This window comes from Rattus rattus, chromosome 12 (assembly GCF_011064425.1).
Source record: "Rattus rattus isolate New Zealand chromosome 12, Rrattus_CSIRO_v1, whole genome shotgun sequence".
Taxonomy (NCBI): domain Eukaryota; kingdom Metazoa; phylum Chordata; class Mammalia; order Rodentia; family Muridae; genus Rattus; species Rattus rattus.
The window spans coordinates 83,721,193-84,009,550 of NC_046165.1; the positions used below are offsets into that span (position 1 = coordinate 83,721,193).

Genomic DNA, 288,358 nt, shown 5'->3' on the forward strand with positions numbered 1-288,358 from the left:
TCCACCATGATCAAGTAGACTTCATTCCAGAGATGAAAATCTGTCAATGTAATCTACCATGTAAACAAACTGAAAGAAAAAAACCACTTTATCATCTCATTAAATGCTGAAAAGACTTTGACAAAATCCAACACCTCTTCTTATTAAAATTCCTGGACAACTCAGGGATACAAGGGACATACATAAGCAAACATAATAAAGGCAATGTATAAAAAGCCTACAGCCAACATCAAATTAAATGAGGAGAGGTGGGGGAGAGAGCTGAACTCTCAGAAGTGTGAACAATCTTGAGAGCTCAGGAGAGACAACTACTTCTGCTCACATTCCTGGCCCAAGACTGGCTAGTGTCCTCTGGATACAGGAACCTAGGAGCAGTCAGGGACAGGAACCTTCTCCTTTCTGCCTCCACCCAGAGCTGAACCAGTCCCACAGCTCTCTGTATCCAATCTCCTGTGGGAAAGAGCTGGACTCTCAGAAGTGCAGACAATCCTGAGAGCTCAGAGCAGCAACTACTTCTGCTCATATTCCTGGCACACGAGGAACCCACCTAGTGCCCTCTCTGTCCTCTGGGCACAGGAACCTAGAGGCAGTCAGGAGCAGTACCCTTCTGGGTTATACCTGCACCCAGAGCTGAAAGCCAGTCACCAGGAGTGCTGACACACCTGAAAGCAGAGGTAAGACCACAACTTCTGCTCCAAGGGACCCACCCGAAGCCCTCAGGACAGACAAACTCAGGAACAGTCTGGGACAGGACATTTCAGGTTTCTATCTGTGGCTGGAGCTGAACAGATCCCATATCTTTGTACCCAGATCCCTCTGGAAGAAAACAAATCTACAGAAGTGTTGAGACATAGATGTAAAGGAGGGTCAAGCCACTGTCAGAGACAGCAAGACAAGCTAACACCAGAGACAACCTGATATAGTGAGAGGCAAGTGCAGGAAACTAAGCAACAGAAACCAAGACTACTTGGCATCATCAGAGCCCAGTTCTACCACCAAAGCAAATACTGAATATCCAAACACACTGGAAACACAAGATTTGGATTTAAAATCACATCTCATGATGATGATAGAGGACTTTAAGAAGGACCCAATAACTCCCTTAAAGAAATACAGGACAGCACAGGTAAATAAGTAGAAGAAACACAAAAATCCCTTAAAGAATTACAAGAAAACACAACCAAACCAGTGAAGGATTTGAACAAAACCATCCAGGATTTAAAAATGGAAATAGAAATAATAAAGAAAGCACAAAGGGAGACAACACTGAAGATAGAAAAGCTAGGAAAGAGATCAGGAGTCATAGATGCAAGCATCACCAACAGAATATAAGAGATAGAAGAGAGAATCTCAGGGGCAGAAGATACCATAGAAAACATTGACACGACCATCAAAGGTAATGTAAAACACAAAACGCCCATAATCCAAAATATCCAGGAAATCCAGGACAAAATGAAAAGATCAAACTTAAGGATAATAGGTATAGGAGAGAGCATAGACTTCCAACTTAAAGGGCCAAACTAATAGAAGAAAAAGTAGAGAAGAGCCTGAAACACATGGACACTGGAGAAATTTTCCTGAGCAAAACACCAATGATTTGCTCTAAGATCAAGAATCAATAAATGGGATCTCATAAAACTGCAAAGCTTCTGTAAGGCAAAGGACACTGTCATTAGGACAAAATGGCAACCAACAGATTAGGAAAATATCTTTACCAATCCTACATCTGATAGAGGACTAATATTCAATATATAGAAAGAACTCAAGAAGCTAGATTCCAGAGAGCCAAATAACCCTATTAAAAATGGGGTACAGAACTAAACAAAGAATTGTCAGCTGAGGAATATTGAATGACTGAGAAGCACCTAAAGAAATGTTCAACATCCTTATTCATCAGGGAAATGCAAATCAAAACAACCCTGAGATTCCACCTCACACCAGTCAGAATGGCTAAGATCAAAAACTCAGGTGACAGCAGATGCTGGCAAGGATGTGAAGAAAGAGGAACACTCCTCCATTGTTGGTGGGATTGCAAGCTTGTATAACCACTGTAGACATCAGTCTGGAGGTTCCTCAGAAAATTGGACATTGTACTACCTGAGGACCCAGCTATACCTCTCTTGGGCATATACCCAAAAAATGCTCCAACATACAACAAAGCACATGCTCCACTATGTTCATAGCAGTCTTATTTATAATGTCCACAAGCTGGAAAGAAGCCAAATGCCCTTCAACAGAAGAATGGACACGGAAAATGTGTTACATCTACACAATGTAGTACTACTCAGCTATCAAAAACAATGGACTTCATGAAATTCATAGGCAAATGCATGGAACTAGAATATATCATCCTGAGTGAGGTAACCCAATCACAAAAATCATACATGGTATGCACTCAGTGATAAGTGGATATTAGCCCAAAAGCTCAAAGTACCCAAGATATAATACATGGACCACATGGAGCTCAAGAAGAAGGATGACCAAAATGTGGATGCTTCAGTCCTTCTTGAAAGGGGGAATAAAAATTTTCATAGGGGGAGATATGGAGACAAAGCTTGGAGCAGACATTTAAAGAATGACCATTCAGAGCCTGCCTCACCTGGGAATCCAGCCCATATATATACAGCCACCAAACCTAGACAATATTGAAGAAGCCAAGGAGTGCATGCTGACAGGAGCCTGATATAGCTGTCTCCTAAGAGGGTCAACCAGAGAGTGACAAATACAGAGGCAAATGCTAACAGCAATCCATTGACCTGACCTCCTCCATTGGAGGAGTTAGAGAAAGGATTGAAGGAGCTGAAGGGGTTTGCAACCCCATAAGAACAACAAACCAGAGTTCCCAGGGGGTTAAACCACTATGCAAAGTCTACACATGGACAGATCCATGGCTCCAGCTGCATATATAGCAGAGGATGGCCATGTTGGGCACCAATGGGAGGAGAGGCCATTGGTCCTACCAAAGCTGGACACCCCTCCCAGTGTAGGGGAATGTGGGAAGCGGGGTGGTTGGGGAGTGTGAACACCCTTATAGAAGAAGGGGAATGGGGCTGGGATAGGGGGCTTATGGACGGGAAACCAGGAAAGGGAAAAGCATTTGAAATGTAAATAAAAATATTCAATAAAAAATAAATGAGGAGAAACTCAAAGCATTTGGTCTAAAATCAGGAATAAGATAAGACTTCACACTCTCCATTTCTATTAAATATAATACTTAAAGTTCTACCTAAAGCAGTAAGACAACTAAACAGATCAAGGGGATACAAATTGGAAAGAAAGAAGTCAAAGCATTGCTATTTGTAGATGATATGATATACATAAGAAACCCCAAAAATTCTACCAAGGAGTGCTTACAGCTAATAAACACCTATAGCAAAGTGGCTGGATACAAAATTAACTCAAAGAAATCAGTATTCGTCCTATATAGAAACAATAAATGGACTGAGAAAGAAATCAGGGAGCCACATCCTTCACAACAGTCACAAATAACATAAAATATCTTGGTGTGACTTTAACTAAACAAGTGAAAGACTTGTTGACAAGAACTTCAAGTCTTTGAAAAAAGAAGTTGAAGAAGATATCAAGAGATCAAATAATCTCCCATACTTGTGGATTGGGAGGATTAACATTATAAAAATGGCCATTTTACTAAAATTAATCTATAGATTAAACACAATCTCCATCAAAATCGCAACACAACTCTGTACAGAAGTTAAAAGAACAATATTCAGTGTCATATGAAAATCCCAGACAGTTAAAACAATCCTGTACAATAAAAGAACATCTTAGGTGTTACTAGCCCAGATGTCAAGCTCTACTAAAGAGCTATAGTAACAAAAACCACATGGTATTGGTATAAAAACAGACAAGTTGATCAAGGCATTTGAATTGAAGATTCAAATGTAAATCTACATACCTATGGGCACCTGATTATTGATAAAGAAGTCAAGAAGCAAGCATCTTCAACAAATGGTGCTGGATTAAGTGGATCTCTGCATGTAGAACAATGCAAATAGATCCACATCTATCACCCTGCACATCTATCACTCAAGTCCATGTGGATCCAAAGACTTCAAAACCAGATACACTAAATCTAATAGAAGGAAAAGTTGGGAAATAGCCTTAAACACATTGGCACAGGAAATGACTTCTTAAACAAATCGTGCAGGCACAGCAATTCATAAATGGGACCTCATGAAACTGAAAAGGTTTTATAAGGAAAACGACACCATCAATAGAACAAAACAGCAGCCTAGGACAAGATCTTTACCAGCCCTACACAAGGCTGTTATCCAAAACATATAAAGAATTCAAGAAATTAGCCACCAAGAAACCAAGTAATCCAATTTTAAAATGGGGTACCAATCTAAACACAGAATTTTCAACAAAGGAATCTTGAATGGCCGGGAAGCACATAAAGAAGTGTTAAGCATCCTTAGCCATTGGGAAGTGAACCAAAATGACTCATATTTCATCTAATACCTGTCAGAATGGCTAAGGTAAAAATCACAAGTGACCGTCCATGCTGGTGGGACAATTGAGACACTCCTCCACTGCTGGTGGGAGTGCAAACTTGTACAGACACTCTGGAAATCAATATGTTGCCTCCTCAGAAAATTGAGAATTGATCTACCTTAAGACCCACTATAGCTAAGATCACCAGTGGAAGTGGAAACCCTTGGTCCTGCTAAGACTGAACCCCAGAACGTGATTGTTGGGGAAGGGGGGAGCAATGGGGGAGGATGGGGGGGAACACCTCATGAAAGAAAAGGTTTTATAAAAGGGGGAGGATTAGGGGATGTTTGTCCTACACAAGGCTGTTATCCAAAACATATAAAATGAAACCGGAAAGGAATAACACAAATTTCAAAAAGGAATCTTGAATGTAAATAAAGAAATACTCCTTAAGTTAATAAAAAATGACTCAGATTTCATCTAAATAAATGACCCACTATAGCACTCCTGGGCATATACTCAAAAGATGCCTCCTCACTATACCACAGGACATTCTTTCAACTATGTTCATAGCAGCTTTATTCTTAATAGCCAGAAACTGAAACAACCTAGTTGTCCCTCCTCCAAAGAATGAATAAAGATTATGTGGTATGATAACACAATGGAGTATTACTCAACTATTAAAAGCAATAACCTAATGACATTTGCAGGCAAGTGGGTGAAACTAGGATAAAAGTCATCCTGAATCAACCCAGACCCAGAAAGACAAACATGCTATGTATTCACTTATAAGTAGACATTAGCTGTAAAGAATACCCAGGTTACGCTTCACAGACCCAGAGGTGCTAAGTAACAAGGGTGTCTCAAGTAGGACACATGAATCTCCTTGGGGAAAGGAAACACACTAGATATCACTGGTAGACTCTGGGCAGACGGGAATGGAAACAGGAGGGATCAGGGCAGAGCAGGGCAGGGATGAAGGGTGAGAGTTCTAGGAGAGATAACTGAAATTGTGGGACATTTCAGGGTCAAGGTAAAACTCTAATGCAATAGAAACTCCAAGGAATCTACAAGGGTTGCCCTAACTAAGATTCCTAGTAATGTTTGAAGTAGAGCCTGTATTGGTCATCTCCTGTAACTAGGCAAGGCTTCCAGCAGAAGCATTTGGACACCAAGTCAGCCACAAAATCTTTTACCTACAATTAGTTCTGCCTGCAAGATGTGCTGGAGTAAACATGGAATAGAAATTGTGGGAGCGTCCAACCATTGACAGGTCTAACCATGCAATGAGAGGGGGCCCACCCTCGATGCCAGACCCTGAGGCTGGATAACCCAGAGACTTAGGATAGAGCCAAACTCTACTGGAAAAAGCATCAATGAAATGATTCCTAATTATATTCTGCTATACTCATAGAGAGGAACCTACTGTAGTCACCATCAAAGAGGCTTTATCCAGAAACTGATAGGAGCAGATGCAAAGACCCACAGCCAAACATTAGGCAGAGCTTGGGAAATTCTGCTGAAGAGGGTGAAGAAGCATTGTAGAAGCTAGAGGAGTCAAGGCCAGCACAGGAAAACCCATAGAATCAATTCACCTTGGCTAATTAGGGGCAAACAGACTAAACCAACTATCAGGGAGCCTGCATGGGTCTGACCTAGGCCCTCTTTACATATGATTGTATACCTTAATGTTCTTATAGGACTCTTAACAGTGGGAGCAGAGACTCTCTGTCTCTTTTGCCTTCTTTTGGGATCTTTTCCTCCTAACTGTGTTACCTAGCCTACCCTTAATTTGAGGGGAAATGCCTGGTCTTATAGTAACTTGATATGCCATGGTTGGTTGATATGCCTGGGAGACCTGTCCATTTTTTGAAGGGAAATGGAAGAGAAGTGAGAGGGGTACAGGGGAGAGAAGATGGAGGGGAAACTTTGGTCAGGATGTAATATCTAACAGAAGAGTAAACCTTTAAAAACCACATTACTTTATTACATATACATATTGAATAAGTGAATGGGTGACACTTCTTTTGAAATAGGGTTTTACTCTGTAGCCTATGGTGATTCAGAACTCCCTCTGTAGACAAGGCTAGCCTCAAACTCATGGTCATTCTTCTGTTTCACCTTTCAAATACTGGGTTGGCTGGCATTGTAGATTTAACGGTGACTCTCCATGCAGTAGGCTCATGTCCTGAGGCCTAGAAGAGTGAACATGATCTCACAGCAAACAAACCGTCTTTCATCCTGGTCACCCAGCTCACCCCCAAAGGTAGAGCTGTGTCAGTGTAGAGTAGAAAAGGCAAACTGAAATAAAATATGAACTCAAAATAAAAACAAAAGCTGCCCCCAGAACAGTGGCAGGTCCATGTGCAGCAGAAGAAAACTTGACAGATACATAAAGGAAAGACTGTGGAACTGGCAGGCTTTAGAGAGATACCTAAAGTCCAGGGAACAGCCATCAGGAATGGCAGATGCAGGAGCAATTTTCCCCAGAAACTCCAATAGACATCTGCCCTGTTAGCAACCACACAGCATCCAGAACTGTGCAGGGATACTGACATTTTTGTTATTTTAAGTTGCTCGGTTTGCAAGAGTGTCAATGGCACCTCAAGAAACTGATAAAATCATATTATTAAATCGGACATAAAAGGACATCCCCAATGAGTGTAGTTTGGAGGCAAGTTGACAGAGACGCAGAGATTCCGCCACAAGGCCTGACCCTGTCTCAAACAACTCTTCAGAGGGTTTCTATTCCAGGTCTTTCCTGCTGACACATCTGCAAATGGATCCCCAACTACCAAACAAGTTGAGACAAGCCTGTTTGTGTGGAAAGCAAACACCAACTTAACAGTTTGGTTTGTTTTGGCCCAGGCACATCCAATACAAATTGATCCAAACTAGACTTTGAAAAGAAAGTTTAGAAGTGTTTGTATTTTTTTCCCCTCAAAGCCCAGGTGACAGCAGATGGAGACTCTATTCATCAAATCCTAATTGATCCTAAGAGAGGCTAGCTGCAGAGTGAAGAGCACTTTCCCAGACATTTTGGTCTCTTCCCTGAAGGAGAATTACACTGCCATCTGGAAAAAGCTGCTGCTCCTTTCGCAGACATTGTTAAGCTAATTACCAACTGGTTCCAACCTATAAAGCCTGGAACCGTGTACTGAACCCCCCCACCTCCAACCCCCACATTATTCCTGTGTCTCTGGTTTACAGGTTAAAAGGTGCTGCCACCTGAAGGCTTCGAGCTGTGTACTGTTTCTTCTCACAACTCAGCATGAGGCAGAGTGAAGCACTGAGGGGTCATGGAATATGAAAATCTCCAGCAGCTGCGTAAAACACTGAGCACAGCGGCACATGCCTGGGATCCCAATGCCTACGAGATGGAGACAAGAGGATCCGAGGGATTGCAGTAAAATCAGTTAAATCAGTAAGCTTGTGGTTCAGTTAGAGACCCTGGCTCAAAAATAAGGTGGGAAACCATATATGGTTATATTTGCCTTTAGTCTCCACACTCAGGAGGCAGAAGCGGGCTGATTTCTGTGATATGTGAAATTCACATAGTGAATTTTAGGTCAGCTATGAGTAAATAATGGTCTCAAAAGTCTTTAAAGTGAGAAATACTGGAGAAGACGCCTGACAGTGACTTCTGGCCTCCACACATTTGCACACATACATGATGTGCATCTATACCTACATAATACATGTGAACACACACAGAGATAGATAGATAGAGAGAGAGAGAGAGAGAGAGAGAGAGAGAGAGAGAGAGATAGATAGATAGATAGGGGTAGATAGATAAGAAGAAGATAGATAGATAGATAGATAGATAGATATAGATAGATAAGAAGATAGATAGATAGATAGATAGATAGATAGATAGATAGATAGATAGATAGATAGATAGATAGATAGATAGGGGTAGATAGATAAGAAGGAAGATAGATAGATAGATAGATAGATAGATAGATAGATAAGAAGGAAGATAGATAGATAGATAGATAGATAGATAGATAGATAGATAGGTAGATAGATAGAAGGAAGATAGATAGATAGATAGATAGATAGATAGATAGATAGATAGATAGATGATAGATAGATAGATAAGAAGGAAGATAGATAGATAGATAGATAGATAGATAGATAGATAGATAGATAGATAGATAGATAGATAGATAAGAAGGAAGATAGATAGATATATAGATAGATAGATAGATAGATAGATAGATAGATAGATAGATAGATAGATAGGGTAGATAGATAGATAGATAGATAGATAGATAGATAGATAGATAGATAGATAGATAGATAGAGCTGTGATTTAAAGTGTACATCTTCTAAAAGAAAAATTGAACTTCAGAGAAGCAAAAGGACTTGTCATACTATAACCATAGCCTCTGTGTTATAATGCCTCTTGAGGATCAATCCCTCAAGCAGACCGAATAAAAATTAACCCTGCTTTATTTCAGGTATTTGCTGTTGGGAGATCAGGTCTCCCAAATCTTGAACTTGAGGAAACAGAGATGAATACTCAGGCATTTGAGGTCATTCAAGTCCATGATGTCTTCGTATTCAAATATCACTTTACTATTGCTCATGGTATATCTTACTCTGATTATTATTAATTAACAGTACACATATCCCACGCCCATTTCAGTGTGGAATGAGTGCCTACAGCTTCTCAGCAGTGCTTATGGCCTCCTGCCCTCGTGCCTCCTGGCTCCCAGATCAGATCATGAAAAAACCCAAATGACTCTTAGACACTGTCTATGTGCACAGCCTTCGAAAAGCTTGACCCTGACATCTCCTTATCCAGTCATTAATAACTAAAGTCTTCAGGTGGTCATCCTCCAGAGACCTATAAAAAGAAAATTAAAAGCAAGATCAATTGTACTTCTGTAAGATCCTACATTTTTTATGACTACAAGAAATGAAATAAAACAAAACAAATTACCTTTCCTGAAGATGATTCCCGTTTCTGTTCTGTGTCACAGTGGAAAAAGTGACCTGAATCAGAGGCCAGGGATCCATGCATATACTCAAATGCTTTTATTTACCGAGTAGGTGGGTACGCTGTGCCAAGCATGAGCTGGACTACATCAGTGAGGAAAACAGTGATGCTCTAAAGGAGCTATACCCTGCTGAGCCAAGGAGGACACAGGATGTACAGACTTAGTTTCTAGTGTTCAGCAAAACATAGCCAAAGCCTTAAAGGTGACATCTCTTGCTGCCCTCTACCGGAACTAGCTGATTCTAGAAAGCTATAAACATCCACACAGCAGCTGAGCTCATGTCTACAGCTTAAATTTAGGTAGCTATGCCAGTAACCAAAATGCTATCACTCAGAGAAGTTGCGAGGAATTTTCAAGGATATTGACTCCTCCGAGGGACCGGCTTCTGAGAGGAAGTTTATGCTCCCAAAGGACTCTTCCTGGTGCTCCAGTGTCTTCCACTTTCTTGCACCTGTTCGACTGTTGTACACATACGCATTCCCAGAGACTGTGGAAAAGGAAACCATAGAGAAAGGGAATCAGGAGAAACTTGCACTAAGTGAACATTTGCTGTGTAGTTCCGAGAGTGGATTGGCTTTTCAAGTCTTGCTTTTTTACTAAGAGAAAAAGAAACAGAGGCCGCTAGTGATTTTCACATGCGTTTAAAAACATGGGCCTCTTAGTGACTCCTTTGGCGGAAAGAACAGTACTGTTAATTGACACTTTCAACAGCTACATAAATCTCCCCAGATGATCAATTATCCATAAAGAGATTTATTTTTAGGACATGCAAAAATCGATGGCGTCTGAAGTCTCTGGTCTACTTGGTTGTATTGTTCCTATGTTAGTTTCTTTGTATGAAAGACAGGGAGTTTCCTGGAGCTCACTGGATCCCATTCTAGGCAAGTCAGTGAGGCTCAGGGTCACTGGGAGACCTTATCTTGAAAGTAAGGTAGAGAGCAACTGGGGAAACACATACTGGTTAAAATAGTTTTTGGCAAAAAAAACCCATAATTTTGTATTGTGTGTATTTAGCATAATAAAAATTAAATCAATGTTTATAAAGTACTTACAAGTCTGGTAATGGTGTTAAAGTGTTGATTAAATACATATATAGTTCAAATTTTAGAGGAAGCCAAGAAATAGCATGAAATAAACTTTAAATACCTCCAATCATAAGGATAATGAGCTGGGGTTATACAGCCCAGTGATGAAGCACTTGCCTAGGGCATGCAAGATCGAGCCCAGGTTCCATTCCAAACCATGCAAAACAGCCACGACAATGGCACCGGAAGAGAAGAGCAGCTGAGGGCCAGGAGTCAGTGCTGCTCTTCTATTCTCTCACCAGGACATCCGGCAAAATCACTGCCTGCTTATAGGCACGCAGCACTCGTCTGCTGCTACTATACCCAGAGATCTCTCTGCCTCCTCACCTACCTGCACCTCACTACTTAAGACTCAGACTCCGTCCCAAAGAGTCACATCAACTCTTTTTATCTCTGCCTTCAAAAGGAAAAAGAGCCACGTGATTGTGACCCATTCTGAAAGCCTCTGACTCAAAACTGATTAAACAGGAAGGATAACGGCGTTTCAATCATAAGAACCTGGAAAGAAAATGCAACGTCACTGCTGTGAAGAATGAGAACAGCAAGTGACCTTTGGCATCGGTGAGCATTCTGTAGTTTTCCTCATACACTTTTAATGAATTAGCGAAACTTGAAGTTCCTGAGAGCCTGCTTAACATACAACAGGTTAGGATGAGTGATAAGTTTTCAGTTTGATAAAATATTTTAAAGTGTGACGTTCTTTAGGGGAAAGCTGGAAGCCAGCAATAAAAAAAAAAAATCACTAATTTCATGCCAAGGCATCCAGAATTGGCAGGAGCTCGGTTACAGAGCAATATCACAAGGTTGCGCCGTATCAGTGAGTCTGTTGCAACTAATGCCTCGTGTTGCATAATATTTTGACAAAGTGATTCTCATATTTACTGTAATCATGTTTAAAATGCACAGGTATCTGCACACAGCAGCAAAGCCTGCCTCATATCCATTTTTCCACTGCGGAAAGGGAGACCCTGAAATGCTCGCTAAATGCTGGCTGCAAGAGCACATGGAAAGGTGCCAATTACATCAACTTTCAAGCCTCAGCTTTCTAATTGCAGATCTTTGGCTTCTCCTAAATCTCTAGTCATTCCCAAGTGTCCTTTCTTCCCTTAGGAATGGAAAGCATAAAAAGAAAAGCTTGCAGAGTGTTCTATAAAATAAAGGTAAGGTCTTCTTTGCAATGCTAAGATTCATTGACAGATAAATGATAGATTAAGAATTATGAATCTATGAGCCAGCCAGCCCTTTAGAAAGGAAAACTGAAAAAGAGAGCTAGAGTGTGACCCTTAAAGAGGTTTGAAATGCAACTTGCTTAGAACCTGGGTAGACACTGGTGGCTTAGCCAAAAGTTCAGCAGAAATGATGCCTTGTGATTTCCAAGCCTGGGCCTCAAAGGACTACTTGCTCCCTGAACAAATGCCCAGCTACTCCTGACAGAGAAACTGCATGAAGAAGCCAGAGGACCCAACTACACCCCACCTACAAATGTCTCCTCATGATGTCAAACTGTATGGCCACTTTGGACCCACCACATCAGACCAGTTGCCAAAAGAACAGTACTGGAGGAACTCCACTGGTCCTCATGAAGGTAAAAAATGGCCCAAGCGACAGTTAATCACATTGCTGGCACACTGAAGTATACATTATAATAAGATGGTTATTATTCTAAGTTAGTAATCTTTGGGGGCTGTTTGGTACCCAGAAATATATAATGAGAAATAAAAATGTTTTATCTACCCATAAATGAAGTTTAATTAAACTCATTATCCATATTTAAAAGATGCATATTTCATCAAGCTATATCACTCCTGGGCATATACCCAAATGATGCTCCAACATATAACAAGGACACATGCTCCACTATGTTCATAACAGCCTTATTTATAATAGCCAGAAGCTGGAAATAACCCAGATATCTTCAACAGAGGAATAGATACAGAAAATGTGGTGCATCTACACAATGGAGTACTACTCAGCTATTAAAAACAATGATTTCATGAAATTCATAGGCAAATGGATGGAACTAGAAAATATCATCCTAAGTGAGGTAACCCAATCTTACCACACACACACACACACACACACACACACACACACACACACACACACACACACAAACATGTGCACTCATTGATAAGTGAATATTAGCCCAAAGGCTTGGATTACCCAAGATACAATCCACAGACCACATGAAGTTCAAGGATGACCAAAGTGTGGAGGCGTCAGTCCTTCTTAGAAGGGGGAACAAAAATATTCATAGGAGGAGATATGGAGAAAAGGTATGGAGCAGAGACTGAAGGAAATGCCATCCAAAGACTGCCCCACTTGGAGATCCAGATACACCCACCAAACCCAGACAATATTGCTGATGCCAAGAAGTGCATGCTAACAGGAGCCCAATATAGCTGTCTCCTGAGAGGCTCTGCCAGAGCATGACAAATACAGAGGTGAATGTTAGCAGTCAACGACTAAAGTGAGAGTGGGGTCCCCGTTGGAGGAATTAGAGAAAGGATTGAAAGAGATGAAGGGGTTTGCAACCCCATAAGAACAACAATACCAACCAACCAGAGCTCCCAGGGACTAAACCACCATCCAAAGTATATGCATGGACAGACCCATGGCTCCATCTGCATATGTAGCAGACGATGACCTTGTTGGGCACCAATGGAAGAAGCCCTTGGTCCTACCAAGGCTCGATCCCCCAGCGTAGGGGAATGTCAGGGTAGAGAGGCAAGAAGGGGTGGGGGGAGGATCGGTGGGGAACACTGTCATAGAAGAAGGGGGTGGGGGATGGGATAGGGAGTTTATAGATGGGAAACTGGGAAATGGAATAACATTTGAAATGTAAATAATTTTTTAAAAATAAAAAAATGCATATTTCATATATAATAAGGTAGATGTCCAGCTCCTTTTGATTCACGGAATTCTAAATCCTTGGCCTTAACTCTAGGTGCCCATAATTTGATGAGACCGAGGAAGAGTAATGTCTCCCAAGCATTAAATGCCACTGAGAATTCAACTGATTCTTCTCACCTGATCCCTTTCAGTTACTCAGGGTGCCTGTTCAGCCCTAAAGTAGCTTTCTCCAGTGTGGTTATTTTTGAAAAGCACAGTGAATAATTAATCCATTAGTGCTTTTTAGTATCTAAATCCACAAAATGAACAGAATTCAAAAGATACGGAAGCGTCATACCTGGATCAATGGCTTCTCCATTGAATACAGTCTCATACACAGTGGTTTCCTTAAAAAGGAAAGAAGAATTACTTTCAAAAAGTAAACAGATTTGTACCTTCTATTACAACCTGGTGGACATCTAGTTGTCACACAGACGACACATTATTACAAAGAGACAAGCTAATGTAGCACAACGGAGTGAGGTTATAACCTCAGATAGAAGGGGGGGAGTGCTTAGAAGTAACATGCATTTTATCATCCATAAAAATGTTCAACTTCAAAAAACCCACAAACAGTGAAAAGGCAGTCTAGTAAACCCAGTATTTGTAAAAAACTATGCACAAAACCCATGGTATTTGGGAAAAGAGGAAAGATTTATACCAGGAGCAGTTTTAAAATGTAACTGCCTACTACCAATTACACATTAACAGACACACTAACCGAAAATACACCACAATCATGTCTATAAAGCAGGTTAACCTTTCTACGTAGATTTCCCTTACTCTTAAACTAGATGGCGGAGCTGTTAATACTGCACACGGAAAACTAGCAATAATTGACTTTTACACAAATGTAAAGGACTTTTCTTTCCCCCAACTATTTAAACATCAAAACCTATGCTTATAAAACTTTAAACCATTCAGTAGCCTAAGCCACTCACGACAGACTTCTCACCTATTCGACGTCTGAAGTCAGTCAGCCTAGTTATCTAGGGTAGACTGTTTCAGAGAAACGTCAGCCTCTCTCTCTTTTCCAGGTAGCTTTGTCTTACTGTTTGCCTCATGCCCGTCTTTGCTTTCTTGGGTACTATCACCACTGTGTTGTGGATGATTACTCTTGGGCATCGGATCATCCGATAGGCTCTTTGTACCTGTTTGTCCTTTTCTAGCTTTTTCTTTGGCCCTCTCTTCCTTGATCTGTGGTTTTGATTTGCTTCCTCATACTGTCCTTGTTCAGCACTTGGGTGATGACCGAATCTCCTTCCCCAACCAAAAACATAGTCTTAAACTTGTTGTATAACATTGTAGACTTCTCCAAGATAACTTGACTTTGAACCACTGTATTTTCCTCAGGGTTGCGATCGTCTCTCTGTGTTTCAGAACTTGCTGCATTATTACCTGAAGTGAAGCAAGTCCATGCAGTGCCTCAATGCATCTGCTCACATCTAGATTATCAATTTTGAGTGAGTTTTCAATTTCAGCATGTATCTTTTGAAATCTAGAATTCATTGATGTTTCTCGCTTCTCCACTTCCTTAACTTCCGGTTTCTTTCCTCCATCTTTATTTTGCTGCGCAGTTTCCACTTGTCCCTCTTGCTTGCAAGTCCGATCTGCGGCTTCTTTCTCTTTTTGGGGGATGGACAGGGGTGGTTGTTTTGTGTTTTTTGTTTGTTTGTTTGTTTGTTTGTTTGTTTTCTTTTCTTTTTCATTTATTTATTTTTAAACTCCAGATTTTATCCTCCTTCTAGTTCACCCTCTGACTGATCCACATCCCATGCCTCCTCCCCAGACACTCTGTCTCCACGAGGATGTCCCACCCCTCAGACCTCAAAACTCCCTAGGGTCCTCCAGTCTCTTGAGAGTAAGGTGCATCTTCTCTGACTGAACCCAGACTGGTAGTCCTCTGCTGTATATGTGTTGGAGGCCTCATCTCAGCTGGTGTATGCTGTCTGGTTGGTGAGCCAGTGTCTGAGAGATCTCAGGGAACCAGCGTAATTGAGACTGCTGGTCTTTCTATAGGATCACCCCCCTCATCAGCTTCTTCCAGCTTTTCCCTAATTCAATCACAGGGGTCAGCAGCTCCCGTTCATTGGTTGGGTGCAAATATCTGCATCTGACTCTTTCAGCTGCTTGTTGGGTCTTTTGGAGGGCAATCATGATAGGTCCCTTTTTGTGAGCATAGCCTCAATAATGCTGTCAGGTCTTGGGGCCTCCCCTTGAGCTGGATCCCACGTTGGGCCTGTCACTGGACCTTCTTTTCCTCAGGTTCTACTCCATTTCTATCCCTGTAGTTCTTTCAGACAGGAAGAATTATGGGTCAAAGTTTGGACTATGCAATAGCCACCCCATACCTCACTTGATTCCTGTCTTTCTGCTGGAGGTGGGCTCAACAAATTTCCTCTCCCCACTGTAAGGCATTTCATCTAGCCCTCCCCCGCACCCGCCCTTTGAGTCCTGAAAGTCTCTTACCTCCTAGGTTTCTGGTACATTCTGGAAGGTCCTCCCAACCTCCATCCTCCTGAGGTAGCCTGTTTCTATTCTTTCTGCTGGCCCTCAGGACTTCAGTCCTTTTCCTCCACCTAATACTAATCATGTTTCCCTCTCCCTGCTCCCTGTCCCCTTTACCTCCCAGGTCTCTCTCTTCCCTCCCCACTAGAAGTTACTTTCTTCTCCCTCCCAAGTGAGACTGAGGTGTCCTCAGTTGGGCCCTTCAGCTTGTTGACCTTTTTGAGTTCTGTGGACTGTATCTTGAGTATTCTGTGGTTTGTTGTTGTTGTTGTTGTTGTTTCTTGTTTTTTGGCTAACATCCACTTATTAGTGAGAACATACCGTGCATGTCCTTTTGGGTCTGTGTTACCTCACTCAGGATGATATTTTCTAGTTCCATCCATTTACCTGTAAAACTCAGGATGCCATTGTTCTTAATAGCTGAGCTGTATTTCATTGTGTAAATGAACCACATTTTCTGTATTCGTTTTTCTGTCAAGGGACATCTGGGTTGTTTCAGCTTTTGGCTATCACAAAAAAAGGCCACTATGAACATAGTAAAACACATACCCCTGTGTCATGGTGGGGCATCTTTAGGTATATTCCCAAGAGTGGTATTGCTGAGCCTTTAGGTAGATCTATTTACAATTGATTTCCAGAGTGGTTGTACCTGTTTTCAATGGAGGCGTGTTCCTCATTCTCCACATCCTCACCACCACTTGTTGTCACCTGAGGTTTTGATCCTAGCCATTCTGAGTGCTGCAAGGTGGAATCTCAGAGTTGTTTTGATTTGCATTTCCCTGATAACTGAGGACTTTGAACATTTCTTTAGGTGCTAAACACAAGGGATAACCAGATGGCGAGAAGCCTCTTTCTCATGTTGGCCTTTGAGCATGTTCCTCCTGTGAGCAGCCTGGAACCCTTTCTCTTCTTTTCACCTTCTTGATAATCTTTGTCTTCTGAATCAGATGTAACCCCTGGTTTAGCTAAATTTAGTTTTAGGACTGGGATTTTAGTAGTTATAAAGAGAACAGACAGGTTATATATACATATAGAAAGTCCATCTTCAATCCTTTATAGGTACTAATCACACAAACCTAATAGTTTGTTTTTAATCTTACACTCATTAAAAAGGTCACACTCATTAAGTGTGTGTTTTCTTTTTTTTTTCTTTTTAATTAGATTCAGTCCACGATGCTTATAAGTGATAAGTAAGGAAACGAACCTAATGAAAACATGGCCATATTGGAATGGGATTCTTAGTTTCTCTATCAAACATATCAGAGGATTACAGAAAGAACAAACATCACTCGCCCAAGGTAGTAACCAGAGAGCCCATACACATAAACAAGGGCTAACACTCTGTTCAATTAAAGGATAACATCTCAAAGATGTTCTGAGTAATCAGGCCAGTTGTTTTTTATTAGGTAGAAAAGTTCATCCTTGTGCTTTGAAATTCTGTAGGAAAGTGACCTAACACAGGTGTTTGTGTGTGATGTGATTAAATATGTTCTTGATTTCTCAGATAATTATTTTTACCTATGTAGAAGTTTTTTAATTACTTCAATAATTGGACCTTTGCTTTGATATCTCTTACGATTTAAGTAGTGTTTTGAGCAAATGCTGTACACTATATATACACCAGTCTTCTGTTTGTGCTTAGTACATTTTTCACTTGGACAAAAATTATTCTCGTTAAACCATAAATTTAGGGGGCTGGAGAGATGGCTCAGCGGTTAAGAGCACTGACTGCTCTTCCAGAGGCCCTGAGTTCAATTCCCAGCAACCACATGGTGGCTCACAACCATCTGTAATGGAGATCCGATGCCCTCTTCTGGTATGTCTGAAGACAGCAACAGTGTACTTATAAAAAAAATTAATAAATAAATATTTTTAAAAAAACATAATTTTAAATTGTTTTATTTAAAAAGTTTTTTTCTACCACAAAAAAGAAAGAAAGAGAAAGGAAGAAAGGAAGAAAAGGAAAGAAATAAGGAAGGAAGGAAGTTCACATTAGTAGTAATGCCAACTTGATAAAATTACTTTTGTCATGTATTGAATACTTTAAGCAAATGATGTTGGTGCTTAGTTCTCTTTGTCAACTTGAATTAACCCAGAATCACCCAGAATGATATTCAGTAGGGGGTTATCTAGATCAGGTTGGGCTGTGGGCATTTCTGAGAGGGGTGTCTTAATTATGTTCATTGATGTGGGAAGACCCAGCCTGAAAGTGGTTTGGGGCTCGAAACTGTTCAGAGTGGCAAAAACTAGCTTGAATCCTAAGTTCCCCACTCATTTCTGCTGAATATGGCTCTGATGTGACTAGCTGTGTCAAGCTCCTGCCACAGCAGCAATGGACGACAGCCCAGAGTGTAAGATGATCTCTTTCTCTCATAAGTTGATTTTTGGGTCAGGATATTTTATTTCATCAACAGAAATAAGACTAGGACATGACTACTTGTGAGTAATCTTTCTAATCTGTAGAAGGTTAGCATCTTAGGGACTAAAACTTCCCATCCGTCTTACCTCCTTTCAACCATATCCACCACAATTTTTCTGCCTGCTGTGACTTCTGTTAACTCAGATTCCTCTCTTAATGGGAATCTTTATGAGAGGCACTGTAGGTCACACTGTATGTGGCTTCCTGACTTTCTAGGATGTCAGAATGCCACTATATTTGGATCAGTATTTTGAGAGCAAATAATGACACAGACAACACTGTCCTGAAGACCAAGCAGCCTCAGCAGAACTATGGGCATCTCCAGGACATTGCCCAGTAGATGTCTACTGTTAGGACACCCAGTCTGTGGTGTTCTGCTATTGAAACACCAGAACACAACTCAAACAATCAGATAATTGGACAGCATTGGCCTCCTTGTAGGAGGCCTGGGGGCAGGGGCATTGAGAGGGAGCCACCCTGGGAAACAAGGCCATGGGCAGCCAGAACTATGGCAGGAATGTCCAGAGTGCATGGGAAGCAACTGGAGGGAGGTGGAAGATGAAAACTAAACTTTCCCTTTCTCGTTCTGTGCTGCATTGTGGATCCAAGATCCAGCCCTCCCTGGTGTACTTTTGTGGATTACTCAGCCGTTATGCTTTGGACAGTTTGGATGCTTCTGCTTTCCCTAGAGGTATATTTACCATCTGCTAAAGACGCTAAGGTTGAGGAATTTACCCAGGTCTGTTACTTGTATAACGTACTTTCAAATATAGTCTTAAATTCTCAGTAGTATAACCTAACACTAGGGTTACATTTGCCTACTCATTGCTTTTTTTTTTTCAATATGCACAGATATTTTGGGTAAGTTTTGACCTCACCAAGTTCCTAAAATTTAATCTGAAATCCCAGCTTTGTAATGCATACTAATTCAGCAGAAAAATGGTGAACTGAAGTTATTTTATTTCCTTCCTACGATGTTTGAATAGATTTTACCATATGTTTACAAGGGAAAACTCCAATATGTAAGGGAAAAAAAGACAAAAATACACTTACGGTTAACACTTCTAGTTTTTTGTTTCTGGTTTCTGTGATAACATTTTTTTCTTTTTCGCTTCTATTTCCTGTTTAAAAGAATACACTAAATGAGTAAACTAATAAGTAATAAGTAAGTATGCAGTGCCTGACATTTTTAAATGATACAAGGTGAGCTTGCAAGATGACTCAGGGTTGAGGTGTTTGTTGACAAGCATGACAACCTGAGGTTGGTGCGCACATGACCAGAAGGGACAACCTGAGTCCTTTCAGTTGTCTTGTGACAATAAAAATTGTAATATAGGTGTGGTCACTTCATCAATACATACATGGAAACTGAAGTGATTGATCAGCATAGCTCCCTTGTAAGGATAACATGCAAATTTGTGATACACTTCATATTTTTTAAATAAGACTAAGGATGTTCAAACTATTAGGTGAGGTTCATATACATGTGTGTGTATCTATGTGTGTATGTATGTATGAATATATATATTTTTGTTATACATACATATAACAGAATATTTATATAAATATATAATATTATATGTATATATTCTAGAGGTCATGGAGGACCTGGGCAAAGCGGTGTCTACTAGACATGACAGGACCATTGCATGAGCTCAAGGCAGCTGTGATGCCTGCACAAGACCTGTATAAGAACAAACCCCTCAGTATTCGAGCATGGAATAAGGAAAAGCTCATAGGCCACACTGCTCACTGAAAAGCCACTGACAGTTGATGGCTTCTGGCAAAGGGGTATCAGCTATTTTTTCCTTTTATAAGAGGGGTGGTGTCTGTTAGTGCAGCAATTCTCAAAGGACATGAAGTTGTGAAGTAGTGAACAGTTAGGAAGGTGAATATAGGAAAATTACAAGGTGGAATGGGAGTAGCTGTGGTCAAAATACATTTCGAGAAATTCTCAAAAAAAAATCAACAAAATATTTTGTTAAAATAAGTGCCATAGAATTTTAAAATTATATAATCCAAGCATAATTAGCAAACTATATCTTACCTACAACGTATTTCATTCCACTGTATAAAAAGAAAATTTGAGAAAACATCAGTTAAATTATGACAATATATGTTGAAAATAATTCCATCAATTAACATATGACTGTTATCACATCGTAGTTTTTTTTTTCAAGGAGTAATATTGTGATTTTCTTTAGCTGTTTCCATCTGCTTTACTGCATCAGTAAAAGAAGTCCGTGTCAGTAATGAAACACAGATCTGCAACCCTAACAGTTGAAACTTTGTGTTCCCTGCACGCAGACCGATAAAACAGTTCTCTGCACCCAAATCCAAGGAGGAGAGCTAACCTCAGAGAGGCAGACAAGCCCATAGAAATCAGAAGTCAAAGATGCTATGTGATTGTGTCTGTGTGCTTCAACAAAATAATGAAAAACTGTTACAAGACCTACAAATAGATTGGACCAGAAAAGACACAGGCTCACAGGAAATCAAAACACAGCAGAAATACTCAAAATAAAGCCTGCTTTCTTATTCCCTTTCTTCATTTTACTTTTATTCTGATAAATGGTCTAACAAAACATGGAATATTCCAAACACACCAAAAACAATATTTTAAAATCTGCAATCCTCCCTTAGAGAACAAGCTGCATCAACCTCCCACAGACTTGGGAAAAATAGTCCAATTCAAGAAAGCCATCAATGGAAATCCCCAATAAAAACCAAAAGAAGAGCAAACTGGATGATACAACCCTGCTTCTGCCAACAGAATCCAAGAAGATTCTACTTTTGAAAAAAAAAGCTATGGTCCAAAAACATACAGGCATTCTGAAGCATTGTATTGACAAATGGTGATAAAGGCAGATGTGTTCTCTGTCTGTTTCTTTAACCTCAATGAACTAAAACAATCAATTGTGTGGAGAGGAACTGTCCTGTATTACCTACCCGTTTCTAAGTTAACTACTACTCATTGTCAAACATCTGTCCATGAACCCACTGAGCCTCAAAATTATATGACATGCTTCTCTGCTCACAGATTTATTTGTTTTAAAGGAATTCTCACAGACAGCACATTCTACTGCCTAGTCATGTAGAGCTGATCTTCAGTTCAAGCAGGGCTTGGTTTGGTTTGGTTTATTTTGGTTTATTTTAATTTTTGTTGTTCTTTTGTTGTTTGGTGGGTTGGGATTTTTTTTAAAGATTTATTTATTATATATAAGCACACTGTGGCTGTCTTCATGCACACGAGAAGAGAGCATCAGATCTCTTGACAGATGGTTGTGAGCCACCATGTGGTTTCTAGGATTTGAATTCAGACCTCTGGAAGAATACTCAGTGCACTTAACCACTGAGCCATCTCTCCAGACTGGGTTGGGCTATTTTTTTTAAGATTTATTATTTTATTTTTAATTTGTGGGTAGGTTCCTATGGAGCCTACAAGTCAGATTCTTTGGAAGTGGATTTCCAAGGGGTTTTCAGCCTCCCAGAGTTGGTCCTAAGAACTAAACTACTAAACTTCTAAACTCCAGTCCTCTGCAAGAGCAGTAAGTGCTCCTAACTTCTAAGTCATGTCTATATCCATGTATTTCCTTGTTTAGTATGTGTGCTTGTGTGTGTGTGTGTGTGTGTGTGTGTGTGTGTGTGTGTGTGTGTTTGATGAGGTCTCATATAAATAAAGCTAGTCTCATATTTGCTATGTAGTTATTGCCTCTGCCTCCTAAATGCCATCAAGCTAACCTCTGTTGCTGGTTTTTATACTTTTTTTTTTAGAAATTACAATTACATAATTTTTTCTTTTCTTTTCCTCCATCCAAACCTTCCAATATATACCTCCTTGATCTCTTTCAAATTCATACCCTCTTTTTTCATTAATCATGTTACATACATGTGTGTGTTCATGTGTGTTTATATTATATACAACCTTCTCAGTATGTAAAATGATTCTTGTATGTATGCATGTGTTTTCAAGGCTGACCACTTGGTATTAGATAGACAACTGGCGTGCTCCTCCAAGAGAAGACTATGTCTCCTGCTCTTGGTGTTCCTGAGTTGTCTATAGTTCTTCACATGGGGCTGAGGCCTCATGAACTCCTGTTCCAGCCCCCATCTAGGCTAGCATGTCCTAGTTCAGCTTATGAACCCATACTTCACTAAGCCAGCACAATTGTTAACTTGTCCCTACGGATTAGCCTAGTCCTCAGTCCTCATTCAGGAAACTTATATTTACCACAGACAAAGACCATTACAGAAACACCACGGCCAACCAAAATGCAGAGTTGTGAAACCCCATTGCCAATGGATACATCCACCACAAAGCTCCTGCATCTAATGCTCAATGATGATTGTGGAAGATTGGGTGAAAAAACTGTAAGAAGCCAGGGATCAGGGGTTTGCTGTAAGACTGTCTACCAGGAACATTGGGAGCATTGCTGTTTACTGAAGAAAGCCCACAGCCTTTCAGGTTACAGTGGGTTTGGAATCTCTAGTAAAAGAGACCACTGTGTTTTGTACCCTTAGTATTTTTTCTCTCTAAAGCATGATTAGGCAGAATCACAGACAGTTAAGATTACCACACCTCGATCCATTTTAATTCTTTATTCCAAAAACTTAAAAAGGAAAAGAAAATCCACATACTTGGGTTTTGGCTTGGAGGCTTCCTTGGCCACTCTCTGAGACTTGCTTTTAATGCTTCCATATCTCCAGAGGAGAAAACACACCCAGGAAACCAATCCAACAAAGAAAACAGCCATCAGAGTGAAGACGAAAGGAACATACCAGTCACTGCTTTTGTATGTGTTGATGGCTGTGTACACAACGGTCAGGCCTTTTCTTTGCTGGAAAAGTATTTAGGAGCAAACAGAGCATTAGTCCCTTTTATCAAAGTACATCTGTTTACACAGTGAAGCATCAGTACAGAACCACCATCTTGACACAGACAATGGGATATGAACTCCTACATATGTGTAAGTACCCAGATAACAATGAGAATCATGATGACATAAAAGAGACACCAAATTAAAAATGTGAAGAATAGATTTTCACAGACACTCTGTGCTCCAAAGCAAGTCCTGTCTCTCCTTTTCACCTCAGTCCTTTGACCTACAAAATTAAGAGATTGAGCGAGATGATACATGAGGTCTTTCTAGACTTGTGTGTCCCTGTTAACTGCTCCCTTTTGTGTAGCTTGAGACAAAAGTACGTTTTTGAAAATCAAATACTTAAGGAAAAAAGACTTTTTAATGTGGTATCCTAAAGGCCACAAAACAGTGCAATACACCTTAAAGTCAATCAAAATAGGAGCGTTCATTCCAGGTGGCCGATAAGCCATTGTGTAATTTAGGAGAGGCTTCCCATATCTGCTCTAGAAATAAGATACTAATTGATATGCTAAATGTAGAGTTGGACTGAAGATTAGATAAAATGATGAGTGTAAGACATGTGGTACGATGCCTGGCATTTCATGCATCCCCATTGTTATGATAGCAAAGCCTTTCAAAGCATCCATTTGCAGAGGTTTTTACATGGCTGTAATCCACTGAATAGTGCTCCCTTGGATTGAGCAAGACCTTCAGACTATTCAGCCAGCGGTTAAGGGGCCCTCTACATATGTGCATATAATTTCCACTATTCCTATGCACACATTAGCATTTCTAGGTGATATCTGACTCTGCAGTAAAATATTTACAACATAAAGACTCTAATCAAATTCTGTAACTCTTTACTTCAGAACTGGTTGGAGAAGGCGGCGTGCTGGTTCTCATCACATAAATATCTATGACAGCAGTTCCTGTCCTGGGCTTGATAGCTTTGCCATACTGCAGGTTGTCATCGATTACATGTACCACAAGATGATATCGCTGTTGCAGTTCAGCTCCAGAGTCAAAGTTAAAAGGATTCTTCACAATTAATTTTGGAGTATTTGAACCTCGAGTTGGGTCTAATTGGAAATGAAGATTTTCATTTCCTTTAAAAGGAATAATGGAAAAGTTACAATTATTTTTTAATACATCAAATTGTCTCAAGCTACCTTAAAATGATGTCGAAACCCAGAATGTGTGCACAAATTAAAATTTGTGTTACATTATAAATTTTTATATCTACAAATAGTTTATAATGAAGTTGAAATAAAATAAGCAATACATACAACAGGGAAGGGTTTTTAAACTAGGCATGTTAGGGTAGAAATGAAATCTCAGCACTTGGGAGGGAGAAGCAAGGGGATCAAGGTTATCCTTGGCTACATGAAGAGAGTTGAAGGCCAACCTGGGCTACAAAAGATACTGTTGCAAAATAATGGGAAAAAAATCCAAAAATGTCTTTGAAGGTTAACATTGTGATTCTAACCCCTGACATGTAACCAGCAAATCTTAATGCTACTATCTGATTATTCAACCTGATTTTTTTCTTCTTCTTTTATTGATTGTCTCAATGTAGTCTAGCCTAATTACTAATGAGCTTATCAGTCCACAGTACAAATTATGTCCTTAAGAACTGAAGTCCTCTCCAGAGCCTAGTAGACAGACACTATTCAAACAAGATGAGCATTTCTCCTTTCTTCATAGAGCTTATCACCCAGAGATAGGTGTAAATATAAAACTAGTCCACATAGTATATTAGTAGTGTGTTTCCTGATATCCACACTCTCCCTTTTTCAGATGAACAGCGGCAGTCTGAGCCACATGAAAAGGTCTTATTGTCATGGTCAAGAGAACCTCAAGGACACTGTTTTCCGGTGTAGTAGACTTTCTCTTATTTGTGATTTTATGTGTTCATGGTACTCAGAATTAAATGAATAGTGAGTGCCATGAATATGTTCCACATCTGTCTTAAATAGCTCTATGTAACAATTTCTAGGTGTCTAAAACATGGTTGGTCTCAAATGAAGAAAGATCTCCTATAGAAGACAAGTTGGTGACTATAACATTTATGTGAATCTGTATAGATCCAGCAATAATAGAATCAAAATCATATAGCCTTGTGAACTTGAAATAACATCATCAGATGGGAAGATCTCATCGATTTTTTAACTGGCTCCATGTATAAAAATAATGTAGATTCTTGTATTAAAATGTAAAGCATTTTCCCAAGTTCTGAGTCACTTTGAAGTCATACAAGTAATTGAATTGTATGTGTAGACATGAAAGGGTGTTGTGGGGAAACAAAATACTAGCTATAAGATAGTGTAACTCTTAAAAACAGCCACTTCTAGGGTTACATATCATGCCTGACATTGTATAGCTAATGTCAACTTGACATATGTTTGTGATTAAAAGAAATAATTAAAGTATCTACCAGAAGCCATTTCAAAGCGCATTTCAAAATCTTGTGAATCTCTGTCGTGACAGTTTAGTTTGAGGCCATTGACGTTTGTCCCAGCAATAACATTGTCAGAGATGATTGCTGTATATAGATAGGGTGTGCAGACAGGTGCTTCATCATTCTCATCTTCAATGTCAACAGTGACCTGTCAGTGATGAAGGGGAAAGAAACATCACATCCACACCATGAGACTATTTATACACAAAATCAGAAATGAGCATCTGGATGGGCAGATCATCCAGAATTAATAAGTAAAAAGTCTAAAACTTTCTGAGTTTGCAGACATGAACTTGGAGATATGGATTCTAGCTGTCAATCACTAGTCGGCGGTTGATTATTCTTGGGTCAGCTGTGACATTCTATGTCCCCTTTAGGAAGAATTTTGGGCTCATTAGATGAACTCTGTAGAAAGTACAGTTATGCAAATCATAGCAAAAGCAACTGAAGAATGCTGTCGCTGAAGATAAGGTTCCCTGGGACTCTTTGAATCGCCCATATTCAATAGCAAAACACAGCTTCCTCTAATTAACTAAGGACCTCTTCTGTACTGTTTCCCCAAGCACAATGTATGTCTGACCTTAATTAGGAATATTATCAACATTTTTGTAATTAAATACCATAAGTCAGGAAGCTGCAATTTACATAGGAAAAGATCGAAAGATCAAGGGTTTGAAAAATGTCAGCTTGGAAAGGTTGTCTTTTCCACCTCTCCAATGACTAATAATTTTCCCAATAACATTAGCAGAAGAATCCCTGGTGCATGTACATCTGCAAGACTTACCTTTTTCTAGATGTTTTATGGAATGTTTCAATAAGATAGTTTAGTCCTGGAGGAAATTGTGAATTTCTTAATGTTACTTCTCTGTAGACTGAATACAACCAGATGTAGTATTTATAATGTGAGATTTTTTAAATTACATTTAGTTAATTTGTTTGCTTGCTGCTTGCTTGCTTGCTTGTTTTTGAAGATATGGCTTCTCTACATAGCCTTGGCTGTTGGGGAACTCACTCTGTAGACCAGGCTGTCCTTGTTCACAGAAATCCACCTGCCTCTTCCTCACAAATTCTAGGATTAAAGGTATATGCCACCACCACCTGGCTACTTTATTTTGTGTGCATATGTTTGTGTGTGTGCATGCCTACATACACACAGCAGTATGTGCGGTGTCAGAGGTCAATTATCAAGAGTTGGCTTTCTTCTTTCACCATATGGGTCCAGAGGACTAAAGCAGACCCTCAGGTTTCATGACAGATGGCATAACCTACCGAGCCACCTCAGAAGCCTAAGACGTGTTTTTATTTTTATTTAATCTTTATTTAATTGCGTTTAGCTTTTTGAGAATATATATGTATGTGTGTATATATACATATATATATGTATATATATATGTACTATATTTGGATAATTTCTACCCTTCCCTCTACCCCTCTAACTCTTCCCATGCCTCATTCCCTCTCAAGTCTATGACCTTTTCTACTGACGTGAGTCTGTGCTGCCAGTTTTCCTGGTTTTCTACTTTTCTCACAGTGTACCTCACACCCCATGCCTGTGCTGCTGTCTGTTGAATAATCTCTCCTTCCTTCTTGGACCATTTACCCACTGGCAGCCATCTATGTTATTAGTTTGATAATGTGAGCCCTGAAGGATAAGCATTAGTCTTGATGTATTGGAAAGACAGAAAGAAAATGGAGTGGTAGAACTGTAATAAGAACAGAAGCTAAGGTAGAAAAGGTAGGCAGTTCTACATCATTCAAGCACTGCGGACCCGGAGAATGATGTCACAGCCTACGCCAGAGTAGTGGGGAGTTGATCTTTTTCAGGACTCATTCTGGCACAGTTCAGTTCCACAAACAAAGATGGGGTTCTAGAAAGCAGCCTGTTTCATCAAACTAAGTACAGGCAATGGGGCACAACCAGGATGTTAGCAAAAGATAGGTGAGAAATCGAGTATAGATTGCCTGAAGGATTCAAGAGAGATCTGGGGCACATGACAGAGAATGTGTACCCAGACCTCAACCTGTCGCTGAGCAAAGTAACATCAATATATAGTGTCTAAACCTTCTCCTTCTGAGATGCTCTCTCTTAAGTCACTTCCCTTTATCTCTTCTCATAAGAGTTGGGCATGTCCTATTCTGTCAAATCTTTCTCTGATTCATCACTTTGTCTGCCATTCAATTAGACATCATTTTCAAACATGGGACCTTCTTTCTATAAGTCAACTTTACCTTCATTATTTGGGATTAAAGGTGTGTACTAAGGGAGTATCTGTACTCCAACTAGAGAGAATAAAGGTGCTAAGACTGAGCCACACCACAGGCAGAAACAGGTTTCTCCAGTAAACAACATAATCTTGGGATTCAAAGTGTAATCAAACATCATGCAGCAACACTATTTGGAGAAGTTATGTGTCTATAAGAAAACTGACCAAAGTAACTTACATTAAAAATCACTCTCATGAGTATCATCCTAAACATGCCAAGTCTCATAATTCTAGACTCATGGTTGTAAGCTCAGCTCTGTGAAAATCATTCTAATCATTGATGCAGATAGGTCATAACTCAAAAAACACAGAAGACAAAACCCAGTAACCACATATGAGTGGAGAGATTACAGTGAGAAACAGCTGGTGGTCTTGCAGCTCAAGAAGTCTTGACTCCAGAAGGTTTCTGTTCAACAACAAACCTTAGTTTCATTAATAACATATACCTCATAATAAATACAACATCATATATTCTTGATGTCTTTGAACTGTCAGTCCTCTGGCTTTGCTATTAAAATAATACACAGAGACATACACTAAACCAGACTGCCTTCTACTTCAATGCAATGCTAAGTCTGTGAACATTATATTAACTCTGGGTGCATATTTTAACTCTGGGTTCACCTTGCTACCCTTTGCTGATCTTCTGTAGGCTTTGCTGATGCTGGTCTTCACTGACAACTCTGTGGCATTGATATGTCTTTCCTTCTCCACTGACTTTGTAGAGAGAAATGCAGCAAAAACTGGTGGTGTTCCCTCTGACTTCTTGCCCCTACAGACTGGAGGCTCAGGTCTATTGATAGAGCCTTGCAGTTTCTTCTGGATTGAATTGCTGTTACTGTTTCATAAATGGTATTTCCAAGTGGATCAAACAACTGCTTCTGATTTGTGTGAACTGAACTACTAATATCCTGACAACAAAGATTGGAATTGTCCCAAGTAACTATTTCTAAATAGGTCCATATCCTCCTTTGTCTATTAACCTCTCCTTTCCACTACCTCTGATGAGTGGTGGTCAAGAAGGAAGATAAAAGAATTTAACATGCCTTATTAAAGTAGGTTAGCCTACACCATTCAGACTTCCAAAGCTAAATTGATACAAATGTTATGGAACACTTGAGAAGTTGAAGAAATTCACATGTTTCTCTATTCCCTGCCACTATTGTAACATGATTGCCCCAATGTGATAAATTAGAAAGTAATATATTAGTCAGTCACATGGACACAAAACTTGTGTCTCTTTACTCACTGTGGCCAGTGCAGTGCGTGGATGATCTCTGTCACAATCCACAGCTTCCACTGTGAGGTTATATTGCCTCACTGACTCATAGTCCGGCTGAGTGGTGAGTTCAATCACTCCAGAGAAAGGGTGAATCCAAAACCTTTGTACAGTCTGGATGTCCCCACTGATAATCTTGTACGTCAGACAGTCTGGTGGGTAGTCTTCATCAATGGCAGTCACTTGTCCAACTTTGTAGAAAGCTGCCAATGTTTTACAGTTTATTTTTCTCATGTACATACACAAAGGCTTACTAGATCTATAATTTTTCAGATGATAACCTGGATTTTTTTCAAGTGATGAGACCATAAATACTTTTGGGTAATAATGAGTGTTTGATTACTAAAGGTCCACATGATAGCAGGAAGATTGACAGGGAATCCCTCGCTACCGTAGACCACTGGTTTCTCTCAAATGAAACAAATTTAAAACAACTCTAGAATACTAATAATTAGCTTCATCTTAACATTATGCTAAGAGTCATATAATGTTCAAAAGCCATACTTGAACTAGAAGTTCCAGTTTACAAATCTTAGTCTCTCACTAGTTTAACAACGGACAATTCTGCAGGCCCCATGATTTTTTTCTTTATTTGAAAACTAAGAGCAATAACAGTATCTACCGTTTCAAGCTGCGAAGACTGAGTGAATTAAAATACATGAAGCACTTAAAAGCCAAGTATACAGTAAATGCTAAGTAAGAATTGTTTCTTGGGGTTGGGGATTTAGCTCAGTGGTAGAGCACTTGCCTAGGAAGCGCAAGGCCCTGGGTTCGGTCCCCAGCTCCGAAAAAAAAGAACCCAAAAAAAAAAAAAAAAGAATTGTTTCTTATTTTTATAATTCTCTCACTGGATCCTCCCAACAGCCTGAGGACAGTAGTACTACACTCTCCATTTTATACATAAGGAACTGAGTCCCTGCGATGTTAATTTGCCCAAGGCCACACAAATAATTGTAATGGAGTTGATCTCAAGTCTATGTCTGCTAATTCTACAGTCCGAATTTAAAATTGCTTTACAATACTTCTGGTTAATAATATTCACAAGTAATCTTTCAGAAGAATGATAGCTACGGTACATGGGTTAAATTCATATTCCCAAGTTCTTTATCTTTCCTGTGTCCCCACTACTAGCCATTCAGGCAACCCTAGCACTCTGATTTGTGATTTGCTTCGATCAATGAGATATTAGTCAACCTGATGCAGGCAGAGGTATGAATGAGAAGCATTTGTGAGGTTAGATTGATTTTCTCTTGACATACACACACACACACACACACACACACACACACACACACTCCTGACTATACCTTTAAAAGTCACTCTAGTTATAACTATACATCTTCCTTCACTCTGAGAACAGACTCTGTTTAGTCTGAGCAGGCGAGGATGGAAGAGGGGACAAAGCACTTCAGTCATCCCAACCACACCAGGACAGAGCACTGAAAACCATCTGATTCTCACAAGTTTGAGCGAGGCCAGAAAGGTAATGCAATTCTTGAATGTCTGAGCTAGAAATATTAATTGCTATGTCACACTTATCTGTATGTGATTCAGAACATAGCATATTTATGGCAATAGTTTACAGCTATGATAGATTTCTTCTCAATCATGTTATACTTAAATCATAAGCTCTGGTACATGATAACACATGGAATAGCTCAACATGATGTGTCTGGGTGTTTCCCCTGAGTAGTGATGAAGTAGAAAGAGCATGTGTCATCCCCATCCCTTTCAAACTCAAAGAATATTTCCTTATCTGGCATGTTCCTTTAATTAGGATTCATCTCTTATAATGAACTATTAAGTAGGCAGTGAACACAGATTATGATATGAACAACAGGAGAAGAGCATTTCTGGAAAGAAGATGTCCTCTTACGGCAGTTCCAGTAGAGAACAAGTCTATTGCTTGAATGACAACATTCTTTTTATGAAGGGTATTACAATGGAAGCCTGGTCATGGGGAAGACATAACCAGAAAAACTAATCTCTGTCTACAGATCTGGGAAATGATGGGATCATTTCCACATTTAACCCTGTTTGAGTACAATGGAAAGCATATTCTTCTGAAGGTGTAAAATTAACCTTTCAATAAACTCTAAATGCTATCTTGAGCATCTTTAGCTGAATTTTAAATAGAGCAATTACGGAACTCTGAATGCAGGCAAACCTCATCAAAACATACTGGAAATGGAGTGCATTCTTCCCTTGTGACCTGCAACTCAGTTCATTCAGTTTCCATGTTTCTTCTAAGTCACTACTGATAGAGGAGTTCTCTACCTACACCTACTTCCTTCCAAAGATTTCTGTCAGCTTATCACATCTCCCCAGTTTTTTACTTTATATATTATAAATCTCCATAATTATAATTTTCATAGAATCTACTAGATAGATTTGAATGCTCTATGCTAATTAATTAAGTATAGCAAAAACACCTTTTCTATTAATGTAATGTTTTATTTTGTTCTGTTCTGTTTGTTTTGTTTTGTTTTAAGCTGGCCTGAAACTCACTCTGAAAACCAGGCTAGCCTCAAGTTCAGAGATCCACCTGCCTCTGCATCTCAAATGCTTGAGCGACAGGCAAGTCCCACAATGCCCAGCTCCTTAATATAGTATTTAAATATCCTCAAGGTCTGTAAACCCAATGTTTGATATTCTGATGGGATCTTTGAGGAAATGAACTATAGCCCGAGTCCTGTACTTCTGAGTTCTCACCTGTAAAATCAAGGTGACAACTAGATCATAGACCTGAGATGAGGCTTCTGTGCATGTTGACCGCAGTAACATGCACAGAATGTAAGCTATTCATATCAGGATTCTTTAAAATAGTTATATCTTAATTATATATATATTCATATCTTTCATTATGTGTCTGTGTGGCAGTAGCACCTGCACATGATCACAGAAGCCAGCGGTGCTATGTCCCCTAGAACTAGAGTTGCAGGCAGTTGTGACCCATCAACCATCAATTATGGGAACGGAATTTGGGCCCTCTGCAAAAGCAGCATGTGCTCTTAGCTGCTGAGGCTGCTTTCCAGCCCGGTAGCTGGATTCTTGATGTCAAACACCTTTCTTCCCACTGCCAGTGAGTTGTACTGCGTATGTCTCCAAAATGCTAGCAATTTTCAGTGTTCTGGAACTTTTTTTTTTTTTTTTTTTTTGGAAAAGCAGTAAAATCACCCCTCAATCTTCCTTATTCAGACATACAAGCTGAATTGAATTAAAGAATTGGGATTTTCATTGGTTTGTTTTCTTTCACAGGCTTGAGTCATTTTCTTCCTTTTATTTCTTATAATTATATCATTTCTCCCTGCCCTTGAAGGAATAAAGTTTTAAGAGAATAATGGCCCATGTCTTTTGCTGAAGTACTTTAAAACAAAACCTTACCCTTAACTATATCAAGAGAAAAGCCATCTCTTTTGCTGAAGTACTTTAAAACAAAGCCTTACCCCTAAATATATCAAGGTACACCTCATCTCTTAAGTAAAGCACTGGTTTCAACATACCAAAATGGCATGGAGACTTTACTTTGGAAGTTTCCATTTTAGGAAGTAAATTTATTTATTAATAAATGACAAAGTTTACTATTTCAAATATTTTATACTATAAAAATTATTCTTATGCATTTATAACAAAACAAAACCCTCAAAGGTGCATAGATGTGAGTTGCTGAGATCATTAACTTCTGGTAGCAGAGACAGGTGTGAAGCCAGCTTCCTTCGACTTCTGTACTCATGGTCTCTCTGCTACAACATGATATGCTTAAAACACAGTTTGGCTTGATCTCAGGTCACAGTCAGTCCTGTCACTTGAAGTAGTCAGGTCAAGCCCGGAGGACTCACTATCCAGATGTGGGGAGCGGGTGTGGCGGCAGTCCCAAGATGGCGCCCGGGACTGCAGCTAAGTCTCATGACTAGCACCTGACTTCCTCACACACCTGAAACTAGCCACGTCCATTCAGGCGCACCATGACGCAAGATCAGGCCATGGTCCGTGGACCTATGAACTGAGATTACGCAGTCTGTACTGAGGAGGCGGAGTTGAGGGAGGATATAAGGGAGTGTGCTCGGGGGCTGGGAGAGAGAGAGAAGAAAAGAAAAGAGAGATTGCTGCTTGCATGCAGAAAGAAAGATTCCTGAATAAACCGCTTTCAGAAGAATGTCGTGGTGTCGCTCCTTTCTGCGGGACAGAGACAGAAACGACATCCAGAGACTCTGAGGAAGGGATATGCTTCCATCGTAGATGACAGAAATACAACTATTATCATTGCCTTGTTTTCCAAATAAACACATATTTAATTTAGAACAGAGGTTGAACCTAGCCATCACCCTGATTTCAGACCTAAAACCTTGAACCCAGGTAGGCATGAGATTTAGGGTTGTAACCACACTATATTCCTACTTCTTGACACTTAGAGTTTGGAGGCAAAAGATAAGAAATGAAATAAAGTCACTAATGTGTTTTTGTCCACAACAAAACAAACCCTAAAACTGAAATCGAATCTCAAAGTAGCCTTTGGGAGGTCATCAAATGATGTACAAGAGCATCACCAGTGAAGAGAAACTCCTCTGAAGGTCTCGTGTCCAACCAGGCTCCTCTACCCATTTGTGTCCTATAAATTCTCATGCTTCTTTTCCATTGGCCTCAGAGCAGACACATGGTATATGTTTCCTTGTATATGCTTACATGTTAAATACCTAGAACATCCTTACCTCCCGATGTTTCTGGAACTGAAAATGCATAGTGCAATTCTTGAAATTTGGGGCTAAAATCATTGTCAGGAGCAATCTCCACAAGGATTGTCACAGTCACTGTAAAATTGAACAGCAAATTAATACCTTTTTGTTGTTTTACTGTACTAACTACTGAAACATGTCCCCAGTGTCAGAATTAGCAAAGGATTATGAAACTACAACAGGAGTCTCTCTACCTCCAAATGCTTGGTATTTCCACAGACTCAAAGATTGAAACAGTTGGTTCCCATGTGATGTTACCATTAGGGAAAGCTATAGGACTCTTAGAAAGAGGATTTTCCTTGGATGAAAGGAGTAGGGGGTTGGGTTTTATAACCTAGATCCTCTTCCTGCTTAGTCTCTGCTACATGGTTGAGGATGCAAGGTAATTGGTTTCATCCAACTCTTACTGCCATACTTACTATCCCCTAGTAATCTAGATCTTTTCAAACTATGAGTCAATCTTCCCTCATGCTACTTCTTGTCAGATATCTGTGACAGCAACAAGAAATATAAGACAAGATCCAGATGAATTCCATGGCTAGCCAAAACAGTTTAACAAAAATGTGTAAGGTATTATGTTTTATATTTTATTAATACATATATATGCAATATAATATATTTATGCAAACATACACATTTTCTACAAGAAAATTTATCATAAATTTCTTTGGAACAACTCTCCCATTAGTTACATTCCAATAAGTCTGTGATTTCCTACACTATACTTTTAAAGCTTTCTCAGAAATTCCATGTTTAATGTTTGAAATTAACATAAATTCTATGGCCTTAAGCCAGATTTCACTTCTAGGAAGCTTAATTTCCTCATCAATCAATTAAGTCACTGTTCACCTCCTACATCACAATATAAATATGAAGTCAAAGGGGATTATGATAAAAAAAAATTTTCAAAGGAATATAGGTTATCACAAAGGAAGTTATCACTGGCCAGCCACTTTGTTCAGTAGGTAAAGGTGCTACTCCCGAGCCTGATGACTTGGATTCAATCTCTAAGATCCATATGATGGAAGGAGAGAATGTACAGCAAGCTGTCTTCTAACTTCCACATGCACACAATGGCATGTCTTACCCCTCCCCACACAGATACAAGCAAATCATTAAGTGTAGTAAAAATAAATTAAGGATTTGTTACAATTTTTGCAAATGGCCAGTAAAAGAAATAACTGTACTTTGGGCTAACAAGCTAAGGTTGGCTATTAGAGTGTTGTTGAAAAGAAATATTTTGATATTAAAACATAAAAGGAAGCAACTTGAAAGCAGAGAAAATATTTCAAAGTAAAATTAGAGCATCATATGCAAGACATTAACTGGGACAATGGTATTACTGCCTCAGTTTCACAGGAAAGAGACTAAGATGAGCAGAGCTAAGTTCATGGCCTAATATTACAAAAGTGAAAGTTCTAATATTACAAAGGAGTAGATGTCAGGACAGGCTATACTAGCCATTAACATCTCTGAGATATGAATGTGACAAATACAAAGTTCTCAATTAAATAAGAACTAAGAGGATTTTTTATGGCAAGACTTCTTAGGGTTTCTGCTATGCTAGTGTTTATTTCGAATCTCCAGGCAAGCATTCTTCCCAGATTTGTTTGGCCATAAAGTTCTCCTTTATCAGATTATCTATAGCATTCATGTTCAAAATAATTCTGGTATATTGCCTCTCCTAGAACTCTGTGTGACATACGACAAATAGTAAAATTCAGTCTGAGATCTATAGGACCTTTATTTCAGACACTCAACAGCGTCCTTCAGCTTCTAGCATATGCTACCAGACTCGCTTTCAAGGATGGTCTCCACAGCTTTCATCACAAGCTCGACAGTAAACATGATCCCTGACATGTTGAAAGCATGCCATTCTACAAAAACAAATAATTATTTTAGAGCCATATATTTCTTTCAATAAATCAAATACATCAAAATATAAAAATGTATATGTTGCAATAGCAGGTGCTGTTTACAGCTCTACCCTACTATGATTTTTATTGCATCCATAAAGACTCCAAATTGTGTGAATTAGCCAGCCTATAAAACAGAAGGAATGAAATTTGCAATGTTGTAAGCATATTTTATGAGCAATTACTGTGAATATATTGGTGAGTGAAGACCAGAGAAGATATGTTACTGAAAAAGATGTTTTATCTCTGCCCTGTTCAAGACAGGTTCAAATCTGGTGAAATGGGCAAGTTATTTATCTACAAGAAAAAAAATCAATCCAAAAAGTCACTTTGGCCTATATGCAGACGTCTTCAAGATGCTCTACAATATCTCCAAAGGAAATTCAAGAATATTTCTGGGCAAGATATGATGCTTTGATTCCATTCCCCAAAATAGCACATTTTCCAGGAAGCTGTGTAAGTCTACAAACCACCATTTTTAACTTAGCGTCTGTGTTAGCTACTTTCCTGATCGCTGGAATAAAGAAGATACTCAAAAGAAGCAACTTAATGGAGAAAGGATTTTTGGCTCTTGGTTAAAGCTAGAAAAGTGAGGCAGGAGAGAGTGGTGGACATTTGCTCATGTCTCAGCAGATTGGGGAACAGAAAGACAGCAGGAAGTAGGGTTAAGATATGACTCCCATGACCCACTCCCAGTGATTCCAGTAACAACCACTTTCTAGAAGTTCCACACTGTCTCCAAAACAGTGTCGCCATCTGGGGATAAAGTGTTCAAACACAATCCTGTGGGGAGCATTTTATATTCAATCACAGCAACTCCAGTAAAATTTTTGCATCATCAAGTCAAGGAGGATTAAAAGCATCGTAGGTGTGCTGATTACAGTTCAGACTTAAGTACTGTTTGGCTGCAAACACATAAATGTCTCCTATAATTTCACACATCTGCATACGTAAAAGACAAACTACTCTTTTCTATTTGCTTCAGGATCCATCTCGACCCAATGACCAAGGCAACTACCATCAATGATTCAGAGTTCTCACAAGAGAAAAAAACCCAGCCATGACCTTCATTCTAGGCTCTTCTTTACCAGACAGCACCTTTCTACCATTAAACTTGAGATTCTTCCCATGACTTTTGACTTATTAGTAATGAAGAGATACTTGTAACCTGAAAATTCTGAAGAGATCCACAGAAAAATCTCTATAGCCCATACCTCTCCAAAAAGTCTAAAATTGCTGATGTGTAATTGTTGAACAAGTACCACGCCTTAGGAAAATTGATGCATGCTTTCATTTTACCAAGAACCGGAGACACTTAGCACACCAGCTCCTAATCGGTCTGCTCTGGATCCTTAGCACCTGACTCAAATGTGTATGTCAAAAGAATAGTAGTTTACAATCAGCAAAATTGCAAGTATTAAAACCCTAAGTGCCAAGTATTTTATAATCATGCTGTCTTGGCAAACTGAATCTCACTGCATCAAAGACATATTTGTCGTAGGCCGGCCGAAATGGTGGAAATGTTATGACAAGACGTTATGTGAGAGAGAAGTAGCCGTACCCTGCACATTCTTCAGGTTCATGAACTGTAGAAATTGGCGAGTAGCTCATGGCTTGCAATAATAACAGCTTAATGTCTTGCAATATCATTCAAGGAAAATGTATTTAAAGCAATGATATGAGTGGGTTTTGGGTTGCCTGATATCAAGCTTCTTCCAAGTCAAATGTACTTGGTATTATTTAGCATAAATAATCAATATATATATATATATGATCAATTGATATATAAAGAATCACACACACACACACACACACACACACACACACACACACACACAAGAATCAGAACAGGAACCCACACCCTCTTGCACTTTTTAATGCTACAATCAATAGCCAGACCATGATATAAGAACTCTATATTATTTAAGGTGCTGCTAAGAGGTGTAAAGGCTTCCCAGTGATGGAACTTCCACATCAGTCCATCTCTTTCCTCCAATGCGATGGATGCTTATAGCACACTGACCAGCCTTGAATAGTCTATAATGATTACCTGTATGGGATGGATGTAGGTCATCAAATACTGAGATCATCATTTCATAAATGTGTCCTACCGCAACCGTCTCTGGGTTTTCATAATCCAGCTCTTTGGTAACCTTATAGAACAGCATTATTTCAGTAAAATGAATTTTTAATCTGTGTTACATACGAGGGGCGGGGCTGACTATGATTTGTGTATGGCAGTCCGAGGAGAACTTGCAGAAGTCCACTCTTTCCACGTTGCAGATACCCAGGATGGAACTTAAATAGCCAAGCAGGCGCCTTTATCCAGTGAGCCACCTCACTGGGCAAGAATCAAAACTTCTAATGTGCATGTTTTAAAATGTCAGTCTGTAAATGCTAAGTGTTGGGCCATTTTTATTTTGGAGGATGACATTTCAGAATGTGTGAGTCCAGCAGCAGCTGAGATATGGAAATGAGCATTTTGGTGGAACAACAGGACACCACAGTCCCTTCCAGAATAGCTTAATTTTGGAGGGAACATTACAGCATGTGTGTGTGTGTGTGTGTGTGTGTACATATGTGTGTATGTATGTATTAGCATTGCATGTTATTTGTGCTGCTATAGGCGAATTGAAATACTTTGAATGAGCATTGTGTGGAATGGCTCGCCTAAATAATGACAATTCAGGTCTGTATTACAAAATTACAAAATGAGTATCTACCCAGTATGTACCTGGTTCTGTGCCCAAATATCCAAACTTCACAGTCATGCAAGAACTTACCTTATAGCTGTAGACTTTGTCAAAAAAAATTGGGAATCAAGACAAGAGAAAGAAAGGGTTCATCTGTGGGTTTCTTGATCATATTTTCTAGCTAACACCAGGAATAGGTTGAGGGCAGCTGGTGATATTGAGGTGTGGGGTAAAGAACTACGAAAGCTATCACAGATTGACACTCTGAAATAAATGGCATGAAAATCAGGGCTTTGGAAAAGGAAATTCTTCAAGGCAAAATCATGTGCAGAGAAAGAAAAGAACCTACAGTCTTCATCCTCTGCCAGTAGAAAATATGACATGCTTGAAAAGAAGCTGGCTTTACTGACTTTTAGTGCCAGGAGAGCAAGCCATCATCACACATGCTGTCGTACAGACTGATCTCTAAGGAAATCATCGGATGTTCTCAGCTTCTGGTTTCCCCAGCTAAGTAAAAAGTGAATTGTTTTACGCTAATTATAAAAGGAGAAACCGATGGCAGTAACAAGAAAGTACTTACCCAAGTGCCTTCTGGTAAGACAGCAGAGGAGGTCACAATTCTCCTCTACTGTACCAGGACTCCGCCTTTGCAACCTACTAGCACTGATCCAGTTGGCCATGACATGACCCAATTCCTCGGGAAAGCTCCCTGGAATAGCAGCGACTGGGACTCACCTGAATGAAATTTTTGGCATCTGGCACTTGCTCAAATAATCGTCCAGAACCTACAGGGCCAGAACTTGGAGCATAGTGAATTGTATCAGGAGGTTTGTCAAGGTCATGGCATGAGACCTTAGCAACAACTGTGTCTTTTGCAATCTCCTCCTTGCCTGTGTACCTATTTAATTGTTCAAGAAAAAAAAATCAATGTATATAGGCATTCTCTTATAAAGCCATGCTTAAACATCCACTAACTTAGATAATGTCTATGTATGTACTCTGATAATCCCTCCTTAGAGCATCCCCAGACAGACCCTCCTTAGAGCATCATTTAGGCAACTATTTCCTGGGAGTGCAATCTGATATAGCTACTGTGTAAATAACTATGAACGTTCCTCAAAAAATTGAAAATAGAACTACTATGTGACGGCTACCTATGAACAAAGACTCCGTATCCTACAACAGAGATACTTACACATTCATATTTATTTCGGCTCTCATCACAGTAGCTAAGAAATGAAAACAGCCTTGATGTCCACCCATTAATGAATGAAAAAACAAAATGTGGTACATATACCTGGTGGGATTTTATTCCGTTGTAAATAAAAATAAAAATTATGCAAATTTCAGGGAAATAGATTGATGTGGAAATTATTATATTAAGTCTCAGAAAGACCAATGTTCTCTCTCATCTGAATCACCTAGCTTCACATATAGGAGAGTGATGTAGGTATAGGCCATGAATAGAGAGGGAGGTTAGAAGCAACGGAGGTCTTCAGGAAGGAGAGAAACCGTAGAAGAAACAGAAAAATGGGTTCTCAGGCAGATAGCCAGGGTGTGGGGGAGGAGAAGAAAGAGCAGAATAACCACATGGAAAGCCATGCAGACCTCTTCTCCACACGTCAAAAGCCGAAAGTTCTGAAACTTGGAATTCTTCACCACTTACTTGGCATCAAACCCTGTCCCTGCATGAAACATTTGCATCAAAACTTTGTCCTCACTGTCAGATCATTTCCTTCCATGGACAGTGATTTAAGCATGACCATCTACTCTGCTCTCACTTAGAAAGTTATACAGTGTATGATGCACGAACCAGGGTTACATTTTTAAAAGTCAAGGGCAAAGTCTGTGTGTTTGCGCTGTGTGTGCAGGTACACGTGAGTATGCAAGTGCATGAATGTGCACATGCACACATGTGCACATGCACACATGTGCACATGTAGGTGAAGGCCAGAAGACAATCTCGGATACTTCTCCTTAGGGACTGTCCACTATTTTGTTTGCTGTTGTTGTTCTGTTTTATTTTGTTTTGAGACAGACTTTTTTCACTAGTCTGGAACTTTCTAAGTAAGCTAGTCTGCCTGGCTAGTGGGTCCCAGTGACCTCCTTGTCTCCCCTACTCTACCCTCAAGGGCTAAGTGTTCAAAAGCTTGCTACCACACCTGGCTTTTTTACGTGTGTCATGGGTACTGAACTCAGGTCTTTGTTCTTACAAGGCAAACACTTTACTGAGACAGGAACAAAGTCTTTAACCAGAAATCTCTTCGCTGGTAAGGGTTTCTGGTGATAACCGGCATGCATAATGAAGGATATGGTGAGATAGCAGCCACTCAGCACTATGCCGAGATGGTCCCCAAAATTAGTCCATTACTTCTTCACACCCATTCTTCAAAGAGATCTATTGGCATGTCATTTTACAAAGCAAAACAGAAGGGCTTCAGTTAATCATGACAGAAGTAGAACCATTACAAGCCCAGATCTCACTTTCAGATCTTGGAAACTCAACTTTCCGTCACAGAAGGACCACTAGGCTATCTGTGAGGAACATTTCTGAGTAACTTGATCAGCCACATGTCAGAGCGAGCTGATAAATACGACGGTCCTTTCTCTCTATCCAATCTGAGTTCTTGCTTCTGCCTACTCCCTGCTCACCTAATCAGATATTGATCACAGAAAGGAGGGTTGTCATTAATGCCATGAATGTAGGTAGCCACTGGAATCGCTGCACACTTCTGATCACCATCACATGCCTTAATAGAGAAGAACAAAGCACTTGCAAATCCAGTTTTCTCCACATCGAGACGGGTAGTCGTAACCACGGTCCCCTTCTCTGTAACAAAACAGCACATCTTGCTCAGTGGGACCAGATTGTCACTTTTAAAATTATGTTGTCACATGTATAGCTACAGAAAAGAGAAAGTAAAAGTTATGCCCTATTCTCTGGAATTAAGGAGCTGATTCAAAGTGCATGCACAGTGTTAAATCATTTATCGTTGAAATGCACTATTAATCGTATTATATTAATGGGTAGGAAAACAAAAATGTTTTCGCTTAGGAGAATATAGAAGATTCTCTAGAAGAGATCCTTATTCTAGGACTTGGAGGTTACATAGCAGAAGGAAATATCAGTAAATGGGAGACGATTCCTTGCAAAGAGAGCCACAGATTAAAAATGCTCCTAGAACATAACTTGTTATTCTTCCAGTCCCTAAATCCAACCAATATTGACTGAGTGTCATCTATGTAGCAGGTATGTATTACAGCTACTAGATTCAGTATGATGACATAAAATCTCCATATTTATGGAATTTATATTCTAAGCTTGGATACAGTCCTCAATATGTATAAAAAAATTATGTTATTTTGAAAATGAACTCTATAATGTGATTTTTTTTTTTAGAGATAATAATGTCTACTGGTCAGGTGCTTCAAAAATACAAGGGCGGGGTCTCAAGGCTGACAGCCTACTTGCTGGCTCAGAATAACAGGCCAATGAAGAAAGAATCAGGGCAGCATGGGGTTGCTGTGAAAGGGCAGCATGGGGGTGCTGGGGGAAGATCACATGGGGATCCTGGGGGAGGGCAGCAATGGGAGTGCTGGGGGAGGGCAGCAGTAGTTGAGAATAAGACAAGGGCCAGAGAAACAGTCTCCCAGTGGTAACATAAGAAAACTGAGCCAAACTTTAAGTGTAAACAACAAATTGAGAGGCTCTTTGAACAGAGAAGAAATATGGCCCAGTTTGAGTATTTGAAAGCTCACTGTGGCTCTGTGGAGATGCATAGCAGCTAAGTGTAAAACAGGCAGCCCATCTAGGAGCTCCATACAGACCAGAATGTGAATACAAGCAGATTGTTTAGAAGGAAATCTAGGGCAGTGTGACATGGGGAAGAAAGGCAGGGGGAAACACTCCCTATACAAGTTCATCATCAAGCCAGTTCTCACTGTTGGCAGCAAGAGCCTCATGTCACTCAAGAATTCTGTGAGTCAGTGTGAATCGTACTGAGAAGTGTTCTACAGCAGAGCAAATAGCTGGAGGATTTGTACACCAAGTCATGAATAGCAGACTTCCTCCTCATCCAGCCTGGGACTTGTGGGGGGGACAGTAATGAAGCTGTCATATTCCAAGATGGAAGGTTGGAACCAAGCTTTCTACACTGAGCAGTTATCACACTGCCTCGCCCCAGACCCCATGATTGAATAGGAGTAAAAGACAACTCTCCCAAGTCAAATCAGGTTCTTCCTCATGAACATTTAGCCCTGAAGTAGAAAAGAGTTGATTAGATCTAAGAAAATGTGCTAAAAGGGCATTAAAAGTGTAGAGTTAATAATATGACTGACAGTTGTGAAGAGACATGCGTTAGCAGAGGAATAAGTTGGAGGCTGACTCTGTAGAATGACTCATCAGACATTTCCAAAGTCTCCCCCACACCCCTCCAGAAAGCAGGTTGGCGGGGAGGGTGACAGAAATACAATTGCTTAAACCCACCTTTGTCCACTGCAAAATAATCATCCACTGTATCTAGCCCAAAGGTCAGATCTCCCAGGTTATCGTCATCAGCTGCCTGGCACATTGCAATCATCTTCCCAACCGGAATTTCTTCATCCAGTGTGAGGTTGACTTTGTGGTGCAGAGTTGAGTTTGTGGAGAGAACACTCAAGACCCCGTTTTCAATATTGAACAAGCTTGTTTTAAAAGAAACGGTTATTAGCGTGGTGCTGCTGAAGGCAGACAGACTGGGTGGTGTGGTGGCACAATGGAAACCATATCAAGTATCTAAACTACACACTGATAGCTTAGCTACGGGTTACTCAGTCTTCCCTGAAGACACTTTCCTAGGAAGTCAGGACCATGTTCATCTCCATTTAATAGATGTGAAAATTGACAGTTGAATAAAGAACTTCCAGAAGTAAACACCAAGGTGGTCCCGAGAGGGTTAGACCACAAGCCTTTTTGCTTTAGGACCTGGGTGCATGATCACTGTGCTTGCAATGTTCTGGGTAAGTGCTATCTTTACAGAGATGCTGACCTCAGTGTGCTTCTGTAAACTCCCTGATTACAACACTGACTAAAATCTCCCTGAAGAGAAATAATAACTAAGCCATAACTCAGATGTTCGGGATGCACTGCATGAATAACATTTTATGTTCTTCCAATTTCAATATACTTTTACACTTTAAATTTATTTTTGGACTCTTTTAATGTGTTGGTTGTTTATATAATGCTTTGTTATTTTCATTCTCAGCTGGAAAGAAAATAAAAGAAGGAAGGAGAGACTAACTTTTCAAGGTCATACGAGGTAATATGTTCCTTACCTGCAGGCAAGAGTAGGGTCCTTATCGTTGACATTGATGAGGAAAATCTTTAGATTTCCTGTAGCAAACAGTCCTCCAGGATCAACCACTTTAATAATCAGTGAAAAACTAAAGACACAGACACAAAAAAAAGACAGCTAAGACTTTCTGACAAACAGCGGGCTTCTACCAAAGCAGGATCTAACAGACAAAACAGACACAGCAATTGACTCCTTTGGTTAAGATCAGTGCTCCCCGTTATCTGAGCAGTTGGAAATAGCTCACACTTTGTAAAGAAACAAATGAGTCAAATCAACTGACAGAAGAGGCTATGGTAACTTTCAAACAGTGTGTCAAGTGCAAGTTTGGCAGTACGTATACTAAAATTGGAACATACAAAGATTAGCATGACCCTTCCTAAGGATGGCACACAAATTGCTGAGGTGTTTAAATTTTTTCTTTACAGTTTGTTAATTTCTATAAAAGGGAGTATGGGGGACCTATGGGAATTCCTTAGCATTTTGTACAAAAGTCACTAATAGCTATGGGTTTGTACTCTTTAAACAGTGATTTCGTTTATTAAAATGACAGGTGCCAAGGACAAGTCTTAGGAGTGATCCAGTGTGGTAGTGTCCTTGCTGTCCAGCCATCCTGGAGGCTGAGGTGGAGGACAGAGATTACAAGGCTATAAGAGATTAAACAAACGAATAAAACAGGAAGAAGCCTTCAAAACAAATTAACGTCAAAATAAAGAAACATCAGGATGGTTACACAGTTGATGAGGTTTTATTTCACAGAGGTGACGGGAGGAGAGGAAAATGAAAATTTACTTCTTCAGTGACGAACACTCTCATCCCTAGATGGTGATCCCCTGCAACCATGACTCAACTTTCCCAGTGCTGCTCAGATTTGATCCCAACAAACTCCAGCTCTAAGCAAATTGAGACATCTCCTTTCTTTAGAAAAAAAAAAACTTTTTTAACTTGAAATATACCAGTAATTGACACCAGAATGAGCATCTTCCTTCTCTCCAGACCAATGTGCAACCACTTCTCAACTTCTTATTTCAAAATTTCTCTTATGAGAAATTGATAGTGTATAGAAAAATTACTGACAAAAAACAAAAAGTCTATCTACCTAAAAGAATGAAGACATTTCAAGAAATAATTCTAGCCAAGCATGGTGGCACATTCCCTTAATTCCAGCACTTGAGGGACAAGTTGATTTCTGGGAGTTAAAGTGCAGCTGGTGTACATAGTGAGTTTCAGACCAACTAGTACTCCAGAGTCAGACCCTGTCTCAGAGTAATATAATTCTGAGAAGTCTTAACTACAACAATGGGGAAATGGCAGGAGCACTATTCATAGCATGATAACTCAAACTCAGATATAGTTTAGGAAAGGCTGGATGAGGACAAGTGGGTGGAGACACAGCGATCCTCCTAACATCTTCATCAGGAGCCAAGCAAGTGATTTTCTATTTTGCCTTTCAAGAGAAGGATTTTGATATTTTTAAATTTAAAAATCAACAATGAAAAGAATTAAATCCAGGCAAGTGAGATGGTTCTTGGGGTAAGTTGCTTGTCTTTACCCAAGTTCGATCCCTAGAACTCAAGCATCAATCAATGGAAGAGGACATTCACTTCAGGGTGTGCTTCTCAGGCCTCTGAAAGTGCCCCGTGGCATGTGTGTCCCGCCACCCATCATATGCAAAACAAAGATTGCTATCAAGAAAGAGAATTGATGAAAATCAGTTGTTATCCGAAATTTTTCTTATTTCAGTAAAGGTCAACTAAGCAACCCAAGCAACTCTGCAGCGAGAAAGGGAGAGAAGGACATGTTCTAGGAATAGGGAATGAACCGCCATCTTGGCCACTCAGTTGTTAGTACTTCCATTCTGCAATGAGTGCTTCCAGTTTCTACTCTTGTTTCCTCTGATTTAAGAGGTAATAAGAAAAAAACAAAAAAAGAGAAAGATTTTATTAGAACACAGAAAACGGTTTCTTTCCCAAACTTTAATTAATTTTCATTTGCTAACAAATCTTAAGGCTTATAAATATCTAGGGTGTTTTGGTTTTGGTTTAAGATTGTATCGTGTAACCTAGGCTAGCCTTGAACTCACTGTGTACTCAAAGATGATCTTGAGATTATGGTCTTCCTGTCTCCCCTCCCTGGTACTGAGACTATGGGTGTAGAGTAGGATTCCTGGTTGATGCAGTTCTGGTGATCAAAATCCAAGATTTTATATGTGTTAGGGAAACTGTCTACCATCTGTAATGGGATCTGATGATCTTTTGTGTCTGAATGTCCTGCAGTGTACCTTATATAATAAATGAATAAATCTTTAAAAAAAAAAAAGAATGTATCGTGTAACCTAGGCTACCCTTGAACTCACTGTATACTCAAATATGATCTTGAGATTATGGTCTTCCTGTCTCCTCTCCCTGGTACTGAGACTATGGGTGTAGAGTAGGATTCCTGGTTGATGCAGTTCTGCTGATTAAAATCCAAGATTCTATATGTGTTAGAGAAACTGTCTACCACCTGGGCTACATTCCCAGCACCAACCTGATGATTGTCTTGATGATCTTTTTGTGGACTCTGAATGTCCTGCAGTGGGACCTGACCTATATGATGTGTGGGCAGCCAATCTTTGCAGGGCCTTTGCTATCCAGGAAACTGCTTTGGGTATTTTTCCATTCTCAACTTTCACTGTAGCAAAGGCTCACTTATGAAATGCTGGAGAAATTTTATTGGAATGCCTTCAGAATCCACTTCCTTTTCCTACAAAGCACTTTAATACAAATTATATAATTGAAAAGGGTAAGCATTAAATCATTATAAAATTAAAAATGCTAACTTCAACTTGAGATGATCTGCTTGGCTGATGCAGATGGATAAGAAAGCAGTAGTGTGCTAATTTTAAAAAAATGCTGATTATTACATTGAAAAGCAATTCTGCATTACTGGCATCGGGAGAGACAACCTGTCCACTTCCCTGGCCAGGCACAAACAAAACTACCAAAATAATCTTTGTGCTTCTCTGTGATGAAAGCAAGTGGCACAGCCAATGTCCCCATAGACACTGAAAGCAGGAACAGCACAATTACAAACGGGGGCTAATTGTATTTCTAAGACAGTATCAAGAGGAACTTCATGTGAGGAGTATTACTTCATCTTAGGAGCAGATATGGAGAACTTTTTTCAAAGGGGGAACTTCTAGTCAAAAGACTAGCATCTCCAGAGAAAACCCGGCACCACATTACCTTCTCATGTCACTCTCGAAATCCAAATCTGTTGCTGTGGAAATTGCCCCAGTGCTGTCAATGGTGAAGCCAGAGCTCTCTGGGGAAATGGAGTACTGTTTGTTGGATAGAAAAGAGAAAAACATAATATTGCAGAGGTATGACTGATTCCCTGGTGAGGTTCTTCAACTCCAAAGAACCAAGCCTGAAACTTCAGAAAATGTTAGCAGCTGATAGATAAAGATGATGATGATGATGATGATGATGATGATGATGATGATGATGATGATGATGATGGGGGAGGAGGAGGATGGGATGAAGAGGAAAGAAGAAGAAGGAGGAGGAGGAGGAGGAGGAGGAGGAGAAGGAAGAAGAACAACAACAACAACAAACAACTTATTATATTCAACTGACTTCAGATCAGACACATGCTCTTAAAAGCTAAAAAGAACAAACCAAGCTTTTCTGATCCCTACAGTCTTATTACCTGAGTGTTTCTTAGAATACCCGACTCAAAGCTAAATGTAAAGGAAAAGGACGGTTGTTGTTTAATGAACACTGAGGTGGTCTGTGCGGATGGTGAGTACAGGCTTTGGAAGCTGGGGTTAGTTGAGGAGCTCTGAGAAGAAGGAAACTTAAAATACTTAGCATCTGCTCACTTCATTTGGCCTATGCAGATACAATGCTTTACCAAGTCCTCCCATGCTTTGCTGACTTTCGACCTCATCCACCTTTCAGCAGTTTTGTTAAAGGGCTTGAAATCTGGTCATTGGAGTCTCAGCATCCTGGGTCACGGGTTGAAGAGGAAACTGAAGGGTGCTTTGGAAAGTCAGTTAGGTTCGTTGGATGGTGTTTTGCTAAGGCAAACACATGAAGGAGGGTCTCTGAAGCAGAGGTGGGTGGAAGGATGCTCTGCTAAAGCAGGTACGTGAAAGAACACACTAAAGATTCTCTGCTAATGACACTCATGTATTGGCCCACCTTACATTGTGTAGGTGAGCTCCACTGTCGGGGCTCCATAAAGAAAAATGCACCAAAAATACTTATGATACACTGTGGCTTTTTGCCAATTCCTTGGACTTGGGCTGATTGGCAGAGGGAAGTCAGCTGAGACAGACTCAGGTGCTGAGGCAAGACCCGTGGAGGTCATGTGATATCTGGAAGAGTACAAAAAGGACTCAATGGACAGTGATAGAAGCTGGGCTAGGTGTCCTTATGGAGCTAGATGGGCAACATTTGTCTTCCTGAGCTTATCCTCGCTGAGCTGAGAACTTCTGGCATTCCCGTTTGCCCTGGTCCATCCTGCTGACTTGTGCAGAGCCTGAGCCTGTCTCTGCTAGATAGTGCCACCACTGCTGATTCATGTTTGCCATTCTGACTCTACTGAACTAGACTGCTGGTGTACCTGTGAAGTGTTTGCAAGTGGATCCAGCTGCCACAGCTGACCTATGAACTGAACTGCTGATTCTCTGACAACACAGACAGGAGTTGCTTTAAAAAAAAAAAAAGAATTCTAATGAGGTCCACTTCCCCATATCCTTCCTTTTCCACTACCTCTGGAGAGTGATGGGCTAGAAGGGAGGTTAGGGCATTTAAAAACCATCATTAAAAATAGGATTGAAAAAAATTTAAATTACAAGGAATGTTGGTATTATCCCAGTTCACAAACAGGAAATCCTAGGATTGGAAAATTCAGTGGCTTGCCTTGACCAGCATCCCTAAGACAAGTTCCTGCCCAATGGAGTAGGTGAGGCAAGGGTTCTTAATATAGGTGAGAATCCATTTATAGTAAAGGCCAGGAGCATAAAAGAAAAGTCTGCAAGAGCCTTAATATCAGGAATTAATTATGCCAAGTGCTACTGACTTAATCATTGTGCATGCCCAGGATAATTTAATAGAGAAAATTAAACCCAGAAGGACTGCAAAGCAGACTAAAAATCATTTGGAGAAATTAGTGACCTTTACATTGATTGATTTTCTGATGAATCACCATATTGTGACTAATTTCGATTCATACCTCCCATGCCTATCCATCTAAGTAAGATTGAGCTGATTGTTGCTGCTTCTGCAGAATGATGTGGAATATTAGCATGCTGGAATGGCAGGCAAATTCATCACATACATACTTTTAGGGCAAACGCAGGAATAATGAGGCCTGATACATAAGGGAACGACAAGAGGATGACTAGAAATTAAATGACCTAAGAGGCTCACCAACACTGTCTGCCTATATACAAATATGCATGATTTTTTAAAAGATACCCACCCACATTTCTGCTTCCAGCTACTCAAAATCTGAAATTTCAAATTTAAGTGTTACACTGGTGTCAACAGTTTTTTCAAACAGGGTACATTGGAAAGTTGTGTGTTACATGGTTTATTTTCCACAAAATAAAGTATTCTTCAAAAAAAATATATCTTGATGGTGCCAATATGAGCAACCCCTCCTGATGTTCAGGGAAGACTGGATGTTCAGTGGTTGCTAAGCAGCAAGAGCTATCAGTAGGTAGCCCCCTAAATGTCTCAAACAGGAAATCATCCTAAGGGATGAAAAATTAATTCTCTGGGGCAAGGCAGATTATATTCATTGTCCTTGGACTTTTCCTAATCAATAATTTGTCTGTGGTTGCCATAAATTGATAGATAATCATTTGGCCATAAAACTAATATGGGTCTCCCCATTCGCAGATAGCAAGGCATGAGGACAGATTACAGGACCTGAGGGTATGCATCACGGGGGAATGAGCCTTCAGTCTACCTGAACAGGCTTACTCAGAATCCACTTTATTCCCATCTTGAGAGGCTCAGGACTATTTGTTCTCAAGGTAGCTTGTGGATTAGAAATGTCAGACGCAAAGTTCAAGAAGAGTGAAAGGCTCAGTGCTTCCAGATCAGGGACGCAGGATGGATCTTTTCACACCCTGTCAGTCAAATAACAATTGCAATAACTGTGAGTAGATCGGACACAGGTTGCAATAATGGGATGAGGCAAATGAGGAAGCAAAGAAAGAGTTAACTGTGGTGAGAGTGAAAAGGGAAGGTAAAGGAGTGGTTATGAAGAAGTATAACTAACATTAAAGACTTTTGGAAGTCACATCGACTGACCACTATAGGTTGGAGAGGCTGGCTTGTGACTTTGTTCTCAAGATAGCCCAGAAATTACAAATATCAGACCCAAAGTTCAGAACAGTTAGAGGTTTCAATGCTCCCCAAGCTGGTCACTCATAGATACATACACACGCACGCACACACACACACACACACACACACACACACACACACACACACACACGAACACACACACGTGGTTTTTGTTACTTACAATGGGGAAAGGGGCAATTCTTTTTCCAGACACCATAGACTATCAAATGAAAATCCCAGTGCCATGTGTTTTCAAGATGTTAGTCAGTGAGAGAAATCCTGCAGGACCCGCAAATGTTTTAGGCTATTGCCACTGTTCTTTTTTATTACGAAGAACTTGCTGGAAAGACTTTACTACTAAAGACACCACACAATTCAGTCACAGGACAGGGAGAAGTAAAGGTGGTACCTACCTGGAAGCATCATCTCTATGGGTTACCTTTGATAGTGGGGGAAGGTACCACTCAGGTTCCTGGGGGAGGAAGGTTAACCAATAACTCCACCCAAGTGTGAATGCTATGAGCTACAATAATAACTGGAGGAGAAAGATATGTTCATTGTGCAACCATGGCATAATATAAATGCTATGAAAGAAACCAACCACTTTCTGATTGATTTTAAGGCTAGCATCGATAGATGGAATTTGTATCTGGTACTGTTGGCTAGGCCAAAATCCAGAAGCTGGGTGTGCCATAGACCCTAGGAGACAATTTACTTCTATTATTCTGCTAAATGGACATAGTATATTAGACTTTCTGTCTTTATGCCAGTAGATTAGTGCAGCTGCCAACCCTCATCGGAGAAGGTTTTATTTCATTACATGATTAATACAGAGATACACAATTGGTCAGCATTCAGAGAATGGGTGCTCAACTGCTTGGCCCTAAATAGGACATCTACTTAACTCCTCCTCCCAAAGTTTAGGAACCCTCCTGGAAAAGTGAGCAGAAAGGTTAAAGGGTCAGAGGTAGTGGGAGGATTGCAAAGAAACTGTATATTGCAGATATGACAGCATCATTGTACATATGACCCCATAGACACTGAGACTGCACGCATAAGTCATGTACAACACCAAGCCAGATGAAATCCTGGCATGGATAAAGGATGAGATCATGGTGTCCCTCCCCTCTCTGAGGAGGTTTTGGCAATTGATGACTGCCTGAAGAGAGGGAGAGTTAGACTGTTTTTTCAGGGATAGAGTCACTGATAAGCTGTCCACGCTCCAATGGATGACCCTATATCGATGAGCTTGCTCTCAGCATTAAGTGGAATCAGTGGCTTAGGAAAAGAAAAGGAGATTTTTGTCTGTTGGACATCTACGGCTGGGCACATAGCCTACCCTTAAGAGTAGTTTCTTACTCCAGTAAGACTCTCTGGGGGAAAAAAACTGATTTTTCATTTGCAAGAGGCTCTCAATAAACTTCCGGGTTAGGGACAGGGGCATGTGTCCACTTCCGCTTTCAGCTCTAGGACACCATCTGGTACAGACCCATGCAGGACCTGTGGGTGTTGCTATAGTCTACATGGATTCATTTATGCACTAGCCTTGGTCTGTCCAGAAGGCCTTGCTTCCTTGGTGCCTTCCATCTCCCCTGACTTAGACTCTTTCGGCCTCCTTTTCTGCAGCATTTCCGAAGCTCTGAGGGGAGGAATTTGATGGAGATAAACCTTTCACAGCTAATTGTTCCAAAGTTTCTCATTCCCTGCATATTGCCTGGCTAGGGGTCGCTGTAATTATTGCATCTGCTACAGGAGGAAGCTTGTCTGGTAATAGCTGAGCAAAGCGATCTAATGAACATAGAATGTCTTTAGGAGTCATTCTATTGGTGTATTCCTTTAGAAGAATGGTAGTATTTGGTTTTCCTCTAGGTCCCTGGCCTGCGGTTCTAGGCTATCCAATCAGCATTGGGTATAGGCCCCATCTCATGGAATGGACCTCAACTCAAATAAGACATTGGTAGGTCACTCCCACAAGCTTTGTGCCACCACTGCACCAGTGTATCTTACAGGGAAGTCACTCCTGTAGCTTGAAATGTTTGTACCTGGGTTAGTGTTCACTTTTCTCCTTTGGTAGCATGCTGAGTGCCTGTGACACAACTATGAGTGTGTAGGGAGTGAAGATTCTATGTAGGCTCCAGCTAGACTTCCTCATGTCCAACGAGTTATGCAGGTGTCGTGTTAGCAGTAAGGCCTTATGTCGAGTTTGTGAAGAGGCAGCAAGAGCTTTGACAATAGCCTGGGTTGTTTGGGGGCTACCATGGAACTCTTTGCTTAATAACTTGATTAGATGTAACCTATTTCTAGAGCTTCATTTGGTGACAAGATTTGGAGCTTTTCATCCCTGGCTATTTGGCAATTTTATTTAGATCACTGTTGTTTATGTATCTTTATAGGAGGCTTCTACTGTCTTAAGATTCCATATGATGTCTCAAAAGGCCTCTAGTTTTGGTGGTTCCTTGCTCTCCTCTTTTCTCCCCCTCTTCTCTGGCTAAGCCTATCATTCCAGTCAATACCCCATCTATCCATCCATAGCTATTTACTCTATTTCCCCTTCTTAGGGAGATTCTCCCCTTACCCAAGTCCCTTACTCTCTAACTAACCTCCGTAGTTCTACAGGTTGGAGCTTGTTGATCAATGGTTTAACAGCACATATGAGCAATACATACCATATTTGTCTTTCTGGGTCTGATATATCTCAGTCAGGATGTTTTATTTTTCCAGTTCTACCCATTTGCCTAAAAACAATTTAACAGCCAGGTAATATTCCATAGTATAAATGTACCGCATATCTTTATCCATTCATTCACTGATGGACAACTAGATTGTTTCTACTTTCTGGCTATTATTATGAACAACAATGAACATGGTCAAACAAGTGCCTCATTAAGTGTCCTTTGGGTATATTCCCAAGAGTAGTGTATCTGTACCTTGAAGTAGATCAATTCACATCTTTCTGATGTACTAGTACTGATTTCCATGGTGGTTGTAGGAGTTTACTCTCCCACATCAACTCCCACATCTCCCTCTACTCTATATCCTCACCAATATGAGCTTTTGGTTTTGTTGTTGTTGTTGTTGTTTTTATTGACTTTGGCCACTCTGTTTGTGGAAGTAAGCTGAAATTTCAAAGTAGTTTTGATTTTACTTCCCTAATGGATAAGGATGTTGACCATTTCTTCAGGTGCTTCTCAGACATTTGAGTTTCCTCTTTAGGGAGTTCTCTGTTTAGATCTGTGCCCCATTTTTTAATTGGGTTATTTTCTTGAAGTCCATGTTTTTAGATTTTTATTTTGGATATTAGCCCTCTATCAGATATGCAGTTTCCTGTTCTGTTGGCTGCTACTTTGAATGATAGAGTTCTATGCCATATAGAAGCTTCTCGGTTTCATAGAATCCCCTTTGTTAATTGTTTTTAGTGCCTGTGCTAACAGTGTTATGTTCAGAAAGCCGTCTTTTGTGTCAATGAGTTCAAGTTGATGTCACACTCTCTCTTCTATGAGATCCCTTCTATCTGGCCTTATGGAGTTGAGTTTTGTGCAGGATGATAAGTATGGATCTATTTGCATTCTTCTACATGCGGCCATCAAGTGTGATCAGCATTTATTGATCATGTTGATTTGTTAAAGATGTTTTTTTTCTCTACTGTGTATTTCTGGCTTCTTTGTCTAAAGCTCAGGTGTCCATAGACGGATAGATTTATGTCTGGGTCTTCAATTTAATTCCATTGATCAACATATCTGTTCTTGTGCCAACACCATGCTGTTTATTACTGTAGCTCTGTAATATAACTTAAAACCAGGTATTTTTTTTGTTATTTGTTTTCTTTTGTTTTGTTTTATTTTTTATCATTCAAGAGTTTTTAACTATGTTGGGTGTGTGTGAGTGTGTGTGTGTGTGTTTCTGTGTGTGTGTGTGTCTTTTCATATAAAGCTGAAAATTGTCCTTTCAAGGTCTGTGAAGAATTGTGTTTCAGCTTTAATGGGGATTACATTGAATCTGTAGGTTGCTTCAATATGATGTCCATTTTTACTGTTATCCTACTGATTCATGAGCATGGAAGATCTTTCCATCCGCTGATCTCTCTTTCAATTTGTTTCTTTAAAAATTCTCATTGCTTCCCTCCCTCCCTCTGCCTCCTATGACTACTTTGTTCCCCCTTCTAAGTGTGATTCAAGTGTCCTTGCTTGAACCTTCCTTCTTGTTTAACTTCTTTGGGTCTTGTGGGGTGTACCATGGGTATTCTCTACTTTACGGCTATGTTTTTATCATACATTTCACTTACTACTTTAGAGTTGCCCTGAGGTATTGTAAAGGTGTAGTTCCCCTGATTTCTTTCTCAGTTGTTTCCCAAATTGAACATAGAAAAGCTACTGATTTTTGTGAGTTAAATTTCTATCTAGCTACTGTGCGGAAAGTATTTATCAGACGTAGGGTTTTCTGCTGGATTTTGTAGGGTAATTTATATATAAACTATCATATCACCTCCAAATAAAGACTTCCTTCCTTCCTATTTGTATCCCCTTGATCTCTTGCAGTTTTCTTATTGCTTCAGCTAAGACGTCAAGTACTGAGTAACATAAGAATAGGTCTGGCGAGAATAGATAATCTTGTCTTGTCTCTGATTTTAGTGGAATTGCTTTGGGTTTCTGTCCATTTAAGTTGGGTCTGAGCTTGCTATAAACTGCCTTTATTGTGTTTATGTATGTCCCTTTTATCCCCAATGCCTCTGGAACTTTACTCATAAAGGGGTGTTGGATTTTGCCAAAGGTTTCTTCTGCATCTAATGAGATGATCATGTGGGGTTTTTTTTTTCCCTTTCAGTTGTGTACATGGTGGATTACATTTACCAATTTACTTATGTTAAACCATCTCTACATCTCTGATATAAAGCCTACTTGATCATGGTGGGTGAAATGTTTATGTATTCTTAGATTTGGTTTGTGTCTTAGTTTGGGTTTTACTACTGTGAACAGACAACACAACCAAGGCAACACTTATGAAAACAACAGTTAATTGGGGCTGGTAACAGGTTCAGAGGTTCAGTCCATTATTATCAAGGCAAGAGCACGGCAGCATCCAGGCAGGGATGATGCAGCAGGAGCCGAGAGTTGAATATCTTCATCCAAAGGCAACCAGATAAAGACTAGCTAGCTTCCGGGAAGAGGGTCTTAAAGCCCACACCCATAGTGACATACACACTCCAAGGCTATGCCTACAAATAGTGCCACTCCCTGGGCCAAACATATTCAAACCATTACAGTTTGCAACTATTTTATTGAGTAATTTTGCTAAGGAAAATTGGCCTGTAATTATTTCTTTTTTGAGTTTTCTGTGGCCTGTAATTATTTCTTTTTTGAGTTTTCTGTGGCTTAGGTATTAGGACAACTGAGGAGGAAAAGCATTGAGCAATGCTTCTTTTTTTTAAGATTTTATTTATTTATTGAATATAAGTACACTGTAGCTATCTTCAGACACACTGGAAGAGGGCATGAGATCCCATTACAGATGGTTGTGAGCCACCATGTGGTTGCTGGGAATTGAACTCAGGACCTCTGGAAGAGCAGTCAGTGCTCTTAACCACTGAGCCATCTCCAGCCCCAAGCAATGCTTCTTCTGTCTCTATTTTGTCAAATAAATTAAGGATTGGAGCTAACTCTTCTTTGAAGTTCTGATAAAAATCTGTGCCAAAACCACCTTTTCTTTGCTTGCATTTATTTATTTATTTATTTATTCATTTATTTTTGATTAGGAGACTTCTAATGACTTCTGTTTTACTAGGGGCTATAGATCTCTTTAAATTGCTTTCCTGGTCTTAATTTAGCTTTCTTATGTGATATGTATCAAGAAAATTTCTTTTATAGCTAATAGATAGAGTACACATTTTAAAGTGTGACCTTGTGGATTTCCTCTGTCTGTTGTGATGTCCCCTTTTCATCTTTAATTTTGTTTACTTAGACCATCTCTTCCCACCAATCTGTTAATTTGCTTAAAATTTTGTCAACTGTATTGATTTTCTCAATGAATAAACTCTGTCTCGTTGGTTCCTTGCATTTCATTTTGTTTGTTTGTTTGTTTGTTTTTCTCTCATTGATTTTTATCCCTGAGATTGATTGATTATTGACATCTAGGCCTTTGGAGAATTGTTTCTTTTTCTTCTTCAGAGCTTTCATATCATTAATTTACGATATGAGACCTCTCCAAGGTTTTGTTGTTGTTTGGTTTGTTATTATTATTGTTGTTGTTTTCCTTGGTTTTCTGCGTCATGCTGGTTGTCTGGGAACTCATTCTGTAGACTAGGCTAACCTTGAACTCAGAGATCAACCTGCCTTTCTCTCTGGAGTTCTGGGATTAAAAGTGTATGTTGCCACCACCTGATTCCAAGTTTTTAATGTTAGAGCTATGAACTTACCAATGAGAACCACCTTCCGTGTGTCCCATAAGTTTGCAAATATTGTGTTTTCATTTCTATTCAATTCCTGAAAGTCTAACTTCTTTATTTCTATCTTAACCGATATTTTTATTCAGTAGAGAGTTGGTCCGTTCCCATGAGTCTGTAAGATTTCTCTTATTGTTGATCTCCAGATTTAATTCATGATAGTCAGATAGGAAGCAGGGTGTTATTTCAATTTTTTGAACCTATTGAGACTCGCTTTGTGTCCAAGTATGTGCTCAGTTTTGGAGAAAGCTATATGAGGTGCTGAGAATTCATTGAAAAGTATTTTCTTTTGTATTGGGGGGAAATGTTCTCTCAATATCTTTTAGGTCCAGTTGATTTATAGTATCTGTTAGCTCTGGTTAACTCTGTTGAATTTTGCGTGAATGACTTGTCTGTAGAGTGAGGTATCGAAATCTCCCACTATCATTGTACGAAGGTCAATATATGGTGTACGCTAGAGTAGCATTTCTTTTATGACATTTGTTGCCCTTTTGTTTGGTACATAAATGTTAAAAATTACAAAATACTCTTTGTGTATTTTTCCTTTGGTTAGTATGCAGTGATCTTCCCTAAGTCTTCTGATTAGTTTTGGTTTGAAGACTATTTCTTCAGATATTAAAATGACTATACCAGCTTGCTTCTTAGGTCCCTTGGCTTGGAATATTTTTCCATCCTTGTTCCCTGAAACGACGTTTATCTGTTATGTTAATGTGCTTCTTAGGTGCAATAAAAGGACAGGTCCTATTTTCACATCTATTCTATTAGCTTGTGTCTTTATATTTAAAAATTGCAGCCATTGGTAGAGAGAGTTATTAATTGGCAGTGCCTATTGATTTCCAATATTGTGTTATTGTGTTATGGGTTTTCCCCTCTTCTTTTGACTTGCTCATCTGATATTTTTATTCCTTTTTGTTGCATGTGGTTTTCTTCTTTAGGTTGAAGTTTTCCTTCTAACACTGTCCCATAGCATTAAGTGCAGGCTTCTGTTGTTTCTTCCTTAGAAGTTCTTCGAGTAGATCTTATGATGCTCAGTTTTGGATTTTTTAAGGGCTTCCTGTGTGGGCATATGTGTGTGTGTATGTATACATCTATATGTATTTCCTGACTTTCTTTTGGGAAGGGCTCTTTTTTGTTTGTTTGTTTTGTCAATTAGTTTGGTTTTTATTTATCTCATCTTATTTTAGTATTATTCTTTAGATAGATGTTTTAGTTTGTTTTGTTAACAAGAGATAGAAAGGGGGAGGAGAAATCATAACCAGAATATATTGTGTGAAAAAGATCTATTTTCATTAGAAGAAGAAGAAGAGTATATGATGCTGAGAAGGAATTGTGGTGGGGAGACCAAGGAAGAATTAGAAGGAAGGGAATGGAAGTGAATTGGATCAAAATACATTAAATGTATGTGTGAGATCCCCAAACAATAAAAGTAAGAGAGTAAAGAAAGAAGAAAACCAATATTGCTATTTTCATAATTCAATGTTAACATTAGGTAACATGTGTGGAGTTATCTCTTACAAGCAATCAGTGATCGCCAACCTTTTGACACTGTGGCATGACAGTGTACTGTACAAATGAGGTGGACCTCTTTCACAGGAATCCTGGGGGCCAGGCAGCCCCAGACCACAAATAAGACACACAAAGCTAACCTTTCATATGTATCATCTAGCTTAATCCTCATTAGAACCCTGAAATAACTATTACTAATAATTGTTTTATAATTAAAGAAACTAGGTTACAGAGAAATTATGAGACTTGCCTAAGGACACAAAGCCAGAAAGTAGAAATTCCAAATTCTAACATAAACTCTGTAAATTCAGAGTGTGCTGTTGCTCTGATGTACCACCCCTCACTTGGGAGACTAACTCAGGGAAGTATTTTCTGAAGAAGGATCAGTACACACAAGATTTCAGTAGGCTGGCTTTGAACTTTTGATATTCTCGCATTAGTCTACAGAGCGTGGCGGCTGAAGACGTGTGCCTCCTTGCCCATTTGCCCTGAGCATTATCTGAAACAGGAGCTCTGTGTTTACTCTTGAAAGTCATGGGATTTTACAAGTATCATTTTCTTTCCCCTGGAGTACACTCAGTTTATGAACAATCGCAATGGTTTTCCAGTATGTACTGGATTACATAAGAACCTCTTTCTCAATGCTTCTTTGTACTTCCTCTGTTTGGTATAAATCATCTCTGGTTTGGTATCTAGGCCTGGTATGTGTCTTAGGATTTCTCTAGAAACAGATCCTAGGAAGAATAGGTGTATGTGAATGACTGAGCACCTGTCTGAAAACTGAGAAGCACAAGAGAAGGAGTAGAACTCAAGCCAAAGTGCCATGCCAGAGTCCTTCAGAGGCCTTCAGGCTGGACACTTCCCACAGTGTTTGGGACTGTCCCCATCCAAGGACAAAAAGTGAGACTTTTGTATGGTAAAGAGTTCACAGGAATATGTGAATCTCTGAGTGTTTCCTGCTGATATAACCATAAAAATACCTCAAAACATCTTTCTTCTGACTATTGGAAACTAATTCTATCATGATCAAAGAATGGAGTTGAAACACAGAAAAGTGGAAGAAGATATCCAAAGAGATTGGGAGGAGCACAGTCCCAGTCCACTAGGACCCCTGGCACTCCCTTTATTACAGAAGCAGAAATCCTACTAGGAAGTAGGGTTAGCTGTAATATTCTGAAACAAATTACTTTATATGTAATTAACATTTAATTCTGTCCCATGTTCTCCAGTAACTATGAGGGGGAGCGGAGGCTTTGTTTTAACTTGAAAACGTAGCTGTAATAATAGTGTGAATTGTCAGCTTGTCAGAATCTAGGACTCATCTGAAAGATGTCTTGATCGTATTAATTGGGGTGGGAAGATCTACCAACTGTGGGTGGTACCATTCCCTCTGCAGGGGATCCTGGCTAAGTAAGCGGGAAAGGGAAGCTGAGAGACAGCAGCATGCACACATTTACTGTTCTCTTGACTTCCCTGCCATGACAGATGGTAAGCTGGTATTATAAACTAAAATAGACCCTTTCTCCCTTAAGTGTCTTTTGTCAGTGTATTTTGTCACGTCAACAGGGAAGCAAAAATCAAAAACAAACAAACAACAACAACAATAAAAAATAAGACAGGGACACCTGAAGCATTGTATAGAGAAAAAGGTTAGCCTAATTGGAAGGAGGTGTCATATTCAATTATCGATGCCTCCTGCCAGCAAGTGAAAAGACATCATAAAATAATCAGAGAGTGATGATGTGCAAGGTGCCTTTAGAATGCCTGGGGAGATCTATCTAGTGCCTGTGCCAACTGCCAGAGGTTCCATTGGTCTAAGAAAGAGATCTGGCATCTGCACTTGTTAACATCGTCCACTGGATCCTATTGTTGCAAATACCGCACTGTTGAATACTATCCCCTGGTTGTCCCAGGAATTGTCTTTAGGAATACCTTTTAAAAAATGAAAGAAACCCTCCCAAACCTTTGTATTTTAATTTTTAGTCTTATAAAACTTTCATTCAAACCTGGGTGTTTTTGCTTGGCTCATTTTCTTGGGCCTCCCATACAGTGTTGACTTCAGACAGACCAATCACTAGTGGATCTTCATTTGCCTTGTACGAATAGTCTTGAATTATTATTACAACTTTTTCAGGTAAATGATTGTCAGATCTTCATTTTCCTTCACTCCATAGCCTACGAATAGTGACACTCAGGCAACAGTTATAAGGTATTATAAGACAAAAGCCTTAATTCATAGAAAACATCATCAGAATATGTACATTTGCAGTTGATAAGGCAAGTGTAATAATTTACTGTGGGATTGTTTGGTGGGTTTTTTTTTTTTCTTTTTCTTTTCTTTTTTTCACAATGACATTAAGCGACAGTGTAACTGCTGGCTGTAGTGCATTACAGACTGCCATCTTGTGGAGAATGCGACAGTATGTGCAATTGTGAAGTAAACACTCAGCCAAAAATGTATTACGAGCATGATTATGGTTTTCTCCAATCATCTGCCTTTCATGTGGTGAATTAAAGATTTTTTTCTAGATAATTAAAGCTTTTCCTAAAATCACTTTCCCCCCAATCACGTAGTTATTTCAAGCAAAACTGTGTTTTAGCTTGAATAATTCAGATAATTGTCTCCATTCTCAAATTCATTTGGCTATAATAGTCTTCCACTAAATATTTCATCACATATCAGAACTTTCTGAGAATACATTAATAGGTGACTGTCTCCATTCCGCCTCCACTCCACCTCTCAATATCACAAGAAAACAAACTTCTAAACTGTCATTAGGTACTGAATACAAACTTAAAAATTAATTTTTTCAGTGATTTTGTAAAGATTTCCTAAAGGTCTACCAGGAATAAAGAACAAGGCCTGTGCCCGTGTCTTTGAGGTGAAAACAAGAATAGCCAATCAATATGCAAGACTATTGATACTCTATAGTGCCACAAATTAGCAAAGCACAAGCAGTCATTCCTTTTCTATGTACGGTATGATTTCAATAATAATCGTCCCCCATACGTTCCTGCATTTGAGCACTTGATTCCCAGTTGTTGGCATAGCTTGAAGGGGTTATGGAACCTTTAGGACGTGGAGCATCTTAGCCCCTTGACTTACTCTCTGGGTGTGGATAAAGTCAGCCACCTTCCTGTTCCTGCCACTTTGCCATGCCTTTCCCACATAGAGGATTAATGAACTACTGAGTCACAATGAGTTCCCTGTTCTCTAAGTTGCTTTTGGCTGTGTTATTTTATCCCAACAACAGAAAAGTAGCTAATATGGTACGTTGGTTGGCACTGGGTTTCTTTTCAATAATGTGAGCAGATCTGTATAGATCCAAGTATCAAAATATCTGTGTTGATTTTCTTTTTTCTTATTGGCTGACAGTTTTGTACAGGTAAATCATTGCTAAATCTCCATTTCTCTATGAGTAATCCTAAATTATAGATTCTTACAGAGTAACCTTTAGGATACTTGTTCCCCCTCCCCCCAACATCTTCTCTCTTAACCCTCACAACAGCAAGATCCCAAGACACTTCCTGTCCCCAACAATATGGCTTTCCTGATTCATCAGTGGCAATAGCCAGCTAACTGTAAATTTTCCAAGATACCATTCAAAGCACAGACATCAGTATACACTTTGTAACCCTGTCTACACAGTACACCAAATTGCGTATCATCACACTTGCATCAACCACAGTTCAATCCTCCTCACCAGTGCAATAGTTCAATTCAGCAGAACCCCCCAGTGTGCCCCTTGGGAATTCAGTCTTTCATCCAGAGACTGCCCTCTTCTCTGAATGCTCATCTTTCCATTTCTCTGTAGCCATGAAGAGTTCTCCCTTACTTAGATGTCTTCTCTACGATCCTCAAAGTTCTAGCATTTCCCATCATCATCATCATCATCATCATCATCATCATCATCATCTCTCTCTCTCTCTCTCTCTCTCTCTCTCTCTCTCTCTCTCTCTCTTCCCTCTCCCTCTGCCTCTGGCTTTTTGCTTAATTTACTGAGGAAACTTGAAGGAGTTCTCAAGTCAAAAGAAAACCCCATGTATTTAAAATTATCATTTTTAAAGCTCTGAGATAATTCCCTGTGTGATTGCTTGACTCCTCCCTCCGCAGTCCTTAGCAGTATGTGATACGCTGAAGAAGATTCTTTCTGCTGCTGGTTCACCACTGTGTGACAAGTTCCTTTTTATCTTCTTCATTTTCTGTATAAGTTTTCTTTTGAGCAGATGGCCTTGCACTTATTAATATCCAATAACTTGCCAAGAAAGAGAAAATACCACCAGCATTTAGGAAAATTTTGTTCCTGTCCACTTTGGCTGTTTTTATACTGCTCTTTCTCCCTGCCTGGAAGCCTTTTGGAACTTACTATTGGACTGGTGAAATCGAACACTGAGAAGATCCTAATTGCCTATCTTCTACTAAGGGAGCATCTAAAACAGATCCAAATGGGAAGACATATGGTCTTAGTACGTCAGACTTCCATTCCAGCTAGCAACACCTGAAGTTGGTTGCAGCCATCTTGAACCACAAGTCTACCCCAGCAGTAGAAAGTTGCTAGCAGCATAGAACCCGGCCCTATGCTAGTTTGTCTCAGGGTGCGGTACAGCTTGGTGCATTGGTGGTCATTGCTATAACCTGGAAGCCTAGGGCTGCTATGCCCAAAGGTATTCTGCCCAGAGGCATGCAGACTTACAGGCCAGTAAAATAGATGATGAATCTGGAACTACTCTAGCCTCAGGAACAGAGCGCTAAGCCAACAGAGTATTTAGGATAAACTTGAGCTTAGAGTGTCTGCCAATACTGAAAGTGTGAAGAAAACTTCACTGTAATGAGAATCTTTTGGTTTACACGAGGTGCCTTCATTTTACCACTTCCCATATGAGCTCTTTGCAAAATCCACTCCCTCGTTTTCAGTCCAGTTGAAATCCCATAGATCTCAAGGTAAAGCAGGTGACCTAGGCCTCCGCCAATTCCTATATTGTATTCTGTCCTCCTGAGTCAAATAGCAAATGATGAGCTCATGCACCAGTTACAGTCATGGTGATGTACTGAGATCTTGGGGAAGAAGCTTTTAGGAGTCAATCTCCATTACCACCCTTCAACCTTGATTCTCATCATCAACTATCTTTCTTTCCTCCTTTCCTCATTTCCTTCCTTCTTTCTTTCCTTCCTTCTTTCCTTCTTTCTTTCCTTCCTTCCTCCCTCCCTTCCTTCTTTTCTTCCTTCCTTCCTTTCTTTGTTCTTTTTTAAGGCAAGGTTTTTCTGTATAGCTGTAGCTGTCCTAAAACAGGCTTTGTAAATCAGGCTCTGGCCTAAAACTCAGAGACTTGCCTGCCTCTGTCTCCCAAGTACTGAGGTTAAAAGTATATGCCACACAGATGGCCATCTATCAACTATTTCTCAAAGAGACAGGGCAGAGTTCGAATGCTCTGGAGTAAGCATCAATCTGTTAATATGCAAACTTGGATTCCTTGTGTCTGAAACCCAGTCTGTACATCTGGACATTCCAGGAGCTGCAGCCACAGAGCTCATTTGTTTCAAGTTTCCTATGAGTTGCAACAATAAGAGTCCTAACATAGTCTTCGAAAAATCTAAGGTCCATGGAAGAAAGGAACTCCTGTTTAGTAATTTTGACTGAAAGGCATGAATGGAAATGACATGTCCTCATACTTCCAACAGCTGACCTATTTGATGTATGTTTTCCCCTCTTAGTGAAACAGAAAACCTGAAAATGTAGATGCTATTCGAAGGACATGGCCCTTTGTTTTTCCAAAATGATTATACTTTAGAACAATCCTTTCAAAGCTGAATTGTAAAGCGAAAATTTACATATTCTAGTTCCTAATGCAACAGACTCATCTTTTTTCTCCCCTTTAATGTTTGTTTTACAGCTGTGTTATAAAATAGAAGTGTGTAATTAAAATCTTCAGACCCATAATTAAATGCTTGGCTACAGTATAATTGTTGAGCCTTTTGGTGATTCCATCGCTAATTATGCCCCTTAGAATTTCCAAATATCACTTTCCCATAAAAATCTGATCATTGTCAGCTTTCAGTCAATACACTTGACTGAACAGAAAATATTGTTTATTTCCACATATAATCTGCAGGCTACATTGAGTCATCGCATTTAGCAAAGAAGCAAAAGTAGTAACGATATAGAAGCAGACTTTTAGCAACCACACAATGGTGTAACTGTTTTATGCCTATAATGAAACTTCCAGAAAGTGTTGCTTATTTGGGACTTATGAATCTCTCCAATAAACATTAGCACTCAAGCTATTAGCTAACTACTTCTTAATAGCTGAAAGAAAATAAAAACATATAGAACACCACCATATATCCATGTGTGTGTGTGTGTGTGTGTGTGTGTGTGTGTGTGTGTGTTTATGTACCGAGACTTGTCACTCAATCTAGTTAAGTCAATTAGTTAAAACTTACTATGAAAAAAGCCCCATCACATGCCAATGTCATTCTTTCTGCCCTCCACTCACTCTTGCCCTTACCATCTGAGAGCCTGGACCTATTTTCACCCAAAGCTCATTGACTGTTTCTATAAACACACGAGGCAGGACACATTACTGGACCTTTGGGTCATTTTATTTCCCGTTAAAAGGGCTCATTGACTGTTTCTATAAAAAAAGAAAAAAAAAAAAAAAAAAGAAGGGCAAAGACTGCCAAGCAACCAGAGCTTCCAGAGACTAAGCCACTACCTAAAGACACATTACTCAGTGACTCTTTGGGTCAGTAAATTTATTTCAACTAGTTAAGAATGGGGGAGGGTGGGAAGGGAACAAAAGGAAGGGGGGGGAAGGGGGATGTTTGCCAATACATGTCAAATGTAGGATACATTCAAATAGGATATTCTCTCATCTTTCTTATTCCATAGCATTTTTATAGTTCTAAAAAAAATTTTTAAGTGGAATGGAATTGATACAATGTTCTCAGATTTTCAAACTAACGTTTGATATAATAACCAAGAAAGGTTCATGCTGATCTCAAACACCAGCACTATCAGTACCACTTTGCTGGGAAAGAGAAGGTCTAATGGGCTGAGATGGGATGTGCTGAGGAAGATGTGTGGTATAGACTATCAGGATGCAACTGAGGAAGATCAGTGAGACCGCTGGATAAACTCCAACTCCACAGAGGGGGGTAGTGTCAGTCTCAAGTGTTAGCAAACAACCAACACCATGTGACTGTGACACATGAAGAGAGGAGGGATTGCTATGCAATGTTTAATCATCCCAGGATGAAATAGGGACTTCCTTGGCTTGTTCTAATGAACACATCTCAGTCGCATGCCAACTTTGGTTAAGCATCTCCATCCTCATCTGAGTTAGTGCTAAGAAGGCATGCCTTCTCTCTATCCTTTTTAACCAATGTGAGTTTTTAACATTTAAAATAGGTCTTATGTGGATACCATAGAGTTGAACCCTTACTCTTCCTAATTTGCCCTGGCAATCTCTTAGCATTTTTAGGTAACTTGAATTAGTATCTAAAATTTTCATATTGGTTTTGCATGAGTTACATTTGCTCTTCTTCCTTCTTTATTGTTCTCACTGAGTATTTTCCATTACTTTATTTCCTCCCATAGTATATCAGTTGCAACGTCTGAATTTCCAGGATATATTTCAAATAATCTACATGAAGCTATAAATAATATTTTATCATTTTATAGGTGGTTCACGCGACATAACTATTTATAATCTTCCCCCCATAGCATAAGATATCTACCACCTTTCATTTTACTTTCCATATGCTCCAAGTCCTAATGCCTTGTCAGTACTAAACTTATCTTTTTGTCAATGAAAAATGGGAAATACATTTTTCACTTCTTTCTTCTCTTCTAGCCTTCTTTAATGCAGATCCGTGTTTCTGATATCTGTCATTTCTCTCCTCCTATGAGCTTCCATGTATGAAATGTTTTAGCAGTTTATGAAATATAGATCTGTAAGAGGTAAATGTCTGTTTTTGTTGATTTTAAGAAATCATTTCTAGTTTTTTTAAGATTAATTTATTTTATGTATGCTTACAATGTTGCTGTCTTCAGACACACCAGATCCCATTACAGATGGTTGTGAGCCACCATGTGGTTGCTGGGAATTGAATTCAGGACCTGTGAAAGAACAGTCAATGCTCTTAACCACTGAACCATCTCTCCAGCCCCCATTTCTGTTTTATAGGAAGTGTATTTTATATATTTTAAGGTATTCAACTTGATGACTTGATATAATTTCACTGGATATAAATTTCTTGTTTGTCCTGTTCTTTCCTTAAAACTTTAAAATACTTCATTTCAGACTTTCTTTACTTGCATGATTTTGTTTTAATTTTTTCCTCAACGTAATATCTTTATTAATTATTTGGGAATTTTATACAATGCACACCAATCACACTCATTGCCCATTCCTCCCTGAGCCACCCTCCCACCATTTTGCTTGCCTCTCCCCGCCAGAAAAACTATGAAGTCCAGTTTCTATTGCCCACATATCCACTGGGGCTCAAACTCCCAGCAGTCAGCCCCTTAAAGGACCCTGATGCCCTCTTCCAAGCCATCACTTGTGAGGAGCCACACTTCAGCATCTTTAGCAGTTTTTAAGGATGCTCTTTAAAAGCTTCCTGTTCGGGCTGCTTTGTTCTAGGGTTTGCTGGGGATGGGGGAGAGGATTGTCATAGATGCCTTCAATGCCTTTCATTCTCAGTTGTGAGTCATCAATTCCACTGCAAAGGGGACTTCCTTGCCAAAGCAGCTGGAGGCAGTATGGATCCTAGACTAACACATGGTGCAGCTGGAGGCAGTATGGATCTTATGCTTCCACATGGTACAGCTGGAGGCAGTATGGATCATAGACTTACACATGGTTTTAGGTGGTAGCACAGACATGGGCATCAATATGGTTACCAGCAGCAGCACAGACCACAGACATCAACACGGCCTCTGGTGGCCTCAAGGGCCATAGATTTCAACATGACTGCCAGCAAGCAGCATGGACCATGAGCATCCACACAGCCTCCAGCAACCACAGCAGCAGCAGCACTATTTGCATGTTTTTGAATGAGAAGTCAGCTGTAATTTTTACCTTCATTCTTCTATAGGTATGGTGAGGGATCTCCTCAACACTATCATTTCTTTGTGCTTTGCTTTTTGAAGCTTGATATGTCTAGAAGTATGTGTATATACATGTACGTATATACATAAATGTACATAAATATGTGTGCATATTCCTAACAGGAAAACTACATCAAAATCTCCCTTCTCTCATCTAGAAAGATAAGCTTTTCACAGAAAAGGCATTGAGATTTTTTGGGTTTTGTTTGTAAGATAATCCTCTTTTCTCTGCTGGACACATAAGATGCTCTTTCTTGGTATCCACTGTGACAATCTGGTGAAGCCCTTGATTTAAAATCTATGAAAATATGTTCCTGCCAAAATTGTTCACAGTTTTTCACTCTGTGATTCACTCAGCCTCTAAGAATTCATGAGTTGACCTAGAAGGCTCTGGTCTGTTAGGACAGGTATGCTGAGCTAAGCTGTGATATTCTGGATTTCCTGGTCCATCCAGGTCTTAGGCTAGCAATTTGCCCAAATGAGCACAAGAAAAATGTTGATGTTGTTGTTGTTGTTGTTGTTGTTGTTGTTCAGATTTCCTTATAATAAAGTTGAGTAGTGCAAGGTTTTCTGGGTCAGAGAATATCTACTGCACCGAAATGTCAGATATACCCAGGGCTAGGTCGGAGATGCAGGATGAAGCCAAGGCATGGAGTTCAGGTGCCTGAATGTGGATGAAATGCAGCCTCACCACATTGTTTGATCTGCAGACAGTATCCTCACCCAAACTTTCATCTTTCATCATTATAACAATGCCAGCGACAGGTCACATTATGCCTGTTTTTAGAGTAAGACAAAGGGTTGGGGATTTAGCTCAGTGGTAGAGCGCTTGCCTAGCAAGCACAAGGCCCTGGGTTTGGTCCCCAGCTCCGAAAAAAAGAAAAAAGAAAAAAATAATAGAGTAAGACAAAATATAAACTGTCTATTCTGTGAAGTACTAACTAAATATTATAAGCATGATAGCACATGATACATTTTTAAATGCCTTGGACAAATGATTAAAACAAGACTTATTAGACAAACAGATCTCTGTTTAAAAAAAAAAAAAACCCTGTGAGAATTTTGAAATTTTAAATTCACTGCACATTGTGAATTTTTAAAAAAAATGTAGTTAACATTTCTAAGATCCTGAGGTCATATGATCTTTCATTTCGCTCATGGTTCATATGATAGAACTCATATGTTATGAAATATAGTTTGGGTGTGGATGCTTCAGCCCTACTTAGAAGGAGGAACAAAACAACTTCTAGAGGTAGAGGGAGGGAAAGACTTGGGAGGGAGGGGAAGGGGGAAAGATCAGGTGTGGGAGGAGATGTGGGAGATGTACAGAGAGTCAGGACAACGAACAGAGGTGTGTAGCAGTGGAGGATGGGGAACTAGGGGTAGCCAACAGAAAGTCCCAAATGCCAGGAAAGCAAGAGGCTCCCAGGACCCAGTGGGGATGACATTAGCTGAAATACCCAACGAAGAGGAGAGAAAACCTGTAAAGACCACATTCAGAGTTTAGCCACAGCCTAATGGTTGAGGGACAGGGCCACCCACCCATCTCAAAAATATTAACCTAGAATTGTTTCTGTCTAAAGGAAATGCAGGGACAAAAAGTTGAGCAGAGACTGAAGGAAAAGCCATCCAGAGACTGCCCCACCTGGGGATCCATCCCATCTGCAGACACCAAACCCAAACACTACGTTGGATGCCAAGAAGTGCTTGCTGACAGGAGCCTGATACAGTTGTCTCCTGAGTGGCTCTGCCAGATCCTAACCAATACAGATGTGGATGCTTGAAGCCAATCATCAGACTGAGCATGGGGCCCCCAATGGAAAAGTCAGGGGAAGCACTGAAGGAACTAAAAGGAACCCCATAGGAAGAACAGCAATATCAACCAACCAGACCCCCCCAGAGCTCCCAGGGTCTAAACCACCAATGGAAAAAGTACACATGGAAAGACCCACGGCACAAGCTGCATGTGAAGCAGAGTATTGCTTTATCTGGCCTCAGTGGGAGAGGAAGCCCTTGATCCTGTGAAGGCTAGATGCTCCAATGTAGGGGAATGCTAGGTTGGTGAGGCAGGAATGGGTAGGTGGGTAAGAGAGCACCCTCATAGAAGCAGGGGGAGGGGAGATGGAATAGGGAGTTTGTGGAAGGGAAACAGGGAAGGGGTTTGAAATGGAAATAAGTAAAATAACCAGGGACTAGAGAGATGGCTCAGTGGTTAAGAGCACTGGCTGCTCTTCCAGAGGTCCTGAGTTCAAATCCCAGCAACCACATGGTGGCTCACAACCATCTGTAATGAAACCTGATATCCTCTTCTGGTGTGTCTGAAGCTATGTGTACTCACATACATAAAATAAATAAATATATTAAAAAAATAAAAATAAAATAACCAATAAAAAATGAAATAGACTTTGGGAACTGTTAGTGCTCTAAGAAACAAGATTTAGAGACAGGTGGCATGGATTTGAACTAACTCTTCAACTTCCTGTTTAAGCAAATGCCCTTGACTATAAATGAAAGACAGGGTGCTTTTGCTATTGATTCATTGGGTAATAGCAGAGAAAATAACAGTGTCTCCTTTAATGATACCATGGGAATTTGATCATATAAATACATGTCTATCATGATAGTTATTAATGTCATTATCATTATTGGTAAGACCTCAGAAGAATAGCAGACTTCTCTACTTTAAAACCAGTTTATCTCTGAGTTAATATACAGGTTCAAACAAATGAAGTGGGGCTATCCAGTCATAGTGTTGAAATAACACATCTGTTCTTATCTAGTGTGTCACAGGATGTGTGTAGGAGTGTGTCTAAATAGAAGTTTCCACAGCCTATGTCACTACTGAAATGTCATTCCATGTTTGGTAAAATGCACAAAGAACATTACATAGGTCTTCCAAATGGGTCACCAAAACCAATTCTTTTTTGAGAAAAATATAGGGCCAGGACCAGAAGTGTTTAATCTGTATGAGCAAGCTACTGGGAGTCCATCATTTGAAATGAGTTACTTGTGTTAATTGGCTAGTAAGACATTTAGATTGCATGTTATAATTACAACTAAAACCTATTGGACTGTCACGTATTTTCCATACTAAAATGTCAACGTTGTGGGTGAGCTATCATGAAGAAGCCCAAGGAAGCAATTGCTCTGTGCTATCTGATTTCTGTGTGGCACAGTTACTAGGTACTGGATTTAATACTATAATCTGGAATGTGTTCATTTGGAGCAATATGCATGATTAGGTTGGTTAATTGCATGTTGCAAAGGAAACTGTGACCTTTCCAGTACCATCCTGGAGGTGGCATTGTGCTTGGATGGAGGAAGAGACAAATGTACGTGGGGGATCTCGACAACAGCCATAGTGTTCCATGTAATTTAAAAGCCATATGGACACTATCCCAGATGTGACTGGCCATCTACTGCATAAATACAATTTTGTAACTCTCAGTTGCCTTGAAGAAGAATTCAGCCACTTGCAAATACCAAAAATACAGTAGCAATGTGAATAAGCCTCTCATTTTTTAGCCAGTTTTGAAAAGAGATACAAATAACTTTTTTTAAACATGTTATTCTTGCCTATTGACCCATTAGTCAAAAACATCCTGGCTTAGTGCCTTAATCTTTTCACATGGCTTCAAAAATTAAAACAGTATTATAAATCCTGCCACTTACAAAATGTTCCACATTTTAAACCTACTTTCACATTCTTTGTGGTGTTTGATTATAATGAGAGAGGCATACAAAAGAAGATAAAGTAGTCATGTGCCATTCCCACAATTCAACAGTTGAAACAGCAAAGCAGATGGGCAAGTAACCTCCATCAGTGGCATCAGACCATAAACTGAAGCCTTTTGATTCCAAGTTTCTTTCCCCTCTAGGATATTATGAGGCCTGAGGACAAGCCCTAACTTTCTGAATTACACATTGATCTCAGAATGCTAGATTTATGTCTCCACCACATGTGCAGCCAAGATCCCTAACAATGAAATGAAATATCTCAACATCTTCCCTTTAAAAGTACTTTAGGGGTAGGCTAAGTCTGCCTACACAGAACTGGATGCACTAGAATGGGGACAATTACCTAAAAATTCAATTCAATTTTAAATTCAATCATTTTCACCTGAAATATATTGATAATTAAGGCAAAAGTACACTTTGGACTTAATTGGAGAGTATAAATAACTCATTTGTTTTATGTCTTTATATTTAAGCGTAATCACATATAAACACACAAGCATTGGTATTCTTTATTTCAAAAGACAAATTACCTCCAGCATAGCACCCTCTGGGTCCTTGGCCACTGCTCTGTAAATGATGACGCCGTGGGCAGTGTCCTCTCTGATGTAAATCTCAGTAACTGCCCAAAAAAGTACAATAGATGTCAGTCTCTGGGTCTCACCAATACTAACCCAAAGTGCCTCATTCAGTTATGTGTGATTAAGGCATAAGAGGGGATGGGGATGACCAAAATACATCATACACAAGTGTGACGTCTTACAATGAAACCCATTATTATATAATCAATACATGATAATAAATGTCTTAAAGACCTGTAGTCAGTACAGGTGCTGTACTCAGTGATTTCAGTGAAGCTAGTCATGGCAACAATGATGATGATAGGCAACACTGTATCATCTATCATCAGTCACACATACACGAATGAGATTTAGCATTTTAAGTAACAGCAATAGTAAACAATTTTAATACTTATTGATAGCTAAGCTCTTAACAACATTGATGGGTTTTATCGTTCCAGTTCTCCTGAGACTTAAAAGTCACTAAGACGTCCAAGGTTATAGAACCACTACAGGAGCATTGTCTCTGTTTTCTCCTTAAGTTTCCCTAGTACCGTATATGTTGGGAGTATGCTAGCCACTACAACCATGGCCTCACACATGCTAAAAACATGCTTTATCACTGAACCACAGCTGCTATGTGTGTTAAGACAGTCACAGTAACTGGAAGCTTCAAACGTACAAGTCTTTGGAGGGAATTAATAAAGCTAGAAAATGTGAGGCCCTTGAATGCAGAAGAAAACATCATGCCTATTGCTGCCCCACATTGTGAAGAAAGTGGGACTTCTGGATACCAAAGAGGTCTTCAACGTCTAGTTAGACCAGAGCCACACAGACCTACATTTTAACACACAACCCTTGTGAATTTACCCACAAGCAGTGGGACTTACTGCTTGAGCAGTCAAAAGAACCATGATTTGACCTTGAATCTATGCAAGCCTTCATCATATGTTTGGAGAAGAAAAAGAAGAGGCATTAACATCTACGGAGCACTGATTGTATGCACACATCGTCTGGTGCTTCTAAACATTGTGTGTATTGTGCTGGATAGTTTTATGTTGAGGGGGAAACCTCAATTGAGAAAATGCCTCCATAAGTCTTAATGTAGGGAGTTTTCTTAGTGATTGATGGGGGAGGACTCAGACAATTGTAGGTGGGTCCATCTCTGGGCTGGCGTCCTAGGTTCTAGAAAGCAGGCTGTGCAAGTCACTGAGAACAAGACAGTAAGCAGCACCCCTCCCTACCCTCTGCATTAGCTCCTGCCTCCAGATTCCTGCCCCGCTTGAGATCTTTCTTGCCCAGGCTTCCCTCAAAGATAGACTTCTTCTACTGCTATACAGAAGTATAAGCCAAATAAATTCTTTCCTCCTCAACTTGCTTTTTGGTCATAGTGTTTTACCACAATAATAGTAATCCTAACCAAGTCATGCATCAAGGTAAGACTGACATCTCAGTTGAATGGTAATTTTGTTAGTCACTTTTCTTCTTGCTATGACTAAATTCCTGGCTATGAGCTAATAAGGAGGACAGATTTATTTGGGCGGATAATTTGAGGGGACATAGTCTATTATGGAAAGGAAGGATGAGAGCAGAAGGCTCCATAAAATGGAAGTGTGTAAAAAGACACTTCACCTCACTTCTCCATTAACAGGAAATAGAGAGGCTCCACCTCCCAAAGGTCCTCGTTACCTCTGAAACCTGTGCCACCAGCTAGGGACCATTGCTGAAATACACAAACCTGTGAGGAATAGTTCCCATCTAAGACATAGCAATGAAGAGACTGGGGTTCACACAAGACAAGTAACTCCATCCAGTTAGTAGCCATACCTTCATCTGAACAATTTTGTTTTAGCTGCACACTATGGATTTTTCCACAAGAATTAAGTGTTTGATTTGTCAAACACTTTTCAAATGATTTCTGTCTTGACCCCCAAAAGACTGTACAATGTGTAACTGTAACTAAGGGAGTGTCAGCGGAATCGGTGAAGTAAGGATTAAGCTGAAGCCATGTCTTTAGACAGGAGACTTCCATCTTCTGCGCTCTAGATTCAGACTCCTACCAGTCTTTCTTCTGTTTTATAATCTGTTTACACACACATGGAGTGTAAGTGAACATCCTAACTACATAAATGTAGCCCATGCTCTAAGATATTGTTAGTGTCACATGAAACTCAAGAAGGATGACCAAAATGCGAATGCTTCACTCCTTCTTTGAAAGGGGAACAAGAAAACCCTTGGCAGGGAATAGGGAGGCAAAGTTTAGAACAGAGGCTGAAGGAACACCCATTCAGAGCCTGCCCCACATGCGGCCCATACATATACAGCCACCAAACTAGATAAGATGGATGAAGCAAAGAAGTGCAGGCCGACAGGAACCAGATGTAGATCTCTCCTGAGAGACACAGCCAGAATACAGCAAATACATAGGCGAATGCCAGCAGCAAACCACTGAACTGAGATAGGGAACCCTGTTGAAGGAATCAGAGAAAGAACTGAAAGAGCTTGAAGGGGCTCGAGACCCCATATGTACAACAATGCCAAGCAACCAGAGCTTCCAGGGACTAAGCCACTACCCAAAGACTATACATGGACTGACCCTGGACTCTAACCTCATAGGTAGCAATGAATAGCCTAGTAAGGGCACCAGTGGAAGGGGAAGCCCTTGGTCCTGCCAAGACTGAACCCCCAGTGAACAGGGATTGTTGGGGGAGGTGGTAATGGGAGGAGGATGGGAGGAAGCCCATATAGAAGGGAGGGGAAGGGCTAGGGGGATGTTGGCCCAGAAACCAGGAAGGGGAATAATAATCGAAATGTAAATAAGAAATACTCAAGTTAATAAAGATAAAAAAAAAGATATTGTTAGCGTAAGCCTAGTAGTAATTATAATTGAAAACAAAACTATAATTCAACTCAAATAATGTATTTCCAGTCATCTGAGTCAAAAGTGTTCTGTAAATTTAAAATAATTGTTATAGATCTTTTTTCAGTTACCAGATGAATTATTTCCTTGCTTTTATTAAAATGAATTTTCCCTCACCAAAAAAAAAAAAAAAAAAATTAAGTATTTGACTTCATAGAATGAGAAATAGAGTCAAGAGAGAGGCAAAGAGCCACCTACAAGGTGTGAGAAAGAACAAAAAAGACTTCACCACAGGTCTCCGGAAACTTCTAGTTTAACAACTAAACACATTTAAGAGATTGATTTTAGTACACTGTGATAAAAGAGTTACATGGATTATTTTCAATACTGAGAAAATTACTTCAGTCTGTTTTCTGTGCAGCGGGACTAAGGGAATAAAAAAACTTCCCTCCAGTGTTATGAATGTTAAACAAGCAATCCACTTAAAGATTTTAGGATGATGGGTAGACGTAGTTAGTGCCCAGCTAGTGTGTGTGTGGGTGGGAGGCATGCATATGTCATAATATGTATGGTGTTCAGGCGACAACCTTCAGGAGCCAGTTCTCTATTTGTACTGTGGGTTCCAGGGGTCACACTCTGGTCATGGGGCTTACATTACAAACCCATTCATCTGCTGAGCCATCACACCAGCCTAAGTGTTGTTAATTATCATTCTCCTTTAGCCCTTATAGCCAGAGCACCGTGAGGCACATAAGACCTAGATCTGTGTCCTCAGGGCTTCCTAGGCCCCCAAACAGACCCTTGGTACCTTGATTTTTCTGGGCAAGTGGCCCAATGAAATCAGGAGGCTCGTTCACATCTTCGATCTGGACAAGAATGGTCTGGGCTGCTGTTGCCCCGTGGTTGTCTTTGGCATATATTGTCAAGGAATAGAGTGCTACCACCTCGAAGTCCAGCTTGGGTGCTCCAGTGAGAAGTAACTAAAATGTGAAAAGGGGCACAATGATGGAGGGTCAAATGGTTGGCTTCAAAGAAGAAATGATGAAGATATACATGTAAAGCCCTAAATAAAACAGAGCATGCCCTTTTTACTGTACAATAGTAAAAGTGGGTCTTCACTTGCAGGTATGTTTTTATGCTATGATGTCATCTCATAATCAAACTGCTTTTAATGCTACTCAGAACTAATCAATACTACTTTTTACTTGTTTGATTATTTATTTATTTGGTTTGGGTTTGGTCTTTTTGGTTTTAGTTTATTAGTTGGTTAGTTAGTATGAGACAGGATCTCATACTATAACCCAGGTAGACCTATTGCTCAATTTGTAAAGCAAGATGGATTCGAATTCATAGCAATCCTTCTGTCCCAACCTCTCAAGTTCTAGGGTTAAAACTGGGAGCCACCACACTGGCAACTTGTTTTTGTTTTGAGACGTGTACTCCAGATTGCTCAAACTCATGATTCTACATCCTTGGCTCTTAGCCCTGGGATTAAAGGTATGTACTTCCACATCCAGTAAGGATATCATTTTAATAATGTGGCCTTATTCGTTGTGTCTTTAACATTTGTAACCTAGCTGAGTATTGCACTATATATTTACTATAGAACAAATACTAGGTATGTCACATGATCATAAAAGCAGCAAGACTACAGAGTCTTGGAAGAATTTTGTTAGCTGGGCTTATAGTAGAAGCTGAACAGAGCACAAGTATAAGACAGTATAGTACACCAAATTCACAATGGAAGCAAATTTGAAAAGCTGGTTATCCCATGATTTGGTACAAATATCTTAGGTCCTTCTGAATACCTTGTCCCTCTAGAATATGCGCTCACAGTAGTTACGAGTGATCCCATTAAAGCATTAGCAGATCATGTCTCTTTTCTGCCATATTCTATCATTGCTCCCATGTTTTGATGCTTGCCATGTGACTTTACAGTTCCTATGGCTTGGACATGTGACTTTCTTCAGCCAATATCCTATGAGGAGATGTGAGTAAATGTACACGTGGGCTCAAACTTATCCTCTGGCTTTCCTTTTGTCCTGGTGAAATATGCTTCTGCTAGTCACTGCTTTTAGAGCCTTGGGGTTTGAGGAACACACGAGATAACCACAGCCTGAAGCCAAACCAGTCTAGGGCAGTTCAACTATGCTGCCCTGATGATGTTAGTGCACAGAATTGGATCCTTCTTTAGGTCCCAGGGGGCCCAATGCAGAAAGACCAGGTGAATGCCAGGCATGCAATAGCCTTGCAGTATATTTGAGTAATTCTGATCATAGGGAACCGAGATCTCTTAGGATGAGCACTATGCCAGTGGGAGAATTAGCTTTATGAGAACTAGATAATAGGTAGCACTTCCCAATGTATCTCCCCCACCTCCACAAGCTCTGTCCTTTATCTCCTTTGTAGTGAGATTTCTCACCGCACTCCCCGTTCAGGTCTGGTCCTTTCTCCATATCAGGATCCTTCTTTCTACAGAGCCTTTGCACATGACCTGGAATGGTTTCTTTTATTCAATTCCTGCCCAATCTGCAGATTGCTTTTCACATAGAGCTACTTCAGGGAACCCTGAGTAGACCATATGCCTTTGTTTGAACTCCCACCTATCTGAGAACTTGTATTTCCTTACCCATGTCATATTTACAACTTTATTTTATTTATTAAGAATAAGGCACCTTGCATCTGACAAGACCCTCACTCAATAAGTACCTATAAAACAGGTAACCTTTGTTATTCTCAAAGAATTTGAGAGTGTCTGACACATCATAAAGTCCCAAAGAATGAAATGTTAAATTAATTAAAAGCATGCAAGAGGGCTGGGCATGTTAGTACAAACCCATAATCCTTATTAGATGGTCAAAAAAAGAGATCAATAGTTCAAGGCCAGCCTAAACTATCTAAACTATATAAAACAAACAACACACACACACACACACACACACACACACACACACACACACACACACCCAATACTAAACAAGCAGTAAAATGTAAGACAGAAGAGAGTCTCATTTAGATCTCTTGAGGTATGCTAATACTTTCTATCTCCGTACTTACATCCCAGAGGTCTGAGGATCTATGGGACAGCACAAAAGGATGCACTGTGGGGCTGGCATTAAGGATCACAGGATCTCCAACCAAAGAAGTGTGAGGTGAAAGAGATATGGTGACCGTGGCAACCCGTGTGTGATCAGAGGCGTTTTCCAGGAGAGGGCGGGCATTCTCCACAACAAAACTTGGAGCAGCATGAACACCTTAGAGAAAACACAAAACTAGACTTTATTATGTAGATCTCTTACAAGGCTTCCCAACTTCTTTCATGTGCAAAGCCCCAGAGGAAAAGCGCAGTACCCACTTAGTACTCTTTTCCTTGGAATTCCAAAATAGTAAGTTGAGTTAGGTGCCTAGGATTGCTGGTGGTCTGAGACCTTTTGTTACAGGGGCACTTGCAATAACTACTCTCAGTTCTGTTTTGCACTGAAGAAAGTTAAAGCTACAGAAAAGACTTTATGTGACACAGCCAGCAATGTCAGAGCTAAAATTTTAACCCCAAATTTGCCTATTCACATCCAGTGCTATTAAATGACTGAAACTATCTTATGAGTCAGAATAAAAAATTGGAAAATCGAAAGTCCTCAGAAGTTCAAATTTGGGAAATGGACCTATCTACAAGGTGATAGCAGTGGCTGTGAAGGTAATGGAGGGGAACTTATCAAAGGGGCACTTTTAAATCTCACACATACTTTGACTCGGGTCCCAGTCTTCCCTCTTATTAGCCATATGAACACATAGGCAAGCTATCTATTTTTTTCTAAAGCAACTGATGTCATTCTGTGAGAAATGTCTTTGAACTTCTTGGGCATCCGATCACCGTTACTTAAGAGGGAAGCTGTGTAGATCATTGGCCATCATTCTCAATATATATTTCCCAGTCACTGTCACAGCAGTTGTAGATTTCATCTTATGACTCACTATATATTTTGTTAGACACTGTGAAAGGCTGATAGAAGTGGCTTTTCAAGTGTCATTGTTTTCTATGAATATCGTCTACCCTGCAGTATCAAGAAATGAACACTCAAAGTCACAATGCATTCAGAGCAAAGAGTCACTACTCAGCTCACTGAACTGCCCTCCCTTGTTCCTCCTTTTCCTTCTTTCCTTCTTTCCTTCTTTCCTTAATTTCAACTGACTCTTGTCTTTAACCAAGGCAGAGTCTGGCTAGAATCTCAGAACTCTTTGGAAAATGACAAAATTAAGTTGGCACCATGAGAACAAAACCCTTTGCCTCTTCACCCTTAACATTACCATTTCATGCCCACCCCTGAGGACCTCATGGAGCCACACTTCATATGTGGCACTACCCACCTGCCTACCCATGTGTACCTCATACAGCTAGCTCCATCCAGCATACACTACCAGCCCCTACCACTGGAAGACCACTCAGAGCCATGCACCTCATACAAGTAACACATCCCACCCTGTAATCACTTCATAAGAAGCCTGGCTACCTGAAGAGCCATATTCTTCCCACAATCCTCCTGACTACACACCCAACTTCCCTATGTCTACTGTCCCCACCATTTGCTTTGAACAGAGCTCACTCCACACAGAGCAGCTAGAGCAGAGACTGAAGGAAGGGCCATTCAGAGCCTGTCCCACATGTGGCCCTTATCCATACAGCCACCAAAACTAGATAAGATGGAATAAGCTAAGAAGTGCAGGCTGACAGAAACCATACATAGATCTCTCCTGAGAGACACAGCCAGAACCTGTCAAATACAGAGGCAAATGCTAAGAGCAAACCACTGAACTGAGAATGAGACCCCCGTTGGAGGAATTAGAGAAAGGACTGAAAGAGCTGCAGTGGCTCGAGATCCCATATGAACAACAATGCCAACCAACCAGAGCTTCCAGGGACTAAACCACTATCCAAAGACTATACATGGACTAACCTGGGCTCCAACTGCATATGTAGCAGAGAATAGCCTTGTTGGGGCACCAGTGGAAGGGGAAGCCCTTGGTCCTGCCAAGGTTGGACCCCCCAGTGTAGGGGAATATGGGGGGGGTAATGGGGGTGGATGGGAAGGAGAACATCCATATAGAAGGGGAGGGTAGGGTTAGGGGCTGATGGATAGGAAACCGGAAAGGGAATAATATTTGAAATGTAAATAAGAAATACCCAATCTAATAAAAATGGGGGGAGGAAGAAAAGAAAAAAGAAGTTCATGAAGAGGAGGAGGAGGAGGAGGAGGAGGAGGAGGAGGAGGAGGAAGAAGAAGAAGAAGAAGAAGAAGAAGAAGAAGAAGAAGAAGAAGAAGAAGAAGAAGAAGAAGAAGAAGAAGAAGAAGAAGAAGAAGAAGAAGAAGACGGCAGAGGAGAAGACCAATAAGGAATGTGCTGCCCTTTGAATGCTGGTCAGGCAGAGAACAGAGGACACTCGAAAGACTAGACAGAGAACCTGGAATCCTCAGCACAAATTCCACATCAGAAAACAAGGTCTCAAACCCTCGGAAGAAGTCCTGAACATTGTGCATGCCTCCCCAGAAATAAGAAAGATGATTTGAGCAAAAGAAACACACAACTATTTCAGATGCACATGTCCTACCACAAAAACAAAAGTAAATGAAAAACATGACAGTATGTCACCCACAAAAGTTCCTAATCTCACAGTAATAAATCTGATTCAAAATGACCTGAGGGATCTTACGAAGAATAATCATAACTGTGAGCAAATAATGGGAAGCACATCCCAAAAAAGTAAAAGAACTATGTCCATCCCTGTCTGGCTTCAGATGAATGAGACTTGAACTATGATTTAGTTATTAGGCTCTGTGCAGTCACTGGGGGATTATCTCTAATCCAATTCTCTAACACTAGACTGGCTACTTCCCTAGTTGTGCTCCCCGAATACCTGCTGTTTCAATCTTCCTGGTTATTTCTGCTCGAGCAGTTTGGTGTTCTGGGGAGGCATTTGTCTCTGAACCGTGCTGCTGCTCCATCATGACTAATGAAGACCTCCTGTTCTCTCCATATTCTCCTTCTCTATGCTCCTTCTCTCTCCTTTTTTCCTTCTCCAACTGTCCCTGCCTGTGATCCCCTCCAATTGGGTAGCTCAAAACTCTATCTCTCCATTCTCCCCAGTAATTTGCTGTAGCCATTTTTATTTAACCAATGGTCTTAAATTGGGGAGTAAGTTTTGCACAACAGAGGCTGATACTTGTAGAAATTTGTTCTTAGGGTACAGCATTTTAGCATTTGACTACATAGCATCACCTGAACAACTCCCAACAAAGAGTCAAATTAAATAAGGGTATCAACCCAAGATAAGAAAATTAAATTAAAAAAAGAGAATTGCTGAAGAAAGGCCAAACAGAAATGATGCTGGAAATGAAAAACTCAGTCAGACAAATTAAAACCTAAGTGGAAAGGCTCCCCAACAGAACAGCTCATGTCAGAAACAGAAAGTGGGCTACAAGAAAAGGTAGGAGGATTATATCATTCAGTAAAAATCAGTGAGAATTTCTAAATAAACATACGGACACACAAGGAAGAGCTTGGGAACATCATGAAAAGACCTAAATTTTGAGTTAGGAGAAAGGAGAAGAATACCATAGCAAAGACATAGAGGATATTCTCAATACAATCATAGAAGAAACTTTCCCAAACCCAGAGGTACCTATGATATCACAAATTAAATGGACCTAATAGACATCCATAAAACATTCCACTCAGACATTAAAGAACATACATTCTCCTCAGCATCCCATGAAACTTTCTCCAAAATTAGTCACAAAGCCAATCGCAAGAAAAAGAGAAAAACTGAGATAACATTCAGTATTCTATACAACCACAGTGAACAAAGCTATGTCAACAACAATAGAAAGTGCACGGACGAAATAACACACTACTGAATAATTACTGAATCAGAGAATAAAAAAGAAGGAAATTTTAAAAATCACTAGAATGGAATGAAACATACAAAAATCTGTGATGTGAATCAATGAAACAAGGAAGGCGTCCTAAGAGAAAAGTTTACTGAATCATGTGCCTACATAAAAAATTAGACAGATAACAAATTGATTACTTAATGATGCTCCTGAAGGCATTTTTTAAAAACCCAAAAATTGTATACTGAAGAGATAATCAAAATTAGTGTTGAAATTAATGAAATAATGGCTGGTTTTGTGTGTCAACTTGACACAAGCTGGAGTTATCACAGAAAACGAGCCTCAGGTGTGGAACTGCCTCCATGAGACCCAGCTGTAAGGCATTTTCTCAACTAGTGGTCAAGGTGGGAGGACCCAGTCCATTGCAGGTAGTGCTGTCCCTGGGCTGGTGGTCTTGGGTTCTATAAGAAAGCAAGCTGAGCAAGCCAGGGGGAGCAAGCCAGTAAGAAACATTCCTCCATGTCCTCTGCATCAGTTCCTGCTTCCTGACCTTCTTGAGTTCCAGTCCTAACTTCCTTTGGTGATGAACAGCAACGTGGAAGTGTGAGCTGACTGAACCCTTTCCTCCCCAACTTGCTTCTTGGTCCTGATGTTTGTGCAGAAATAGAAACCCTGACTAAGACAGAGCTGAAAAATTAAATTTGTTCTTTAGAAATATTAACAAGATTAACAAAACTTTAGTCAAATTTAACCAAAAAAAAAAAAAGAAAGGAGAAGACTCAAATTAATAAAACTAGGGGCTAGAGAGATGGCTCAGTGGTTAAGAGCACTGACTACTCTTCCAGAGAACTGAGTTCAATTCCAAGCAACCACATGGTGGCTCACAACCATCTGTGATGGGATCCGATGCCCTCTTCTGGTGTGGCTGAAGACAGCAACGGTGTACTCATATACATAAAATAAATAAATCTTTAAAAAAATAAAACTAGAAAAGGGAAACATTTGAACAGCTACTGGGAAAAATTCAGAAAACAAAGGATATACTTTTTAAATCTATACTCTACTAAACTTATTAATGTAAAAGAAATTGTAACTTTCTAGATGTATGTGTCCTACTCCTGTGAAGTCAAGATGAAGTAAATAAGTTAAGCAGAACCATAGCAACCAAGCAGATAGAGCCAGCAGTTAAACATCATCCAACTATAACTAATATACATATAATATATGTGCATAAATATATATTAGTTGTGGTATATACATATGCTATGTATTTATGTATATTGTAGTTGCATATATATATATATACATACACACACACACACACACACACACACACACATCCATCCCCCAGGGCTCAACAGATACAATGCAAGTTCTACCAGAATCTCAAAGAAAAAAAAACTACCATCACTACTCAAATAACCCATAAAATAAAAGCAGAAAATTTGCTTCCATATTCTTTTTGTGAAATCAGTGTTATCATAATGCCAAAGCCACATAAGGACCCAACAACAACAACAAAACAATTAGAGGCCAACCCTCCAATGAATATAGAGACAAAAAAAAATCTCAATAAAATACTTGCAAACCAAATTCAAGGAAGTATCAGAAGAGATTCAGGGTGCTTCGACGAATGCAAATCAATACATGTAATCCATCACATAAATGAGTTCAAAGACAGAAATCACATGATCAACTCATTAGAAGCAGATAAGGCCTCTGTCGAAATCAAAACTCCATAATAAAAGTCCAGGAAACTCTAGGAATACAGGAGACATATCTAAATATAATGAAAGCAATACACAATAAGTCAACACCGTGCTAAGTGGAAAAAAACAAAAATCAAAGCATTTCCCTAAAAGCACGAGTCCTACCGGGACATCCACGTTTCCCACTCTTGTTCAATATAGTAATTGAAGTCTAAGCCAGACAGAAGACAAGGGAAAGAGATTAAGTGGATACAAATAGGAAAAGAAGTCAGAGTTCCTTACTTACAGATGATGTGCCTTATAAATTAAAATAAGATTTAAAAGGGGTTGGGGATTTAGCTCATTAGAGCGCTTATGAGTGCTGTTCGGTCCCCAGAAGAACAAATAATAATAATAATAATAATAATAATAATAAGAAGAAGAAGAAGAAGAAGAAGAAGAAGAAGAAGAAGAAGAAGAAGAAGAAGAAGAAGATTTAAAAGCACTCACTTAGAAGACAAGAGAAATCAACTTTGCTCCCACGTTGAAAAATAAGAGCTTATAAGTCAACAGATTTGCCAAGCCAGTTTAGTTGATCCAGTGTTTGACGCTGAGGTAAAGCAGATGTTAGGGAACCTAGGAATTCCATCTCCCATCTGTCTCCATTCCCACTCCAAGTTACTAAGGCTCACTGGAAAGACGGATCACTCAAGGAAGAGGCATTAGGCAGAAGTGTGCAAACTCCATTTTAGATTTTGTTAGTTCAGTGCACAGGGACACAGCTTCCATCAGCCGGCACCTCTACCTTGTCGCTTGATGGTGTCCTCTGGCATTGACGCGCTAGAGAGTTAACGCACCTGCGCTCCCAAGAGGCCTCTCCCGACTCTTGTAAGATGTAACGCAGATTCTAATGGCTCAGAGCTCTCTGCAGCCATCAAAGAGTCATCATTCTCCAGCCTGTACCTCTTCTGCCTTCAAGTACATGCTTTAGAATGCTTTCAGACGCGTCAAGCTCCGTTCTGGAAAATTCCAACCTGGAGTTTTGACCAAGGAATTTCTTTCTGTATATTTCATAGCCCAGTTTAAAACTTTTTCTCTATGATTAAAATATGCATTCCAGAGGTGTGTGTATATGCTGTCAGTGTGAGGGAGGATGGGGGGGGGGATGATTTAGTAACACTGGCGCTTGTGACAGACAGAATGACCCCTTTGCCCTAGCAAGAATACCTAGGTCCTAACTTCCATAGTACATAATATACTGTTATGACGCAGTGAAACCTGAAGTTGTGATTAAGTAGAAGAAAGAAGTCTCGGATTGCCTGTCCCATCCCATCTTAAGGATTCGTCATGTATAAGGGGGAAGCAAAAGACACTGAAAAAAATGCAAACATTGAGAAGGATAAGTGGTTGATGGCTTTTATAACAGACAAGAAACATGAACAGCCTCTAGAGGACTCTTCCATGCCTTTTCTAGGAGGGCTAGAAAGACAGTTCAGTGAGACAAGCACTTGCTGCCCACACAGGAAGACTTGAGTTCTGTTCTCTAGAATGTACCTAAGGTCCTGTCCATAACCTCGACATCCCTAAACAGAGGCGGAGACAGAAAAATCCTCCAAGGCAGCAGTCCAACCTGCCCGGCATATGTGGCAGTAAACATCAAAGAAACTCTGCCTCCTGTGACAAGAGAGAAGCTGTGATCCGACACCCTCTTATCCCCTGCCCTCCGCATGCGCATTGTGGGCAAGCATGCGTATACACAAAAAATAAGGAAGTGAGGATGTTAAATCCCACAGGTAGGGTTGCTTTAACTGTCTGACCTCATATTTGCTGCCCCTGACTCGGCTCGTCTGCTCAGTCTGTTCCAGCCACGTTTGCCTCCCTATTCCTCATAAATACCACAGAAGCCCAAAATGTATCTTTCCAGGACATCACCACTCACTCATCTCCTTTATGTCTCTGACCTCGTAAAGACGGTATTTCCTCACCGTGGGCATTTTTTCTTATAACTTCACATAGTGTTCGTTTTCTGCTCTACTTCCACCGAACACACGAACTTTGAGACTGAGAGACAATCATGTGTTTGTTCCCTGCTGTATGCCCAATTCCAAGAACAGTGTCTGCCCCACAGTAGGTACTCAGTTAGTACTTAGCTTAATGAGAACCAGAGTAAATAGAGTCTTCCTTGCTAGTTATGTAGATTTTATGTGACGTTGAATGCATTTGAAAGCTTGTAAGTGCATGCCATTTAATTAGGTCAGATTTTATGGTCCAGTTCTATTGGCTGGGGCACGTAGCTAGGTGTTTATTTCTGCACCTAATCGCTGCCCATTGCCCTGAAAAATTAATTAATTTAACTTTTTAAACGTATATTTTGTATCAAAAACAAAGAACTTGGTTTCACAGTAAAACAAAGCAGCTCTGTTCCTTGTCAGACATCAGGGACTGGTGAGGACCATAGTAAACTGAACGTGGACTCCTAGGTAACAAGGGTGGCTACTGCTCAACTCATCAACTCATGTCATGTAGGGATGTGGGGCCTACTGTGTGAATTTAGTAACATGGATATTTAAAATACTAAAATTGAGGTGGAAAATATTTTATAAAACATATGTGTAGATATATGTGTTTTGTGTATACATATATGTGTAATATATATATATACCACAAGAACACTGGATTCAGTCACAGTATTCCATATATTTTAAGAAAGTTCTTCTAGGGTAGGGAAGAGTAGCACAAATTTATTGTCCTGACCAAGAAACTGAGGCCAGGGACTGTGGGTTGGAGGGCAATTTAAGCTATAGTATGAGACCCCATCACAAAAATTCAAAACAGAGAGACACTCCTTTAATTCTTCCTGTGTGTTACAGGAAGCAGAGGCAGGTAGATTTCAGTAAGTTCCAGACTTACCAGGACCACACAGTGAGACTTTGTCTAGAAGAAGAAGAAGAAGGAGGAGAAGAAGGAAGGAGGAGGAGGAGGAGGAGGAGGAGGAGGAGGAGGAGAAGGAGAAGGAGAACCTGTAACTACACTGTTGAATTTTTGTTTAAGATGGTAAGATGATGTTACTTGATCCCAAGTACTTAAAATACCCTTTGAACAAAGCATCAGTAAGACATGTTACATGCTTTTCTTCATGCAAAGTAGAATCTGTTACTTTAATCAATAAGAAAATATATAAAATAGAGTAAAACAAATCATCTATATATCCTTCCCCATCTCTCCAACTCTACCATTTCTACCTGTAATCTCGAAACTAATCCTTGGTACATTCTTAGTATTTGAATTTCCTCGAATGTCCAGCCCACCTAGCTATGAATCGAACAGACATTTAAAGGAGATATTCTTGAATCCATACTTCTAAAGCATTTACGGTCCACAATGTGCATTTTGCCTGTGTATCAGAGTGTGTTGCTGTGATACTGTGCCATAGATATAGGGATGTTGTTTCAAACCAGGACAAGCTGGCCTAGCCCATCCTCTACCCTAAACTCTACAGCCCAGGGGCTGAGCTGCCCTTCCCCCAAGAGGCTCCTCCCTATATAATCCATTTTGGTTACTTGTCCCTCCTTTTGTACCTTCGACTTCCTGGCTTCTGTACTTGGCCCCTCTCTCTTTTCCCCTCCCCCTCTCCCCACAACGTTCAGAGTCATGATCACTCTGGGCTCTCCCAGATGTGCGCGCCTCTGGCTAGGCTCTCCCACATATCTACAATGAACTTTCTTCTCCACCATGTCCTTTTCTTTACCTTATATTATTATTATTTTTCACTCAAGCACCAGCGACTTTATCTTCTGCAGACATCTCCCCTAGTTCTTGATATTACAAGCAGGCCACATACATCCTTTTCACTGTGCAGTAGGTAAGCCTTCTACGAGTGGAAGTTTGCCCCCTGAGGTTCCAGATTTTAGATACAAGTAGAGACGGCCAATTGCCTCCCAGAGAACTTGCCCTGATGCCCATTAACATATATGTGAAAAGATTTTGATAAGAAGGTAGATTATCCAATGAGGTTCAGTCAAGGAGAGCTAGAGTTCAAAAGACCATCTCCAATGAGTGCTCTAGGGCAAGTGAAAAGCAGCCCAGAGGCTGACAATCCAACCATTGCTTCAGTAGCTAAGAGTACAAAGTCGGAAACACTAACCTGAGGCAGCAAGCAATCCGAGGAGGAGGAACCGGGAAGAAAGCATGGTTGATTCAAGTGCTCCAGCTGCCACAGAGACACTGTTCCAGCTCTCTTGAGTTGGCTAACGTCTAAGATGTTCACATTCTTGCTACAGTCACCTTATTGAGACAGAGTCACCTGTCTCTAGGCACCAAGTACACATTTCCCTAATCTGTAAAATGACACCTTCGCCCTGTGAAGCTAAAGCTCCAGCAACTGAATTTACTTAAACCAGGAGGTAAAAAAAAATCTCTGACTCTGGAGTCAGAGGACAGTGGGGGGATGGGTCAGGAGGGGATGTGTGGTGGGCGGTGGAAAATTGACATGGGTATTTGGGGTGGGAGTGTGTTTGGGATGAGGCAGTGAAGGGTAGAGGAAGTGAGGAGGGAGGGGATGGCCTGCTTTAGTGGGAGCTTTTCAGGAGATGTGCTCACTGGGCTTCAAAAGGATTCCTTTAGAGTGACCCCACTCCCCGTCATCACCTCCTGCTTGACATGATTATTACACCTCACCTTAAAATCAAGAGCCAGCCTGCCACATTTACAGAGGGATTGCAAGTTGCTAAGCAGAGCAGATTAGAGAGGAAACGCAAAACCAGCCTGAAAGTGGCCAAGGGCCATCGCATGTTATGACATTCAAGTTGAAACCTTCAGTAGTAGAAGGACCTGCTCTAAGACTACCAATGACAAAAGACCTGGCTGCTGGGAGAGTTCACACAAGAATATCTGGAAAAGGCAGCAGAGTGCTGACCTCAGAGCTGACTATGAGCTGTGGATCGAGCCCATTTCCATACTCACAAAGCTTCTCAAAAATGTGTGGTTCGGTAACCGTTGATTGGCCCAAAATTTTACAGTTTGCCAGAGTTCCCACCCCTCTCTATCCCACCCCATTGCTTCTCGCAAATCCATTCCAGGTTCCAGCAGGGATGCATGTCTGCCATTTCTAATTTAGAGAATTCAGTGGATTGCTATCTCTATAGGAGTCAACTGTTGCTATGGTGACTGAAATAGGATTATGCAATCTTGTGTGTGTGTTCAACAGGAGGCTATTGCTGAGAGCCAGGAATGCTGTGTTTGAACCAGGCTTTGACCTGTCGTAGATGACTCGTTGGTTTTCAGAGGGATATCTACAAATGGTCAGGAAGCGCTCACACAGGGATGGCTCCATGCCATGTGCTGTGAGGACTGCTGAAAAGAAAAAGGTTTATGGGGAATCACGGGTTTGTACTATTGTCTTTAGTTCTGCTGAATATTCCTTAGTGAAACTGCTATACTCTTGTTTTGGGGTTGAGCCTCACTCATTAATAGTTGACCATCATTATAGCCTCAAACGTGTTTTCTTATACTTCTTCTTGGGCTATGGTAACACCCCAGCTCCGTAGCCAATCCCCTCTCTGTCTCTGTTTATCTCTATGTGTGTCTGTCTATGTGTCTGTCTCTCTGTCTCTGTCCATCTCTGTCTCTCTCTGTTCTCTGACCTCCCCGTCACTATCTGGTGCTTGAACCAGTTACTTCCCTGATGCCTTTCCACGGGCGCTGTCTTCCCTTTGCAATGCATCTTCTGAGCAGTAATTTTTAAGACATAAGCACACTGGTCTCCTCCTGCCTCTACACCCCCATTCCTGACACACTGGTCTTTGCCACCACGTTTGCCTACTTCACATCCACCTCTTGCTTCACATCCAATTCTTTCTTGTGTGGTAATTTGCTTTTACATCCAAATTCTTTTGTCTCTGTTTCTAAGTGGTAATTTTTCTCGGTTTAAAAAAGTTTCCTCTTTCCAAAGCAAAGTCTTTGTAAAGCACCCAGACTGCGGAGTTCCTCCTCAGAATCATAAATCCTGGTAGTTTGTCATCCCGTTACCTAAAAACATAAACCACCACTTTCTAAGAGGCATTGCCTTTCATTGGTCCCCTGTCTTTCATCTCATGGGCCTGAAGATCTTCACAGGATGACTCACTGTGCAGCTTTCAGACACCAGTGAGAGGCTTTCCTGGTGCTCCCCTTCCCCTCCGGCGTTGCCCCTCACCCTGTCTCTTAAACTTTGTATAAGCATTTCCTTTAATTAGCATTGTGTTTGTGTCCCATAGCACTTTAAGGTAATTCAGTATTTGGGGGGTGGGGTGGGGGATGGGGTGATTCACTGCAGCTTCCTTGATGATCAAACCAGAGCCTAGCAACCACTAGGCCTTCCAATATTTGCTGAGGCCTGAAAGGCAGACTCCACCCTGGTAGGAAGTGTCATTGATTCGTATTTTAAACACAAGAAAATTGAGGCTCAGAGGTTTTTCTCCCCTTTCCTAAGGTCCCAGAGCTTATTAGGTATAAAACCAGGCTTTAAATCTAGCCTGACCTCAAAACTGCTATCTGTATGTCCTGCTTCTTTTTCCCTTGGCATTTTTCTTTTCTTCTTTTTTCTTTTTTTTTCTTTCTTTTTTTTTTTTTTTTTTTTTTTTTGGTAGCCAGATTACATGCTTTAGAATTTTTCTTTGACCTATTGGAAGTCAAAACTCACAAAGGTCTCAGCCTGTTTCACACAAGTAGGCTTGCACACAGAGAGACAGGTACAAACATGAACACACATTCACATGAATAAAGATACCTGTCTCTTCCTGACATAAAACTGATCACAGCCAACCATGCGTTTGATTGAATCCAACAAAATGAAGATGTGATAACAATCATTATGTGAAAACTCCTGGCAAAGGAATTGCTCACTTGTATATCTATTCATTCTAATACCTATGATTCTCACCAAGAGGAAAACCACACCTGAACGGAGCCCAAACCCACGTGACCAAAGCATCTCAACCACAGTGTAGTACAGGCCCCTACAGTGTGGGCCAGGAGTCACGTGACTCCTGAGACATCCGTGTTTCTTCCTACAGCAGTCTCTACATCGCTTGACTCTCACTATAAAGCTATGGCACCCCTAGCATTCCCATTTGAGAGATGAGAAAATAGGCACAATACGTGACAGTGACGGGACTCAGGCCGCAGCCCCAGGCTGAAGAAGGAGCTCAGATATAGCATCGGACCACACCATCATAACACCTCAATGATATGCATTTTATTCCTGCTTTTTCTCTAACTGCTGAGTTTCGAACCCAGAATCTTGAGGGTTTTAAGTGTGTGCTTAATCTTAAGTCACACCACCACCCCCCCAGTCTCTTGAACCATCTAAAGTTCTTCTCCCAAATAGTGAACTGTACAAAATTCCACGTACCAAAATTGTCAGCATCGCCTGGGATGGTTAGACATGTGCGTTTACTTCGTCCCATCTCAAATGCATTGAGTTGAAAGCTGCGTTTAAATAAGACCCCCAACTAAACGCTATGCACATAAATGATATGCATAACCGATGGATACACACACAGGAAGCAGAGTAATTTATATACCTTTCTTCAGCTTTCCTGAGGAGGCGTTCTTTTTAAGCACCCAATCCTACTGAACTAGCTACTCAGAGGGCCAACGAGGCCTGAGACGAACCTATATCCTAGTGTCTGCTGCCACCTTGTGGTTACGTCCTCACCTAGGCAGGATTTTTCTCTTACCCATTAAATAAACCCAGAAATAATGTGCAAATGGTCCAGGTACTGAACTTTTTTAGTTTCGTGCTTTAAAAGACTTCAACAGAACTCAAGATGTAATGAAGTAGCCCTTTCAGCGACTATCGAGACAGCCAACCAACAGCTGGCTTCTTCGGTCGTGTACCACGGGAGAGCATTCGCCTTCCTGAGGGGTGGACAGAAAAGTTCAGACCATAGAGCATCGTCCTCCCTATAGAACTCACACACGGATACCTAAATGTGATTATCAGTTATACTGTGACTTTTTCATTCCGAATGTGCCCTCTCTGTGTAGTATTTCACACAGTACCAAGGAATTTCCCATGCTTCTGTCACATGCATCATTGGAAGACTGTGAAGTAAAAAACGGCCAGTCCCACACATGATCGTGCTAACATCTGGAAGAGAATGAGGGAGGAGGTTTCAAATGTTTGCTCTGTGTTTTGCTCCAAACAGCCCAAAATTAGACCGTGATCTCAGTCACGGGATGATTTTGCTTAGAAGTTCTTCTCGCTGAAGAGCTAAAGAAATCCAAAGCAGTTGGCATAGCTGAAACTGACAGCGATGGAGCGCCCTCAGTTTTGTCGGCCAGAACTCCTAAAGCTTGCCTATCGGAAGATTGGCCAGTACCAGAGAATTCAGCAACCCAAAAGGAAAAGTGGCTCATTCAAAGGGAAGGGGATAGAGAGGTAGGTAACCTTTCCCATTAGTACCTTTGGGGGTGGGGTAATTAAACAAGATCCATTTGGAAAAGGCAGTGTCTCCTTTTAAACATTATAATTTAAAAATATAGACTGTAGGTATTCCAGGGAGGAGGGAGTGCTACATCAGATGGGATGTGATGTTGAAGTCATGTTTCGCAGTATTACAGCCTCAATTTTAATAGGCAGAAGGCTTTAACTTTCCATCTAAGCTTGAGTTTTAATGTGTCATTAATGTCAGTATTAAGAAGATACTTTTTTCAATATCAGTATTTTAGTCTTCTCACCTTCCACACCAAAGAACACCCAATTTTGAAAATGCATTAGTGCTTCCCATTCCCGGCTACGGCAACATTGGCAGCTGAAATATGTCCTAATCCCATTTCACCTCTGAACCCTCTTCAATGGAGCATCAAAATAACCCTAGACCTGGTATTTCTCGCCAAAGGCAAAACTGTAAAGACATTAGTAATGTGAGCTTACCGCATGTATTTTGAAATTTCAGTTTGACAGTCTGGTTTCCAGTGTATCTGGGCATCGATTGTAGTAGACTCATAAGCCACAGCCCGGAGAAATGCAAAGGAGGTGTTCATCCGAGATGCTAGAATGTCACAGATCAATCCGCTAAACTTCACGGTGTCAGTTGAAGTATTGCAGGGACGTTCACTGCCTCCAAGAAAGCAGGGTTTACGGAGGAAGCAATGCAGGCAAATAAGCTGTACTGACAAACGGAAACAAACAAGAGACGACTTTAAAAGGTCCCTCTGTCACAGGTGTCACAGGAGTCCCTTTCCCGGGCTCTGGGACAATTGACATTCTCTAGCGTGTTATACAAATCTGTGGAGGGAGAGGATAGAAGACACGCATGGGTGTTTGCTTGTTGTTTCTGAGTCTGGTTCTCTCGGTACCAGCTCAGGCTGGCTTTGCCCTCCAGTGTTAGTCTCCTGAAGGCTGAGATTACAGATTGTGCCACCACTGCCTGCTTGTAGCGAAACATTCTTTCTTTAACCTGAGCGGTTACACGAAAGGCATTCGGGATCCATGAACATTCTGAAATGTATTTCTACGGTGTGCCAGAGTGGCCATGCACTTACTTCTGGCAGTATAAGTTATTAAAACGTTGAGCTTACTAAGGGTCTCAGAGGGTCCACAGAAGGTGGATACTGACTGACAAGTGGGTTATCTTTGGGCAAGTAAGGAAGTGGAGCATCTGCTTAAGGGCACTTTATCGCCACCTACAGGAAACGCTTTGCAACAGCCATGCAAAACCATTAGGACTCCGAGTGACTAGTGACCCCAGAAGGTGCTAGTGAACATTTCCTCCTAAGTGGGAGGAGTGTCGCCCACGAGGTTGCCTTCCTTTCACCTCTAGAATGTGTGTCTTTATTCGATCCTCAGGTTAATAATGTCTGTCACATATTGAAGGCTTTATTAGGATACAAACATAAAAACTATTTCTTTTTTTCTTTTTCTTCTCAGATTTCTGGTAAGAGTATACCCATTGTCAAAGGAAAAAAACTAAATCTTGAGATAGATAGATAGATAGATAGATAGATAGATAGATAGATAGATAGATAGATAGATAGATAGATAGATGGATGGATGGATGGATGGATGGGTGGGTGGGTGGGTGGGTGGGTGGGTGGGTGGATGGGTGGATGGATGATGGATGGATAGATAGATAGATAGATAGATAGATAGATAGATAGATAGATAGATAGATAGATAGATAGATAGATAGATAGATAGATAGATAGCATGCCCAAGGTTGTATGGGGTTCGGAGTGAGACTGATACCATCAGACTCCAGTGATCAAATGCCCAAGAGTCCCTCTTCCCAGGATGAATGTCTCTGAAGGTGATGGAGCAGTGTTTTGCTGGAAGATAATTATATTGGTACCTGAGATTCGTTAAGTAGTATATGAAGTACATATTAATGGTCATTAATTTAATTCAATCCAAATTAGAAAACGTGTAACATAGAAACGTAATGCTCCATGCAGTGTAGCAACATGCTGGGATTTTGCAAAGTAATCCTATCACGCTAGAGCTGGGGTTTCACGCTTAGAAAATGAAGATTTATGTTCACACAAAATCTTATGCCCTGTTGTTTATAGTTTTGTTCATAAGAGCCCCCAAAATGGAAGCAATTCAAACATGTCCTTCGATGAGTAGATGGGTAAATACAGAGTGATACATCCATATCGTGGTTTATCACTTAGCCATGAGAAGAAAGAAGACATTGGCTCCACTGGGGCTTACGGGTACAACGCTTGTCTAGTATTCCAAGGCCTGGATTCCATCCCCAGCAATAAAAACAGAACAGAACAAAACAGAAACAAACCAGTGCTAGAAGCTCGAAATGCTATACACTGCATGTGTCCATTTAGATGATATTCTTGAAGGAATAATAAGCAGACAGCTGTGCAACCTGTGAGTAGGGTGTACATGTGGGGTTGTGGGGTGTGCTGGTGTGAGCACATGTGTGTGCTCGCACAGAAGCCAGAGGAGAGCATCGGTTGTCTTTCTTTCTGGCTCTCTGCCTTATTCCCCTAAGACAGGGTCCCTTGCACCCTGGAACTTGCTGTTTTCCCACGAAGCTGGCTGCTCAACCAGCCCTGATAACCTTCCTGTGTCCATGTCCCCATCAACTATCTCATGTATGTTCTAGGGATCTGGACTTAGGTCCCCATGGCTACCATGTAAGCGCCGTACTGACTGAGTCATGTCTCCAGACAATTTGTATTGCATCCTTAATGCATTTTGTTTGTTTGTTTGTTTGTTTGTTTGTTTGTTTAGATGGCAAAGAGCTGTGTCTAGCCACTTAGCCAAGCAGAACGTGTTGGTCCCCAAAGAGGAATCACTGAATGAAAGTGATGTGGTGTTTCATGAAGGCAGAAGCAACCGAAAGAGAAATCTGGTGAAGAAGATGAAGAGCGCTGTTGGGAAGATGCTGTCTTGCAAATGTGGAAGCCAGTCAGCCAATGTTGGCAGGGAGAGCTTTGTGGAGCGGAAGGAAGCAGTCCCTCCCAACACCCAGGGCCTGCTGCCTAGACTTGTGAAGGACCTTCCATCTCCCAGGTTATTTACCAAGCCGAGGATGAGGAAGCTCTCACAGACTGGTAACCAATGGCAATTTAGTATTAAGTGGTCAAGAGAAATGGTAAAATGAGGATAGACTGCGGTTGGGATGTTGAATGCCCCCAAAGACCCATGTGTTGCCTTGTCCCTTTGGGTGTTATTATTAGGAAGTAATGGAACGTTTAGGAGCGGGGGTGGGGCTGATGGAATTTCTAGAAATCACTGGAAGCATGTTCTGGCTTGGCAATATGGATCAACCCCTCAGTCCCCATTAACCCTCCTCCTCAACTTCCTGATCATAAAGCGAGCTTTGCTCTACCACGTACTACCCACCTTTGCTACTTGTCACACCTAGCAGAGGCCAGGCACTGGACCTGTTGAATCATGGGCTGGAAAATCTAAGACCCTAACCAAAAGAACTGTTTTGTTTCCCTTTGTAAGTGAATTACGTTGGGCATTTGGTTAGGGTGACAAAAGCTAACTTCTCCTCTAGCATGGCAACTCCAAGGAGCTTGTTTAAAAGGCAGAATCTCTGGCTCCACTTAGACCTGCTGGGGAGGAATCTGTTCTACTGGGCTTCCTCTCAGTTGGCTCATATATATACACAATTTGATATATGTATATACTGTGTATACCGTTAGAGAAAAATAGATTATATTGTCTTTAAAGTTCCTCTCAGTCCAGTTAATAAGTTGTCAACTCCCTCTTAACTCCCTTTTGTTTGCTCTTTCCAGTCAGGGATTCTCTGTGGAGCCCTGGCTGTCCCAGAACTCACTCTGTAGACTAGGTTGTTCTCAAACTCACAGAAATCCACCTGCCTCTGCCTCGTGAGTACTGGGATTAAAGGTGTGTGCCACCACCTCTCAACTTCTAAGCTCAGTTTTAATTTAAATGGGATGAGTGCGTGCACACAGGTGCACACAGAGAGAGAGAGAGAGAGAGAGAGAGAGAGAGAGAGAGAGAGAGAGAATGAGAGAGAGAGAGAGAGAATGAGAGAGAGAGAGAATGAGAGAGAGAGAGAGAGAGAGAGAGAGAGAGAGAGAGAGAGAGAGAATATCAAGCTACAGCAGGCTTTTGGGTATTCTTAACAGTTCATTTCAGCAGCAGAGGATAGACAGAGAATTGCAGGAATGAAATTTAAAACTGTCAAGACATAAAGGAGACTCGGTTTTTGTTTATGAAATTTTTAATTGTATGTGTATGGGTGTTTTGCCTTGTCTGCATGTGTGCCTGTGCTCCACATGCTTGCTTGGTGCTCTGAAGAAGCCGGAAGAGGGCATCAGATCCCCTGGCATTTTACTTGCAGATAGTCATGAGCCCCACATGCATGCCAGGAATTGACTCCATGTCCTCTGAAAGACACCCAGCGCTCTTTTACCACCAAGATCTCTCACCAGCCCATCGTCTACATAATTTTTAAAACCTATTTAATTGTGTTTATTCTTTGACAGCTTCATGAATGCATATAATGGCTTTGGGTGATTTTTTTTTTTACCCCTGCTATCCTCTTTCATGGTCATCCCTCTGCTGCTGAAACCCCTTCTCCACTTCCACAAGCTCCTCTCCTACTTACGTGTGTGTGTGTGTGTGTGTGTGTGTGTGTGAGAGAGAGAGAGAGAGAGAGAGAGAGAGAGAGAGAGAGAGAGAGAGAGAGAGAGGAAGTAGAGGTTTACTTGAACAGCTTATTTAGTGACTATGCCTTTGAAGAAAATGACTCTCCCTCTTTCCGTCAACCATTACCTACCAGTAAACCCTGGAGGCTGGGGTGTTGTGAGCCTCTCCCCAACCTGTAATGTAATGTTGGTGAGCTCAGTCTTGAGCAAACAACTACATACTTTTGAATATCCTAATACACTGTGGGAGGGCCAACCTCCAACCTTAACTTTAGGTCTTTTGCGATGTGGTAAAGCTACTGTTTGGGGTTCCATGAGTTAATACAATAACATCAATGTTTTCATTTTCTTCCACAATATTTTTTGGTTTTCGTTTTATAGACCAGGCTGGCCTTGAACTTACAGAGATCTGCTTGCCTCTGCCTCCTAAGTGCTGTGATTAAAGGTGTGTACCCCCAATGCCTAGCTGTAGTTTCTTTTAAAAAAGAAAATGAAATTTAACTTCCAAAGCAATTTTACAGTTTATAGAAACACTGAGCAGAAAAATACAAATTTTGAATCTTCCTTGCCCCTCTAAATTTCCCTTACTGGCCTTGGTGTGTGTGATATATTTCCCTTATTGATATGCCAATGTTGATTCATTTTGTTGTTTTGTTTTGTTTTTAAGACAAGAGGAGGTCTTGCTAGCCTGGAACTCAATATGCAGATCAGGCTGACCTTGAACTCAGGTCTTGACCAAAGATCTAGCTTATTGATGTCTTTTAAATCAACACAGCTTATATTGGGATCCATTCTTTTTGTTTGTCTATCTGTTTGTTTTTGAAACAGGATCTAGCTGAGTGAGATCTAGAGCTCACACAGATCTGCCTGCTTCTGCCTTCAAAGTGCTCAAATTAACGGCACGGGCCATGTCACCCAGTAGGACCCATTCTTTATGCTGTACAGTCCAGTGGCATTTGACAAAGTTATAGCTGTTCTGTTGCTATCCCTGAAAACCAATATCATTATCTAAAATTTTTCTGTAGCTTTGAAAATGTGCTTTTGAGCACAGTAACAGGACACACTGCAGTACATGCACCGCAGACTCAGAGTTACTCCTCTGCACCCAAGAGAAAATACCTGATTGCTTCCAGCAACCTCTCTTTCCAGCAGTCTTCTCAAAATACCACTAATGCAGATACCCTGCATCTAGTAATTATCCGACATGGACTAACCTATATATTTCCCCGACAAATAAAGAAACAGCCGGCATGATGGGAAGCTTCCAGTCCTAGCACAAAGGAGGTAGAGGCAGGAGGATCGAAAGTTCACCAGGACAGCCTGCACTGGACCATATGAGAGCTTGTGTCATTTTTTAAAAATGAGTAACAAAGAGCAAAGAAATAGTCTTTTACCCTGCTGGGAGAGTCCACCAGGACAAAGAACCACATCCCTAAGCTAGTGATCTACCACTGGGCTGCATCTCCAGTGATTAATCTGTTAATCCATGCACTGTTTTTTATCTTGGTTGGAACGCTCAATCTTTCAAGTAAGATTTCTCCAGAATGTAAGAATGTAGCCCAAACATTACTACCCTGTGTTTTCTGCAACCCAAAGACAATTGCTTTTCTCTATTGAACTCCACAACACTAAAGTCTACTTAGTCAAAAAAAAAAAAAAAAAACAACAGCAAGAACCCGCTAACAGCCTGAGAAGTGCCTCTCACAGAATTAGGCACCAAGTAAGCAATAGAGCAGTCATGGTCCCTGCTCTCATGTAGTTATAGCATGGAAGGACTTTTAAACAACATGCAGATAATTATACAAGGCAAAAAAACATGAGCCTATCATGCTATGAAAACACATGATGAGGATTTTAGAGGAATTCAGAAAGGGCATCCTGAAGAAGGGATCTGAAAGGTAGATAAGAGTTAGGGAAGGACAGGGTGGAGAGAGCAGATTCCCAGGACAAAGGATGAACACATTCAAATCACAGAAGGGGCCTGGACCAGGCATAAGATATGGCAGAAACTCAGGGAAGGCGGAGCAGGGAGCTAAGGAGGGGCTGTTTGAATACCTGGTAAGCATGTGCTAGGCAACATTGAGAACTTTATCATTTAAGAGTGATAAGAAGCCAACCTATATCTTCAAGCTGGGTTTTATGAGATCTACTTGCATTTTTAAAGGCCACAGGGTGGAAATTAGGATTAGAGTACGAGTGGATACAGGGAGAAAACTGAACAAGCGTGACATTAATCACGGTAAGGCAGACATTAGTTTGCATTTTCCAGGGCATTGGTGATAGGTCAAAAAGCAATAGTCAGAGGTAGAAGTGACAACATTTTAGGCGGAGATGGTGCTGTAAGATATAATGCAGTGAAGGCATACCTGGAAGGCCCATCTGGGGGCAACAGGTCTGGTTTGAAGGGGGTTTATTGGGGGAAGGGAGAGGAATGAGGACCTGGGAAAGGGTAGAGGCAAACATGTAGACAGGCAGGCAAATGGGAGCAGAACCATGAGGGTAGAGAAGGGGGAGTATAGAGGACATACAATGTACACACACACGCTCGCGCACACACACACACACACACACACACACACACACACACACACATGCACACATGGGGAGTGGGGAGCTGGGGCGATAGGCACTCCTTTTCTACACAGCTCACAAAGTAAGCCATTGCTAAGTCCCTGGGAGGAGCCTAGTGGAACTGCCTGTAAGCTAACATTCCTCCCTTTTTGTTTAACTAAAAATGAGGAACTTGTAAGCGGTACCTGACAGTGGGGCAGGAGTGAGAACATGGTGTTTAGACTATTTCCTGCTGACTTTGATCTGGGTCATCACCTAAGAAAACTGAGGTGCTGGCCAAGGGATAGCTGGCTGTATCATTGTTGCCCAGGATCTGTGAGGATATCTGCAACTAGGGAAGTGCCGGTCCAGTTGAAGCATCTGTGAGGCTAGACCAAAGCATGTGTGGGTAACCACTCTGGAGCGTCCTGAATGCAGAGCTCGAGAAAACACCTGGACGTCGTAGGACAGTGGGAAAGTATATATATCGGGGGCAGAAGATAAAGTTAACTAGGTAAAGGAGAAAGTTTTTTCAAGTATGCATTTGAAGCCCATGCTGTTGGTAGTTGTGGGGAAGGGATTCCCAAAACCAGGGAGAAGGAGAGGAATCCCACCCTCTGGAATAGGCAATAGGTGTGAAAGTAGGCTGTTGATTGATGGGAGTACTCATCTGGAGTCTACTTGACCCAAGGAGATCCAACTTGAGTCTCTGAAGCATACAAGGATGTTTTGAAGTTTACAAAAAGACGTATTAGTATTACCATTATTTGGAATCTGGACTGAAATCTACACTTTAGAAAGCGGCAATAGACTCACATCTTTGTGACACAGGAGAAGCTGTGACACAGTGGTTATGTAAAAACATGAACATTCCATAAGGACAAAAGCTTTCCCTGGAGCACAGGGGCCGAAGCTCCCTCCGACTTGATTTTCAGTGTGACTAGAGACCACCGTGAGAGAGGGGCTCCTCCTTTCACTTAAAGATGAATAAGGAAAATTAAAACTCTTCAGTTTGTGATTGTGATAAATAGATCATGTGGTGGAAGGCTTTACCAGAGGTAGACTAATAATTCATCAGAACTCCATCGATCAATGTTAGAATTCGTAAGTTTCAAAGTCCTATTACAATAGTAGCATATCGGGGGAAGAAACCTGAAGAGTTTTTCACTCTTTTTTGTAGCAGTGAATTAGTTAACCTGCTTTGGCTCCTGGCAGGTCACTCACAGGAGGCACCCACCTAAGAGCACTCTGGATTTGTAAATAAAAGACACGCGCACACCAGCTAACTTTGTTAGGCTTTGACTAGCTCAATGTCTGGGCATCTTTAAACCTCCCCGCAGCCAGCACACTCTCCCCTCTGGCATTCCTGACTTAACACCTCTTAAATCTATATTTTATCTTGTTGCCCTGGCTCCTTCTGGGAGGCCTCCTTATCTTTGCTGTCCACGAAGCTTCTGGGCAGCCTTTCTGGGTGCTGCTTTCCCTCTCGTACCTATATTTTAGCTGTTACTCCCTCCTGTTCTGTTTCTTCCTGGTGTGGTCCATCCCACTCCCTTCTGACTGAGATCCTTACTTTCCTCCCTGTGTTTCTTCTCCTGGGAACCTAGAAGTCCCACCTGCCTCTCTCTTTCTCTCTCTCCCTCTCTCTCTCTCCCTCTCTCTCTCTCTCTCTGTCTCTCTCTCTCCCTCTCTCCCTCTTTCTCTAACTATTGGCTGTTGGCTCTTTATTGATAAATCAAAAACTAACTGGGGACAGGGACCGTCAACATCTGGACATACAGATTCCCAATTTGGGGGTTCCGAATTAAGACAAAGCATTAGAACCAATTCCCAACTCCTTTCATATATCTTAAGTCATGTTATCATCACTTAAGCTTTTACTTTCATTTACCAACCTTAAAACACCTTGTTAGACCCCCCAAATACTTTCTTAGGTTCTCATGAGTTAAGTTTTTATATCCTCAGATCTTACCTAAACTTTACAATTTTTTCCTATCCAATTATTTACCATGAGTGAGACACGGGTGGCTGATCACTGGGAGCAGTCACTGTAAATGAAGAAGAGTAAACGGTTACATCTGAAACCTGTTTATCTTTTCACATGAAGCCTGTGAACAAGGCACACCTGTTTGCCTTTTAAAACAAGGGACCTAGTAGTTTCAATTAGCTAATAAATGGACTAAAGAGCTAACATGGTGGTGGATTACCTTGGGATAAGGAGCTAGTTGCTTCTTGTTCTCTAGAGGTCAAGTTATAGTTAGCTTAGTCCTCAATATGATCAGAGACCCGAGTAGGATAAATTATAATCTAAATGGCCTATGTATCAATTAAAATGACAGAGATTAGTCCGCAGTCCACTACCTAGATAGTTGTCCCAGGCCCCTGTGGTTTCCATGGCATCATGGGTGGAGGCAATCTTTGGCCATCAGGCCCAGAAGATGAGAGGATTTTTCTGTGGAGGAGATCAACCTCACCTTGTCTTAAGCAACCTGTGGCAAACCTCTGGAGTCCTGTTTGTCCACAGTTGAGGCCAGGTCCTAGCAGCAGGCAAGGCATTGGGACATTCTTGCCCAGTGATTAGCTTGTCACGGACCGGGGGGAGTCCTTTGTTGTTGTGCCCACATCTTCTCTAAGACAAGGGGGTGGGGGGAGTGAGGGGTCACTGCTAGGATTTGGGAGTCTCTGTTTGTCATAATAGTTTAAAATGCCAAATGAACTACCATAGTTAGTAGATCCTCTGACAGGTTTGAGGGCTAATACCTACCAAGCATATCTGAGTTGAACAATCTTCATTTTTAGTTATCTGCTTTAAAGGGTACCTTGCAAACATCAAACTAGAGGCTAAAATAAAGCTTAGTATTGTAATTAACTGCATCAGTCCTTAGCATGATTTCAAATATATTTCTGACACATTAAAGTAGCTTTCATGAGACTAGGACTTTAGGTTTTATCCCTGTTAGGTTTAGAGCTTAAAAAAAAAAAATCACAGTTTTTTTTAACTATCCAGATCAAACTCTTAATTCATAAACATGGTTCACAAAGAGACCGGGAACCTTTCTGACCTTTATATGGCATATCATCATAGAACAAGAAAGTATCCTTGGTGACATGTTTCTTTGTCCAGCTCATGTCACCTCTTGAATCCATATGTCTTTCCAGGCCTGTGGTCACCCTTAATCAAAATGGTGATGATGCTGTGTTTCTACCTTCCATACTTAAGACGGCAAAGATCCATGCGTTGCTTATATCCCATAATGGAATCAAATTCCCAGACAAATGATCGGTAAACACCTCTGAAGTAGTTAGCTTAATGGCTCAGCTCAGTGCAGCCATTGGCCTGAGCAAGTGTGTGTGCACCGCAGTCCCTGGCTTAGACCTGTTGCACACATAGAGGCAAGATACTTACAGAACGTACAGAGGGAGACCAGGCAGATAGAAACAGGGCTCAGGTCAAGGAAACACAGAAGAAAGGAGGGTTTTTTGTTTTTGTGATATGCGTGTGTGCTCTCCAATTGTTTAGGCAGTGTATTGAGGCCAGATTCAATAAATCCGGGGTCTAGGAGACAGTTTTGATGGATGAGGTATGGATGAGTCCCAACCCTGGGTACCCAGAATCCCAAGGAACCCTGGGGGGGGGGATGGAACAGAGAAGGCACAAGATATAGTGCTAAATCATCATTACTCAGACAGGGGCTGGTGCTAGGAGCATGAGCATGAATGGATCACAAGCATAAATGGGTCACCTGGTATCAGGATTTTGAGATAAGCCAAGAGAGTTAAAAAAAAAAAAAAAAAGTACTGGAAAATGAAGCCTTATCCAGGGACGTGGTCAGACTCACAGAGGCATTTAAATCTGCCAAGGTCGAGCCTCTGCTTAGCCCAGGTTCTGATAGAAGGAAGCAGTGAAAACAAATTGTGGGCGGCCTAGGTTCTGCTGAGATGGTTTCTCTCTCTCTCTCTCTCTCTCTCTCTCTCTCTCTCTCTCTCTCTCTCTCTCTCTCTCTGATCTAGAAAGCTTTTTCTTGCTATTCTAAAAACTCTCTAGATAGCTCATGGGGGTTCTGACCAAAACCAGAAAAGCTGCTATAAAGTTTTTGGATCTTCTGACCAAGTCAGAAATCCTGTTAGGAAAATTCTAAAAGTAATTTTTTTTTGTTTTGTTTTTTGATTAAAACCAGAGAGCCAGAAAAAATTCTAAAGGAGCAGTGTTCACTTTTCAGATAACCTTAGTGGGATAACTGCTAGGAAGCATTCTATTCTATTTTATTTTATTTTATTTTATTTTATTTTTTGGAGCCGAGGACCAAACCCAGGGCCTTAGTGTTTGTTAGACAATTCAGTTATTCCAGGCTCTCTCTTGACCATCCCACAAATCAGCATTCCATGACCTTATTCCTTGACTCTTGGGAAAAGGACAGCAAGTACATTGTTTGTTTTTGTTTTTTTAATGTTGCAAAAGAACTCAAGAGATCAGCCTGCCTTTCTAAATTTAGCTGGGTGGGACCTTGTTCTGAGATTACCATTCCCACCACACCTGGACCTAAATTTGCTCTGTCCCAGGTTGACCCTGAACTGCATTTGTTTCTGCCTGTCTTTGTATCTTTCTAACAATCTGGTTCATAGCTGCTTCTGTTCCTTCAAATCTGTGAAGCTCCTTATACAATTCATATTGCAGCCTTCTATTTTTGCATAGTTGAGAAATTATCTATTCTCTAACTCGTGTTTTTAGAGTTCTTTTCCACAGCCTTAGAAGGGCTGTCCTGAAGGTCCCAGCATTTACCATTCTGCTGAGACATCCGCCATACCTTTGCCTTCCTGACTCATGCTGTCTGATTATCACTCAGTCATCAACATTGACAGGGAGGGCATTCCTCGGAGGAACATACAAATATGTCCATTATTACAGACACAGCCTTACATCCAGAGCAGCATTAACCCTCATGGAGGTCAAGGCTTGCTGGCCCTGTCTCAGAGGCGGGAAACGTGTCATTCTGTACCTATGGTATCACTTTATTATCTGGTTAACTAAGGTTTTTAGTATTTGGATTCTTTATTTAATGCATCTGCAGAGGATTTGATGCTCTTTCTGTCCTCTACGGGTCCCTGCACTTATGAATACGTATCCATCATAGCTCCCACCCCATGCATAATTAAATCTTTTAGAAAAGGAGGTTGTGTGTGTGTGTGTGTGTGTGTGTGTGTGTGTGTGTGTGTGTGTGTCTTTTTTCAGAAAACACAGGAGAGTTGGTTCTCTAACCACTGTGTGTGTGTGTGTGTGTGTGTGTGTGTGTGTGTGTGTGTGTGTGTGTGTGTGCGTGGGGAGGTCAGAGGACAGTTTATGAACTTGGTTCTCTCCACCACGTGGGGGCCTGAGATTGAATTTAGACCTGATGTCAAGTGACTTTACCCACTGAGCCATCTCACTTGCCCTATAGTAGCATTTTGATTTGCCTTTATAATGTCTACTGAGTTGGGATTTGATTTATACAAGAAAATACTTAAGAATGCTCCTACTTGGAGATGGAGAACTGGCTCAGTGGTTGAGAGCCCTTGCTGCTTTGCTAAGGACCCAGTAACAGTTCTTAGTGCCGTCTGTAACTCCAGTTCCAGGTAATCTGATGCCACCTTCAGGCCTCAGCAAGCCTTATACACTTGGTGCACTCATAACGTGAATAAATCTTTAAAGAAATGTTTAAGAAAGGCTCCTAGATATAGGACATCCATACTTATGGTGTGTGAGTGGCTGAGTCTTGGTAGCATTTCTGGAGAACAAATGTAAAGCCTGCTTCATGACACTGACTTAACCCTCATGAATCTGAAGGTTCCTTTGTCCTAATCCCTCATGGCCAAAGTGAAAGCCAGGCAGGACAAAGTTACATGTCCAAAGAGGTAATCACTATGACAAGGCTATGGCCACTACAAAAGACAACTATGTGCAGAAGAAATCCTAACACCAGAAAAGCAATTCTGCTTTTTTATTTTTAATCCCAAGGAAGAAAAGTTTCCAAGGAAATATAGCTGCAAATAATACCATCTGTCCAGAATTATTTTGCTAAGGAAGACTATGTTTGCAATTGTGACCTTGACATAGTCTCTCCCCCTCTTCTTCCTCCTCTTTAAGCAACTATACAGCTTGATGTTGTAGAAGCAGAGACAGAAGAGGTGACTGGAGGAAATGGGCTTCTCCGAGCCAAGAGAACCACCAAGAGATTATCTGTGACGTCACTTCCTTCAGGGCTGCAGAAGGTAAGGGGCTGGCATCAACCTGCTTTGAAAGGTCTACATAGATTGGTTTCTCTGGGTGTCTTCGGGTTTCCACTGCTCTGAAGAGACACCATGACCAAAGCAACTTATAAAGGGCAACATTTAATTGGGGCTGGCTTGCAGTTTTAGAGGTTCAGTCCATTATTATGGCAGGAAGCATGGCAGTGTCCAGGCAGATATGGTGCTAGAGAATCAACTGAGAATTCTACATCTCGATCCAAAGGCAGCCGGGATCTTCTCTGCCCTGGGCAGAGCCTGTACATCGGAGCTCAAAGCTATCCCCACGGTGACATACTTCCCCCAACAAGGCCACACCCATTCCAAGAAGGCCACACCTAAGAATGTCACTCTCTGTGACCAAGCATTCAAACACAGGAGTCTATAGGGGCAAAAGCTCTTTAAACCACCAACTGGGTCTTGCCAAAACCATGTTCTAACTTCACTCATGCACAGTAATCCCACTGCACCTGTTGCTTGTGCTTCCACCAAGAATTTAAGGTACAGTAAGGGTCTTTTCCAGATCAGATCTTTCTACTTCTGAACTCAACTTATTCAGCTCCTCCAGTCTGGCCTACACTAGTTGAGAGCTTTGTGAAGACTCAACAAATTGTTCAAAAGCTGAGGTCACACACTAGGAATGTGGCTGATCCAGATGCTGTGTGCATGGCGGTGTTGCCCAACCACCCAACAGCCGCTTCTGCAAAGGCATCATGGGTTTATCTGATAAAGTTGCTATTAGTCACATATGCCATTTGAGAGCAAAATGTAGCCAGAGTAAGGTTTTCAAGTGTAAACTTTGTAGATGATACTTCAGGGTCAAAATATTGGCTGAGGGGCTGCAACGATGGCTTGGTTGTTGGGAACACTGGGCTGTCCTGGAGGTCCTGAGTCCAATCCTCAGCACCCACACGGCAGCTCATCACTGTCTGTGGCCCTAGTTCAGGGGATCTGACACCTTCACACAGACACAAATGCAGGCACACCACCAATACACATAAGATAAAAAGAAATTTTAAAAAATGAAATGAGCCTGAGTCTAAGCCAAAGATATCTTTATTTTGTTTCATTTTTCGAGATAGGGTTCTCTGAGTTCCTGACTGGCCTGGAGTTCATTATGTAGATCAGTCTGGGCTCAAACTCAGTTTTCTGCCTGCCTCTGCCTCCCGGGTGCCGCCGCACCCAGGCTAATTTATTGTTGTTAGATGTTTATTTGTGTGTTGGGGAGATGTACACCATCTGAGAACAGTTTTCCATAGCTGTTTCTCTCCTTTCGCCATGTGGGTCTTGGGTCTAACTCAGGTGCTCAGGCTTTGGGGTACCTGTCCCTACAGATCTGTCTGGCTGACTCTTACCTCTGGTGTGTATGAGTGCTCAGGTTAAGGCTTAGGGTTTGTTTTGTTAATGTTATTATTTCTAGACACGGCCTCACTATACAGTTCTGGCTGGTTCTGAACTCACTACGTAGGTCAGGCTGGTCTCGAACTCACAGTGCAAGTGTATGCCACCACGCCCCACTTGGTTTTGTGTGGTGTGGGCAACAGGATCTTATTTCGTTGCTGTGGCTGGTTTCAATTTCTCAGAATCCAACAATCTCCCTGTCTCAGCTTCCTGAGCAGCAGAGACTGCGGGCATCCCTCTTCCTAGTTATTTTAAAAACAGAACCCTGAACTACTATTATAATAACCGCTTATGTGATGCTGGCTCTCAATGCCAGGGTGTTCTAATTGCTTAAAACATTCAACTCGGAAAATGGCTGCGGTTCTCTAAGGCAGGCAGTCACATGGCTTCATTTTAGGGACGACTCTGGGACCTTATTAATTGGTGACAATGAATGGGAGTCAAGTTTTCAATAAAGGCTGAGTGCTCCCATTCATAATCTCTCCCATTTTTTTCTTTAACGTGGTTTTGGGAATTGAACTCATGCCTCACACATAACAAGCACATACTCTACTAATGAGCCAAACTCCTCCCCCTACCCAGCTCCATTGTTAAATACTGTGTGTTAAGTGTACCGGGTGAGAGCCACCTGTGACTATATGAATTGAAATTTGATGGAATTAAATACGTAGTTTCTCAGATGGGGGGATGGTGGCACACACATTTAATCTCATCACTCAGAGGAGGCAGAGGCTGGCAGATTTCTGAGTTGGGAGGCCAGCCTGGTCTACAGAGTGACTTCTAGGTCAGCTAGGGCTTCACAGAGGATGGCCTTTTTGGGCATCAATGGGAGGAGAGACCCTTGGTCTTATGAAGGTTTGATGCCCCAGTGTAGGGGAATGCCAGGGTGGGGAGGTGGGAGTAGGTGGGAGTGGGGGAGCACCCTCATAGAAGCAGGGTAAGGGGGTTTCAGGAGGAAAAACTGAGAAGGGATAACATTTGAAATGTAAAGAAAATATCCAATTTTAAAAAGCCCAAAAAGTCTAGTTTCTGTTATAGTAGCCATTGAAGTACCCAATAAGCACATGTAGCTAGTGTCTTTTTGTACTGTATATCACAGATTAGCATTTCTACCCTCGTAGAGAAGAAGGTTCCATCACATACTCTTGGCTGTCACTGTCAATATACAATAGTAGTTTTGTATTTTGCTCTTGGGTTATCAGGTGCCTTTATGTTCTGAGCTATTTCTGGGTTTGGGGACTACAGAAGTCTTCTCACTATATAAATGGCAGTGACCAGAAGATGAAAAAAAATTGGCCATAATTAAGGATTTCTGTGTACCGAAAGACATCAGAGGGTAGCAACTGGCTATAGAGGGTTTTATCCCAGTTCTCACAAATGCTCTCAAAATTATCAATTACTTGCCCAGATTTTAAAACTAGGACATTTCAAACAAAAATGTTTCTTTTGAAACTTTCTTTGGAAAACAGGAAGCTTTTGAAACAGAAAACTTGTAGGGTTGAAGAGAGATGCCCGCCAGAGAAGGCCTGTTCTGTCTGGGCTACCCATCCTCACTCATCCTGGTTTATAAAACCTGACTCAGCACCGAACTTTGCAATAATTACAGTGGGAAAGCACAGGAACACTTAGTAACCATCAATTACGGTAGATGTTTTGGTATCTTACTTAGCATGATGTGGTGGTGCATACCTCTACTCTTGGCACTCAGGAGACAAAGGCGCGCGCGTGCGTGCGTGTGCGTGTGCGTGTGCGTGTGCGTGTGCGTGTGCGTGTGCGTGTGTGTAGAGTTTGGGGCCAGGCTTGCTTGGGCCTATATAGCAAGGTCTAGAGTCAAAAGAAAATGACAATGACACAAACGGGATCCTTAGATGGGCCAGGGAAAGTTCGGTGTGGATCAACTAGCAGGCACTCAGTGATGGCTGAGCCTAAACCTGACCCTGGGAACCACTCTGCACAGCTGATCAAGCACAGGGGGAATGGAGAGGGAAGCCAGCCGGGCTCAGCACGCAGGACTGAGTTCTCACAGCGATGCTATTAGGACAGGTACTTGTAATCAGTAAGCCAAGGACAAGGGAAGAATGCCAGACATGGCCAAGAAGCTAGGCAAGGCTTCTTTATGGGTTGCCATGGAAATAAGAAAACCCAGAGACACAAGAGCAAGGGAAGAACTGCACCCAGCATACTCTGTTTTCTGTGGTAATGGTCCCTAACACTGTCTATCCTTTTGGAGCCAAATAATCTCATTTCTCTGCACCCTATAGAACTCTTTAAACAGAGCTCTGGGCACAAAGGAAATGCAGGGGTGCAGAGAATATGAATACGAATTTCAACTGTTACTTGGCAAACAACGACTTAGAGAATGTCAGGGGGGGCCTATGGGTTGCTGGTGCTGAACTGACACTTATATATCTTAATGGCATGCTTTGCATTTTAACAATAGGCACCATACTCATCAAAAAAGAGACCACACTTCCCAGCACTAAAGAAGAAGCAGAGCATGCAAGCCATCCTCCGGAAATCAGAGCTGACTGTAGGCGAGCTGCAAATGCAGGTAGTGGGCAAAACCTTGCCTTTTCTGTCTCAGAAGCACCAGACACCAGGCTTAACTACACATCTTGCCCTGCAAGACATCAGAGAGGGGCCTAATTAACAATTATCATTAGAAAATACTGTCAGTGGGGGGCTTTGAGAGAGGGTAAGGGACTGCTAAGGAGACCTAGGATGACAAGAGTGCATAATAAATATTAAAGGATTCCATTAAAAAGAGGCTCACACAGGCTTGAGCAGAAATGAGGCCGTCTTAACCCCTGTGTGGTAAATCTGTTTTCAAGCTCTGTTTGCTATGAGCTGAAATGGAACACTCCATTGGCACTCTGAGGAAAAACAAGCAAGTCTTTGCTTTTAGCAGCTTCATTTCTTTATATCTGTCTATCACAGGTGGACGACCTCATAGAAACAGTGACTGACAAATCCATGAAGCTTTTGGAACAAAGACACGCTGAGCTTAAGCAGTGTGAGTCTCTAGGGGCTGAGATCCTTCAGTCTTCCAAGCAGTTCCAAAGGCTTTCCAAGAGAACCACGAGGAAGTATAAGCTGCGAAGCGCATGCTTTCCCTGCACCTGCTGCTGCTGCTGCTGAGTTCCTAGTACACAGCCCAGCCACAAAGAGGACCCTGCCTCAGACACACAGGGTGGACCAGCAGCAGCCAGAGTCATCTGAATCTAACCCCATGCTACAGCAGGTGCAGTCCCTCACACGTAAGCACGTAAACACATGCACTCTACACGCATGCCCCAAAGTAGGTATTTTAAAAAAGATTCCCCAAGAACAAAACACAGAAGAGAAGCATTTACCAACCCTGTTCCTTAAATACTAACAGAGAGAAATGCAGAAAAGCAATGCAGATGAACTGATCTCATACAACAATACAATTTTTTTAAAAGACTTACTGATTTAATGTATATATGAGTACACTGTAGCTGTCTTCAGACACACCAGAAGAGGGCATTGGATCCCATCACAGATGGTTGTGAGCCACCATGTGGTTGCTGGGATGAACTCAGGATCTCTGGAAGAGCAGTCAGCGCTCTTAACCGCTGAGCCATCTCTCCAGCCCCTAACAACAGCTATTCTTAACAGTGTGGAAACTCCCCTACAATAAACACACACCATTAAGTACTGATTATAGCCCCTCTAAAGCCTACTCTTAGACTGCGTTTTCTAAGGAGCTACTAATACCTTCTAGAAATCGACTTATTTTCTAATTTGCAAAGGCAAGCTACCTAGAGTTTTGAATGAGCACAAAGATCCTGCTTGAGATATTTTATTAAATATTTTCCGATGCTGAATTCTAGGTTTAAGGATAAAAATGCATTTAAAAAATACATATACATGGATACATTTCCTTGTGTGAAGAAATACAAATGAGGCATGAATTAATATTTGAAAGCAAAGTATTTCACTGCCGAAGTTGAAATTGAATCCAGGAAGCCCATGCAGCTATTGCCTGTCCTTGCGGGCGGACGGACGGCGACGTCACCATCTACGGCTTAGGGTCTGCCTCCATGGTGCTTTCTTGAGCTTCCTCCACCTCTGACAGCTTGTCGTCATCTGTAGTTAGGAAGACACAAAGCCTTACTCCATGTCACCTACATTTTGTGCCTGGTAATGCATGAAAAGTTTTATTTTGCATTGGCAAATACATTTTCATCAAGGCAGCAAAATAACAAGTTATGGCTGCAAATGGCCCACATCATCGTTTTGTTTTTTTTTTAATTTTAAAACATGTATTTATTTTATTTATATGTGAGTACACTGTAGGTGTCTTTAGACACTTCAGAAGAGAGCAGCCCATTGCAGATGGCTGTGAGCCACCATGTGGTTGCTAGGAATGGAACTCAGGACCTCTGGAAGTCAGTGCTCTTAGCGGCTGAGCCACCTCTCTCCTGGGAACCACATGGTGGAAGAAGAGAACTGACTTCTATTTGCACAACAAGTAGCCTCCACATGCACAACATGGTTATGTGTGCAGCCCCGTACACACACGTGCACACACACAAATGTTATACATCTGGTTATTTTTACATATTACTAAGAATATATAATTTGTGTGATAGATTTCATTAAACACTAAAGAACTAAAATCTAAGTCGTAGCCTTAATTAAAAAAAAAAAAAAAAAACGATCAGAAAACACAGGAAGTTCTACTTGGTTACAGTCAGAAGAAAGATCAAGTCTTCAATTTCTCGGTGGGCCCCCATTTGCTGAGCATGCAGGCAGCCTAATACACCAACGACTTACAGTAGTTTGCACGTGTCCTGAATCATCAGTCAGGAAATACTCCCCATCACTCTTGAAGTTTTCTTATTAGTAGACATGCATGCAAAGCACAGATTACCACAGAATCACTGCTCTTCCGTTTGTATACAGAAAGTTGAACAGAGAGTGTTTTCTAATGCCATCCGGATATAGCACTGGATTCTGGAGGCAGACTCTCTCACCAAAGCACTCCCCAGTCATTTAAAGTCTTCCAAAGCTGCAATTTTGAATGGTTTTACTTACTCTCCAATGTCTGTTGAAGTTCATGGATGGTACTAAGAAGAACGTGAAATTGTTTCCGTCTCAATTCCAGCTGTGTTAAGAAGAAAACAACTTATATAAGTTTATCTCTAAACACATACACACATACAGACACACGTAGAGGCTAACATATATATTCAAATACCTTATCTTCAACACTTTCTTTAATATGCGAGAGATGCTCTAATTCTTTGCCCAGAGCCTCTAGCTCCCTGAGGGAACAAAATAAAACAAAACAATGTTATATTTTGCTACTTTGGGGGAAAACTTATATAGTATTTGGGCCACTAAATAATAATCTGAAAATAAAAAGGGTTTGAGAGATGGCTGGGCAGTTAAGAGCACTTGCTCCTGTTTCAGAAGACCCAGGTTCTATTCCTAGTTCCCATACAGTGGCTCACAACTGTGTCTGTAATTCTAGTCACAGAGATCTGATGCCCTCTTCTAGCTGCTACAGGCACCCGGCATGCAAGTGGTACATAGATATGCATGCATAACATCCATAAGAAAGGAATCCAATAACCCTGTGGCAAGATTTTGAAACTGGATAATTTCTTAGCTCCTAAATTGTACTATAGATGCAAATTTTACAATAACAAAAATATAATTACATAATTTCTTTTAGATACACCTATTTGTATCTCTGAATAATATACAGTATTAGTATAGAATATTTGAGAGGGAATTTTTAACTTTCATAAATGTTTCAGAAATGGTTTAAAGTTCATTTTTTTTTTACTGTTTGCATGTTTTTCAGCTGTTTTAGTGTGTAGCATAGTCTTTATTGGTATTCAGTATTCTGTTAATAGATTAAAGCGTACATCTCCATTTCCTTTGGGGACATACTACACATCTATTCTGAACCAATAGGTAGTGATTCTGGAGATAGCAAGGGCTTTCATCAGGCGGTGTAAGACCCTGTGATACTAAACAATGACCTTTCCTTTGGGTATACTCTGTTTATCTGAGCATGTAGTTAGTGTGAGGCATAGTTCTTCACCATTTTGTATAACAGCCAGCTCCCTATAAGCTCTATACTCACTTCAGTGTCTCATGCCTGTCCGGATGATGCTGGATAACTTTGGCCAAAGCGTCATATTCTGAAAGACAAGAAAATATTTGCCAAATTAAGGCAGTTTTTTGAATCTGGATTATCAAAAAGAAATGTGTAAATGAAAATAACTCTTATTCACTTTCTTAAAGAAATGACAATAATGTGGTGGTACATATCTTTGATCCCTGCACTTGGGAGGCAGAGGCAGAAGCCAAGGCCAGTAGATCTCTTTTTACTCCAGGCTAGCCTGGTATAAATAGCAAGTTCCAGGACAGCTGGGGCTATTACACAGAGAAATCCGTCTTGAATAAGACCAAAACCAAACCAAACCAAACCAAAACAAACAAACAAACAAACAAACAAAAAACAAAAACAAAAAAACAAGAAAAGGCCAAGAATTATGAGAGCACTGCCAACACTTTAAACATTGCTTTTGTCTTACCTTTTCCAATTTATGTAATGGGAAGAGCCTAGTATTAAAAATAATTTCCAGGGCTAGAGAAATGGCTCAGCAATTAAGAGCATATACTAATGTTTCACAGATCCCAATTCAGTCTCCAGCACTCGTGTAGTTTACAGTTGCCTCAACTCCAGGGATAACAGGGCCATTATGGCCTCCGTGGGCACCTGCACTCAGCTGTATACAAACACACATATAAAACTAAAGTTCTTTCAGATAGCCAGATAGGACACCAAGTGAAGGATAACCTAAGAGATTAGAGTAAGACTAAACATTACTTCTGTGTTTAAAATGTTCACACTTATTTTATTTTTGAATACTTATGGGTGTGGGAGGCGATGGCATAGGGACTCACTTCTCTCCTACCATGTAGGTCCTAGGCCGGTGGGCGGTATGCTTGGTGGCAAGGGCTCCTCCCACTGGGCCACCTTGCTGACCTTCACTTTAACTTTGCTATTAGGGAATTATGTGGATAACGCTTGTTTGCTTTATGAATAATGAAGGGTTAAAATTCTTTTCCTTTTTCTTGAAAGTAGCTTCATTAAACTAGCAAATAAATACCTCAGTCTGTCACAGAGTTCACATTTGCAGACTAACTGTACTACTGCTTAGGGAAAAGGATCTGAAGTAGTAAAAAATACTGAAAGCTTCTTGGATAAATAATAAAACTCAGCAAAATATTTTTCAGCATATCTTGTGTTCTCTATTTTAAGTAACAGTGTTAAGAATAAGTGTAATTGTTAATTATTTTTTTGTAAACTGACTCATGGTGCAGATTTTGCCTTTCAATATTAAAAATTTCATGGAACCTGAAGTTAGGAATAAAATATCTGCAACCCAAGTCCTTCAAATCCTTACCTTGTCGATTTTTTCGTATTCGTTTTGCTTGAAGAATCTGCTTTTTACACTCAGCAATTTTTTCATGTGCTCCAGCAATACTGCATTCTATTAAAAAAGGGTAGTTATAATACGACGTATAATGTATGCTTTTAAGTAGACATTCCACTGACAACAGACAATGACATTCTAAAAATATCTACAACACGAAGTGCTGTCTTACCACACGACACTGTGGCTGTAGATGGTAGATTCTTTACTACTGTAATTACTGATAGTATCTTACTACAATCTACATACTGCTATCAGATAGCTTTTCCTTTAAACTGCAAAAATACAATTCTACAAAGAAGCACTATGTTTACCTATTTCTTTGTATATTTTTTCATAGTTTTCCATTTCTCTGAGGTTCATATCATACACCAGCAGCGTTTTGCCCATTGAGAACTCACACTGAGACAGCGTGCTCAGCATCCGCTGGTACTGGCTGTATCTAACGAGAGAGAGAAGGAGAAGAAAAAGAAATCGTAAACTAAACAAAGTCCTGACTGAATTATTTAACTGAAATAGCTTAGAATATCCACCCTTACTATTTTCTTTGCTAGACATGGTGTACGTGAATTTATAAGTTATTCTGGTTACAAAGGCAGAATGAGACTACTGTTCTCATCTTATCAAAATTATGTGTCTGCATCTTAAATCATCCCTAACAATAGAGTTTCATCAGAATTTTATTCTCACAACTTTCATACTTAAGCAGAAAAATCCAGCAAAATTTCATAAATTAGCATGTGATTATTATTTTACAGCAATTTATATATTTACTTATTAGCAAAGAAAAAACATTTAGAGATACTTAGCAAATACTGATTTGCTAAAAGTAATCAAATTATTAAGGCTGAGTTTGATCTTTACTTCTTCCTTTACTAATGTCCTTTCTGCGTATTATACAAACATAAAGGAGACCTCCAAAGAGAAGGACCGAAAAAAAACCAAAAAATAAAAAAGCAAACAAACTTCTGATCAGTTAAGAAGTGGCTACCGGGGGCTGGAAAGATGGCTCAGTGGTTAAGAGCACTGACTGCTCTTCCAGAAGTCCTGAGTTCAAATCCCAGCAACCACATGGTGGCTCACAACCATCTGTAATGAGATCTGATGCCCTCTTCTGGTGTGTGTGAAGACAGCTACAGTGTACTTATATATAATAAATGAATAAATCTTAAAAAAAAAAAGGAAAAGAAGTGGCTACCCTGGACAGATAAGATGAATAGAACTATTTAACATGGCCTTAATAAAATTCCAGCAAGATGTTGGTATAAAAACACAGTGGAATGAAGTACCCTTCCTCTTGGGATCCAGAGTTACACCATTTAATGAAGCTTTTCACTAGGAGATTAATTCTCCGATCATCCCCAGCACCGTCTCCATCTATCAGAAGACGCTTCCGGATGACTTCGTCTGGAAGAAAAAGGATGAACGGGAATTAACACAAACATTTGGTTCTGGACAAATCTCAAGACAACAGTATATAACTACTCACTTGTTCAATGAAAATTGCTGAACTATAAATACATTTAATGCCACCAGCTGAGGTGTCACTTAGAAGCAAGAAGGCAAAAATGGTAAGCTTTATGTGCATATTAGCACAATTAAAAATCTTCTGTTTTGTTTTTTCTCTTTAAAGAAAAGCGGTTGGCTATGGTACATCTGCCCCGTCCTAGGGGCTGAGGTCTTTGGTGAAACTCTACCCTCACAATTGGCATTCTATGGGTCGTTGAGAGGAAATTTTCAAGTACAACAGAAAGGCTAAGTCAGTAATTGCTAAGAGAACTACTTTTGAAAAAAAAAAAAGCTGTTCAAACTAAAGGAAGCCAGGACTGTACTAAGTGAGAGGCACTGACAAAGTTTCCTTGCATGTAGTATCATGTCAGAAAAAGAGTAAACAGGTCAGAAAGATGAAAAGATCCATTAAGTAACAATTTAGTTGTACAGGCGCTAAAGCAACACTATCTCACCCTTCCTGAGGGACAGTGCAGGCTGGAGTTGACTGTGCAGCCTCTGCCTCCACACAACAGGATGACAGGTATGAGCCATTACCCTGACTTCAGTGTCTCCATTTCTGCCCAATGCGAAGAGAAAATAGAACAGAAATGCAGTACAAGATGATGGCGAGAACAAACGAATGGTGTCCAAGCAGCCTGTGTGGCAGTCCTGAGCTAGTGCTCTTACCAGGACCAAATCTTGCTGGGCCATAGTCATAAAGACAAATGGAAACGGGGAAGAAATCATCCTTCTACCACATCATAACTCAGTAATATAACTGTTGCCATGATGTTCAGATACTCTACTGACACACAGTTACACATGTAGAGACATGGATACAGTTAATCATGCTTGAAATGGATACACCTTTGCCCGGCCCCCAGAAAAAGTATTTTGAGTTTTGAGATACTGAGGAGCTTATTCTGAATCTCTGTAGCAGAGGCTGGAATTACAGGTGTGGGCCTCCATGCAAACAGATGTAGAGAGAGGCTTTTAGCAGTGTTGTCTACAGTAGATATTTATACTGCAAAGCTGAACATTGAGGCTTCTTAAATTGTGATGCACTCAGATAATGTTAGGATAACGGCCAAACTACCTCTTTAGATAAAGTAACTTCTGAGAAGCAGAGGATGTTGTCCAGTGTGTAAAACAAAATACACACACACACACATATATATATATATATTCAGAAAATATATCTGGAGGGATTTATGGGTAATGAACAATATTAATGATTGTTTCTGATAAACAGATTACAGATAGAGATGAAAATGGTTTTCTTAGATACCATTTTATCATTTTTGTTTGTTTTCTGGGCTTTCATTTTCTTTTAACTGAATTCACTATGTTTTGAGTACAAATGTAAAGGAGGATAATTCCTGGAGAGCCTGCGTGAATCAAGAGCAACGTCTCTAACAGCTCCAGTAGGCGTAATGGCGGAAGCACAAGTGCAGCGGAGTCAGACCCAGTATAGGGCGCCCTTAGACAGACACCTTTAGAATAGGTTTCTTTGAAAACCTGTTCAAACTACAGATTCATCTGTTCATTTAACGTTTAAATGTGTTTAAAAAATACTAATGTTTTCGAGCTTTAATTACCAAACAACTTGAAGAAACCAAGGTAAATAAGACAGTCCTTAAAGAGATTAAAAAGCAGAATTTTTGAACATGAGTACATACACACATCCACTCACACATTCTCTGTCACACACACATTTTGGGACAAGGTCTTGCTATGTAATTTTGTCTTCAGGGCATAGTGTGCCCTGAATCTTGCTGGCTTCAAATTCATTTGTCTGCTTCAGTCTGTCAAGGAAAGGCACACCTTGGGGCGGGAAATAGCTCAGTGGTTAAGAATGCATACTGCTCTTCCTGAGGACCCAAGTTCGGCTCTCAGCACCCAAGTCTGAGAGTTTACAGCCCATCTGGGATGTCAAACATAAATGCAGTAGGAAACAGAAAGGGACTAAATACCACTACACCCAATGTGTGACTAAAAATCTTTAAACTTCGCTTTATGATCATGACAGCTGTACACTTTAAGTTCTGTGCATCTTTACATGTGAATGTAGTACTCCTATTTTACTCCTATATGTAAAGCTTTTGCAAAATGTCCACAAGCCAAATAACCAAATCAACTGCCCCAACAAACTTAACCTACTTTCGTAGCTCAGCTCAGACTAGCCTGGAACTCACAGCAGTTCTTCTGATTCTCTCTCTCTCTCTTTTTATTTATTTATTTATTTTTTTTTTTTTGAGACAGGGTTTCTCCATGTAGTCCAGGGTCTCTTGGAACTCATTAAGTAGACCAGCCTGGCCTTGAACTCACAGACACCATTCAGTTTTTGCCTCTGGAGTGCTGGGATTGAAGGCGTGAGCCACCACACCCAGACTGACTTCAGTATTTTATAATTGGGTTTGATGCCCCCAGAGGCCAAACACTAACAAAGATTAGCACTTATTTTCATTATCATAGCAACAATTACTTGTACAAAAGGTGTGAGCAACTTGTACAATAGTACCCATTGAGCACACTGAAGTGTCTGCAGTAGTTAGAAGAGCATATACCTCAGAGGAAGTAGGATTTGACTGGCTTTTTATGAGATCCTAACGTAGGCTTCACTCAGGAGTATCAGCTATAGTTAAGCAATATGATATGATTTATATACCATAACACTATAATAATAAATGAAAACACTCTAACAGTCTAAAAGTGGGTGAACAAGTTAAATATGGTATAGGCACATGATGGAGTACTATCACGCTGGAAACAAGGATGAGGAAACCTTTTGATACAGAGATAAATTAAGAAGACAAAGAAATGTAGAATATGGCATCATTGAAATAAAAGGGGGAAGAAGTTTATTTACATATGCCTGCATGTAATGATATAAACAGATAAACAGAAGGGGTTATCAAGAAAGGGGCCGATCTAAGTGGACGATGGAGGAACGGATAGGCTGGTTTGAGTTCCAGCAGACTCAAAATCTGCTAGCTGTTCTGGGTAACAAGGAAAGAACGCTGAAGTCTCCCCATTTCAGGCCACACCAGCAGGGACAAAGCTGTGCATTCCAGCAGAGTTGGGGAACAGGCAGACTAGAACCTCAGAAAACTGGATGAGAGGAGACAATGCACACTCCAGCATCACAAACGCTGACTTACAGCTCATGCTTCTGTGAAGATGGTACCTGTCGGTGGGCAGCTGGACTTTCTAGTAGGAACACGGAAAACCATATACACAACCAACCGCAACTGGAAAACGCTCATTAGCAAGGCAGCTTGTGAGCCAAGCCACACGCAGCTAGGAGCCACATGGCCTAACCTAAGAGGGGAGTCACAGGTGATGGAAGGCAGGTTAGGACGTGGGATAGGAAGGAGCAGGCGGCATGAGAGGGAATGTGGTAAAAGTAGTCTGCACACAAGAGGCTTCTGATCTAAGCAGACTGTTCTTCACCGCTCGGGGCCAGAACAGAACCTGGAAACAACAGTTTAGGCTGTGCTCCCAAAGTCTGCTCGGTGTGAGTTCCTGAGGTCCACACCTAGCTTCTGTGAAGTAAGGGTACAGAGCTGTCTGTAGGAACGGGGGGAAGCATCTCGAAAACAAAGTGGGGTTAAGAGCACTCGGCTGTAGTGCACTCATATACACATGAAATAAACAAATCTTAAAAAGTGAAAGTAACAATGTCTATCCTTAGGAAACCCTCAAACATACTATCCTTTTTTTAAAAAAAAGATTTATTTACTTATTTAATGTATATGAGTACGCTGTCACTCTCTTCAGAAGAGGGCATCAGACCTCATTACAGATGGTTGTGAGCCACCATGTGGTTGCTGGGAATTGAACTCAGGACCTCTGGAAGAGCAGTCTGAGCTCTTAACCGCTGAGCCATCTCTCCAGTCCATTTATCCTTTTTTTAAAAAATTGTTAAATATTAACCCACAACTTGCAACACTTTAAAAGTGTTATTAATAAATTAAGATATTTATATACATACAGCTACATATCTATGCAGATACATATGATGCATTCAAAATTTTGCACAATTGTGATGGCTTATCTCAAACTGACAGTAATTCTTTCTTAAACACTGTATGGCCAGTCACTGTCTGGAGCACAGACAAGAGTTACTGCCACAGCATATACCTTTTAGCATCTACTCTAACAACAGATAGAAAGGTACATTCCTGGTGTGTGAATAACTTCTATTCTTTTTATAGTTCCTAACATAAATGGCATGAACATTTTTTTAGCAACACCTCATATTTTAGGTCTGTACTTGAACATACCTAAAACACTTGACTTCAAAGGTTACCATGAATGAAGCCTTCTGTAAGTAATCTGATTGCCTGTACTAATCCCATCAGACCTTGGGGCCATTCTATAAAAACAAATAAGCAGAAGAGGCTTAGAAACAATTCTGTTGATATTAAGTTGAGGAGAAACGGGGTTGGGGATTTAGCTCAGTGGTAGAGCGCTTGCCTAGGAAGCACAAGGCCCTGGGTTCGATCCCCAGCTCCGAAAAAAAAACAAAAAAAAAAAAAGTTGAGGAGAAACTATGATCATGCAAAAATGATGTTTATATAAATTCCTATTAGATTTACCACTCCATTAGCACCACTCATGAGTTATTAAGATGACTCACAGAGCCCGTTTGTTACCTTCCTCCTTCCTGCCCCCACTCCTCATGAAGTTTAAAGTCATTAGGATGAGTTTCAGGGTCAACGGTCTTAAGAATATACATAACAGGTGGATACAGCGAGTAAACAGGGCACTCTGCCTCTTCTATGTTAACGTGCTCTCGCCAAAGACACTCCCGTCCAATTAAACAGACTGTTGATAGTAAACCGCACTTAAGTTAAACATTTTAAGCTAGCCATGTCTACAATCCCAGTATTTAGGAAGCTGGAGCAGGAGGATCAGGTAATTGTATAATTTAAGGATAAAGCTTTGTTTTGAGAAACTACCTCCTCTAGAAAGCAATTATTTAATGTTGAATTAGTTCACAGGCACCGGAGCAAGCCAACTGGAGGATGCCCTGGTAAACCAAAGTGCTCCAGAGTGGTCACTTGAATTCCATGAAGCAGCAACACTTGTACATGATTGTTCCTATTTGTCTCCTCTCACTGAGGAGTGTACTGGGGCAGCTAGTGAATTAACGAGTCATTCAGTTTCAGAGGGCTTGACATGAGTTATCCTACATGAGTTATCCTACATGAGTGCTTTACATGAGTGTACCCTTGATATACTCCTATACAGTCTGCACTATTATCTTCCACTTACAGATGACCGGTCTACGCCATCTTTGCCTTTACTGGAAATGTATACAGTTACATCAGATAGTTCCATTATTCTGTCATATTGTTTCTAGCATATTAAAGTCATTTTAAGTTTTAGTGAGTGTATGTCTATGGGAGCTGTCTGTCATAGCCAAAAGCTCTACTAAGTGCAGTGTAGAGCCACATCTTACCTGTTTCTTCCCATATGTTACTTTAGATATCATTAACTACCTAATGTTCTTTGTACTACACAAAGGGTTCAAAAACAGTTTAACACCCTTTAAATCATCACCTACAACATAAACAAATAAGCTGTTTCAATAGTTTAAATTATCAATGACGTGTCTTAACTAGTTTTCAGTTGGCCAAAACCCAGGAATGGCTTTGCCAGAGACAAGCTGTCTGACTAAGTCACTAACTCCCAGGACTCCCTTCCCATTCTCTCACCTATGAATCACAGTGCTGGGGACATAGCTTAGCTCAGTGGTAGATACTTGTGTAGCATGCAAAGGGCTCTTGGTTCAATCCTAGAAACAAGTATATACGCACAGTGACACACACACTAATGTCTATGCTCTAGCATCTCCCTCTAATCTTCTGTACCTAGCACCTCATATTTGTTGATGGCTTACTTAAAACTCACTGCAGTTCAATTTTCTTCCCCCAAAGCAGAGGAAGGGGCACTCAATGAAGACACACTCCTCCACAGAGGTGGTGGAGTGGAAAAAGGTTAGTAAAACAACTTCTGGGGTTGGGGATTTGGCTCAGTGGTAGAGCGATTGCCTAGCAAAGCGCAAGGCCCTGGTTCAGTCCCAGCTCTGAAAAAAAAAAAAAAAAAAAAAAAAAAAAAAAACAACTTCTGTGTTTAGGAATAGTTACTGAACTTTAGTATGTATTTGATTCAGTACAAAGTTCTTTATAACTTTTACTGTTTCATTTTCTAAACAGCACTCGAGGTAGATTTTATTAGTTTCTTCATCTACAGAGAACAAAACTGAGTCTTAAAGAAGCTAGGTAACCTCCACAAAGGTGAGAAGCTTGTAAATATAAAGTGGGGACTCCTGTGGCCTCCAAAGATTAGGGGGCTGAAGTTCTCTTCTCACCTGAAAAAATCCCTTTCTCCTTTGGAGCAAAGCACAAAATCATCCAAGTCATAAACATAAGACGTTCTCTGACCTCCCACATCTGAGCAGTCCTGACATTCTCGTGAGCTCTGTTCACTTAGTGAATTTTAGTTGAAGTATTGTCTGACCAATGACCAATGATCCCATTACCTCCTCCCACTAACCCACTGCAGCAGGGGCTGAGCTCAGACCACACTAGCTGAAATCAGCCTCAGCAGCTAAGAGCGAGCATCTGGCTGTTCTTCCAAAGGTACCATGCTCAATTCCCAGTACCTACACACCAGTTCACAGTTACCTGTACCTTCTTCAGTCCTACGGTTAGATACGCTTCTGCACTCAGTGGTGTTGACTCACCGCTATTTCCTTTGGGTACCAGATTCATTTATAAAATGGGGATAACCAGAACGCATGCTGCAAGTATTATAGAGATGTTAGTGAAAGGGAGAGTGATTTCTGCAACCCCCTTCCCATTTCCTCAATATTCTCCACAGTAGAATGGGTGTGTGAGTCTTAAATGTACATCTGGAACTGAGGATGTAGATCAGGATGAGGATATACAAAGTTTTCTAATGAACAGGACCAGTGCTGTCAGCATTGGAAATAAAGACATCAATTAATTACATAAAAACAAATCTGATCACATCACACTAACGTTTAAAACGTTCAATGACCAGATGCTGTGATATGTGCCTTTAAGCCCAGCATTCAGGGGGCAGAGCAAGGGGAATCTCTGTGGGTTCCAGGCCAGGCTGCTCTACCAAGTGAGGTCCAGGCCAGAGCTACATAGACCTTGTCTCCAAACCAAACCAAACTAAACCAACCAAAAAAACCCTTTCATTGGCTTTCCCTGACCTTAAAACTTTCATGGTGTAAACTTTTTCTAAGTGCCAGCTTTATTTCTTTTGTCATTTTTGGGACTTGTATAAGTGGTTGGCCATTTGTAATTTCAGTTTGAAAACACCTATTTACCCTTCAAAGGAAGGGGGGGAAAGCAAGTTTTTTCAAGTTTTCTAGTCACCAGTAGAAATATCAACAACGGTTCAATTCCCAGGACCCACTTGGTGGCAGAAAAGAAGTGACTTCAGCAAGTGTCCTCTGACTACCACGCTTGTGGGGTGACCTGCCTGGAGAAAGGTGAGGGAGGGAGACAGAGACAGCTCTGACACACACAAGCACAGTAAACGCAGTAAATTTCCCTTCACCTACCCTCCCGAGTTTTAATGTTTATAGCCACACACAGACCTATAAGAAGAAACACCTTTGCCTATTGGTTCTGGGTTTCAAACATGTTAAGTAAACAAATGAAACTAGGATTTAAAAAAAAAAAAAGGTTAAAATCCCCCCACCAAGCCTTTATTTATCCCCCACACAGGCATTTCCTCGGCCCTATCTTGTTCCTCCCACTTTCTGGACGTCCTCAGTTTCTCCACTGGTATCCATAGCTACCGGCAAGCCACCGGAACCTTTCTACCCAAGCGGGTACCTTCTAAGTTCTTGCTCCATTAGCCCATCTATCAGCCCATTCTTCCCCCAAACGTGCCGTTATTTCTGTCCTCGGTCCACAGACATCAATTGTCCACAAGCCATCACTCCCAATTCACTCGGGCTAACAACTTCTCTCCCCAACATGCCCTCCTTTTGTTGCCGCGGTCCAAGCCGCCGGCCTGATCCCGTGTTGGCGCCTTACCTTGTAAGTCGCCCAGATACACTTCCCGACCGGCCCTCCAGACACCCCTATTTCTCTTAGAGGCTGTCCCCACCTCGGTGTCCTCACTCCACCGCCCTCCGAGCTCCAGGGCTCCCTGGGGCCCGCCGCGCTGCCGGTGGGCCCGACCCAGCAAGGCCGGGGAAGCCCCCCAGGCGGCCCCCTCGGCGCACTGCATCGCTCCGGCCGAGCGTGCGGCCCTCCCCGCTTCCCGCCGCGCACCGCCCCTGAAGCCCCCACCCCAGACTGCCCGGATCCCGGCGCTGCCCCGCGTCCCCGCACCCCGCGGCGGCCTCACCGTCAGTCACGGCTCCCATGGCGTGCGCGGCGGCGGCGGCGGCGGCGCGAGCTGAGGCGGCGGTTGGCGGCGGAGGTCAAACTCCCACAATGCAGCCGGGTAAACAGTCATGGAGGAGGAGGCGGCGGCGCCCGCGGCCGCCCTCTCCGACTCCTGAGTCGCGCCGCGCCGCGCCGCGCCGCGCCGCCGCCGCCGCCGACCCGCGCTGCCCGCGCTCGCCGCTCTCCCGGGGCGCGGAGCGGCCGGCGGGTGAAGGGCGAGGCGGGCGGGCGGCCGGCGGCGGCTCGGCCCGCGGACCCCGCCGTCTCGCCCGGCCCGTGCCCACAGGCCGCCCTGGAGGCCGCGGCCAGCCGCCAGGTGAGCTTCGGCTGCGCGCGCTCCCGGGGCTTCGCGCCTGACGCTCCAGGTGACCTCTGCCCCCGGCCGCCAGGGACCGCGCGCTCCGGTGGGACGGGGGCGCGGCGACTGCCACCAAGGTGGCGCCCACGCGCGCCACGGTGGGTCTCGAACCCGGGTTCTTGAGGCGGGAGCTTCTTGAGCTCTGGCGGGGAGAGGAACTTGGTTACCTGTCCTGAGGACTTCACTCAGGATTAGGGGCTTAGGTCCCGGCGGTTCTCACCCTCACCCAGTTCTCCCCCGGTGCTGGAATCCAGATGGGGTGCCTTCATTTTCATACTGTCTTCGCTTTTCAAAAAATGCTTCTTAAAGGGAAGTTGAAAGTAGGTGTTGGGGGAGGTGGTGCTGCTCATTGTAAAAACGTTGCCTGGACATGCGGAGTACACATACATTTCTGGAGCACACTGCAGGTTATAGTGTCATCTCCTCTGAGAGAGAAAAAGTCACTTTGATTCAACTTTTCTGAGTGTTCTTCTAAATGGAACCATGTACGTGGTGAGAGTTGATTTGGCTTCCAACAGGGTAGAGTTTGTTCCTGGAACCCAGGTTTTTGTTTACCAGTTTTCATGCTCTCAAGTCCCCTGAACCTTCCCATCTTGCATAAAGCAATATGTGGGGTCAATTTCATTGCTCAGATTTCTTAAGTGTGATCCCTGCATCTGCCCTGTGTTTCCTCAGTTCTTCAGCAGAAAACTTGGGATCATTCAAGTGAGGTGGTTTTTTTTACCTCTAGGCAGAACTATGTGTATACAAATACAAGTATTGACTTTTATCACAAAGGCAGAAATTACCCTGAATGAAGATTTTGAAGCATAGCTGGCCGCTTCTAAATGTGGAAGTGCTTGCTTACTTTTTGAAAGAGTGCTGGCCTAAAGGCTCTTCCTAACTTGGACTTTGGACCCTGTTCATTTCCTTTGTGTAGGAAGGAGGATAATATTAATCTTAAATTCAGCAGGGTGGTGTGTGGTAGGTAGCCATGCCTTTACTCCCACCTGGGCTGGCAGGTCTTCGAGTTGAGGCTAATCTGGGCCTAAAGATGGAATTTTTGGCCAGCTGAGCTATAGGCACTCCCCATACACAAACAACAACAGCAGCAGCAGCAGCAGCAACAACAACAAAATACCGAACCAAAACCAAACATAAGTACCGTTAAACACTGTCAATGGAATATCAGCTGCATATTTCTCTGTTCTGAGTAACACTTTGGTTGGGAGACTTCTTGTTTACAAGAAAACTGACAAGTAGTGAAAGGATACTTTTAAACAGCATTTCTTGATCTTATCAGCATCTTGCTGACTTGGAAACGGTTATGTAGTGACGTCAAATAATTGTTAATGTTTTCCTGGGAAACCAGCACTGCCCTTTATGACGAAAGCTGCTGGGAGCTACTCTGTCAGGTTTTCACAGACGAACCCTGGCCAGACCCCTTTCTTAAGTGTCTTTGATGACTCACTTTTCTTAGGCAGGGCTGAAAAGAATAAAATAAAATAAAATAAAATAATGAGACCACAAGTAAGTGAAAAAACTTGGAGTGTATTTGAAGATAAACATTCCTGAACATTATTGGCTCGGGAGACCAAGTAATAGGAAATATCTGAGCCTTTTGAAGTCTCTGGAGTTTTCTTCAAACCATATAATTGGATTCGTTACTGCATTGATAAGAACCTATAAGTTGAACATGTGAGGAATCTGTTTATTATATGTGTTGAGAGAACATCTTGCAATGAATTTTATAGAAATGATCTTTTTATTTGTTTGCTGTTAATGGGAGGTGGACTCAAGTTCTCTGCTTTACTCAGGCTTCTTTTTCTTTATTTTTTGGGGGTGGGGGGCATGGATTTTGACAGGCGGAAGCACAGAATTGGGAAGTCTATGTTTTAATCTACTAAAAGCAGACTTGAACTTGCAGATCTTAGTTTTAATTTTACTGCAGTCACTAGTTCCCTCTTTTTTAAGAATATGAGATATTAGTTAAGGAAGTTAGCATATTTATTTAACATTTTCCTCCTGAAAATATAAAGAGTGATCAGAGAACCGAGGGTCTGTCTTCTTGGTGTCATAGCTAGGGTTTGTAATGGGGTGAGAAACATTTCAAGACCACCTGCCCAGCAGTGGTACCACCCACAATCTATGGACCCTCCCACATCAGTCAGCACTCCAGAAATTGCACCATTGACAGGCAGTCTTCTGTAGGCATTTTCTCAGTCAGGTTCCTTCTTTCCAGGTATGTTGAGGTTTGTGGGGGAAAAAGGTAAGCATTTCTCGTTTGCTTTTAGAGAAAAAATTATTCTGCTCTGTAGACCTTTAGGGGTCTGTAAGTATCAACCAATTCTTTAAAAATATTTTTTTAGATTTATTTTATATGTATTTTACCTACATATATGTATATATGTGCACTACTACCAGATGTATGCTTGCTGTCCATGGAGGTCAGAAGAGGCCATTGGATGCCCTAGAACTAGAGTTATAGATGGTTGTGAGCCACCATGTGGATCCTGGGAATTAAACCAGGTCCTTTCCAAGAACAACAAATACTCTTAACTGCTGAGCTATCTCCCCAACCGCCCAAGCAAAATGTATATTTTTCTACAAATAGGATATAAAGTTATAAAGATTCATCTTTTAAAAAACAACCGCCATTCAGATATTTTCTTTAATATTAATTTGTGCATACAATATGTTTTGATCAGCTCCACTCTCCTTCCCACCTGTGAATCTGTACCCCCTTTTCCTTCAACTTGATGTTCGTTCTCTCTCTCTCTCTCTCTCTCTCTCTCTCTCTCTCCCTCTCTCTCTCTCTCTCAATATTTACTTATTTTGATTACATGTGTATGGGTGTTTTGCTAGCATGCTTGTCTGTATGCAATGTGCATGCCTGGTGCCTACAGAGGCCAGGAGAAGGTATTAGATCTCCTGGGACTGGAGTTACGGGCGTTTTGGGGATGTCATGTGGGAATTGTGACTCAAACTTGGGTCCCCTGGAAGAGTAGCCAGTACCCTTATCCCTCCATTGCCCTCTTTTAAAAATGCTAATTCAACTCGTCTAGTTCTATACAGCAGGACTTCCCTCAACCCACCAGCATTATAAATAATGACAGGCTGCAGGTGAAGTTTAAAGCCTAGGCCTCTTGCTTGGGAATCTCCCAGCTAGCCTGCCTAACTAACTTAACCTGACTGTTAGTCTCTGGCCGTGTGGCTAGCTCAGTACTGCTCTATTCCACTGTGATGACTGCCTGTTCCCTCTCCTGCTTCTCTTCTCTCTGCATCACTACTTTGTCCAGAAGTTCACTCCCTACTTCCTGCCCAGCTACTGGCTGTGGGCTCTTTGTTATACCCTGATACTTTACTAACTTGTCTTTAGACAGGTGAGGAAAGAAGAACATTTACAAAAGCAAACCCTGGTGATGGGCCATGGAAATGACAGTACCAAAATCCTGCCATCACTTAAGCACTGTGCAGGTGCAGAATTAACAATGGAAAATATAGAGACACACCATCATGCAAACTAAAAGGTTTCCTCTGTAGTTCTGCTTGTATGTGCATGGGTGCGGGACCATCTCCTGAGCAAGGATAGCCCCTCAGGACTTCCATCTTTGAAGAAACTGGCCCTCTGACTCCCAGAAGCCGTCAGTTGCCAATAGCGCCTCACTTAGAGAGAAGGCACTTTGTAAACCTCTCCCACGGTCTTCCCCAGATAGGCTTGCTCGCGTACAGGCTCCCCGTGGCTCTTCAAATCTTTTCACACACGCCCTTCCTTATGTTGCTTAAGCCTTGGGGGTGATACAAATACCCCGTTTAGACATCCGAGTGCATGGCAGTCTCTAACCTGCACATTAGGTCTCTGTGACAGTAGCTACTCCAAAAGGGAGCTGCTTTGATGAGTGTTGAGAAATGCACAACTCTGTGAGGGTAAAGATAAGAACCTAAGGGACAGTTAATTACTTTGTCCCTACAGCAGAATAATAGTTTAGATGTCCTTCTAGAAGCCAGAATCAGTATCAGGAATAGGGTTCATATTGCGGTGCAGGCTTTAAATCCAAACAGAAATCAGTTGGCTACCCCCATAATGTTCATGCCTCTGTTATACCAGCAGGCATATGTATTAGGCCAGCCATTATTGTAGCTCTTGGCAAGACTGTAGGTGATTTTCTTCCCCCTCAAGCGTACGTAAGACCTTCTAACACCATGAAACCTAGCCAGGAGGGGTGCAGCTTCCAGGTCATTACCACTTGATTTTTCTATATTCTATGTGTCAGGCTTGTGGTGTCTTCAGCACTAGGGTATTACATCACCTTCTGAAGCATAACCCAGAATGATGGTAATAGCTTGTAATTGGCTGGTTGGTAGTCTTTGAGGAACTCACAAACCATCTCGGAACAAAGTAACCCATTCCTGGCTCTGGGCTTATACTTGAAAGCCTGAGATATCTGGGGAATGGATTATAGTCCTCGCTCACTCCCCTTGCCTGTTATTAGGTGGCTCCCTGCCACCCCCCTTTATTTGTGTGTCTGTGTGTGTGCGTGCATGCCTTTGTGTGTGTGTGTGCATTCTAACACGTCTTTTGTGTCGTGCTCACTTCTACCCTGACTTCCCATGTACCACCCCTGTTCCCTTATTGCTCTTGCTCCCTTCATAAGCACCATTGCTCTACCCCTGTCCTTGAAAACCCATCCCTGTCCCTTCCACATCCCCTTACTATTCTCTGCCTTCTGCTACTGGTCGTCCAGTTTAAATACACATATCTAAAGATTCCAAGCTAGCATCCTTGTATGGGAAAAAACACATGCATGGCATTTATCTTTCTCAGTGTGTGTTACCTCACTCAGGAGAATTGTTTCTAGCTTCATCTGTTTATCTGCAAATTTAAAAAATTCAGTCATCTTTAGAGCAAAATAGAGCTCCATTGTATAAATATACTACATCTCCATTGTCTGTTTATCCACTGAGGAACACCTAGGCTGTTTATATTTTTTGGCTATAGTGGGTAGAGGAGCAGTGTACATGGATGAGTTCTCTGTAGTAGGATATGAAGGTCTTGGGAACTGTCTATGCGCAGGAGTGGTCTAGGTGGACGTGTGGTACAGTTATATCTCACCTTCTGAGGAGCCACCATACTTAGTTCATAGTGACTACACTAGTTCACATTCTGCCCAGCAGTGACTGTTATTCTTTTTCTGATACCCACAAAAAACCCATCATTTCTTTTTTTTTTAAAAAGATTTATTTATTATGTATACAGTACGCCTGCAGGCCAGAAGAGGGCACCAGAACTCATTATAGATGGTTATGAACCTACCTTGTGGTTGCTGGGAATTGAATTCAGGACTTCTGGAAGAGCAGCCTTTACTCTTAACCTCTCTGAGTCATCTTTCAGGCCCCGAGAACAATCATTTCTAAGACACCAGACACAACAAACTCGGTCCTTGTTCTGAGTACTTTCAGAGGTTGTTTTCAGTCTGATTGTATGGTGTTCGGGGGGCAAAGGCACTTCCATTTTGTTCTGTGGCAAAGCTTTGGCAGTTAGGCGGTAAGCCTTGACTACATAGGCACAAGGCAAGCCAGACTGGCATGCTGCTTCTGGCTTCACTGTGACTGTCTTTATTATATCTAAAGATACACTAGATATAGTTTATAAAGATATAAACGGCAAGTGAAGAAGCAGAGTTGAGCTTGATGCTGGCCTACAAAGGTTCCTTTAATTCTACTTTATTTGCCTATTTATATCGTCTGCCTGGACGATAATGACACTGAGGAATGTACTTGTATCTTTGCTTGACAGCAGAAATGGTGGGCAAAAGGCAACTTGTGAGCTAAAACAGAGTGAAGCTCCAGTTCGGTTTCTTCTCCTCTATGTCTCCTTACTTCCAGGCCTTGTAATTACCTACCGAGTAGAGATATCCAGCATGGAGTTTTGCATGAAGTTCTGAGCCCATTGGTTCGCCCACAAGATGAGTTTACAAAACAATTAAAACTTTTCCGAGTGAATATGTACAATAATGGAATATGCTAATAATAGACATAATTTCCATACAGCTTAAGTATCATGCAGAATGCTGTATACAAACCATGTTTTCAAAAACGTGTGAGGAGTGAGTGATCCTCATACTGTAGCACTTACGGGAAGGAGGAAGTGTCACGTTGAACAACACAGAAGACGTGGCTGGTGCACAGATGGGACAGGGAGTGCTTTTTCTGTGAGGGAGATTCTTTTTAACATTTGTTTTTATTTGTAGTTTAAAAGAAAAAGCCCTAAGTTAAAAACTGAGAGTGTGTGTTCTAGTCTGTAATCCCTAAAATGTGTGCTATCACCTCCTTCTGTCTGGAGTCCATCATCTCCTCCTGTCTGGAGTCCATCACCTCCTCCTGTCTGGAGTCCTCACCTCCTCCTGTCTGGAGTCCTCACCTCCTCCTGTCTGGAGTCCTCACCTCCTCCTGTCTGGAGTCCTCACCTCCTCCTGTCTGGAGTCCTCACCTCCTCCTGTCTGGAGTCCTCACCTCCTCCTGTCTGGAGTCCTCACCTCTTCCTGTGTTGTTCTACCACTGTGCTGCACTTTCAGCTCCATGGTCACTAAAAGACCCTCTGACTTGGCTATCAGTGTTGACTTTTCTCTACAGGGAAAATCAGTGTTTCAGAACTGGGCTATATTTTCCTCTAAATGTTGAAGGAAGCAGGGGCATTAGGAAACAAGGAATTTGAGATGTATGGATGACATATCCAAAATACTTGGTCCCAGCATTGTGGCGCTCTACTTTAATAAGAGCTCTAGTAGCAGAGGCAGGTGGATTTCTGTGAGTTCCTGTCCAGCCTGGTCTACATAGAGTTCAGGACAGTCAGGGCTATGTACAGGGCTATGTGGAGAAACCTTGTTCCAAAACAAACAAAAATGCTTTGGCTTTAAAACTAAATCTGCTTGTACTGTTTCTGTGCCTTTGACTGTTCTTGTCATTCACGGGTACACTCCTGTCTGCTGCTTTGGGATCGGACAATATGATCAGTGTTGGCTTTAGACTTGAACTGGGGTTTGACTCTCATTCCTAAAATCTCCGCTTGGTTTACTTTGGGCCAGTTATGGACCAGAATTTTTAAATAGAGAAGATGGTTATTAAATAGGCTAACAGATCCAAAAGACTTGTTCTTTCTTGGGACCCTAAGTGTCCTGAAGGTGGTAGACATTTTGAGAGACATTAATTCTCATCTTAGAAAACCTATCAGACTCCCTTTCGAAGGATATCTTTGATTATCCACATTGTCTCATTGACATTCTAAATGATGCCTCCTTTTTTTTTTTTTTAAGAGTTTATTTATCTGAGTACACTATAGTTGTCTTCAGACACACCCGAAGAGGGCATCAGATCCCATTACAGACGGTTGTGTGCCACCATGTGGTGGCTGGAAATTGGACTTAGGACCTCTGGAAGAGCAGTCAGTGCTCTTAACTGCTGAGCCATCTCTCCAGCTCCCAATGATGCCTCCTTCTTTTAAAGAATTTTTATTATAATTTTAAAAATTATTGTGTGCAAGTCAGTGTGGATGTGAGCATGCTCTGGTGTGCATGTAGCAATCAGAGGACAAGTAGAGGAACTTCCTTCTTCTGGGGATCAAACTCAGATGCCAGGCAGCTGGCTGACATCATCACCCACATCTTGCCATCCCCATCATCTTAATTTTAATCCAGGAGGGCCTTTTCCATCTCATGACTGTGGCTGCACCCAGCACCCATAGGAGCTATCAAGACTCGTTTATTGTCTGTGGTGTGGAGTTACTCTCTGTGAAACTGGAAGGTTGTGTCAGAATTCTGGCTATGGTATTGGCCAAACCAAGAAAAGCTGGCAAATTTGAAGTTGTAATTTGTTTACAAGTTACTTGGTTTAATGGCCAAGAACAACATCTGTGAAGGATCAGAGGGCGACTATTTTGAACTTTGCCATCTGTCTAGTTTTCTCTACTTACTCAACCCCACCATCATAGGGAGAAATGGATGACAGTGGCTTTGTTACAGTGAAACTTCATTTATGAACACTAACATCTGGATTTCACAACGTCTTCATATGTCACAAGATCATTATTTTGAAGTATTTAAAGAGATAAAAGCCATTCATAGTCTGTTCTGTGTGTAGACAGCCACTGGAGTTGCCCTGTGGACCCTCACTTGCACATTCCCAGATTTAGTCAGGTGTGGGAGTGGTGCATGCTTGTAACGTCTGCACTTGGAGACGGAAGCAGGATCAAGGCCAACTTAACTCTGGAGTAAGCTGTGTGAGCCTCAGGAAACCCATCCCAGCCTCTCTCCTCCAGTAAGACACAGGAAGGGTAGTATAGGCTAGTGACACCCCCAGCCACAGTCTACTGCCTGCGTGCACTCGTGAGGCTGTTTGCTCCCCCATGTGCTTTTGGTATGGCAGCTTAATCTAATGCTGTATTCCCAGTAGGATAAACCTCCAGTGAAGAAGTTGCTACTAATCCTCAGTGGCACTCCTGTTTTAGCACATCCTTACAAAGCGTCACTAGTTAATTTTATTTACTGCTAAAGATGTTCTCACCTTGCCAACTCTCTGCAAAGCTTGATGATTGAAATCTGTCATGTGTGATGGCCTTGAAGAGAACCCCTGCCTTCCATGCTCTCAGAGTTCCTGTGGCCTCCTGGGTCAGAAGGGAAAGTAATCAAGTGGCCCCTCGGCCTGCTATCTAGACCCTGCTGTTCCCTATGGAAACCTGGATTTGTGTGTTTGTGTGTGTGTGTGTGTGTGTGTGTGTGTGTGTGTGTGTGTGTGTTTTTTACAAACATTCCTGTTGTCTTTTACTTCCTGGAGATTAGCTTCAAATTGGTATGTCCTGAACATGTAGGTACATATGTCTGCGTAATTTATCTGACAGTCCATAATATTCTAAGGAAGGCTTCTTTTTAATTAAATTTTATTCATTCATTCATTCATTCATTCATTCATTCATTCAATATGTGTGTGTATATGTGCAGGTCAGAGTAGAACTTACGGTAGTCAGTTTTTCCTTCCATCCATTGTGTGGGTACTGGGACTTGAACTGAGGTTATTAAACTTGGCAGCAAGTCCACTAAGCCATCTCACTGGGCATAAGAATAGCCTTTTAGTCTCTCCTTTTCCTTCCGTCTGACTGTTCTCTCCTGGCTCTATACAGGATGCAAAGTTGATGACATGTTAAGCTGTCCTGCTTTTTGTTTTTGGTTTTTTGTTCGAACATTATTTATTGATCTGCTTGTGTTAGAGCTTAAGTTTTCAAGGTGCGTGATACTGAAAGTAAACCATTTGACCGTATGAGGAGTTTTAGAATTTCCTCCTATCCAAGTATAACCCTAATACAGTATCAGAGAAGTGAGTTGGTATTTTACATACTTAGGATAGAATACAATCTTATTTTGTTTGTTTTTTTATATAGATACTGTCTAGAGAGAAAATGGTATCCAAATGAAAGATATCACAGGGACTTTCTTGTTTTTAAAATTAAATTTGTAGCCCGTCAGAGTAGCCAATGTCTTTAATGGGAGGCAGAGGGGAGGCAGGTGGATCTCTGTATGTTCCGGGAAATCCCAGATTCCAGGGATATATAATGAGACCTCGTCTCCTGGAAAAAAAGAAAATGCTAAACTTGGTGCATATTTTGGATGACAGTTTGGAAAATGCAGACTCCAAGCCATTTAGAAAATGCTAAGTATACATCTAGGAAATTAAAGAAATAAATTGTACAATTATACACAGACATATGCCCCAGACTACACCTTATATTTTTTTAGCACTGGAATATAAAACATATTCTAAGTATATCCCTGTGACAGATAAAATACGTGTTAGGGCCCATTTATAGAGTGAAGGACTGTGCAGTCTTTAAGGGAAGACAGTGGGGTCTGCAGTTATTGGTATGGAGTGGTATTTACATGAAAGGAGTGTCACAGGAGAGGATGTCTAATGGAGTTCTGAGAGATGGACAAAACTGCGTAAACACATAACTAAGGAAGCTGAGTCTGTACCAATAGGAACTTGTCAACGTGAGGTAGTGAGATTCTGGATGACCCTTTTCATGTTTTTATGTCTTTTCAGTTGGGGAAGATGATAAAGCTGTTGAAGAATATAGGCATAATAATGTAGAACATTTCCTATTGTTGCTAAGTGAGCTCTCACTCCCTGTGATAACTAATTCTATTGATGGTTTGTGCTGTCAGGAACAAATTAAATATACTTCCTCATGTAGCTTTAAAGGGTTTTCGGTATTACTAATATTTTCCAGACTCTTTGAATAGGAAAAAAGAATGCAAACAGGGCCAGAAGAAGCTCTCTGAAAACGCAGACGCCAATTTTTCTCCTGCTAAGGAGAATATGCTGTTCCTTATTTATCTGTTGACTCTGATGTAGTCGGCTTTTCTTGTAGAGGCAGCATGGGCGAGCAGTGAAAAGCACGAGCTCTCCCACTAGGTCTGCCATGTGAGGGAAGCAGGCCGCACTTTCCTCTTCTGTATATAACACTTCACGGTTGTTGAGAAGGTGCACGTATGAGACATGGCTTAGCAGAGGCCACATGCTTAGCAGCAGCGGAGAGGAAGAAGCCACAGAAGGAAAAGGGTGAAGGAGCACTTAACAGCAGTACTGGTTAGTAACAATGGAGCCAGCTGCCAGCGGCTCCTCATGCCTCCTGCGTATACAGACTTGCTTTGGGCAGAAGCTTTTCTGGCCACATTCACTAACCAAGACGGGAATGTGTTCTCTAGTTTCACTTTCTTGGTGCACACACACACACACACACACACACACACACAGGCTGACAACTCACTAGCATGGAATTAGCACTTCAAATAATTTGTTGAATGAATGAGAATAATGACTTCACTTAGCTATCTGCTTATACCATGCTCGCTGAACTTTTGAGATTTTCATTCTCTTTGGAGTCTTTTAAAGCAAAACTTTGGGCTGAGATTTTCATTGTCTTTGGAGTCTTTTAAGTGAATTATAGCAATTCTGTTACCTTTTAGTTCTTCTTGCCCAGTTATCTTCAGTTAAACTGAGCTATGGTTGTACCTGTCTTAACCATGGTCAAATTTGAAAGTGAGATTCATTTTTATCCTCTGAGATACAGTTTACTGGAATTAGAAACCTTGACATAGTCATTAAGGGTTAAGTGTAGCCACATTAGGCTGTGGTGTAGTTATGCTTTGATTACAACACATTTAATCATATTATAGGAAACTTTAGGAAATATTTGGAATATAAGATACTGCACTTCGACAACCCACGAAACACGTGCATCACTTATGTATTGCCCTTTAGCAAACTACTCCAAACCACGCTGGCTTCAAACAGCCATCGTTTAATTTCTTTTTAAGACGTTTAAAAATGTTTATGTGTGTGCATGTGTTTGTGTGAGTATAAGGAGTGCATGGGCTACTGGGGAGATGCCCTGCAGCTAGAGTTACAAGTGACTGTGAGCTGACCAGTGTGACCAGTGTGACTACCAAACTCAAGCACCCTGAAGTGCAGGCAGCTCCCTTAGCTGCTGAGTCACCTGTCTCTACCCACACGTGACTCCACAGTTCTACTTAGGGCAGTGCATTTCTTGCCCCAGCTACCTTCTCTGCCTCATCGTCTGCTAGTTTGAAGCTGGTGGGTGGTTCAGGCTTGGTCACCTTTCAGCTGCGTGTGATGTCATCTTCCAGCTGTCAGATAGATCTCCACACACAGAGACACCATGTTCCAACAAGGTAAGAATTAGGCTTCTTGAGGACTAGACTTAAGAGTCACAAGGTGTCACTCTGCCAGATCTGGTCAGAGCCGGTCACAAGGGCCACCTGGATTCAGAGGTGACAAGTAGATGATGCAGTTTTATTGAGCAGGACCACAGACAAGCATAGCAGACATTTTAGTCATCTGGGGGATAGTCGACTTCCTGTTCGCTTTTGTGTTGTGACTACCACAGTCCTGCTTTCTGAGAATAGTGCTGCATACTTCTTCCTCAATGTGAACTCCTGGGCTAGGGATAATAATGGCTTTATTATCATGTTATACAGGTGTGGAAACAGGGCCTTGGGGACTTAAATGGGATCTGCTCACATGCTATCTAGTTAGTTGCCAAGCCCTGTGTATCATGGCAAACTGAGCCGTATACCAGCACTTCTTAACTTCATCATTAAGAAACTCATGAGACAGAGAAGTGAGGAGTGAAAGGCAGCTTTAAACAAGTCTCCAAAGGGACTGGAGAGATGGCTCAGCGGTTAAGAACACTGACTGATCTTCCAGAAGTCCCTAGTTCAGTTCCCAGAAAACACGTGGTAGCTCACAACCATCTGTGATGGGACCCAATGCCCTCTTCTGGTGTGTCTGAAGACAGCTACAGTGTACTCATAAATAAATAAATAAATAAATAAGTTTTTAAAATCTCAAAAAACCCAACACCTTAAAATTTTGCATACATTTTTAATTCAGTGATATATTCCTATCTTACCATAAAATTACTAGTTTTTTTTGCCAGCCAAATGAAAACTTATACCTCAAATCTTTTAAGAAAACAAATTCTCCTAGATTCAAAATAATACATAACCGGGAAGAAGCTTTTTGAGGTAAGCACTAGACATGAAATCTGACTGCCTGAAGGAACAGGAGAGGGGTTTGGTACAGCTTACAGACTGGTGCTGTTGCAGAGACCAAAGACCTAGAGTCGCCCTGGGCACCGAGGGAGCAGGACCCTAAGGCACCAACCTTCCCAGTAGTTTGTACCCCCACTGTCCTCTGAGAGTGTGTCTAGACCCAGGCTTGGCTCCACGGTGTGGTAGGTGGTACACTTACAGCAGTGGTGCTGGCCAGTGTGAGGGTCGCCCTAGGAAGACATGCAGGGCAGGGAAAGCAGCAGGCGTCCTAATTAGACGACCATCGGGAGTTCATGGCTTGTGCATTGTCTATCACATTTGCCATTTGCAACACCCAGACGCTCCCTACTTGACTCTTTCCCCAAGTCCACATATTCCAAAGTTTTTTGTTTTTCTTTCTTTTTTTGGTTTTTTAAGTTGTTCATACTTTTAATGTAATATTTGTATTTTTTATGATCTCATACATGCATACAATGTATTTTGATCATACTTATTCTTATTGTCCCCCTGTCTCAGCCCACTTCAGCCCCATTCTCCATAGCCCTCCCTCCCAACTTCCTGTCCTTTATATTTTAGTAGCCCACCAGTCCTGGTTGATGGAAATCTAGGTTGTTGTTTGTTTGAGAAATCTCCATAATGACCTCCAAAGTGTTTGTGCAAATTTGCACACCCACCAGCAGTGTAGGAGTGTTCCCTTTGCTCCACACCCTTGCCAGCATGAGCTGTTGTTGTTGTAAAAAATATAAAAAAATAAAGAAGTATCTTTTATTCCCCACTAGGCCTACACCCCAGTGCCCCAAGATATCTGCTGGATATCTTGTCAGAAGCACACATTCCAATTCTGTGGCGGCCCAGACTAGCTGCCCCACACTCCCTTACACTTAAATCTGCACATGAAAGAACACACAACACAATAACCTTTGGCCCAATTGATAAGATATAATTGCCCACCTAAACATACAAAGCCCAGTACCATCCATCCCTTAAGAGCATTTCTAACAACCTATAAAGGTACAGCGTAGAATCGTAACGTCACCTGCCATATTGTCTTGCCATGGCTTCTCTCTCTGTCCCTCCAGTCTCTTCTTTCTTTCCATTCCAGTCTTCTCCTCGTCCTTCAAACCTTTCTCCTGCCCATCCTTCCTTCTCCTCCAATGACAGGCCTCCTTCTATCCTGTACCTGCCCCTCACCTGTATTTTACAAATTCAATGGGGAGAAGGTTCTGGTGAAGTCGCCTGAGTCCTGAGTAGTGACAGGGCAGCTGTCCTTGGGGCAGTGGAATTAGCATCAAAATACAGATAACTCCTGGGCAAATCACAACAAGCTGTTACTCTTGTTATTGATCTTAGGTATTCTGACAGGTGTAAGATAGGATCTCAAAGTCCTTTTGATTCACATTTACCTGATGACTAGGGGCTTTGAACATCTCTTTAAGTGCTTCTTAGTTAGCCTTGTGAGATTCTTCTGTTGAGAGTTCTCTATTTAGGTGTGGAACCCTCTTAAAGATCTTTGGATATTAGGGTTGGTGAAGATCCTGTCCCACTCCGTGGGCTGCTGTTCTGTCCTATTGATTATGTCCTTTGCCTTGCAGAAGCTTTTCTGTTTCCTGACGTCCCATGTATTAATTTTTGATCCTAGTGCCTGAGCCATTACTTCCAGTCAGGAAATTGTCTCCTGTGCCAATGTGTTCAAGGCTCTTTCCCATTTTCTCTCCTATTAGGTTAGCGTATCTGGTTTTATATTGAGGTCTTTGATCCACTTGGACTTGGGGGTAATAGACATGGCTGTATTTGCATTCTTCTACATGCTGACATCCAGTTAGACCAGCAGTATGTGATACCAGGGGAATCTGAAAGAAGACAGGGAAGAAAAGATTCTAGGAGCCAGAGGGTGTTAAGGGCACCATGAGAGCACAGCTCACAGAATCAACTAAGCAGGGCTTATAGTGGCTTACAGATACTGAATCAACAATCACAAACTCTGAAGGGTTTGAAGGTATGTTGTGGCTGTGTAGTTGGTGTTCCTATGGGAATCCTAACAGTGGGATTCAAACCTCTCAGATTCTTTTGCCTATGCTTGGGACCCTTTTCTCCTGATAGGTTATCTGACCTTATTGTAATTTGTTACACTGTGTTTAGTTAATATCCCCTGGGAGATCTGCTCCTTTTGTTTGTTTGTCTGTTTTGAAGGGAAACAGAGGAGGAGTGGACCTAGAGGAGAGGGGAGGTGGGAGAACCCTGAGAGAAAGGGAAGTAGCAGAAACTGCGGCCCGGGTGTAATGTATATAAAGAATAAAATAAATCAATCTTTAAAAACAAAAAGTGAAAACAGCAGATAGCCCACCAGGCCCATATAGTTCTGGGTGTGAGGCCATCCACTGGAGTGTGCGCAAACTTCCAGGAGACACACCCTGAAAGGAAACAGATTTTCCCTTCTCCAGAAGTCAGGAACTAGAGGTGGCGAGTGGTGAGCCCCTTCCCCACCCATATTTCTCCAACCATTCTTGCATCCCCATTTGGGAAGTGTTACTACTACATATCCATTTATCTATGCAAACCATCTCAGTGGTAAAACTTTCCTTTCTAAGTCTTGTTTTGCTGCGCTGAGGGCTGAACTCCAGGCTTTGTACTTGCGGGGCGAATGGCATTACCCAGTAGTATTATCCCAGGCTCCCTCCTCCTCCACTTCCTCACCTTTCGTTTTCAGACGAGATGCTGATGTTTTCTAACTTAACATCGGTAACAGCCTCATCTTTACGTTCTCACCCAACCAATAGAGGTCTTGTCAAGACCCAATTAAATAAATACCATTCTCTAAAACTGTCCTGTCGTCATTTTCTGTTCTATAGTCTACCTCCTTTCATTGCAACATTGCTAAGATTCTAGACATTTCCCTCCATGAGCCATAAGCTGAAGGAGCTACCTGCAGTTATGCACAGTTCTTACAAATGTAAGTGAAAGCACATTTCAAGTACAACACCATTCAGTATGATTTTACTCACAGTATTTTAATGCGTATGTTTCTTAAGAAGCCAGGAAACAGCCCGTCTTCTGACGATATGGTAGAAGGGGCAGCAGCCTCCCTGGCCACATAGGACTGCTGGGAATAGCCATCACCTTGATTCCCTCGGTGTGGTAAAGGGACTTCTAGAGCTGGCTGACAACTGTTGGGGCTGCTTTTCTGAGTTCTTAAGACTTTGAGATGAATCAGTAGTGGTTAGACTAGTATTTGTCCTTCACCGGTTGTGTGTCTTAGCCCATTTGGGCTATTATAACAAAGAGTGTAGAACTAAGTAGTTTGTAAACAAGCAGCCTGGGGAATCCACGACCAAGAGGCCAACATAGGAAAGACTGATTAGGGAAGGCTTTCAAGATGCTATCCTGTGTTTCAGCTCATCCTGTGAACAGGGCAAGCAAACTTCCTTGCACTGACTCTTTAAGAGCCTCCCTGAACTTTCCAAACATCTCACCTCCTAATAGCAGCTTCCAACAACAGTTCCCGGGAGTTCTGCAAATGAATCTGGGGAGACAAATATTCAAACAGGGCTGTATGAAATGATGGTGTCTACTTGTCTACTAGTCACCTTGGTAATTGGTAGCAGCATTTTCTTGCCTTGGTGGCCCAGTGTCTTTTTCCACCCTCCCTTCCCTCTCATAGCCCTCTGAGAAAGTTATTTTCCTGTCCCTGGTCATGATTATTAGCTGATTTTGAAGTACCTTTTGGAGCCCTTGAGTCTAGACTTTTTTACACGCTCACTGTATAATTACCACTTTGTGGTGTAGTCGCATGTCCTCTCAGGCCCTGAGCTCCTCTTCAATGACTCTCACTGTTTTCTAGTTCAGGGCCGCACCATGAGAGGTTTTGAGAGGTGCGCTTGACACTGTTTAACAGGGTTTTCAGACCGTTTTCTGTGAACAGAAGGTTGAGTATTTGACTTTTCCCCGTCACTTCTAAAGATTCATGGCAATCAACTCTAAGCTTGTCTGTGGAAATAGTATACAAGGTTCTTGTGATTCATCGCAATCTGAACTATGAACTTGTCTGTGGAGGTAGTGTACAAGGTTGCTGTGGGGTTAGGTCGCTGCATCTGGGGCAGCCCAGGGTGCAAACGTCTTATTTTAGCATTTAGTGCTAGTTTTTGAAACCATCTTTCCCTAATTTGTTTCAGGCACGGGGTTTTTACAGCCCGAGGCACTACTTAAGCACTAGTGAAAAGGCTCCCTTTCCTTCCCTTTCACTTTTAGTTTGTCTCATGGTTTTTAGAGATGTTTTGAAATTGTGGAGTCCTTGAATTTAATTCTGGGAAGAACGCTAGCTGAGTTCTACAATGGAAAGTGCATGCTTTTCCCTTCTCCCATACTCACTGGCTCTTTTTCTGTTTTGGCAGATTGCGTTTACCATTTTAGTGCTCTGCCTGCATAGCTCATTGCAGTTCCACTGAAAGGTGATACTGAAGGCTTTACTTTACTCTCTGCGGCCCCAGCTCCGTACTCTGTCCCTGTCTATAGTCCCTGTCGTTGTAACTATAAATCACTTGCAGATCGAAGATAGAGCAGACCACTTGCCATTACGTTAGCACAGTTTAAAGGGATCCCTTGCTTGATTTACTAGCTTCCTGAAGCTAGTAAAGGTATTTATGGAAGCCAAGATTCCCTGTTAACATATTTCAACACTATAAGATATTGAAGGTGCATGTTCACCAATCCAGATGACGAGAGGGTCCAGTGTTTGAAAGAGATGCTCTAGTTCTCTATATAAATGGCACTGAATTGGACACATGAGTGGTCTTAGTGAACAAGCGGTCATGATCTGGAAGTTGGCAGGACTCTACTGTGCCTCTTGCTTTAGCTAACAGCTAGCAACAAGTAGCTTTTTTCATTAGGAAAGTATTGTCAGTCAAAGGCTGGGAAGTTTTATCAACATTTGTGCCAGTCAGTCTGAAGGCCATGGGAAGTTTCATTTTATTTTTATTTTTTAATTTTTTATTTATTTTTTCCCCATCTTTATTAACTTGAGTATTTTTTTTTTTTTTTCTTTTTTTTTTTTGTTTTGTTCTAACATTTCTGTATTCCTTATTTACATTTTTACTGTTATTCCCCTTCCTGGAGAGAACATCCCCCTAACCCTCCCCTCCTCTTCTACATGGGTGTTTTACCACCAATCTCTTGGCCCACTTAATCACAGGCTATGCATTGCTACCTATGCCAGGGTCAGTCCTTCACTTTTATTTTATTTTTAATTTTTGTTTATTTTTTTTCCCATCTTTATTAACCCCTGAGGTGTTTCCATCCTATTTAACAATTTCACTGGGGATTCCAACCCATCCTTCCAACCCATCTCCCCAGGGTCCCCTTCTGTCCCTGAGTCCTCTGAGTTGGTTGGCATTGTTGTTCATATGGGGTCAACTTGGGTGTTCCCTCCCCCTATCCTCCCCATTACCATCCTTCCCCCAACCACAATCACATTCAGTAGGGGTTCAGTCTTGGGACCCAGGGCTTCCCCTTCCACTGGTGCTCTTACTAGGCTATTCATTGCTACCTATGAGGTTGGAGCCCAGGGTCAGTCCATGTATAGTCTTTAGGTAGTGGCTTAGTCCCCTGGAAGCTCTGGTTGCTTGGCATTGTTGTTCATATGGGGTCTCGAGCCCCTTCAAGTTCTTCCAGTTCTTTCTCTGATTCCTTCAACGGGGGTCCCGATCTCAGTTCAGTGGTTTGCTGCTGGCATTCGCCTATGTATTTGCTGTATTCTGGGTGTGTCTCTCAGGAGAGATCTACATCTGGCTCCTGTCGGCCTGCACTTCTTTGCTTCATCCACCTTGTCTAATTGTGTGGCTGTATATGTATGGGCCACATGTGGGGCAGGCTCTGAATGAGTGTTCCCTCTGTCTCTATTGTAAAACATGGAACGCTTCACGATTTGCGTGTCATCCTTACACAGGGGCCATGCTGATCTTCTCTGTGTCGTTCCAATTTTAGTACATGTGCTGCCGAAGTGAGCACTACTCTTCACTGTTAGAGTGAAGCAGTTGCATTCCTGTTCTTTGGTTTAGTAGTACTTCACAGTCTTAAAAATACTGAACTTTGGCTTTAAAGATTTTAATTACTCAGTTAAGGTTGTAATATAAGGCAGTCAGCGTATTACATGCAATGTAGCATTACTGCTTTGTACAGTTTGAGTGGTTTCTGAATTAAACATCAAAGTCTATAAAATGATTATACCATTGAAAAAATGGTAAAGTAGGGGTTTGAGAGGTAGCTCAAGTTTGCAGCGCCCAGAGGACCCAGGCACTCACGACAGCTCACAACTATCTGTAACTGCCCCATAACTGTCCCAGAGGACCTGATGTCCTTTTCTGTCCACCTCAGGTACCAGGCATGCACATGGGACACAGACATACATGTAGATAAGACAGTCATACACCTAAAACAAATTAAAAAAAAAACCTTAAAAATGATAAAATAAACAATAGCTAAATAAGCGATTTGCAACTTTCATTTTTTGTAAGAATTATCTAAGTTTAGGTCTTGTGGAAAACCTCAGTGCTCACAGAAGTCTTTATATAATAGATTTTCCTGATTACAAAGATTGTGTTTCTAGAAACTCAAAGATTCATAGATACACAGAAAGCAGCAGAAGTAACTCATACTCAGGTAAGGCATTATTATTAATATTTGATATATATCTCCTCACCTGCTTGTTTACCAATATGGCAAACATTTGAATGGGTCACTTAGAGTTAAGGGTATGGGCTTATTAAAATGGGTAATGTAGGGTGTCATATTTAGTTAATCCTGCTGCTGCCTAGACTGCCTCCCAGGCCTTGCCTCTAGGTCCATGAGGAGCTTCCTCTCTCAGACGGAAAGAGAAGGTACTTTTGGCTCACATGTAGTGACTGGAACGTTTTCCCTTCACACCGAAGGCTATCTGCCGGCATCATTGTGCTAGCCACTCAGCCAGCTCTGAACCACTTACTGGTTGCAGAGGAGATAAGAATCCATCTGTTCTTATCAAGCCCATGGAAGAATTCTTGAATTCTTAGTATTCACAAATACAGTAACTGCCAGGTTACTTGTGCCACGTTACTGCAAGGTAGAGTGTGGAGAGACTCCCAGGTATTTCAGTTAATATGTAGCCACAGATCCAGTTGGTTTGTTGAGAGGAAAAGCCCCAAGAAGGAACTCCTAGCAGACCTCTGTGTAAGTGTGTACCTACCCTGCCCTCGCTTTTGCAGAAGCAGAGTTGGAATTTGCTCAGAACTGCTGAAGAGTTGTCAGCCTGCTCATCCTTTGGCTGTGGTGTGGAGATTTTGAAGCACAATGAAAGGGAGCCAGAAGGACGGACGGGGAGCAGGTGGCTGGCAGTGCAAGGTAGTTTGCCCCCGCCTGCCTTGACTGGTAGAGAGAGGCTTCTCAGGTGGAAGAGACTCACAAAGGGAAGTGGCATTTAGGTTAGGCTCCCCAGACAGAGATACAATTCTTGGGAGCTATATCCATAGAGTAGGGCCTTCATAAGGGAGCGATAGTACTGGGGGAGTCAGCCTGTGCTAGGAAACGGCCTCCTTCGTCTCTTTCCTGTGGGCCAGGCTCCTCTAGCTTGACAGCAAGTAACCTAGGAATAGACTTTGGAAGTCGGCTTCCTGCACTGCAGAGGAGATTCACAGTGCTGGAGACTGGCCTGGGGTTACCTCAGTGTCTTCCTCAAGGAAGCTGGTTAAACTGCAAAGAAACAGCATATGTGACTTGTTGATGAGGACTCAATTCCATTTTTGAATATAAATATAGATAGTCCAAACTGCTTCTTTTTTTTTTTTAAAGATTTATTTATTTATTATATATCAGTATACTGTAGCTGTCTTCAGACACTCCAGAAGAGGGCATCCAATCTCATTACAGGTGGTTATGAGCCACCATGTGGTTACTGGGATTTGAACTCAGGACCTCTGGAAGAGCAGTCAGTGCTCTTAACCGCTGAGCCATCTCTCCAGCCCCCAAACTGCTTCTTAAAGACATTTATTACATTTTACATTTGGGTGTGTGTGTGTGTGTGTGTGTGTGTGTGTGTGTGTGTGTGTGTGTGTGTGTCTGTGTCTGAGAATGCAGTGTCACAGTGCACATACAGAAGTCAGGGAACAAACAACTGCAGGGGTTGGTTCTCCTTTCACCTTGTTGGGCCTAGGGGTTGAATTCGTGCAGTCAGGCTCAGCCGCAGGTGCCTTCGTCTGCTGAGCTCTCCCAGGTCCTTGTTTTCCAGCATTCTCACCAGCATAATTACTCAACAAATTCGAATACTTCTCAGGAGAATCTTTGGGTACAGTTTGTTCTTGCTTGAGTTAAACTAAAAATCTTCAGATATTCATATTGGATAGAAAGAGTGAATGCCTTTAATCCCAGCACAAAGGCAGAGAGATCCCTGTGAGTTCAAAGCCCAACCTGGTTTGTAGTGAGTTATAGGCCAGCCAGGGCTGCACTATAGTGAAGCACTGCCTCCAAAATAAAGAGGCAAATAAAACATGTATGAAATGAATCTTAAAATATAAAATTTAGAATTTGAGTGACATATTGATGAAGTTGTTTTGCTGTTGTTAAGGTTAAGGTGTGATGATGGCTATTCCTGGTTGTCAGCTGGCTACATCTGGAATGAGCTATAATCCAGAAATGGAGGGTACACCTGTGACCCAGATCTTGGGGCTGGAAGACACAGACTTCTGACTGGATCTTGACTGGGATGACACATGTTTTTGATCCAGATCATGAGGGATAGTGGCCATGAAAAGCATAGGCCCAGGCAAGGTCGTACATGCCTTTAATCCTAGGAGACTGAGGCAAGCAGATTTCTGAGTTCAAAGCCAACCTGGGATACAGCATGTTCCAAATCAGGCATGGTGGTACACACCTTTAATCTGGGCCACACCTGCTGGAGCCTACATAAGGACAGTGCAAGAAGGAAGACTTGGTAGCACATCTGTTGGAGCCTAGTTCCTCAGGATTCCAGTTTATACAGAAGACCAGGTGAAACACCCAGCCTCGTGGGACTGAGCAATTACTAGATTCTTAGACTTCCCATTCAGAGCTGTCCATTGTTGGGTTAGTTGGACTGCAGACTATAAGTCATTACAATAAATTACCTTAATATATAGAGACATTCCATAAGGTCTGTGTCTCTAGAGAACCCTGACAAATACAGATGTAAAAGTAGGACTTAAAAATCATTGCATATGGGTCTGGAGAGATAGCTCAGCAGTTAAGAGCACTGACTGCTCTTCCAGAGGTCCTGAGTTCAATTCCCAGCAACCACATGGTGGCTCACAACCATTTGTAATGGGATCTGATGCCCTCTTCTGGTGTGTCTGAAGACAGCTACAGTGTACTAACATACATGAAATAAATAAATCTTTAAAAAAAATCCTTGCATATTATCCCTTTATTTATTTGAAGTAGAATACATTTGTAAGAAGATTTTACTCTGCTTATTTAGAAAGATAACATATTTTTAGGTTATTAAAAGGAAGTGTTTTAGTCTAAATCTTGATGAACACTGGACTCTGAGAGATGGAAAGATAAAAGCACGTTCTCTGGTCTCCAGAGATTGAAGGTCAGCAGTGAGGTCCTTGCCCAGCTGTACGAGAGATAAGTGCTTGAGTGAAGCATCAGCTGGGGTTAGAGAGAAGGGAAACTGTTTTAGTTTTGTCTTCCCAGAGATGCTCTAAGACAGCTTACAAGAATTTACCAGGCATCTTGGGTTGCTGTACTCCAGAATGGAATGATAAGCCAGCTCAGTGGTCCCGTCTGCAGGCATCTGGGGTCCATGAGTGCTTTCACTCCTCCTCCACTGTAGGCAGCCATTGTCCTGTCTTCCCATTGCACAGGGCAGACAGCACCTGGAGCCTTCACCTGAGGCCCCTGCTTGCATCTCTGTTTCATCACGTGTCGCTCGTGCCCTTTAGAAATTTAGACGGCCATGCTCAGTCTTTTCTCTTGAGGGTTCCTTTGCCTCAAACCTCCCTAACAAGGCTTCTGGTTTGTGGCCCCACCTTAAACGCTGTCTCTTCATCCAAGCCTTCCTTGTCCTTCCAAGCAAAACCTAGTGATAGCATTACTTGCTCTCACACTCCGGTGTCTGCAGGCTCCCTCCCTGTCTCTTTCGAAGCTCGTTTTGATAGTGTTTAAAGGTTCCATGGCTGTCTTCCTACTAGAGTGTTACCAGCAGAAGAGCAGGGTTCCTGTGTCTGCGAGCTCCCTCCTCGCTGTGGCCATTTGCTCGGTGGGGAACTGCAAAGGGCGGACCGCCGCTCAGGTGTTTCGCTTTATGGCGTCGCAGTCTGTCTCCTGCAAAATGGGGATACCGTTGGTAGTGGCTGTCACTAATTGACAGCTTAGTATGTGCCAGGCACTGCTTTACTGCGTTATCCATCTAACCAATTAAACTTGAGAGGACTTGGCTTGAGGTCACATAACCAATTCCAAAAACAGATTGTTCTTGGTCATGCTTTTTTCTTATTGCCTCAGGAGTAAAATCGGAAAGAGAAAGTCTTTAGAATCTTTATTATTTTATGTGTATAGTTGTTTCGGCTGCAGGAAGGTCTGTGCCTCACTTGCCTGCCCGGTACTTGCAGAGGCCAGAAGAAGGTGTTGGGTCCCCTGGAACCGCAGTTACAGACAGCTGAGAGCCATCACGCAGGTGTTAGTTGAACCCATGCTTAGAATGTTAGTGCTGGCCTTGGAGCAGGCTGGAGAGCCTAAACCAGGCTCCACCTGTATGAAAGGCTAGGCTTACCCCTGGCTCTGGGGGAAGCTAGCTGTGTCTGTCAGCATCCCATGGTGCAGACGTTCATTGTAAACAGTATTCCACAGGTCTAAACCTTACACATTAGGGGCTAGAAGTCAGAATCCTGCAGGCTAGGCCAGGATACACCGTATGACATCCTGATAGCTTTTTCCTGCTGAGAACATTTTGGAAGTAAGAAGTTTCAAGTTGGAGTACCTTCCAGGCCCTCAAATATCGTCTTCGTGGCTTCCGTGTCTGTCCCACACAGATTTGCTCCAGTCTGTTTTGTCACACAGTGAAAGGACTCGGCCCTGGAGGTCGGTCGTCAGCTTTTGGTGGCAAGTGTGTTCTTACTGGTTTCTGTGGAAGCAGTTTGCTGGCCCGGGGCTCAGCATCCTTGCCCTTGTTACTGATCTGTCGTGCTTGCTTTTTGCCTGGAAAGACTTACCTCTGGGCTTATGCTACGTGTCAATGCCTCTTGTAGCATCCCTTTCAGGCAGTGTGAATGCTGCTGCTCATTCTGTCTCACGGCTCTTACATTAATGTGCATTGTCGTCTGTGTATCGGAGACAGCTTGACTGAGGCATAGGAAGTGACAATGTTTTTTAAGGTCATGGTGTTAGGCTATACAAAAAGGCTGGAGATGCCTTAGTGGGGCCAGACTAGTGAAACCTGGACAATACGAGGACACCCTTATACTACAGAGCCTATCATATGTGAGGACTTCTTTCATATATTATACCTGAAAAGTATGTCTTGCCATATCTGTTATGCAGAAAAGGAAGTTATGAACTTTCATAAGATGTCATCAGGCAGCTGGAGACCTGACACAAACCAGTATGCTTCTCTGAGTCATTTCGTGCCAACAGCTTTGTTAAGGCTTACCTTCCACTCCCTCAGCAGCCCTGCTGGGAGCTGTTTCCTATCTATTAGATTAATTGGAGGCACGAGGTATATAGTATGTCACTACATAGAAGCTCAGTGAATGCTTATTGATCACAGGAATTGAAAGTCTGGGGATGGGCCATTTACCTCAGACAATGGCTGTAGTCTGAGGTGAGGAGTTTCCCAGTGTGGGTTTCATGGGAGAAAAGCCAATCTGTGCAGTTTACTCATCTCCAGAAGTCTTTATCTCATACCACATGACCCCGGTGTCTAACACTCTCCAGAGTCGGACCTTGGATTTGATTAGTTTACTTTCTATAAAGAAAAACTGGTGACATTGAAATATACAAACCTCAATAGGAAACTACACGTGTATTTTGGAATTATACTTGGATAGTATTTGTGTTTTCCTTTAGCTCAAGTCAGTGGATGTGTCGACACAGAAGACACGCCGTGTGATAGTATAGGAAGGGGGTTTCTTCTAGCTCCAGCAGCAATCAAACAGCATTTAAAGAGAGAGTTCCCTTAACAACAGCAGCAGAAAAGGACAGGAAGAGTTTAATTGTAGCCTTTCTGGTCACTTGAAACCTGAAAGGGATCCAGTCAGATGAGAGTCTGCTTACCTGCATCCACCTCATGATTTATTATAGATTGCTGCAGAGTAAAGAGACTCCGAAGGCAGTTGTGATTATTTACTATGCAAGTGGTTTGCCTAAGATTTTTAACCCCCCTCTGGTGGTGGGTGACTCATATAGAATCATTTAAGTACCAGACATTGAAAGTCTGTTAAAACTTAGAGCTCAGATATTCACTTATTCATTTCTCTTGTATAATGATATTCATCATGATCTCTTTGTATCCTGGAAGTAAAGTGTATAGTGTCTCCAGTAATGGTGTCTTATTGTCTGGTTCTAGTGGGAAACCAGGAGCAATGGCAGTGGCTTGTGTTATTTTGGGGGAGCTTCCTTAATCAATAACCAGAGGGAGGTGCCCCACTCTTGGAACTAAGATCTTCTTTTAATAATCAATGCCTCCTGGAGGAGTCATTGTCCACTTATTTGGGGTACCTGTGTCCGAATTCCATTTTAAGATTATATTTTTCAAATAGCATACAAAATAGTGGATTTCCACGAGGGTTTTTTAATACATAACTTTGATTAACGCTCCCACCCCCACTCCTTCCTCTTCCCTGTTCTCACCCTCATCCCTGCTTGAACCTTTAACTCCCAACATTCCCCCTTACCTTCATTCATCTCACCTCACCCTTCAAGGCCTACCCTACTCCTGGGTTCTTTGTGTCTTCCTAAACTCTCCAGAGACTCCAAATTGAACAGGGAAATCTATAAATCTAGACTATGAGAAATGTATAAATCCACAAATGAGAAAGAGCATGCTGAACAACTTTTTCATGTAAAAGAGTTTCAAATGATTTATGCTAATAATCTATCCTTGAGGAGGGAGAATATAACTACCTGTCCCTTAAGTGTTAGCTGTACATAGTGACTTCCTTCAAAAGAGTTTAATATGGAAGGAGGGAAACACAGTTTTTATATTATCCTAAGCAGTACTTCTTAAACTATGACTTCAAACATACCCTGTAATAAAAGCAAAATTAGCTGAGTGGTGGCACATGCCTTTAATCCCAGCACTTGGGAAGCTAAAGCAGGCAGATCTCAGTGAGTTTGAGGCCAGCCTGCTCTACAGAGCCAAGGCTATACAGAGAAACCTTGTCTACAGAAACAGAAACAGAAACCAAACAAACAAAGCAAAGCACTAGCATACTCTATAGTAATCTTACTCTGAGTGTAGAGCCAAAGGAACAACAACAACAAGTGTGTCACGGAAAATCTGCACTCGCATGTTCACCGAAACATTGTTCACAGCAGGTAAATTCTGGAATCAACTTAAGTATCCATCATTGGATAAGAGAATATGCGATGTGTGTACAAACAGAATTGAAATCTACCTTTAAAGGGACTCCTTCCTGTTCCAACAACATGGGTGAACCTGGAGAATAATATAACAGTGAAATAATTCAGGCACAGAAAGACAAATATAATTTCATTTCGTGTTGAGCATAGAGAAAGAGCACTGTGGTAGTTGTCAGGTTCCGAGAGCAGGGGGAGGAAATAGGACAAGCATGCCCAGAGTTCTGCTCTGACAGGCTTCACCTCTGATGAGCATGATACACTCAGAGGCTCAGTGGTTGTAAGGTCAGGGACTGCAATTAGCAGCATGTAAGTGAAAGTCACTGGGGAGTATCGTGAGTGTTCTCACCACACAAAAAATGATGAACAGGAAGGTGGTGGGTATGTTTCTTAGTTCCATTTTAATCATAGCACTTGCACATGAATTGTATCATGATCATACAGTAAGCATATACAATTCTATTTGCCACACAGACCTTAAAGATCTGGAAGAAAAATAAATATAACCTGTTGGTATTACTTCAGTAGCTGTGACAAAGGTGTCATATTTATCTAAGGATTTGGGAGAGTGGCCAGGGAGATGGCTCAGCAGTAAGGAGCCTGAAGACCTGAGTGAGTTCAGTCTCTGACCGACATGGCAGAATCCCTCTCTCAAATTGTTCCTTAACTTTCACAAATGGCCCTGATGCCAGCCCTCGATAAACAAACAACAGACTGAATATTAAAAGTGAGAAAAGAAGCTACCAGGAGAAATTGGCTGTGGGTTTTGAGATCATTCAGCACAGTCTTTGTTACTTAATGTTTGTAAATTAAGTTTAAAGAAAAGATGATGTCCAGGATAAGAGTTGATAACTCAAGTTTAATTTCATCTTGCTGAGAGCCTGGAGGAAGGGAAAACAGCACTTTGGATTCCCAGCTGATGCTTGTGGAAAGCAGGGCAGTTCTTCCTTGGCTGCTGTCTTATGAAACTGTGGCAGTGAGTTTGCAGAGCCCAAGGAGCACCGTTCCCAAATGTCCTCCCTGGAATTTCCTACCGGCTTGACTTCTCCCATGTTTCTGCCCAGCAGCAGTCCCCTGAGTGGCATGTGCTGTCCTAGTTAATCAGAGGATAAGAGAAATGAAGAACTCTCCTCTTCCCCCTCCCATGGAGTCTCAATGGGCGCAGGAAATGTAGGTCATGTTGCATCACCGAGAGGAGCGAACAGGAAGGTATTCAGGAAGTGCTGCTAGCCCCCTTCCCATCCCCTCTTTGGAGAAGGGGCCTGAGCCTGGTTATGAGATGCAGGAACCGGGATTGTATTCATGTCATCATCCTAGAGTGACAGAAAGATCTGAATCTTTCTACACTGAATTTGTTTAAATGGCATAAACCAGTGACAGGGAATTTCTTTGTCTCTTAATTTTTATTGTCACATTGTAGAAAATTTTTATTAACTTAATCAGGTTTGACTTATTGACGCTGTCCTCAGGTCCACACAAAATCATTATTTGGTAATCGTGTAACTCTAATAATGTATCTTGAAAATGACATGTAATCATAGGCTCAGTGGCATCTTGAGTAGCACACAATAACCACAAATGCCTTCTTATTTTTAACCCACAGTTAAAGTATGCTGTTCATGGCTCTCTGCTTTAAATGGAAAATCTTATGTAGTTTAAAATACCACAGAACTTCTAAACATTATTTCAATTCTTTCTTACACAATGTGTGTATTGCTAGCTCCCTTGTGAGACATCCACATTGGCTGACAAAATGTGCGTTACTGACATTGTCACTGACAGTAAATCCGAGAGCTGGAACAAGGCTAGTGTTCTGTTTCTACTTCCTCATTATCTCTATCAAGATAATCAATCCGCTTAGGTTCAGAAAGTCAGATAATAAAATGTTGGAAAAGGCTTGAGTATTTTCTATCCATACCACAGTATCAAAACCTGGAAACTTAACAGGGGCACTGGATGCACTTGTGTGATTCGATCACTTGAGAATCTTCAAGTAGTCACTTTCCCAGTCCAGATGCACAACCACCCTAACCCTGCAGATGGCGCCCTGTGCTGTCCCTTATGCTGGCCTGTGCCCACTACCTCCCAGCCCCCACCTTCTCCCAGTCACCAATCTGGTTTTCAATCTTATTGTCATTTTGATAGTGTTGAATAACGTTGTTTAAAATTGGCTTTTCTTTCAACATTTAAAAATCTCATTTTTAAAAGACCATTTATGATTAAATTTTAAAAGGAATTTCTTTAAAGTTGTTTCCCGGCATTTGATTTTTTTTTTTTTTCTAGCTTCAGTACTCCAAACTCTGCAGTGCCACATTTAACCAGCATGTGAAGTCAAATATACGGACACATTGCCAATTCTAGCATTAACTTTTGGCTTGCTGTTAAAGATTACACACTTTATAAAGTCAAGGGAAAGGTACTCTAGGAAAAGTTTGCCCTGCTAACAAGTGAGTATTATGATTGAAGATTGAACAGAAATTAGAAATCCAAAAGGATATTTAATTATGTGTATAATACAGAAATAAAAGCATGGTCATATTTATGTTCCATTTTGTCTTGGAAAATCTTCAAAGGACAGGTTTGTTTTTTTTTTTTTTGCACTGCATAATTAATGTGAATGGTCATTATGAAATTAGGTCTGTAAAATTTTGAATGTGTTTGTTAATAAGACATGGAATTCCATGGATAGGTGAAGTCTGTGTTCATATAGCCTCAGAGGGAACAAATCTTTCTCAGACATCTGTCTGTTGTCTTACAAAGTATAGGAAATGCTCTGGGCTCTGTAGAGGAGGGCACATTAATGTTTGGCTACAAATAAGACCATATGGTACATGTAAATGTGCATTAGAGCTGTGCAAGTAGATGGTAGGTGCCACCCTCTCTCAGCTCCTTAGCAGGGAAGGAGAGCTTGAATACTGATCCATCTTGCCCAGAATTCAGGATCCGGAAGGCAGGCAGCAACGATCCTTAGGAGTCATAAAGCACTGGCTTCTAACATTGCCGATGAGTTTACTTCCAAGTTAGGAAAGCAGCCCTTGTAATGACATCCCTCTGCGAGCCCTGCTGTTCTTCCTAGGCAGCCGGGATGCCAGTGCCTGAAGAGCTAGTGGGGTCAGGACGGGAAGCAAGCATTGACTGACCGTCAGCTAAATGCCAGTCACTGCGGAATGTTACGTACGCTCATACATATGACTCTCTGGAAAATCCCATTGACGACATTCACTGAGCGACAGACCCAAAGTAAGCAGCATACATAACTCTTATAGTAAAGCAGCCATCTTTCTGGTCACATTTACTTTGAAGATCTGTTGCTTCCTAAGTATGGGTATGTGATATGTGTGTGTGTGTGTGTGTGTGTGTGTGTGTGTGTGTGTGTGTGTGTGTAATATATATGTGTGTGCATATACATACATACACATATATGCAGACATACATATATATTCATGTATAGAGGGAACATTTAAAGAATGTCATGTCTATTAACTAATACATATATTTATGAGGTATGAGTTCATATTTTATGCCTCAGCCAGGCAGCTATAAAGAATATGGGGGATTTTATTCAAGTCATGTGCTGAGGAAGAGGTGTCAGGCAGATCACAAGACCATCCCGGGCTACATTGAAATTCCCAGACCAGCTTGGTTACAGAGCGAGGCCTTGTCTGAAACAAGGACCTGGGTTTCATTCCCCACACCCGCGTGGTAGCACATAATTGTCAGTAAGTTCTAGGGGCTCCTGTGCTCTCTTCCTGTGTAGCAGGCGCTCAGTGTTGAGCATATACATACATGTAGACACACATACATAAAATAGAGATGAATGTACTTAAAAAGGAAGCTTGGAAGAATAGGAACATCCACAAGGTTATTAGTTAGTAGCACCCCGCCCCGCCCCCAGGCAGTGCCTTACTGCAGGACTGTGATAGTGACTACGGATGGATCGCTTATCTGATGGTGACCTTCATTTTCCCAGTGTGTGTTCTTTGTAGGGTTCTGGAGATTTAAAGCAAGATTAGCATGCAGTGCTTCAGAGTAAGCATTCAAAGTCATTAACACGGGCTTTTGAGAGAGACGTCTGCCACATTCTTCTTTAACTTCTTTCCTAAACAGCCTTGTAAGAGTAGCAGAGATGACCTGGCCTGAGGACATCTCTTTCAGAATCTTTAACCCAAAGTCAGTAACAGCGAAAGCAAGCGCATTCCTTTGGCAGGGTGGTATTGGGTCTCCCTTCTCTTCAGTCAGCTTTGTGATTCTTTCCTTTGCTGTCAAACAAACAAACAGATAAATAAAAACCAGTATGAGTATGGGAATTTAACGGTAGTTCTCACCCCTTCTTCCTCAGCGTTGCTGGGTGAAAAGGCTTTTTTCTGGGGAAATTCAGTATAGGTCTCCTCACCCCAGATAGTGATGCCACCAACGCCACCAAAGTCCAACACATGGACCAGTGTGCTCTTTAAAAAAGATTTGTTTGTTTTTTATATATGAGTAGTACACTGTAGCTGTCTTCAGGCACACCAGAAGGAGACGTCAGATCTCATCACAGATGCTCGTGAGCCACCCTGTGGTTGTCAGGATTTGAACTCAGACCTCTGAAAGGGTGGTCAGTGCTCGTAAGCACAGAGCCATCTCTCCAGCCTGAACCAATGCGTTTTATCGGGGTTCCTTACAGGGATAGAAATGACTCAAAGACATCATCAGTATCCACCCAGCACTGGTGATAGCTCACAGAAGTTCAGAATTGGGAGTACACGGTCTGTCCTGCAGGCATTTCAGCAGGCTGGAGAGTGTCCTTTAGGGGTCTCAGTTGGTCCAAGGCTTTTCTAGGCCACTCAGCTGGTTTCTGCTTCTTCAGGCAGCCTGTCTGGTCCCAGTATCTTTGCAGCTCGGCCTCTCTGAGAGTGACTCCCAGTCTTTCTTTCTTTCTTACTTACTTGGGCAGGAGGAGCCTAGTGAATCTGGTCAATATTAGGGACTTCATGAAGCTATGTTTTGAGTTTTTTACCTCCTGCTTAAAGCATTTGCATGCAGGATGGACTGTTTCAATTGGGGAGGGAACTGTTCGTAAACAACTGATAGCTACAGGTGCAGGTGCCTAGGAAGGAGGAGGGTCAGTGTTCTGCTGTAGCATAGATTCATTCACTTCCTATACAAGACAAGAGCACCCCATGCCGGGCATTTAATACCTTTAGTGATCGAGCAACTGTGAAAGCTTACCCCAATGTAATCTAATTTAAAGGAACGTGTTAAAACTCACCACGTCAGTCCCTGGGGAAACAAAGATGAAATGTTGCAGAGCCTGGACGTGCTTGTGTGTGCATGGGGGCATGGGGGCGTTTTCAGTGCTGGATCTTGAACCCTTGCTCTTGTACATGTACAAGTACCCTGTCACTTTGTTTCAGCCCCAGCTGTGAGCAGGTGTTGGCAGGTGGGGCTGAGTTACTTAGAATCTAGGAAGACTGGAATTCAAACACTTGAGCAGCATGTATTAAGAAACAGGAATTGCTGTTGGAGGTTCTTGAGAGATGGCTCAGCACTTCAGAGTGCTTCCTGCTCTTGCAGAGGACCAGCATTCAATTACCAGCCTCAACTTGGGCTCACAACTGCTTGTGTAACTCCAGCTTCAAGGGATTTTGATGCCCTCTCCTGGCTTCCACAGGTACCGCACCTCAATAAGTAAAATTAAATCTTTAAAAAAAAAAAATGCTGTTCTGTGTGGCATTGAAGACAATCATTTTAAGCTCAACTTTAGCATGTGAGTGCTTCTTTATCCTGCAAGCTTCAACTCCCTGGCAAATGTACATGGTAAGAGCTCGTACGTCATGGTCTCTGGGAGAGTTAAGTGAGATAATGTAGGTGAATGCAGACACAGTAAGCGCTCAGTCAGCTACTGCAGACGCTGTTGTTACTGTCATGAACGTCTGTAAATCGTAATTTTCTGACATGACAAAGAGATCCATGACAGGGAGATTTATTGTAGGTTTACTGCTCAAGAGTGAGGGTGAAATAGTATACTTTAGTAAGACTTGACGGGGAAAAAGAGCTTTGCTCACCTCTCCCAACTGAAGGAATCAGGAGCCCAGTTACTTCAGCGCTGCACCTCTGAGGAGGGAGCACTTGAGCAATGTGTTCCTGTGCAGTAGGAACTGAGCACCTGGGTAAAAGCTGAGGCGTGAGATCAGTTGGAAACCTGAGAGCAACTGAATCTTGCATAGCTATGTGACTTCCTTAGGGTCTTACTGCTGTGAATAGACACCATGACCAAGGCAATTCTTTTTTTTTTTTTTTTTTAAGATTTATTTACTCATTTTTTGTATACAAGTACCCTGTCATTCTCTTCAGACACACCAGCAGAGGGCATCAGATCTCTTTACAGATGGTTGTGAGCCACCATGTGGTTGCTGGGAATTGAACTCAGGACCTCTGGAAGAGCAGTCAGAGCTCTTAACCGCTGAGCCATCTCTCCAGCCCCAAGGCAACTCTTATAAGAACAGTATGTAATTGGGGCTGCTTACAGGTGCAGAGGTTCAGTCCATTTTCATCAAGGTGGGAAGATGGCAGCATCCAGGCGGGCACAACTTCATCTGAAGGCTGTTGGAATACTTACTTCCACGAAGCTAGGGTGAGGGTCTTAAAGCCCACACACATAGTGACACACCTACTCCAACAGGGCCACACCTCCTAATAGTGCCACTCCCTGGGCCAAGCATATACAAACAAACCATCGCACTATGTAGGATCTGTCAGAAAATGGGACTTCTTTATAAACTGTGATCATTATGTCTATAGTCCCAGTACTGGAGAGGATGAGGCAGGAGGATCTCTAAGAGTCCTTTTAGCCCTGTCCCAAAGGGCCTGAAGTCCAAACAAAACAAGTTACATGAGAGTAGAGACAGCCCTAGAACAGACTAGAACTGAGCTGTACCACACCGGAGCTGCTGGCGTCTTTCCTCATGGATGACTTCATTTTCTCCACATGGTATGTTTCCGTACATTGTACTTGGGGGAGCGAGTGATCAGAGAGCAATCCTATGGCCTGCTACGTCTCTTTGGTCTCTGCTTGTCTTTTGGAGAGGAGAATCTCTAGGTTGCGCAAAGTACATGATTCAGTTTCTCACTTTGATTTTCCAAGAAAAAAGATCCAGTTAGGGTGATGTAGCAAGGGCCATTGAGGTCAGAATAAAGTGAGTTGGGTGCCATGTTGGTCCCCAGTTGCTGGGATGTACCTGCTTATGTCCGTACCTCAGCTGATGTAAAACCTAATCCTGAATTGGGTTGTACTTTTTTCATTTGATACAAGACTCTTAGAAAAACAGTGTAGGCTCAAGAGGTCCAGATCATAGCTTTCTTTGGGGAAGAGACTTAAGAGAAAATGGGTGCAGCAGCCAAGTGAGTAGTTAGCAAAGTGTGTGCCCATTGCAAGAGGCAGTCTGTGGTACAGTAGCAGTCAGGTAACCCTTGGAGGAGGGCTTGCTTCTGTAGCCAGATTTTGAACTTTTCCAAAACCGATTTTGTGTGAACCTCCACAGTGTTTAAAGACTAGCAACAAATCGGTGTTTTTTTCCCTCAAGATCACCATGGAAGATACAAATACAAAAACATCATCATCAACAACAGCGCAAAATCCTCTGGGTTGTGTGGTTGTAGGATCAAAGGGTGGAGAGAAGTACAACCTTGGAATTAAGGGTCACAACTAGTATGCCCCAGAATACTTGGCTTGCTCTAGGGGCAGGCCCTCTGTGTGGGATGGGCGACACCTTCAGTGCGTGTTTGAATGCTGGATGGAACACACACTCAGTGCGTCTGTTTGAATGCACCAGTCATTCTGAGAAACTTCTTGTGAGACTGGAGTGAGCTTTCAAGGTTTTACTTTTTCCAGCTCTAATTTACAAAAGCTATCAGGTGGGAGTCCCGGCTGTGCCTGCTGCTGGTTCAGCCTGTGCCTCTCCAGTGCGTAGAGCACCTGCCTCACAGTGGCATCCTGGGCTTTGCTGCAAGGGCATGAAGCTTTAAGAAACAGGAAGAAAGCTTGTTCTGTTAATATTTCAAACCAACGCTGTCTTGGTGTAGCTTACTATTTATCTCATCCTTTTCCAGTAGTTGTGTAATTCTGACAGACTGTGTCCTGTAACGAGAAATGATCCAGACTGGGTAATGTGGCAGTAAGACCATCAGCATCTTGACGGGGACACAATAGCAATTGTTAGTCCTAGAAAGATATGTCCTTCCCTGTGAAAGTCAGTGTAGCACCGTCTGTATATCAGCATGGGACCTTCTCTCTGTTTAAAGTGAATGACAGTGTATTTCTGAACCCTTGAGTGTCTTTTTGTTTGCTTTATAGCATTCAGGTGAAATTTGCCTTCTTGTTATTATAAAATCTGTTATTTTGTTAGACAAGATTTTTTTCTTGTTTCAGTTACTAAAAACCAGTTTGAAAAAAAAAAACAAAAACAAACATGCTTGTAAGGAGGGAGCCCTATGTGGTAGAGGCGGAGTGTTGGGAGCTGGGGAATGGAAGGACTTTGGGGATGATGCTATGGAAAGGAAAACCCAAGTCTGTCCTTGCTGCCCCAGCAGAGACTGTTTCCCAGTCCCCGGGGGGTCACTGGCTACTCAGGACAATTCACTCTGACCACTGTATTTCTTATTCTTTCATCTCCTTACTGAGCGGCCTTTTCCTGTAGACTAGTAAGCTCATGGGCTATCCCAGCCTAAACTAAACTGAACCATTTCTCCTAGTTCCTGGCTCCAGGAGAATAGGTTGGGTGTCTTGAGTTGAGGCCTTGTGTTTTGTCTGGGCTGTGACAAGGAATCTTGCCTTACAACACAGTATGATTAGAGAAGAGGGTTACTGGAGATGAGGCAGCACCCATGAAGAATAATAAATTGGAGCCTGCATTTCTGAGGAGTCTGGGAAAAACCAAAATAAACCCAAGCACCGTCTTTTCTTGGTAGGTTCTCTTCTCCCACATCTAACAAACCTTCATATAGAGTAATCACCAAAAGTTAAGTGCTTATTATATAAGTAGGTATTGAGTAAATATAAGAAAATCTTTCTAGCCCATCGTTTTCACTATTGAATTTTGCAGAACAAAGTTAAGTTGATGCTAAGACAGTTTTGTGTACTGGAAAGGGAACAAGCCAACACCTAAGGGCCTGGATCCTAGTTCCAAGTGTGAACCATTGCTCTGCCAGGCCCTCTGAGCAAATGATGAGCCCTCTGCCTCCCCTCTAGTAAATGAGGTCACAATGACAGCACTTTAAACACACGGTTGTTGTGAGTCAGATGAGAGAACATAAACAAGTTTATATGTTTTCTACTAAAGATCCATGACCCTTTTTCTAAGCAGGAAAAATTACTATTTTTAAATGCATATTTTAGTCAACACCACTACCATTTTTCTGTAAAGATAGGTTTCCTGTAAAACCCTCGCAGAGATATTGGCTAATAAATGGTGAATTCTTTAAAAGTCACACTTATCTCAGAAAAGATTTCGCCACACCTGAGCCAGTGACTCCTTGGATGCTTTGGAAAATAGCTGGAGCAAGTACCGTGCTGGAAAGTTGAGAAATGCTTTTGCCTGGTGACTTAAGGTCAAGTGAGAGCTGATGTACCAGCTCTCATTTGTTGTGAAGCAGCAAAGAGAGAAGGGCTGGTTCCAGCCCTCTGCCTGTCTCGACCATATCTGTTGTGGTGCTCTGCAGATAACTGTGAGTAAAGACGTCTGCATACCTGTAACATGCTTACAGTGCAAAGAAAATGGCCTCAGGCAGATGGTGAAGGAGCGGGAAGCTTTTTGCTAGAAGTAAGACAAAACAGGAACACTAAACCGGAAATCCAAAAGTTTGTAAAGATAGAAAGACGATGGCAAAGAATTAGAAGTCAGGGGAAGGAAACATCTAGCCCATGAAGACAGTGTGGAGGCTTTGAACATTACTGAACAGCATTCTGTGAGCGAAGCTGAAGCTGCTGTGGAAAGGGAGGGGAGAGGACTGTAACTCAAGACTAATTTACAAGCTATACAGATAATTATGAGTAAGTAGAGAAAAGATGGCAGGATTTTAGTCTTTAACTTGCTGGGATAGTGTATCAGTATCTCAGCATCTCAAGGCACAGGAAGATGCACAAATGTGTGTGTGTGGAAATAAAACAGGCTTCTCACCACCGACCTTGTTATACGGCCAGTGGAAATTATAGTGGGAGTGCATTCCTGGTGAATTTCCATAGGAAATCAACCTGCCTGTGGTTTTTGTTTGAGACAGGGTCTCACTATGTAGCTCTTGCTGTCCTGGATCTCACTATGAGAGCAGGCTGGCCTTGAACTCACAGAAATCTCCCAAGGGCTAGGATTACAGGAGTGTGCCGCCATGCTGACTGCCTGTGTCTTACGGCCTGACAGTACATGCCTACCCGCGGGTCGGTGTCTCTATTTGCTGCGGTCTTCTGCTTCCTTAAGGACTGCCTTGTAAACAGTTTGTCAGTCATGAATCCCTTGACTCCTTACCTCACTGCTTCCTCCTAAACTAAGTAGCACCCCTATTTTACCTTCAATGCAGGCATCCAGGAAGATAATGGAGGCACGGTTTTCTCGTGCTTTTTAAGGGGATGAACTAAGTTTTTCTTTCCTGTTTAAAATTTGCAGTTGCTTTTATATACTGTTGCATCGTGAAAGGCAGAGTGAGATTTTATTTTAAAGGTATAATTTGACCGGCTTCATAGGCACAGGCTTTCAAAGAGTAACATTAAACATTAAGTGGAAACTCATTAGTGGACATTCACCCAGTGATCTTTAAGCCCAAAGATGTTGACTCTGGACATTGAATAGTTATTTGTTCTCGGTTTATTGTAAATCCAGTGGATTTAAGTTCATCATAAACATAAATCGTGTTTGTTGAACACTTGTTAAAGTGCCTTAAATTTTAGCCTTTTGGTACTTCAGAACACATGTAACAATTTAAAACGTGTGGCAACTAAGAAGATTGTAGATTTCTTATTAGCTTTGTGTCCACTAATTCAGTCCTTTGCCTTTTTTTTTTAAATCTGAACAGAATTAAGAAAGGAAGTACTTGCACCCCTGCAGATGAAGATCCACTGGTAAGCCGATCGGGAGTCCTGGCCTGCACCCCAAAGCAAAGGTAAACTGACGATTTTGATGTAGCAGAGCAGAATGAATGGCTTACTTCTAGTTCTGACACATTTTGAGTGTCAGCTAGGGATGCTACCTTTTATAACTGAAGTGTCTGAAGAACCTTACACTCTCAGTGTAACTTTAAGACACGAACTTCGTAGTGTTAGGGACAGTGGGTGTAAGGGGTACAGTGGTGCTCTTGGGTATTTGCCTCTTCCCTCACGAACCGCTGAACATCAGCTCTCGTCGTACGCGTGTCAAAGCTTCAGGAATCTGTTTGCTGCAATGGAAGGTGTGCACCACTACCTCCTGGCCGGTTCCAGGAATTCTTTAGAGTCGGGACTCCTAGCTCTCCACTAAACTGTGCCCTCTCTTTCCATAGGATGTTCTCTGGTATGTATGAGCTCTTGTCTGTTTTTATCCCCATGTCCAGCTCCCCCAGCTGGAGCTCCACCTACGCCCACGCCAACACCTTTTTCCTCCCCACACAGCATAGGTCAGCTGCTGAGGTAGGAAGAATCCTGGGCAAGATTGGTAAAGACAAAAGAGTCGGACATACTTAGGGCACCTGGTGCCTTTCCAGGCTGACAGGGAACTCTGGAATTCCAGGCAGTCCTGGAATCTCACAGTAACAGTGGTCACAGAATAGCTTCTCAGTACAGAGTGCAGCTGGCATTTGAACAGAAGATGACTGAGTTTCATAGAATTTGGGAAAAGGTAAGGAATCCTGAAAGAGCTTATCTTGTTACATTTATTTATAGCGCGTTTCTTTGTGTGTTACTCTATTTTGTGTTTGTGTGTACACATGGAGGTCAGAGGACAGCTTATAGGACTTTCTTCTCCTCCTCCATCATATGGGTCTGGGGAACTACCTTAGGGTGTCAGGCTTTGTGGCAAATGCTAATGAGCCATCTTCCCTGGACCTTGGAAGAGTTTAGATTAATGATAAAATGCCACCCTTCTGTCTATCCTTGAAGGGAAGCAGGGTGGGGAGGTAGGGGGACTTATAGGTTAAAATTCAACTTAAAATGAGATTTCAACCTCAGAAATAGATTAGCATACACAAAGGCAACAAATGCAGGCTTCAGTCAGGTCCTAGGCAACTGTAGCAAAACCACACACAGTCATCTGAAGAGACAACACTTTCACTTTTACCAAGGCAACATGGGAGCTTTAGGAATGTGGCAGTTCTGCATGTAAAGGGACAAGCATCTAGTCAGCTCTGCTAGCTCTCCCTCCACTGAAGGACCGGACATGTAGTGGTATCATTTAGTGATCGTCATCACAATGTATGCTATTCATTGTGAAACATTAGGCAGGTGCCAAAAACAGAGGGGACAGGGCTTTTCCTGTATGGTGGCTGGCTGCTGGCTGTAGTGGGGTCCAAGGAGGGGGGAAAAAAACATTTTGAAAAGTGCCAGAGAAGCTCCTTAATGCTGAATCCTTTACGTATGTGTGCGAAGAGAGTATCTTTTGGGAAAGGAGAGGAGAGTAGGGGATAACTTCCACGGGCTACATGACTTGAATGCTCTACTGATGGAAGAAGCATTGTATAGTACTGTAGCAAAGACTCAGGCAGTCCCAGGAAATAAATGAGAAGGGCCAGGGAACCAAGAGTCGTGCACTCACAGATGTACTGAGCAAACAGAAATCAGTCATTGGGCCAGCTGGAGCTGTGAGGAAGATGTGTCAGGCCCAGGGCTAGCCTCAAGGGGCAGCTCCTTCATATGCAATCTCTCTCTCTCTCTCAGGTGGTATTTACAGAGGACAGTTTACATGTTATGCTCTCTTTTAGCCACTAGGGATAACATGATAATCCAAAAGAATACAAGGTTCTCGTACTGATTCACATTTTTAACCAATAATTAAAATTACATGTGTTTGTTATATACAGTATATTGCTTTGAAATACATACAGTGAAATGACTAAATTGAGTTAATGTTGCCACACATGGTTGATTTTATATCCAGAAGTTTCTTTCTGTTTTTCTATGTCTTGTGTTTGTTTTCATTCTCTCTCTCTTTCTCTCTCTCTCTCTCTGCTTTTGTTTTAAAGGCAGGGCCTTACTATGTAGCTCCTGCTGGCCTGTGCAGACCAGGCTGCCCATGAGTGTTGGGATTAAAAGTTTGTACCACCATGCCCCCGTCTTAGCAATTTTTAAGAATACATCAACTATGAATCCTACATAATAGGATCATTTTCTTTCTTTTTTTTTTTTTAAAGATTTATTTATTATGTACACAGAATTCCACCTGCATGTACGCGTGCAGGCCAGAAGAGGGCACCAGATCTCATTACAGATGGTTGTGAGCCACCATGTGGTTGCTGGGAATTGAACTCATGACCTCTGGAAGAGCAGACAGTGCTCTTAACCTCTGAGCCATCTCTCCAGCCCCCAGGATCATTTTCTTGAACTTATTCTCATTTAGCCGAGGTTTTATGTTCTTTAACCTACATTGCTCCTAACTTGCAGTGTCTCTAAATCACCATCGCAGAGGAATCTGAAGTCAGTTAGGACAATGTTGAGGCTGTGCTTAGGACTCAGTCCAGAGTGAGAGAGAGGGGGCGGGGCCGTGGCCCGTGGCCCGGGCCGTTTGGAAAGAGTTGTAATTATTAAAGAGAAACCTGGTACTTTCACTAGAGGGACAGGAAAGCGCCAGGACGGCAGGACAGCTTATTGGAGGCTCCCTCTCATGAAAATGCAGATCCATTTGAAGGAGACAGTCTAGACTGAGAATGTGGTGAGAGCGGTCTCTGTTCCAAGCAACCCTCCATGGAAGTTGCCTTCCGGGCTTAGCCCAGGAAGGCTGGTGCAGCTGCTTCAGTGTGGCCAGCTCCATCCTAAGCTGCAGCAGAATGTGGCAGTGACTTCCATGTGGTACTGGTTTTACAAGCATGAAAGGCGTAAGCTTTGAGAGGGTAATGGAGTCCTATACCACAGTTTTAAGGAGTTGCTGAGGTGAGGCAACATGTGATTCAGTTGGCTTTAAGGAACGGCAAGAAGACCCCAGAGTGTGCCATGCAACTCAGAAGGTGAAGACCAAATTTCCGTGGAGACGCCAGGATGTTGAAGATGTCAGAGCCATCAGATGTCCACTAAGGAAAGCTTCAGACAGGGACTGGAGCTGATGTAAGCTAGAGAGAGGGTCCCTGTTACAGGAAACAAAGATGCAGGGGAGGGGCCGAGGGGCCCCAGCTGATGCTGGACTGGGAGCCAGTACAAGGTTTGATGGTTTTCCTGCTGAGTTTTAGTCTTGCTAAGGAATATGCTAATTTTGTTTCCGGAAGCCTCTACTTTGTTTCTATAATGGCCACACCGCACCTACCTTTCAGTGGAAGGGAAATGACAAAAGCCAGCAAACACTGTCAAAATAGTGTTCTTGTGTTAGATGATGTTAAATGGCAGTGAGCCTGGTCAGACTCTGAGAAGGTGACCTTTGGCCATTTAATGCTGAGAGAGTAAGCTGTTGGATCCTGTGGTGGGGGTAATGTAGCTGATGACCGTTGGCCATGTAATGCTGGGAGAGGAAGCTGTTGGATCCTGTGGTGGGGGTAATGTAGCTGATGGAGCTCGTGGAGGCAGGAGTAGGCCTGGGCTGTGTTGGAAACACAGAAAGTGCATGGAGCTGGCACAGACCAGAATTGAGCCTATGACTTTAGAGACCATAGAACGGGCTTTAGCTTGTATCCCAAGAGAAATACAGGACAGAAGTCAGCTCTCTGTTAATAGAACCATCGTAGCTATGGTAGTGTATAGTACGATAGCCTACAGACGGCAAGGTAAAAACGTTGAGCCTAATTATACAGTGACAATTGTATTAGCTTAGCAAAAGATGACAGTGTGCTAGACCTTAAAATGATAAGGGATGAAATCCAGACGGTGAGGCGTCCTTCCATGGTTTGTAAAACATTAATGGGTCATGTTAGAAAATAAAACTATTAGGGTCACACGGTAGCTTACTGCCACAGTCACAGAACTAGCAGGCAAGTAGCATGTACAGTGTGGATCAGCTGGATGAAGGGGTGATTCTCACCCTGGACATGCTGTTGAGAAATGATTGCAGATGTCATCACATCACTCAGAACAGTACTCAATTTAAAACTTAGAAATGGATTATTTCTAGAATTTTCCATCTATTTTCAGACAGAAGTTGACTGTTCGTAATTAAGTCCATAGAAAGTGAAACTGTGGACCAGAAGGAAATACTGCATCATTTAGCCCCAAGAGGAACAGAATACTGAGAGTTACTCCAACCTAGATATCTTGAAAATTTATGCTAGATGAAGAAAGACATCAAAGGCTACTTATTGTATGGCTCCAGTCACACGTGATATCTCACATAGGCACATCTGTGGAGGTAGGATTTTTTTTTTTAGGGGACAAAGGGAGCTTGGAAAAATGTCTTTATGGTTTGAAGTTTCCTTGTGGGTGGTAAAATATTTGGAACATTGTAATGTTTGTTATACCATACTGTGAATGTAACAAGATGCCTTTAGTTGTGCATTTTAAATGGTGAATTTTATTTGATGTGAATTTTACTATAATCTAAAATAGGTAAGTAAATAAATAATAAATACAAGCTGATTCGGTCAGCTGAGAGCAAGGTCCTCCATTAGGACCCAGCAAACATGCAGGTCAGGTGAAGCAGTGTGCTCTCCGGGTTTCAACAGGAATCCAGTGCTGGGGTGCAGGGACAGCACATTCTAGGGGTTTGCTGGCTAGGAAGTCTCAGCTGAAATGGTGAGCTCCAGGTTCAGGGACAAATGCTGTCTCTAAAACCCCAGGGTGGCGTCCCCAGCTCCGGAAAAAAAAGAACCAAAAAAAAAAAAAAAAAAACCAGGGTGGATGCTGAGAGAGGAAGACACCCAACATCAGCTGTCACCTTCAAGGCATACAGACTTGTACACACGTGGATACATACAGAGACACAATAAAAAATAAAAACGTATAAAGGAAGATAATGGTATTTCCAAAGCCTCCGGTGACTGGGCGTAGTGGTTGGCTTACTAGAACGGAGGTTATAAGGGGCACAGGTGACGGGGTGAGAAAGGCTGGGCTGCGGAGTGACGGACACTGCCAGGCCAGGGCACTCAGCCAGGTCAGCAGCTGGGACATCTTGTGGCACAAGGGCGAAGGGAGCTGAGGGAGAAATGGTCTCTAGGAAGGGTACAAGGAGAATCCATGTCTGGGAGCAGAAGAAAGGGCTTTTGATTTCAGGAAACCATGCTGTGGCTGTTCCCTGGGTGGAGTTTCGTGACCATCCCCCAAAACCTCACGGTTAGATTTGCCTTTTATAAAATAGCTCTTGGAAGGGTCTGATTATAAAAGTATTGCTTAAAATATAAATAGCACATGAAGTCCCTTTAAGTGTAAGGAGTTAGAGCTTGTCACCTTCTGTGTCCATAAGTCTAGGGTTGTTCCTGGACTGTTCTCTGTGCATAGTGCCCCCCTAAGTATGCGAGTTAAGTCTTCTGCCTCTCCCCTCCCTTGCGCCTAGACTCAGCTAGGCTGCCCCTCCGTGCATAGGTGTGTCCAGTGCTTTAACCAGTATGTGCAGTTGGCTCGCTGCTTTGAAGTTTTTGTCTAATTGTCTTTCATTTCTTGCTGTCGGACTGCAAAGTTACGTGCTGTACTCTATCTGTAAAAGCAGCTGAAAAGGACTTTGAAAACTAAGCTTTTAACATTTTTAAATTTTTTTCTACTTTTTTGTGTTTGAATGTTTTACCTCATGCATACATTACCTATAGAGGCCAGGAAAGGGTGCCAGATCCTTTGGAATTGGAGTTCCTGATGGTTGTGAACCACCAAGTAGCACCAATGGGAGAGCAGAAACCTCATATTCTCTAAGCCTTCTTCCCTTCCTCCCCACTCCTGTTGTAAGCCCTTTTTTTTTTTTAAAGATTTATTTTTCAGACACACCAGAAGAGGGCATCGGATCCCACTACAGATGGTTGTGAGCCACCATGTGGTTGCTGGGAATTGAACTCAGGACCTCTGGAAGAGCAGCCAGTGCTCTTAACCACTGAGCCATCTCTCCAGCCCTCTCTTGTAAGCCTTTTAATGCATTGGCTCCTCACTGCAGTCAGACACTGTGGACCAGCAGTTCTTAACTTGTGGGTCAAGACCTCTCTGTTCACAGGGGTTGCATAAGACCATGGGAAAACACAGATGTTGATATTACCATTCGTAACACTAACAAAATTGCAGTTATGAAGAAGCAACACAAATCATGGCTAGGGGTCACCTCAACTTGAAGAACTGGGTTGAAACAGGAAGGTTGAGAACCACTGCTGTAGATGTTATATTCCCCTCCTGCTCCAGGCCAGGCAGTGGCAGAGGTGAGCTCCAGGACGGGGCTTCCCGCTACCCCTTGGCTATTGTGAAGATTCTGTAGAACTTCTTCAACAGAAGGCAATCTTGTGTGTGTGTGTGTGTGTGTGTGTGTGTGTGTGTGTGTGTGTGTGCGCGTGCGCGCATGTGCGCATGCGTGTGAAATTTCCCAAATTTAAATGTTGGCTTTTTAAAAAATATCTTTGTGGGGTGAAGTTCAGACTTAGCCATGTAAAAGGTAGGGTTCGACATTTTGCTTTTAGTATCATCCCAGTCTTGCACGATTATCACAGTATTTTCAGCATCTCTGAAGTAGATCTCTTTCATATTAAGCTGTGATCCTTGTTTTCCCTTCTTGAGGCCCTTGAAAACCACAAGTTTGCCTTCTGTGTCCATGGATTAGCTTGTTCTGGCTCATTCACATATGAATACATGGAGTCATATAATAATAATGCCTCAGGAGGACAATTTGAACAGAGGAAGGATTTTTTTTTCATGACCTCATGGTCCATTGTGGAGGGACTTGTGCTCACACAGAGCAGGATGGCTGAGGGCCTGGAGAACAGAGCCGCTCAACTTATGGAATCTAGGGAGTGGGACAGAGACAAGGTATCCACCAAGGTATCCAGGGCACTACCCACCTCACAACTCCTCTCACCAACCAGTTTCTATCTTTCCCCATTCAGTCATGAACTATAGTGTCCTCCGGGAGCTCTGATGCACCAGGACCAAGCATGTGGTCCTTTGACATAAGCCTTTGACAGTTTATATACAGAGCAAAACAGTAACTTGTAGTGTCTGGTGTTTTTCACTTGTGTGTGTCTGTGTGTGTGTGTGTGTGTGTGTGTGTGTGTGTGTGTGTGTGTGTTCCTCATGCATGTGAATACTTACTATGACACATGTGGAGGTCACAGGATAAGTTGCAGGAGTTGGCTGTCCACTTTCACATGTATGGATCTAGGGAAGACACCATGCTTTGCAGCAGCTAGTCTTTACCCATGAACCATCTCACATGCTAGAGGTTCAGGGATGAGTTAGGAACTGTATGGGTAGATTACAATTGTTTGTTTTCTCTGTGGCCTGGCTATCCTGGAACTTGCTCTGTAGACCAGATTGGCCTCAAACTCAGAGACATGTTTGTCTCTGCCTCCTAGTGCTGGGATTAGAGGTGTGCACTGCCACTGCCACTGCCACTGCCACTGCCACTGTCTGGGTCTTGATCAACTTCTATATTGTTTACCACAGTGGGGGTAAGGTTTTATATTCTTACCAACAGATGGAATTCTTTTGCGAGATTTTTTTAAATACCGCTGCCGAGTGGATACAGTCTCTGTTTAAACTCTGTGTCTCTGGATGTATTTATGTGCATGGAGTGCGGGTGCACTGCAGCGCTGCATGGGTGTATTTATGTGTGTGGAACACACTGCAGCACTGTCATTATTTTAATTGCTATGTTTTAGATACAAATTGCCCAGCAGATGAGCTATTGACAAAAAAAAAAAACAACAACAAAAAACACAAACAAACCAAAAATAAAAAACAACAACAAAACTCTAGGATAAAAGCCCATTCTGTGAGCTGGCTGGTGGTGGAGCACACCTTTGATCCCAGCACTCTGGAGGCAGAGGCAGTCCAGCCTGGGTTACAGAGTAGCTCCAGGACAGCCAGGGCTACGCAGAGAAACCATATCTTGGAAAAACAAAACAAAGCAACAACAACAAGAACAACAAAGCCCCAAATGATCCATTGTGTGCGTTCATCGTCTTTCACTCTCTCTGAGAGACATTTGAATCATAAGAACTTACTTTTGATGACATACAAGATATCTTTTGGTCCTCTACAAGAAATGCCTCAAGTCAGGCTCTGGCACATTTATGATTGCTGCCAGTGTCCCAGAAACCATTTGGAAAATGTTCATGTTTTGTGAGGAATGCTTGTTTTCTGGAGAGAGGCATGAAAGGCAGATTTTTCATCAAGAATTTTCAGTTCCCATTTTCTGATCTGAAAGTCCTTCATGTAGAGCAGTTAGGATGTGCAGGGGTGGGGTTGGAAGAATCAAAGTCATTAGGTTCTTCTTTTCATCTAAAGAGAATCTGAGTTGAAAAATAGGAAGGGCTGAATCTTTGCTCTCAGCAGTTGATGAAAACATTTAAAACGGAATGGCCTTAGGAGTGTACGAACGCTGTATTTCTCTCAAGAAAGGTTAGGGCTCAGTACAACTGGGAAAGTATTCAGATTATTAGCACTCTCACGGTTCATTCTCTCCCTATTCTCCCTCTCCTCCTCCCTTTCCTCTTTCCCCTTCCCTTTCTCTTCTTCTCACCAGAGTTTCACTATGTAGCCCTGGCTGTCTTGGAACTCACAGAGATCCACCCACTCCCCCTCCTGAGTGCTAGGATTAAAGATGTACACTACCATATTTGGCCCATGGCCTCACCTTTTATATGAGAATTGTGTGTGTGTATGTGTGTGTGTGTCTGTGTGTGTATGTGTGTGTGTGTGTGTATGTGTGTGTGTCTGTGTGTGTGTGTCTTTAGTGTGTGTCTGTGTGTGAGTGTGTGTCTGTGTGTGTGCACTCACACACTTAACAGAAGAGGAAGACAGGGCACCACAGTTATGAATAGTTCTTCAAACACATACCAGTGATGAATAACCAAAACTTGAAAATCTTCAGTCCTCTTACCCCCTACAAAGGAGAAATTTGCTCCTTAGAGGGAGAAAAGGGAATGAAAGTTTTGTTTAACAGTTTGTGTTTTCAGAAGCAATAAACCTCTTGCTGGGTTAAGGTACAGGAGAAAATAGAGAGCCAGGGCGCCATGTTTTTGATGGTGTAGCTTAATACCTGAGCTTTGCTACTACAGAAAGAGGGAAGAAATATCTGTGCTATTCTATCCATTTCATACTAACAAATGTCGACTGTCTTTGAGAGTTCAGTTCCAAGGGGCTTGGGGACCAGTTTTCACATTACAGTTTGATAAAGTGAGTTCCAGGTTCCAAGTGCTCCCTCCCCTAATGCAGAAATGCAAAGTTTCCACCTCGGACACTGAAGCATGATCCACTGCTGCTTTGATTTCAGAGCATATGCTGCCGACCCCCTGGACCCTCTCGCTGTGAAGTTCTGGGACATAGTGGCAGGCGTGGCTTCCCATATGCTTACTGGGAAGGATCAGGGCAGATGTTGTAAAAGAAATGAAGCTTCAGGATAGATTGGCTGAGAGAGTTTTAGCTGGGGTGGGCGATGGTATATTTTAGATGTGACCTGTATGGTAAAAACAGGACCAGAGAGCTAGAAGGAGGAGCACATGGTAAGCTGTTGAGGTGTTGGCTTACCCTAGGATACAGAATTCTTTCAGGAAGGAACTTAACATACAGAAGGGTAGAGTTGAAGCAGGGCAGGCAGAGGCTCCTGGATAACTATATGTTTTTATTTAGTCCTATGGTTTTTGGGGGGAGCCCCTCAAAGTGAGCAAGGGCTGATATTAAGTAAAGCACTTCAGCAAAACCTCCTAAACATACAATATGGACAGAATAAAATCAGGGCTTACCACAGGACAGATGGTGCTGGCGAGAGTAACACCTGTCTGGTTTGCTCTGGGGCTGCTGATTTCTAAAGTGACTACTTTCGCTTCACTCCTCCTGTAAAGGCAGAAACAGATACAGAGAGGCTAAGTGATTTCCCCAGAGCCATGTGGCTAGGAAGTGGTAGTGCTTTTCACTGCTGGGCTTCTAAGATGTGAGATGTACAGTCAGTTCAGGGAAAGCCTTTACAGTGCAAAGGTGACCGGGGATTGTTTTTAACAGCATGCTAACTCTGCATTTTACTGCACCGGAGATCGCATGCTCCACTCCAGATAGTAAGCAGGCCTCATTTATCCTGAGTGGTGGCCGTTTTCCCATTTCTTTTTTATAATTTCATCTTTTCTTCTAATTGCCCAGGATGAAGACTAGAGATTTAAAATCAGGTTTATCATTATACTTCAGGTAGCTCTTAAACACCTAAGGAATATTTGAGTATATTGATTACATTTTATGAATTACCTTTACGTTATAATTTATGAACTTGTACATCTACATTTTTCTCTTCTTTGAAGCAGGTAGTCCCAACTGATGACTATTTCCGTGGTATAATTAATATGCCACTATCCACGCACATGAGTAAGAAAACCAAATGAAGTCCTTGAACTGCTTAGGAAGCAGTGCATTTTGTAGAATGAACCCGCACAGGTTACGTCCTCACTGCAGGCCTTCACTGCTGTGCATTTCCTTACTACCTCTAACCCTGAACGCGTCAGAAATTCTGGTTACTGAGCTGGCGAATTCAATTTACTCACCGTCCCTTCTCTCCCAGAATACTGATGTATCTGTGATAAACTGCACAGTATTTCACTAGAGAGAGCACAGTTAAGGAAAGGCCTGAGGGACTCCTCATACAGAGTAGAGCCCAGGCACTCTGGTGAAGACAGAAGGTAAGTGTGGCTAGAACAAAAAGGGGTGATATGAACAAAGACAGGCTCTGCAAACTGTAGTTGGGGACACACACACACACACACACACACACACACACGCACACACCACATTCCTAATTCAGCAAATCTGATTTTCTTGTTGCTCAAATAACTTATAGTCCTTTGAATTTGATAATAAAGAGTCCTCTCTGTTACCAACCCTGTAATTCATACACATAAATATACTTAACTTACTGTTTTCCATGTTTATTAAAACATTGTATTGGGACTGGTTTTCCCAAACAAAAATGCTTGTGTGGGATCTTGAATCATATATATGTGTGTGTGTGTGTATGTATATATGTATATATACACACATATATTTTCACATACACACATATATTCACACACATATTCACACACACATATATATACACACACATATATATATATATATATATTTAACAGTGTATGTACAAGGCGGAAAGACCAACCAACCCCAGCTTTTGTTTTATTGTGCATTATGACACCTCTGAATGAATTATGTTGTGGTGATATACCATGGAAAGACTCTTTCTGATAGAGAGAGACCTCGTTAGCTCTGGCACCCCCTTGGGATGTCCTTAATTTCCGTCAGTGACGGAAGAAACCTTTTTTTTTTTTTAATTTTTTTTAATGCATCCTTGAAAGGATAAAACTATCAGAATTTAGCAGCATCTTTTCCTTAAGGAAAACAAAAGATTTATTTTTTTATGTGTATGTGTGTTTTGCTTGTGGGTATAAATGAATACCATGTCCCTGGCACTCACTGAAGCCAGAAGGGGCATAGGACCCTGAATTGGAGCCTTCATGTGGATGTTGGGAATTGAATCCAGGTCCTTGGAGGACCAGACAGTGCTTTTAATGGCTGAGCCATCTCTCCAGTCTCCAGTTTTATTTTTAAACTGAATCCAGTCTCATTGGTATGGGAAGCTTTTAATTTTAACATAGGCATTTTAATAAATGCTTAATTGTTAATTCTTTCATGTATTCTGTGGGGTTTTTTTTGTTGTTGTTTTTTTTCATTTTTTTGGCCTGGTGCCTAATAGAGTGCCTTACATAAAGTATGCAATCAGGAACTGCTTGGTAAATTGCAACTTTTTTATTCTAACATTATACAATATCTATTATTTATAGTATCAACAGGTACTGAAGTATTGATTCTGTACAAGATACACTAGTATATCATAACTGTATTAACTGTGTATAAGTTGTATGGACCACTCTCTTTATAGTTTGAGGGGGTGTATGGAGGATGGAATATTTATAAACAAGGTCATTAGTTTCTTTCCTGACAGGAAAAACTAAGTATTTGGATTTCTGTTTTATTATTGTTCATAAACAATGTTCTTTGTGTAAGGAGTACTTTAAAAGGGTTGCCAACATTTGAATAGCAGACACACTTTCTCTCTAAACTTTGTATTTTGCTTCCACTGGTAACTCCTTCAGACTAATTATTAGGAATCCTAAACCACCTGCAGATAATACTGAATCTGTCTTTTCTAGAAAGCAACAGGACTTTTGATGGGTTGTAACGACACAGGACCTGGCCTGGAAATTCCGGGAACTGCTTGTCTCGAATCCTCTTTAATTTGGTAGTAAATGCCATTGACCAGCAATGCTACAGATACTCCTCTTTCAGGAGTTGCTCATTCTGATGCAAGTCAGAATAATAATGTAAACCTGGTCCCAAGTGCTTTCAAAGGATCTTTTCCTGTTGTCCTTAGAAGCCTGGCCTTATCTCCATTTTACAGATTAGGGAACTGGCTTATTGGGAAACCGGGTTGCATATTTGTAAGTGGAAGAACTCCATATCAGTCTAGCACTACTAGACTGGCTTTGGAGCCCCACCTCCCTGTTCTTTTTTTTTTTTTTTTTTTTATTTATTTATTTTTTTTATACGAGTACACTATAGCCATTCACAGACACCAGAAGAGGGCGTTGGATCTCATTACAGATGGTTGTGAGCCACCATGTGGTTGCTGGGAATTGAACTCAGGACCTCTGGAAGAGCAGCCAGTGCTGTTAACCTCTGAACCATCTCTCCAGCCCCCACCTCCCTGTTCTTCTTAGTTGTTTTGTTTTGTTTGACAAGTTATAATGTAGCTCTGGCTGTTGTGGAGATCACGCTGTAAACCAGACTGGTCTTAGAACTCAGAGAGCCACCTGCCTCTGCCTCTCCAGTGTTGAGATTAAAGGCGTGTGCCACCACACTTAGCCTCATTCAATTATAAATAATACACTGACTATATACAATTGTTAATATTAAAACAGTGCACTAAAGTACCTGTGGCAGATCCCTGCATCTTGGTGCTCAATACTATCATTGATGTGTTTTAATAACTCATGATGCTGAGATTCAGTCCTTATAATTTTAAGGTCTTTTCTGTTTTAGTATACTAGATAAAAACTTTGAAAACAAGAATTATCAAATTGCAGAAATCAAATTCCCATATTGATGTTTATTGGTTGGAAGTTCCATTATTGTTGTGAGAGCAGAAGGACCAAGCAATGCCTTTAGGAAGTGAGACCAAACTTCATGTTCTCCATTCTTGCTTTTCTTCCCATTCTCACCCTATCTGTCCAGCAGTCAGAATGTCTGTCCTCAAGCTACAAGCTCCCAAGTGTAGTATCTAAGTGGTTTCATTCTGAGTATCCAATAGCTATGGTCTTGGTATCTCAATGGTGGGGCTTCTAAGCTTTGCATTAAGTTAACAGTTCCAAGGACCGGTAGAATTCAAATTTATCTTAAATGTAGATTTACAAAATCCAAACTATAAGTAAACCATACGTATTACATCTTGGGAAACATTAATCCAAATATTTCAATGATTAATGAAAAATTTGAAATTCTGCATTGGAGACATACAAGCTATGTTGAATTAGTAATAGTAATATGTGTTTTAACCTTGATTTTGCTCATTGCCACTCTTATATTAAAGTTAAAACTTACAGAAATTAGTTTTAAGATTTAGAAATGTTAAATTTAAAAAAGTCATCTCAATCAGTTTTGATTCATCCATCCCTTGGTATACCAGGACTCCCACAGAATCCCTTCTAAAAATGACACATATCTTACACACATCTCTCAGTCTACATAACATCATCTCTGGATTACTTACAGTAGGTACATAAAATGTAAATTCTATGTAAATAGTTATTACATTGTATTTAGGGAAATTTTAAGAAATATGTAAATGTTCAGTGTTGATACAGTTTTTAAATTACGGAAAATATATTCCAAACGTCAGTTAGTTGGGTCTGTGAGTGTGCAGCCCGAGCTTGCACAAAGCAACTGTCCTTTGATAAGCACTCAGCAGGTTCCCTTTTGGGATTTCTTGGTGTGCAATCCAGAGAGTAAGTTAGACATTTCTTCAACAGAGATGTTGGCGGTCACAGCTGACTTTAGATATTTGCTATTAAAAAAAAAAAAAAAGGCACGCCAACAAATAATGCAAGTATAGAAAACTCACCTCCTCACCTAGTCCTAGCTTAGAAGACACCGGTAAGCCAGGCTAGAAAAGTGCTGCTTTACTGGAATGAGAACAGAGTAAGGACATTTCCCAAAGGCTCCTTGTGGTGGTCCACTCCTATGCTTTACTTGTTTGATGTTCCTCGGAACATCACTTAAATAAAAGTTGTGTATGTGCTTATGGGGGAGGGGTGAGTTTATGTGCTAGTGCTTAATTTAGTGATCAAAATCTGACCAGTGTCTTTTGTATATCCCCTAAGCCATGGGTTGTCATCCGATTCTAGAAAAGACAACCATAAAAAGTGAGAGACTAACAACTCAAGTTTAAAGTGATACACCGATTTTGTGCCCCGCTTCTTGCAGAAGAAATTCAAGTTCCCCGGGCACAGTGTGACCTTCATTTGTGGGTACTGAAGTACATGTGCCTAGCTTGCCATGCAGCAGGGGCTTGATGCAGACACCTGGGCTAACACCTGGGCGGCATTTTCACACCTGCCCCTGGCAGCTTTGGTTTCTCGGCGTCCGCACAGTGGCGGCTTCCCATTCATGCTCCAGCTACTGTGCAGCCGCCTGCGAGCCCAGAGCGAAGCGCTGGTGCCGGGGCTCCGGAGGGAGGGCCTGGGCGACGCTTTCGTCGCTGCGCCGGGGCCGACCGGCAGGCTCTTCCATAGGTGGCTGCGTTTCCGACTTCGCCCTGGCTCCACTCCGGGGGCTTGACGTGCAAACTTCGCCGGAGCGAGCAGAGAGGGAGGGACCGGCGAGGGGGAGGAGGCGACAGGAGGCGCCTCCGCTTAAGGGAGCCGGCCGGGCGCCGCCGCTCGGACGGACGCGCGGACGGAAGGAAGGAGCGGGGCTGCGGGCCGGGCCGGGATGCGAGCGCCCGCAGGGTGGGCAGCCGCGGGCCGGGGCGCGGGCGGGCCTGAGGTCACAGCAGGTCGGCTCCAGGCGCTGGCCTGCCCAGGCGGGCCAGGCCGGGCGGCCAGCGCCGCAGTGGCGGCCGCAGCCGGCGCCCTACAAAGGGCCGCGGGAGGCGAAAGCGAAAGCCAGCCGCGCCGCGGACTTTGCGCCCGAGCGGGGCGGCGGCGGGGGCTGGGGCTGTCAGCACCGCCGGCCTACGGGCCGCGCACGCCGCCGGAACTCCGCGGAGCCTCCTTAAAAGCGGCCCCCGCGCCACTCTTTTTCCCCTTTTGTTACATTGTAGGGCGGAAAGAATGTCGGAGCGGGCCGCGGATGACGTCAGGGGGAGCCGCGCGCCGCGGCGGGCGGAGCAGCCGCCCGGCAGCAGCAGCAGCCACAGCCTCTGCAGCTCCAGCGGCAGCACCCGCCGCCGCGGCGCCCACGGCCGGAGGACGGCGGCACCGGGGCCGCCACTACCTCGGCCGCCGCCATGGCGACGGTGGGGGAGCGCAGGCCCCTGCCCAGTCCCGAAGCGATGCTGGGACAGTCGTGGAATCTGTGGGTGGAAGCTTCCAAACTTCCTGGGAAGGATGGTAAGTGTCCACGCCTCCCGGTTCCCCACGCCTCCAGGTTCCCCACGCCCCCCGCCAACCCCCTTCTCCGGCCCCGCTCCCCTCCCCCCGCGCCGTGTCCTGTGACCCGCCCCCTCGGGGGTCAGAGATGCTATCTTTTGCTGGGTTATGGAACGCTCGCGGAGGTGCCCACACCTACCCTGTGCGTGCGTGAGCGTGCGTCACACTCCTGGCCACTGACCTGCCTCTCCCCTCCTCCTGTGTGTGTATATCTCCTAGGGACCGAATTGGATGAAAGTTTCAAGGAGTTTGGGAAAAACCGCGAAGTCATGGGGCTCTGTCGGGAAGGTGAGTCCAGCCCCCCTGGTGGAATTTGTACCCAACCTTGGGGAAGTTTTCTTGTTGCTTCAGCCCACCTTCTCTGCTTGCCGCTTTGAGGATGCTGCTGAAAAGGAGGGAAGGGGGTGGACAGAACATTTGGGGGGAAAATCTGATTTCTAGCGGCTCTTTGTAATGGACAGGGACCTGGATCCTTTCTGGAAGCCAGAACAGCAATTCAAAGTGATGGGCTTAGGAAACAGGCAGGGAAAAGCACCAGGGAAGGAAAGAGTTGAAAGGATTGCAAAGTCCTGCCTTTCTGAGGTTGCTGTGTGCAGGAGCCTTGACCAGCCAGGTTTTCTTAAGGCAAAGAGGGTGAATTTTGAATTATTACTATTTTATTATTTTGGCCTTTTGAGGTAGGGTTTTTCTGTGGAGCCTTGACTGACCTGGAACGTGCTTTGTAGACCAGGCTGGTTTCGAACTGAGACATCTGCCAGCCTCTGCCTCTTGAGTGCTGGGATTAAAGGCATGCACCACCATGACGAGAATTTGAAATTTAGGACTGAAAGTATTTTAACCTCTCTCTACTCGTGTTTGTATGGGATTTAAAGCAAATGTTTAGGATGCTACCAAAAGATTGTCATAAGCAAGGAGTACACTCAGGATTTGTGTGATTGTTGGCTTTGCCAGATAAGGGGTTACGAATCTAGAACTTTACTAACTATAGTCAATCAAAGTCTACTGATTAGTTGAGCTAAAGGTATGCTATCAATGAAAGTCAGTTAGGGATCTGGAAACTTAGAGTTGTCTTTGGCAGTAGCCTTTTCTATGACTTTTGACCTGGGCAGTCTGTGGTGAGAAAGGCCGTGGCCTTGAGTCAAGTTTGGGATTCAGAGTACTGAGTTTACATATGCCCATGCAACTTAGCTTCTCACCTGTAGCCGTTTGTTTTGGCAGAGTTTTTGTTCAGGGCTCAAGAAGCAGAACTTTGGCAGCTGGGTTTCCAAATCCATGACGGGCTCACTACTTGTGCTGGCCTCACAGTCACGGCTGCAGGCTTTAGCTCTCTTTAGCCCTCACCTTTTCTTCCTTCTCCCTGATTGGGCTTTTTCAGCTGGCCCCGGGTCTGTTGGTGTTGCCCAGAAGAGTAATAATACTGACGGCAGCCCTGTGAGTGCATCTGGTTGGAACAGATCGTAGGGCAAATGAGTTGATTCTTGGTGAGGATTGCTGTTTGAGGGAGAGGAAAGAGGGTAAGCACAGGACTTGGTGATGTTGCAATAGGAAAAATCAGTTGTTAGTCCGGTTTTAGTGGTGACTTGGCAGTCCGCCTGGGCTTGAAAAATTAAGATCACTCAGTGGCAACTCTGGTAGGAAGTGTTAGAGTGGAGCTGTAGAGGTCCTGATCTCGCTCCTAGTTCTTATTCCTGCTGTGGGCAGAGTCCCTTAAAAGGCTCCGAAGTCTCTGAACACAGGCTGCCGATTGTTGGTAATTCCCATGTAGAAGATGTACGTGTTTCCCCGAATGCCCTGATCTCGGAGACTCAAGAACATTTAGCGGCCGAACCCATTTCTGTTCTGTTTGATGTTTTCTAATGGGAACGGGGTCCTTAGCAGATTTTCCATAAAGATCTAAGGTCTCATACCTAAGGCCAAGGGAGTCATGAGCCTACTTGTATTATCAGTCTATAAAAGTTTGTTAGAGATTGGTTTGGGTGATTTTTGTTGTTGTTGTTGTTGTTTTTGGCAGGGTCCCCCTGTGTAACTCTGGCTGTTCTGTAACTCACTGTATAGATCTCCAGCTAGCCTGGAACTTATTAGAGCCCTCCCTGCCTATGCCTCCAGAGTTCCAGACTGTTGGAGTTAAAGGTGTGTCCTACTCTACCTGGCTTACATCTTTAATTTTTTTTTAATTTTTCTTTTATTTACCTTTATTTTATGTGCACTGGTGTTTTGTCTGCATGCATGTCAGTGTGAGAGTCGTGAGCTGCCATGTGGGTGTTGGGATTTGAACCCTGGTCCTCTGGAAGAGCAGTGAGATGGCTGAGCCATCCATCTCTCCAGTCAGCCGAACCACCCTGCCCCTTACATCTTCTTAAAGCCGCTTTCCCCATTTAAAGGTTGTTGCGGCTGTCAGGCTGTTTGGAGCTTATGCTTTCGTATTTGAGTAAAGACTGAAGTTTTAGGTCGGTCAGTTCTTCATTTGTTACTGAAAAGTCCAAGCTTCAAAGACCGAGGCCACCTTGACTGTACAAGAGGGTCACATGCTCTTAATCCCACTGCTGGAGGGAGGGAGGGAGGGAGGGAGGGATGGACAGATGGACAGACAGACAGACAGACAGAGACACCGAGCAAGCCAGCCAAGCTCATCTTCTTGATGTGCTCCAGGTTAGTGAGAGACCATGTCTCAAACAGCAAGGTGGCTGGCTCCAGGGGAACTGATGTAGTATCTGAGGTTGACTTCTGTCTTCTACATACATGTATGCTTCAAACACACCCACATGCCATCCTGAAAAGCGAAACAATGAGTCAGATCTGTATGTTCTCTTAACACTGGTAGGACTCACTCACCATTGTCTTTAGTTAAGACTGTCTTCCACCAGCCAGTGACGTTTGGGAATTAAATCTATATGTATTTCTCTCGTCAATGAAGTTAAATTGAGAAGAAATATGTATATAATTTGATGATATTAATGAAATACTAAAAGTGAGGAAGGAATTCTCCATTATGAAGATCTTTAGGAATATAAAGACCCCGATTCTTTAATTCTTCAACTTGTGATTTATTAGCCAGAGAATTAGTAAACATGGGGTATGAAATTTGTTTTTGATCTCTCTGAGATCAAATGGGAGATGATAGTACTATTTCCCAAGGTTGCTGTAGAGGTTGAATAAATTATATAATGTGAAGTGACTTGTTGCACGGTGACATCGTTGACCCTTCCAGCTCCTGGCAATGTTAGAACTGATTTGCAAATTGCTTTTTGTCATCCTTTCAGCTTAGGACCCTTGAGTGGGCTTCTAGGGATCAGAGTTCTGGAAGTATGAAAATATGTATATCCTACTCCCTAGGGCAGGTGGCCGAAGCCACTTTCCCTGGATTCTCAGTGGCAAAGCTCAAAACTTCGAAGTTAGATGCTCTTGTGGTTTTCTCTTTTCTCTGTAACTTGCTTTAGCCAGTTCCTTCATATCCCAAAATTAGTGCTGCGGAAGGAGTGTGGAACAGTAAAGGTGGGTGGAGATAGCATTGCTCCTGGGTTAGGCAGTGTATCGTCTCTCATCTTCCTAGTACATGGAGAGTGTCAGGGTGGCCAGTCAGTCGGTCACCCTTCAGAGATTAGCCCATTGCTCATCTGCATCCCGATTTCACACTGCTCACCTTTATAACTTTCAGTATCAGTCGTGGCATTGTGGACTCTGTTGAGCTAAGGTTGATAATAAAGTTTGAGTTTTTAATAATCAGACTTCAAAGATAAGTTATGTTTCTCTTAAAAGTTTTTTTTTTTTCTTCCTTTTCTTTTTTTTCTGGAGCTGGGCCTTCCGCTTGCTAGGCAAGCGCTCTACCACTGAGCTAAATTCCCAACCCCCTCTTAAAAGTTTTAAATTAAAATTCTACTTAAAATTTTTCAAATTCTTTATTTGTGAAATTGACCAAAGTTTATGTTTAAACGGAATTAATGGGTGTGAATTAGGAATTTGATATTAATGTCTAGGCCCATAGGGAGACTCAAAGGATGAACACGTTAAATAGTCCTGTGTCATGGCGGGGATCAGCAACATGGTGCTGCGCTCGTCATTTGCTTTGAAATATAAGCCGCAGCATCACGGAATCCACTCGACCGCTCCGAGAGTATGCATTATGGGATAGCTCTTTATTACGTGCGTTCCTGGGCCAGAGACATTGTCGACGAAGGCAGCTTCTGTGCACTGTTGGGCTCAGTGAACATTTGCTAAAACATTAGAATGGCTGGGACTTCTGGGAAGATTGAAGGACACTGCTGTGGAGTGCCTGGGGCATGGCTGGACCGTTTGTCTCTGGGAGAGGCCTGAGGCTGTCAGTGTTTGCTTTGCTCAGATTTTGGTGCCCAGTAGCACTCTAGCAACCCAAAATGGTGACCCTTGCTTTGATGGGTGATGCCTTTATCTAAGTAACAGGAATGCCGTCGAGCTCGGTGGAAAGAGGTTAGCTGGTGCCGTGGCCAGCTAGGTGTTTATGTTTTGAAGGTCAGCCGGCGAGGGGCTTGGTCTCTCTCCGGTTATCTCAGCAGTACCGTCTTAGTCAAGGCTACCGTTAGGTTACTCTTGCTGTGCTGGAGCACCATGACCAAAGCAGCTGGAGGAGGAGAGGCCTGGGCTACACTTCTACATCACACTTCATCCTCAGAGGAAGCCAGGACAGGAGCTCAATTGGGACAGGAGCAAGAAGGTGCGACTGATACAGAAGCCATGTTTGCTCCTCATGACTTCCTCAGCCCAAGGATGTCACCACCCTCTATAGACTGGACAGTCCCCAATTGATCACTGAGAAAGTGCCCCATAGGCTTGCTGATAGCCAGATCTTGGGGAGGCGTTTCCTTAAATGAGGTTCCCTCCTCTTAGATGATTTTAGCTCGTGTCAAGTTGGTAAAACTGTCCAGCACACAACCTTTTTCTTTTCTAGTAGGGAAAAATGGTTTGTGGTTAGTGAACTGAAAATGGATAGGTGTTTATTTACAGTACTGTTAAGGACACCACATTATACACATAAGACCTTCCCTGAAATAGCTCACTTTTCTGTACGGAGTCTCATATCTGGTCCCCACCACTAAGGTTTTCTTATGTATCGTTTGAAACACAGAAAAACGAAGAAAATATTTTGGTGAGCCTCCTTTAGCCATCATGGGACTCTAGTAACTGCGCCATGGCTCAGTCCTGTTTTGTCTCTGCCCCACAGTGAATTATTTTGAAGCAGTCACAGGCCTCATAGTATTTCATTCTTGTCTGATGCTCAGGCTTCTCCTTGTGTTATGGAAAGTGAAGCCTTTGCATTGTGCCTTTGTTCTGAGGCATGGGGTTGTCATTCCTCCGATCTCCCCCATGTGTATAGGGGCTGTGCAGGTGGCAGTCCTTACAGTCTACATGCCAAGTGAAGATTAAACCAGACCTGCTCAGGTAGCATTGAAGTCTGTGTTCTTTGCCTTTGAGTCGTCTTGGGCAAGTGTGTGAGTCACTGAGGAGAGCTGAGGTGATCTTACTGTCCAGAGCCTCACTTGAGGCACCCTCTGCAGGTGAGCATCAGTGCAGCAACCAAGAGCAGCTACCTGGCTGAGCTGTAGGGTACGCACTCACCTGTGGGAGCTGTATCGTGTGCACCCACTCACCTGTGGGAGCTGTAGGGTGCGCACTCACCTGTGGGAGAAGGAACCTCAAGAGAGCCAGACAGGCACCCCTCCACCTGGTTTTCCTCCTACCTCTAATCACCATAGACGTTCTAGTCAAACTACAGTCCATGGCTTTTTATGTTGCCAACCAATTGAAAGAAAGCCCAAAGGTGATATCATGACATGAAGTTTATGTGAAATTCATGTATCATTTTCCCTAAAGAAATTGTGTTGGGACGTGGCCACAGGCACTCATGTAGTTCTATATCTCCGTCTGCGCTCTCCACACAGCAAGCAAGCGTTAAGTGGTGGGTACAGCAAAGATGATACAACCTACGATCTCAGTTACTTACTGTCTGGTCCATCGTGGGAGAAGTCCGCTGACCTTGTCTTCCTAAGTCCAGTGGTTGGTGAACGTGAACCCCTCCACTGACCATGACTGGTCAGACTGTGTGTTAAGGGTAGAAGTCAGTATTCCTGAGCCAAGAGATTATTCACTGTTGGAGGAATTTGGACCAGAAGAAAATATATGAAGAGGGAAAAGACTTTGCTTAAGTTTTCTTGTCAAATCTAGTTTTTTATTAAAAAAATGTAAGCAGGGTCTCATCATATGCCTTGACTGTCAGAATATGTACGTCAGCAGCAAGTCCGACTGCCTGTGCGTCTGAGTGCGGGGATTAACAGTGCCTGCCGCCACACCCAACCTTGTCTTGTTTACATTAAAGTTATTTGTTTACTTTTATGTTTTCAGGTTGCCTTCTTCTGACTAACACACAATAAAAACAGCACACAGTGAGCTAAGGACACCATTCAGCACATGCCCAGTTCCACACTCGTGTCCCCTTGCCGTGTGTCATTGCTTTCCCAGGTTGACTCATACGGAGCAACAGAACGTCCATGGTCGGCTCTCAGGAACACCGGGCCACGACAGGATGCTTAGGCTGTTCTGCTGCTACAGTAGCCCCTGATATCCAGGAGCAGGAGGACAGAAGTTTTGTGAGATTTTTTTTCCCCACTGAAACTCTTCATAGCCTTTCTGTCCTTTAGCTGACTTAGAGAAGCCCAAGTTTTGTCTTGGGAATGAATAACAAGGCTTTATTCAAAAGCAAAAGTGTGTTTTGGTTTTAAAAAGGTGGACTACATTTGTAGATCCCAATGTCTTATGCTTTTGTGCTTGCTAAAATGCATAACGCCTAGCGTAATCCATGCTGATCCCCAAGCCTTCTTTGAGTGACTCAGTTTGCGGAAACCATGCATGCCCTCCACTTACTCTGACAGGTTCTTGTAAACTCTGTCAGGAGGAAAGAAAGAGCAGTGTGCGGGTCACTGTGGGATGTGACCTCCATAGCTTATTATTTTATTTGTTCTTCCTGTTACATTTCTTAAGTTGGTGTACTACACAATGGACATCATTATGACATTTTCAGACATAACATCTTTGTAATTTGCAGTGTAAGACCCCCGAGACACTTCCTTTCATACAAACACCCTCCCTGATGTCCAACTCTCACAATGCTCCCACACACGTGAGCAGAGGGCCAGCTCGGCGAGTACGTTTACGGTATATTTGTCACTGTAATACTTCTTCCACCACCATTTTCTCTATTTCCAGAGGACAAACGTTTCAGAACTGTAAGGTAATTCACCAAGGTCTCAAAGCATGTAACCTTCAACCTTGGATCTGCCTGCCCTCCATGCTGTGCGAGCCCATTCCAGATGTGTGCCTGCTTATGAGCATGACCAGGTCAACCTAACCTTTGTTTTTTAAATTTTAAAACCAACAAAAACTCAAAGCAAAGAGCCAAAGAGTGTCTTTGAGCCACTAAAGCTGTTTCCTTGGTGAGCTTTTGAGGAGTAGGAACTGTGCACTCGGAAGGATCAGCTTTTAAAAGAAAGATTGAGTTAATGCTAAGGTTGCAGCAGATAATAAATATAAATCATCTGGGATTTGTACCATTAAAAAAAATCTTCTAAAGGAAGTTGGAGAAGGGAAATCTCACTGTCTAACGTCTGCTCAGTGCCAGATTGCTTTCAATCACATTGATATTCAAACTTTATGGCAGGAGTTCTAATGAATGTGTCCCTCTGATTATTAAAGGATATTCTGATTGAAGCTCTAAGGAGAAAACGAAGCTATTGGTAGACTTTAACAGTTGGAGTTACTCTCCTTTTGAGAGAAAGGCTACATGTTTATTCATCGTGTGCAGCAGGTGTTGGTGTAAGTGAGCACAGGGAAGAGACGAGCAGTCCAGGCACTAACCGTGTATAGCTGAGTTCAGCAATCTGATTTATTTCTCTTTGTGCTTTCTCTGCTGTGTATGGCAAGGGAATTGTAGCAGCTCGTTACCAGCTGGACTAAATCCTTAGTCTAAGTATGGGAACCCCATCCGTAGAATTTGGCATCATTTGTGTTTGGTTTCAAACTATCGTGACGTCTGAGCGTCATCACTTCGGGCTACAGAGTAGCCCCTGACTGAAAGGATCCAGCTTCAGGGAACACTCATGACCGCCTTGTCTTTATCTTGCTCATTTCCATGAGGACTTCTCAAGATCAGTGTCTGTAATATTTGACAGCCTCAGTGCTGAATCTTTGTCTCCAAAAGTCTATTCAGGGAATGTGTGCGGTTAGTAGGTACTGCATAGAAAAGACAAATACAAATGATGCCCTTGCAAAAATCACCTGTAAACAGAGGCAGTGCTGGGAGCTCCCGTTCCAGAGGTCAGTCTGAGTCCAGATCGCAGCTGAAGCAGAGGAGTGATTTGAAGAAAGTCGCAAGGCTTCCGTCACCAAGTCTCCACTGACTGCGGAAGCAGATGCCGGTAACGCCTGCTTGGGCGTTAGTGATGCCGCAGGCCGCAGTGGAAATACTGCCTACAGTAAGTGGTATCTCAGAAGAGCTCTCAGGAAGCAACAGGAAGTGAATCGCCAGCTTTAACAGACAAAATGAAGGCAGTATGAGGAAACCAGCAGTCTTAGGATGCTGACCAGAGTGCAGAAAATTAGTGTGAGTCTTATGCTTCCTTCGATGGTAGGGAAATAAAAATGAGTAGTAGAAGGTGGTATTTCTTCCTCCTTTTTCAGTCTCTCTTCACTCTTGACATGCACAAGGAAACCTGGTGTGAGTGTTTACTCTTTCTTTTTTTCTTGGATGCTTCTAGTTTGTACATATTTAGACTCCTTCCTGGAATGCTTTTCAGACCCCCTTTTCTGGGCAGGCAGAAAAATAATAATTATAGGCAACAGGATAAGTCATCGGCACTGCATTGGAGAGTGGCTGAGAGGCGTAAATAAGAAAGCCGTGGTTTTGTATATGCAGAGTCTGGGCTTTTCCTGCCTAGTAGGGAGTTTAGAAAATTACCTTTTCAATTCTTGGAAATTTTCATTTTATTTCTAGTAGCTCTCCACTCGTTAACCCTGTTTGTTTTGGAACTGTATAGGAAGTGTTATTATGTTGGAAAAATATCACTATATTTATAGAGAGTGACAGATCATTGTAGAGGTCTGTCTTCATTACATTTCTCCTTTCCCTTTCTCTGCCTCTCAGACTTATACATGTTATACATGTATGTGTGCATATGCATGATTGTGTATATGTGTGTATGTGTGTATATATGTATGTGACCTGCTCAGCCCATATGTTTATGTGTATGTATGTTTTCATAACTGTTTGGGATTTGATAATTACTTGCTGTTCTCTGCCCTCCCCCAGCATTCGTCAGTGACCTGTAGGTCTTTGTATAAAGTTGAGGATGCCTCGTGGGCTTTTCTGCGTCCGCTGGCACTTCCAGTGGTCTCACCCTCGTTCAGCTCAGGTTTAGGTGGTCATTCTGATGAGACTTTATGGCTGTAGCTTCTGACATTACTCTTGTCTTCTGGTTCTTACAGTTCTCTCAACTCCCAACTCCCTGCCATCCCACAGGACGGAACCTCACACACAGGATTGTTTTGTGGATTATATCCTTCGGGCCTCCACAACTGCACTTTGATTGGCAGTGGTTTTCTTACAGCGGTCTGTTGCAAAGAGAAGCTAGGGTGATATACTGATCTTAGGGTAAAGGGACAGATGTTTAGATTGCTGTAAAGATTATGCTGATTTAATCGTCATTGCAGATTCTCTTACAGTAGCCACGGCTTGACTCGCACTGAGTCGTTAGCCAGCTTTTCAGTCCCAGTCGCCATTTCCATCTTGTGCGTGTTGTAAGTTCAGTCAGAGTTGTTGGTTACTGCCAAGGCGTGTGTGTGGCCCTGCCTTACCAGTACTGTTACTGTGTCACGCTGGCCACTGATACTGTTCATAGACGTCATAGCCGAGTAGGACTGTTAGTTGCCTCTCTCCTTTGGGAACTGTCATGACACATCCTGGCACTGTGAAAGCTGAGTCCTCAAGGAGGAGGCTTTCAGTTCAGTTCCAGGTCAGAAGTGTCTTTTCCTGAAGTGCATGGTACCTTCAGGAGAGAGACCTCCCTCTCACCTCTGGAGGCAGTAGGAAGAGGCTGAATGTTTTTGGAGACTTTTGGACTGTGCTGGTCAACAGTACAGAAGAAAGTTTCCCATGTCTGGTAGTGGGGCTTTTGTTAGATGGCCTTTGGTTCTTAGAAGGACCATTGTCAGTTTAGATGAGAAAAATATTTATACACACAATTACATATGTTTATACAATTTTTTAGGTAAGAAGTTAATCATGTGATTACTTACAGATTTTTTAGATACCCTTAATTGTTATTTTATCCTCTTTGAGTGTTTTGCTCCCTCCCGTGTCCTTGAAGAGCCTCTCTGTTTCCCTTATCAGGTCACTTACACCCTGCTAACCCTTTTTCCCTTTCCACCTTCTTCTGAATTATCTCCTTCTGCCTTCCTAAAGACTGTCTCGTTTCTCATGTACCTGATCAGACTACTTGTGTCTCGGTATTTCCCTCTTTATTGCGCCCCAGCACTGGTCTTGTGGTAGTCGTCCTGGTTTCTGCAAATGACTGTAGGCTATGTGCTCACGTTTGAAGGTTTGGGGCCCCTGATGAGAGAGAGCATGTGGCATTTGCATTTCTGGGTCTGAGTTCCCTTACTCAATGTGATATCTTTTCTAGTTCTGCATATTTACCTGCAAAGTTCATGATTTGATTTTCTTTATAGATGAGTAGTATTCCACAGTAAACCATATTTTTTCACTATCTAGTCGTTGCTTGCATGACTTCTGGTTGTTTCTGTTTCCTGGCTGTTGTGAATAGAGCAGCAATGGGCATGGCTGAGCAAATGTGGAATAGGATGTTGAATTCTTTATGCATAAGCTGAGTAAATGCTAAGTCCAGCTCATATGGGAGATTTATTTAGCCCTTTGAGAATTCTCCACACTGATTTCCTTAGTGGCTGCACCAGTTAGAAATCCCAGCAACAGTTAATGAAGGATGATGAACAATTTTTGAGATAGTTCTTAGCCACTTTTTTCTTTCCTTTTGAGAACTCTCTATTCATGTTTCTAACACACCCCTGCACCTTTTACTCTTTGCTTTTTTGAGTTCATTGTATATTCTGGTACACAGATTTACAGGTGGCAAAATTCTTTCTTATTCTACGGGCTTCCTCTTCATACAGTTGATTGTTTGAAATTAATTGTGAGGAAGCAAAGCCTTCTTGTTTTATGAGGACCCACTTGTCAGTTGTTGGCCTTTAATTCTTGGGCAAACGGAGTCCTATTCAGGAAGTCCTTTCCTACTCCTGTATTATGTAAGGCACTCCCTATGTTTTCTTCTAGCAATTTCAGTGCTTCAAGTTTAAGTCTTTGATCCATTTGGAGTTAGTGTTTATGCAAAATGGTAGATAAAGCTATAATTTCTTTTGCATGTGGGCATCTAGTTTTCTCAACACCATTTGTTAAAGATGATCTCTTTACTGTAGCGTATGTTTTTGGCGTCTTTATCAAATATTAAGTGACTGAAATTACATGTATGCTTATTTGATCTTTAATTTTGTTCCGTTGGTCTACATGTCTGTTTTTGTGTCAGTGCTTGCTTGCTTGCTTACAGTCAGTCAGTCAGTCTGTCTGTCTGTCTCTATATATCTATATCTATCTATCCATATATATATACATATGTGTATATATACATATATATATAAAAAATCTGTAATGCATGTTAAATTATGAAATTGTAAACCTTCCAACACTGTTCTTTTTGCTTGGGATTGAGTTTTGGGATAGTTTTTTTTTTCTATATCTGTGACATTAGAATTTTGATTATGATTCTTTTAATCTATAAATAGGTTTTAGTAGAATAGTCATTTTTTACAATGTTAATTCTGTCCATCCATGGGCATAGGATATCTTTCTTTTAAAGTTTAAAGTTTTTATTGTAGAGGGTCCTTCATATCCTTGGTTATGTTTATTCCTAGATATTTTATTTTCTTTGAGACTACTATGAATGGAAGTATGTTCATGATCTCCTCCTCTTATGTGTTTGTTGGTGGTGAATAGAAAAGCCATTGATATGTGCAAGCTGATTCCATATCATGCAGCATTGTTAAATTTATTTCTACCGGTAGGACTTTGGGATCTCTAGTATGGTACCATGTCCTTTGTGAATAGCCTATTTGCACGCTTCCCCCTTCCTTCTCACTGTTGCCACTAGTCCGTGACGTGGATGGACATGCGGTCATGAGAAGAACTGGTGGTGGGCACACCGTCTCCTTCCTGACTTCAGCGGAATTGTCTCGCTCTTCCTGGCTAGGATGTTCCTGGCTCTGGGTTTTTCTTGCACAGCCCTTACAATGGTGAGCTAAAGCTCTAACCCTACACTCTCCTACATCTCTCGTGAAGGCATGTCAAAGACTTTCTGAATCCTTTGAGATGATCTTGTGGCTTTTTTGTTTTGTTTTGTCTTGTTTGTTTGTTTGTTTTTGTCTTTTAAGTCTGGGTCGGTTTTAAATTGGTCGGTTACAGGATTTGGACTTAGTGCTCTGTTCAGTTGGCGGAGGATGACTGTGTCTACTTTGGGTCCTTATTGGTAGGCAGGATGCTGGTTTGGTATTAGACTTCCTAACAATGCAAATCTCCCTTCCGGGATGCTGTGAGTGCTTTACACACTGCCTTGAGAATGTTCTGACTGTTTTGCCTTATTTCGTGCCTTTAGCTTTTATCCCCAAAACGTTTGAGAAGCAAATTATTTGAGTCTTTTGTGTGCTAGAAGCTGAAGATAGACTTACAGACCCATTGTGAAAGCATAGTCGTAATTCCCAGGGAAGCTAAACTAACCAGGTCTTTTTATAGAGTCACCCACTATATAAGGGCTGAGTGTTCTGATAGGCGTAGGAGATTGAGTAAAGAGTCCGTGCTCTGTAGCAATGTTAAACACAATTAATACACATTTTCATGGACTGAGTGCTGCACAATCAATTAAGAAGGCTAATAAATGGATTTGAGTTAATATGATCAAGGGAGACTTTCCCTTGATCAAGGGGATTTATTATTTGAGCTGGAGATAGTGTTGAGAAAGAAGTGTTATCCAGGAGGAGGAGGAGGATGTCTCTGAGTGGTTATCCATGAGGAGTCTGACAGAGAGGATGGAAGAGAAGTGAGGCTGAGAGGATCAGATCACAGAAGCTCAGATAAGGAATTGAGGTGGATTATAAGTTTAATGGGAACCCACTTGCAGAATGGACTGATCTAGACTGTGTTGCGTGGAAATCTCTTTTAGATGGTGTGTGGATTGTCCAGGGTGGGATGACTGATGGCATCACCAAGTGAGTTGTGTGTGGGTTGAGGTTTGGTGATAACAGTGGACATTCAGAGAGGTTCCAGGTATAATTGGGACTTGGCATTTACATGAGTAAGTAGAGTTGGTTGTAGATGACAGAGACAGATACTTGGGGCTTGAAACATTGAAGGGTACGGTTAATGAGCTCAGAAATGGTGGAGCCCATGCATTGGAGATCTGGTAGACTATCTGTATTTTTTGATGCATTTATTGGACATCCATGTGCAGCTGTTCGTCAGCCCTGGAGGGATTGTTTGGAATTTTGATGTAGCCTCCTACAGTAGAACTCTTGGGTCAAGTCTGCATCATCAAATGAGAACGATATGAACAAGGTAACTTTGCTTCAGTAAGTATCAGTAGGGAATCAGTTAGGATTGTTACAGTTGAGCTTCTGGTCAGTTCACACCAAAGGAGGGTGAGGGAGAAGTCCCCAGGGAGATGCCAGGGAATGTGGTGATGTAAAACATGTTGCCTGTGGTATCCTGTAGAACAGAGTCGTGAGAGGAGTGATCTCTGGCTTTGGTGGCTTTCTAATGACCTTCATCAGAGTTAGGCTCTAAGAACTAGAGGAGAAGCGGAGAGGGACATGTGGATGTGTCACAGTCTGCTTTGAGAATGAATAGAGAAATGAGACCACGGTGAAGGAGACATGGGTACAGTGCCTGGGGAAATAGAGGGACAGTTTCTTCATTTTGGTCTGACTCAGTCACTGTTTGATGTGGTTGCTGCCAGTGCGAGAGATGCAGAAGTGAGGGACACTGATAGCTCCAGGGGGCCCTTGAGTTGCCGAGGAGCAGGCCTTGTAATTGGGATCCCACCCTGCCCCACAAGGAGGGGGAAAGCCAGTGCGTTCGCTTGCAGGTAGCAGTGTACATACGGGATGGTTAGGTGTCACTTGTGAAGAGGAGAAGTCGGAATTGAGAGTGGGTAGGAGGAGACATTTGTTACTTTTTTTCTCTAGTATCTGGAGAGGGAGATAACAAAACAGGCAGTTATGCATCCTTTTGAGACTTCATGTGTACTCAGAAGGAGTCCCAGATAGGGAGAATGTGGGCCCAGAAAACCATGGATCCCAGTGCCCTGGAGAACTAGAGCAGGAGAGCAGAGTCAGGTAACAAAGGAATCCTGGAGGAGGTGCTGGAGAGCAAGCTGGGGTGGACTAAGGCGTTTCTGGAGCTACTAGAAAGTAGGTACCGGAGGGCAGGAGCCGGGTCTGATGGGCGTGCGGTCTGATGGGCGCGACCGTGCTGCGGTGGGAGGGCCGTTGGCAGGTGACTGTGATCAGTGTGGAACTGAGTGACGAGTCTGAGGTAGAAGCAGGTTGAGGAGGACATGTAGCCCTCCTCATAAATGCATGTGCAGCGCCTGTGTTTCTAGCTCAGGAAGTTCAGTGTTAACATGTGTTTATAAATTTCAAATGGGTTTTTTTCACTTGGCAAACTCACACAATGATTCTTATCTTGTGTTTATTCCTTCACTTGCTTTATATTTTTACTGTGCACCTCTTAATGGCTGTCAGGAAAATGTCAGTCTTCACGAAACTTTTATTTTAATAAAAGAAATGGACAATAATTAAAACAAAAACATGTATGTTAGAGGATGAATCTGGAAGGAGAAAGGTAAAGTATAGGCCCTGCTATTTAAAGTACTTATAATGTTTTCTTTTTTACCCTATGTCAAATAATGAAATTGAAGTTGTACTGTAATCAAAGATTTACCCTCAAAGAAAAGCCCAAGAACACGCAGAGTCGCTGCTGTGTCCCACCCACAAAATACAAGGAGCCCTTCCAAATCAGTTCAGAACAAGCATACTGATATCAAAGCACGTAAGGACACAGCAAAAAAGAAACTACCGACAAATTTCTTTGAACATCCATACAAAAATTCTCAACAAAATACTTTGATATCAAATTCATGAACATGTTAAGATTGTATATTATAGTCAAGTGGGCTTCATCTCAGAAGTCAAAGTAGGTTCAGCATACCAATCAGTGTGATACAGAGTCAGCAGACTTAAGAGAAAGCACGTAGTCGTCAGAGTGTAAACCGTGTGGATTTCCAAGTAGCAAATGAAGTCTGGTGGGTGAGGGCCATGTGTGTTTGAAGACCAGCTGGAGCTGGAGTGGGCCAGAGAGCTGTAGAAGAGGACAGGTCCACAGGATCCAGGGGACTGCTGGGGAAGCAGAGGCTCTTATAGGCCATTGGAGCATAAGTTCTTTCCCTAGCTCCTGCGTCCTCCATGGTCTGAACCCACCAGGCTGTGTAACATGATCACCTTCCACTCTTTCCTGTGACTCTGTCAAGCACTGTATTGTCCTGGTTCCTCTCACACATGTGGTCTTCCCTCCTCCAGACTCTCCCTAGTTGTCTCCCTCTCTGACATTCAGGTGAGGTGTCACCTCCCCTTGTCACCTTTTCCAAGTGTTTATTGCTATCTAGTGTCACTGTAAAACAGGACCTCTCCATCTGGGGATAAGAACGGGTGTTGCCGCCCATGCTGACCTTCCTGGAGGATGTGATGTTTCCCTTGTTGCAGGATTGTAGTATGGGAGATCATCGCTTGCCTCTGATCCCAGTGCTCTAGCACTTTGTATTTATGCTGTGAAGAAAGAAATCATTTTGCTTTAGGGATAAATGGTGTTCTTATAAATAACCAGTAATATACCCGGGTTTTCTCTTACATCACTAGAGTTTTCTTTCCCCAAGTAAGTTATTTTTTTCTTCAGTGTCTGAGCGGATTATTTTCTGCCTTCACGTTATTCCTGTTTCTTGGGCATTATCTCCAGATAACTGCTGGAGCAGACGTGGACTCAGAGTCCCTGTGGATCTGTGCCACCCTTTTGTTCCCCTTGCTCCGTGTGTAAAGCTCTTCATTGTCAACTGCCAGCTGCAGCGAGCTTTCTCCAACAGGATCTGTGTTAATGGTTATCTTCTAAAAGGCTGGTGGTTGTCGCTGAAGATAATCAGTTATGTGAGTTTATAATCTGTTCATGATTGTGTTTTTCTTATATAGTGACAGTTATGCTAAAGAAACAAGTAAAACAAGGTTTAATTCATGTAAGTCCTGAGTAAGTCTGGACAGTAAGCAAGGGTCTGCCCCCACCCCTCCTCTTGACAGTGTAAAAGGCCACTTCTTAAATATAAAATTTTGATGGATGGCCTTTAAGAATTGTGAAAACATGAGAAATCCTGATTTAAACATGTTCTGCTACATTTTGTTTTGTTGTGTATACCTGAGGGCGTGTATAAAGGCTTATAAATGGAGGTCAGAGGGCATCCTGTGGGAGTCCTGCTCCTCCTCCTAACTTGTGTGTCCCGGGGTACACCGACATACTTCCATTAAGCAAGCTGGCAGCAAGTGCTGTAATGCCCTAAGGCATCTCTCTGGCCCCTCGTGTACCCATTTTAAGTGGGAAGATGCTTCAGTCAGCGCTCGATCACGTGCACATTTAGGCGAGGCCCTGCGTGAGCCACTTCGTTTGGACAGCCTCAGGTACAGCACGAGTTGAGACCAGGCAGGCACTTGCCTTTAGATGACTTGTCAGAACCACAGTCTCTAGGAGGCAGAGTAGGCTTTCTGCTCTGCCTGACTCAGGTTCACTGGCACTAACTTTTTGGAGATGTGGCAGGCATCTTCAGACAGCAGCTGGAGAGTGAGGAAGCCGCTAAGCTGTGGGAGCAGCAATGGACATGTCATGGTAAGGAGCCGAGCTTGTCTCAGGCTTTTAAATTGAGCAGTAGCCGGATTGTGTTGGGAGAAGTATGATGCCTGAGAAGATTCCTTTAAGATCTGCAGTGAATACCATTTCTATAGTGGGTGGTGAACCCATGGCTCACTCATAGTAAACTCCAATAGTTTGTTTGTTAAGGTATATATAACAGTTAAGTAAGTTTCTTTAGACATCATGGAATTAGCAGGTAAATTCACCTCTAGTCCAGGCTTTCTCTGGGAGGGGAAATAAAGACGGGAGAGCTGCAAAGGCCACTGTAGCTGTTACGTTAGGAGCCTTCGTTTTGAGAGTAGGATTGTGAGTTTTTGTTGTCTGATTGAGCTGACTCTTGTTTCTCTTTTTACCTAATTTTGCTTATCCCGAAAGTAGCATCTTCCAAAAGGGAAATGCAAGCAACAGCAAAAATGAAAATAAATGCATACATATTAACCTGCTGTAGTCTAGCCTTGCTCGGCCATATCGCATTACTGGGATGTTGCCGATGTGTGATGACTGGCACAAGGGTGTGGAGCTGACTTCAGGCCAAGCCAGCTGCGGTTGTAGAATCCACGACAGCGTCATGCCGTGCTCTGTATGCAGTGAGTTCATGATGGGCGCTGTCAGTGAATTCACTTGCAAGCACTTGAAAGGCTATCGAGAGAGCCCACATGTCCTTAAATTTGGCATTATTTTCTCTGTTTGAGTTAAAGGCTTTGAGAAGGTAATGACTAAATAAAACTTATTTTTTTAAAAGAGTTATTTATATATTTAAAGTATGTGAGCACTCTGTTGCTGTCTTCAGACACACCAGAAGAGGACCAGATCTCATTACAGATGGCTGTGAGCCACCACGTGGTTGCTGGGAATTGAACTCAAGTCCTCTAGAAGAGCAGTCAGTGCTCTTAACGTCTGAGCCATCTCTCCAGCCCCAAACTCATTTTTTTTTTAAACAAAAGAAGTGTGTTCTCAAATAATTCTGATGACATTTAGAGGGTGATATTTGATTTTTACCTTCCTTATTCTTTCTTTGTCTGGAGCCTCCTTTCTGCTTCGTTCTGTTTTCAGACAGGGTCTTATTCAGTAGCCCAGGTTGGCCTGACTTCATATATGTAACCCAGACTGTCCTTGAACATGGAGAGTGCTCTTGCCTTAGCCTCATGTAGTGGTTTGAATATGCTTGGCCCAGGGAGTGCCAGTATTGGAGGCCTTGTTGGAAATGTGTCACTCTCAGGGTGGTCTTTGAGACCCCTCTTAGCTGCCTTTGGATGAAGATGTAGAGCTGTCAGCTCCTCCAGCACCATGCCTGCCTGGACGCTGCCATGTTCCCACCTTGACGATAATGGACTGAACCTCTGGACCTATAAGCCAGCCCCAATTAAATGTGGTCCTTATAAAACTTACACTGGTCATGGTGTCTGTTCACAGAAATGGAAATCCTAACGAAGATACCTCCCAGTTGCTGGCATTCTAGGATTGAGCCCTCATGGCTGACTTCTGTGCTTAATTTCAAGAAAGTTTAGCAGTCCAGGTCCAGAAACAGTTTTACCTTACAGGACTAGGCAAAGTGGTGCCCACCTTCAGTCCTAGCACTTGGGAGACAGGCAGGGGTATCTCTGAGTTTGAGGGCGGCCTGGTCTCCACAGTGAGTTTCAGGATAGCTAGAGATAAGACCCTGTGTCCCTCACCCCTCAAAAGACGTTGTCCCAATCCTCAAGAAATTTTAAGTGCTATCAGTTTTATATGCAGGTAATGAAGGAGGGAGTTAGTAATGTATCTTGCAAGTGGTTGGTGTGTTGCCATCACTGAAGTTTGCATTCCTTGTGAAAATATCTTGTAATAGAATCCATTTGTGTGACTCCCTCTGCAGCATTCCCAGGATGGCGGGGCACACTTGACAGCCCCCTCCCCCATCCTCCCATCTCATGGTTTATGACAAATTGTTGGGCTCTGATTAGGTTACTTGGCAGAGAGCTACTCGTGCGCAAATGTGAGAGCTTGTGCATTGAGTTTATTAACCCTGGGTAATGACTGCACACATGGTCTGAGAGGAGAGTGAGCTGTCGCAGAAATCATAGTGCCTCTTATTGCTCTAACTAGCTTTTAAACACCTTGTAAACATGAAACTTGGTTACTCAAAATTGGAGCCTAACACAGACCGAGATGTCTTAGCTACATATGGAGTTTGCTTGAAGTGTGCTTGCCACTCCATTGGCTGGTGTTGTCAAAGCCCCTGGGACTGTATAGATCAGTAATGGACTTTGTTGGTTGCAGAAAAGCAAGCTAAAAGGCCCTCATCTTGAGGATCTGACCCAGTGCTCCTTTTTTCCTTATTTGCTCCCCCCAACCCCTTTTGGGAGGTTTTTTTTTCGGGGGGACAGACAAAAGTCTTGCTGACTTCAAGTTCCTAATTCTCCTGCTCTCAGCCTCCCAGGGCTGAAGCCGGCTCCATACACCATGAGGTTGCCTCGATGGCTGTCTTTTCACAGAGGACTCTTCATTGTAGTTTTTTTGTCTCTTTTGCCATTTCTTCAACAATTTTGACAGTACTTCTTCTGGCATGGATGATTTTCTTCATCTACCATCTCCTATTTAAGTTGCTGACTTAATTCTTCAAGAGTTCACTTTTAAGGTTTCCTGTATGTTACTGTCTCTTAAAGTCTTGGGTGATGGGCATAAATTATGACTTTGTAAAAGGGGGACAGCCTCAAGCTTTCATGTGGTGAAGAATGGTTGCTTTCAATTCAGACGTTCTCAAGCATGCTCTTTAGATAATGGGACAGCATAAAAATATCATGTAAATAATATATACTATGTAGAAAGAATATACTTTACTCAGACTTTCAAAGCCCTTCAGGACCTGTTAGGGTTTGCCACCAGCATATAAAAGTGCAGTCTATGTAAAAGATAACCGTCAGCCTCCGTTGTTGTTTTATTTGTAATAAAAGCAGGGGTTTTGTTGTTGTTGAGGTTCATATGTTCAAATTGTTTTAAAAATTCCGTGTGTGTGTGTGTGTGTGTGTGTGTGTGTGTGTGTGTGTGTGCGTGTGTGTGTGTGTGTGTGTGTGTGTGTGTGTGTGTGTGTGCGTGTGTGTGTATGTGTGTGTGTGTGTGTGTGTGCGTGTGTGTGCGTGCGTGTGTGTGTGTGTGTGTGTGTGTGTGTGTGTGTGTGTGTGTGTGTTTGTGTTGCTTAACTGATACTTTCACAGCATTACTTCCTCTCATTTTCTTTACACGGTTAGCTTGGATGATACAAAGCTGTGATCTTAAGCATTGAGGGATTGAGGGGGAAAAGTGGGCCAGCCTGAGCCCCCCACACACACACTTTTTGTCATAGTGGCAGCATATAGGTATATGTCATTCCAAATAGGCAAGTTTAAGTTTACCTGAGGTTTGTAAATTAATAGGAAATAAGGAACAGACAAATTTCAGGCCGTGGCAGCCAAAGCCGTCTTCTAAACATCCCTCCAGCAGTCCGTTGTTCCTGTTTAAACGGTTTGCTGGTTGTCATTCTTCTTATGGTGGGCTCAAGCCTTTTACATGGCTGATGGGTGGTGTTTTATTTGACACAACCCCTCCAGCCCTAATTCAGTTTTTATGAGTTTCAGTGTGTGTGGTGTCTTCACAGCAAGAAAGCCCGCACTAAGACAGCAACTGACCCTGCAAATCCTAACAAGATTTGGTAGCTCTGGTAGCGCCCTTGTTTCCCTTCTAGAGCTAATGGTAGTCTCTTCTAGGAGTTGAAATGAGCTGCTGCGGACTGCAGTGAAAGATCTCAGTGTTTGTGATGCGTGTACGGTAAAGGTGATTCTGTCCAGTGGGTAGGTGGGTGCTAGGAGTACCTAGGTCATTTTCTTCTGTTAGTTTATATGGTATGGTGAGACTTGAGCCCCCCCACCCCCAGATTAGACGTTGTTGGGGGTTCATTCATAATTTTTTTGACTTGTTTTGGAACCATGAACTCTTCTGCAAGCCCACACTGTATTTTCTTTGAAAGGCTGAAAACTAATTCCTTCAGGGACTGGGAAAGGGGACGTCTAAAAGCACACCCATGTGTCTGTCCTGTTACACTTCTTGCCGACTGGCAGCCTCGCCTCCCACAGCTTCTTCATTCCTGCTCCTAGAAGGCTGTGATTCAGTCTTGCTCCTTTAGCACCCACTGTGCTGCCCTTTGCCACTTGGGAACGAGAGTTTGCTGAGGGACAGAATCGATTAGATCTGCATCCTGAAGTCATGGGTTCTTTTGTTTATGTCTATGGGACCCACTCTGAGCAAATCAAATGCCAAATTGGTCAGCCTATTTATACTTCTTTCCAGAGATCAGAACTGGGAAGGGAGGGGTGTCCTTTGTAATGGGCAGAAGGAAAAATCCTGAATAATTACTGGGGACAGAGAGGGACATGAGCATGTGCTGTGGCAACTCGGACTTTTACTTTGCTGCATTTCTGTGAACTCTAAGAGTTCTGCAGGAAACGTGAGTTTGTTGCATCGATTTCTAGACCATAAGCCCCGTTCTTCCCCTTTGACCTTGGGGAAGGCATTTAACACGTTTGTTTCAGTTTCTTCAAAAGTGGACATGTTTCCAATAATGTCTCCTTTATAAGACCCCTTTGAAAATGAGGGATTTCTTGACCTTAGCACTGTTGACTTTGGAACAGTACCTTGGGCCGTTGGGAGGCCGTCCTGTGTAGAATGTTAGCGTTCTCTCTGTCCGCCACCACTAGATTCCTGTGGTGGAGTTTGTAGCTACACCCCTTTGTGCTCCTGGTGGATGACAGGCGCCCACCCGCTCAGGATCTTTGGGTCCATTAGCTTATTTTTAAAAAGCTTTGCTAACTCCAAGGTGGGCACTCCTAAACCTTCCCCTGCTACCCCAGGGCAATCAGGGAAGTGGCCAGTGGTCACCCCAGGCTCACACGCGGGTTGGCTTTCTCTCCCCCGCTCCTGTATCCCATTCTTCTACTCCGGGTCCTGGCTATTCTCCCCATTCCTCCCTGTGTCCTCCCATGCAACTCTAAAGGTCCTGCTTCGTGCGCAGCCATTGGCCGTTGGTGTCTTAATTGATCTATCAAAAATCAGTTGGGGACATGGACCTTTAGCATTTGAATATGCAGATTTCCAATAGAATCAAAGCGTTAGAGCCAATCTCCAACAGAGTCTAGTTGTGACCTCTTAAAATTGCCTATGTTCCCTGGTGGAAGTAGAGGTAAAAATTACCTCAGCTTGAGAATCACAGCTTTAATGTATAAAGTTCTGAGTGTACAGAAATGTTGGCTCTGTAGTGGCCAGTATTGGAATGCACGGGTAGGTGCCAGTTCTGTTGCCTGAAGAGGGTCCTAGTTAGCAACCACACTCTGGGAAGCCCTGGGTCTTAGGTGTCTTCAGTAACTGAATTCTTTTGGGTGGCTTTGAGGAAAAGTACACCTTCCAGTCTGAGTTTCAGTGGTCATGAGCAGTGCTCTGAACTGAGTAGCTGTTGCCCCAGACATTCATCCCGAAGTGTACATTCTCTACAGGATCAACGTGGCGGGCACTTTTACTTTTCCACTATACTTACATGCCATTATATTTAATGGCAGCCTTGACATTAAAGAATGTTTTATTTCTTTGAATATTTTTGTATTTTTGTGACTAGATTGGAGTTCTTTATGGGCCAAGGATGTTATGCCTTTGAACAGCCTGTATTGTCTCTGTTCTGTAGTGTTTGACTGAGGACAGTCAGCAGTGCATTCTGTCATTTAATAGTATTGGTGCCAGTGTTGTCACCCTCTGCAACCCTTGCTGTTGTGACCCTGAAGCAGCAGCGTATGGGTATGGCCATTTAGCCCTTTAAGTGCTTCTTCCTTACTCTGAAGATGAAGATACAAATATAGTGCAAACTAACGTCATGACGTGGTTGGTGTGATTTCCAGGAGTTTATACATACAGCAGGTCTGTGCCATAAGGGCTAGGAACTTGCACAGGTTCAGCAGTGGTTTATCTGACTAGTTATTCTGTACCAGTTGTTTTTAATACTTGCAATAAGAAGTGTGAATTGACCAGACTGTAAGTTCCATGAGGGCAGGATTGGTTTTTCTTTCCACTGTTGCTTCATGCTGGTTGAATATGTGCCTTGAATAGAGTAAGTTCACGGTGTGGTGGGGTATTGTCTGCTTTTGCTATTCACGGTGTGGTGGGGGTATTGTCTGCTGTCCTTTATTCCTATCTTAGTTCTGTACATTTCATTTTCAGTATAAACATTTTATCATTCCAGAATTCTGATATTAATTACATGAAGTTTGGAGTTTCTTTTTAATTCCTACAATAAGCTGCTATAAAAGACAGCCATTATGTGTGCTTTATCTTGTATGTGCACAGCCTTACTGTGCTTCACCTTTAGAAATAGTCACCTTTAACTTCAGCCCAGGCTTGAGCCCTTTCTAAGGGCTGCTTAAACTGAAGGACTTGCCAACCAAACCACTGTGAATTGTGGATTACACAGCGAAAATAAAGATACTCTAGACAAATGTAGTGGCCTACACCTTTAATCCAGCGTGAAGAGGCAGAAGCAGGTGGATCTCTGTGAGTTAAAGAGCCCGCCTTGAAAAGCAACAAACAACAAACAAACAAAATACCAAGAAATAAGACAGGTGCAGACCAGTCACACAGTGCCCAGGTCATCTTGTTTGTGTGTCAGGTGGCTGACAGTGGCTCCCTTTGAAGTTCAGAATATGCGTGTGTGTGTGTCTGTGCGTGTGTGTGTCTGTGCGTGTGTGTGTCTGTGCGTGTGTGTGTGTGTGTGTGTGTGTGTGTGTGTGTGTGTGTGTGTGTCTGTGTGTGTGTGTGTACGAGCGCACACACACATGGATGAGAGAAGGATTTGTGAACTCAGATGGAAATGCAGGCTCCGGGTGATGTAATGTTTGTCTTAGATTATCCCGTGATGGAAGTCTCTTATGGACAGAGCTTGAGGTTCTTTACGCAAGCCTAGTTCTTGGCCCAGATTCTGAGCTGTTGCTTAGTCGGTTTTCTAATTTTCAGAGTCATCAGCATGTTCTGATGGCAATAATCTGTATTCTATAGCACAAGTCCACTTAAAGAAAGGCCATAACCCAGTGGTAAGAAATCTAAAAGAAATGTGCATGTGCGATGTCCTGCCCAGCCTGGAACGTGTCGTTATTTGTGCACTAATTCTGTTTGCAGAGGTAGGGTGTGGCACTTCTGATAAGATTGGGCACAAATGAGGAAGGCCATGTTTGCCACTTTTTGTTGTTTCATTTTTTTTCCTGATTGTTAATTAAAAGAACAGACCAAAAGCTCAGTGGGAAATTAATAATTTGGTGGGTTTTTACTTGTTAACATATATGATTGTTTCCTCCCCTCTCCTCTCCCTCCCTCCTTCTCCAGTCTTCCCCTTCTCCCTCATGTTCTGAATGTTTGCCTACTTTATACCGTACTCGAAGGTATCTGCATCCCACTCCCTCCCTCTACAAAAATCAGTAAGTACTTGGGTGCTAAGAACCAAACATTTGGGCTGGTACATAATAAACTTTACTGCTAAGATATATCCTTAACCCAATTAAATATATTTTTATAAACCATAATGTAAAGTGACTGGGGTTAATTTGTCCATATTAAACTCTAAGTAGTATTCTGTATAAAATAACAAAACAGTTTTTCACAGACAGCTGTCCTACCCACTTTTATAATACAGTCAGCTCTCTTTCTGGAGGTACCGGATCCTTGAACTCAGAGTGATTGATTCAGTCGGGTTTATTTAGCCTTTAATACCAACGAACTCTGTCCCATCCCTGCTTTGTAGCCTTAAGCAACTTGCTTTCTTTCTTTTTTTAAACTGGATATTTTATTTATTTACTTTTCAAATGTCACCCCCTTTCCCAGTTTCCCCTCCAGAAACCTCCTATCCCATCCCCTCCTGCTTCTCCGCTTCTGTGAGGGTGCTTGCCCACCTACCCACCCATCCACGCCCAGTACCTGTTTCCTCATTTCTCCTCTTGGGATGAGTTGAGTGCCTGTAGCACTAAGCTGTTGTGAGAATTGTGTAGCAGCAGGAATGTACATACACATGGGTCTCACTGGCCTATTAAGTGCTAATTAGTGTTTAATACAGGCTGCTGTTGCTTTTGTATTTCAAACATTTATCTGACCTGTTCCTTTGGAAATACTCAAAACAAAACAAATTTGGGGAGAAGTGGGCCTTTGAGTTGAGCACCAGTCCTAACTGCGGCTGTTCAAGATGCTATCAGCATCTACTTGTGTTTCACTTAAGACTGAAGAAATAAACAAGACTGCATCGGACCCTTCTCCTCTGCTTTGCTTTGCTTTGTGTTCTGTTCCAGTACGCTCTGTTCCTTTTTGTTTGAGACACGGTTTCTCCGTGTATCCCTGTCTGTCCTGGAACTTGATCTTGTAGACCAGACTGACCTGGAACTCAGGGATCTGCCTGCCTCTGCCTCCTGAATGCTGGGCTCAAAGGCATGCTCCACCATTGCAGGCTGTGTCAGACTTTCTAAGAGTGGTGTGTTCCATTAATTCTGCTAGGGTTTGAAACAAATGAGCAAGTGAATTAAACAAGAGATTTGCAGTTGAAGACTGTCCTGGTGGTAACAAACAGCACATAATTTGTTTAAACAAATGAAGAGAAGAAGTAAGACTTTGGTGTTGCAACACAATGGGAGTAGAAGTAACAGATCATCAGCATAAGGTTCCCTTCCTTCCTCAGTGGTTCTTACAAGTCTCCTCTTCTCTTCTAGACCAGGCAGACTTCTGTGCCTGAGTGTGGACTACAGAACATACTTTAAGTAAAACTGGATGGTAATATTGAGAGGAGTAACATTAAAGCTAAAGTTATGTTTTAGGGACCTCGTGTGACCTACTTATTTACAGCAGACCCCCTCCCTCCCCACCTCCAACACACACACACAGAGACACGTCTGTCTGCCCAAGTGCTGTCAGCTCTGAGGCAGAGCGTTTATGAGGTGAATGGAGGAATGTAAAGAATGAATGATTTGTTTCCAGAAGCATCAAAGGAACATTAAATTGACATGTGTGTGAGTATAGCAGTCTTTCGGTTTCAGGGCTTTAATTTTTACTTTTATTATGACTTTTCCAATAAAGCTGCCTCTGGGGAGAAGTAGGTCACTTGAGTGTGATGGGGAACCAGGTGTCTGCCCAGTCCTCAGGGCACACAGATCATAGTCTAATTCCTGGTTCACTTTGAATTATTGACACTCAACACACATATCTTTTACTTGTTTACATATGGAAGACGGAGTTTTAGGACATGACTTATAAAGCATTTGTCTAAAGCTAGAGAAGAATCTTTAATACTATGGCTTCCTTGGTTTCTTCTGGGGTTTGCCATGGTCCCTAGAACTTACATGCTAAGTATATGTACCTCATTCTCAGTCCTGGCATTCTTCCAGGCTTTTTTCCCTCAGAAACTGGTCCCACTCATCCATCCTGTTCTACAGGAAGGTAAACAAGGCATTCTATGATGCTTCATCACTCTTGTATCCAGGCCATGATCAAGTCATGGCAACAATTTCTCCTTAATGTCCCTGAATCCTTTCTATAGCTGCCGTCCCACTTCCACGCTACCTATTGCTCCCCAGGTTCTGCTTCAGAGCCTTCCCGTGAGTAGCTTTCCTATTGCCGAATTGCACAGTAAACACCTTCCTCATATGCTATCTCAGCAGTATTGAAAAATGACAGATACTGTGACGAAATTATCCACTCTTAAAATGTATCCATCAAGTGTTTGTGACTGGTAGAGAAGGAACCTTTGCAAATATGTTTCTGTAAAAGCAATAATACTTACAATATTAGTCGAAATCAGCTTTTCAGAAGTCTAAGAATGAGCCAAAGGCTTGTAAAATCTAATAAATATATTTGAGGAAACAAATGTGTACTGAAAAACCTGGCCAAATCTGAATACAGAACACTGTTCTATTTGGATCAGCTTCGGCCTGTCTCCACATAATGTTAAAAACCACCAGCTTTGCTGACGGGATAGTGACAGAAACCAGAGTCGACAGTGGTCCTGCAGAACCCCAGAACTATTTCCTAGAGTTGCCAATCAGGACTATTTGGTCACTCCCCAGAATTTTTAATCCTCTTTGTTTAATTTTTGTTTTTATTTGGCCTAGCTCAGAATTTATTCTGTGCTCTGTACGGATGGCATATGTTTAGAGAAAAACAACAAAACAAAACAAAACCCAACCAACTATTATTTGCCATTACAGTTGGCCTGAGCTAGTAATACCAGTTGTAGCTATCAATGTAAATGAAAAAAATTAATAGGAAACAAACATTAAGACATTGAGTGTCACCTGGGCTTCAAAGAGCACCCATACTTTTTTTAAAGAATCTTTAGCACCTTCGGTGCTCGTATGGCTGTAAACATGCCTGGGATAGAACCATGAAAACACTCTGCTGTATTTGTGTCTCACCTTGAGGGCTACACAAGATGAAGGTGAAGGTCGAGGAGACAGTGTAGACTACCTGCTCCTTAGGAAAGGCAAAGAGACTCATTGGTTCAAAACTTTTAAAGAAACTTCCTTTGGTTGGCCTTTTTGGTCAGAATTATGCTTATGCAAAGGCTGCGTTCTAACCCAGGCATGACTTATAATAGTCTCGAGGGGGAAGCAGGATTTTCAGGCCAGCTAGGGCTGCATACTGAAATGTTTCAAAATAAAAGGGGCTGGTGAGGTGGCTGAGCAGGTCAAGGCAGTTACCACACAAGCTTGGTGGTCATCAGTTCTGGGAACCCACGTGATAGAAGGATGGGAGAAGTGGGTACTACATACTGTTCTCTGAACTCCACACAGACAGTCCGGGCACACACTGTGCAGTCCCCGACACACACACACACACACACACACACACACACACACACACACGATAGTAAATACACTACTCACAGTGCGGCTCAGCATGAAATAATAGACGGAAGTGTAGAAGGCCACCTACCTGTCCCACCAGGACTGGGAGAGCAGTCTGCAGCCTGTCACCATGCTGCTCTCAGACAGGCCAGCTTGCAGGAACAGATCTGAGATAGCAAAAAAGTGACAGTACAGTGGGTTGAGATCTCTTGTTTTGTTTAGTTTTTTTTTTTTTTTTTTATTTTAGGGTATCAAATTGCTTCCTTTTCTGAGAGAAATCTTTAAGGAATTCTTTTGTAAGCCCCTCATTTTCCCTGTGCCCTAGTATTAAATGACACTATTTTTTTCCAATTCCATGCAGGAGAGACAAACTTGGTATTGGCTTTTCTGTACCTGGCTTATTTAATTTATTACAATATCCTCCAGTTCTCACAAAAGACAGAATTTTGTTCTTTTAAAAGATGACTGATATCTTCTCTGGCTGTCCTAGAACTAACTCTATGTAGACCAGGCTAGCCCTGATCTCATAGAGATCTGGCTGTCTCTGCTTTTTGAGTGTTGAGTTTAAAAGCACAAGCTATCACTGCCCAGCTGTTATGCAACATTTTCTTGTCCGGTCTTACGCCGCTACCTTGGTTGAGTCTTGGTCTCTGCCGTTGTGAACAGTACTGTGATCGAGGTGGAGTGATCGGGGTAGAGCCCAGGCACCCTTCACGTCGCTGTCCTGCCCTTCCAGTGTACACCAGCAGTGAAGTAGCTAGACCATTCCGTGCAGGGACTTCATGTGTCAGGCGCTTTGGAGGGCAGACGTGGAACGCTTTCTTCATGGATTGTCTACTTCATTTGGAAAGCATAGATTTTTTTTTTATTGTTTAAACTTTTTTCATGTTTTCTTTTATATATAAAATTTTGTTTTTATTGGATATTTTATGTATTTACATTTCAAATGTTATCTCCTCCCCCCCTTTCTCATACCCCTCCCTCTGCTTCTCTGAGGATGCTCCCCTTCCACCACCCATTCCCTCCCACCCACTCCCACCTCACCACCTGACATTCCCCTACACTGGGGAAATGAGCCTTCATGGGACCAAGGGCTTCTCCTGTTGATGCCAGACAATGCCATCCTCTGCTACATATGTGGCTGGACCCAAGAATTCCTCCATGTGTACTCTTTGGTTGGTGGTTTAGTCCCTGGGAGCTCTGGGGTGTCTGGCTGGTCGATATTGTTGTTCTTCCTATGGGATTGCCAACCCCTTCAGCTCCTTCAGTCCTTTCTCTAACTCCTCCATTGGGGTCCCCATGCTCAGTCCAATGGTTAGCTGCAACCATCCTGATCTGTATCAGTAGGGCTCTGGCACAGCCTCTCAGGAGACACCCATATCTGGCTCCTGTCAGCAAGCACTTCTTGGCATCAGCGATAGTGACTGGGTTTGGTGACTGCATGTGGGATGGATCCCCAGGTGGGGCAGTCTCTGAATGACCTTTTCTTCAGTTCCTGCTCCACTCTTTGTCCCTGTATTTGCTCCCATGAGTATTTTATTCTCCCTTCTAAGGGAGAATTGAAACATCCACACTTTGGTCTTCCTTCTTGAGCTTCATATGATCTGTGAATTGTTCCTCGGGTATTAGCTTTTGGGCTAATATCCACTTACCAGTAAATGCATATCATGCGTATTTTTTGTGACTGGGTTACCTCACTCAGGATGATATTTTTAGTTCTATCCATTTGCCTAAGAATTTCATGTAGTCATTGTTTTTGATAGCTGAGTAGTACTCCATTGTGTAAATGAACCACATTTTTTGTTTCCATTCCTCTGTTGAAGGACATCTGGGTTCTTACCAGCTTCTGGCTATTATAAATAAGGCTGCTATGAACATAGTAGAGCATGCGTCCTTCTTATATATTGAAGCATGTTTTGGGTATATGCCCAGGAGTGTATAGCTGGATCCTCAGTTACTGCTATGTCAAATTTTCTGAGGAACACTAAACTGATTTCCACAGTTATTGTTCTTCCTATGGGGCTGCAAACCCCTTCAGCTCCTTCAGTCCTTTCTCTAACTCCTCCATTGGGGTCCCCATGTTCAGTCAATGGTTAGCTGCAACCATCCTCATCTGTATCAGTAGGGCTCTGGCAGAGCCTCTCAGGAGACATCCATATCAGGCTCCACAGTGGTTGTACCAGTCTGCAATCCCACCAACAATGGAGGAGTGTTCCTCTTTCTCCACATCCTCGCCAGCATTTGCTGTCACCTGAGTTTTTGATCTTAGCCATTCTGACTGGTGTGAGGCGGAATCTCAGAGTTGTTTTGATTTGCATGTCCCTGATGACTAAGGATGTTGAACATTTCTTTAGCTGCTTCTCAGCCATTCGATATTCCTCAGTTGAGAATTCTTTGTTTTAGTTCTGTACCCCATTTTTAAAAATGGTTATTTGATTCTCTGGAGTCTAACTTCTTAAGTTCTTTTTCTATATTAGATATTAGCCCTCTATTGGATGTAGGATTGGTAAAGACCTTTTCCCAATCTGTTGGTTGCCATTTTGTCCTAATGACAGTGTCCTTTGCCTTACAGAAGCTTTGCAGTTTTATGAAGTCCCATTTGTCGATTCTTGATCTTAGAGCATAAGCCATTGGTGTTCTGCTCAGGAAATTTTCTCCAGTGCCCATGTGTTCAAGGCTGTTCCCTACTTTCTCTTCTGTTCGTTTCAGTGTATCTGGTTTTACATGGAGGTCTTTGATCCATTTAGACTTGGGCTTTGTACAAGGAGATAAGAATGGATCGATCTGCATTCTTCTACATGCTGACCTCCAGTTGAACCAGCACCATTTGTTGAAAATGCTGTCTCTTTCCCACTGGATGGTTTTGGCTCCTTTGTCAAAGATCAAGTGACCATAGGCGTGTGGATCCATTTTTGGGTCTTCAGTTTTATTCCATTGATCTACCTGCCTGTCTCTGTACCAATACCATGCAGTTTTAAATCACGATTGCTGTGTAATACAGCTTGAAGTCAGGGATGGTGATTCCCCCAGGAAGTTCTTTTATTGTTGAGAATTGTTTTCCCTATCCTGGGTTTTTTGTTATTCCAAATGAATTTGCAAATTGTTGGAAAGCACAGACATTTACATTATGATTCATAACAATAAGAAAATTACACCTAGGAAGTAGCAACAAAAATAATTTATGTCTGGGGATTGCCACAGCTTAAGGAGCTGTATTAGTGGATGGCAGAATTAAGAAAATTGAGAACCTTTGATGTAGTGGTTCTGTTTTCAGATTTTTAAGGATCTTCTGTCCTGTAATTTTTGTAATGGCTGTGACAATTTACATCCCTACCCAGTGTATAATAGTTGATCTCCCTCTGTATTTTTCTTGAATTTTTGTTCTTGTTGTTGTTTCAGTTTTTAGTGTGGCCATTGCATTTAGAGTGACGTATACTGGGCTTAGACTTTCATTTATCTGATGAGTAGGTAATGTTCACTGCTCATATACTGTGTGTGGGCTGTTGACTTTTCTACTTTTGAGAAATGCCAGCTCTTTTGCCTACTTCTTAATTGGAGACATTAATAAAGTGAAGAAATAGCAAAATTTTAAAGTGTGTGGAAGCTGATGAATACACTTTTAAGTAAGTGGTGGGTCAGACAAGCAATTATGAGAAATTAGAAAATATTTTGAGAGTGATGAAATTTAAATACAGAAAACAAAATATAACTAAAATAGTGCTTGCTCAAGGGGAAATTTCATAGAAGTGTATGCAACTTTATTAAACAAGGAAGCTGAGGTCAATAACAACATTTCACCACTAAATCCAGAGCAAACAAAGGAAAAAGTGTGTCGATTAGAGTGTAAGTAGATGAGCAAGAATAGAAAACAGTGGGAAATGAGTGAAGCCAAAGTGGTGCTTAGTCAGTATCCGTGAAAGGGGCGAGGCTTTGGCTGGGTCTGGTGTGTTGTTTACAGAGTCAGAAATGGAAGTGCCACCGTTGCTGCCACTTGACAGAGATGAACAGGTTCTCTCCAGACACTCGATAAACAGAAGAAATTACATAGAAAGACTACCACACTTCCTGCAGTGACCGAAGACAGGTGCAAAAGTCTGAGGAGAGCAAGCGCAGTCTCGCTTAATGATGCCATCAGGAGCCGGGCCTGGACAGCTCTACTCTTTAAAATTGACAGAGTCAACGTCAGTGAAAAGGGCAAGAAGAGATAGCACTTGCAGTCGACTCTGAAGCCAGTTATCTTGGTCACAAAACCAGAGAGACGGGAGAAAGCTGAACGCTGTGGGCTGGGGTCTCTTTAGAACACCAGCACAAAAGTCTTTAGCAGTACACTAGCAGACTTAATGATACAAACAGGACTGACCTGTCTGAAGGCCTTGAGATCAGAGATGGACACATGGTGGACTGATAAAAATTATTTCTGCTTACTGTGGATATAATTTTTTGTTGCATTGTAAGATTAAGTTAGGCATGGTGGGTTACAGGTCTGAAATCACAGAACTAAGGAGCAAGGAGCCGGATGGTTCGGAGTCGAGGGTAGCCTGGGCTATTGACCTCAAAAACGAATACTGCAGAAGGGAAGGAAACCAATCAAAACCGTAAGTTTAGGTTGCTCATTGGAAACTTCCCTGTTTTCTACACTAAGGCATGCGAGCTCTGTCCATGAATTAAATGCTGTATTTTATCTACATCAATTTCAGATTTTTTGGTTTGTGTTAATTTCTCATGACTTTCTGTTTGATTAATGGGTTACTTGAAGTGTCTCATAGGTTTTAAAAGTTCACAGATGTTCCTGTTGGCTTTCTGTTTTTGATTTCTAGTTTAATTCTGTTGTATCCAGAGAATAAGCACAGATAGTTTAGTACTCTAAAGTACGTGGTATATAGAAGGTCAGCTGTAGCAGATGAATACCCATTTCTACCTCAAAGTGTCTACTCTTCTTAACTGTATGAGAGGCCTCTGTGTTCTGTGTCCCATATACCAGAGCCTTGGAAGATGTGGTTGGTGTTGTAGGAAACTGGAGGAGTGCTAGATTGTAAGTGACCACAGTGACGTAATGATGACAGTAGAGGCCTTTTTTTATTGAGCCCTGACGTATTCACTACTAGCTGCTTAGACAGGTGAACATTGTAAATTACTTGGTTTGATGCAGCAGCCGACTAGGATAGCTACCATTATTGTCGTGACTCATCCAAATGCTTGATGTGAAAGTTGGGCAGCTGATTCTTAGAGCCCATGTTCTTTGAGTTCAACATCATCTAGTCTTAATGGCTATGACGTGAAGAAGTATAAACATTAGAGTTCCTTCCTGCCTTCTATTGCGAGTTACTGTTTGAAAGAAGAAAACAGCTAATTGTGAGTATGGTGAAAGCTTAAGCTCTTTGGAGAGACTGACTTCCCACAGCCCTTGGGTTATTTGGAAGTATTTCCAATTTGCATGCAGCTATATGTTAGGGTAGGATCAAAATCCTATTAGTTCCTGCTCACTCCGCGGTCTGCAAGCCGCTCTCCAGGCTGTCTCCCTTTTAGCTGTCCTCTCTGCGAGGTCCCCTAGGCAGTAGTTACCACACCTGGCATGCACACCCACATCGTTCATAGGCCCTGTGTGTTCTCACTCCACACGGGAAACAGAACCAGATCCACACGCTCCAACTGCCTCTTAGCCATTTCTTTCACACACTGTCCTCTTTAGCCCAGTAAATCAAAGTTCCAGAAACTTGTAATTTAGCAATCAGAGTTACATGTTAAGTCCACAATCCACAATATATCCACACAACAAATTCACTGCCAATTAATAAAGATGTAAACCGCCCACCTACACAAGACAAAACCGACCCAGTCCACCTGGATCTGGATCATCCTGCTCTGTGGTCTCCATATTGATTTTCCTCGCTCCTCTTTCCTCTCCCCCTTTCCTAGACTTTCCCCTGCCTACCCTTCCTTCTCATCCAGTGATAGGCTACGCCTTATCCCGGACCCGCCTTGCTGTGTAATGACATCATCCTACAGCTGTAAATTTGAGAGTCCCAGGAAACTTTGAACACGGGGAATGTATAAACCAGAACGACCCAGGGAGCTTAGCTGCTGCGTGGGACTCCCAGGCTGACGTGATGAGGCTTGGAGGTAAAGCAGGAATCGCTTGGGAAAGTGAAGGGGACATCAGTGAGCAGCACAGCCTCTGTGGCCGCCGTCCGTCAGGCCTCCTCCTGCAGTGGGAGGCGTCATTCCCAAGAAGTCAGATGAGTTAATATTTGTCGTTGTACTTGGTGTGCAAGAAGCACTCCATAATCACAAACTGATTACTTTTATATCAGAGCTCACACTTTTGGTTCCAGCACGCAGACAGCGCCTTACTGAGTGAGTGATACGTGTAAAATTCTTGCCATGACACCTGTCCCAGAACACCTATCCATACAGACTTCTACTTAAACATACTTAACTGTAATATATTTAGTGTACAGGATGGTGGCTGCAGACGGTATATTCTCCTCCCAGTAAGAGTGGTAGTCAGCATTGCACACGTGGACATACTCTAGGCAAGACAGCCTGGGGAACTGTGTACTGTCCATTCTCACAGTCACCCCTTCCCACCTGTGTCTCCACACTCCTTTTATGTTGGACTCACACTTAGACCGGCTGACTTCAGAGATGAGTTCCGTGTGTAGGTGCTGAGCTCTGCCCGCCTGGTATTGTCTTCAGTGACATTGCCCAGTGAGAGATGGGGAGACCTGTCTGAAAAAGTAGGGGCTTACTTCAAGTGGAGGGAAGGGAAGGGTTGTCTAGAGATGTACAAACTGAGGCCCAAAGCTACCTACACAAGGCTTTCTATTTGCAGAGAACCAAATTCATGAAGGGTCTGAGGTGGGTCTGGGAGCTTCAGAACACCAGAGCGCTGAAGTGGGAGTAGAGGGGAAAGGGAGTGCAGACAGACACGTGGGGAAGGTGCCAGCCATGTCTTGAGGCTGCAGGCATTACACGGCTTTCCAAACCCTGGTTTTCATACTGTTTGCAGCCCAGTAGGAGGTTTAATTGGGCCAAGGGCTATTTATGCTCTTAGGTCTCATTCTCATTTCTGGAGGATCTGGGGGCGGGGGAGGGGCAGGAGAAGAATGGGCCCAGGTCAGCACAGCCCCTTTCAGCACAGAGACCAAGGACAGTAGTGAGGAAGATGAAAAACGCTGCAGTCTTCTACAGCATGTGCTGTGAGGCAGGCACTGTCCCACGTGTTCTATTCTCATGCTTTTGTATAAGTACAGAGTAGAAAGTCACAGACTGTGATTTGAACATGTCTGACTTGGCTCGGGGGGTCTCATCTTACCCCTCAGTACTCTGCTGTTATAGCACACTTAAGTCCTCCCCGTCCTCGTTGCCCATCTCCACATCTGCAGTAGCTGCATGAAAGTGGAAGGAGCTGAGGTACTGCCTCTGGATCACTCATCTGCCTTGGTCCCCTCACAGGTTTTTCTCACCCCCTTGCTGTCTTTCTCAGATTTCTGCATTAACATGATTTGGTGACTGCCTGCCAGCATCCGCTGGTTCTCATTCATGCTCAGGTTCCTTCTCCACTGTGGTTTCCCTGCTGAAAGTCTTGGATTCTCTGAATTTTAGTGAAGTCACTGGCCCTTGCAGCTGGAGCCTAGGCATGTCTCCTGTGGTGCCCCCTGCATGGCCTCCCGGGCATAAACGTGGTCAGGAATGAGAGCCGCAGGACACTCTGGGGGTCCGCTCACATTACTAAATAGCCATTGCTCTTGGGTATATCAGTGTCCCAGGAGAGCTGGAACCCTTAGATCAGACATTTCTGCTGTGTATGATTCCTGATGCTTTTCTAGCTTGGTACCCAGTGAGCTCCACAGATTACTTTGTTTAATCCTCACAGTAATATGAAATCAACATTCTTTGAAGTCTGTTTTATATATCAGGAAACTGAGGTTCATGGGGATTAACTTAAAGCTGGATTTCTGAGATGGGGGTTCTCACTGTGTTGCTCAGGTTGATCGCAAACTTGTGATCCTCCTGCCTTAGCCTAGCTGCGATTTAAAGGTTCGCAGAGGTTAAATGCTTTAACTGTGCGGTTATCTAGCCAATAGAGAAACAGTAGATATTTTAACCCAGGTGCTCTTGGCTGTAAATCTCCACTAGGTATTACTGCACTGGGTGCGCCACCAAAGAGGATTTCCCAGTGTGCAGATTTGAAAATCAGAAACTGCGTTTAGGTGTGGGATTGTGTGTTCAAAAGAGGTTTACCAAACTTGAACCTTTTTCTTACTGAATGTTATACCAAAGTATAACAGGTGCTAAATAACATAAAAAGAGAATTACAACCTTCCAGCATGAGATGACATCACTGAGAATGGCTACCATTCTGATTGTTAAAATAGTTATAGCTGCTGTTAAAGAAGTCACTAGGACAGAAGGAAAAACCAGGCAAATTCTGTCTTCTAGGAGAAGGTAAGACTTACAGCTGACGGACAGCCGCCTGCTCAGGGACCGGGAAGGGGTAGACAAGTCTTCAGGGAGGAGAGGAGGCTACGATTGAGTGAAGTAAAGCAAAGGGGGGAGGGGGACAGTAAGGGTCAGGGTACCATGACAGCGGGGCTCCGGGAGCTAAGGCTTAATGAGCCAGATAACAAGGGTCTAAAGCAAGTACAGAAAGAGTCCAAATGACAGCCATTTCACAGACCATACTGGGCAGGCAAGGCAAGTCCTTTATCAAACAGGGTTGTAGAAGTGTTTGTTTATTATAGTCTCCCATCTTAACGACTGTGTGAAGGCTGTGTGGGAGATGTAAACGGCACAAGTAGAATCCTGACAGAAAGCATTAGAGCTGTTCTTTGTAAGAGGGGTGGGGGTGTTCTTATCCAAAGGTAGGACTGCAGAGAAATCAGGCAAGTTGGTGGAGTTCTGAATCCATCCGAATGGGCTGACGTTAGCCTGAATGCTGAGTTAGACCCACTCGGAAGCCTGAGTGTGTTTTCAGGTAAGGGTATAGCACAGCTGCTTTATAGATTGTTGGATCTGGAGGCAGGGGAGGGGAGAAACGCTGGCTCTCAGAACTGTCTGGGTGTCAGGAGCCAACCAGATCCTGACTTTGGCCCTGGCAGTGAGAATAGCTTAGGGGAGAGGGGGTTGATTGTGGAAAGGAACTGAATGTGTGAGTGTAGCAAGCCCGACTTCAAATCTTGGTTCTGTTGTACACTAGTGTGTGCCTTACGTCCTGTCTCTACAGCAGTGGTATGTGACTTCTCCACACACACTGGGAAACACCGAGTGAGCACTTCAGGAGCCAGGTTCCATCGGTCTTGCCTGTATTTGCTGTTTATGTGTCCACCGTATGGATATTTGTGTGACTGGCACAGTGGTTGGCAGTTTTTGACAAGTGACAAGAAAGTTTCTCTTGAGCCTGAATGTTGAGATGTATGTTGCTACAGAGTACCGTCTAGTGGGGGTGGTAGACATAGAATCTAGACCAGTGGTTCTTAAGCCATGGGACATGACCCTGTCAGGGTTGTTAGGCGGTGGAGGTCACATAGCAGATATTCAATATTTGCATCACGACTTGTACTGTAGCAAAATTGGTTATGAATAATTTTATGGTTGTAGGTCACCACAAAATGAAGAACTATATTAAAGGGTGACATGGTGACAGTGAAATTTTAGCAGAAATACAGATTTCTCACAGAATAATCATCCTCTTCGTTTTGTTAGTTATAGAATGGTGAAGGAAACCAGGTTGAAAAGGAAGCATTCTGTTCTTCATAAAGGTCATTATGTGTATGTCAGTCACTGTTACTTGCAAGGATCTACACATTTTCTGTCTTTCCTTCCTTGTTACTGTCATCATCATCGTCATTATCATCATTGGGCATTGTTCTCAGAGCATCATGCAGTTTGGACAGGCTACTCTGTTTATTCGTTTTGCCTTGGGTTTCCATGGGTAGGGAGTTAGCCTCTAGAAGGGTCTGAATGTATATATAGCTATATTCGATTATGGTTTTTGAGACAACATCTTGCCTTACAACTCATCCTCCTGCTTCAGCCTCCCACATACTGGGATTCCAACACTTGTTGCTATGTCTGGCTAAAGCCCATATATTTTAGAACGCTGCCTGGTACTGAGTACAGTAAGAAACAGCACACACAGCTCAGCACAGGTTAAAAGGGAGTTACAGCCATTTTTAAATAGTATTTAACTTTTGTTTTCGTGAATGAAATCATTAATTTGGTATTTAAGGATAATTTATGCCACTTATATGTGAGTAAGAATTTTTCTTATCCATAAATATGCATATTAGACTATTCAGCACAGGGATGTATTAGAACTTGCCTGTCAGACAATAGCCTTAGAGAAGTAGCATATTCCATGTGCCTCATCCCATGGAATATAACTTTACCCTACTCCAATGTGCGCTATGTTTAACCTAAAGCGGGCAAGCTTTTAAAGAGATAGTACCTTGTTTGGTTCTTGCTTTCCACTTAGTTAGGCATAGTCATGGAAACCGTAGTGTGCTGCATGCACTTTGTTACAATGTCTGTTCAGCTTGTGTCATCAAAAGGTGTTTATCCCTGATAGTCCAGACCATTGACTTTAGAATCTCGATGGAATGCTCAGAAACCGTTCAAGCCAGTGTAGGCATCAGTACTGATCCCTGCTTCTGGCTCCAGCTCAGTGTCGTCTTTGGGGGAGTGGTGACATAATGGACCTGTGTCAGCTGCTGTCAGAGCGCGGTGAGAAAACAGGACAGAGAGCTACTCATCCCGGAATCACCATGTCCTTCGTGCACTTCAGGTTTATAGCGATTTGTCTGCAATTTACTGTAATAGACACTCTCGAGAACATGCTAAAGATAGCCATTTGTAAGTATTAGGTTGCCAACTTGATAGTTTAGATATCATTTTCTGACATCTCCTTTGGTATTTTCTTCTTTTAAAACCAGTACAGCTATGTGGGGAATGTGAAATTAAATCTATAGGAAAGAGAAGAGGCCAATTATCCCATTTGCTTTTTATTAATTACTTATTTTGTGAAGTTAGAGATTGGACCCAGGGCCTTACTCAGGCTAGACAAGCGTTCTGCTGGTGAGCTACACCCTCAGACACCTTTCTGTTTTGCCTCCCCTTAGTCTGATCTGCTAAAAGATTTGCTAAGAAAAAAAAATGCTATGTATCCACGCATTGAAAATACTCTTTATGTGTAGTATATGTACTTGCTTAAAATTGTTAATTTTGAAATATTTTAAAAGTTTGGATTCTGGATCTAAACTCTGAGCTGATTCACAGGTTGTTGTTAACAATATCTAATGGTCGGACCCATAAATGAAAAAAAATAAACATAAATTTAAAAATTTAGCCATATTACAAGGAATTAAATTACTTTGAATTATTATGTATATGTTCATAGTTTGGTTTTAACTGTTCTATTTAAAAGCAAGATAACAGTTGTTTTCTCCTTATTCTGAGGATCAAATTATAATTAATGTGTGAACTTCCGTATTTGTGTTCAAGTCTGGTGGCACCAGTACATAAAATGTTATTGACCTGAAAAACAAGTAGAAAACAGTTTTCTTTGTATGGCATGGTGGTGAAGCCAGATTCACTCCTTGGTGATATCTTCGCACCTTTCTTATCTGGTCCACAGGACTTGGGACCAGCCGACTGGAATAGAATGCATATTTAAGCAAATGAAAACATTGAATACTATAGCTTTATGAATTATTAAACATTTCAGATACTTGCAGATTGTTGCTCACCTTTAATCATTTACATTGTTAATGTGTTCATTGCTGACACTTTAATGGCTCTGTTATGCCTCATTCTAACGGTGCATTGTATTTCAACCTTCTGTAAGGCCGTTAGCCTGGTTTGGTTTCTCTTTGAGCTGGGCTGGGAATTGAGCTGTCCGTGTGCTCTGTGCTATGGTAAGGCACTCCTCTGGAGAGTAGCACCCCTCCAGAAGTCTCCCTTCAGTCCCGACTGAACTGTAGCCGACGGGTAACGGAGTGATGATGTCTCTTTGTTGCAGATATGCCGATCTTTGGTCTCTGTCCCGCACATGATGATTTCTACCTGGTGGTGTGTAACGACTGCAACCAAGTTGTCAAACCACAGGCATTTCAGTCTCACTGTGGTAAGTGCTGCGCCAGGAGAGTCATCGGGAGCCTCACTGCAGGCCAGCGATAGCCCCGGGAGGCTATCACTTTCCTACAGCATCTTTCCCTGCAGGACATGGTCTTTTTAATCTGCAGAAGGGTGGAAGAGCTATCATGTTGGGTGTTTTTTAGTTTCTGTTTGTGATTTACATTTTTGGTTTTTCCTGAAATCTGAAGAGAAAGTTACCTCGTGAAACTCAACATCATTATTGTTACAGATGTCCTGAGACATGGTCTCCCTGTGTAGCTGTGTTTGTTCTGGAACTCAGGATATAGACCAGGCTACCCTGGAACTTACAACGATCTGCCTGCCTCTGCCTCTCAAGGGCTGGGATTAAGGTGTAAGGCATCATATAGAACACTGTCATTGGAAAAGAAAGTCAGTCAGTCGCCCAGTATTTTGAACTCAGGCTTTTGAAGCTTAGACTAGATTGGACTTTAATTTAAACCTGTAAGAACCACTGGTTCTTTTTTTTCCCATTGAGCAGGTGACCCATTCTTAGTTTGCTTTTCACAATACAGGGAGCAGTGGCAACTTTGGCGCTCCTTCTAGGACTAATAGAATTCATGTGTAAAGACCCCAGTAGTGCTTAGCACACCTTAGACCTGAGGACCTTAGTAGGGTGACACCAGAGGTCATAAGGAGGAGCCCTGGTTGCCCAGCAGCGAGTAATCGAGAGCCTGCTTAGGGAAAGCAGGCTTCACACGAGGGCTTGGAACGTAAAATTGCTTGCTCTCTGTGTATAAGTTCAGTTTTTCTCTTTTGACACCTATTTTGGAATTTCCAAAAAATGACCTTTTACTCCCTGATATTGGAAGTGTTTTGATGAGAATACACGTGCAACTGCACAGCTTATGTACCAAAGAACTGCTTGGCGGGGTCCAGGCTAGTTTCAGAGTGACATTACTAAGCTCACAGCCAACAGCATCCAGGCTCTCTGGAATGTGCTAGACAGCTCTCATTGGCCAGAGCTGAGGCACCCATTTGTGGCTGAGCCCTGTACAAAAGCAGCCTGGGAGTAACTCACAGGCCTTCACTGTGTGATAGTGGAGACCTGTTGTAGACACTTACAACCAGAATAGGACATAGTGATGCTGCTGGGGACCAACTCACAGACTGGATCAGACAGTCGCACAGAGAAGCCTTAAATGTGCCGCTTCTTGCAGGGACCCTTGGACCTGGTCTTCCTGAACTGCTTGACCTAGTGATGACAGCACATCACACAATCCTGATTTCCTCTTTCATAGTCTAGGGATGCAGGATCAGTGTGAGGAACCCTTAGAAAAAGCACCAAGGAAAGGAATAAGTATTTTTAAAAACACTATTTTAGTACTAAAACCATCCAAAGATTTAATCTTCCTAGGTCTTCATTTAGGACTGACAGTAGAATGGAGAAAGTGTCTTCAAATCTAGTGTCTGCTTGCTCTGTCAGTCCTCACCCAGTGCACTGACAATCAAGGCCTGAGCACAGAGCTGAGGTCCCTCTAGTGGTGAGGGAAATATCAGAGATTACAGGAGGAGTCCTTGTAGAAGACAAGTGTCCTAGAGGCCTCACTGAAGAGAGTGTTGATAGAATCAGGAAGGGGATTGGAACTGGAGACAGATCAGCCAGCCTGCAGCATGATGAAATGGAGGGGGCTGCCTTTCTATTTGCCTGGGCGGGAGCTGTGCCCAGGGCGCAGGAAAGCCTCCTCTGTGCTACCTCTGCTCCTGCCCTGTCACTTTTCTTGTGTGTACAGGAATTGTGAAAGGAAACTACATTTGGAAAACAATCTTCCTCCCTTCTCCTCCTCCTTTCTGATGAAATCCTAGGAGGACAGTGTCTGCAGTCCCTTTCCATAGTTAGTAATGATAGAAATTATTTTCAATCAGAGTCTTGTCAAGTAGCCATTGTTGTGTGTTCACTGCAGTACAGATGCTCCCTAACTTACAGTGCGATTGCGTACTGATAAACTATTGTAAGTTGAAAATGCGTTTAAATCCTTATAACTTAGCAAACCTAGTTTAGCAACACTCACCAAGAACAGCTTTCCTGTGAGGCTCGCTGGCTGGGCTGCTGGGCTGCTGCATTTCACTCCACATCAGGATCTCGCCTGGAAAGGGGGCAGAATTCAGAACCCTCAGTTCTGCTGAATGTGTATGGCTCTGACATCGTCGTGTGGTAGGGAAGCCATTGGAATGGTCTCCTTTTGTCCTGACTGTAGGAAAACAGCTGCAACATGAGTGGTCTCAATCTTCAGGCTTTTCTTGCTTCAGTTATGGAATCTTGCTTTTAAAGCTCCTTGACTGTGTTGGGTTTGGATTCCTGTAGGTTTCAGCATTGGTAGTCAGGGCTCATCTTAGAAAAAGTCACACCTGCCAATGGAGTGAGTGTATCTTTAATAAAAATGTGTTCCCAATTTTCTGTGAATCCTTGTTTTGCTCACATCGACCTGTGACTTTTAGGAACAAATGTGCAGTTGGTGTAAAATCCTACTGGTTCATTTAAAATGACCAAAGTTAGGACAAGAAAGGACACTACAGAGGCTGCTTATAACTTACTTAACAATTGGTGGTATAGGTTTTAAGGAAATTGGTGAACAGGTAACAGCACTGTTGCCCAGAGAAATGGCCATGTAATTCTTGCTAGCCTTTGAAGGAAATAGCCACAAGCAAGGATTTCCACTTGGCTAGTGGTGGTGACAGCTGAATGTCCCTGTAATGTTCCCAGGCTTCATATCTGACTGCATTCTTAAAACTTGTTTTCTTTCTTGCAACTGAGTAGGAAGTAATATTTTGAAATACTCCAACATCTCTCATATATATTTTGTTACTCAGTGTTTTTAAGCACAGGATGTTTCTTATGGTTAATATCAGATTTTAAGAATATTATTTGTGTCAGTGGATTAACAAAACCCGTCCTGCAGGGAGGTCTCTAATAGAGCTTCCCAATTCCCACTTCACACTCCCCACCTGAGAATCTCCTGTCAGAACCCAGACCAGCAGTGTAAAACTCCCGTGGCTGGTTGTGACTGGCAAGTTGGCCAGTGCTCCATGCTAACACACAAACTGTCCACTGTGGGGCTATTAAAGGTGCTCACAGGGGCTGATGCACATCTACTCAGAGCTGTTAACTCCAACAGTGATGAGGCAAAGGGGCTGTGTTTTAAACATCTCTCTTAATGTCTTTGTACCATGTGCTGGTGATATCACGTTGTTGCTGCTGTAAATCTGAAAGAGGACTAAGGATAACTTTCTCTAGGGCCCAAAGTGCTATTCTTTTGAAGTGGGGCTCTTACTGAGCTGGTGATGGATCTGTTGGCCTTCTACTACTGAATAAAGTTGGTGTCTTAACTACCTGTCTTTTCTCTGGGTCTGCACAGGCAGATCCATGAGATGGATGCTTGTGGATGCCTTGTAGCCTGCTCGTGGGGTTGTCTGCCTGCCTCCGAGTGACTGGCAGGGAGCCTCTAAGTAGCCCCTCTACACCTGTGTCCTGCAGACTGACGCTTTTGTTTAGGAAGAGGGCCTTGAAACACCACCACCTTTCTACACAGACAGAGGAGTGATCTTACGTAACAGAAATAGATGGGCAATATTAATTCAGCCTGGACAGGTTCCGTATTTAGAATCTCTATAATTAATTGAAACCCTGATCCAGTGTCAGCCCTTGAAGCATTTTTCCTTAGATTGGTTAGGCTGATCTACTCATTAACCTTTTGGGTCAGCTTGACTCTCTGAGGTAGGGTATGGTAATGACTTGTGACTAAGCCATTCATTCCCAATATTTAATCAGACTCTATTCACTCACTGATTTTCTTTAGACCAGTTTTTATTGGTATAAAACATTTACAAAGAAAACTCTAAGGGAAACAGGGTAGGCTAATGTTTACCATTCAGGATAACAATATAATTCTTAAAGAGCATTTAATTCTTTGTGAATGGTCATACCAGTTTTGGGTATGAGCCTGAGACCTGCCCCTTTTGTTTAAGAGAAACCTAGATAACTAGGAGTGAAGCTGTGGTAGCAAGTGTTAGCTGGGGTCTTTTGTTTGTTTGTTTGTTTGTTTTGTTTGTTTGTTTGTTTGTTTTTGGATTTATTTATTATATATATGAGCACACTGTAGCTGTCTTCAGACACACCAGAAGAGGGCATCATGTTCTCTCATGGATGGATGTGAACCACCATGTGGTTGCTGGGAATTGAACTTAGGACCTCTGGAAGAGCAGCCACTGTTCTTAACCACTGAGCCATCTCTCCAGCCCATGTTAGCTGGTTTTACCACTAAGTAAAGAAGGTTTGAAATGTTGCTTGTTTCCCTTCCAGTTTAATGTTAATAATGTTTGGAGTGAAGTATTTCAAGTTTTGGGGAACATGAGCTGAAGCTATTGAATTTAGTTCCTTTGATGATTTAGGAGTTTACCTCTTGGAAACAACAGACTTTGGAAGCAGAATTCTAGGCTCTTCTGTTGCTCTCAGAAGAATTACATGCAAGTATCTTTGCTGTCAACCAGTGGTTCATACTAGGCATTGTAAGTGGGTGCCAGTCCACTGGTCAGGCCTGTGTCAGCTCTCTGTTTACAAATGTTAGTCATACCAGCTGTCTCCTGGCTGTCTTCAGCAGTGTTGGTCTGATCGTTGTTGTGATTGTACATCTCTTTCCGTTTTGAGTCTTCTGCTTCATGAATTGGGTGCTTTATATTTTGTGGATGCCAGCATAAATTTCATTCAACAAAATATCATTTTCATCATGTGGTGGGTAATTACTCAGGAGGAATCACTCCTGGCTTTCTTGTGCTAGTTACTTGATTTCAAAGAGTGTTAATGTAACAGTAAAATGATTTTTACTCAGCTCTGTTGAACTACACGTATAGTAATCTCCCTGTTTTATTGTTGATGAAATTGGACAGGTAGGTGCTCGTGACCTGTAGCTGTTGTCATGGCGTTGAGTGATTTTGCATCACAAACACGGGGCTTGCTGTTTAGTAGACAAGAGCCTCCCCTCTGATCTGCTTGACTTAGACTTAGGATGCACTGACTTGGGGTGTTCTAATATGTTATTTTATTTGAATATTTTGGTGACTTTTTGAATAAAGAAAAATGTTTCTTAACTGAGAAATATTTTGCCAATGAATAATTATAGTCTGAGTCTTTTTTACTTTAAAATTTTGTTGATAGCTAATATTTTTAAGATTGACATTAATTGAAATATCTAATATCCACAAGTTACTCATTATTTTTAATAGTACTTGGTGATTTTTATACAGATTGTTTCATTTTCTGTTTTGTTCCTATTTTACAGATGAAAGTCCAAAATTAAATTTCATTTTGCACAGGTAAAATGTACCAAGCCACCTATTTCTCTCGCATGCAATATGGATGGATAGCGTTAAAAGGAAAACCCTAGAAGGCATAATAACCCTACATGTCTCGGACTGTTAGGATTAGTGACAGATGCTTTGTCTCCAGTCAAGTTTTTTAAGTTTTCTTAAGTAGCTGGATCAGCATCGCAAACCCGTTACTTCAGAGCTTTAGTAATTGAAGATGCAGTTGATGGGAGGTAGGTGCCGGAGTGGGTAGGAGAGGCTGGAGTCTGCGAAGCCACTGGATTTCTTTTCTGCCTGTGTACTTAACTCACAGCCAAAGCTAAGTTCCCTCTTTTGTAGACGAGATCTTAAAACTCTTCAGAGAATCTTACTACAGTTAATAAATAAGCTGATACAGCTGCAGAGCAGAAAAACCATGTGCCAGGTCTTTCCCCAGCAGTCGGGAGCAGGGAGCTCATCAGAACAGGCGTGGCTTAGCAGGAATCATGTCAGCGTCAGATAAGAGGGTGTCCTCGTTCTAGATAATGTCATTTCACCTGTCTTCCTTAGTCATGTGATAAGCAGAGAACTTTACACTGATGTTCTTTATGGTATTTGAAAGGGACATTTTAATTTCCAGTTATACAATGTATTGATTTTTCCTCCTCTCAGTACTTGCTTTTATTAGTATTTGTATCATTGGGATTTTCTTTAGAAGACATTAAATTGTCAATGACATCATTCATGTTCTAACAAACATCCCATGCCCACTAAATGCCAGGTATTTCTGTGTACTGTTAGCAGAATGGTAACTCTGATATTACACAGTCTATTCTGTTTAGGGAGAATGACAACAGTAAAATGAGTGTTTGAAGACAGCTTCTATAAGGAGTTTATATTTCAACTCAGTAGTGAAAAGAGCCAGTCATTGAAATCTGGAGCCAAAGTGTTTCGTGCAGCGTAAACCAGTGCGTAAGTCCAGGATGGAAGTGGGCGGCAGGAAGTCTCTGAGGAGGCAGAACAGTGGACCAGGAAGAAAGGGAGAGCAGGTCAGGTGATCCTCGGATTCTCCGAGATCTGGGAGCAGTCAGATGGAACAGTGCACATACATTGTCACTGGAGGACTGTTGACAAGTGCCGCGCTCTAGTTTTGGTTGCTTGGTGGGACTTGAGTCATTGAGGAGTGAGTTAGTGTGTTGTTTTTCTTTCACTGGCTGAGTTTAAGAGGTCGGAGAGAGAAGGAATGTGGTAGCTGGGGCACAGAGGCAGGGCCCTGTGGGGAAGACAGCAGGATGGCTCACAGCACTGCGCTGCAGTGATTGGCTGGACTTGTGCTTTCAGTTTGTGTACAGACGTTCGTGTTCTAGCGAAGTGTACTGACCTGAAAGACAAGCCCTGATATTCTATTCAGCCTTCAGGGATTATAAAGATTGGAGAGATTGGAAAAAAATGATGGTAAATTTGGGAAAATGGTTTACTCTTTTCAGCTCTTTTGTGTTTATTTTCTTGTTACTGTTTTTGATGTTTTATTCATAAACCTAGCTAGTAGTCTAGTTATAAAAGTCAGAAAACAAACATGCATATATTTACCTAGGACTCCTCATATTCTCTTCAGTAACAAGATTTTATTTAAGGGGTGTCAAGCCTTCCTAAGATGTGGATTCAGCTGTGGTGGGGGCATTGTTGATTCCAGCACTCTGGAGGCAGAGGCCATTCAGTCTCTGTGTTTGAGGTCAACCTGGTCTTCACAGAGGGTTCCAGGCTAGCCAGGGATACATAGCGAGACCCTGTCTTTAAGAAAAAGAAATCCTCGGATTCACTTCCCAGATCCACCAAAGGGAGGGGGGAGAATATGATTGAATTTATTATTATTGTTACCACCACCACCACCACCACCATCATCATCGTAGTAATGCACATGCTAGAAAAGAACTAACCAGTAACGTAACTGCAGTCTTAATGAACCAAGCTCCTCCATCTTTTCAGAGGTCCAGCTTGATGGACAAGCTCTTAAGTCATTATTAGGCTCCAATCAAAAGAATATTTGCCTGCATATCCACCCATAAACATTTAGATTTCTTATAAATTTACCCCTTTAAAAACCTGCTTGAGTATTAATGATATTGCTCTGCTATTTTTTAAAGCCATCTATTTTATATTAGTGCATTGTAATTAATTTAACCAGTTCTCTGTCAGTGAGCATTGGGCTTTTCAGAGCTGGGTTTCCATGTGCAGTATTTTCAAAGAACCATCACTCTGTGAAACTGTCACTACTTCAGCACCTTGTTTTTCTGCACGGTAGCTAATCTAGGCTACTCAGTGGGACTTGGCTCTGGTGGTTTAATGAGTTACTTTGACAGTTCTGATTTGGGTCACTAAAATAACACAAATGTAAATTTTTGACATGCACATTGTTCACAGTACATTTGTATCAAAATACACACTTAGGTATTTGTAAGTCTTGTTTATTAGTCACAACATAATGAAGAAGACAAAGTGGTTAGAAACCTGTTTGTAAAAATTTTTAAATATATGTGTGTGGGGGGTGGTCAAAAGTCAGTGACAGTTTTTTGACTTGCCTGCTACATACAGAAATCACTAGTTAGTTATTACAGGAGAGGCTGTTTTTTAAGATTTTCCTGGGACATTGTGGAGAAAAGTCTGTGTTGGGATGCTTGCTGTGCAGTCCCCCACCCCCCACACGTCATCTCACATGACCAGTTTGTTGACTGTTTAAAATATCCCTGCTCTTTCTAGAACCCTGCTAAGCTATGGGCTAATTGTGTGACTAGGAGATAGGGTGCTCATTGCTTCTCTACTGTGCAAACCCCTGCCTTCCAGGACATGTGCTCACGCCAGCCTCTGAAGTCAGCTGTGTGGGAGGAAGGGAGTGCTGGCTCCCTTAAGCTGCTCCTCCTTACTCTGCACTGTAGTAAGGTGTGTTACTGCATTTTAGGAGAGCACTTTGTCCAAGAATCTTCCAATATTTTTATATTTTTTTCACCTTGTATATTTGAAAGCTGGGGTGGTGGTGGTAATCATTATATCAACTTAAAGGTTAAAATAAGTTCAAGGTCCTTGAGATAGCTCATCAAGTAAGAAAGATCTTACTTGTATCCACACGACTCATCGCATGATCTTGAACTCTGGAACCCATGGTTGAAGAAGAGAACTGATTGACAGACGTTCTCTGCTCTCCACAAATGCACCCACAAAGAATAAATACAACTTTTTAGTTAAAAATACAAAGAGTGAGTTCCTAATCATACAAGATGTAAGGCCTAACATGTACTGTCTTTGGAGTTAAAAATAAAACCTAGAGAGGTGCTGTCATGGCAGGTTTGCTGCAGAAGATGCTGGCCTGATGGAGTTGGCTGTACGCACGCGGCACTCCACACAAGATGCTGACAGTACTGTACACAAGCATTCCTGGTCTTCTGAAGCCTGTAGGAAATCACACAGATCACCACAGCAGAACCGGATGTTAAAAAATTAGAAGACTTGCTTCCGGGTGGTAAAGTGGAAGAGGCAATTCTTTGCGCTGAAGATGAACAGAATCTGGAAGGAAAGGGTTGCAGTGGAAGCCATGGGAGCCATTGGTGGAAGAGCCTCCTGCCGATCAGTGGAAAAGGCCAATCTGGTCATAGTGTCTGATGCTTGATGGGAATTACATGTGCAGTTAAATGTTCTGTGATGCTAAAAACAATTTAGAGGAGAACTAGTTGTCATTGCCCCTGTAATTGCTATACTGAATTATGTAATTGTCAGAAACCCTAGGACTAAAGACTTCTAGCGAGCTTTAGAAAGTTAACGTGTTGGTTTGCCAGAGTTGCAAATGGGCCTCTTTGTTTTGTGATTCTGATGTGCTCCTTTGTGTTTCTGTTACCATAATGTGCTTCCAACAGAAGCAGTGAAGTAGCTGTTTAATGCTGCGGCAGGTACTACACTGTCTCAGGCTTTTTAAGATCCCTTCTTAGAGAGTTTTTAAAACTACCACATTTTAGTCTATTTTGTACATGTCTGTGTTTGGTGCGTGTGTGGCACAGTGTGTGGAGGTCTAGGAACAGCTGGCAGCACTGGCCTTTCTCCTTCCACCATGTGGGTCTCACAGAACCAACCTGGCTGGCGACTTGGCAGCCCATGAATTTTTCTGTACTTGAAATTGTTAAGCCACCTTTTAAAAAAAGGTATTTTGCTGAGTGTGTTAAATACATAAACTCAGCCAGGAGGAGTGATGCACACCTATAATCCCAATACCCAGGAGGCAGCAGCAGGAGGATTATTCCAAATTGGAGGTCTGGGAAAGGTACAGAATGAGTTCAAGGGCTACCTGGGATGTAGAGTGTGTGTGTGTGTTACATTTTTATGTATATAAGCAAAATGAAACCATCCCAGCCATGCTATTTATATATAATTCAGTCTTTCTTTTCTGCTTTCCTGACTTCTCTAACTATAGAATAGTTCATCCTAACCTCTAAACTAATAAAGAACTCAGTATCTGTGTATCTGTTTTCTCATTGGGAACTAGGAGTCTTGTTAGCAGGCACTTTAGTAGCAGGGTTACAGAGCGCCCATGTTACACACATTCTGTGTTTCTAGTTAGCAGGTCTGGCGCTTGTCCTCTTGTTCTTTATAGTCCCCTGCTTCTCTTGTCCTCTTGTTCGTTATAGTCCCCTGCTTCTCTTAAGGAGGGTCCGTGCCGCCGCTTCCCAGGCCTGGGATCGGCTTCCGTGTTACTTTTTGCCTTTGCCCCTTTGAACAAAGCTACTCTTAGGCATATGTCTGTAAGTAGTGAAGCGTGTGGTGTGAGGTCTCAGGAAGGGCTTTGGTGAGAAGTAGCAGTCACTGCACTGGTGCGAGCTGCTACTGGATGCAGTTACAAAAGGATGCAGTCTGTCTGTACGAGCCATACAGACAGTAACCCACCAGAGGGGAGGTGACGCATTGATTTTTATGAATTTCTGTTTACGTTTCCAAAGCCTCTCACATTGTTTCTTACACAGAGACACACACTTAAGAGTCACACACACAGTCTTATACACACACAGTCCACACATACAAGTGTAATTATATTTTGAGTTTGAAGACAATTTTTCAACCCATACGCTTTGTTTTACTACAAGTACATCAGAATACATTCTAAGGCTAGGTAATATTTAATCATATAAGGCAAGGAAATATTTCAAAATGAGTGACTTTTAAATACTCAAACAATTCAAAGTAATTTTTAGCCTTGTAAGGAATTTCTGTACGTTCTGTATGGCTTTAACCTTGGGTAGCAAAGTGAATTTGTTAGTCTATGATCCATTCCTGCAGAGTGTGTAGCCAGCCACGTAAGGATTGAGCGAGCATTCCGCTAAATTAATTGCAAGGCCAAGGAAATACGTCAGCCAAGGAAATTTTTCTGGTCTCAGTATCCTCTTTTCATTTGGTATAATTGATTATCTCTTAACAGTGTTCGTGTTTGTCTATCAATTGATAACAAAGCTTAGGGATCAGACAGTGGTTCACACTCGTTTGTAAATCAAACCGTGAAGGTAATGTATTGTTTGTCTGCCTTCCATTCATGAAGTGTGTGATTTGGTCCTGAAAAGCCACCTCTTGAAAGATCAGCAGAGGTAAGCCAGAGCAAAGCTGCCGTGTAGGATTAGCCCCTAAGGTGAATTATCTCATATAAACTTCATTTCCCACCTCTCCTAATGAGCATTGCATAATAGCATAGCTCTGTTCTTGGGGAAGCTAACCTGATTCTAAGATAGCAGTCTTTGAGGCCCTCAACTGAATGAATTGCTTGGTATTTCCAAGTTTGAAAATACTTTCTTCCCCTTTCAAGTGTTCCTTGGCAGCAGCTAAGGAATGTTAAAGCTGCTTTAAGTGCCAATTAAGGCCAATTATAACCCGCCTGGCCTGCTGAGACAGTGCAGTTAGTGGAGGCCTGTGCTCCTGTGCGATGAGGAACTGCTGCTGCCAGCGCCCGCCCGCCCGCCCGCCCGACCGGAGCACAGTCTTTTATAACTGCCAGCAGCTTGTTTGTTGTCTACAGAACACAGGATGACACTCCTGCTGTTTAGGAAATCCCAAGGTCTGTGGAGGACAGACTAGTTGCTGTAGTACAGACTGACATGTTACTCTTAGTCTTCATTTCTTCAAAAGCTGTCTTTCACCTTGGTTGTAATCAGTGATAGAAAAGACGTACCGAGCGCCTCCCTGTGTACTTGGTTTTGCATTGCGTGCGTTGGTTTACTCCCTACCTGTAGGAGGAGGCCTGATGCCAGGTGAGGCCAGATCCTTTCCCCTGAATTGGAACTGTTCAGACTGGTCTCTGCCCTCATCCCAACGTCACTACCGTCAGGCTGCTGTGAGTGCTGGTTCCCAGGAGAGGGGCTGTTCTATGACTCTTAGCAAATGGGGAAACGGTAATGTGTCTGACTTTTTAACTTTAGCAGTTTTAGAATTTTTGGTCTGTAAGGATGTTATTTACTTTCATTAAAATGATATTTTCATCTTTTTAATAAGGTGCCTTAATTATTTTCATAAGAAAAATAAGCCACAATCAAAAACAAAAAGTACCTCAAAAGCTTGTGAACACTGTTGGGAAGTGATGTAAGCAATAGTAATGATTTCCAGGAAGAGCAAAGCTAGGATTGGCTGAAACAGGATTTTCTACAGAGCATTGAGAAGTAAGTAGTGTTTAAGCTTTAGTCCGAACTTTACTGTTAGTTTTCGTGTTTATGTACAGCTTGTCAGGGTATAAAATTATGTTTTCCTCTGCCTTTACTATCCTTCCTGCTTTTCTAACATAGTAAAAAGAACAAGTTCAGATTCTTCCTCTTAGGCATGGACATGTCTGTATCCCAGCTGCCCCTGGACACACACACACACACACTGACTCCCCCCCCATTCATACAGGAATTATGTTATCTTTTCCCTCGTCCTGATGTACCAGGCTTCTGAGCTGTTGGTACAGTAAAGCTCAGATCAGCTGGCTGCCTATTGCATGTCTGTTTAACAGCAGGGTTTGTCAGTTGGCAAAAAGGGAGTAGTTAGTTGTATGGAGATTGCCATGGAGCTCAGATGGGCACAGCCGAGCCCACATCACATGCTTATAAGGAGCCACAGAAGGCGGTTGTATTAAACACTTGAATCCCAGCACAACAGGAGGCAGAGGTGGGTGAATCTCTGAGTTCAAGGCCAACTTGGTCTGCAGAGTGAGTTCCAGCACAGACAGGACTGACTATACAGAGAAACCCGTCTCAAAAAACAAAACAAAGAAAAAGTAAGAGAGAAGGAGGGAGGGAGGGAGGGAGGGAGGGAGGGAGGGTGACTAGAGGAGTTCTCTGGGTCAGCTCCAGGAATTGGATGCCCAACCAGACAATAAGTCTACAGTATTGTGCAGATTTTGAAAATAAGTATCAAAAATTGGTCCAGCTTATTGTTAATTGATTCAGGAAGGAAAAGTTTGCTTAATAGACTTGACCCTTAGTGAGTATAGCTAGTACAGGGGAAAAAACTACTGATATTTATAGAAAGTTAGTCAGATAACTAACTTGAGTAATTGACATTCCAGCAGACTACCTGTATAAACTCCCTCTTCAATTCTGACAAGTCTATCTCCTTTCATGTAGAGCAGTGAATCTCAACCTGTGGGTCCTGACCCCTTGGGATCTGGAGGACCCTTTCACAGGGACCACCTATCAGATATTCTGCATATCAGATAACTTACATTATAATTCAGCAGTGGCAAAATTGTAGTTGCAAGTAGCAACAAAATTTTTAATTTAATTTAACTTAATTTATTGTTGGGGGAGTCACCACAACATGAGGAAAGGAATCACTGGTCTAGAGGAATTAATTTATACCAGCTGCCATGCCTTCTATGACCATATTAGATGAAATTAGACTCCACCCCCTGTTTTCCCTTGATCTGCCAGGACCTTTGTAACTCAGGATGTTTTTACAGTAGTAGCAAATGTTAACATAGGCCCAAACATGGAGCATATTTGGAGTTGGTGGGCAGACCCATATCATGATGCAGGTTTGCACTAGCGAGTATGCAGTGAGGCACAGCTGAGCTCTGAAGAGAAGGTAGCAGGAAGCCTCTTCCAGAGCAACCCTCCCTCTGCACAGGAGCCAAGAGCTCCGCCGGTGAGTGTTTCCTGGTAGTCTTCACAAGCTGGGTTTGGCTTGGGGCCTGGTTTGGAACAAACTTGTAGAAGGTAGGTCAGGACTCTGTTCACGAACACAGAGCTGGGCTGAGTCTGGGAGAGTTTATGGACGCCTCTCGTCTCTTCCTCCTGGCATCTGTCCTGTTCTGCTAACAGGCTTGGAGGAGAGGACTCCCTCTGCTGCTCAAGTGCTGGAGGGAGGGAGCTCTGCAGTGCTGGGGGATCAGTGTTAATCTCAGCAAGAGGGATTAACTGCGGCAAGCTGTCCACAGGAGCCATTCTGAAATGTCATTTGAGTGATCTGGCCAAAGTTCAGATGCAGGCAGGAGTTGAGTTTGCTATTAACTGTTAGAAAATGCTGAGGTCTGCACCAAACAAACAGCTCCGGGTTTCAAAACACTGAGAGAGCATTGGGTCCTCCCCTCTGAAAATGGAAGAGCCCTGTAACACCCTGTTTTGTTTTGGCTTTTAATCTTGTGGTGAGTGAGGTTTCTTGACAGACAGCTCACAGTGTTTCCTGTAGAATGTGTTTGAAAGCTGTTTTGTCCAGTACTTCAAATCCGCTGTAAATTTCAAATAGAACACTGTGTGAAGAACAACTTCAAAATACAAACAGCAACTTTGGGAAGTCATTCAGCAGCTGAAATTGAGTGAATGAAATTCCGACTTCTCACAGAAAGGCTGACTCTTTCCGCTGTGTTGATAGAGCACCAGCAGGACTGTGCTGACCATTTCATAGTCCTTCTGTCTTTGGGCTAGGAGGAAGATAACAAGGTTTTTAGTTTTTACTGGGCTCAAATTTCTTGCCTCTTCAAGTAATGAGCTTGACTGGGTGGTTTCAGTTCAGGTTAAAACAAGTCCCCAGTTATAGGGCTCTAAATATAAGTAGATCTTGAAACTAATCAAAATACTGCTGTTAGGATGTGTCTAAAACCACCAGTGTAGACGCTGCTGTCTCTGGTTTCCGTCGGCTGCCACTGGAGCCTTTCATTTGTAGCTGGTAGACCCTTCCTGTTAGGAAGGAGAGCTTTACATAGGGTCGCCAAGGAGGCATCCCAGCCTCACTCCAGGCTGATAGGTGTGGAGGGGGGGCCCTTTTAAATGGTGTCTGACATGTCGTGGTTCATTAGGTTCTGCTGTCCTCTGTCCAGAGTAAAGTTGGGGATTGGAGGTTCTTGAGGGACTGAGCACAGCACTCAGCGGGTGCTGCTCTTAGTCCCTTACCTCTTGGATTGAGCTTTTTCCTTGACCCGGAAGATGAGACTTGCACAAAAGTTTCACCATGAAAAAGCAATAAAAAAAGTTTGAGATCAGCCTGATCTATAGAACGAGTTTCAAAATAGCCAGGGCCTCAAAAAGCAAAAAAGTAAAAAGCAATAAAAACAAATCAACTCATGTAATTATCAGATTTACTAGGTTTTTCTTTTTAATGTTCTCTTTGCTTATGGATCTGAAACTTATATTTTATAGCAAAGTAGCCTAAAGTTGCTGATATAGCTCACTGTAGCCTGGAGCTCATGGTGAATTTTTGACCTCAGCTTCCTGAATGTAGGGATTACAGGTGTAAAACACCTGGCTAATTTATTTTACTTTATTTTTGTATTTTTTTAAAAACATACAAACACACACAAATAAGTGTTCTGTCTTCACACACACACCAGAAGAAACAATCAGATGCCGTAACAGAAGGTTGTGAGTCACCATGTGGTTACTAGGAATTGAACTCATGACTTCTGGAAGGGCAGTCAGTGCTTTTCACCACTGAGCCATCTCTAGCCCCTTATTTTTGTATTTCAATCATACCTACATAATAATGAGTTTTCACTGATGAATTTATAGACTGACACCCCCTCCCCAACCCACCCCACCCTGCCACCACCACCACGTGCATGCGGACACACACACAGTTGTACCTAGAGACTGATGGATTTGGGAGTTTCACCTTTTATTTTTTCTCTTTTTTGATCATGTATTGATACTCAAGGAATAGGTACATTTCAAAGGAGTAATGTGATAGAACATTCGATTGATGATAGAGGTCAGTTTCTGTAGGCACAGTGATTGGTCTGTCAGTCTCCTCTGACAGCACCTAGTTTCCAGAGGACAGCAAAGAGAAAGGAGTCCCTACTACTCTGGGCAAAGAGAAGCATCAGCCAGCTTGTTATTCATGGATCATCAACAGCACCTGAATCACAGTGGTGGCTTAAACATCACGACAGTTGGGTTCTTTGCAGAGCTGTATAGCAGTTTCTTCCCAGAAGACTCTCTCCCTTGTGTCCTGTGTCTGACGAGACAGTAGCCCTCAAGTAGAAGTCTGAGTCTATGCCAGGATTGCAGAAGTGTACATAGAATGCCTTGGGGAAACCACATGGCCATCCAGAGTGTTCATTCAGTTTTCCTTCCAAAAAGGTATGTCATGGCAGTGTGAGCAAGGAAAAGGTGACACACTCCAGCTGCAGTGATAAGGGGTGCTAACACTCATTGACTCGTGTCATTTCCAGTGCTGTGCTGGGCACTGCGTACCTATTAAAAGTGTTTTTACAGATGTTTTCAGGGAGCTACAAGTTAAGCAGGGAAATGAGATGTGCCCACAGATGTTCTGTAAGGTTTTTGTATTTCTTACATACTTGAAAACAGTTAAAGCATAGTCCTCTTGGGAAGCATTCCTGGCAGGAGGATTACTGGAGGTTGCCATATTCCTTCTCCTTTCTTAGCAACATTATTTACAGTCCATTCACGCTTGTCCCTTCCCCCACCAGTGGAGTCATTCTCCCTTGTAATCTGCCCTTTGTGATCTGTTCTCTTTCATGCAGCAGAGTGAATGGTGTGCTGCAGTGTGAGCCCTACCCAGAGATGTGGAAATGCCAAGAGGCCCAGAGTCTTTAGTGAGGCCTTTATTTCCCTCATAAAGCACTGACTTGAGGAGCTTGATAATTTGATTATAGACCTTTGGTGAAAAGTTGTTTCAAGTGCCCAAGTGCTGTAAGTGACTCTCTTCTGCACTCTCCACTTAGGTTTTAGTTTTGAAAACACCCCTGCACTGGAGGAGAGGAGAACGCTTTGGCAGAGGTAGCAGTGGAGGCTAATTTGTTAGGGCAGCCAGTATTGAAATCATCCCTTTCATTTAAATCTCTCTGGTGGAGATGATGCCAAGTGCTGTGTGTGAAGAGTTTCCTCTCGGTGCTCTCCAGTGCTCTCCATAACCCACCTAAACGAGCTCTGAGGCTGCCTCCCAGCCCGGCTCTGCATAATTGTCCTTTGATCCTACATGCCAGAGGTCAGCTCTGGACTCCCCAACTGGAAATTTGAATTTTCTGGGTACATCACCCCCAATTGGCTTCCCTTTCTAGCAGTTAGACTGCGTCAGACCTTCTCTGGAGCATCTCGTGTGCCAGGAGAGCCTAAAGAAACAGAGTCAAAGAGAACGGAGATGGGGTACTGAAGTGAACCTGTGAGAATAGTGGCTGGAATTTAGCTGTGCTTGCTAGTCGAGTACATGGGAGTGCTTTTGAATGAAGATGACAGTAACAGGAAAAAGCTGGTATCTGTAAAAGTGACGAGACATTGTTAAATAGGAACATCCCTGTGTAGTCAGTCCACGCTGAGAGTTTTCTATGGGCTGCCACGTGGTTTTATTAAAATAAATATGGACTTCTACATTAAACTAAAGCCATTGTTTGATAAATACTGCTTGGAACAGTGCTAAAGCAAACATTGTCCTAGTCAGTCGGCACATTTATGTAACAGAGTATACTGGTAAGTAATACAGCAGGAGGGGATAGACTGAGTGAGTGGAGGGTCTGAGGCGGGACTCTGAGGTGCGGGACAGCTTCGGGAAAACGCTGGTACAGCTCAGAGTTGCTGTGTAAAAGGAACTGCTGGAAGTTTGAAAGTCTTAATTTACCCTGTGTGCAGGTCTTTGTCTTGGATATTCCTTAGGATTTGTCACAGTGGAGGGCGGGTGATGCAGTTGAGGCTTGTGCGTGTTTCCCCGCAGGCTGAGAGTGGATTGTTACAGTTGGGGTTGGTGAAGAGCCCCATTAGAAACACAGTGCACTTGAACCTGGACATGAGAACAGCTACACTGTGTCAGGAAAGGGCATCTTGGGAATGAAAGAGATTCTAAACTGAGCCTTCAGTAAATGTGTTGCTACCTGTTGTGTGCCTGGCCGGGAATCTGTGTGCTTCATATACTTGGCGTGCTCTGAGCAGGTGTGGGGCTGATGATTAACTGAGGATAATGGTGGGGCATTTCTGGAGTGGGGCTTCCAGAGACCGAATTTCTACACTGCCGGGTGCTGAGGGCAGGCTGTCCAGATTTCCCTGGCAGGAGGCTCTTGACATGTGAGTTTCATTTAAAGAAAAGTCATGGGCTTGACCACCTTACCAGGTTGAACGTGTACCATGATTACCTTCTTCCTTGCTGTCTCTGTTTTTCCCTGAGTTTTACTTGAGACTTGTCAGGAAAATGAGCTAACTCTTAAAGTTATAAAACAAAACTGGTTGACTCAGCATTCTTCGTTGTGCATTTATATTCTTTTGTGTGAATTCTAAGTCTTCCCTAAGCTGCTGTCTGAAGAGCGCTTAGCACACGTGCTTCCTGCCCCCAAGTGCAGCAGAGAAGCTCTGCAAGGCCCTCACACAGTCACTGCAGCCGTGCAAGGTTTCAGTCTTCCCTCTCCTGGGTCAGAGACACTGTCTGTGGGTCCTAGGTAGCAGTAGGAACCTGTAGCCTCCTGTTAGCCCCGTAGTCATGGGGGAATTGACTGTTGTTCTGTAGTTCACTGTGTAGCTATGCAATAGTACTCAAGAAATACTACCCTTAAATTGTTTTTCCACTGATGACAGATTGGGGAATTTTACTCCTGGGTTAGGAAATTGATCAGACCGAGACAGTCCCCCAAATCCTATAATGTGAGTGTGCATTACACCTTTAAATCTGCTTTAATATTACATATTTGATATTAAGAATGTGGCTTTTAAAAATACCTTTAGAGGTAGTTTATAAGTTGCTGCTGGCTCTGCTGAGAGGTCTCATCTCTTAGTCTTTTGGATGATAAGAGAACAGTAAAACGTTTAATAAGATTCAAGAAAAAAACACAAATTGAAGGGGCTTTTCTTACCTGTTACCCTGTTTACGTGATGCCCACTATGAAAAGGACAGTGGTCATGAATGGTGATATCCCTTGCTGTGTTCTTGGTGTGTAAATTAAAGACTAGAAATCTAAATAGATTTTTTTCTAAAGAGCTCTGTCTGAATCCATGTCTGTCTGTGTATGTGAGTAAGTGTGGGGTATCCATGTGTCATAGCATAAGTGAAGAAGTTAGAGGACAACCTGAGTGACAGTGCTCACCTCTCGCCACTGTGTAAAAGCCAGGCTATGTCTGCCTAGAAGCTCCTGCGGTTCTCGGGTGTCCTCCTCTCCTGCTGTAGGAGTGCAGGGATTGCAGACAAATGGTGCTGCCTCCAATTTCATGTAGGCCCTGGGGGTCTGAACCAGGGTCCTCATGTGGTGGTGTCAAGAGCTTTACTCAGTTGAGCCCTGGGTTTCTTTTGTGAAAAATGTATGTATTTAATAATAATGTCAACTCTGTTCAGCATTGTTTAGCATTAAAAAAAATTCAGGATTTATAAACTACCTCTAAAAATATTATTAAAAAGCCATATTCTTAATATCAAATATTTAATATTAAAGCAGACATTAAAGGTATAATTATTTGCTTTATTTCTTTTGAGTTATACCTAGGCTTTAATACTTCTAATTAGGGAACAAAAACAACTCAGCAGAGTTATAAATTCATTATTCTTGGTTGCCTTTTCTTTGCAGAATGGATAGAACCCCTTCCTCTTTCACCCCCTCCTCTACTCCTCATGCCCCGGGGCCCCGGTGTCACATGCCTACAGTGTGTTGGTATAGGATGTCCTCAACTTTCTTTCCTAACTCCTTCCCTCTCTGTCTCCTCTCCCTGATTCCCACTTCCCTTTTTATCCCTTACTCCATATTCTTAACCCACCCACCCATGTGCGTGTACAATGTCTTTTTTTATTGTCTGTGATGGTTTATATATTCTTGGCCCAGGGAGTGGCACTATTAGAAGATGTGGCCTTATTGGAGTAGGTGTGTCACTGTGGGTGTGGGCTTTAAGACCCTGATCCTAGGTTCCTGGAAGCCAGTATTCTGCTAGCAGCCTTCAGATGAAGATGTAGAACTCTCAGCTCCTCCTGCACCATGCCTGCCTGGATGCTGCCATGCTCCAGCCTTGATAATTGATACACCCATCAATGGAGCTTTCGGGGTGGGGGGCTTACTAGGGACCCACCCTTAAGAAAAACTGGCTCTCTTTCCTCCAGAAGCCGTCAACTGGAGCTGCTCACCTCCAGAGCCGTACCCTCCCTTCATGCTGAAGTGCCAATGGCTGGCTTTTAAGCACATCTTGTGCAGGCAGCCACTGCTATCCCATGAGTGCGGTGCTCTTGTCACCCCCGTGTCACATTGCTTTGGTCTGTTTTTCCCAACCCTTTTCTCTTACAACCTTTCCACCTCCCTCTTCCTTGATGGGTCCTGAGAACTCTGCAGACACCTACACTCTGCACTTAGCTCCATTGTGAATGTCCGTGTTACTCTCTTAACTGATAGACATTTCTCTGATGATGTCTAAGAACTGGACCTCTCTGTGGACAGAGATGCTGACTGAGAGAACACTTTAATACAGCATCCATTTATCAAAATAAAAGTAGTAGTCCTTCTCCTCCAAACTTGGGGCCTGCGAGCTCCAGTGATGCTTCTTCTGGGTTCTCAGCTTGACTGTATCTGGAGGGATTAAAATCCAGAAATGTAGGCGGAGGACGAGAGGCTTCGCATTTGGATCTTGAGGCCGGAAGACACACCTTTAATATGGCCACACCTTCAGCCGAAAGCTAGAGAAGGACAGGAACAAGGAAGGCTTTTCTTTCTTTGCTTGTCCTCACCTTGCTAGCACATCTATTACTTTACTGGCATTGGAGCCTACATCTTTGGGATTCCAGGATCTACAGAGGCCAGCAGGGACACCCAGCCTTTGGGGCTGAGTAAGTACTAGGTCCTTGGACTTTCCATTTACGCTAGCTTTTGTTGGATTAGTTGGCCTATAGCCTGTAAGTCATCCCAATAAAGTCCAGATAGATAGATAAATAGATAGGTAGGTAGGTAGATAGATAGATAAGACAGACAGACAGACAGCAGACAGAAACAGATTTATCCTTAAGTTCTGTGACCCTAGAGAACCCTGTCTGATTCAGCTCCCCAACTGTGGGTTTTTCTCCAGACTTACAGGGAGAGGTATGGATTTCCTTCTGTGGAGCTAGGCCTAAACACAACAGGAAAGTAGTTGTTTATTCCCTACACCTTACTGTTAGACACAGCAGTAACTGACAGGATTCATATCCTGGTAAGACTGATGAGGAGACATTTACCTCAGAAGCCTCCATAGCAATTTCCAAGGCTGTGAAACTTCCTCTTCAGGACCAGCGGGATGTTTTCATGTCCTGTAGTTAAGGAGTTTCTGTAACGGGTCTTACCATTGGGTTCTCATAGGCAACAGAAGCAATGGCAATAGTGTATTTTGTTTTGTTTGGGGTGATAGGCTTTGTCTTCTGGTACCTCTGACCAAAATCTCATCACCCCACATATATTAATACAAGCAAATACAAAATTTGTTATGGTCAAATTATTCAACAGTATATTAGTGGCTTTGGAAGAAATATTGCTTTCTCAAAATGAATACATGGTAGAAATGATTTTATCTAAGTTGATGGTTTATATTTACCTAATCATTTGATTAGGAGAGAAAGTACATCAGACATGATAGTTAACAATCTTACTTTAGAGAGTGGAAAGGTGATACTCTAAGTCAAAACTACAGTAAGTAGACCTAGTCTGAGCGTTTCAGTTTAGAAACAGTGTACATTAAAAACCCAAGCCCGGTCTTCCTGAGTAGGGATCACTATTGCACCAGCATAAAATATTAAAAAACAACAGCAGCAACAAAACCCAAAGTAAGTTGACCTAATTTAGCTTGGGGACTTGAATTGTAATACAGTTGATAGGAGAGACCAGTTTGAGAATCTGAAACCCAGTGTATGAAAAAATTAGACAATTCTAGTGGAGTTTTCCTTCCTGTACCACAGACCTCGTATTACTCCTACAGTATATCGAACAAAAAGGTGTATAAGCTGCTCTGTGTGGGCTACAGTTAGCTTCAGCTGTCATGTTGACAGACCTCTGGCCTGGTGTGTTCGTTATGCTGTTGCTATGATAAAACACTATGGCCAAAGGCAATCTAACGAAAAGCTTATTTTGAGCTAAATAGTGGTGGCACACACCTTTAATCCCAGCACTCAGGAGCAGAGGCAGGTGGATCTCTGTGAATTCTAGGCCAACCTGGTCTATGGAGCAAGTTCCAGGACCAGACAAAACCCTGTCTTCAAAACAAAACAGAAAAGAGCTTATTTTGGTATCTGATTGGTTCCACAGATCTAAGAGTCCACGAGGGTGGGGAAGGCACCTGGGGCAGCAAGCTGAAATCTCACATTGTGACTGTAAGCACCAGTAAGCCCAGAGGCAAATCGGAATAAGACAAGGCCTTAGGCGCTCAAAGCACGTGCCCCAGCTAGGTGACTTGCAGCCTCAAGCAAGGACACACCTTCCAAAACTCCCCCAAATAGCACTGCCACTGCGGCCACAAGTGTTCAAATACCCTAGGTGAGGAGGTGTTTCTTTTGAATACTTGGGAAGAGGGAGCCTCATTTGAGGAATTACCTTCATTTGATTAACCTGTGGGCGTGTCTGGAGGCATTGTCCTGATTGCTGGTTAATAAAGGAGGGCCCAGCTCAGCCCACTGAGTAGTGTTAATCCTGGGCAGATAAACCTGGGCTTTAAAAAAATTGGTTGAGCAAACCAAGGGAAGGGAGATAGTAAGTAGCAGTGTTCTCCCTCAGTGGTCTCTGCGTTAGTTCCCACCTCCAGTTTCCTCTCCTGAACTTTTGCATAGGATTCTTTTATGATAGTCTGTAACTTGTAAACCAAGCAGACCTTTCTCTCTCCTCCCCTTGTTGTTTTTGGTCAATGTTTTATCCCAGCAACAGAAAGCAAACTAGGTACATGTGTATTGCCATAAATCGTCATTTCAATGTCGCTATTACTTCAAGAATGTATTGACTTGAACACAGCTGTCAGCTGAAAGTCATGCTGCTTGACCTTGCAGCCCAGTGGCAATGATAGAGGTGGGAGAGGTTGTCTGCAGCAGATGGGCACTATTAGTGTTATGTGGTAGAGATTACCAGTGCTAAGTGTCCAGAAACACTTAGGTATGGTGGTCCTAAAATACCAGGATTACTCTCTGGAGAAACTTGTTAAACTAAGGAAGAAGGGAAAGTGACAACATTGAAAATAACTTAAGGTAACTTACATTAAAATGTTGCTTTAAAACAAAATAACAACAAAATGGGCTTGAGAGTTACTTGGAGATTAAAGAGCACTCTGGTTACTCTTGCAGAAGACTCAGGTTCCTAACTCAAGTTCCAGCGGCTCTTCTAGCCTCTCCTAGCCACACACATGGAGGCAGAACACTCGTACATAAAACTAATCTAACATCTTTTTTTTTTTAAAGATTAATTTATTTTATGTATATGAGCACACTGTAGTTATCTTCAGACACACCAGAAGAGGACATCAGATCCCATTACAGATGGTTGTGAGCCACCATGTGGTTGCTGGGATTTGAACTCAGGACCTCTGGAAGAGCAGTTGGTGCTCTTAACCACTGAGCCATCTCTCCAGCCCCCTAATCTAACATCTTAAAAAAAAAAACCCAAAACCTATATGTAGTTTATTGGCTTTTCGTAAGAAGGAGAAAAGTTGCTTTTAATAGAAGTTTGGAAAACACTGAAGAGTTAGAGGAGCAGTGAGCCCTAGCTCATAAACCCTGCATGTACTGCCGTACGGCATGTGCCGCCCCGTGCGGTTAACTGACTTAGTCATGGTTAGTGACTGTTGAGGTGTTAGCCTAGTCTAGCAGAGGCTGCACATATCCTCACACAGTGAGGGAAGCTCACAGACGTCTGGGTGCCCTGGACATGCCTCAAACCAGATCCACCAGAATCTCTGAGAGAGATAGATGCAGGCTTTCTTTAAAATTAACTTTTAAAAGTAGCATACAAAGAAGTTCATTTATCCCAATCATACTTACAACATTTTACTTGGTGTGTGTGTCTGTGTGTGTTTCAAATCCACGTTCCACAAATGAGAGAAAAATGCTCCATTTCCTACAAATATCACAATTTTAATTTTTATAGTTGAGTAAAGTTTCACTGTGTGTATGTATATTTTTATTCTTTAGTCAGTTGGTGGACAATAGACTAGCTTTACATCTTGACTATTTGTATAGTTTAGATAGTCGACATGGATGTATAAGAATCTCTGTGGTCTGCTGACTTAGAGCCCTTCATGTGTACACGCCCAGGCATGGTTATGGAGGAGTCAGTGGGAGTCTTTTTCAGTGATTTGAGAAACCTCTTGACTTTCACAGACTCATATTTTACACTCTCAACACGTGAGAGTTCCTTTACTCCATGGCGTTTGTCAGCATTTGTTAATATTTTCATTTTATTTACTTGTTTGTTTTGCGTTCAGATCACGTGTATCCCAGGCTGGCCTTGATCTGCCTCTCCAGTGCCAGGAATTGCAGGTGCTCTCCGCTACACCCATTCCGTGAGGTTCTGGGGATGGAAAAGGACTTCAGCACACGCTGGGCATTGAGCTACATCTCCCTTGTTTTCTTGACAGCCATTCTGACTAGGGTAAAATTAAAGCTTAATAAATTCCAAAAATAAAAGCATTGATGCATTTCCTTAATGGCCAACAATGTTAAGCAACATTTCCAAATATTTGTCTACTAGTGTGCTTCTTGATTGGAGAACTGTGCAGATCTTGGGTTCCACTGTTTATTGACCAATCAGTCAATTGTATTGGTATTTAAATTTTGGAGATCTTTATAAGTTCTAGATGTTAATCTTCTCTGATATATGGTTGGCAAGTATTTTCTCCCATTCTCTAGACAGTCTTTTCAAGTTGTTCCAGTGTTGTACAGAAGTATTTAAATTTTATACCATCCCATTAATCAGTTACTGCTGATATTTCCTTCCTGTTGAAATCCGTGTCAGAAAGTCATTGCAGTAATTTGCCTACACAAATTTCTTTTAGCAGTTTCAGAGTTTAAAGTCATAAGCTAAGGGCACTGATTTGAACTGACTTTGTGAGACTGTGCTGCTTTTGTTTGTGGAGTTTTCATGCATCGTTTCTCCAGTGGATAGTTTGACACCTTTTTCAAAGATTGGGTGGCTGTGTGTTCATATTTCTGTGTCCTCTTTTCTATTTCATTGGTCGCATCTGTGCCAGTGCCATGCGGGCTTTGTTCTTCCTATAGCTCTGTAGTAAGAGTGGGCATCAGGTATCGTGGTGCCCACCAGCATCGCTCTCTGCACAGGATTGCTCTCCGGGACCATTTATGCTTCCGTATGAATTTCAAGAATTTGAGTGAAGAACACCACACATGTGTTGAACATGATGCCTCCTTGCCACTCTATCCACTGATCCTCCAATACGGTTTAGTTTCTCCTCTGACGAGAGCTCGTCCTTTGCATGTGCAGTGTTGGTTTTAGTGCTGCAGTGCTGACTTGGGACTCCTGACTTGAGGTACCAGTGTGTTTCCCTCAGATAGTTTTGTTGGAGAGCAAATTTGATTGGGTGCACTTGTTATCAAGTTTAGAAACATGTTATGTGAGGGGCAGGAGAGATGGCTCAGCTGGAAGGTGATGTTGCTGCTTTTTTTGAGGCCAAGTGTCATCCAAGGCCACCTGCTAGCCTCTGCACACACAGGACAAGGGGAGTTGCTGATGAGAGATGGGCTGTTGTTGGCGTATTGACTTTGTTGGTATTTCCCCTTAGTACTGTTGTTTCTCCTGTTTGTTTGTTTCATTGTAGTTTTAACATCCTGATCATAGCATCTCACTGGAGAGTGTATTCTATGATCATGTCTGTTTAGGCTCTAAATACTACTGTGCTTGCAAATCAGTGTCTTCTCTAGGTGTGGGAAATCACTAATTGCGTTTAAAAGAGTCTTTGTGTCTTTAGTGTCTATTGTTCTTTCTGAGCCATTGGTTCAGGGGAGCTTGCTCTCTTGTTTAGATCTCAATGTTTTCCATGTGTGCTCATCGTACTTCTTGTTTATAAATGTAGCCATTTGTCAGTCATTTCAGTAACCTAGTTACCTTTCCTTCTCTGACATTGCTATTTTGCTCATTCATCTTGCTGAAGTTTTCCTGCTTGTTGAGGATATTCCTGCCTGGGTCGTGGCATTATTTCCACACATCATTCATTTGCTGTGTCTTCTGAAGGTCACTGGTCATGTCCTCAGTACACTGTGACATCTTCCTACATTGTGCTCATTTTGATATCTTTAGATTCAGTTGAGTGGTAGCAGTCCTTTAGGGAGTTTTGTTAACTTGCTTATACTGTGCTTTTACATTGTGGATTGCACATTTCTTGATTTAGAAATTTTTCATTCATAGATCTTCATTCCAAGCCACCTTGTTCTTGAGAGCTTTCTACCTTCAGTAATTATCACAAAGAAAAGAAAAAACACACTAAATTAACACAAGAGCACTTTGTTTGTTTTAATCTTCACATCTTCTAGCTGGCCATTGTATTCATTCTCGCCTGGGTTTGAACTTGATAGAGCAGAGGCCTTCCTCACCTCTCCTGAGTCTGGGCTAACAGCTTCACATCACCGTGCTCCACCACATTAGAGCATTGGCAGCTCTGTGAGTCATTTCAGTGCAGCCAAGGGTAAGAACCCCTGAGCTACTGCCATTTGAAAAAAAAAAAAACTTATCAGAGGAAAAGCTGTACCAGTCTTAATAATGTTAACTGAAGACCTGTTTTGTGGATAACAGACAGGGCTCCTGAAAATAGGCCTACCTTGGGCAGCTGGCAAAATCATGTTATATCTTTCCAGTTGTTACTGAAAAGTGCGGAAACACTTGGCATGTGTTCATTTTAGAATATACAGGGCTCAAAGGGCCAAGCTAAATTTTGACTTGTCTCTTTTCACTTTTTAAAAATTAATCAAATAGTTTTACAGTGCTAGGAACTGATGTCAGAACCTCAAACATGCTATAACTGGATTTTCTTATTTTTTAACCTACGTGTGTGCACGCGTGCACATGTCTGTCGTCTTTTTGACTGTCTGCATGTGGTGGTGGGGTGGGGCATTGTGCAGTTAGGACTGTTCTAGTCTTTCGCATAGACTGGCTTTCAAACATCCTCAGTCTCCTGAGTGTGGGGACCAAGCACCTCCATTCCTAGCTAGGAAAACTAAGCTTAGAACCAAACAGTCAAGGTACTCAATAGAAATAGTAAACTGAAATACTGCAGGGCACGTTCCTTGCATATAGTTTCTTGCCGTGGGGTTTGGGGCTCTGGCATTTAACTTGTTGATTGGGAGAGTTTGGATTTTTTTTGTCCATGACCATTTGTGGCGTGAACGTGCCCGTGAAGTGCGTGACAGACCACAGAACCTGGCCCTTTTGGAGTAAGGTCCAGGATTCACTAAGACTTCCTCAGCCATGAGAAGATTTGTAAATTAGCTTTCAGTGGTGCTTCTAGTTATTGATTCTAAAACAATGTTTAAGTGTCCATATGGCTTTCCATATTGTGATAATGATGGTTTGCAAATCTCATAAAGCCTTAAATTAAAACAATGTGTGATGTCTAAATTCTGAGTTCAGGGCTACTATTAAGCTACCACCATAAGGTCCTCAGACATCATCATCAGACGACCGCCTCGCCTCTGACATGGTGTTTTCAGCAGCTCTTGATTTACAGCGGCCTGCGTCTGCTCGCAGACCCGAGGCTCAGTTCTCGGTTACACCTCTTAGTCTACGTAGTCAGACATTCCCGCCTGCTTCAGAAGAGGAAGCGGGGGAAACGGGCCTGTCTCTCGGTGGCGTTTCTGTTCTGAGCCTTTGGCTTTGTGGTGATGTAAAGCAGTTACGCTATCTGTGGTCAGCTGAGATGATTTTATAAAAAGGTGGGAGTGGTTTGAAATGACTCACCTGAAAAGCTTAGGACGTTCTTAGGGAATGCTAGGATGGTCCGAGAAATGTTCTTGTTTGCTGTCACAGCTTGGCCAGTGGTCTGTTTCTTACAGTTGTCTATTCTGAAAATCAGAGAGGTATTGTGCTAGGAAGAAGGAAGGCACACCAGGCAGTGCCAGCCAGCAGAACTGCAGATGAGTCGATCACTTCCTCTGGGTGAATTGTTCCATCCAGGGTGACAGACGTTTAGTGCTTGTTTAATCTCCGAGTGGGTTTACGTGGTGACCTCCTTACGTGATATACACTGGAAGCAGAAGGGCCAGTTGGTAGATAACTGAGTGGTCTTCTGGGCCTACCTAAGAGCTTTCAGGCAGCAGTGGCGCACACCTTTAGTCCCAGTACTTAGGAGACAGAGGCAGGGGATCTGTGCGAGTTTGAAGCCAGCCTTAGCTGGAGAGCAAGTTCCAGGGCAGCCAAGGCCACACAGAGAAACTGTGTCAACAAACAAAACAAAGCAAGCAAGCCACAAAAAAAAAAAAAAAAAAAAACAAACAAACAAACCCGCTGATCTAGAGCATGCTTTACTTAAGGACGTATGTTAGCAGCAGCATGTTGGTCGGTTTCAGGGAACTGTCTGGGCTTTCCATTTGAGGACTGCCTGCAGCATGTTCTTTTTGTCTTTGTTTTCTGTTTCAGAGAGAAGACATAGCTCATCTAGCAAGCCTCCCTTGGCTGTTCCTCACACTTCAGTATTTTCGCTCTTCCCATCTCTGTCCAAAAGCAAAGCCGGTGGTGCCGGTGGTAGCAGCCGGCCTCCTGGTGGAGGGGTCCTGTGCGCATCCTCAAGCTCCAAGTTACTCAGATTGCCCAAAGAGAAACTTCCGCTCAGGGCGAACATGAAGCCCATGCATCCCATGCAGCAGACTAAAGTCCCCCATGGAAGAGTGTAAGTATGGCCACACGGGGTTGTAAGGCTTACCTTAGCTGCTAGGATGAGTCAGCCCTGTGTGGAGCATCCAAGAGTGCCTGTGAGTCACTGGAGAGCTCACTTGGGGGGTTCAAGGACACTGTTAGCTCTTTTCGTTTCCCTACCTCCTGTGGGAAGCTCTTCAAGTTATCACAGTATAAACAAGGCTAGTAATATTTTTCAATTCTTTCCTGTGTGATTTATTTAAAATGAGCTGTATTTGTCTGTGATGTCATGTATTGACATGTGAATATGCATTGTTCTCTTTTTCTTCACATGGGTAAGGGGAGCATTTGTGCAGATGCTTTATGTGGTGTCTTTAAGTCATAGAAGTCTAAGTTCAAATCCGACTCTCATTGTCTTCACGGTGGAAGTGAGGCACTAATTCTTCTGGAGTTTAAGGCACAGCACTGAGGAGGGAAGGCTGGAGGGAGTCTCATTTCCAAGGTTTTTTTGACAAGCTTTTAAAGTGGATCTGCAGCTAGGGGCTCTCTGGAGTCGCTCTGGTTGAAGTGTCTCTGTGCCTGCTCTGTCACACTGTCTCGCAGCCTGATGGCAGAAGTGTCCCCATTTTGGGGAAGGGTATGTCACACATTTTACCCCCAGTGTCTCATGACCTTGGTTATCTAGAGAACCGCTCAATACCTGCTGTTACTCAGGGACCTTGCCCACTGGGTGAAGCCAGAAGAGTTTGCAGGGTCTGTGTTGTCAGGCTGTTCCAGGAACAGCTCTTCACCACTGTCTGACCTGGTTGCTCAGCCCCAAGGCTCTGCTCATGGAGAACGAGCACAGGAAAGTTGGCTTTCTCTTCTATGGCTGTCTGGAAGCCAAAGAAAGGACAGGGTAGTGTTTAAGTCACTTGGCAGCTTAACAGCTGTTAGAGTGCAGACTACACTAGGGTTTGCAGACTTACCCAAGCATCCATTGTGGAGCGAAGGCTCAGCAGGGACCAAGTGAAGCATTATGGTCTTGCTGACCTCACTCTTACCAGGTAAAATAACAGTAAGAGCAAGAGCATGAGGAACGTTGCTCTGTTAGTGGCACAGGTCTTCCCACTCACCAGCCGCTTGCCAGTTGCCTCTGTCCTAAGCTGCTGTCATAGGAGCCTGTGTTGAAGGATCGGAGAGCCGAAATGGTAACACACGATGTGCTGATTCAAGTCTTCCTTGTTGGCAGCAGAGAGCGGCTTCAGGGGACATCCAGTGTTGTGTTAGGTGTCTTCATTTAGGTTCTCAGAAGGCTTCCGTGCCTCAGACTCTCATGTTTCATTTAATAGTTTCTTTCATTGTCGTAATGACTCTTATGAGGGATTCTCCTGGACCTCTGTGGCATTATCTTGGTCCTTGTAGAACTCTTCATGCTTTGCTTCTTGTAGAAACTGCATTGACTATGGGGTCTGAATTCTCATAGGTCCATGGGGGTGAGGTTTACAAAAGGATAAAAGAGGTCAGTTTCATACCCTGGGCTTTTTGTCCAAAGGGCTTACAAACTTGGCTGGCTGTGAACTCTACTAGCTTTTCTTAGTGGTTCAAACAAAATGTAGACGCCTTCCCAGAGCCTGTGCATACTCAGGTAGACTGAGGCTCTGCTCCCATCGCTCTGGAGTACAGGCCTCTCATTTATTGTACTCTGACTTTCCTGCAGCAGCATGACACCCTCTGTGAAGGTGGAAAAGATGCACCCGAAGATGGACGGCACACTACTGAGATCCACAGTAGGGCCAGCCTGTCCCGCTCCTGTGAGCTCTGCAGTCAAGCCTGGCCTTAGCTGTCCCTCCATACCAAAGCCAACCTTGCCTTCACCTGGACAGACTCTGAATGGCAAAGGGCTTCCTGCAATGCCCACTCTAGAAAAGAAACCTGAAGACAGTTCTAATAACAGGAAGTTTTTAAATAAGAGATTATCAGGTAATAGCACAGTTCTCTCTTAAAGTTTCTATGGCTAGAAAGTTGGGTGTACAGATTGTAAATGAAAGACCTTAAAGCTGGTCGACCTGAGTGGGGAGGGGTTCCTTCATGGTGGACCTGTCTTTACTCGTGGTTTTATTACAGCTGTAGTCTGTGTATCTTGAGATTCCTCTTATTTAAAAAAATGATGGCAGTGTTCAGTCCACCTACTGCAGTAATGTTTGTGTGCTTCTGACAGAAAGAGAATTTGATCCTGACATCCACTGTGGGGTCATTGATCTGGACACCAAGAAGCCCTGCACCAGGTCTTTGACTTGCAAGGTAGGTGCCTTCTGAAGGCAGAAGTGAAGGTGAAGCCTTTGTGTACAGGGTTGTTGGCAGTACCATGCTATCCACACATTTGCCTGACCCCTGTGGAGCCGGTGCTTGCTGGCTCCTCTGGGTTGTGTAAACTAAATAACCTGTTTGTAATGAAAAAAAAAAACCTGTTTGACAGAACACGATATGAATTAGCATAACTTGTACCTGTGGGAGAGCTTTGTTTTTATTTTTTAATTAATTTATTTTGTTGTGCATGCCTTTGTGTATGAATATCACAGCTTATACATTGAGGTTGAAGGACATCTTACAGGGGTCAGATAGTTTTCCACCATTGTTTTTAGGTGACTTTAATGTTTTTTGCTTGTTTTTCTTTCCCCTTCTTTTCTATGTGTGTTTAGCTCATGTGTGGTCAGAGGATAACATAGAAGTTGGCCACTTTCTTAGGGCTTCATTGGTGTGAAGAGACACCATGCCAAGCCAACTTTTATAAAGGAAACATTTAATTAGGGCTGGGTTACAGGTTCAGAGGCTCAGTCTGTTATCATGGCAGGAAGCATGGCACTGTCCAGGCAGACATGGTGCTAGAGACAGAGCTGAGAGTTCTACATCTTGATTCAAAGGCAGCCAGGAGAAAACTGTCTTCCACAGGCAGCCAAAAGAAGCCCCAGCATAGGACCTCAAAGCCCACCCCACAGTGATGCACTTCCTCCAACAAGGCCACACACCTCTCATGGGCCAAGCAAGCACCTGAAACTGTGGGGCCAAACCTATTCAAACCACCACATTGCCACCATTGGGCTTCTGAGTATCAGACTCTGGTCATCAGACCCAGTGCCCTTCTCCAGCAAAGCTATCTGACTGGCCAACGCGACTTTATCTTAACTTAGATTTCAATTTTAATTTCTGTGGATGGCTTTTTGCAGCAGGGGACTTTAAAATGAGGTCTTCCCTCCTGCTCAGGTTGCTCTGGGGTTGCTGGCTCAAGATGTCCTCGTGAGTATTTGGATTGGTGACGTGCAGCTGCCATTCCCATCATGACAGGACTTCAGATGTGCTGGGAAATTTTAAACCTTTAAATGTCTAAATTTTCAAAAAACAATCATAAGCTGTTTTCTCCTTAGGAAAGTATAGCATGGATATTGTGATACTGGCATTCTCTCTTGGGTTGGTGGATACCTTTGACCTGAGTCCGAGTCCGCCCTCGGATCTCTCAGAGAGAAGGTCATACCTCAGAGGTGACCGTTCTTGTCTTTGATGGAGTACGATTTTAGTGATATAGTTGTATGTTGTGTTGGTGTTTGAAGGCAGCCACTTGGGTCTGTCCCGGTCTGAGCTGTGATGAAGCACGGCTGTGACAGTGCTGCTCATGTACACTCCACAGCATGGAGTAACCTCACCTCATGTCTGCCCTCCTGCTTACATGGCTGTTTGTGACTCGGGCTGCCCAGAAACAATGCTCCTTATTTGTTTAACTAAGATTTGCTGTAAAATGAGCCATGAAGCAAATGGTAGAGCAGAATTCTTCCTTTCTTTTATATTTGCCTTGTGGTTAGATCACCTTTTCCTAGTATTTCCAAGTGGAGAATACAGTATTGTTAACTGTTCAGCACACGTCTGCTGGGACTTAACGCATCTTCTATACTGAAGTTCTGTGTCTGCTCATAGATAATGTTTCTTCCCTGCTGTCCCCATGATCAGAATGACTACTATTCTACTCATGGGTTCTGTGAGTCTGAAGGTTTTGTATTGCACATGTCAGGGACTCATGAAGTAAGCGTGTCTCTGTGACTAGTTTGTTTCAGCTTGCACTGGCAGAAGTTGAGTATTTCATTTTGTTGAAAGGCTGAGGAATAAATATGCCCACTACAAACATGTCCCACATTTCCTTTGTCCACTCATCTGTCTGTGGGCTGTTAGCTCATTTCCATGTCTTGGTAAACATCACCTTGATGGACTTGGGAGTGCTAAAATCCCTGCAAGGCCTCAATTTCATTTCTTTTCATAACTACCAGATTGCCTGGGGTTTTCACGTACAGAATCTGCAGGGAATTTCATTCTGTTCTCTCTGTGCCTTCCTTGCTAGATGACCTGCTTTTGTATAGATGCCTACCATCTTTTCCAGAGAGTGTGTTGTTCTGTGTTAAGGAAGTCACTGCTATTGTTAGCATGGTGCTACGCTTATTGTCACACTCATTGTGTCAGTGTCAGTTCAGCATGAGACTAGTAGGAAATGCAACCTCCAGTTAGGCCTTGTCTTAGTTAGGGTTTTACTGCTGTGACCAGATATCATGATCAAGGCAACTCTTTTAAGGACAACATTTAACTGGGGCTGGCTTACAGGTTCAGAGGTTTAGTCCGTTATCATCAAGGCAGGAGCATGGCAGCATCCAGGCAGGCATGGTGCAGGAGGAGCTGAGAGTTCTACACCTTCATCTGAAGGCTGCTAGAAGACTGGCTTCCAGGCAGCTAGGATAAGGGTCTTAAAGCCTAAGCCCACAGTGGCACACCTCCTCCAACAAGGTACACCCATTCCAACAAGGCCACGCCTCCACATAGTGCCACTCCCTTGGCTAGGCATACTCTCACCTCCACAGGCCTGGACCGTGACAGGGGCCTGTACTGCCCCCACTGTTCTGCCTGTTCTCGCTTCCTTTGCTTTCTCTTTGACCCAGTACTGTGAGTTATGTGGGTCACAACATGTCTGACGACCCTCCCTCCATCCATGCCCATAAGTTGATGCCAGGCTGGTGTGACTGCAGGGGAGTTGGTGACTGTTGGCTTTTGTCCTTCTGTTTACCTGGTTACCTTTCTGTTGCATACAGCTGTGAGCACAAGCCTTATTTGAAGTCCCACAGGATATAATCAGCGCATGTTTTCTAGCCTGTGGACCTTACAGTCTGATACAGAAAACAAAGGTTTAGTCTTTCCTAAGTATAATTACCACTGTGTAACATATTACTACTGATGGTTTACGGACAGGAAAAGACGCGTTGTACTGGCTTATAGTATGAAGGTTGGCAGGCCTCATAGCCACAGAAACATGGATTCTGATATATGTGGGCAGTGGGGTTCCGAGGAAATAAGATGCCCAGGAAGCTGAACAGAAAGAGGGGAAGGCAGGTAGCAGAGGGCAGCAAGCAGGGGCCGTAGAGCAGAGGAGGCTCCTCGCAGCCAGCGTACACAGTCATCTTTTTTTTGTGTCTGAAGCAGCCTCAGCAGAGTTGCGATTGCATGGGTGGGAGGTATCTGGACTAAGCTTCCAAGCTCCATGGAAATCCTATTTCCTTTATAGACAGGGCTGCTACAGTATCATCTACTCCTGCATTTGGCTTTACTATGCTAAGCAACAAGAGATGTCCAAATATTAGCAGACATCTGTACATCACCCCAGGGGGACAGATATTACCGGTATTCGCACATTTATTCTTTGTACATGTATTGGTAGGCCATTCTTTTTACATGTCTTTGAAAATTCTTTATGTGTATGGGTGTTTTGTTTGGATTTCTGTGTGTACACCACCCATGGTGTCTGTAAGAAGGTGTCGGATCCCATGGGACTGGAGTTTGAGATGGGTCAAGCCACTCTGGGTGTTGGCAGTGGAGCCCGAGTCCTGGGAGAGCAGCCAGTGCTCTTTAATGTGTGAACCAGCTCTGCAGGAAAGGTCTTTATATGCGTTTTGGTTGAAGCTTTACTAACTGGTAAACATTCTTCTAGGACCTGGCACAGAAATGAACAGGATACAGTTCTTCATTTTCATTTAAGTTGCTTTGTTATAAATATATTTCCAGACATTGAGAGAAAGTAGGAAGTGCCTTCGTGTGTGCACGCTAGGTCTTGGGCAGACTTCGTCTACAGTCAGTCACCTGAGCTCCTATGAGCGTTGCAGGTAGAACTCCCCTGTGTGCATCTAGAATTTGATGCTTCCACGCTGTGTAGAGCCTTACGTCACTACATTTAAGAAGTGCAAGGAGTCCTGGATACATACACAGGAACTATACCAGTCTTGGGATTCTGAAACCTAAAGGAAGATGGGGATGTTCAGACTAATTCACTGTACTCGGGAAGGCGATGGGTGAGACTCTTTAGTTAATGGAGTCACCTGCTTCTGAGGGTTGCCACATGTCTGCTTCTGTGTAAACCCAGATGGCAGCAGTGTTGGCAGGAGGCTGAGGAGAGGAGTGCGACCCTGGAGAATGATTTTTACAGTGGTTGGACTCGATAATGGGCGAGGTTGACTTAACTCTGGTCACTCTTGAAGATTCACCTCTGTCCCCCGATAGGAATAGCCTTGTGCTTTGGGTATGTGATTTCCAAGGCTCCTGGGCTAGCACTGCCCTTCCAGAAGACTGAAGTGTACTCCCAGAATCTGTCTGCCTTGGGTGGCTTCCAGCTTTCTGAAACCTAATTCCAAACTTTCTGATTCCACGGTATTGCATTCACGTGCACATACCCATATATAGACACACGTACAGACATGATTGAACGTAAAATTAATATTTAAAAACATCAGCGCTCATCAAATACATTTGGTATATAGATGTTTTCTTGTAAGATGTGATGGAGTTGTCTTACAGCAGAATTATCATATTGTCTGCCTGCCCATTCCCTAGTTCAGAGACTGAAGAGACAGACAGACAGACAGTGGAATGTACTTACATGTTCCTGGTACTCACTGCATTTCTGTCTCCTCTTGTCAATGGTTCTTTTTCCTTCTGCCTTGAGTTCTTTTCGTCAAGTCTTTCTTGGCTTCCCCAGACTGTCTCTACAATTACTATGAGCTGGCTTCTCTCTTTATACTTCATTTTGTTAAAGAAAAGCAGTTATGTTTAATTTTTGTCCTCAGTTACTAAAAGAATACTTTACCAATAGTGTTTAAATTAGTAATCACAATTTTCTGATGGAGCTCGTAAGAGCCTGAATGAAGAAGCTGGTTTAGTTGCATAGAAATGAGCACCTGCCCTTTGTTCTGCTCGAAACTCATTTCTGCTTCTTTTTTTTTTTTTTTTTCCGGAGCTGGGGACCGAACCCAGAAACTCATTTCTTTACCCGGTCCTACAGCTGGAATGTGTGAGTCCAGCTTCGCTGAAGAGACCAGACTTTCGTTTAGGAAAGTTGGACACATCTCATCTTTGCAAAGCTCTAGGTTGCTGCTTTTATGGGGAGAAGTTTGGGGATGTACAGCATGTTAAACTCACTATTGAAACTGCTTGGTTTCTGTCTGTTGATTTTGTTTGTGTGTGTCTGTCTTTGTAGACACATTCCTTAACCCAGCGGAGAGCTGTTCAGGGCAGAAGAAAACGATTTGATGTGTTATTAGCCGAGCACAAAAACAGAACCAGGGAGAAGGAGCTGATTCGCCATCCTGACTGTCAGCAACTACCACACCCACTCAGGGACCCGCATCCTACCCCTCCTAGGACTCTGCCGGAGCCACACCTTCCTGCAGAATCAAAGCCTTCCTTAGCAAGTAAACCGAAACCTCACACCCCTAGTCTTCCAAGGTAAGCCAAGCCTCCAACCCTGTGCCTTGCCTTTAGGGAACGGCTGTACAAGTAGGCAAGCGCCCCTCCACCTCCCGTCCACTGCCGGGCAGCTGTACTGTCAAAGTGTGGTCTGCACCACTGTCCCAATGGAGCTGATGTTTTTTAAATTGGGTTTTACTATGAAAACTGTCCAGTCTTCAGTTTTGACCAGGGCTTATGGTTACAGACATAAACACTAGTGTAAAGCTAGAGCTGCCTGTCCTGTGGCGGTTCCATACCAGGTTTTTCTTAACTCTGTTAAGCAGAGCTCAGACTGGGTCTTTCTTTTGTGTTTCTAGTAGGGAAGTTTCAGATGGCTTTGGCCATTTATTTCTTCTGTTTTTGACTGTTTGCAATAGTGAGAAAGGTTGTAGACAAGCATTTAGTTTTAATAGTATCTGCTTATCAACATGGGTTTTCATTCACTCATTTGGGACTTTGTCTTGAGCATAAAGTAGGCATTTTAGCACCACAGAAAAGCAATGTGTCAGAGTGCTTTAACAAGAATTTACTGTGCACACAACTCAAGAGACAGTGATGAGAGAATATATCTGTTCTTATGCTTGTTTAACCAAGTTGAAGTGAAGGACTTTGGACCCATTTGGGAACAGGGGTGACTGGAATACGGTCAGGTGTCAGACCAGGATTCTGTAGTGCGTGCGTCCCTTGGCATCTTCTCACTGAGACTTGTCATCTGGAAGGTCGGGTTTACTCGGAAACCACAGGTCATCCCAGATGCAGACGGAATGATGCTCAGACTGACCGTGGGTGCGAAGTGCTGCCTCATTCTTTGTCCTCCTGTCCCTGTGGTTAGACTAGAGCACTCTGTCAGTCAGTCTACTTACCACTGTACAAGTCAGATACTTGGGACATTTTTGGGGATATGCAGAGCAGTCAATGAAAGAATTCTCATGAGTTCTACGTGTGCTCCTGTTTTGGGGAGGGAAGAAAGGTCCTGAGCTGCCTTGGTTTTGAATGGCAGGCATTCACCTTAGAATAGTGAGGTCGAGAGCTGTGTACACTGTGTATGAGAATGCACACGTGTGTCCACCGTCACCTGAGTCAGCCAGCATGCTGGCCTCAGGCTGCTGGATGGACCCTGTCTCCTCCATCCCCTGTGCTTTTAGATGTGTGACTTAAAGCTGCCGAGGCATGGGCTGTCTGTTCTGAGCTGTGCTGTGCTGTGCTGTTTACTCCTTCAGGCCCCCAGGCTGCCCTGCTCAGCAAGGAGGAAGTACCCCTGTTGACCCTCCTCCAGGCCGTGAGTCTCCACACCCACCCTTGCCTGCCACTGAGCCAGCTTCTCGCTTATCCAGTGAGGAGGGTGAAGGCGATGACAGAGAAGAGCCTGTTGAGAAACTGGACTGTCACTATTCAGGTCGTCACCCTCAGCCAGCATCGGTGAGCTGTGCGTCCCTAAGTACCCACATGCTGTGGCCTCCCCAGTGAAGCTCGGACAGGGCACTGGAAGGCACGGAGACCTTGCTGTGGCTGTGTGGGTGGGCAGCACCTTTGGGTGCTGTGAATCCATTCTGGGCCTCGCATACGTTTCTTCTCTCCCCCAAACTGTCGCAGGCGTTGCTGTGGCCGTGGTTAATAGCTTCTGGCACTTGAGGCATTTCAGCCCTGACCTTTCTCTGGTATTTTCTTCCTTTCTTGAGCCTGAAAGAGCCTGGCCCTCGGTGCTGGCGGCAGAGCTGACTCTTGTACGCTGTGCTCTCTTTCAGTTTTGCACTTTCGGGAGCCGGCAGATCGGAAGAGGGTATTACGTGTTTGACTCCAGGTGGAACCGGCTTCGCTGTGCCCTCAACCTCATGGTAGAGAAGCATCTGAACGCACAGCTATGGAAGTAAGTGTCTTTCGTTGGGTGGCATGGGGTGAGCTGACCTGCTCCAATCATGTATTTTCTTGATGACCTCACGTTGTGTTTGTAAGACTATGGCATGCTTATCTGCATGGGAGATGGCCACTGGCTAACGTAGAAAGGAAGGCCCTGCTCTGTAACACACTCCTCTGCTCGCTCCACAGCCCCACCTTGTTCTGGGCACGGGAGCACCCATCGGAAGGACCCCACATGCAAGGGCCCCATCATATAGTCAGGCATGTAGGGAGACAAAAGCCTGGGAAAGAAGAGGTACCGGCTTCCTACTCCAGTCTTTGCTCCGGGACTGTAATCACTCTTTTTTCCTTGTTAATTTTTAGTTAATGAGACTGATACAGTCACGTGGCAGGTTAGTGGAGGAGCCACCAGGTTCAGTTTGTTTCCAAACAGCTGAGATGGGAAAACCGGCTATTGATCCAGAGAAAGCTTTTCTGAGATGAACGGGTCTGGAGGAGCTGTCACTAGGGTGAGCAACACTGAGTTTCAGGAGGAGAACCCAGTGTGTGTCAGAAAAGGTGACGACTCGTTTGAGAAAGAGCAAGACAGAGAGCGTGAGAGTGCGACAAAACCCAGAAGACAGGGCACCGGCGCTCTTGGCTGCAGCAGCAGTCATCTGGGGACTTGCACGTTTATACCTTGGAGATTGGGGCTCTGGTGTGCTGGGACGTGATGCAGGGTCTTGGGCATAGTGGCTGAGCACTCTGTCACTCAGACCGCCCCACGTTTGAGCATCTTGTTATGTATCCTAGTGTTTACTAAAAATAGTGTAAGAAAAAGAAGGGATCGATGGCTACAAAAACTTGAATTCATCATTTCAAGTAAGCTTATTTTTATGCAACACTTTTCAAAGATTATTTTGCAACTGTCAAAGCAGGAGATATTTTTGTATACCAAGGAGAATTTCTAAAGCTCTTTGACTCAGGATTGTCTTTTAAAAGAATATTTTGGGAAAACTTGTGTTCAGTGAGATATTTTATTACAGGGGACACTCAAGTCATCCATTGTCCATCCAAGGTCCACCGTTGGTTAGCACCTTTTGAATGGATGATAGTAAGGCCATTTGCTTTCATGGCTTGGTTTCCTGGTAGTCAGATATAAATGGTTGGGGCCTTAGTCTCTAATCAGAGAGTCTATTTCCACGCCTGTGGACAGGACCTGGATCTGTGTGTGCACTTAGCTTGTAGGACTCAGCACAGCATGGCTTGCCACTCTGCTTTCTTCCTCCTGCCTCTTCCTTCATGCAGGGGAACAGTGCTCCTCCTTCCTGCTCTGGGAAGCAGGCCACAGCCAGGTTTGGTTCCTAGTGGCTTGTCATTCCACAAATGACCTTGAATTCATGCTCTCCCAGTATCCACCTTTTGGGTGCTGGGATTACAGGCATACGATGGCTAGTTTTTTGTGGTGCTGTGGATCAAACCCACAGCTTTATGTATGCTCTGCCAACTGACTTACACTCATCTCTAACTCCATGACCTCTGCTTTTAAAAAGTCAACGCAGCAGTGGGGAACATGTGTGTTTCAGTGGTGAGCAGATACAGCAGTGTTGAGGTAGATAGATATGTTATTTTCTTGAATACCTTTACTTAGTTTTTTAGAGCCTCTAAAAAGAAAAGGCAGTTATATCATTTCAGGAGGTTCAGGTGCTGCCTGTAGAGGAAGATTTCCTCAGAATTTCAGACAGCCCGGATTTTAGACCCCAGCATCACAAAGCCACCTAGTGGTCATAGTCAGTTACTGCACCCAGTAAGCAAGCTACTCTTGAGTTTCACGGGCCACCTAGTGGCCATAGTGTGGTACTGCATCCAGTGAGCAACTTAGCAGTGAGCCTGGGTACCTTGTTCAGAGACTGATTCTGTGGCGCTGGCTGAGACCTAGGAATTCACATTGTTAACAAACCTGTCAAGCAGTACTTGTGTGTCTCACAAACATACAGCCAGCCAGGCTTCTCAGTGTGGGATCCACGGCCCACATTGCAGTCTTTTAGAGAGATCTGAAAACCGACTGATGTCTGTGTCCTCTCCTGAAATTTCCTGTATTATAAGTGTGACTGTGGCTTAAGCTTCATAAATGCTTATGTGCGGCCAAGCGGCAAAGCGGAAGTGCAGTGTGCATTTAAAGTAGAACGAAGTTACATGCCAGCGTTTCAGGCCATTTCAGACCGACCCCCAGTGGAGTGGTGACCTATGCCACCTCATCCAGCTCAGGTAGGATGGTCTTGGCACAGCCTTCAGACCATTGTTTCATTTTCTTTGAACGTTAATTAACCCCGAGCGTTAATGCCACTATCAGGCTTACTAGATTTCCTTGTCTTTTATGCTGTCACAGTTTTTAAAACTCAGAGCTAAAATAAAAGGAGATCTCCTGTATTTGACTGTCCAAACAGATTTCTCATCCCCTACTGAGTACTTTGCTCAGACATTACAAGCAAAATACTTTGTGATAAGACCCTTTGGATTTACCTCCTGTGCAGCGTTCTGGCCAGTAGTCACAATCTGCCTGTTGCTCAAGTAACTCATTCTTGCTTGGATCTTTTCAGTGTTTGAATACTGGATTCCAGGCTTTACGGATAAAATGGTCCATAAGGTGCCGGTTACAACATCATCTCCAGGCCTACAAAATCTATCACCAGGGGCTTAGACAGGTACAAGCGAGGCATGGTGATCAGGGCAGACGTCGTCTGGAAAGGATGAGTTGAGAGTTACTGTCTTGTGGCCTGTGCCTAAAAAGGAGTGCTTGCTAGGGGTCAGCAGTGGCAGCCTGAGGCTGTTGTGGGTGTGAGTCATACGGACACAGTGTTTCCAGGGTCCCCATCAGGATTGAGTTTGTGGTTCAAATTGACCTTTGTGAAAATAGGTTGCTTAGTGCCCATCTGTAACCGTCCATGGCAGTTGTAGTCATGGTAAGCATTTGTGGCCATCATTACCACCCATGATGTCTCCTTTTTACAGGAAAATCCCACCGGTCCCCTGTTCCACATCACCTGTTTCTGCTCGAGTTCCTCACCGGACGAATTCTGTGCCGACATCACAAGGTGGGGTCAGCTCCTTGGCAGCAGCCACCGTCTCTGCACCTGCAGTTGTGTTGCCATCCTCCTGCGTCTCCCCGAATAGCAAGTCGGCACCAGCTCACGGAACCACTCTAAATGCACAGCCTGCTGTTTCTGGGGCAATGGATCCTGTATGCAGTATGCAATCCAGACATGTGTCTGCTTCATCCTCATCCCCCTCCACACCCTCTGGCCTCTCGTCAGTCCCCTCTTCTCCTCTGTCCAGAAAACCTCAGAAATTGAAACCTAGCAAGTCTGTACGGCCCAAGGAGCCTTCTGCTGTCAGCACTAACTGTCACAGTGCCAGCAGCAGTACCAGTGGTGGCTTAGGGAAAAAACGCAAAAACAGCTCCCCACTATCAGTTCATTCTACTTCCTCTTCGGCCTCCTCCTCCTCCTCTTCCCATTCCGTGGACTCTTTCAGGAAAAACTGTGTGGCTCACTCTGGGACTCCATACCTGTCAACAGCACCATCTTCCCACAGTATCAGCCTCAACTGTGTGACAAATAAAACACACTCTGTGAGCCTCCGGCACGAGCCAGTGGGACGGGGTCCGGCCGGTGTGAACCCTGCAGAGTCCATCAAGAGGATGAGTGTAATGGTGAACAGTGGCGACTCCACTCTCTCTCTTGGCCCATTCGTCCATCAGTCCAGTGAACTGCCTGTCAGCCCTCACTCACACACTCCTCTAGACAAACTCATAGGCAAGAAAAGAAAGTGCTCCCCGGGCTCTAGCACCATGGGCAGCAGTGGCAGCAAACCTACAAAGGTCGCCAGATCGCCAGCCATGAACAGCGTCCACATGAAGCACACAGGCACCATCCCAGGGCCACAAGGACTGATGAACAATTCCCTCCTCCATCAGGTAGGACATGGACTCTGACTTCTGGAAGTGTCTTGGGGACTTTGGCCAGTTGTGAAAACTGTGGTTTGGTTGGTCGGTTTGCCTGTAGTGGGTGCCTAACTTTCATGGTAATGTTTAACAAAAGAGGATCCATGCCCATGTGAAGGGCATCTCCACAGAATGTCTGAGCCTTTTGGCAGTGCTCCTCACTGGAGAAAGCAGAATTGCACTTAGCATCCAAGCTTGAGGAAGCACCAAGCTGAGAGGTCAGCATGAGAGGTCAGTCAGCCTGAGAGGTCAGTCAGCATGAGAGGTTAGTCAGCATGAGAGATCAGTCAGCCTGAGAGGTCAGTCAGCATGAGAGGTTAGTCAGCATGAGAGATCAGTCAGCCTGAGAGGTTAGCAGGAGAGGTTAGAATGAGAGGTCAGTCAGCATGAGAGGTTAGCAGGAGAGGTTAGAATGAGAGGTCAGTCAGCATGAGAGGTCAGTCAGCCTGAGAGGTCAGTCAGCATGAGAGGTCAGTCAGCATGAGAGGTCAGTCAGCATGAGAGGTTAGCAGGAGAGGTTAGAATGAGAGGTCAGTCAGCATGAGAGGTTAGTCAGCATGAGAGGTCAGTCAGCCTGAGAGGTCAGTCAGCATGAGAGGTTAGTCAGCATGAGAGGTCAGTCAGCATGAGAGGTCAGTCAGCATGAGAGGTCAGTCAGTCAGCATGAGAGGTCAGTCAGCATGAGAGGTCAGTCAGCATGAGAGGTCAGTCAGCATGAGAGGTCAGTCAGCATGAGAGGTCAGTCAGCATGAGAGGTCAGTCAGCATGAGAGGTCAGTCAGCATGAGAGGTTAGTCAGCATGAGAGGTCAGTTAGCATGAGAGGTCAGTAGAATAGAGGTTAGCATGAGAGGTCAGTTAGAATAGAGGTTAGTCAGCATGAGAGGGGCTCCCTCTGCAGAGGCAGAGAATTGGTATCTGATGGTGTTAGAGATGGGAGCAGAGAACATTTTCAATTTGCATAGCTATTCTAATGTTCCCTTGAAGAAAGCCAGACTGAAATCAAACTGATCTAGTAAGCAATGACTTAAAACCTTGAAAAAAACAAAAAAGCTTAGAGTGTTTTTTACCCTGAGCAATTGAGATTTTCTGGTAAATCACACCCTATTTTCAAGGGCATCAGGAAACAAGATTTAGTGTTGGCACAGCTGAAGTTGGAAACCTGTTTCACGTGCATACTTAAGATGAACTGTATTGTGTCTCCCATTAGTAGGTTCAGAGGAGTGGTGACTTGCTTGTGCTGTGTCTTACCTGTTCCTGGCCTTCTGTTGGCTTCTTCTGACTGTCTCTTGTGTAGTTCTGTGTTCCAGCTTCTTTTGCCCTACTTCCAGCTCATCTCTCATCTTGTTACTTCATTCATCAGGATATCTTCTCTCCTTGCTTACGAACAGGAATTGCAGCAGCAGCACCCCAGAGCCCTGACTTAAAAAGTGAGGCTCTCTTTTATGTTACTCCCCTTTCCTCATCCTCAGAACTTACCTGCTTAGGGCTTTTTCAGAAACTGAAGGCACTTCCTATTGTAATTGACTTTTCCTAATATTTGTATGAATCGATAATGTCAGAATTATTGGGGGAAATAACTAATTACATTCAGAATGGCTGTGTGCCCTTGGCCTTTTGAGTAAGAGTACTGCAGATGCGAACTTTGCTTTTATTTGTTTTGTAGTTACTCATACAGTTATGGTTTGTGTAGCAGAAGTACAAACACAGCAAGAAACAATACACTCATCCCTCCAAACTCCCTCTGAGAGTAGTGTCCTGTTAGCCTGCGACCCCTGCAGGAGAGGTGGTGTCTACACACACTGCAGCTTGTTGTACATTTAGACGATTACACTTGTGTACACCTCACTCTCACCTACAGGGAACTGATGGGAGAGATGGAGGTGGAGGTGGTCATTCTAGGCAGCAGGGACTAACAGTGCTTATGGAGGGTCTGGGAGGGAGTATTGTCCCACTGGTATGTAGCAGCTCTTCCTTGTCTTGTCACCAGTTTAAAGAGAAATTGCAGAGCTGGACTCACATTTGAATTTTCTCCTTTACCTACCTTTTAAAAGGCAGCTGCTGCCTACATAGCTGATGGACAGTTTGGGTCATGATCTGCCAATGTTCCCTCTGCTTTTTCTGATGGGCTTGGGGACCTGTCTTCTAGGAAGACTAGACAGTCTTTAAGTTTAGATTCTTAAAAATCAATCTAACTCAAGGTTACATTACAGAAAGACTTCCTCTGTTGAGGAGTTTTTGTTTTTAGTTATACTTCACAAATCCTAGGAACCCTGAGACTTGCAAACAGGACATATGTTAACCTTACAAACTATTTTTCAGCTTTCTGTCAGTGGAAACAATCTTACAGCTGCATATAAATCTCAGAACTCATGACTTAAAAGCAATTTAAAGAATGCTATTCCCAAAACTGAGTATGGTGACACATATCTTAAATCCCAGCATTCTGGAGATGGAAGCAGGCAGTTCTCTGAGTTCAACACCAGCGTGGCCTACATAGCAAGTTTCAGGACAGCCACGGTTACACAGAAAGACCTTGTCAAAAAACAAAATAAATGCTGTTTCTAGAGAATTTGAAATCACAGCTCTGCTGTTTCTGTGGAGAACACTTTTAATGCATTGCTGCTTGGGTTGGCTAATCTTTGAGTAGAGAAGTGAAGTATGCAGCCCAAGACATAGCAATGTGTAGCCACTCCCTGACCTGCAAGTTTGTTCTTGGCTTCTAGATGTTAATTTACCCCATGGGAAGGCCAGAGTTTCCTCCCTGTGCTTTGCGCAGGGCCTTGGGTGTAGAGCACCACACCTGTGTGTTAGCACATCTAGTTTTGTTCTGAATTAACAGCCTAGAATACTTTCAAGGACACAAGTTTTAAAACAAAACAAACAAAAACACTCAACTTAGAAGGAAAACTTGAGAGCTGGAATCCCAGATAGTGGTCTCTTGTTGCCCATGTTTTTGCAGTGCGTCCTTACAAAGCTTCAGGCTGGTCCTGTGATGGACCTCCCTGACAGGCAGGTCAGTGGAACTTAGGTATAGGATGTCTTTGTGTAGAATTGGGAGCACGGCATCTAGCCACTTACTACTTACTTACTCTGTATTTCCTCATCCCTCTGTTTTGAAAGCCAAAGGCACGACCCTGACAGCTGACAGTACCACGGGAAGGAATAATCCAGACATTTTTGAAGACAAGTTACACCTCTGCTCAGCACTCTGGACTCCACGATGCCTTTGAGTCTCTTTTTCTAAACTCCTGTGGACCTTCAGGGTAACCTCTGGCTGTTTGACAAGGATTTTCCGAAGTTGTGTCTGTAGCAGTGAGTACACATAAAGGACACTGGATCAAGTTCAGCCACCAGATTGCTTTCTCAGTGTTAAAAGTGGTCTGGACTACTTGCTACCCATCTGTGAGAAGTTTTTGTTTGTGTTTTGTTTTTGTTTTTTTTTTTTACTTGGAGCATATCATGGAGCCACTCTTGAAGTAGATTGGCTGGGCAAAGAATGTTTTGGCAAGAGTGTTTCTGTAGACTCTCCCTCTTTCTCTGCCAGAGTGTTTTTGAACACATTCTCATCTGTAAGTCAGTCTCCAGAGGTAGGCACCTTAACTGGAGACTGGAGGCCTTCCAAAGAAAGAGGAGCGAGTTGCATCCTGAGTAACCTCCTAGAGGATATCTGGCTTTAGAGTTTTTTTATAGCAGTGTTCAGGAATAGAAATCTAACGTTGGTCAATGCATTATGACGTAGTAGCCCAGCCCTTTTCAAGTAATTTGGGATAAGAAGCTTATCAAGTTCTTCAGACTTAAGAACTGGCTTGAAGCTGCTGATGCCTGGATATTAAGTTAAAGTATCTCAGAAACTTAGTTTTCATGGTACAAAAGCATGTGTGATAAAAAGAGAGAAAGAAAGAGGAAGAATGAAGAAAAGAAAAATGGAGAGAGAGACAAGGAAAACTAGTTTGGTGATGAGAAGCCAATTGGGACACTGGATTCAGGGAGGTAAACAATTTTCAAGTGAGGCATAATCTGTAGGGTTTCCAAAGAGACTGACCTCTCTTGTCACTGCTCATTTTGAACCGTGTGTCAGGTTGGGGTTATTGTCTCACTCGGCATTGCTTTTTAAGATCTGCCCTTTTAAAAGTTACTATAATGTCCTTAATTTCCCAGGCATCACTCCCACCTCTACTTTGACTGTTGTTTGGAGAACTAAGTGTAAGTTTCTGCTTCCAGTCCTGCTGTCATTGCATCTGCGTCACCGCTTCCTGTCAGCCTTTAGAGGTGTTTATTTGAATGCAGGTGGGCTTAGGTGGAGACCCCCAAGAAAGGGTGGTTGGAGAGCCTTGTGTGCATGCCATGGAGAGAAGCAGCTTCGTGAGGGTACATACTGTGTGCTCACGCACACCCGTCTTTCTGTGACAGTAATAGCCATCTTCCTTCAGTGAGTTTTAAAGCCCTCTTCACGATTTCTCAGCACCCCACTCCCAAAGAATGCTCAATGTGTTAAAACATTGCTTGAAAAGACGTCTACCGGAGAATTTGGGGATGAACTCTAGGGCCACTGTAACAGCTCCTGCTCAGAGGACTGAGTCCTCGGGCTTAGGAAGAGTACAGCAGCGTGGCCAACAGGACAACCCCCAAGGCTCCTAGTCCTGTCCTGGCCAGTGTCTGGGCAGAGCCCAGTCATTGCGTTCTTTCCCTACAGTTCTTAGATTACAAGCTTGAGATTCAGGGAATTTCAGTCAACAACAGGTAGAATGAATAGTAAATACTTGGTTACCAGCCTAATAATGTGAATTGCTACATTTACTCTTATTATGTAAGAACACAAAGACTTTATGCAGATACTTTAACTATAAATTAATGGAAATGTTGAATTTTTTTAAGGAAGGGAAAACAGAATCTTATTCACTTATTATGCAATCAGTTGGTGAATGTTTTAAAGCTCATGCTCGAGGAGCTCTAGGTGCAGATGGGCCAGTGTGGTGAAGTTAGGAGGTCCATCTGATTGTCTGTCCTAGTGCTGGGGAAGGAGCAGGGGAACCCTGGCTTACACAGTCATCACTTGCTGACAAGTGCAATGGGGTGTGGGGTAGATTTATTTTCAGAACCAGGGACTTGATGGTTATAAATTAAGATGCTTTTAGTGCTTGAGTTTCTAGACAGATGCTGTTCCGAAAGATGTGAATAGGGGCCACGGTAGGAAGTTTATTCAGAGTAAAGTAGATAATACTTAGGTTAATGAGCGCTATAGCTTGATCCTTAGACTTCATTATATCTCCAGGAAACACACAGAGCCTCGGGATTAGGAAAAGCCATTTTGGATTCTGCCTGCCACAAACACATGTTCTAAACAGTGCTACTAAAGCTTAGACTGTTCAAATACTTTATTTTCTCTGACAACGACTTTTTATGATGGTGAACAATTAAGACCATTTAAAATAAGGGAGTACAATATTTTTGAATTAGGTTAACTTGCAGAACCAGATTTGCAGTGCTTGGCTTGATTCTAGGTAGACTTTGGTATCAATTTAAAACCAGGATACTTTTTTATATTCTTTCCAATAGAATTCATGACAGCTTCTGCAGTTTTCTTAAACTACAAAGAAATAAAAGTGCTGCAATGATGAACAAAGAATTATAAAAACCTACTTTTGTATCTTTATTTTGGAATTTCTTGTTCTATTATAAATATGGAAGTATCCCTATTTCAGAAGACATATTTTGTTAAAAATGAATTGTACATATTTAAATATGTATTTTTGCACAGGTCTTTTTTTCTGATATCCTGTTTTTGGTACAATTGAGATCATCTAGTATTTATTTATTAATTAATAAAAATAAATACCTTTTTATAATTTGAAGTGGTTCACTGCCAAGCCAGTAGTTTAGAACCTGCCTCCTGTACAGTTAACGGGATGCCTCTGCTGTGTGGGAGTTGTGTCCATTTTAGTGTCTCCGGGGTGGATGCAAGCAGATAAAGTGGGCACGGCATCTCTCAGTTGCCTGATTTCCAAATAGACTACATGGAGCGAAGTGACACACTGCTTTTCTTTGTTTAGTTGTGTGTTTGTGTGTGTGTGTGTGTGTGTGTGTGTGTGTGTGTGTGTGAGAGAGAGAGAGAGAGATAGAGAGAGAGAGAGAGCACGCTCTGAGCACACCTGTGTTATTAGTATGTGATGTGGTTTAAAACTAATGAGGAAACAAAACAAAACAAAACTGAAAGTGCCTGAACCTGGTTTAAGCTCAGACAGATATCTTTAAAGACTTGAATGCTGAGTTGAACTTCTGGAGTTTGCTTTTTCCACCTAATATTATTTCTTAAAGTTTTAGGGGAGAAGTTAAAAGCCAGCAAGGCTGGTAATTTTTATAAGGTATTTTAAATTAAGACCTTTTTGGTTCACAGCAATTTCACTGCAATGGACTGCCCAGTGCCACCAAGGGTTATAAACTGTTGTCACTCATGTAATACAGAGTTTAAGATAGGATATTTAAAATATTTTGTATTAAAAAATACAAGAAGTACCTCGGAGAACATTGAAAAATGTTTAATTTGAAAAAAAATATGTACCTTATAAAGGCAGCTGTCTTCCTGTAAGAGTTCTGTTGCCAAGGGATTTCTTAATGTCTCCATTCTGTCCTGGGTTGGGGAAAAGTTAGGCTTTGAAAAATGATTGTTAAAAGTTTCACTGTTTAAAAGAGAGTAATCATTTTTACATCTTAATGTAAGACATTTTACCTTTTCAGATCACTTAAATGAGCACTACATACTGTCAGTGTGAATGCAGGGCCTTGAAAGAATTTTTTTTTTTTGAGCTTGGTTATTAAAGCAATCTCCTGTGTTAAAATGTGTGAATAGTTTGATACATGTGTACCCATAATCAAGAGCATCTCAGCTGGACTTTGTGTTGGCTGCTGTATAGAAATGAACAAATGTCAAGGGATAGAAAATTACTTTGGATATTTAAAAGAGAAGAAATATATAGTCTATTTGTTTTGTAACAAGTTTCTGTAAATAAAATAATTTATACTATTTATAAGAAAAGTTGTGTTTTGCTTTATGAGAAATTAGTTTGTTGAACAAACATGTTACTAAACGGGCAATAAAACTAGGACTTTTCAATAAATAAGGTTGGCTGCACGAATGTTTCTGCCTTGTCTAGTGCCTTTCCCATCAGCTTTCCCCTTCCCCACCACAGTCTGATGTCTGAGACCTTAGTGTTCCGTTCCTGGAGAAAGCTGTGTCTTGGGTCCTGTGTAAACAAGACAGAGTTGTACCCTGGCCTGACCCTGGATGTGAAGGAATGCACAGACGCCATGCTCTAACCCTAACCCTAAGCCTGCTCGTTCGTGAATGTGATGCACAGAAGCTTTCATCACCTTTTTTCCCTGCTAGACAGGTTGGAAATCTGAAGCTCTTGCAGTCTTTGTTTTTTTTTTTAATTCTCCCCACTTTCTATACTTACAGATACATTTCACTATACATACAGATGCATTTCAGTTAGAGTCAGGGTACATTAATTATATCTATAAAAGTCATTCTAAATTTTTGCTGTTGCTTAAAGGAAGCAACTCCTTTGTATAGGAACTAGCCAAACTGGACTGTTAAGTATATGGTAAACTGTATACTCAGTGCCTCATGAACATTCCGTTTCCTTCTCTGATGGATTAGCAAGACCATCCAGTGACAAAAAAATCTCCTTGTGCCATTAAACTTACTGCCTTTCTCTGGACGGTCAGAAGCCGTATGGGATCTCACTGGCAGAGATTGAAGAAAGTGCGAACAGGATAGAGGTATGATGAAATGTGGGAGGTTATTTATGAAAGTCGCCGCATAGACGGCATGGATGGAGCCGTCAGATTGTTGCTGTCATGAGCCTTTATCCTCAGGAACATAGGGAACAAGTTCATACAGACTTGGAGATAACCATTAAAGCCCAGAGCCCTTCTGGGCCTGTGCACCTGGACACACAGCCGGCAAGTCAGACATGCTAGATTCTTCCCTGTTTCCAACATTGTCGTGCTTACTTCAAACATGTTTTTACAGTTCTAATCAGAAGGCTGTCCATGGGACAGCAAGGTGACCCAATGGGAATAGGCACTTGTTGCCAAACCGGAAGACCTGAGTTTATGCCTGTGATATACACTGTACATTAGTAGACTCCTCCAAGCAGTCGACTAACCAACATGTGTACATGTACCATGGCATGGATGCATGTTCTCTTACACACAGAGAATGTAAGTCTGTAAAAGGCAGTATCTGAAACTACCTTTTCCTGATCTCTTCTAAGAAGCTCTTGATGCTCTCATTGCTGCAAGCAGTCCTCTAAGTTAGATGTTGGTCTTGTAAAGCTGGTTATGGGCCCTCGTTACCCTCATTTAATACAGCCAAAGCTCCTAGGCCAAAGTGGCGGTTTAGTCTCACGATTCCCCAGGAGGAGCCTCAAACACTGTTAACACCTTTTGAAAATATCCACCCCCTCAGTAACTGCTGCAGATGGAATTGACAGGCGTTTGGGCCAGAAGTGAGTTGCAGGGCTGCGGCCATGATCCAGGTAAGCACTGCTGAGTTTCTAAGCCTGCCCAGGGCAAGAGGAGAGTAATTCTGGAAATCTTTCAGACACCTTGAGGTCTAGTTTTGTTGACGAGATCTCTGGCTTTGAGTGAAAGTGCCCCCTGCTCAGAAGGCCATGCACAGAAGAATGATGTTGGCCGTTAGAAACTCAGGCGAATACTATGGTGGCTGCTGCCTGGATGGAACTAAGAGAATAGAAACAGAGTTGTCTTAAGTCATGGAGACGGATGAATGTGCCTGGCAAGAACAGGTGGCATTATTATTCATGGCTTGTTTTGCTTTTAAAATCATACTTTAGCTTGCCATATACTTAACAGTCAGCAATACTCTAAAGGAACTAACTGATTTCAACTTCGTGCCAATTTACCTTTTATTTGTTTTCCCTCCTTCGTTTTTGAAGGGCCTTTAAGTTAGAAAAAAACAAGCTGTATCAGTTAAAGATGAGGGTTAAGAATTACTTGGCTAGATTTTTCTAACACAGGCTGGTGGCTTCCACATCTTCCCATGAAGGGAAAATGAGTCCTCATTTGCCAAAATGGGCCAGGTTTAGAATCTGGGCATGAAGAATACATATGACTTAGTTGGACACTGAATCAGTTAATCTACCACATTTGCTAGAGTAATTATCCATGATAGCTTAAAAATTGGATGGTGGCCTTACATTTTTTTTTTTCCCTTAAAATACATCTAAAGGGGTCCATGCAACTCATGGGTGATCAGCACGTTAACTTTGACATTGGGACGCCTCCTTTGCTTTCCCAGCCTTAGTTTTCTGTGGGACATAATGCATCAGTATTAAGATGTATAGACCAAAAGGCAGACTATCAAAGCTGGGAATGACTAGTCTGTATAGTCTTACCTTAATAGCAAATGTATATTTGTTGCAACTCATAAACTCTTATCCATTCAAACTCTTGGCCAGTTTCATGACATTGGTCTAGATGACCCAGTTCAGCCATGCAGTAATCTGAGTGGCTTCTGTTGACATTCTTCAACAGAAGCATGTTTCAAAGTGTATCCAGACTTAAAGGTTTATAGTGTAAAATGAACCTCAATATTTTATAAAAATTATAAAATAGAACCAAAGATGAATTTCTCTAGGAGTCACGTGGCCAGCACACAGGGAGCTGGACCTAGGACTGACTGGCCTTGTCTGGTTAATATGTGCAGTGGGGCTGTTTCATGTCTGGTAGTCCTCTTTCAAAGGAGATGTCGGGGGCTCGAGATAGGGTTCACTGAAGTTTGGTTCCCAGAACTCACAACCTCCGGTAACTCTAATCCCAGGGGAATCTAGTACTTACTACTGGCTGCCTGGCATAGACCACACACATGCACACCCCTACCTTAAACAAATGAAAGATGTTGGATTTTGGTTTTATTTTCAGCTCTAAGCTGACACTTGAAGAGTTTACTCAGAATTTCTAACTAATCTTAAACTATATAACAAGGCCTCCAATTTTCTATTGATATATGTAGATGGTGAACACAAAATAATCATGTCAACCGTTATTTTGGAGAACTGCTCTTATATTGTTCTAGGCAGTGGATAATTTTAAAAGTAGTTCTACTTTGAAATGCCTGGATTTCCTTCTCAATGAGCATTTACCAGTTTCATGAAAAGAAGAAAAGCAATATTTGATATCCTTTTTAAAAAGCTAAAATGGAGCACATTTTAAGCAAGAGTGTGGGTAGGGCATTCTCGAACCTTAAAAGCCATAGTTCTGATCCAAGCAGGCCAAGATAGTTTCAAGTGTGAGTTGAAAAAAAAAAAAAAACTGATTTTTGAGTCAGTACAGAGAATTCTAACTTTAAAAGAACATGAAGTTTTTTTTTTCCCTTTTATTGAATATAGTTCTTTACCACATCTTTTTAAATGTACTTACTTTCCTTACTATTATACGTTCATTGGTGTTTTGCCTGCTTGTGTGCCTGTTAAGGGTGTCAGAAGCCCTGGAACTAGAGTTACAGACAGGTATGAGCTGCCATAGGGGTGCTGGGAATTAAACCGCAGCCCTCGCCCACCACACCCTCCGAAGTATGTTCTTGATTAGGGTTTCCCTCCCTCAGCTATTCAGTTCCTCCTCATCTCCTCCTAGCCACTCACCCTGTTTCTCTCATTAGAAGACAAACAGGTTTCTAAGGGTAAAAATAAAACATAAGAGAAAAAAACTAACACCTAAGAATTGGACAAAATAACAGAAGGGAGATGGCCCAAGAGAAGGCACAAGAATCAGACCCATTTGTTTGCACTCAGGGATCCCATAAAAACAGTAAACTGGAAACCATAATATACACGTGCAGGCCCTGGGCATGTTCCCAGTCTGATTTCATGAGCTGTGTTTATGTTGATGGAAGAGCTTGCTCTCATGTCCTCCATCCCCTCTGGCTTATATAAACTTGCTCTTACAAGGAGTTCCCTAAGCCTTGAGTCGGGAGGGATTTGATTTAGCACTGAGGAACTCAGTTCTTATAGAGACTGCACTCAATGACTCATAGTGCTTTCATTTCTAAATATACTTTAGACCTAGTCTAAATATATTTTACACTTGGCCAAAAGGCCAAGGAGCAATCAGGTAATTAAGAGACGTATTTTTTTGAAATCCCCAACTTGTTATTTTTAAATACTTTAGGAATATCCAACAAGCTGCCCCCTTCCTACCCACCATCCAAGAACTACAAGAAACTCCTTTCAAATGCAAGTCTGGCCATACATATTACCCTCACCGCATAGCAGTGACCACTCCTGAGGGCATGGTCTTGACTTTGAAGATAATACATTGTTTTGGCACAATTTTCCATCCCACTATGATTTGATGACTGGAGTTTTCGTGGAGAAATGCTGAATTACTACCAATTTTCAGTCAGGTGAGATGTGTTTTCTTTCCGATAAATATGTCCTTAAAACACCGGCAACTTCTCCCCCCTCCCTTTCTTTTTATGGTAAACCCATCATTGCCTCCATCAAGACTCTTTAGGATAAGAGTCAGCTTTAACTTAAGGGCTTACAGGATCAACTCATTTTCTCATAGCCTCTCCTGTCTCTAATCTTTTAGCAAATCGTGTTGCCTGTACTTTGTAAGCACTTAATACACAATGACATAACAAAGCACTAAGTACAACCCGGTCACTTTGCTCAGCAAGTCCCAGTGTCCCCCACGCTCCATTCCTGTAAGTCACTGTAACTTCACAACCTGTAGCCCCTCATATGCTTTTGTATCTTTATAGCACTGACTGCCCCCACACCCTCGGCTTAGAAGGTACAGTTTTGTTTACTCCATGATCACTGCTATTTCCAAAATAAATAATCATTTTGCTAATATTTCTACAGGATTTGAGACTCTGTCTTTAGTTAAGTCAGGTCATATTCTTGAATCTAGTTGATACAAGCTTCTGAGAGGAGCAGTGTATTCTGTTTTCTAAGACTACAAGAAAAACTTACCATTTTATCTTCTTTTCATATTAAATGCAAGTCACTATTGCACTGTGATTTAGAGCGCCAGTAATCCTGTACTTTAAAACCAAGAGATAATGGCTGTATCCGCTCCCTAACTTGCTAATAAGGCACAATCCCGGCGACTAAATCTGACTATAACCTTCAGATTGTGGACCACACAGATAGGTAAAAGACAAAGAACATTTTTTATTAATAACTGAACAGGCATTAGTAGAACCGGTAACAAGCAAATGGCATATTTATTTGATGCTGTAGAAGTGGGCACACAGTGACTAAAGTTACAAAGGCTTTCAAGTAACATCTGTAAGGGAATTCATCTTAAAATGGTTTTACATGTTAATTACTCTGGATAATTTCTGAACCCTGTTCAGCAGCAAGTCTCCTTTCTTGATGGTCTCTTGGTACTGCCAATTCTTGCTGTCAGGTCTATAAATAAAGTAAAGGGGAAAATGAATTATTTAGCAGCCACACGACTCCATGACAAGAGGTGACCTATTTTACCCCATTCTCAGCAATAACAAACGGTTGGTGATAAGGTACCTGTTGGTTTCTACTATTTCATTTACTTTATCGATTTTACAGTGTAGTCTTCCAGCAGCAATAAACCTGGACAATTCCCTGAATGAGAAAAGGAAAACCCACCATTAGTTTTAGAAAAATGGAACGAACTCTGTCTTACAGGTGAGATCTCATTTCCCTCAAGCCTCAGCTACCAGACACACAGCAGTGCCATGTTTAACTTGTTGCAATCTTGAGTAAACCTGGTCCGAAAAGTTACAAAAAATAGCACAAGTATAATAAAACGAAGTGCTCAGAGGAAAACGAGACAGTTAAAGGAATAAACTAGTAAACAAACCCTGCACTGGAAAAGTAGCCAATTTACTGTCCAGCACGGTCTGGCTTCTTCCCTCACTTCCTTATGCTGTCCCAGAACACAGTGAGAAAGAATGCGCGCTCTGAGGCCACTTCTCAGCCCTGAGGCCACGCTTGCTTCAGTGCACACCTGCAAGCACCTGGCGTGAGCCTTGCCACCCCCTATTCCTGGTGAGGGCTTAAAGAAACCAAAGGGAGAGCAACTGTAGCCTCAGGTTTCAGGATGCTATGGCAGATGACGGCTCTCATGTCAGCCAAGGATACAGAAAAACTGACACACACTCCTCTCTCTCTCTCTCTCCCTCTCTCTCCCTCTCTCACACACACACACACACACACACACACACACACACACACAATTCATTATACAATTTAAAATTTCTTTGAATGTTTTTATAATAAAATGTAATGAAAAAACTATATGCTACATGAGAGAATGATGAGATTTAAATGAAAACAACTTAATTTTAGCTGTCACTTTTCTATTCTGCATTGTGAACAAACCATCAACATTTATCACAGACATCTTCAACCACACTAAAATCGTCAGTGCTACTGTACAACCCAGCAGTTACCTAGGATCCCTTACTGTGTAAGACACAGGATGTGGCCCTGTTGCTCTCATGGTGGAGACCCTCCAATGGCATTCCATACCACAGAGACTCAACATCCAAGCTCTACACTCTGTACTATAAGGCCCCAAGTCCTGCTATTCCTCATCTGTGGCACAGCCAGGCTGGAATCCAGCTCCTGCCCGCATCTAAGTTTGTTCCCATCCTTAAGCTGTTTTGACTACTTTTCCTTCTCTGCAAATGGAGCTCTTCACGTGGCTGACAATATTCAGGCAGAGCAAGCTTCCCTCCTCGGGCGTGCTGTATCTAGGCAGACAGTCCCACTGTCTACACTCCTCTCCACACTCCTGTAGTGCTTACTTGAAGTGCAGAGACATCTACAAGAGCACCAAACAGGAACTGAGTTTGTTCAATCAGTGATTCCAGTGTTCTAGTCCCACATTTTGTCACCAACCTGACAAAAATTAACTCCACTGTTATCAGAGGAAATGCCATAAATATAAATTATAACTCCCAACATTATCAGATATCACTAAATATAAAATATAAAATCTGCAGCCCCAATAACTGGTGCAGTCACTGAAGCAGAGTACTTCCATGCCACGCTTTGCTCATCTCACTGGAAACTGTCCTGAGGAAGGCAGACAAGGACGGATGCTCCTGTTAAATAATACTTTAGAAATTTTCTTCCCTAAAATTGAGGGAAGCCATGTAAATTCAGAAAAGGTTGAAAACATACATTAAAAGGCAGTTCGGATGCATAAATCTGTTACTTACTGGTCGATGAATTCCACACCCACACCAAATGCTTCTGCCATATAGCCAAGGGTTAATGACCTATATGACTCCAGCAGCTGGCTGTATGCATGGATCCGCATTTCTCTCACATAGTATCGGTAATGAGGCGCAAAAAGCCAATCCTTTTTCATCTCCTGTTCCACGACCGCTACAATAAGTAAGATGACAAGTCACTACCCTCTCCCACCCAAGACATGAACCCCAGGAGCTCTGAACTCTACATACTGCTGTTCTGTCACCAGCAACAGACAGCAGCAAAGACAGGGTGACAATGGAACTGTCACCAGATCATGGCATAGCAACTGGGGAGCACTTTATATAATGAAGCAAAATTCTGTGACTTTCATTTACAATTATAATAAACAGGAAGGACAGTGATAAAGACAAAAGCAAAGTCACAAAGTAAACAGAGTGAGAAAGCCTAGTATAAGACAAGTAAAGTTTAAGTAGAGTTGTTAAGAGGCTTCTGTAGCAACAGGAATAAGTTGATAACAATTGAAGAGTAAAGTATATTAGGATATAAATGAGCTATCAGGAATATAAATTATCTCACTAAATACTCTATGCCTCTGCTCTGGATACTAAAGCATGATGCAAGATCAATAGTCCTATGAAGAAGACGGCAGAGGCAGCTTGGGAAGCCCTCCCTGGGGCAGTGGGCAGGAAAGAATTCTGAGAAACTGACTCAGCGGAGAGCATTAGACAGCCATGTTAATAGCACAGGATAAGTAAGTGCAGAAAGGAAGAGTGCAAATCTCCCAGGGCAGAGACAAGGAACAAGGGAAGTGGGCGTGGCGCTGTGTTTACGAGGGTGACGACAGGTGCAAACGTGCGGGACGCTGCTCCAGTGGATCTGCCCAGCAGACCGAGGAGGCATCAGGCACGGCTCTAGCACCCGATGAAGGGTTAGCACTGCAACTAGGAATCTCGGCTGCACACTTTACTCCAGATATGTTACCCAAAAGACAAGAGACAAGGCACAGGAAACCAAAAGCACTCAGTCACTGAGAGGTCTCATGGAAGGGAAGGCCCTCAGAAATCCTAAGTGTGTTGTAATAGAGCAGAGCAAACCAGACTGAAAAGTGAGGGGTGTCCAGTAACCGTGAGACAGGGGAAAGGGAGCACGCCACCACTAAGCTGATGGCTACACTCGCACCAACAACAAAGCGCATGTGACCAATAAAATCCCCTTTCTCTTCCCGAACTGCCAAGTTATAAAAATGTGGAGATGGGCTCTTTATCAAGTACTATGAACTGGTACAGTGTTCCTAGGGGCAGCATGGTCAAGATGTACTGATATTTATGCAAAGTTCAATGTCTTAGACTAAGAGTGCTGTCCGCATGTTCAAACCAGGATGACTTACAAAGCTGACCTGAAATGTCAGGAACTTTCTCTCAGAGGACGATAAACTCAGGGACACGGTACACTAAGCATCCTTGAACAACTGGAAGCTCTGAGGAGCTTCGCTTGACTGAAAACCATGTACTGAGTCCACGAGCCACTCACAGCCGGTAGACGGCACCGCCCACTGCTGGCATAGGACAGGAAAGCTGCCTCATGCTACAGTGTGACGAGAAAGAGCAGGCTGGAGGAAAGAGCAAGACATCTACCCATAATGTGTCCATGTCACCAGGTACTTCTGAATGCCTCTGAAGGACATCAGAGCCTGGGTGACTGCTGCCTGGAGAGAAGCACTAGCGACACCACCTTAGCTAAAGCTGTTTCCTGGTCTACAGGATCCTGTTAGAAAGTTGTCTAGTGCGTACCTAACTGTCTTTAGTTGTTAGAGCATTAAGTACCAGGACGGATTGTGTAAAGGTCTGGAAGACCGTGAGAGACAACGCTTTTCACTTGGGGTTCCACTCAGTTTCTAGAAACAGTCACACACCATCTGGAGGAGTCTACTCTCATTTCAGCTGAGGTGTTTTAAACACATTAGTCTATGAATACTTATAGATCAATCTCACAAAACCCAGCAAGCCTTATATGGCTCAGGAGTGCAAATCAAAGATAAGAACATTTCCATTTCAAACACTTGGGAAGTACAGATTTATTAAATCTAAAATTTTCACTCAGAACTATAAATAAAACTATATATATATTATGAATAAAAGGTTGAGGGTAAGAAGAGGTGAGTGGAAAGGGCTGAGTACCTCACACTCAGTGGCTACTGAAGCCACTCCCTCGATCTCACTGGGAGACAACACCGCCCTACAGGACAGCAGCATCACTTGCCCTCCTATTTCCTACAAAGACCTCTTTAAACAGTAAGTGTTTTAAGTCTGTAACAGAAATAAGCGAAGACATCAGTGCATGTTAGGTGCCTGAATACGATGTAGGGAAATAATCTGGGAAGGGTGCCTCCTATCACCTTAGTAATCTGGTCACAAGGAGCAAACCAAACAGCCAGGAGGGAACACAGTCCTCATAAAGGAGCAAATTGGTGTCCATCAGGCTCTGTAAACTCTCCATGAAGGAACACAAGCACTTTCTACAGATTATGTTTTCAATTCACACCAAAAAGAAAAACCTTTGAATGCAGGGATGGTTTATTCCCAACATCCTTCCCTACACACCTAATTCTAAACTATCTAAACCTTGTTCCTCAAGGTGGGGCAAACACCACATCAAAGGACCAGACAAGATAGATTTTTTAGGCTTTGCTAACCACATACCTCTTTGCCACACGTTCCTTTTCTCTTGTTTTAGGCTCTACTTTCAAAAACACAAAACTCAAGCCAGTGAGATAGCTCAGCAGGTAAAGGCATCCACTGCTAAGCCTGATGACCTCAGTCTAATCCCCAGGATTCACGTGATAGAAGAGAAGCTACCCTGAAGGCTGTCCTTATGATTTTCACATTTGGGGATTTATAAAATACACCAAGTTTGCTGACCTGACCAAGCACAACAGGAGAACCTAAGTGAAGACCTGCAGCTCTCAAGCCACTGCATCTCTTACACGTGAGAACCCACAGGACCAGAAGAGGAAGTCAGGAAATCAGTCCTTACCTAACGACTGGAAGAAAACGGAGTAACGGCATTCATAGAGAGAAAACAGATACTGCCGAACTGCCGGGAGACTGTGCAGCACTTCAAGAATCTCTGCCCCTTTGATGACCTGGGTATTAAAGCAGAACAGAACAAATCAATCAGATGACAAATGAACACTGCAATGATGTTTGTGTGTTTAAGTTAGGAAAGCATGAACAGACTTTAAAAGGATATTAAGGATACCTTTACCTTTTCTCTGAGATCTGGTCTTTCTAAGGCAATCATACTGACATAAACAGTGTACGTCACAAATGTCTTGTAATCCATGAGCTCATAGGACGTAAATGTAGAAACGGTGTCAAGAAAGAGCTCTGCTGCCTGTTTGAAGTCACGGATAGCCACACAATACAAGCCTTGGTACACTTTCAGCCTGTTTCGCCGGTCCCAGTCTCCGCCTTCCTCTATAAGGCTAGCAAATAACACAAGAAACAGGTGAAGCCAATTCTTAGCTATTTTAGAGTATTTAATTCAGTAAGCATGTCAACTATTTGACCAAATGCCACAGTTTTTTAACAAAATGGGGAAAGTGGGCCTACCAACTTACTATTAACAGCCCATAACCTCCAGGGTCACACCCACTGCTAACTGTACCTTTTGGCCTTTTCTGTGTTTCGAGTGATGAGGTCATTATCCATATAAAAGAGTCCAATCCTTAGGAGATAGAATACAATATCTAGTCGGTGACCCAGGGCCACAGTCTTATCATATGTCTTGCGAAAGGCTGTCAGAGCTCCCTCCTGTCAAATTCAAGTACACAATTTAGCAAAGCCATCAGCTTCCTGGATTTTCCTGAGAGTGGTTGGCGACATAGGAAGTAGAGCTGAAGTAAGATGGCAGTGAAGCGATCACTGCTGTGCTTGGGGTAAAGACCAAGGGCGTTTCTTTAGCTGAGGAAGGTGTAACCAATGCCCAGGGTATACTTCATTCTGAGAACTATATGAAAAGCACATAACAGACAATGTGTTTCTGAGAACAATATATGAAAAGCACATAACAGACAATGTGTTTCTGCCTGTAACAATCAACACTACACCCAAGTGAGTCCACTCTAAATTCTGAATCATTTTAAGAGGCTCGTGCCACTGGTTAGACCGCTGATTAGACGCATATGAGATCTCATCTCAACTGAGATAGAGTGATTCCGCTGCTTTGCAAGAACACGGATAAAAACACGTTTATACTTGGTGCTTTTTCAGACTACGACTGGTTAGTGTGCTTCACAATTACTAGTCACACTTCATAAAGGAAACGTGTAAAAGGAATTGTCAGAACAGCAGCAGGTGTGCCTGGTAGCCAGACCCGGGAACGCAATGCTGTTCCTTTGGGGAGAAATGGATGACTGCAAGTTTGCAGAGGGAATTAAAATGGTAAGTGAATTTATGCCATCATGTATCAAAAATAAAGGGAATCATGAGATTGAATTAAAAGATAACAAGACTGTCTTAAAGGGATCTCCACAAACATCTGCAATGAACTAAGCATCAAAAAATTGATAAATATAAGTAACAATAAAACCACTGCAACCATTAAACATTTAGAAACAGTCAATAAGAGATAAAAACTGAATTTTCTCTGGGGAGAATGCTGTGAGCCAACACAGAAGGAATACAGCATCAACAGTAAGCACAGTCACCCAGTGCTGACTAAGCTACACTGAGTAAACCCAAGACCTGAGCCAAAACCTTCAAGCCACTCAGGCACATATATACTGACTACTCTTCAAAGCAAACCACACTCATACTACTGTTCAGGGGTTTCCCCCTCCATTTCTAAGTTTCTAAAATGACCACTACTAAATTTAAAATAAAAAAGTTGTAAACTAAAATCCAACAGTATCCTAAAGAAACACTAGTATATATGGGCAGTGATGGCGCATGCCTTTAGATCCCAGAGCTTGGGAGGCAGAGGTGGGCAGATCTGTGTGTGTTTGAGGCCAGCCTGGTCTACAGAGATAGTTCCAAGACAGCTAGGGCTACACAAAGAAACCCTGTCTCAAAACAAACAGAAAAGGAAAAAACAAAAACAAACAAAACAAAAGAACAAAAGACCAAAGAACAAACCACTATGGTATATACACAAGGAAACATAGGAACATGTTTTTCATCACAGCGACATGTTTAAGAAAAGCCAACTGTTATAGCTGTTAAAGCAAATCCAGCTGAAGCAATCTGTGCACCAGGACCAGCTGAACAGACAAGCTACTCAGACAGCGCATGGGGCAGCAGGGAGCCGGAACGTTAACAACGCTCTCCCAGATGCAATGACAGAGGCACGGAAGAGGAGGATTCCTGGACCACACAGTGATCTCATGCACACAAACACACGTTCACTGCTCGTTTCCCACAGGACATACATACACCAGCGCATAACTGGACAATGAAAGAGCTATGTGAGTTGATTATTTCTCAGGGTATAGAACACAGGAAAGCCAAACATCTGCAGCCCCCGAATGATAAGTATCACTAGTGTAAATTCTTTTTAGATTGATTTTGGAAATATGCCTAAACATGTTTTGCATGATGATGCACTGGAGGGGCCAGCAGAGGTTAGAAGAGGGTAAATCCCCAGAACTGAAATTAAGGGAGCTGTAAACTGGTATTTGGAGGCTGTGAATCAAACCTGGGTCCTCTTTGTGAGCAACCAACACGTTCAAACCCTGAGCCTCCTACCGTAAACCTTTTAAGATGTACAGTAAATGCTTCCCCCAAATAAATGAACTAGAGAATGACCCCAATGTTGAAACAGAGGATTCCTGTGCCAGTTTTGTTCTGGAGAAATAATTACATGTATGCTGTGTCTGGGGGCATGTACATGAATGCATGCTCTTGGATGCTAGAGGCACCAATCTGGGAGCAATGAAAGAGAACTTCTTGATGCAGGTGGTGGAACTTATGTTCCCTCCAAGATGACCTGCAGTATGTAAAACCACAGAGCCTCAATGTTTTAATGCCAAACATCTGAAGCCCACACCTTGCTACTGTTAAGAGCAGGGAATTGGATGTTGCAGCATTAGCCTGTATCTACTGTCTTTGTACTGACTCTTCAATACAGGTGAATCTGATTATCCTTCTACTTACCCACTGAGATATTACTCATTTGCACTGAGGTACAACATGAGTCTGTACCTGCAGAAAAAAGGGAGCAACTCTCATCTCCACTGACCCTGTCACCTATCCAGAGAGGACAGAGCATCTCCACTCCACTGAGAGGACAGAGCACCTCCACTGACCCTGTCACCTATCCAGAGAGGACAGAGCACCTCCACTGACCCTGTCACCTATCCAGAGAGGACAGAGCACCTCCACTGACCCTGTCACCTGTCCAGAGGGGAGCATCTCCACATGACTCTGTCACCCATCCAGAGAGGACAGAGAGGCACCACTGACCCTCACCTATCCAGGAGGACAGAGTTCTCCACTGACCCTGTCACCCATCCAGAGAGGACAGAGCACCTCCACTGACCCTGTCACCTATCCAGAGAGGACAGAGCATCTCCACTGACCCTGTCACCTATCCAGAGAGGACAGAGCACCTCCACTGACCCTGTCACCTATCCAGAGAGGACAGAGCATCTCCACTGACCCTGTCACCTATCCAGAGAGGACAGAGCATCTCCACTGACCCTGTCACCTATCCAGAGAGGACAGAGCACCTCCACTGACCCTGTCACCTATCCAGAGAGGACAGAGCATCCCACTGACCCTGTCACCCATCCAGAGATACAGAGCATCTCCACTGACCCTGTCACCTATCCAGAGGGACAGAGCATCTCCACTGACCCTGTCACCTCCAGAGAGGACAGAGCATCTCCACTGACCCTGTCACCTATCCAGAGTGGACAGAGCACCTCCACTGACCCTGTCACCTATCCAGAGAGGACAGAGCATTTCCACTGACATTGTCACCTATCCAGAGAGGACAGAGCATCTCCACTGACACTGTCACCTATCCAGAGAGGACAGAGCACCTCCACTGACCCTGTCACCTATCCAGAGAGGACAGAGCATCTCTCCACTGACCTTGTCACCTATCTGACAGAGATACTCTGCTTTTGCCATCATTGCATCTCGAATTTCACTTTCTCCCAGATTCTTCTCTGCATCCTCCAACTCCTCATCCAGACGTTTCAACTCTTCCTCGTTTGCTTTCTTCATTTTACTGAGGAGATCCATGTCCATCTGCCAGTCGAGGGATTTACACAAGGCTTCATAATAAGGAGCCATATCTAAAAGCCATAAATCACGCACCATGAGGTCACTTGTGAGGGTCAGCTTGCTTTTTTCCCCACCCCATCAAAAGTCAGCTAGCAGGCGCCTACCAACTGTGGGCCTGGAGAGCACAGCTAAGGTTTTGGAGCTGGGAGACCTGCTTGAGAACCAATCTTAGCAGGGCTGAACACTACTAAGGCCACAGGAGGGGAATCCTTAGTTTGCTCTGGTAGGCTCCTGTTCCAAAGGAATCCTCACGTCAGGGAAAGGACACTTACTAGACGTGTACTGCTAGGGACAGAACCCTAACTGCCCCTTGGCAGAGAGCGAAACACTGACAGACATACTGTCAAGACCCTTTGCTGGGAGTCTAAGCGCGACAAGCATCCGAGGCTTCCCGGAACAGCTCGCGGCGAGGAAGAACCCACTAAGACAAGTCCCTCTCGGCTCCAGGAGGGCTCCCTAGGGCTCTCCAAAAAGCCCCAACGGGACGCCCAGCCAGGCACCCGGTCCGCCCCAGCCTAGGCCGCTGACTCGGCGCTCGCGGGCCTCACTGTTTTCCCGGACGGCGGCCATCAGCTCCTCGCGCACCGCCGTGTCCCCGCGGTGCTCCGGCAGGCTAAGCAGAAAGCGCAGCTGCGCGATGCGCAGATCCGGGTTCTTGGGCAGACCCTCTTCCTCTAGGTTTTCTAGCGGCATGGTCACGGCACAAGAGCAAGCTGAGAGAACTGAGAGTAGTCCTGGGCCACCAGCGGAAGCAGGAGGAGTCGTCGCAAGCACCCACAGCCGCCAGCCTGACTTCCGGTCGCGTCTCTGTCTCCGCCGCCTGCAGCGTCCCCTGCTGGACACCGGCGGGAACACCTGGCGCTGTCTGAGCTTTGTTACATTTGCAATTTAGAGGATCTGGAAATGCACAACAGTTTGAAAATACAATACGGGTGACAAAAATCAATAATAATAATAATAATAATAATAATAATAATAATAATAATAATAATAATAATAATAATAATAGTTTTCCAGGGCCATCTTTGTTTTAATACTCTTGAACTAGGGTGGAATTCTTTTGGTACAGATTGTAGGCAAGCAAACTGGGACATAAAGAGGTTTGAAAAAGTGACCAGCCAAGGTTACATAACAGCTACATGGCAAGGCCTGTGTAAAACCTATTTTATTTACCTTTAAAGTCCACAGTCTTGCCTGGTCTAAGAAAAGTTACCCCATGTTTCCTAGTATTAATTCAATGATTTACATTATTTATTTTTGTGTATACAAGTTGGAGGAGTCTTCAGAGTGGGTAACCGTTATATAAACTCTACTGTGGTGTAACAATGAGAAATGTCCACCTGAGGGACAGTATTTGAACACATGGTCTCCGTTGGTGGTGCTGTTTGGACACATTAAGGAACCGTCAGAAGGTATAAGCCCTGCTATAGGAAGTAACTCACTGGGGAGAGGCTTTGAGAACTTCTGGCCTCACCCCATTTCCGACTCTCTGTTTTCTCTGTGTGGTGGAAGATGTGGTCGGCCATGTTCTTGTTCCAGCCTACTGTTTCCATTCCTGTTAAGGGCTCTGAGAAAATGCAAGCTCACTGTTAAGGGCTCTGAGAAAATGCAAGCCAAACAAACCTCAGAAGCTGCTTTGGTCATGGCATTTTATCACAGCAAGAAAAAGGAACTAATCCATCCACTGCATGGACTTGTTCTCCTTTGCTTTAATTAGGCCCTGCAATTGTGATAACTGTAAATGGACTATTCTAAGAGAATCTCACCCACGGGAACTTAAAGCCAGGATTTTCATCTCAGATGTTGAATTGCACATCAAAGCACAGACTTCTCCTAGAAGTTTACCTTTGAACACAAGCTGAATTTTTTTCTGTAGCAGATCTCCTGTGCTGGCCTAAAACTCTTCCAGGTTCTGAAATATGATGTCCCATGAAGGATATGCGGATCCAGGAGTCACACTCTATGTGATGGCTACCGTGTGTCTGATTTGGGAGAGTACAACCCAAAGACATTCTGGAATTGGTGCTGAGGGGGTAGTCTCTTTTAGGTTATCAGAATGTTATAACTTTGTATGAATACTGGTCATCAATCTGCACAAGGGAGTTTCTGTAGAGAGCATCCTAAGACATTCGTGAATGGGTTTAGGTCAGGAGGAACCAGAGCTTTAAATCAAGCCCAGTATAGAGATATTTCAAAACTGGGTTCATACTATGTATGGAATATGGATAAAATTATACCCAAAAATCCACTCATAAGCAAAATATGTTTATGAAGACTGAATTCTTAGTTCCAAGAAGCATACTGTGAACGACCACACCTTTAGCAAAGAAATTCAAGCTTCCAGTTTCTACCAAGATCCATCTTGCCAGGCGTTCCGTTCTCATGTATGCCTTTAGTCCTAGCAACTGGGAAGCAGAGGCAGGCAAATTTCTAAGTCTGAGGACAGCCTGGTCTTCATGATGTGTTTCGGGCCATCCAGGGCAAAACAGTGAGACCCTGACTTTAAAAACAAATTCTGTCTAATAACAATGTCTAGCCAACATCAACTTTTTTTTTAATGTCTAGCCAACATCAACTTTTAGTGAGCCTTTTTTATTTACTTTGTGTATAAGTCTGAAGTTCACAGACACAAGGGAGAAATCAGAAGGAAGTCCTTAGCTTTACAGTGCATTTGACAGACCCTACCTGTTTATTAGGTTTACACTCTCAGAGTCCTGTGGCATGAACCATGGTCCCTCTTTCAAATGGCAACAGCAGTAGTGATGGAGAACGGGATGGACCCAATCTCGTCCAAAGTATTTGTGCTGGTCACCTCTGTCACTGTGATAAACTGCTTGAGGAGGGAAGAAACGGAAAATACTTTTCCTGGCCTGTGATACAGGTATGCCTTCAAAAGAATACCACAGTGACTCGATACATTCACCTTTTCTATGTGGTTTGAAAGAAAATATCCTCCCCTGGAACAGGGAGTAGCACTATAAGGAGGTGTGGCCTTGGTGGAGGTGTGGCCTTGGTGGAGGTGTGGCCTTGGTGGAGGTGTGGCCTTGGTGGAGGTGTGGCCTTGGTGGAGGTGTGGCCTTGGTGGAGGTGTGGCTTTGTCGGAGGATGTGGACTGAGAAACTCAGTTTCACTTCCTGCTGCCTGTTGATCCAGATATAGAACGCTCAGCTCCTTCTCCAGCACCCTGTCTGCATGCACACTACCATGACAATAATGGACTAAACCTCTGAAACTGTAAGCCAGCCCCAATTAAATGTCTTTCTTTATAAGAGTTGCCGTGGTCATGGTGTTTCTTCGCAGCAATAGAAACCCTAATTAAAACAGCTTCTAATACCTCATTCAACTGTGAAGTCAGGGCATTAACAAATTGATGGAGTTAGCGCCCTTGTGAGTCAATCACTTCTCAGCTGCACCAGCAGCCGGGGACCAAGCCTTTTAAAACACGAGCTTTCATAAAGCATTTCGTATCCAAACAACAATAGGGTAACTAACAAATGCATTGCCTTTATCTTGGGGTCCTAATAGTGTGAGATCTCTCTGACAAAAACTGTGATTGGGCATAGCCATCAAAGTTTCCTCTCCTATTTAGTTGTTTGTTTGTTTGTTTGTTTACAGTGTACGAGTTCTCTGTATACACCTGCATGCCAAAAGAGAGCATCACATTCCTTAATGGGTGGATGTGAGCCACCACATGGTTGCTAGAAATTGAACTCGGGACCTCCGGAAGAGCATCCAGTTCTAACTGCTGAGCCATTTCATCAGCCCCCAGTTTCCTCGACTTTAATCTAAGGCGCTTTGATTTCTCGCCTGGTAGAAAGACCCACAGTAAGCATAAAAGAACTCTGGTGCCTTAGAGAGTGGTGGCTAAGAGAAGCGGGGACAAATGGAAGAGTATGTAGGGATCAAGTCATTTCCCACACATTCTACATGCAGCCCAACAGCCCAAGCTCCAGGGACTCTGAGATCATGAAGACAAACTGCTCTGACCGTGGCAGATCTCCCTAGGGGAGAGCTTTGTTTATAAGGCCACCTCCACCACGTACACACTTGCTACTGCACAGAGCTCCTCATCTCCTTGGTGACCTTGCTCTTTGTGAGTTTTGACGTCCTCTTGGTACTGATTTGGGTTGACTTCTGAGTCCCTAAGGGTACCCAATAGGGAACTTCACCAAGTGCCTGCTTTTGCAAATTATTATTTTTTTAAATTTTTTCTTGGATATTTTATGTATTTACATTTCAAATGTTATCCCCTTTCCCCCTCTCTCACACTCCCTCCTCCTTCCCCTTGCTTCTATGAGGAGTATCCCACTCCCACTCACCCACTCCCAACTCAACACCCTGGCAGTCCCCTACACCGGGGAGCCTTCACAAGACCAAGAGCCTCTCCTCCCATTGATGCCGGACAATGCCATCCTCTGCAACATATGTGGCTGGAGCCTTGGGTCCCTCTATGTATACTCATTGGTTGGTGGTTTAGTCCCTGGGAGCTCTGGTGGGGTGTGGTTGGTTGATATTGTTGTTCTTCCTATGGGGTTGCAAACCCCTTCAGCTCCTTCAGTCTTTTCTCCAACTCCTCCATTGGGGTCCCCTTGTTCAGTCCAATGGTTAGCTGCAACCATCCTCATCTGGCAGAGCCTCTCAGGAGATACCCATATCTGGCTCCTGTCAGCAAGCACTTCTTGGCATCAGGGATAGTGACTGGGTTTGGTGGCTGCATATGGGATGAATCCCCAGGTGGGGCAGTCTCTGGACGACCCTTTCTTCAGTCCCTGCTCCACTCTTTGTCCCTGTATTTCCTCCTGTGAGGATTTTGTTCTCCCTTCTAAGAAGGAATGAAGCATCCACATTTTGGTCTTCCTTCTTCTTGAGCTTCATATGATCTGCGAATTTTTTCTTAGGTATTCCAAGCTTTTGGGTTAATATCCACTTATCAGTGAGTGCATACCATGTGTGTTTGTAAATTATTTTCATTGTTGCTATTCATGTGCCACCTTCTGTTTACAATAAATCATATATATGACCCCAAAAATAATCTTGGGTCTTCCTATCTGCATAGGCTCAGTCCATGTTGCATCTCCATAGCATTCAAAAGAACTGTAGGTGAAAATAGCTGCCTGGTTTAATTTTACAGAATATGATTCCAGATGAAGAAGGGAGAATAGCATATCCCAGCTATATGTAGTCACTAGCCTTCACGCGTAGAACCTAAATATTTTATCTCAGTCTTCTCTGCTTGTGTGGAGGGGAAATGAATGTGTAGAAAGAGTAATGATTCTGAGAAATGCTTCCAATACCCCAGACATTTTTAATGCATAACGAATTGACTTAAGTAGTTAGCACTGTGGTGTGTGTATGTGTGCTCGTGGTCATGTGGCTCCATCGTATGCTAATGAATGCGAATGTAAATGCTGGAAGTCAGCCTCGCATGTTGTTCCTCGGGTTGTAAACCATCCACCATGTTCTATGAGACAGTCTCTCATTGGCCTGGAGATTACCAATTAGGTTGAGCTGTATAGGCCAGAGCACCCAGGACCTGCTTGTTTCTGCTTCTTAAATGTGTGTGCTGCCATACCCTGCTTTCATATGTGGGCTCTGAAGCTCACACTCTGGCTGCTGTACTTGCAAGGCAATACCTATTGAGCTCCCTCCTTAGCCTGTGGTTAACAACTTGAGTCTGGAGCTGAGATGTGTATTACACATCCACGTATTTGTTAAGCAAACTTATTTATAACATAGCTATGATGTGCTTGCATTTAGCTCGTTAGAAAAATTACCAAAATGAGTAAACATGCTACTGGGAGGCTCATGCGATCAGTACATGCAAGAGATAAATGTCTTAATGATGGTGGGAGGCTCATTCACATGCGATCAGTACATGCAAGAGATAAATGTCTTAATGATGTCGCCACTGTTGCCTAGGTCAGACCTATTGCTTGCCCCTGGTGTTTTCCCATAGCTGCTGCTTGCCCCTGGTGTCTGCCCACAGCACACTCTCAGTTCTTTTGACTTCCTGGTCCAGAAGAGCAAGGACAAGAGTCAGCTTACCCATGTTGTAATTATTTCACTTATAATTTCCTCTAGCAGTTTCAAACCTTCGGGTCTTATATTCACTACTTTGATCCGTTTGAGTTGATTTTGAACATGGTAAGAGATACGTGTCTAGTTTCGTTCTTACACATTTTTTTCCAAGAACATTTTTTAGAAGAGGCTGTCTTTTTATAATGAATGCCTTTGACACCTCTTTAAAAAAATCAGTGGTTGTAACTGTGTGAATTTTCTTCAGGGTCCTATATTTGACTCCATTAGATTACATATATGATTTATGCCAGTTCCTATTGCTTTTTCCTATGGGTCTGTAGTATCGTTTATGAACATACTTTTGATATCATGTTTCTCATTAGGATTTCTTTGGCTATGTATAGCCCTTAGTATTTCTGCCTATATTTTACTTTTTTCTATTAGAAATGTCATTGAAATATTGAAGGATTCATTCTGTGCTTTGCCCAAAGAAAAGTAAGGATCGAGGACCATCTTTTCATAATCTTTTTGTTTTTTTTTTTTTTTTTTTTTTTTTTTTTTTTTTTTTTTTTTTTTTTTTTTTTTTTTTTTTTTTTTGAGCTTGCTAGGCAAGCGCTTTACCACTGAGCTAAATCCCCAACCCCAGGAGGACCATCTTTTCATGAGAAATTTAGTATTTTTCATTTCTTCATTCCTCAAGAGTCACCAACAAAAGTTTTATTTGTTTTTTTTTTTCTGGCTATTGTACTGAAAAACAATTTGGAGTAAGGAAACCTGGGTTTAAGTCTTAGCTTCTTCATATTTGAAGTCTGTTAGGCTAGGCAGGGGATAGCTTTTCCAAGTATTTAGTTTCTAAGTCTGTAGAATGAAGATCATAAATCCTTGCTTCTGCCTTTCTTGGTGTGGCCATGAAGACCAGGCAGGTGTGAACGTTTCTGATGGTCTGGAAAGTCAGTGTTGTCAATTTCCACTGATTCTGAGATAGCAGAGGAAACAAATGTTCTCCAGATGAAACGACCGAGCTGGAGACTGCCTTTGCAGGTGAGAAATTAGCTACAGCAATCGATCTAAGATTAAAAATGTTCTTGCAGGAATAGAAACATTATGGAGTACCTCTACATTGTAAGTTTTATGCTTTAAATTATTCTCAAAATAGCAACGTGACTAAGTGCTTTTAATGAAGTTGAGGCACAAGATTAGCTGCCAAAATTCATAGAGTTCAATTATAAATTTGAACCCAGGCCTATATCCCTAATTTCTTTTAACTGTCTCAGCCATTTAGGATGTACTGTGCATCTGGAACTCTCTTTCCACTTACATC

The 288,358-nt window shown here is 42.6% G+C and overlaps 6 protein-coding genes, 1 non-coding gene and 2 pseudogenes across 10 annotated transcripts; 4 read left to right on the forward strand and 5 right to left on the reverse strand.

Annotated features, from left to right (window-relative positions):
• Positions 1–14,419: 14,419 nt before the first annotated feature.
• Positions 14,420–17,169, reverse strand: LOC116913253 (annotated as a pseudogene).
• A 1,604-nt stretch (positions 17,170–18,773) lies between these two features.
• Positions 18,774–87,391, reverse strand: LOC116913107 (cadherin-related family member 3-like). Its single transcript, XM_032917247.1, has 18 exons — positions 87,177–87,391; positions 77,515–77,711; positions 75,266–75,437; positions 71,571–71,659; positions 47,128–47,222; positions 43,884–43,991; positions 43,057–43,253; positions 41,223–41,400; positions 39,306–39,468; positions 37,928–38,030; positions 33,938–34,036; positions 29,199–29,431; positions 25,662–25,833; positions 24,092–24,333; positions 23,004–23,203; positions 20,413–20,432; positions 19,419–19,486; positions 18,774–18,842 (listed from the first exon to the last, which is right to left on the reverse strand). Exons 1-18 carry the CDS (start codon positions 87,220–87,222, stop codon positions 18,774–18,776), a joined length of 2,451 nt encoding a protein of 816 aa, XP_032773138.1. The 5' UTR covers positions 87,223–87,391.
• Positions 44,220–44,320, forward strand: LOC116914192 (annotated as a pseudogene).
• A 3,938-nt stretch (positions 87,392–91,329) lies between the features above and the next one.
• C12H3orf49 (chromosome 12 C3orf49 homolog) lies at positions 91,330–109,532 on the forward strand. The gene is made up of 5 exons (XM_032917734.1): positions 91,330–91,454; positions 94,266–94,588; positions 104,832–104,956; positions 108,813–108,923; positions 109,310–109,532. The coding sequence occupies exons 1-5, from the start codon at positions 91,330–91,332 to the stop codon at positions 109,508–109,510; spliced, it is 885 nt and encodes a 294-aa protein (XP_032773625.1). The 3' UTR covers positions 109,511–109,532.
• Positions 109,533–109,716: 184 nt separating this feature from the next.
• Positions 109,717–124,426, reverse strand: Thoc7 (THO complex 7). 4 transcript variants are annotated; one of them, XM_032917738.1, is made up of 8 exons: positions 124,314–124,426; positions 115,143–115,260; positions 114,168–114,295; positions 113,824–113,910; positions 112,494–112,551; positions 111,597–111,663; positions 111,434–111,503; positions 109,717–110,482 (listed from the first exon to the last, which is right to left on the reverse strand). In XM_032917738.1, the coding sequence occupies exons 3-8, from the start codon at positions 114,274–114,276 to the stop codon at positions 110,415–110,417; spliced, it is 459 nt and encodes a 152-aa protein (XP_032773629.1). In that variant the 5' UTR covers positions 114,277–114,295; positions 115,143–115,260; positions 124,314–124,426; the 3' UTR covers positions 109,717–110,414. The 4 variants fall into 4 exon arrangements, with proteins under 4 accessions (XP_032773629.1, XP_032773626.1, XP_032773627.1 ...); XM_032917735.1 differs by lacking the exon at positions 124,314–124,426 and adding an exon at positions 123,432–123,539; XM_032917736.1 differs by lacking the exon at positions 124,314–124,426 and adding an exon at positions 115,818–115,839.
• On the forward strand, positions 123,765–161,539 carry LOC116913540 (translation initiation factor IF-2-like). Its single transcript, XM_032917740.1, has 2 exons — positions 123,765–124,104; positions 161,370–161,539. Exons 1-2 carry the CDS (start codon positions 123,765–123,767, stop codon positions 161,417–161,419), a joined length of 390 nt encoding a protein of 129 aa, XP_032773631.1. The 3' UTR covers positions 161,420–161,539.
• On the reverse strand, positions 142,643–142,748 carry LOC116914174. Its single transcript, XR_004389718.1, has one exon. It is a non-coding gene; the product is annotated as a U6 spliceosomal RNA (small nuclear RNA).
• Positions 161,540–176,520: 14,981 nt separating the features above from the next.
• On the forward strand, positions 176,521–266,626 carry Atxn7 (ataxin 7). Its single transcript, XM_032917276.1, is given in 13 exon segments — positions 176,521–176,973; positions 176,976–177,227; positions 177,486–177,554; positions 217,240–217,344; positions 245,650–245,899; positions 247,568–247,827; positions 248,066–248,148; positions 253,403–253,650; positions 254,874–255,072; positions 255,399–255,520; positions 258,502–259,465; positions 260,854–260,920; positions 262,614–266,626. Coding segments are annotated over 13 exon segments (2,754 nt in total). The 5' UTR covers positions 176,521–176,948; the 3' UTR covers positions 262,724–266,626.
• A 5,050-nt stretch (positions 266,627–271,676) lies between these two features.
• Positions 271,677–281,794, reverse strand: Psmd6 (proteasome 26S subunit, non-ATPase 6). The gene is made up of 8 exons (XM_032917751.1): positions 281,568–281,794; positions 280,825–281,030; positions 277,397–277,542; positions 276,995–277,214; positions 276,764–276,872; positions 273,733–273,901; positions 272,051–272,128; positions 271,677–271,936 (listed from the first exon to the last, which is right to left on the reverse strand). The coding sequence occupies exons 1-8, from the start codon at positions 281,710–281,712 to the stop codon at positions 271,840–271,842; spliced, it is 1,170 nt and encodes a 389-aa protein (XP_032773642.1). The 5' UTR covers positions 281,713–281,794; the 3' UTR covers positions 271,677–271,839.
• Positions 281,795–288,358: the final 6,564 nt, after the last annotated feature.

What these genes read in the sequence shown, in the direction of transcription:
- LOC116913107 (XM_032917247.1), bottom strand. Translation starts at nt 87,222, where the DNA reads ATGCTTTCTTCCCGGTTCCTCCTCCTCGGATTGCTTGCTGCCTCAG. An exon ending in ATGCCAAAAATTTCATTCAG is followed by an intron (nt 38,031 to 39,305) that starts GTGAGTCCCAGT and finishes CTGTTCTATAAG; the next exon opens with GTTACCAAAGAGCTGGATTA. An exon ending in CTTCTCCAACCAGTTCTGAA is followed by an intron (nt 23,204 to 24,091) that starts GTAAAGAGTTAC and finishes ATACTTTTCCAG; the next exon opens with CAAAGAAAAGGCCTGACCGT.
- C12H3orf49 (XM_032917734.1), top strand. Translation starts at nt 91,330, where the DNA reads ATGGAGCGCCCTCAGTTTTGTCGGCCAGAACTCCTAAAGCTTGCCTAT. An exon ending in TTCCTTCAGGGCTGCAGAAG is followed by an intron (nt 104,957 to 108,812) that starts GTAAGGGGCTGG and finishes TTTTAACAATAG; the next exon opens with GCACCATACTCATCAAAAAA. An exon ending in TAGGCGAGCTGCAAATGCAG is followed by an intron (nt 108,924 to 109,309) that starts GTAGTGGGCAAA and finishes TGTCTATCACAG; the next exon opens with GTGGACGACCTCATAGAAAC.
- LOC116913540 (XM_032917740.1), top strand. Translation starts at nt 123,765, where the DNA reads ATGGCGTGCGCGGCGGCGGCGGCGGCGGCGCGAGCTGAGGCGGCGGTT. An exon ending in AGGCCGCGGCCAGCCGCCAG is followed by an intron (nt 124,105 to 161,369) that starts GTGAGCTTCGGC and finishes AAATCTGAACAG; the next exon opens with AATTAAGAAAGGAAGTACTT.
- Thoc7 (XM_032917737.1), bottom strand. An exon ending in AATACGAAAAAATCGACAAG is followed by an intron (nt 112,552 to 113,823) that starts GTAAGGATTTGA and finishes CTTGTCTTTCAG; the next exon opens with AATATGACGCTTTGGCCAAA. An exon ending in ACTTCAACAGACATTGGAGA is followed by an intron (nt 110,483 to 111,433) that starts GTAAGTAAAACC and finishes TCCTAACTACAG; the next exon opens with ATGACGACAAGCTGTCAGAG.
- Psmd6 (XM_032917751.1), bottom strand. Translation starts at nt 281,712, where the DNA reads ATGCCGCTAGAAAACCTAGAGGAAGAGGGTCTGCCCAAGAACCCGGAT. An exon ending in TCTGTCAGATAGGTGACAAG is followed by an intron (nt 277,543 to 280,824) that starts GTCAGTGGAGAG and finishes TGAATTTGACAG; the next exon opens with GAGGGAGCTCTGACAGCCTT. An exon ending in GACCAGATCTCAGAGAAAAG is followed by an intron (nt 276,873 to 276,994) that starts GTAAAGGTATCC and finishes TTTAATACCCAG; the next exon opens with GTCATCAAAGGGGCAGAGAT.